Here is a 211781-nt window from a genome sequence, read left to right on the forward strand (position 1 = left end):
CCCCCACCCCAGCTCTGCCGGTGCCCCTCACTCCCCAGCCCTGGGCTCCCCACCCCCCAGCTCTGCCGGTGCCCCTCACTCCCCAGCCCTGGGCTCCCCACCCCCCAGCTCTGCCGGTGCCCCTCACTCCCCAGCCCTGGGCTCCCCCCACCCCAGCTCTGCCGGTGCCCCTCACTCCCCAGCCCTGGGCTCCCCCACCCCCAGCTCTGCCGGTGCCCCTCACTCCCCAGCCCTGGGCTCCCCCACCCCCAGCTCTGCCGGTGCCCCTCACTCCCCAGCCCTGGGCTCCCCACCCCCCAGCTCTGCCGGTGCCCCTCCCTCCCCAGCCCTGGGCTCCCCACCCCCCAGCTCTGCCGGTGCCCCTCCCTCCCCAGCCCTGGGCTCCCCCCACCCCAGCTCTGCCGGTGCCCCTCACTCCCCAGCCCTGGGCTCCCCACCCCCCAGCTCTGCCGGTGCCCCTCACTCCCCAGCCCTGGGCTCCCCGCCCCCCAGCTCTGCCGGTGCCCCTCACTCCCGACCTGCAGCCCCTGCCAGCCCAGTTGGGGGCTTCTGCAGACAAATTGGAGGCCATGGACCCCTGTGCTGGAGCGGAGCCAGCCCCCGGGGTTAACCCCTCCCTGCCGGGCTCCCCGCCCCCCCTGCCAAGAGCCGGTTCTCCCCGGCCCGGCAGGAGGAGGGGTCGGGGCTTCCCCCACCCACCGGGCGCAGGCGGAGGCGGAGCCGGCACCGCCCCTTGGCGCTTCCCGGCTGCAGGAAAGTTTTGCCCAGGAGCCGAGCGGCCCGGCCCGGGCCATGGCCAAGTCCTACGATCACCTCTTCAAACTGCTGCTGATCGGGGACAGCGGGGTGGGCAAGACCTGCCTGATCATCCGCTTCGCCGAGGACAACTTCACCAGCACCTACATCTCCACCATCGGTGAGTGCCCCCCCGAACCTCCCCCGGCCCCTCTGCCTGGGGAACCCCCCCGGGAACCCCCAACTTCACCAGCACCTACATCTCCACCATCGGTGAGTGCCCCCCCGGGCCCCCTCCGGCCCCTCTGCCTGGGGAACCCCCCGGGAACCCCCAACTTCACCAGCACCTACATCTCCACCATCGGTGAGTGCCCCCCCGGCCCCTCTGCCTGGGGAACCCCCCCGGGAACCCCCAACTTCACCAGCACCTACATCTCCACCATCGGTGAGTGCTCCCCTGAAACCCCCCCGGCCCCTCTGCCTGGGGAACCCCCCGGGAACCCCCAACTTCACCAGCACCTACATCTCCACCATCGGTGAGTGCCCCCCCGGGCCCCCCGAAACCTCCCCAGCCCCTCTGCCTGGGGAACCCCCCCGGGAACCCCCAACTTCACCAGCACCTACATCTCCACCATCGGTGAGTGCCCCCCCGGGCCCCCCCGAAACCCCCCCAGCCCCTCTGCCTGGGGAACCCTCAACTTCACCAGCACCTACATCTCCACCATCTGTGAGTACCCCCCCGGGCCCCCCCGAAACCTCCCCGGCCCCTCTGCCTGGGGAATCCCCAACTTCACCAGCACCTACATCTCCACCTTCAGTGAGTGCCCCCCTGGAGCCCCCCGAAACCTCCCCGGCCCCTCTGCCTGGGGAACCCTCAACTTCACCAGCACCTACATCTCCACCATCCGTGAGTGACCCCCCCGGGCCCTCCCAGAACCCTCCCAGCCCCCTCTGCCTGGGCAACCCCTGCACCCCCCAACTTCAGCAGCATCTACATCTCCACCATCGGATCCTCCCCTGGACCCACCTCTGGGGAACCCCTGCAACCTCCCCCACGCCAACGTTACCAGCACCTACATCTCCCCCATTGGTGAATACCCCCTGATACCCTTCAGTCCAGCCCGCTGGGAAACCCCCCATACCATTGGTGTGTGCCGCTTGGAACCTCCCCCCTGGGAACTCCCCATCCATCCCTGGTGAACCCCATGCCAACCTCACCAGCACCTACCTCCCCCCGAGCCTTCAGGCCACCCCTAAACTAGGAGCTCCCTACGTCAACCTGGCCCCACAGCGTCACTTCCCCATCACTTGTATTAGGATGGTCTCGGGACTGGGGAGTGGGAGCCCCATTGCGCCAGGTCCTGCACAAATACGTTCTGCCCTGAGGAGCTGGTAGTGGAAGTGTGTTACACCTCCTGAGCCTGTCTCCCTGGCAACCAGACCCAAACTGGGAGAGACACAGCCCGGGTACAGACAGACACACGGACACAGGTCAGCCCCGCTCGGCCCGGGTACAGACAGACACGCGGACGCGGGCCAGCCCCGCACGGCCCGGGTACAGACAGACACGTGGACGCGGGCCAGCCCCGCTCGGCCCGGGTACAGACAGACACGCAGACGCGGGCCAGCCCCGCACGGCCCGGGTACAGACAGACACGCGGACACAGGTCAGCCCCGCTCGGCCCGGGTACAGACAGACACGCAGACGCGGGCCAGCCCCGCACGGCCCAGGTACAGACAGACACGCGGACGCGGGCCAGCCCCGCACGGCCCGGGTACAGACAGACACGCGGACGCGGGCCAGCCCCGCTCGGCCCGGGTACAGACAGACACGCGGACACAGGTCAGCCCCGCTCGGCCCGGGTACAGACAGACACGCAGACGCGGGCCAGCCCCGCACGGCCCAGGTACAGACAGACACGCGGACGCGGGCCAGCCCCGCACGGCCCGGGTACAGACAGACACGCGGACGCGGGCCAGCCCCGCACGGCCCGGGTACAGACAGACACGCGGACGCGGGCCAGCCCCGCTCGGCCCGGGTACAGACAGACACGCGGACACAGGTCAGCCCCGCTCGGCCCGGGTACAGACAGACACGCAGACGCGGGCCAGCCCCGCACGGCCCAGGTACAGACAGACACGCGGACGCGGGCCAGCCCCGCACGGCCCGGGTACAGACAGACACGCGGACGCGGGCCAGCCCCGCACGGCCCGGGTACAGACAGACACGCGGACGCGGGCCAGCCCCGCTCGGCCCGGGTACAGACAGACACGCGGACGCGGGCCAGCCCCGCACGGCCCGGGTACAGACAGACACGTGGACGCGGGCCAGCCCCGCACAGCCCGGGTACAGACAGATACACGGACACAGGTCAGCCCCGCTCGGCCCGGGTACAGACAGACACGTGGACGCGGGCCAGCCCCGCACGGCCCGGGTACAGACAGACACACGGACACAGGTCAGCCCCGCTCGGCCCGGGTACAGACAGACACGTGGACGCGGGCCAGCCCCGCACGGCCCGGGTACAGACAGACACACGGACACAGGTCAGCCCCGCTCGGCCCGGGTACAGACAGACACGCGGACGCGGGCCAGTCCCGCACGCCCCGGGTACAGACAGACACGCGGACGCGGGCCAGCCCCGCACGGCCCAGGTACAGACAGACACACAGACACAGGTCAGCCCCGTTCGGCCCGGGTACAGACAGACACGCGGACACAGGTCAGCCCCGCTCGGCCCGGGTACAGACAGACACGCGGACGCGGGCCAGTCCCGCACGCCCCGGGTACAGACAGACACGCGGACGCGGGCCAGCCCCACACGGCCCAGGTACAGACAGACACACAGACACAGGTCAGTCCCACACGGCCCAGGTACAGACAGACACACGGACACAGGTCAGCCCCGCACGGCCCAAGTACAGACAGACACGCGGACACGGGTCAGTCCCGCACGGCCCGAGTACAGACAGACACATGGACACAGGTCAGTCCCGCACGGCCCGAGTACAGACAGACACGCGGACGCGGGCCAGTCCCACACGGCCCAGGTACAGACAGACACACAGACACAGGTCAGTCCCGCACGGCCCGAGTACAGACAGACACGCGGACGCGGGCCAGTCCCACACGGCCCAGGTACAGACAGACACACGGACACAGGTCAGTCCCGCACGGCCCGAGTACAGACAGACACGCGGACACGGGCCAGTCCCACACGGCCCGGGTACAGACAGACACACGGACACAGGTCAGCCCTGCTCGGCCCGGGTACAGACAGACACATGCACACAGGTCAGCCCCGCACGGCCCGGGTACAGACAGACACACAGACACGGGCCAGTCCCGCACGGCCCAGGTACAGACAGACACGTGGACGCGGGCCAGCCCCGCATGGCCCGGGTACAGACAGACACACGGACACAGGTCAGCCCCGTTCGGCCCGGGTACAGACAGACACACGGACACGGGCCAGTCCCACACGGCCCAGGTACAGACAGACACGCGGACGCGGGCCAGTCCCGCACGGCCCAGGTACAGACAGACACACGGACACAGGTCAGTCCCACACGGCCCAGGTACAGACAGACACACGGACACGGGCCAGCCCCGCACGGCCCAAGTACAGACAGACACGCGGACACGGGTCAGTCCCGCACGGCCCGAGTACAGACAGACACACTGACACGGGCCAGTGATGCACGCCTAAGTTACAGACAGACACGCGGACGCGGGCCAGTCCCGCACGGCCCAGGTACAGACAGACACACAGACACAGGCCAGCCCCGCACGGCCCAGGTACAGACAGACACGCGGACACGGGCCAGTCCCACACGGCCCAGGTACAGACAGACACGCGGACGCGGGCCAGTCCCGCACGGCCCGGGTACAGACAGACACGCGGACGCGGGTCAGTCCCGCACGGCCCAGGTACAGACAGACAAGTTTCTGGCTTGTTTGTGTAGCAGCAAACTCCATTTCTTCTTGCTTTAAATTCATGTTTTCCCCTGGAGTTAAAGAATTGCCCCCTACAAATCCCCAGTGCCCGCGGGCCAGGTCAGGGGTCGCGCGGTGCTGCCCCTCTGCCAGACGTCCCGGGAAACGCTGGTTGTGGTGCTTGGGGTATTTTGTCTGTGGGGCCAGGTGCTGCAGAGACAGAGTGCGAGCTGGGCCCTGCTGGGGCCAGCCACAGTCTGCACCGAGCAGCTGGGTCCCCCATGGCAGCGGTTTGGGGTGTATTATGGGCAGGCGCCACCCACGGCCAACAGGACGATGTCTTGTTCCATACGGCCCTGTTCTCCTGCGCTGGCAGAGTCCTGCCCCGCAAAGCCACTGATGATCGTGAGGCGCCTGGTTCCTGTGGACGCCCGGAGAGCGGTTGGTCCTCGGATCGAATGCCAACCTGGAACCCCTGATCCTGCTGGAGAACCCCCCGTCTGTCCATCGGTCTGGTCTGTGCCCAGCCCCAGGCAGCTCTGCGTACAGAGCAGCAAGGGGTGGGCAGGCGAGGCCGGGGGGGGGGGGGGGGTGTCTCCTCCTGGGTATTCACTTGACAGGGTGCTCGGTCGGCGCTCAGAGCCCCTGGGATGGCCCAGGCCTGGTTCAGTGGTTAATGGGGACTGAGGCACACTCACTCGTGGGCTTTGCCTCCCCCCCGCACTGCTCGCAGGCATCCTGTTCACTAGTGCCCTGCCCCCTGCACCTCTGAGCACTTGGCACAGGCGTGTGTGTGTGTACATGCGTGTGCCCTGCCCCCGTGGAGAGCAGGGCCCCGGACCCTGCGCCCCAAGGCACAGGCGTGTGTGTGTGTGTGTGTGTACATGCGTGTGCCCTGCCCCCGTGGAGAGCAGTGCCCCGGACCCTGCGCCCCAAGGCACAGGCGTGTGTGTGTGTGTGTACGTGCGTGTGCCCTGCCCCCGTGGAGAGCAGTGCCCCGGACCCTGTGCCCCAAGGCACAGGCTTGTGTGTGTGCATGTACATGCGTGTGCCCTGCCCCTGTGGAGGGCACTGCCCCAGACCCTGCGCCCCATGATGCAGGCGACTCCACTCAGGGAGTCAGTCTGGTTGCTTTGTCACCAGGCATGGAAGGCTCGTTCCTCCCCCATGGGTCAGATGGGGAGGGGGCGGGAGGGCTGGCTGGGGATGCGGGTGGGGGCAGGTCACCCAGTGGTGTCCAGGACGCCTGGGTTCTTGCTGTGCCCCTGTCACGTGACCCGCTGGGCTGCCTTGGGCGAGTCCCTGTGAGTGCTCCCCTGCCCCCCAGGGCTGGGTGAGTGTGTGCAGAGCCCAGGGCCTGGGGGGGCACCGTACCCGGCATCTCCATCAGACCCGGTCCAGCTCTGGCCCCTGAGGGCAAGAGTGTTAGTGATCCTCGGGCAGAGGCTTTGGCCCCAGCCAAGGGGCCGTGTGGGCTGGGGGCAGCATCGCTGGGGCTGCAGGTTGTCACGGAGTATCGGGGGACTCAGGGCCCTGCACCCCCGTCTTCCTGCGATTCACTGCGACTCTCAGCCAGCCAGTAAAGCAGAAGGTTTATTTGGATGACAGGAATGCAGTCCAAGACAGGTCTTGCAGGCACAGACAACAGGACCCCCTCAGTTAGGTCCATCTTGGGGTCCCAGGGCATCCCAGCCCCAGCCCCCCTTGGGAGGTCAGAGCCATCTCTGCCTCCCAGCCATCTCTCCAGCCTCCTTCCCCCACTCTGGCTTCAGCGACCCCTCCCACAGCCTTTGTTCAGTTTCCCGGGCCAAGGTATCACCTGGCCTTCAACCTCTTCCTGGGTTCTCATGTTACACACTCAGGTATGCGCCCTCGGGCAGTCTACCATCCCGCAATGCAGACTATTCCATCCACACTCCCCTGTCAGCATTCACAGACCACAGTGAGAACAGGCCCAGTTCGTCACATCTCTCCCCCCTTCGAGACCGAACTGAGCAGGGTCACTTTAGCCAGTGACCCGGGGAAGTTCGAACCTACCCCCGTTCCCATGGATGCCCCCGCATCCCTCCCATTCCTTGGTGAGAATTACACCAGGCCCCTTCAGTTTCACGCCCCCCCTTAGGTCGGGGGTGCTTGATGGCACTCGCAGTTCGCATGTGGGAAGGTTTATGCGGCCTGTGCCCTTTCCCCACCCCCATACCTCTGGGGCTCCAACTGGGCTGTGGTCTTCTCCCAGCGCTCCAGTCTGGAGGTCTGTGCTTTGGGCTCTCTTGGTTTAGAGCCGCCTTTTTTACCTTGGCCACCCTCCGAAAAGGCTCCTCTATGCTGGGCAAGGGTCCTAAAGCTGTTTTCCCCTTGTCCCAGGCCTTCCTCCCCCTCTGACAGGGGTCACAGGATCCGCAGTACTGTCGGACAGTAGCAAAGACCCCAGGCCAGTAAAAGCTCCATAGCAGCCTCTGCTGGGTACGCCAGGTTCCCTGGTGCCCTGAGAGGGGAATGTCATGGGCCCGGCACAGCAGCTGGTGGCGATACTTCTGGGGTACCACCAGCTGCCTCCTGATCCCCCCTGACTCCATTTCCCCTGGGGGAGCCCATTCTCGGTACAGGAACCCCTTCTCCCACAGGAACCTTTTCCGGCCACCTCGTCCCATGGTCTGTACCGCATTGAGGTCGGCTAGGTCCCTTATCTTCCGCAAGGAGGGGTCTCTCTGTAACTCGGCCTGGAACTCAGCAGCTGGGACGGGGATGGCCACCTGCTCTTCCTCGCCCGCTGGGCCTGAAGCTGCAGCCTCCCTGAGCCGTGTCCCTGGGCGTTCCCTCCCCACCAGGTTAGGGTCCTGCGCCTCAGGCAAGGCACCCCCCCCAAAGCCAGGGCGCAGTGCCCCTCGCCGGCTCTGACTGCGGGTCACAACCAGTGCCTTTTGGGGGTTGCTTGGCCAGTTCTCCAGGTCCCCCCCCATCAATACCTCAGTGGGCAAATACGGGTGTACCCCCACATCCTTGGGGCCCTCCTTGGCCCCCCACTTCAGGTGTACCCTTGCCACGGGTACTTTGACTGGTGTTCCGCCCACCCCCGTCAGGGTCAGGTAGGTGTTGGGCACCACCTGATCTGGGGCCACCACCTCGGGCCGGGCCAGCGTCACCTCTGCGCCCGTATCCCAGTATCCATTGACCTTCCTCCCATCCACCTCCAGGGGAACAAGGTACTCTCTCCGGAGGGACAGCCCCGCGCCTACCGTATAAACCAAAAACCCTGAATCTGGAGCATCCAGCCCCCTAGGGGAGCTGGCCTGGAGCTCTCCTCCCTCCTTAGCAGGTGGTACTCTGCCAGCCCCCCTTCCCTGGGAATGCTGCCTTTCGCCGGGCTGGGTCTCTACCCAGTCAACCCTCTGTGGGTTCGGTCTGCTCAGTCTGTCCCTGAGCCTAGGGCACTGGGCCCGTATGTGGCCCTTTTGGCCACAGTGGTAGCAGCCCATGTCCCATGGGTCCCCCCGGGTGGGTCGGATGGTCCTGACGCCGGATGTTCCCCTCTGATGGGGTTTTTCTGTATTTTCCCACGGGGAGGTCCCATGGTGACTCTCTCTCTGCGTTGTGGTGGGACTGTTCCTTTGGGACTCCTCCCTTCTATCTCCTGACCGGCTCTTTACAAACTCATCGGCCAGCTGCCCTGCGTGTCGCGGGTTCTCTGGCTTTCTGTCCACCAACCACAGCCTCAGGTCGGATGGGCACCGCTCATACAGTTGCTCCAGTACCAGCAGTTTAATCAGGTCCTCCTTCGTCTGGGCCCCACAAGCCCACTTGCTGGCGTATCTTTCCATGCGGGCGGCTAGTTGCAGATATGAGATCTCAGGGGTTTTATCTTGACTCCGGAACCTTTCCCGGTACATTTCAGGAGTCAGCCCAAACTCACGTAGCAGGGCCTTTTTGAATAGTTCGTAGTCCCCTTTCTCTGCCTCTCCCAGTTGGCGGTACAATGCCACGGCTTTGGGGTCCAGTAAGGGGGTAAGGACCCGGAGTCTGTCCGCGGGATCAACCCGGTGCAGCTCGCAGGCCGTCTCAAAGGCCTCCAGGAAGTCATCCATGTCCTCCCCCTCCTTGTATGGGGCCATGATGCACTTATCAAAGCTCCGTGCAGTCCTGGGTCCCCCCTCACTCACCGCAGCCGGGGGTTCGCTGCCCTTCAATCTCGCCAGTTCCAGTTCATGCTGACGCTGTCTCTCATTCTCCTGTCTCTGTCTCTCTTCATGCTGTCTCTGTCTCTCATTCTCCTCCCGTTCATGCTGTCTCTGTCGTTCACGATCCTCCAGCTCTCTCAGTTTTAGCTCTTTCTCCCATTCCAGCCAATTCCGCTCCACAGATGCCGAGCGTCGCCGGGAGGATCCTCTGCTGGCCGGCGAGCTTCGCCGGGAGGGTCCCCTGCTGGCCGGGGGGGTCACGGCGCCTTCGGTATTTGCTGGGCTCCTCCCCACCCTTCCCCTAGGCATAGGAAGGAGGGGTCTCAGGAAGCCCTCAGCAGCCGGCTGACCACTCCCATCTGGGACAGACACTGGTGCCTGCGCTGCATTTGCCAGGCTGCTTCCCTGAGACACAGGGATCAGTTCATTCGCGCGATCTTCCGCCTCCAGCCGGGCAATGAGCTGTTCTTTGGTGAGCCTCCCAATGCGCAGCCGCCTCTGCTTGCACAGCTCCACCAGGTCGCTCTTAATCCGCTTGGCATACATCTTCCTGCTGGCCACTCACCGGCCTGTGTGCTCACAGCTCCCCACAGTTCCCAGGGGGACCCCTAGTGTGCCAGCCCTTCTCGAGGTCACCGCCTCTCTGCCAGGGTCGAGCTGCAGACTCCTCCGCCCCTGGGACCACTCGCTGCGACCCACCCCGGGGGACCCTGTTACTGCAAAAGTCCTTCTCGCTGGTCACACACTCCAGGGGTAATAACTGTCTCTCTCCCACTCTTCAGCAGGCCTGGTCCCCGTCAATCCCCCTTCGTTTTACTGCTCCCCAGTCACTTACTGCAGGAAGCGCCGTCCACGGGGTGCAGTAGATCCCGCCGCTGCCACCAGTTGTCACGGAGTATCGGGGGACTCAGGGCCCTGCACCCCCGGCTTCCTGCGATTCACTGCGACTCTCAGCCAGCCAGTAAAGCAGAAGGTTTATTTGGATGACAGGAATGCAGTCCAAGACAGGTCTTGCAGGCACAGACAACAGGACCCCCTCAGTTAGGTCCATCTTGGGGTCCCAGGGCATCCCAGCCCCAGCCCCCCTTGGGAGGTCAGAGCCATCTCTGCCTCCCAGCCATCTCTCCAGCCTCCTTCCCCCACTCTGGCTTCAGCGACCCCTCCCACAGCCTTTGTTCAGTTTCCCGGGCCAAGGTATCACCTGGCCTTCAACCTCTTCCTGGGTTCTCATGTTACACACTCAGGTATGCGCCCTCGGGCAGTCTACCATCCCGCAATGCAGACTATTCCATCCACACTCCCCTGTCAGCATTCACAGACCACAGTGAGAACAGGCCAGTTCGTCACACAGGTCCCAAGCCGGGGAGTTGCCCCTGAGATGGTGAAACAATTTCCTGGGCCTCAGGCAAGTGAGGGCGCCAGCCCCGCGGTGCTTATAGAGCCGTAAACAGCCTGACGCATCCGTGTGCCTCACACACAGGCTCCTGCGCTCAGGGCGCCCGGCGGGGAATTCCACTGCTCCAGCTCGCCCCAGTCCCAGTGGGTCGGTGGGGTGTGCCCCAGCTGCTGGCAGGAAGTCCCCTCCCACCCCCGAGGCCTCTGTTCCCAGCTCCGCTTCACAGCCACTTGTCCTGCCTGTGCAGGCCGGGCCGGCGGGTGGGGACCCCGAACTATAGCCAGGCCTCACATTCTGCCTCCTGGCCGTGAGCGGCGAGGTCTGCAAACCCCCGCATGGCAAGAGCTTCCGGGGGCAGGCGGGAGGGTGCAGCCGGCCTGGGCTGCCGGGGCTTCCCATGGGAGTTGCAGGGACAGAGCCAAACCCTTGGCCCCATCTCCTGAGGGAGCCCCCGGTTGGTCTGTTTCTGGCTGCCAGGGCAGCCCTGGCTCCACAGACCCGTCCCCGGGCCCCCCGTCACTAGGGTCTGAGGGCCAGGTCGTGTAGATCAGCCTCACTCCATGCAGGACTACCCGGATCTCTGCCCGCTGTGGTTCTGGGGCGTCTCCATCTGCGGTGGGGCCCTCTTGCTGCCAGCCCCACAGAGCTGCACTGGCAGGGCTGCCCCCGACTGGCTCCAGCCCAGCTCCGTGCCCCGGGAGACAGCTCCAAATGCACCTCGTGTGCTGGGGGTCCGGGGGTGATGCCTGGGAGCAGGGCTGGAGAGGGGCGGGGCAGTGGGGCTGGAAGTCATTGGGGGGGGGGGGCTGCAATCTTTAATCTCCATTGGAAACTCCGAACCCCACTGACCACAAATCTCCTCCCCTGGGGGGCTGCTTGGAGCTGCCCCCGTCCTGAGCCTGCGAGGGGGCTGCAGCCTGCTCCATGGTGCTGGGGCGGGGGGGGGGGCGCACCAGGGATGCTGCATGTGGGGGTCCCTGGTGCCAGGCTGAGAGTGGGGCCGGGTCTGCGTCTTTCCTCTGCCCGCCCTGGGAAACGGGGCAGGAACCTGCCCCCCCCCCCCCGAGGGCGGCCCCCCTGCCCAACATGCAGCGTCCCTGGCAGGGAGGGTCTGGGCAGGGACAGGCTGGGGGGGCTCCGTCTGTCTGGCTCCCCCCACCCTGCCGCCATGTGCAGCCAGCCAGACAATAGCGGGACAGTGGGGGGTGTGGGCGTGATGCCAGGCTCAGGAATCCTCAGCCCGTCTGCCTGAGCGGCTGCTGCGGGAGGCCAAGGGCTCTGCGCTCCCACCCGCTTGCAGCCTGTTTATTCACTGCGGGGGGGCACCCGCCTTGGACTTTGCTCCCTGGGGCGTCAGGTTGTTGCTGGGAGACCGGAGATGTGCGGGGGGGGGGGGGGGGGGCTGGGGGCTGGATTGGGTTTAGGGGAAGGGTGAATATTGCAGGACAGGAGAGTGGGAATACAGCCCCAGGCTGGCCCATCCCCGCCGCCCCCCCCACCCCAACGCAGCCTGTGCTGGGGGCAGGTGTGAGTCCAGTCACCGCAGGCCAGCGCTGCTGCCTCCAGCAGCCCTGTAGTTGGCCTGGCCCCGGGGTGGGGGTCGTGCCAGGGCCCCTGGACCCTCCCCTTGCGGCTCTGATGGCGTCAACCGTCTTGTGTTCCAGGGATCGACTTCAAAATCCGGACAGTGGAAATTGAGGGGAAAAAGATCAAACTCCAGGTCTGGTAAGTGGGACCCCGTCCCCAGCAAAGTTACCCCCAGCCCCCGTCTCCAGCCGCACCACAGCTAGAGCCCTGCCTAGCACCTGCAGGGTCAGGGTCAGGGCTGGGGGGCGGGCTGGGGGGTACTGCCATGGCCCCGGGGCTGGGAAGGGGGGGATCCGGAGCCTGCCCGCACTGGGCTGCCGGTTCAGGGCCTGGCAGCCCCATGGATGGCGGCTGTGCCCTGCTGCGGGTCGCCAGTCCGCCCCCACCCCACGGAGCAGCAACCAGCGCCTGTCGTCCTCCTGGGCAGGGGGGCCGAGGCTGGGTCAGCCGCGGAGGCAGAACCAGGGTCCCCCAGGGCAGGGTGGTTGCCCCAGGAATCCCCCCACTCTCCCCGTGGATCCCAGGGCAGCCCTTGGGGTTGGAGACGCTGCTGACCCCAGTGACCCCCCTTTCCCCTCCTCTCTCGCAGGGACACGGCAGGACAGGAGAGGTTTAAAACCATCACGACGGCGTATTACCGAGGAGCCATGGTACGGCGCTGGGCCCAGCCTTGCCAGGGCACCCCCGTGGCTGAGCTGGGAATAGGGCCCAGAAGCCCCAGGAAGGGGAGTCCGGCGCAGTGCTCCTGGCAGCAGGCGCCTGCCAAGCAGGGAGGGGAATGTGGGGGCTCAGAGAAGCCCATGCCCCCCCCGACAGTGCAGCTGGGAGTAGGGCAGTGCCTCTATCTCAGTGGGCCCCACTGGAGGGAGTGGGGCTAGCCTGGGACTCTGGTGGGCCATCCGGAGGATCTGGGGCCCGGGCCCCTGCCAGGCGACGGGGGTGGGAGGTGCTCGGTCCAAGCTGCTCCATTAACCATTGGGGGGCTTCTGGGCACTGCTGAGGGGCCAGGCTAGCAGGGGCCTAGAGCCCGGGTCCAGCCCCACTGAGCGAGCGTCTCTTCCAGGGAATCATCCTCGTCTACGACATCACGGATGAGAAATCCTTCGAGAACATCCAGAACTGGATGAAGAGCATCAAGGAGGTGCGGGAGGCGGGGGGGGAGCTGTGCCAGGGCCATGGTCTGGTCACCACCCACATGAGGTGTTATGTGGGGTTACAAGTTGCTCAAGGCTGGGCTAGCAGGGGGCTGCGGGTCGGGAGTGAGGGGCGGAGGTGGATGGGGGCAGGGGGCTGCGGGTCGGGAGTGAGGGGCGGAGGTGGATGGGGGCAGGGGGCTGCGGGTCGGGAGTGAGGGGCGGAGGTGGATGGGGGCAGGGGGCTGCGGGTCGGGAGTGAGGGGCGGAGGTGGATGGGGGCAGGGGGCTGCGGGTCGGGAGTGAGGGGCGGAGGTGGATGGGGGCAGGGGGCTGCGGGTCGGGAGTGAGGGGCACCGGCGGAGGCGGATGGGGGCAGGGGGCTGCGGGTCAGGAGCGAGGGGCGCCGGCAGAGCTGTGATCGTGGGGAATGCAGGACTGGGGGCCGGTTGGGGATGTGAGGGAGGGGGTGGGGTACCTGGAGGATGGCTGAAGGGGGACTCAGAGGGGGGATGGATGGCGGGCTCGGGGCCCAGGGGTTGATCTCCCCAGATCTGCTCTCTCCTCCAGAACGCTTCTGCGGGGGTGGAGCGCCTCCTCCTGGGGAACAAGTGTGACATGGAGACCAAGCGCAAGGTGCAGCGGGAGAGTGCAGAGAAGGTACGGGGGGGCAGGAGGGGACCTCAGGTCGGTGGCACGAGTGCCATTGTCATTCATGGCTGGATCGGGGGATGGGGGGCAGCTGGGCAAAGGGTGGCAGCCCCCAGCGGTGCTGAATGCAGCAGAGTCCCAAGGGCCAGGCTTTGCTCCTCCCATCTCACCCCCCTGTCCTGGGGTGTCTCTGAGGCCGTGATTGTGTCTCCCCGGGATGGAGGAGCAGCTGTGCTGGGTCTCGGCCATTAGCGAGAGGGAAGGAGGTTGGGGGGGCTGTGGGTGCCTGGCTCAAAGGTCCCTTTCTCTCCTGGCAGCTCGCAAAGGAACATGGGATCCGGTTCTTTGAGACCAGTGCCAAGTCCAGTGTGAATGTGGAGGAGGTAAGCGGAGTGGGACCTGGCTCCCTCCTAGGGGACGACTCCCCGAGGTCCCTGGGCCCTGCCCCATCGTGCATCCAGCCCCCTGCACTGGGCGCTCACTGCCTAGGGGCAGCCTGGGAGAAGCAGCCCCCCAGGCCGGCCCAGGAGGGCTGCTGCCAGGGGCTGGGTGGTGCAGTGCCCATGGGGAGGGAAGAGAGGTCTCTCTCGGTATCTGGGCTGTAGGAGGACCCCAGGCAGATCTCTTGCCCATCCCTGGAATGGATTGGGTGGGGGGCTCCAGTGAAGCTGTGAGACCCACCCTCGGGACCTCTGGCCCACAGGCAGGTCCTCCCCATGTGCTCCCATGGAAGCGGGGAGAGGGGGACGCAAAGATTCACCCAGAGGCTTTTGTTTCCCACTGCTAAGCGTCCCCCTCCCCCAGCCAGCTCACAGCCCCCACCCCAGTGTCCATGGCTGGCCTTCCCTAACCTGCTCCTCTCTCCACTCAGGCCTTCAACACCCTGGCCCAGGACATCCTGCTGAAATCCACCAAGAAACTGGTGAGCATGCGGGGTCCAGGCGGGCTAGGGAGCCCCCGAGTTAGAGGTGACCTGCGCAGCTCGGCCTCCTTCCAGCAGGAGGCGTTGAGATGGGGACAGAAAAGCAGCATGAATCTGCCTTTCCCTGTGAATGATCTTGCTTTTCTCCAGCACTTCCCTCCCCTGGGGCTGAGATGCAGCCACCTCTGGGGTGGGGCGTGGGGACTGGTTCTACAGGGATCCCTCCCCTGGGGCTGAGATGCAGCCACCTCTGGGGTGGGGCGTGGGGACTGGTTCTACAGGGATCCCTCGTCTGGTGCTGAGATGCAGCCACCTCTGGGGTGGGGCGTGGGGACTGGTTCTACAGGGATCCCTCGTCTGGTGCTGAGATGCAGCCACCTCTGGGGTGGGGCGTGGGGACTGGTTCTACAGGGATCCCTCGTCTGGTGCTGAGATGCAGCTGCCTCTGGGGTGGGGCGCAAAAGCTGTTTAACCATCACACTGCCGTGCTATACAGCAGGCCAGGCCAGGACGCTGGTGAGGCTACGGTATCTAAGGCTGATGGGAAAACCCCGCATTGGAACATGGCCAGGGCAGTAATTTGGGATCTTTAATGATCGCTGGTGGCGAAGCCAGACCCCAGACCGCACTCCCAGCAGCACAGCGCCCCCTAGTGCCCTGTCGGGGCATTGGCACAGTCACACTACTCATAGGGAGCCCATCCTGGGGCATGGGGCCTGCCCTGGCTCGGAGGAGAGTGCCCCCACTGAGTGACCCCGGGCTGCAAGGGTGCCCGACAGTGACTGGCTCACTCTCTCTTTCAGGGTAAAATCCCCAAAGGGAACCTGGACTTGAAAAGTTCTCCAAAGAAAAGCAGCAGTAAATGCGCCGTGGTCTAGCAGCAGCCACGCCGCAGGAGCACCCCAGGGTGCCACCCCTCCCGGGCGCCACGCCAGAGCACGTAGTGCCACTGTGTCACTCCTCTCCTTTCTGCCACTCTCCTGTTCCTCTGTGACAGCGTGGGCCGGGCAGCTCCCTGCGGTTGGGCAGAGCTGAGCTCCGGAGCTGGGGTCTCTGAGGGGGCCAGTCAATCTTCCGGCTGCTCGTGTGCTCCGAGAGAGGAGGAACGGGAGGCGACCTGCAGGCTGATTTGGGGAGGGGAGCAGAGGGGGGAGGGAGGAGCTGGAGAAGAGGGGGGCTGCAGAGAGGAAGGGCAGGGGAGAGGGCAGTGATGCGGGGGAGACTGGCCATGCTGCAGCCTCTTGTTGCTCCCAGGGGCGCGTTGAGTCGAAGCCCTGGGAAGCCGGGATCCCTTCTCCCAAACCAGCTGGCGGGTCCCCCGGGGTCCAGGCAAACACGGTATATAGAACTGGCTGCTCCATCACACATAGGAATGACTGTCTGAAAACCCAGGGCCCCCAAGCCCAACGTGGGGCCCAGTGTCTCCGCTGCCAGGGGCCGGCAGAGCCCCCTGCGTGCCTCGGGCGCCCGGCGCGATGTAATTAACAATATAAAGCCCCAGCTTGTGCCTTCGCTCTCGGCTCCAGGGTGTTTCTTTGCCAGCACCGACTATGGGCAGCGCCGAGGCAGGGGTGGGGCTGCCCTGTTGCATGTGCCCGAGACCATCGAGGCAAAGAGCCTTAAAGGGCAAATTTCACCCCCCTGCTCCACACGGGCTCTGCTTTTCTCCTGGGCCTCGCACAGCTGAGCCCATGAAAACGAGCACCTGTGTCCCTTTGGTTTCCTGTCCTGGGTCTTGTGCTCCTGGCCGGCCTGTCCAACCCCCACCAAGGCAGCTGCAGTCCCCAGAGCCAGGCTGGGCGAGCTCAGACCGTTTATTGAACCAGGTTCTGCTGGGGGAAGAGAAAAGCCTTCGAGCTGCACAGCGTCCTGTTTGCCATGCGACCCCCGCCGTGAGGCCGGCTGCCTGCAGTGCCCTCTGCGGGGCAGCCCCTGGCCTCTGGCTCCCAGCCCCCTAAGACAGGAGCCCCCCTGGCCAGGCCCACAGGAGCGGCTCGCGCCCCCACCCCAGCGCAGGCTTGCTTGGGCCAAGGAGACTCCGCTGGCTGATGGGGTGGGACGGGCCCTGGCCCAGAGCTGCCTGCAGGGACCAGGGCAGGACAAGAACCTGGGTCCTGAGGCGAGTGCTCTGCGGGGGGGCTCCTGCCCATCTTGCCCCCAGGCCCTCGGAGCAGCGTCTCCCCTGGGGCATGGGGCCCGCGGGGGCAGCTCGTCCCTGCCTTGCCCCGGCCAGCGGGGTCCAGTGCGGGGAAGGAACGGGGACCCCGTGGGCAGCGCCAGGCCTGGGGGTCCCGTGTCCGTGGCTGGCTCAGGTCTGGGGCTGAGCCGGGGGTCAGGGGGCTGCGCCCCCCCCAACCGCTCGCCCGTCCTGGGGGCTGGGCCGGCCCCGATCCTGCCTTGGGGGGGCGGGTGCTGCACCCAGCCCTGAGGGGCTGAGACCCCCAGCTATGGGGGGAGCGGATTCCCCAGCTCCAGGGGGCTGCCCCATAGACCACGCCCCCAGCCAGGCCCCGCCCCCGCGAGCCCCTGGAATCCTCCCGCAGCCTGCGCCCTTCCCGTCATGCCCCGCGCCGCCATCGCCACTCTGGCCCCGCCTCTCGCTGGCAGCTCCCAGAAGGCCCCGCGCAGGCCAAGATGGCGGCGCCGCGAGCAGGGCGAGGCGGGTGAGAGCGAGGTCGGGACCCCCCCCCCCCCCCGTCGCCATGGAGCCGCGCGCGCTGGGGCGCTGCGTCCTGCTCGCGCTCGGCGCCCTGGCCTGGAGCCTCAGGTGAGCGGGGCCCGGGGAGACCCGCCCGCTGCCGCCCCGTCCCGACCCCCCCCCCCCGGGGCCCCCCCGCCCGCTGCCGCCCCGTCCCGCCCCCCCCCGGGGGCCCCCCCCCCGCCCGCTGCCGCCCCGTCCCGACCCCCCCCCCCGGGGCCCCCCCCCGCCCGCTGCCGCCCCGTCCCGCCCCCCCCCCCCGGGGCCCCCCCCCGCCCGCTGCCGCCCCGTCCCGCCCCCCCCCCCCGGGGCCCCCCCCCGCCCGCTGCCGCCCCGTCCCGACCCCCCCCCGGGGCCCCCCCCGCCCGCTGCCGCCCCGTCCCGACCCCCCCCGGGGGCCCCCCCCGCCCGCTGCCGCCCCGTCCCGACCCCCCCCGGGGCCCCCCCCCGCCCGCTGCCGCCCCGTCCCGACCCCCCCCCCGGGGCCCCCCCCCGCCCGCTGCCGCCCCGTCCCGCCCCCCCCCCCGGGGCCCCCCCCCCGCCCGCTGCCGCCCCGTCCCGCCCCCCCCCGGGGCCCCCCCCCGCCCGCTGCCGCCCCGTCCCGGGGCCCCCCCCGCCCGCTGCCGCCCCGTCCCGGGGCCCCCCCCGCCCGCTGCCGCCCCGTCCCGACCCCCCCCGGGGCCCCCCCCGCCCGCTGCCGCCCTGCCCCGAGCCCCACTGGGAGCCCCGCCTGCCCCGACCCCCCCCCCCCCGCTGGGAGCCCCCCTGACCCTCCCCCCGCTGCCGCCCTGCCCCGACCCCCTCCCGCTGGGAGCTCCGCCTGCCCTCCCTCCCCCCCGCCTGGACCCCCCTGGCTTGTGCCACCCAGCTGGCCCCCCCTTGCTCGGTCCCGAGAGCCCCCCTGGTTTACTACACTGGCCCCTTTCTGATTTCCTTGCAGGCTGGCAGGGGCGACGGCGTCGAGTGAGGCCAAGCGCTCAGGTGGGTGCCAGGGCAGTGGAGCTGGTGCTGCTAATGTGCCCATGGTTGCGGGGCTGGTTTCTGGAGAGCTGGCACCCGTCTGGCCTGCCGAGCTCCTACTGGCTGCGGGGTCAGGGCAGGAGCACGGCTCTTCCTGGAGATAAAACCCCCGCACTTGAGCCCCCCGGGGCCAGCTGCGGTGCCATAATGCAAGTCCTCAGCCACACACACACATACACACACACACACGCCCACCCCTCCCCGGTGGGGTTTATCCCTGGGGCCTCTGTGTGGGACTGAGAGTCCCAGCAGAGAGTCCCATTGCAATGAGGATGCACATGCTCCAGATGTGCTAATTCTCCTGTGAGGGGCAGTCCTAGGGGCAGGGCCTGGGGGTGGGTGACTCACGGGGGGCAGAGCCTGGAGCTCCTGGCTCCCCACACTGAGTTTGGGTTTGACCCAGACTCCCTTGGTGACATCGTAGGGTTGGGGGGAGGCTGTTGGCCAGAGAGTATCAAAGACCCTTTTCTTGGGGGCCCCCGCCCTGGCATGTGCTCTGCTGGGGCTCAGTCAGTGTCACTCACAAGCTTGTTAGACTCAGTGGAAACCTGACGAGTGCTGACAGTAAAATCTTTCTTCTGCCTGGGTGTCGTCTGCCCATCTATCCAAAGTGGCACCTCCTCTCCACAGCCTGGCCACTCCGATTGCAGGCCCAGACTCTGAACCCCTCTCCCCTCTCTTCTCAGTGAGCCCGCTGGTGGCCACGCCATGCTGGCAAGCAGAAGACTTTGTCGTTGTTCTGGATTGTGCCCCATGCACGAACTTCCAAGCAGTAAGTGGAGATGAACTGCCCTGCAGCTGGGTAGCAGGGCTGGGGGTGGGGGGCTCGCTGTCTAGTGCTGGTGGTTACACCCTGCCCTGGCCCCTTGCTTGGGGAGTGCTGCATGGGATGCTCCCTGCCTGGGTCAGCCTGAAGATCCCTCAGGGTGGGTGGGGGGACACCAGCTGTTGTGCCCCGCAGAGCAGAGACCCTTGGGGCTGGCAGGAGGAATGACACAGCCTGCCCCACAGAGTGTGTGAAAGTGGGTTTGGTTTGATTGCAGAAGACGATGCCCGAGTGCAGCACGACTGGCTTCATCGAGCAAATTAACTGCGCCGTGTCCAAGAAGGAGGAGTACAGGAGGTAAGCTAAGGCTGGGACCCTGCAGTTCGGTTTGGCTCAGGCGCAGTGTGGGGCGGCCCGGGCTCACTGGGACAGAGCCCGGGGAGGCACATTGGGCTCCTGGGCGTGGCTGCTTCATGCTGTATCCGGAGCACCTCAGCTTGGCGCGGGGGTGTGGGGGGAGACTGCACCTAGCATGGCTATAATGGGGCCCACTGCAGCCAGGCTCCCCTGTAATCCGCTGGCCAAGCCGTGCGGCGCTCCGATCCCAGCCCTGTCGAGACTCTCCTCTCTCTGCAGCTGCCGCTCCGTGGTGACGGAAGCACACAGCTTCTGGAAGTTCGAGGGGGCCATGATCTGTGTGGCTGTGGTCTTTGCCCTGTTGGTCATGTGCCGTCAGAGGGTGCTGGACAGGAAAGCCCTGGAGAAAGTTCGCAAGCAGATCGAGTCCATTTAATATCTGTCGACCTCGCAGCAGCCCCGGTGCTGCCCACCTTCTCTCCTGTGCGGGGAACTGGGGCACGGATGCTAATCCCCTTTCCCGCTCCAGGGAGCTGCAGGAGGAGGAGACTGGCGTCAGAGACAGATCTGCTGTGTCCTGGCAGAGAGCAGCTCTCTGACCGCTTGGGAGCGTGGTTCAGCCAACTCAGAGCCACGCCGAACGCCACTCGGCTTGCTCCTTGGAGACTCAGCAGCCGGCTGGGGGTTCCCCTCGGTCCATCTCACCTGCCATGAGGAGGGCTGGGGTCCCATCTCTTCTTAGCCCCTTCTCTCCTGCCGTCAGTGCGCACGAGGAGTCCCTTTGTGACTGGCAGCTCCTGGTGGGATATGGGGCGTGTGCCCAGTGGGGGCTGCCACCTTGCATCCCTCAGAATTAACGCAGCCCCCCTCCTTCCGCAGGTTCTGAGACAGTAAACCCTGAGCCTGGATGCAGGAGCTGCCTCTGGGCAGCCAGTGCCCAGCCCGGTGCAGTGAGGGAGGCTGTCGGTTAATACAGGCCGCAGGCTGGGGGGGACTTGCTGTCTAGTTCCTGCCGGAGCGGAGCGTGACCCTGCCTGGCTGAGCGGCTCCTCCGTTCCCTCAGGGTGCCGTGTAGTCCCGGTCAGCTGGCTTGTCTGCTCAGGGAGTCCGGCCAGCCCTCTCCCTGCCCTGGGTGCACCCGTCCCATGACCCCAGAGCAGCAGGCCAGGTCCTGGCACACGCTTCCCTGCTGCTCCGTGCTGGTGCCGGGGCTGGTCTCGGGGGCAGGAGGGGCTCGAAGCTTGTCCAGCCTGTTTGCATTGAGCTTAGACCAGCCCCATGGCTCTGCTTTAACGAGTGCCAGGATCAGGGGAGATGTGGGCACGGTGACCAGCACTGCCTGCCCGTGATGCAGCCGCCTGCAGGGGATGGGGGAGCTGCTCCCCCCGGCTGCCTGTGGGGTTGCCGGGATCCCTGTGGTAGGAAACTGCTGGGCTGGCCACGCCACTGTCCTGGAGTGGTGCTGCCCCTGCCCGGGAGCCGTGTTGGGCTGATGCTATTACCCCTGCCAGCACAGCGCCTCCTGCAGGTGTGGAGGGAGCTCAGCCAGGCCTCTGGGCACCAATGTGCCCTTCCTCCTAGGAACGCCCAGCTTAGCCGCTTCTCTCATGTCCCCGTCACCCCGGTTCTAGGGCAGCAAGTCCCGGCCAAGCCAGCATCTCTCCCAGCTGGGGGCCTGGAGCAACAGGCAGGGCAAAGATTTGCCCTGGGGGCCTGGCGGTGTCCCCTGGGCTTAGGGCTTTGATCAGTGTCCAGCTCCTGGGGTAAGTCCCAGTGCTGACTCCCGCTCCGCCGGCCCACTCTCCTGGGAACCACGTGTCTTGTCACACTGCGCCCTGCTGTGCAGGGGCCGGCTGGGTGCATGGGAAGGGATGGAGGAGAGGTCTCTGGTGCTGGTAATGGGCATCAGTCTGAGCTCAGTGGTCCGTGTTCCTGTCCCATCCTGCGGGCAATGATCTGAGCATGCCAGGGAGCCCATGTCACAGCTGTCACTAATTACCCCCTTCAAAGACCAGGGAGCCATGCCCCCTGCAGGTGGGTTCCCTCCAGCGCTGGCTGGGACCAGCACCTCCTAAACTCCCTAGGGTAACGTTGATTAAAGCGCTGAGTGTCGCCGGTCCCGGCTGCACCTCGGGAACGGCGAGGGGGGTGAAAGCTCCCAGCCGTGTTCTCTGGGCTGCCCGGGCTCACAGCAGGGTCGGGGCAGCCCTGCAGGGGGACAGAAGAGACTGACATGGATGTTTAGGAACTTCCCAGCAGCCTGCTTGTTCCTGTCCCAGCCAGAGCGAGCTGGGCTGGGGTCTGGAGCGCCATTTAAACATCCCTCCCCCCATGAGCTGGCCTGTCTCCGGGTGTTACCGGCCGGTGCATGGAAGGGGCAGCGGGCCAAGCCCTCCCTCGGGCGCCCCAAACATCGGCAGGGAGGGGAGCGTGGGCGCCGCTGGAGTTGAGATTCAGGCTTGTCTCCTGGGGCTGCCCTTGTGCTGAGGGAGGTTCTGTGTCATTGCTCCAGGGGGGCATGTCCTCCCACGCGCCCAGCTGCTCCCTCCCCTCGCTGGAGAGCAGCCCCGTGCACTGCTGTACAGCACCCTCCAACCTCCCCCTAGCAGAGCGCCCCACAACCGTCCCCCGGTGCAGCTAGCGTCGCTCCCTGTGGGACTGGCCCAGGAAGGCGCCCAACCGGCCCCACAGAGCTCCTGCTGCTCCCCATAAGGGGAGAGTCACAGCTCCCTCCCCCGCTCTGGTACCTGCAGCCCTCCTGTTCCGGTCCCCTTAGTGCTTCCGGGGCCGAGCCCTGGGCTCAGTTGCTCCATGGGGCTGAGGCGACTGACCCTTGGTGCCAGGCTGCACAGGTGGTGACCTGGGACCCAGTGCTGCCAGGGGGTCTCTGGGGCAGACCCTCACCCAGGCCTGGCGGTTCCCAAGAACAGGCTGGCTCGAATCCTCCCCTCTGCTCTCCCTCCAGTCTAGTCCCGCTGAGGTCTCGGGTCGCTGGGGGGTGTCACCTGCCCGCTAGACAGAAGCTGCAGGTGGCCACGCTTGGCTCAGCTCGAACGGTTGGGGTTTATTTTTTTTAAAAGGCTTTTACAAAACCAAATGGAACCAGGAATGTCATTAAAAATCCTTTCAAAGCAGTGGTTTGGTTTGGCTGTGAGGTCAAAGCGTCTGGCTAAGGGGGCAAGCGGCAGGGGGGCTGGGCAGGGCTGGGCGGCGAGGTGTGCTGGGGGAGCTAGGGGGCTGCAGACAGCAACTGAAAGCAAGACAAACCTGCAGCCCTGGTTTCGTCTCGGCTGAGCAGGGCCTCTGGGAACAGGGTGGTTAGAGGAGCGGGAGGCTGGGCTCAGGCACCCGGATCCCTCGTGGAGCTTGAGGCCTGCAAAGTGCTGTAGGGACCAGGGCAAGTCGTGACCCCTGGAGCAGCAGGACAGGGGTAAATGTGGCCCTAGGTCTTGGCAGGGCTGGGGCCCTGGGCATAGAGCCAGCGGGGGGAGGGCAGCTCAGGCTGCGCGCAGCTGGATTTAGGAGCCTGTTGGCAGGGCCCCATGTTCCGAAGTGTCCCTCTCTCAAGTGCTAGGGGGACTTAAAGGCCGGGAGTGGTGGGGGCCCAGCAGGGCTGACTGGTGCCAGGGGAGGCTGTAGCCCCCTCGCCGTTGTCTAAAGGGCCGTGCTGCTGCCGGGGATGGGGTGTGCCCAGCACCTGGGGCTGCCCTGGAGACAGCAGGAGACCCCAGCCCTGCGGCAGACTCCTGGAGCAGACGCTGGCCCTGCCACCGTCTATCACCACCCCCTTCCTCTGGGCTCTGCTGAGCAGCGTGGCCACTGCCAGCCACCCTGGCACCCTGCCCGGGGGAAGTGGAGGCACGTGCAGCACAACACAAAGCGGCATGAGAAGATGATCTGCGGCTGGGGGTCCCTCGCAGGCAGCGGCTACAGGCATTTGAGGAGGAAGGCGTTGCAGGTGGCTCCGCGGGGGCAGTCGCACAGCCTGCCGATGCGGGCGCCCTTCTTCACGGCACAGGCCTGGCCGATGGAGCACTGCGGGGACAAGGGAGGCAGAGCTGTAGGGCTCCCCCCGAAAGGGGCCTTTTGGCTTACCGCCGGGCCCCCGAAACCCCTCGGCAGCAGGGTCTCGGGGGTCAGTACGATCCCCTTGCGGAGCAGGGGCTGTATTCTGGCCTGCAGCTCACTGGCTGCCCAAGTGGGGGCTGGGCCCAATCCCAGCATTGGCACCTCTGGTTAATTGCCCTTTCCCCATCACTCTAATGCAGTGGTCCCCAATGCGGTGCCTGTGGGTGCCATGGCACCTACTGGGGCATCTATGTGTGCCCGCGTACTGTCTGGCGGACGAGCATCCGCCGAAATGCCGCCAAGAAGCAGCGTCCTCCAGAGGCGTCACCACCAAACTGCTGCTGATTTTCGAAGCCTATTGACATTGCCGCTTCTCGGCGGCGTTTTAGTGGATGCTTGTCCACCGGCCATGGTCCGCGGTGGCCTGTCGTCCGTCGCCCGCCAGAAGAAAAAGGTTGAGGACCCCTGCTCTAATGGCTCCAAAATGCTCCTGTCTGGCTCTGCTGGGCCCGGGTCAGGCCCCCCACCCTGCACCTAGACTGCTAAAGCAAACCCTCGGCCTGGAGCGTGGCTGGTCATCGACCGATCCCCAGGGAGCACGGCAGGGTCCCACCAGCCAGGGAGCTGCCCCGGGCCTGCCCCTGGAAGAGGGACTCTCACAAACTCGGCTGGGCAAGCAGGCAGAGAAATGGAAGCTCAGAATTGCTGGGGCCTGTTACCCACAGGGATCCTCTAGCCACGGAACCAGAAGGGGCCAGGTCGGCCCCGGACGGTACCTTGGGGACTTGGTTATGTTTCTTCTCCCAGGTGGAAATCCTCTTGCTCTGCAGTTTCTCCAGCACATCCTGCAGCTCCTCCAGCTGGGTGGGGTGAGACAAGGAGAAGGAGGAGGGTGAGTGCAAAGTGCTGCCCCGGGCAGGCTGGAGGCGCTGGTCGGCGGGAAATTGCCGCTCTGTTAAAGGAGCGGGTGTGATAGGGAGTTACCCTGACCCCCCCCCCTCCCCGCCTGATCCAGGGCTCCCGGCTTCACCCTCTCGTGAAACTGACACAGCCAGCTGGGGGGCTGAAAACTGCCTGCCCAGCCCCTCTCCCCCCATGCTCCCCTTTGCAGCAGACAGTCCCACCCAGCTTTTCACCTGGGAGCACAGGGACTGGGCTGTGACGCTGGCCAGCACCAGCCGCTTCAGAGGAAAGAGCAAGAACCCCGCAGTGATGGGGCAACGCTGCCCCCATTGGGTCTCCACCTGGCCTCTAAGAGTCTTTTCCTCCGGGGTTTGCAGCGGGGCTGCCCTGCCCTTCTCCAGACTACCTCAGCCTTCGGGGCCTCGAGGGACCCTGGGGGTCACCAGGAGGCGCGTGTGCATGCACAGTCACAGGCAGCCAGGCTGGGGTGAATGCCCTGGCCCGTGGGAGGCGCTGGGGGGTGGCACGGCAGGGCGCGCCCGCGCCAGGCTGGAGATAGGAACTCACCAGTTGTTTCTCATGCGGCTGGTACGAGTGTTTCAGGGGAAAGTCCTGGGGTAGCCGGGCATCCACATCTGCCTCCTGGTGGGCCAGGAGAGCCAGGCAAAGCAGGACCATGGTGGATCGCTGCATGGCGGGGAGCTGTCTGCGGTGCTGGGGCAGGACTGGTGCCTGCTGCCAATGTGCCTCTCCGAGCGCAGGGAGAGACTGGCCTGGCAAGCCGCGCGCCCAGCCCACGCACCGGGTGGGGGCTGAGGTTTGATAGGCTGGGGGCAGCACGCCAGGGGCTGGCACAGAGACCTCCTCCCCCATTGAGGGGGCGGGGGGCTGCTGCCAGAGCAGGCTGCGGGGAGTAGGATGAATGGAGGAGTCATGGGGGGGCTGGAGCCAGGCGCCCGAGGGGGCGTTAATATTTATGAGAGGGTTAAAATGTGTTTGGCGAAGAAGAGGGGAATTAAATGTAACAAATCCCTCGTCCGCCAGCTCCCAAGGGCTCCCCCCAGCAACGGGCAGCGAAATCTCTCTGTCAGCGTGTATCTGTCCCCCCCCCACGCCCGTCCATCCAGCTAATCTCGGTGTCTGGGTATCTATCCCCTCAGTGCTCATCTGTCTCTCGGCAGAGCGCTCTGGCTGGGCCCATGTGCATCCATCTAGCTAATCACCGCATCTGTCTGTCCGTCCCCGAGGCGCCGGCTCCCGCGCTCGCCCGTGTCCACCTCTCCATCCTGCTGACAACTTGAGCTTGGGCCAAATCCCAAGGAGCTCGGCGATTGTTCGGCACGTGAGCCGAGAGGAGGTGTCTGGCTGCCGGGGCTCTCCCGGGAGCAGCGCTTTCCCCTGTTTGCTGTGGGGTTGGAGCCAGTGTAGGGACAATGGACCCGTCCCTGCTCGGTTCGGCCCCAGGACAGATCAAATCCCGCCCCAGCTCTGCTTGACTTTGCCAGGTGGGTGCTGGGCAGCTTTCCCCTGGCCCGTGTCAGAACTGGGCTGTGGGCACAGGGCCCGGGCCCCATTTGCAGCTGTCCAATGGAACCAGGTTACAAGTTCCTGCTGCAGATGGGGGGGGTCCCCGAATGCACCCCGTCGCCAAGGTTACGCGCTAGCCCTCATGCCTCTGGCAGCTGCTGCCCTCCCGGGCCGTGAGCAGGGCTGCTGGCATCTGGGCGCCTTGGCGTTCCCAGCCGCCAGCCCGTGCCAGGCCCCCGGCAGAGACGCTGATTGCGCCGGGCTCCTGCCGAGCTTCAGGCTTTCCCCTCTAAGCCACTGGAGGAGGCTCTGCGCCGAGCCAGGAGCTCCGCGGGTTCCCGCCGGCTGGGGGTCAGGGCACCCGGGCTCTACCCGCTGCCCTGCTGGGTGACAGCCCAGTCCCTGCCCCTCTGCCTGCCCTGGCTGTGAGCGCTTCGGGGCAGGGCCTGGCCCACGCCTGGCACAAGGGCCTCGAGCTCAGTCGTGCCCCTTGGGGGCTGCTGGATGGGGCTATCCTCGACTCCATGGGGCAGTGTGCCCGGCTGGACCAGGAGCAGATGGGCCCTTGTATGGATGGGGAGTTCTGGTTGCAGCTGCTGTCGCAGACCTGCTTAGCCCCTCGGTGCCAGCCCCCCGGGGACACCGCCCCCCGTGGGACAGCGCCTGGCTCTCGCTTGGCACTCACCCATCCCCGTGAGCTCACCCTGGATTTGTGCCCAGTGCAGGGTCTGGGGACGCTGGGCAGAGCCAGTGCTGTGGGGAGGCAGGGGCCTGCGAGCTCCCCCCACACGCAGCAGGTGGATCTGAGGTGTCATGGGGGGTTGGGAGGTCTCTGGGCAGTGCCTGGCACAACGGGTGGATCTGGGGGGAGGGAGAAACCCGGCCCCAGCCCTGCCCCACCAGCCCGGCATCGCTGCGCGGGCGCTAACAGGCGCCTTCCTGCCCACGAGCTGCTAGAACGAGTCACTCCCCCGAGTATGAGGCGCCGGCCCGAGGGACCCCCCACCCCACACTGGCCCAGCGCCAGCCCCCTCCATGAATCCAAATCAGCAGAGCCCTGAGCCGCCCCCCCCCGCCCCGCGCGCCATGTGGCAGGTTATGTAAGGGATGGACAAGCCCTGCTAATCCGCCTCCCCCCCCCCCCCCCGTAATCCCGCCAGTCTGCACTGGGATTAACCACATCCTGGGGGGCAGTTTCCTGCGGCGTGTCGGGTGCCTGGGCAGGGGGTGACCGGCAGCACCCCGGGGTGGCTGATGGGGGAGCGGCACCAGTGGAGGTTGGAAGGGGGGTTGCGGATGAGCAGTTGGGTTTGAGGAGAAAAGGGGCTTGGTGGCTCCCGGGGGGGCAGGGAGAGCCGGGGGGCACGAGCGGAGATGGGGACAGGCTCCATCCCATCAGCCTCTTGGTCTCTCCTGGGCCCTGATGTCAGGGGTCAGTGAGGCTGGCCCAGGAGTCTGGCTGCAGCCACAGCAGAGGTCATGGCCCATCCCTGGGTCCATCCAGTCACTAACGGAGCGTCGCACGTGGCCGGAAATCTCCTTCCCTGAGTGACGCAAACGCCCGGGGGCTCAGGGCAGGCGAGCAGGGGGGGGACGACGGGGGGGGGCCCGGGCTGCAGCTTCTAACAGCTCAGCTGTGTGGGAATGAGCCTGGCTCTGCGGCCTGGCCCCTCCCCGTGTGTCGGCCCCAACGGGGGGTAGGGGGGTGCCAACCGCCCCAGATCCCAACGCCCCACTGGGGGGCACGAGCATCTGCAGCAGGGCCCAGGGCAGGGACAATGAGCCCCCGGCAGCCTGAGGTCTCTAGCCAGGGGCTGAGTGGCACCGGACAGGAGCCGGCCTGATGGGCGCCCAGAGCCCCTGACCCCGGCTGCTCCATGCCCAGGAGCCCCCCTGAACACCCAGTGCGGGCAGGCCCGGGGCTGATGCGGGGCCGGGGCGCTCGGGAGGCAGCCGGCTCCCTGGGCACCGGAGGAGGAGGGCGGCAGGAGGCAGTGCTAACGCTGGCACTACTGGCTCTTTGCCATCTCTGTGTAGAGCCAAAATCCCAGGGCTGGGCCCTCGCCCTGCTCAGCCCAGCAGCAGAGCCCTGCGAGGGCCGGAGCCCCCCGTGTCGGTCCCAGGTGGGGCCGGCGTCGGCTCAGGCAGCTCCCGTGCCCTGTTCCCTCCAGCGGCAGCAGGACACAGAGCCCGGCCCAGCAGCACTGGGGCTGAGGGGCTCCCCTGGCAGCTGTGCTGACCCCCATGCCCTGGGGTCCTGTGCTGCAGGGTGCGAGGGGGGGCTGCGATTAGATATGACATTCACCCCTGGCAGGTTGTGGTGTCTTAGCCCTGGCTCCAGCTCAGGCTTCCCCTTGTTGTTCCGGTTGGATCTGATCCTTTTCTTCACTTCCGGGCCCAATCTGTTGTGTACGTTGCTGTCGCACAGCTGCTGAGGCCCCCCACCAGAGGTAGCTGCATTTCAGTGCTAGGTGAAGCAAACCCCATGTTTCTGCGGAGCCGGTTAGGTGCTTTGAGATCCTCACAGCAATGTGTTCTCATTCTCTGCGCCCAGAGCCGCCCGTCCCAGACCAGCCCAGAGCCAGGTGAAAACTAAACAGGATAGTTTATTAACTAGAGACACCACCCACCACTGGCACGGGGTAGGTGGGGGCTCATAACAGAAAACAGCTGTGCCACTAGCACGCCCTGCGATAAGACCCAGCTCCCTGCAACGTGCCGGGGGCAGGCTCCGCCCAGACCAGCCTTTTCCTGCACCTGGTGCAGCCGGCAGCATTAAAGCTTTAGTCTAAAACGGAACATTTCTAGCCCTTTTGGTTCCCACGAAACTCTTCCCCCCGCCCCCCACGGGTCAGCAGAGAGCACAGAGAGAGGCGCCAGCAGCCTGGGGTACAGTGCTGACTCTGGAACCTAATGGTGGACAATTGCCTGGCTGAGCATTTTAGTACAAACAGCTGGGCAATGTGGAATTGTGGGAGGAGTTTGGGGGTTGTGGGCGGAGCTTGACTGCGGCTATTTATTTCCTTCCAGTCAAAAGCCTCCTTGAGAGAATTGAATGCGCCCCAACCTGCTTTCTTTCTTCGCGAGAGCTCACCTTCCTGATGCTAATTTCTTGGCCCAAATGGACGTATTGCTCAACTTCTTCGATTGGTTCTCCAGGGATTGTTATTCGGGCTTTTGGCCAGGTGCATTTCGTTTTGGAGCGGTGAATTTTCAGTCCAACTTGGCTGCTTTTTGTCTTGAGTTCTCGTAGCATTTTCTCTAGTCTGGTAGTATTTTCAGCGATCAACACGATATCGTCCACGAATCTGAGATGGTTTCACTGCTCTCCGTTGATGTTGATTCCACCCTCCCAATTCATCCGCCGCATTAACATTTCGAGGCAGGCTGTGAAGAGTTTCGGGGAAACCGTCTCTCCTTGTTTCACACCTTTCTTACCTGGGATGCGAAGGGGGGTATCAAACAAAGTTATAGCGGTAGTGCCGTCAGCATTTGCTTCCTGTGTAGTTTGATATAGTTTGTGTCGATGCCCTGCTCTGCGAGAGCTTTCAGCCCTGCACTGGTCTCTACGCCGTCGAACGCGTTTTCATCGTCGACGAAGGCACTACAGGAAGGGAATGTGTAGACATGCGAGAGCAGGCCTATTGGACGATAGTTCTTTAGATCTTCACGATTATCCGCCAAGGAAAATCAACAAGGCAACACGCGCCAGCCTCTTCCACTCAACGGTACTGCCAGCAAGGTTGTACGGCAGCGAAACGTGAGCGCTGACGAAGACAGAGGAGCAGCAACTGTCTGTCACGGAGCGGGCGAGGGAAAGAACAATTCTGGGAACTTCAACCCGCGCGCGAGTCCCCAGGGAAGCAGTGGAGTGCGGGACGTGTCGTTGAGAGCAGGTACAGTGAGGCGATGTCACGGAGTATTGGGGGACTCAGGGCCCTGCACCCCCGGCTTCCTGCGATTCACCATGACTCTCAGCCAGCCAGTAAAGCAGAAGGTTTATTTGGATGACAGGAATACAGTCCAAGACAGGTCTTGCAGGCACAGACAACAGGGCCCCCCTCAGTTAGGTCCATCTTGGGGTCCCCGGGCATCCCAGCCCAGCCCCCCTTGGGAGGTCAGAGCCATCTCTGCCCCCCAGCCCTCTCTCCCTGCCTGCTTCCAGCCCTCTGCTTTCAGCGACCCCTCCCACAGCCTTTGTTCAGTTTCCCGGGCTAAGGAGTCGCCTCGCCTTCAACCCCTTCCTGGGTTCTCATGTTACACACTCAGGTATGCGCCCTCGGGCAGATCCCATCCTGCAATGCAGACCATCCTAGTCACACTCCCCTGTCAGCATTCACAGACCACAGTGAGAACAGGCCCAGTTCGTCACATCTCTCCCCCCTTCGAGACCGAACTGAGCAGGGTCACTTTAGCCAGTGACCCGGGGAAGTTCGAACCTACCCCCGTTCCCATGGATGCCCCCGCATCCCTCCCATTCCTTGGTGAGAATTACACCAGGCCCCTTCAGTTTCACGCCCCCCCTTAGGTCGGGGGTGCTTGATGGCACTCGCAGTTCGCATGTGGGAAGGTTTATGCGGCCTGCGCCCTTTTCCCACCCCCATACCTCTGGGGCTCCAACTGGGCTGTGGTCTTCTCCCAGCGCTCCAGTCTGGAGGTCTGTGCTTTGGGCTCTCTTGGTTCAGAGCCGCCCTTTTTACCTTGGCCACCCTCTGGAAAGGATCCTTTATGCTGGGCAAGGGTCCTAAAGCTGTTTTCCCCTTGTCCCAGGCCTTCCTCCCCCTCTGACAGGGGTCACAGGATCCGCAGTACTGTCGGACAGTAACAAAGACCCCAGGCCAGTAAAAGCTCCGTAGCAGCCTCTGCTGGGTACGCCAGGTTCCCTGGTGCCCTGAGAGGGGAATGTCATGGGCCCGGCACAGCAGCTGGCGGCGATACTTCTGGGGTACCACCAGCTGCCTCCTGATCCCCCCTGACTCCATTTTCCCTGGGGGAGCCCATTCTCGGTACAGGAACCCCTTCTCCCACAGGAACCTTTTCCGGCCACCTCGTCCCATGGTTTGTACCGCATTGAGGTCGGCCAGGTCCCTTATCTTCCGCAAGGAGGGATCTCTCTGCAACTCGGCCTGGAACTCAGCAGCTGGGACGGGGATGGCCACCTGCTCTTTCTCGCCCGCTGGGTCCGAAGCTGCAGCCTCCCTGAGCCGCGTCCCTGGGCGTTCCCTCCCCACCAGGTTAGGGTCCCGCGCCTCAGGCAAGGCACCCCCCCCAAGGCCAGGGCGCAGTGCCCCTCGCCGGCTCTGACCGCGGGTCACAACTAAGGCGGTCTGGGGGCTGCTGGGCCAGTCCTCTAGGTCCCCCCCCATCAACACCTCAGTGGGCAAATGGTGGTGCACTCCCACGTCCTTGGGGCCCTCCTTGGCCCCCCATTTCAGGTGTACCCTCGCTACGGGAACCTTGAATGGGGTCCCGCCCACCCCGGTCAGGGTCAGGAAGGTGTTGGGCACCACCCGATCTGGGGCCACCACCTCGGGCCGGGCCAGTGTCACCTCTGCGCCCGTGTCCCAGTAACCATAAACTTCCTTCCCATCCACCTCCAGGGGAACAAGGCACTCGCTCCGCAGGGACAGCCCCGCGCCAACCCTGTAAACGGAGAACTTTGAATCCGGAGCATCTGGCCCCCCAGAGAAGTTAGCCTGGGGCTCTCCTCCCTCCTTAGCAGGTGGTACCCTGCCAGCCCCCCTTCCCTGGGAATGCTGCCTCTCGCCGGGCTGGGTCTCTACCCAGTCAACCCTCTGTGGGTTCGGCCTGCTCAGTCTGTCCCTGAGCCTGGGGCACTGGGCCCGTATGTGGCCCTTTTGGCCACAGTGGTAGCAGCCCATGTCCCATGGGTCCCCTTGAGTGGGTCGGATGGTCCTGATGCCGGATGTTCCCCTCTGATGGGGTTTTTCTGTATTTTCCCACGGGGAGGTCCCATGGTGACTCTCTCTCTGCGTTGTGGTGGGATTGCTCCTTTGGGACTCCTCCCTTTTATCTCCTGACCGGCTCTTTACGAACTCATCGGCCAGCCGGCCTGCCTGTCGCGGGTTCTCTGGCTTTCTGTCCACCAACCACAGCCTCAGGTCAGATGGGCACCGCTCATACAGTTGCTCCAGTACCAGCAGTTTGACCAGGTCCTCCTTCATCTGGGCCCCACCAGCCCACTTGCTGGCGTATCTTTCCATGCGGACGGCTAGTTGCAGATATGAGATCTCAGGGGTTTTATCCTGACTCCGGAACCTTTCCCGGTACATCTCAGGAGTCAGCCCAAACTCTCGTAGCAGGGCCTTTTTGAATAGTTCGTAGTCCCCTTTCTCTGCCTCTTCCAGTTGGCGGTACAATGCCACGGCTTTGGGGTCCAGTAAGGGGGTAAGGACCCGGAGTCTGTCCGCGGGATCAACCCGGTGCAGCTCGCAGGCCGTCTCAAAGGCCTCCAGGAAGTCATCCATGTCCTCCCCCTCCTTGTATGGGGCCATGATGCACTTATCAAAGCTCCGTGCAGTCCTGGGTCCCCCCTCACTCACCGCAGCCGGGGGTTCGCTGCCCTTCAATCTCGCCAGTTCCAGTTCATGCTGACGCTGTCTCTCATTCTCCTCCCGTTCATGCTGTCTCTGTCTCTCTTCACGCTGATGCTGTCTCTCTTTCTCCTCCCGTTCACGCTGATGCTGTCTCTCTTCATGCTGTCTCTGTTGTTCACGATCCTCCAGCTCCCTCAGTTTTAGCTCTTTCTCCCATTCCAGCCAATTCCGCTCCCCGGATGCCGAACGTCGCCGGGAGGATCCTCTGCTGGCCGGCGGGCTTCGCCGGGGGGACCCCCTGCTGGCCGGGGGGGTCACGGCGCCTTCAGTATTTGCTGGGCTCCTCCCCACCCTTCCCCTAGGCATAGGAAGGAGGGGTCTCGGGAAGCCCTCAGCAGCCGGCTGACCACTCCCAGCTGGGACAGACACTGGTGCCTGCGCTGCATTTGCCAGGCTGCTTCCCTGAGACACAGGGATCAGTTCATTCGCGCGATCTTCCGCCTCCAGCTGGGCAATGAGCTGTTCTTTGGTGAGCCTCCCAATGCGCAGCCGCCTCTGCTTGCACAGCTCCACCAGGTCGCTCTTAATCCGCTTGGCATACATCTTCCTGCTGGCCACTCACCGGCCTGTGTGCTCACAGCTCCCCACAGTTCCCAGGGGGACCCCTAGTGTGCCAGCCCTTCTCGAGGTCACCGCCTCTCTGCCAGGGTCGAGCTGCAGACTCCTCCGCCCCTGGGACCACTCGCTGCGATCCCCCCGGGGGACCCTGTTACTGCAAAAGTCCTTCTCGCTGGTCACACACTCCCAGGGGTAATAACCGTCTCTCTCCCACTCTTCAGCCGGCCTGGTCCCCGTCAATCCCCCTTCGTTTTACTGCTCCCCAGTCACTTACCGCAGGAAGCGCCGTCCACGGGGTGCAGTAGATTCCACCGCTGCCACCAGTTGTCACGGAGTATTGGGGGACTCAGGGCCCTGCACCCCCGGCTTCCTGCGATTCACCATGACTCTCAGCCAGCCAGTAAAGCAGAAGGTTTATTTGGATGACAGGAATACAGTCCAAGACAGGTCTTGCAGGCACAGACAACAGGGCCCCCCTCAGTTAGGTCCAGCTTGGGGTCCCAGGGCATGCCAGCCCACCCCCCTTTGGGGGGTCAGAGCCATCTCTGCCTCCCAGCCATCTCTCCAGCCTCCCTCCAGCCTGCTTCCAGCCCTCTGCTTTCCGCGACCCCTCCCACAGCCTTTGTTCAGTTTCCCGGGCTAAGGAGTCGCCTCCCCTTCAACCCCTTCCTGGGTTCTCATGTTACACACTCAGGTATGCGCCCTCGGGCAGATCCCATCCTACAATGCAGACTAGCCCAGCACACTCCCCTGTCAGCATTCACAGACCACAGTGAGAACAGGCCCAGTTCGTCACAGGCGATGAGCATCTAGTGAGTCTCACTGACAATCGATGGATTGCAGCTGTCGCCCAGCGGTCCCCGCGGGAACTGAAATGACCACGGCCGACCTCCAAAGAGCTGGGAAGATGTTAGCGTGAAAAGACCTGGCCGCACGTGGAGGAGGAAGGCCAGGGTACGAGACGAACGGAAGACGTGTTGTGCTCGGTACAATCTAGACAAGGGCTGAAGGTGTCAGAAGCCTCCTGTCTTCCCAGGCTTGCTACAAACCTCATGGCAGAGGGAGATGCCCCCAGTAAGGCAGCCGGGACTGATTCCAAAGGGTCCGTGCGGAGCAGGACCTCCAGGGCCGGGGACAACCCAGCAGCGCCGAGGGCAGGAGCGGCTGGGATCCCGCAGCCCAGCACTGGCTGGGGACTCTCTCAGGTAGCCCAGGAAAGGGCGTGGGTGGCTCGATCCGAGCCCTGTAGGTGATCCGATGAGCTGGCCCGCTTGCCCGGGGCTACCTGGCCTCAGAGCCCCCCGTGTTTTAAGGGCGGTGTGGGGCAGGCACAGGTGCAGCGTGGCTCCTGAGAGCACTTTGCCCGTCCCAGGGAAGCAGTGGGCTAGGCTGCTCTGCCCTGCGTGGGGAGCCTGGTGTGACCCAGGGGCTGGGGGTCGGGGAGGGAGCTCTGGGCCATTCAGAGCACAGCTGAGGAGCGGCATGCGGCCCCCCTTGTTCCTGGCCTGGCAGTGCCCCACAGGGGAGGGAAGGGATTTATTGCCATGCCAGGTGCCCCAGCAAGGCCCCGGAGTTGACTCGGCAGGAGGCACCAGAGGGGGATGTCCCAGCTGCACAGAGACCGGGGAGCGAGCCAGGCTGGCCAGGGCATGAGAGCTGGGGCTGGCTCCCTCGCCCGGCCCCTCATGCCAGCACTGACACCAGCGTGGGGAGAGGGGGTTCGGCAAGTGCCCCAGGGGGCCCCTGGAGATGCTGTGCCCCCCGTCCCCGAGCCAGCCCTGGGAAAGCAGCTCTCCGGCCAGTCTGGTCCCTGCTGCCCCTCACATCTCGTCGGCATGGACTGACTTAGCTGCGTCCCTGCTGGCTCCGGGTCCGTTCCCCTGGGGCAGCCCCATGGGAGCCACCGGCTGCTCCAGCTGGGTCTGAGCGGACGTGTTTGTGCCCTTCTTCTGGCTCCCGTCTGCCCCTTCCACTCCATCCTCCGCCGCGGCCTCAGGCCCCAGCTGCTCCCCCACGGGTGGTTCAGGCTCTGGGGTCAGTGGCTCCTGGGTGCCGGGGGCTTCGGCCAGTTCTGAGAACTCCCCCTGGTTCAGGATGTTCCTGGAGATCACTGGGGTGTGGGGGGAAGGGCAGCGTTAGGGGCTGGCTGCCAGGGCGTGCCCTGTGCCAGGGGGTGGGGGAATGGGGGGTGCCCTGTGCTGGGGGCTGGTGGGGCAGGGGGCCGTGTCAGCAGGGTGGGGGTGCCGGGGGCCCCCTTGTGCCAGGGCGTGCCCTGTGCCAGGGGGTGGGGGAATGGGGGGTGCCCTGTGCTGGGGGCTGGTGGGGCAGGGGGCCCTGTGTCAGCAGGATGGGGGTGCAGGGGGCCCCCTTGTGCCAGGGGGCCCTGTGTCAGCAGGGTGGGGGTTCGGGGGGGAGACAGATGCTGTCTGTGGCCGGGTCTCTGGACAGATCCCTTTGGGCAGCGCCAGGCCAGGCAGCGCCAGGAATCCGCCCTGGAGGGGAACAGCTCCAGGGAGCTCATTGGAGAGGGTCAGCCCTGGGGCAGGGTGTTCGGTCCATGGGGAAGCTCCGCCCGCCCCCCAGCTCAGCCCCACCCCCCCAGCGTCCCGGCTGTTACCTCCGGTGGGCTGGTAGCCGTCCTGGCTGCCCCGCGCCCCCCTGCGCAGGGGGCTGTAGCTGGGGAAGATGATGAGTCCCAGGGAGAAGATCAGGATCTGCAGGAGGAGGGAGACAGTCAAAGCCCAGCCCCTGTGCAGGAGTGAGCGGGTGGGGGTTGCTCGCGGGGGGGGGGGGTCAGTGGGTGCGCAGCGGGGCCCAGGCTGTGTGGGTGTGCACAGGAGCGGGACTGTCTGGCTGTGCAAGGCTGTGCGTAGACGTGGATTGTGCGCAGTGCTGTGTGGGTGTCGCCGTGCGCTTTGTGCCGTGCGCTTTGTGCCGTGCGAGGCGCCCTGGGCTCTGTGCCATGCGTGGGGCCGTGCGCTCTGTACCATGCGCTCTGTGCCGTGCGTGGGGCCGTACGCAGGGCCGTGTGCTCTGTGCCGTGCGTGGGGCCGTGCGCTCTGTGCCGTGCGTGGGGCCGTACGCAGGGCCATGTGCTCTGTGCCGTGCGTGGGGCCGTGCGCTCTGTGCCGTGCGTGGGGCTGTACGCAGGGCCGTGTGCTCTGTGCCGTGCATGGGGCCGTGCGCTCTGTGCCCGCCCCAGAGCAGGCCGTCATGGGGCCACGGGAGCTCGGCCCATACCAGGACGCAGGTGCTGGTCTGTGCTGCCTTGCTGGACGTGGGTTTGATCAGCGCTTGCAGCTTTCGCAGCTGGCCCAGCAGGGACCTGTGGGGAGGAGATAGCGTCCGAGGGGGGCTCCTGAGGAGGGGGGGGCACAGAACCCAGCGGCGAAGCCAGGCGGGTGCTCACCCACTGGCCTTTGTGCCACCATCGTGTCAGGGACCCCCTGCATCACCAGCCACCCTCCAACACCCCCGCACCTTCCAATGGCTTCCCCACAGCTCTGCTAATGCACCCTGATCCTCAGGGGCTGGGAAAGGGGGGGGCTGGGAGCCAGGACTCCTGGGTTCTGTCCTGGCTCTGGGAGGGAAGTGGGGTCTAGCGGTTAGAGCAGGGGGGGCTGGGAGCCAGGACTCCTGGGTTCTCGCCTCTCTTTGGGACGGGAGTGGGGTCTAGCAGTTAGAGTGGGGGGGGCCTGGGAGCCAGGACTCCTGGGTTCTCTCCTGGCTCTGGGAGGGGAGTGGGGTCTAGCGGTTAGAGCAGGGGGGGCTGGGAGCCAGGACTCCTGGGTTCTCGCCTCTCTTTGGGAGGGGAGTGGGGTCTAGCAGTTAGAGTGGGGGGGGGCTGGGAGCCAGGACTCCTGGGTTCTCTCCTGGCTCTGGGAGGGGAGTGGGGTCTAGCAGTTAGAGCGAGGGGGGGCTGGGAGCCAGGACTCCTGGGTTCTCTCCCAGCCCTGGGCGGGGCGTGGGGTCTAGCGGTTAGAGCAGGGGGGGCTGGGAGCCAGGACTCCTGGGTTCTCTCCTGGCTCTGGGAGGGGAGTGGGGTCTAGCAGTTAGAGCGAGGGGGGGCTGGGAGCCAGGACTCCTGGGTTCTCTCCCAGCCCTGGGCGGGGCGTGGGGTCTAGCGGTTAGAGCAGGGGGGGCTGGGAGCCAGGACTCCTGGGTTCTCTCCCAGCCCTGGGCGGGGCGTGGGGGCTGGTGGATGCATTGCACTCACAAATTGTGTTTCTCCAGCTCCTGCACCTTCTTCTGCAGCTGCTGGTTCTGGGCTGAACATGCTGCCACCCTGCCAGGAGAAGAGAGCAAGGGGGGTTTGGGTCCCTGCCGGCTGCTCTCCCAGAGCCCTCCCTGCCCCCGCACGCCCAGACACCTGGCGCCCAGGGCACAGGCTCTGCCAGAGAAGGGTCAGCTCGGCAGTGGGGGACGCTCCGGTGTCTGGCTCTGAGCAGGGCCGGCAGTGCCCTCGCGGGGGGGGGTGTCTGCGCGCGGTGGGGGCCGACTCTCACCGGTTCTCCAGCCCGTCGACGTATTCCTTCTTCCGCCGCCGGCTGTCCTGGGCCGACTGCTTGTTCCGGATCTTCCTCCGCACCTTCTTCAGGAGCCGCTCCTCGGCCTGGGGGGCAGACGCCGCCTGAAATCTCACCGGGGCCGTCTCCCCCTGCCTCCCAGCAGCGCAGCTCACGTCCCCCCAGGCTTCAGGGGACCCAGCTGCAGGGAGCTGGTTTGGGGGGGCAAGTCCCTGTTCTTGTCTCTGGTCTGAGCCTCCCCAGGGCTCCCCCTGCCCTGGGGGTTAACAGCCAGGTCTCTGTGGCTGCAGCCCTGCCTGCCCTGGGCATGAGGAGGGCTCCCAGCCCTCAGGCCCTGCAGGGGCGGGTAGGGACAGGTGGGCGGCGCTGGACTGGCCACTCCCTGCCCTGGGGCCGGCTGCACCGGTTTGGTGGAGCTGGTGAGTCATAAAACCTGCTGGCCCCATGCCTGAGGCAGGACGGGCTCCCCTGTGGACAGGCTCTGCCCTGCAAACGTGCACCAGCAGTCACCCTCTCCTCTTGGGCCTGCGCACATGGGTACGCTCACGTGCCCTCGTGCAGGCTTGCACGCTCCTTGCACGCTCGGAGGCACGCTCCGGACGGTACTGGCTCCCACCCGCACACTCACGCCCGCAGGCTCCTGTACCTTGGTGAGGGGCAGGTTACGGGGCAGGGACACCCCCTCTTGCGAGAGCAGCCGCTTCTCCTCGTCCGTCAGGAACAGATCCGGGAACTGCAGCTGCTGGAGAGAATCACGTTCTGCAGAGCCCGGGGCGGGGTCCTCCCTCCCCTTCCCCCAGCCCCCCCCATCCCTCTGGGCCGGGGAGGGGCACGACTCTCTCTGATTCTAGAGAGGGCTTGGGGAACGGGCGGCACCTCGGGCACTGTGGGCAGCTGCTCAGCTACAGGTGGGGGGCGGGGGGGGCGGGGAGCAGGGGGCTGGGACCAGGGGAAAACCAAGTGTTTTCCTTGCTGCTGGAGGCAGGGGGAGCCGAGCCCCCGCTGGACAGTCCAGCATGAGGAGGGGGATCCTGACCCGACTCACCAGGGCCACAGCTGCCTGCATGTCCCCAGCGCTCACCACCATGGGCACGGTGCCAGGCCTGGCCAGGGCGGACGGGGGTGCAGACGGCAGCTCATTCACGATGCAGGCGTCGGGGATCAGCAGAGGGGACGACCAGTCACCTGGGGCCAGAGACACAGCACGGGGGTCAGGGATGAGGCAGGGATGGCTGCTTCCCTGGGGCAGAGCCCCGTCCCGTGTGCCCAGCCTGGGAAAGGCGGGGCAGGAGCGCTAAGGCCGGGACTGAGCGGGGATTCTGCTCCTCTGGCCCATCCCCACAGCCCACCTCCACCTGGGCGAGCGTCCCCGGGCGTGGGGGCCTGAGACGCTGCCCTCACCACCCCCCCCCGGTTCCCAGCTGGGAGGGGGAGGAGCTGCTGGGGCTCGGGGCCGGCGGGGGCTCAAATGCTGATTCTTGTTTCTGGGGTGAGGGGCAAAGGCCCCGGGTGACGTCGGGGCTCCGGGGTACAAAGTGCAGCAGACAGACGGAGAGATGGGGGGGGGCAGTGGAATGGATGGACAGGGGGGCATGGATGGGAGCTCCCAGCATGCAACGTGGCTGTCTCAAGCTGCCCCCTTGCACGCTGGGAGCGCTCATCTCCGCCAGCCCGCCCCATCGGCAGGACAAGGGGCAGCGTGGAGCATTCGGGGGGACGACTGACTCCCCTCGCCCTAAGGCTGCACTCCCCCCCCCCCACTAAACACCAGCCTGGGAGGGGCAGGGAGCCCAGCGCCGGCCTCTCCGCTGCTGTGATCTGTGCCCCAGAGCCAGCCGCCTTGGACAGCGGAGGGCCGGCTGCCCCGCGCCGCGCTCACCCAGCTGGATGGAGACCACGTCGCTGTGGAGGGGGGCGCTCTGGTCACAGAAGGCGGCGGGGGCCCCCTCGCTGGGCTGGGGGCTGGCCGAGCTGGGCTCGTCCGAGATGCCACTGTTGCTGCCCGGGCTGTACACCTCGTTGGGGTCGATGAGCACGTTGAGGAAGTCCTCGGGCTCACTGTCGTTCAGCCCCTGCAACGGGCACCGGGGACGTTGGCTGGGGCCGGCAGCCCTGGCCTGCCCGGCACGGGAGGCAGCCCAGGCTGGGCTGGTACGTGGCTGGGAGACACCCAGGAGCCGGAGGGGGCACCTCAGGGTGGTGGGCAGTGCTAGGCCTCGGAATGGGGCTGGGGCGCCCAGGCCCTGCCTGCTGGCGCTTGCGGCAATGCCAGGGCCCGTCTGCCGCGAGTGGGGCCTGACCTCCCTTGCCCGGGCCAAAGCCCAATGGGACCCTTCTCTGGCCCCTGGCTGCATGTGGTGGGACCGCTGCTGGCTCCCTCCCCAGAGGTGGCTGCCTTAGAAGGCTGGCAGAGAGGGATCCCCCAGGTAGGGAGGGGCAAGGCCAGCCTTACCCCCCCAGGGAGGCAGGCAGGGCCCCATGGGGCTAAGGGCCCTGGGGCAGGGCCCTGGGAAGCGCGGACCCCACGACCTGGGCTATGTTGCTCCTGCCCCCGTGCTGCAGAGCAGGCAACCTGGGGAGCCCACCTGGGCTAGTGTCTGAGCCCCCGGCTTGCCCTTCCCCTCCCCCCCCCCGCATTCGGCCTCCGACTTACGCTGCCCCCGCTGACGGCCCACTCCTCAAAGCCCTTCTCCAGGGCGGGAGCCTGCTCTGAGAGGGCGAAGGGGGGATCTGGGCTCGGTATGGTGCTGGTGGGGAACGGCTCGAAGAGAACAGCCTGGAGTGCGGGGCTGCCGGGCTCCTCCATCTGGGACAGACAGACAGACAGAGAGCAGGTCAGGCGGTGTCACTGCCCCCCTCCCCCCGCCCCGAGAGCACCAGGCACCCCGCGCACCGCAGGGCTGGCTGGGCATCCCCGCACAGGAGGCTGCGCCCTGGGGACCCAGCGATTCAGCCCAGCTGTGCAGGGGCAGGGTAGAGCCGCCCAGGCCCATCCCTAAGGCCTTGAATTTCACCTGCACGAGTCTCACCTGTGGTCTGTGAGCGGGGCCCGTCATGTGCAGTGCAGGGCCCGGCGCTGCTCCCCCCAAACACCCCTCTGAGCACCTGTGGGTCACACGCTCGTCACACAGCCAGACACGCAGCGTACATGCAAACTCCCATGGCACATGTGCACACGCACACAGTGAACATGCGTGCAGAGCCACACGCGTGTACACACACACACACGGGAAACACTTTCTGCTGGTTCCCAAAGCCCTGGCTGCGAAGCTGCGTGTCTCCCAGGAGGTGCCTGGGGAAGTCAGTCCCTGTTCCCGCTGACAGCTGCGTTTCTATAATCCCCTGGTTTCTGAGCGCCAGGCGCCGGCTAGGAGTGGCCGGGGGTCTCCATGCCCGGTGCGGGGCTCCCAGGGCTGGGCCTGGGGCGATTATGCGGCACAACCTACCTTCGCCTTGTTGCAGGGAGCAGGTTGTTACCCAGCCAGACGGGTGGCACCTAACACTAAAGCCTTTTGCTTCAGACCAGGATCTCCGGCATCCTGGACAGCCCCAGCCAACGCCCACCCCGGGGCCTTAAAAGGGCAAAGGGCTCCTTGGCACCCAGTGCACCCGGCCGAGGCAGGGGCTTTAGCTGCCAGCGTGTGTGGCGGGTGGAGGCTTCGGGCCTGGCTGTTGGCAGCCAATGGACTGGATTTCCCTGCAAGGGCCCCGGGCCCAGAGACACAGGGCTGCAGCCCCAGGACTATGCCTGGGGAGTGGGGAGCCCTGCAAAGAGGGGGGCAGGGGCTGTGGGGAGAGGACCTTGGGTGTTGCTCTCCAACGCCCCCCTGGCAAAGGGAGGTGCGTCGGTGTGGGGTGCCCCTTCGTTACGCATTGTCCCCCGGTGCTGCTCAGCCCCTGTATTTCTCCCCGGCCCCTCGGGCTGGGGCGGCAGATCGGGGAGGGAACAAGCAAACAGGCCAGGTTGTGGTGTCCTGTGTGTGTGACAGCTACAGCGCTCGGGCAGCTCAAGCCTGGCCCAGTGACCTGCGGGAGCCTCATGCTGTCCCTCCTCCCACACTTAACCCGGGCCCCGCATCCTTCCCGGCATGGCCAGCCCATCGGGCGGCAGCACCACCCACCCTGCCGGCATGCACTAGTCCATGGCAGGCACCCGCCCAATCACACACTGGGTCACGTGATCACTCACACACACAGGGTCACACGTGGAGTCACGTGATCTTCTCACACACACACAGGGTCACACGTGGAGTGTCATGATCTCACACACACAGGGTCACACATGGAGTCACATGATCTCACACACACAGGGTCTCTCTCTCACACACTCAGGGTCACACGTGGAGTCACATGATCTCACACACACAGGGTCTCTCACACACACAGGGTCACACGTGGAGTCACATGATCTCACACACACAGGGTCTCTCTCTCTCTCTCTCACACACACTCAGGGTCACACGTGGAGTCACATGATCTCACACACACAGGGTCACACGTGGAGTGTCATGATCTCACACACACAGGGTCTCTCTCTCACACATACAGGGTCACACGTGGAGTCACATGATCTCACACACACACAGGGTCTCTCTCTCACACACTCAGGGTCACACGTGGAGTCACATGATCTCGCACACACAGGGTCTCTCTCTCTTACACACACACACAGGGTCTCGTGCGCAGGCACACACCCACCTCTGGTGTCACACGCACAGACCCACCCTGCTGAAATTGCTGGTCCCATCAGTGTAACTTTACTGCAGCAAACCCTGGGTCCTTTGTAGCTTGTGCAAACTGCTCATTCGGGCTGACCTCGCCCCGGTACATTCCGGCTGTCAGTGGAGTCTATGAAGTAGCACCAGCGGGTGGGGGGGGGCAGCCCCGGGGGAGTTTTGTCTCATTAGCGAAGGAAGGGGACGCGCTGAAGGGCTCAGGAGATCTCACCAAGATCTGATTCGCACTCCTGCTAAAATCTGGCCCCAGCCCCGTCTGGCTTCCCCAGGGGTGCTGGGGCTTTGAGTCTCCATTTACAAAGTGCATTGGCTCTAGTGGGGGTGAAGAGAGCTGGGGGGATGATCGTTACACAATAGCAGTGAGTGTGTGTGTGGGGGGAGTGTAGCTAGATAGCTGGGGGGTGTATGGGGCTAGCTAGCTAGATTGGATGGATAGCTAGATAGCTGGGGGGTGTATGGGGATGGGTAGTTAGATGGGGGGCGTGGGGGGCTAGATAGGTTAGTTTAGACAGATGCTGGGTGTGTAGGGCTGGAGGGATAGCCAGAGGGGAGTTTGGGGGGATGGATAGCTAGCTAGCTGGGTGATGGGTGTGTAGGGCTGGAGGGATAGCCAGAGGGGAGTTGGGGGGATGGATAGCTAGCTAGCTAGGTGATGGGTGTGTAGGGCTGGAGGGATAGCCAGAGGGGAGTTTGGGGGGATGGATAGCTAGCTAGCTAGGTGATGGGTGTGTAGGGGATGGAGGGATAGCCAGAGGGGAGTTTGGGGGGATGGATAGCTAGCTAGCTAGGGGATGGAGGGATAGACAGGCGTGTGGGGGGGGAAATGAGATCACAGTAGACGAGGATGAGGGGAGGGCACCAACACCAGTGCTGGGAAGTTGCTGGGGGGTCGCTATCTGGCAGAGCCCAGGCACACGGCTGGGCCCATTAGCCAGCGCTGAGCTGCCAGCCCCAGGCTGTGCCAAGGAAAGGCTGGCATTGCCCTTTTAAGCAGCTCGCCGGCAGGTGGAGGAGGTTGGACCTTGACCCGCCTGAGGTGGGGCTGCAGGCAGCTCTGTGCAGCCAGTGCGAAGAAAAGTGCTTTGTCCCAGGATGCAGGCGGGCTCGGCATGATCCTGCCCAGGGCCGGATCCCCGTCTCACTCCCCCGGGCTGGTGTAATTCAGGAGCCAGTGGGGGGCAGGTGGAGGGGCTGGATCAGACCTGGGCAGTGGTACTGGGGCAGCCACCTAAACCCAGGGCTTAATGTGTATCCAGGCTTCCAGGGCTGAGCTCCGGCACCTCTGGGGCTGGCAATTCATAGCCCCAGCGCCTCTTTCATTCCAAATGACGCTCTGCCTATGACCCCTCACGGCTGGACAAGCCCCGGATCCCAGGGGTTACTGATGGGGAACAAGGCACAGCAAAGAACAGGCTTCCCCTATCCCCACTCTCACATTTTCCCACATCACTGCTTCTTTTCCTTTGGCTGGGAGCTGTCCTTCAGGGGTCAGTGCGCTGCCCTCGAGCAGGGGGAGGGGGGGCAGGGCAGAGCTGAGGGGCAGGGTGTTGCTGGAAGGTGTTATGGGGCCATCAGCGGCTGGGTTTGCTAACTAGCTGTCTGAGGCTCTCAGAGCCGCACAGAGGTTTTTAGGGCCCAGGGGCAAAATCTGCAACTGAAGCCCCCCACTACCGTGCCAAGAAAGTGACCCCTGAGGGGAAAGGCCCCAGCGTTGGGGTGTGGTTAGGGGAGCCCCACACACCCCCTGCAGCAGCAGCTCCTGCTCCAGGCATCGTGACCTGGTGCGCAGGGTCGCAGCACGGCTCAGGATTGGCCCAGTCACAGGACCCCCCGTGCCAGATCGCAATGCCGCTCGGTTTCGGGGCCTGGGGAAAACTGTCCTGTTCCCCCCTGGGTGGCCCTGGCCCTGCATCCTCCATTTCCCCACTGATTTTCTCCAGAATCACCCGGGTTTGTCCAATGAAGACTAGAATCTTCCCTAAAAAACCCAAAACCAGTAGGAGAACACCTCAACCTCTCTGACCACTCAGTAACAGACCTAAAGGTGGCAATTTTGCAACAGAAAAGCTTCAAAAACAGACTCCAACGAGAAACAGATGAACTTTAATTAATATGCAAATTAGACACTATCAATTTAGGCTTGAATAGAGACTGGGAATGGCTGAGTCATTACACACATTGAATCTATCTCCCCATGTTATGTATCCTCACACCTCTTGTCAAACTGTCTGTAATGGGCTATCTTGATTATCACTACAATTTTTTTTTCTCTTAATTCATTAGCCTCTTAGAATTGGTAGGACAACTCCCACCTTTTCATGCTCTCTGTATGTATATATGTCTCCTCCCTATATGTTCCATTCTATGCATCCCATGAAGTGGGCTGTAGCCCACGACAGCTTATGCTCAAAGAAATGTGTTAGTCTCTAAGGTGCCACAAGTCCTCCTGTTCCTTTAGAGCCTTCCCTGACATTTTGGAACAGGCCGGCTGCAGCTTTGAGAAGTTATCCCGGGACCGGGTGACCAGGGGGTGGGGGTGGGCCACGCTTGCACGGACTTGGCGTTGTCAGCTGTCGCTCGTAACATGGGTTAGCTGGCAGGGGCTGGGCGCTCCAACAGCCGTGTCCGCACTGGGATGTAAACGTGTTAGCAGTGCACCTTCTGCCTAGGCCTCGTCCACACTGGCGGTGGCGTGGAGGGGTCAGGCTCCGGTGCAAAGCCCGCTGCCCGCCCTGCAGTGGGTCTCTGCACCCGGAGGTGAAAGGCTCTGGCAGGGCGAAGGAGCGGGACCCTGTGCCTGGCTCGGGCGCACCAAGAGCCGCGTGGGGCACAGACCCACCTCCCTCACCCCCACGCTGCTCTTTGTTGGGGCGTGCAGGGAGCGGACCCCACATGTGCCATGAGGAGTGTGCAGGGTCACTACCCCTAGTGTAAAAACAACAAGGAGTCTGGTGGCACCTTAAAGACTAACAGATTTATTTGGGGATAAGCTTTCGTGAGTAAAAACCTCACTTCTTCGGATGCACTACCCCTAGTGTAGACATGGCCCTGGAGCCTGGCCTGGCACGGGGACGCTGCCCCTGGGCTAGGGGGCAGTGAGGGGGGGCGGGCTCTGGATCGCCTTGCTTTTCATTGGCCCCTGTGCGATGCCACTCGCAGGTCCTCCGCCTCCCCATTGGCGGAAAGCGCTTCCCCGGCCACGCCCCTTCCGAACGCTCAGCCACAGCCCGCACCGGGCCCGGAGACAAAGTAGCGAAGGTGAGTCCGGGCGGGGGGAGCCCCCGGGCCGGGCCTGAGTCCCGCCCCCGGCGAGGAGCCCCGTTCCCGGGCCTGGGGCGGCAGGGCCGGGCCCCCCCTTCCAGCCACCCCCCAGCCGGACCCCCCCCTTCCAGCCAGGCCCTCCGCCCAGCCGGACCCCCCCCTTCCAGCCGGGCCCCCAGCCGGACCCCCCCCTTCCAGCCGCCCCCTTCCTGCAGCCGGGCCCCCAGCCGGACCCCCCTTCCAGCCGGGCCCTCCCTCCAGCCGCCCCCCCCTTCCAGCCGCCCCCAGCCGGACCCCCCCCTTCCAGCCGCTCCCTCCCCCCAGCCGGACCCCCCCTTCCAGCCGCCCCCTCCCCCAGCCGGACCCCCCCTTCCAGCCACCCCCCCAGCCGGACACCCCGTTTTGGCCGGGCCCCCCCTTCCAGCCTCTCTACAGCTGCCCCCCCCTTCCAGCCGCTCCCCAGCCGGGCCCCCAGCTGGACCCCCCTTCCAGCTGCCCCGTCCCCGCAGCCGGGCCCCCCCTTCCAGCCTCTCCACAGCCGGGCCCCCCTTTCCAGCTGGGCCCCCCCTTCCAGCCTCTCCACAGTCAGCCGCCCCCCCCCTCGCCAACCCCCCCCTTCCAGCCTGCCCCTGCATCCAGCCGCCCCCCCCCCCTTCCAGCCTCCCCCTGCGCCCAGCTGCCCCCTGCGCCCTGGCTGCACCCCAGGGCCAGACCCTGTAGGACCCCCCAGGCCCGCATGCCCCCACCCCCGCTTGCTCTCCATCTGGGTCTGGGTTGGTTTTCTACAGGTGGGGGGAGGGTACGCCCCCCACCCCCCCCGCCCAGTCTGTGTTTGTGCTGCCGGCCCAGGGCTGCTAAAAACCTGCCCCTCCTGGCCTTGCGGGGGCCCCCTGACAGCCCGGGGCTCTTGGTAGCAGCTGACCCAGCCTGTCCAGCATGGCTGCTCTCCGGGTTCGCCCACGGGACCAGCCGGTCGCTCGCTCTCCGGGGACGGGTATTTTTAGAAGCGCAGCATGTGATCTCTGGAAGAGGCGAAGTTCCGGGCAGTGGAGCCAGGTCGGACTCGAGCCGTGTCCAGGCCAGGAGTTCTCCCCTGGGCTGTGCGCCCCAGGGGGGCATGAACAGCTTTCAGGGGCGCCGAGCGGGACGGGGGACTCCTGGACTTCTCTGTTGGCACCTAGGGTCACCCTCGGGAAAGCCCCCCAGCTGTAGGCGGTGATGGCTCCCCCGTCACGTCACATCACATCACATCACATCACATCAGTCATGAGAACTAGATGTTGTTGGTACTGAGGAGGGCTGGGAGAAGGTGGTGCTGCTGTGGGGTCAGGGGTGGAGTGAACACTGGGAGCCGGGAAGGCCTGATGCCCTGTGTGTTTGGGCCGCTGCCTTTCTGTGCCTCAGTTTCTCCATGAAATGGGCTAACACCGCTTAAGTGCGGTGCCCTCCCAAGGCACGTGTGATTTAGTAGTTAAGGCCAACCAAGGAGTGGGTCCCGCTCCTGTGGGGATGGGCACGGCGGAGCTCTTGCCAGGAGGTGATGTGGGCGAAGCTACGGAGAGCCACGAAGTGCTGTACGTGGCCTGTCCCGGGTGGCAGCTCTTGCCGGAGCATGCGGTGAGGAAGAGTGAAGGTTTCACTGAGTGGAGACAGGTCCGTGCCTTTCCCATCCTGTCCGGATGTTTTGGAATTGCTGCCCCTCTCTCGGGGTAGTACCAGCCTGTGCCCTGCAGACCCGCTTATAAATACTCCCAAGGGAACTTTGATCTTAAGACTATTGGTTGTCTGGGGGTGGGAGAGGGTTCAAAATTCCCAGCGTTGTTGGCTGGATGACTTGGCAGAGCTCAGAGCTGGCGCTGGCTTTGCACCCCGGAGAACTTGCCCGAACTTGCTCAGGACACTTCGGGCAAATCCGGGCGGGCATGTGGGCTTCCTTTCCTGGGTCCCTGGAGTCCCAAAATTCCCAGCTAGCTTGAGGGCAGGCTGGGATCCCAGCCCTCCTGCTAAATGCCTGCTGGCTTGGGTCAGGGCGCGCGTCCTGAAATCTCCTTGTTCTGGGTTTTTCCCAGACAAGGGGCCAAGTTCCCCCTGGTGCGCCCCACAGGAGTTAGCAGGGTCTGTTTGCCCCAGCTGGTGCCAGCCCTACCTTGGGGGCAGGGGGTTAAGGCCCATTGGTCTCCTGTAGGGCAGCCTCACCCACGAGGAATGTGCTGGGAACGGGATGAGTCACATGCTGTAACCAGAGGTCGGAAGTGCCTGGGAGCTGAGATTTGCTAGGAGATTGGGGGGTGGGGGAAGTGTATTAAGCTCATCCATTCCTGGCCTGGCGGGGGGGGGAACTCGGGCTGAGTGGTTAATTGTTCCTGCTCTGGGGGGGATCCTTCCTAGATGGCCTCTTCTGGGGCAGCACCTGACAAAAGGGGCTGGTGCCCTGTCTTGTGTTGGGGAACCCCCCCAGCTAGGAACCCCGTCCCAGCCGCCCTGCGCTGCTCCCCCAAGCCCCGTGGCACAGGCAGGGCCATCCTGGAGCAGCTGTTCTGGGGCTAGGGTTAAACCCGTAACTGAACTGGAGGTTCGGGGTCCGGATGGCTCAGCCCGGCCCACGGTGCCAGCGAGAGTGAGAGCCCCTGGAGCAAGGGGTGCTTTGGTCCCCCTGTGGCATCGGTGTGGGGGCCAGCCACGGTTGGGTCTGCTGATGTCTGTTTTGCGTTCGCAGGGCAGACGCTGCTCGCGGAGGACACTCCCCTCGCTTTCGGAGGCAGGCCGAGACTCCTGCCGGGCCGTGCGCCCCCCCCGAGGGGAACACAGGGAGCAGGAGAGGCCTTTCCAGCCGCTCCGGGGCCATGGCTGAGTGGCCGGGGCCCAGGGCCGACCCCGAGCAGATGATCTGGAGCCCTGGCTCCAGCATGGCTGCACTCCGGTCCCCCACGGGCTTGGAGGTGAAGCTGGGCTCCCTGGTGACGCTGCTGCTGCTGACCATCTTGTGCGGCCTAGCTCCACTCTGCGTCTTCCGGCCACACGGGAGCGGGGCCGGTTCGTTGGGTAAGGCCCGGCCTGCGGGGAGCGCCAGGCTCCGGGGCAGCTGCCGCTCAGCACGGCGAAGAGGCGGCCCTGGCCCCGGGCTCCAAGTGTCTGGTGACTAAGCAGCCAGACCCAGGGTCTGGGGCAGCACGATCACCCCCAGGGCACGCGGTGGGGTGGAGTGGGGGGGACGGCTGAGACCAGAGCGATTCACCCAGGGTCAGTGGTGGAGGCAGGATCAAAGCCAGGCTCCTGCTGGCTGTTCTGCCGCCGGGGGCTCTGCTAGCCCCTTCCTCGGCTCCGCTGCCCGGGGAGAGGTTTGCGGGGGACGCCACTGGCAGCCGGAACCATTGAGAACCCTGCATCATTTCACTGCCGCTGAGCCGGAGCCTGGGCCTCCTCCTGGCTAGTGGCTCCTGGGGCCGGAGGGCAGAGAGATGGGGCTGGGGAAATGCACTGGCGTTCCAGGACAGGGGCTCGGTTTGATGGGCTCCAGGCGCCCGGCTGCGTCTGTGTGTCGTGTTCCCCCCCCCGCCCCCCCCCCCAAAACGTCACTGGCCGGGCAGTGCTTGGGGCAGACTGTGCATTCGTAACTCGCCGAGCGGCACGTGGCTTCGCTCGTCGCCCGCAGGCTCGATCGGACCCTGAAGGGGTCCCATCTTGGAGCCCAGCTCACTGCCCAGTTAGCTGGCAAGACATGTTGGCACCCTGGCAGAGCAGCAGAGCCGTGCGTCTCCCTGCCTGGGCTCGTCATTCGTGTGTCCCTCCCTCCCTGCCAGACACGCGCAGAAAGGTCCTGAGCTTGGTGAGTTGCTTTGCGGGTGGTGTGTTCCTAGCGACCTGCCTCCTCGATCTGGTCCCCGACTACCTGGCGAGCATCAACGAAGCGCTGGCGTCCCTGAGAGTCACGGTAAGTGTGTGCGATGCCGGAGGCCAGAAGAGACGGGCACAATGCTCCTTCTGGTCTGTGTAACGGGAGCACCCAGAGCCGGGGTCCCCGTCGGGCCGGGTGCTGCCCTGATCCCTGGTGGGCTCTGTGGGAGACGCCCTGCTGCTGCACGCTCAGGTCTGGTCGGGGGCTGAGGGGAAGCCGTGGGGCTCTGGACACAGGCCTGGGGCGGGTGGTTTGTGGGGAGCCCTGGCGGGAAGCACCGAGGCTCTGACTGAAGTGGGATTTTCAGGGCTATGGAATGGGGGATGGCTGGGGGGCAGTGGGGATGCTCTGTGTGCTGAGAGGCAGAGCTCCTGGCTGCAGTGGGGTGGGGAGGAGAGGGGGCTCTGGGGCTGGGCAGGGCTGCCCGTGGCCAGGACCTGTTGCTGTTTGCAAACCCGGTGTCCCTGCAATGACTGGGGGGGTGGTGGTGCTGGGCCGGGCAGAGTCTGGCCTATCGGACGGCAGGGGCTTGTGGTGACTCACTGGAGCCGTTTGCCTCATTGAAGATCCTTCCCCCCCTCGCCCCCGCCTGGCCTTCCCACGCGGCTTCCTGGCAGCCACAGCCACGGCTTCTCGGCAGTGATGCCTTCTGCTCCAGCATCACTGGGGGAGGGGGGCATTCTGGGGCGCCTGGCTCGGGGGTGTGTGGGGGAAGCCAGGGACTAGGCTGGGCCGAGGTCTGATTAAAATCCTAGCAATGCCCCGGGAACCTGCAAAGGGAAAAGCTGACTCCCCGCTCGCTGCTGGGGGCAGGCCCCCATGCTCCAGCCGGGCCCCTCGCTGTGGCGGGGGGAGCTGCAGCATGCAGGTGGGGACAGTGCATTGTGCCCCCTGCGACCGGTGGCGCTGAACCCTCTGGAACTGGAAATGGGGGGCCCCCCTGCTCTGCCCCCCCACCTCCCGAGGGGCGTCGCATGCATAGCGGCAAGATGGCTGTTGCGGGGGTGGCTCTCGCCCCAGGCGGGCAGGAGGTGAGGCCCTGGGGCGAGGGGACGGGGCACCTGGGGACCTTTGGCACCAGGCCTGTGGGCCCGGGCAGGAGCGGGAGGTGCCGAGCTCCTCATTGACCTGCCTTTTCCCTCTGCAGCTCCAGTTCCCCCTGCAGGAGTTCATCCTGGCCATGGGCTTCTTCCTGGTGCTGGTGATGGAACAGATTGTGCTGGCCTACAAGGACCAGTCTGGCTCCCTAGAGGAGACGCGGGCTCTACTGGGGGCCTCGGCCCAGGACAGCACCGTGCAGTCCCAGCACTGGCAGGAGGGGCCCCTGCGCCCCGCCTGGGGCTCTGCCCAGGAGCGCCCCCACGTGCACGTTGACTTCAATGCGCACTCGGCCATCCGTTCCTTCATCCTGGTCTTCTCGCTCTCGCTGCACTCCGTCTTCGAGGGGCTGGCCGTGGGGCTGCAGCAGGCCAGCGCCAAGGTGCTGGAGATCTGCCTGGCCCTGCTCATCCACAAGTGCGTCATCGCCTTCAGCCTCTCGCTCAAGCTGCTGCAGGGCCGGCTGCGCCCCCGGGCCGTGGTCGGCTGCCTGCTGCTCTTCGCCCTCATGTCCCCGCTGGGGATCGGCCTGGGGGTGGCCCTGACGGAGACCTCGGGCGCCCTGCACCAGCTCTCCCGCAGTGTGCTGGAGGGGCTGGCCACCGGCACCTTCATCTACATCACCTTCATGGAGATCCTGCCGCACGAGCTTGGCTCCTCCGAGCAGCGGATCCTCAAGGTCATCCTGCTCCTCGCCGGCTTCGCCCTGGTCACCAGCATCCTCTTCATCAAGATCTGAGCTGCCCACGGCCCCCACTGCCAGGGACAGACCAGGACTGTGGGGGCAGATGCAGCCCTGCGGCGGTTCCTGGCGGATCCAGCTGCCTTCTGACCCGGGTCTGGTGCTTGGGAACCCTCCCGCCGCAGCCCCGCGGAGAAGCGATTCCCCAGCCTCGGCCAAGGAGCAGCACGTCCGCCCTGTCGGCAGGAGTTCTGGCACTTGTGCCCCTGCTGCCAGCAGCGTGGGATGGATCTCAGGACTGGCGGGGTCTGGCCCTGCACTGGAGGAAATGCTGGGGGTCCTGCTCTGGTAGAGTGCTGGTCGGTCCCTCTGCACCCTGCCTGCTGCCAGGACCCATGGATTGAGCCCAGCGCCCCCTGAATCTAAACCTGCCTGGGGCTCAGGGCAGCTTCCTCCACCCTGGCATGGCTCCTCTAGGGCCCCAGCCTGGCCATGCTGGGGGAGAGTCGGAGGATTCTTCAATATGAGCACTGCCCCGTAACCCTGCCGCAAAGCCCTCGGGCGCATGCTTGGCTGAGCTGGGGCCTGCGGGGGCACCGGGGGCTGTGGTAGCTTCGCTGCCCCCAGCTCCGCGGCAGGGGGCGGTTGCCCAGCTGGCAGCATTTCCCTCCCCATCCCCGGGAAGGCCGGGACGGCGTGTTCCTAGACGAGCCCTCAGGCCAGGAGAGTGCAGGGTGGCATGGGGCTGGCTGCCCGGCAGTCTTCCATGCTGCTGGGCTGGGTAGCGGGTTGGGCCTGGGCCAACGCCCTATGCCCTGCAGTGCCAATGCCTCCTTCCGCTCCCCTCCCACTGCAGTTTTCAGCCAATCGGAGGGCAGTGTGGCCTAGTGGCTAGAGCACTGGACTGGGACTCAGGAGCCCTGGGGTCTATTCCTGGCGGTGCCCTGGGCGATCTTGGGCAAATCACTTCACCCTCTGTGCCTCAGTTTCCCCATCTGTAACTGGGGGACCGTGATCTCAACCTTGGTGCAGTGTGACGGCTGAGAAGAGGAGCTGGGAATGATGAATTATTTTTTTTAAGGACTACAGAGTAAAGACTGAATCTGTGGCCTAGTTATACGCACCGGGCCGGCGGCCTAGCTCAGCCAGTGAGATCAGTGACGTGGCGCCGGTTCACACCCGCTGGAGGGTACCAGTTCCTGTACCTGTGGTTGGGGGGATGTCCCTACCGGAGCAGTGCCGGGGCAGTCCCCTGCTCGTACCGGTATAAAAGTGCCTTAGAGCCATCCAGCGTGGTCCCCTTCCCGCATGGAGTCTTCCAATGGAGCCACTGGTGTCGCCCTGGGCCGGGCCAAGACCCCAAGGTGCCAGGAGCTGCGCGGATACCGAACAAAAAGATGGGCCTGCCTCAAAGAGCTTCCAGCATCTACAGTGCAGACCTGGCTTCCTGGGCTACACCATCGAACGGCCTTAACCCCACAACACTATTTTGATAAACAGCCTCTTTCCAGCTGCCTGGGAGGTGGTAGGAAAGCCACGCCCAGCTGCTTTACGTACAGAGAGTCTATTTTACTAACTGCCTGTTTCTCCTTCCCGCCTTGCTGGTGGAAACGCAGCTGTTTGGTTAAAATACTGACAGAGAAACTTTGAGAATTTGAAAAATAAAATGACTTTAATCTCTGTAGCTTCTTGGGTGCTGTGTTTTTAACCTCCCCCCTCCTCCCCCCCCCAGGTCAGATCTCCAGGGCAGTGACGGCTCCTGTCTTTTAAAGAGCCATTTCTCTATGGGTGACGTGTCTCCCCCTCCCCCGAATCAGCACCAGGCCTGGGCCTGTGTCCGTCCGGGGTGCACAGACGGGCTTAGCTATGTGGCTCTAGCCAGCTGCCCACGCCATGTCCGTGTGGGTCCTGAAAAGGCCCTGGTGCGCTTGGCCCAAAGCTGGAGCTCAGAGCGCATTACAGGACCCTCGGGGTGCAAGGGCAGCGGGCTTGAGCGAGGTCGATCTCCATCCCAGCTTGGTGCGCGCTGTTTGCTCTGACACAGCCAAGGGGGCCTCCAGGACGGCAGGCCCCTTTCTGTCAGCCCTACTGAGCGAGGTGGTGGTGGGGCACGGCAGAGCCCTCATCCGCGCAGGAGCATCCACGTCACCTCTAGAGGGAGCCGCCGCTCTGCATGGTCCCTGCATGTTCGCAGCGCTGTTATCCTCCTGCACAAATCTCGGCAATCCCCCGGTAATCCCTTAATGCACTCGGCAGTACCTTGGCATAAGCGTGTTCATCTTTAACTCCTGCCTGGGCAGTGCCGAAGCGGGTCCGTGAGAGCAGAGCTCTCTGGGCCAGCCGTGAGCCCCTCTGCTGCTAACGGGGTTTGAATCCTGCCGCTTCTGTCCCCCCTGTTCACACCTACGTCTACAGATAGCCACTCAGCCCAGTGCCGGGACTTAAAAGCACCATCCTTGCCTTGTCGCCTCACATCGGTTTACCCAGTTCCCCCGGCGTACCCGGCCCATAGGGACCTTGGGCCAGCGCTTGGTCAGTTTCACGAAGCAGGACAAAGCCAGACTCCGGAGTAACAGAGGGGCCCAAATGTCGCTCGTGTTAGTGCCGATGTCACCTACGATCTCTGTGCCTTTGGCTCTGGCCCCTCACAGCTGCAGTTAAAAAACATTTGCATCAGAAATGACCCAGGAAACTCTCTGACGCTGAGGGAAGGGATCCCCCAGCTTTTTACATTGTCTGCAGGAATGCTTTGTGCCTGTCCCCTGATTTCGGGCCTTTGCCTCTCCCTGCTGCCAGCTTCGGGCCGCACCTGGCTGAGGGGAGTGCGGAGGAGAACCCTGGGGCCATGCTCCCAGACATGCTGAGCTAGGCACTGTTCGCACAGACGCTCCCAGCTCAGCTGACCTGCTGTGCAGCTGTGAGAGGGGCCAAATTCCAAACCTATGGGGCATCTCGCTTTACCCAGCTATCTGGGCGAGAACAGCAATCTCTGCCCCTTGGCTGTGCAGAAGAAATTCACAGAAGTGCCAAGCAGGCCCGTGACGCATGCTAGCAGAGGGCAGGGACTTACCAACAACCTCCACTAGCCCCCTGTGCCACAGCCTGCCTATCTGCAGTAGGATGGAGGCTTTTGGCTGGTACTGAACGAGCCCTGCTCGCAGCCCTCCGGGCTAGAACAAATCTCCGGGGCTTACTACCCTCTCAAGTCATGCTTAGCACTTGTACAGGCCTTTCAGCTGCAAACCCGGCTTGCCTGCCAGCTTGTATCTAGGTTGCCAGGGAGGCAGCATGCTAGCCCCGCTGCTTCTGGAGTTTGTTTTCCATTGGGAAAGCTCTGGTCTCTTGCGGGAAAGCAGAGCTTGGTTTGATGGGGAGGTTCATTGTGGGGACGTTTTTAGGTTGAAGTGTATCACAGAATGGGTTGGAAAGGAGCCCAGTTGCTAATTTCACTCTGTTTCCCGCAAGGTTGGATTGTAAAACGCTATCTACTGTAACGTGCCCAGCGGCTCCAGGACTCCTGGTCCTGACACAGATCCCTTAAGAGACCTGGGGCAAGTCCCTTCGCTGCTCTGGGCCTGTTGCCCCAGCCAGAACAGAGAGGAGGGGATGCCGTTCTTCACCATCTCAGCCAGGTTTGACGAGGTTTTCTCAGTGCATGTTTGTAGAGTGCTTTGAAATGGGTTTAGGGCCAAGGCCCTGCTTGGTGCCGGATAACGCACGCCTAGCCCTATGGAGCAAAGCAGAGCTACAGCGGAGCGGGGGAATCTCTGCGTGTGCGTGCCTTGCCTTTGCCGTTCAGTCTGACTGAGGCTGTTCTGTTGTAGCCCGCGCCTCTGCCTGAGGGCTGTGGAAGTCACTTGACTGGACTCTTTCATGTAGTGCCTTTTCTCTTCCTTTTCCTCTCAGGCTGAGAATTGCGCAGGGAACTGATTCCTGAAAATTCTTTTGGCAATTTTTAAAAATGCTGGCTGAGGTGTCAGCCGTGCGACGTATTTTCACGAGTGGAAGCAGATCAAAGAACTGCACTTTGTGCTTGGAACGGCAGCGGGGGGGAATCAGTAGCAGTGCGGGGATCCTGGGAGCGTTTGTTCCACCTGGCCTCAGCAATGGTGCCAGGGGTAGTCAGTTGCCAGGTTCACGAGTGCTGTGTGCCGTGTTCCCTTTCCTTGCACTAGGCAGTGGTGCAAAGGGCAGTCAGGCCAGGTTCACTAGTGCCCCGTGCAATTCCAGCTGCAAGCTTCCACCAGCTGTAGGGGGGCCCTGGCCCTGATGCTGTTGTATCAGTGTAAAGCCACCGTCAGCTCAAGCCGGTTATTAGCAACAAGAGCAGGAGCCCCCGGCCCCCACCTCCCTCCCACCCCCACTCCTGCCAGGCCGGAGCGGACCCGTGCGGTGCAGGCCGCCTGGGATGGATTCTTGGGGCGTGAGTTATAGGGCGCGCGGTGCAGGGCGGGACCTGTAGTCCCCGAGCCCCTCGTCAGCCGCTGAAGAGTGCGCGCTTCCTCCCTGCGCAGGACTACAACTCCCAGCAGCCCTAGGCGGCGTCCCCGTCTGCGGCGCGCTAGGCGCTCTGGGAGCTGTAGTCCGTTTCCGCCAGCGGCCCCCTAGGGGGAGAACGGCGGGCGAGGTGGTAAATAAACTACGCCTCCCGTGATGCCCCGCGCCTCCGTGTTGTGCGGCGGAGGCCTGCGGCCTGCGAGGCGGCGGCAGGAGCTGCCTGAGCAGGGAAGATGGCGGCGTCTGGCTCCGGGGCCGGGCCCGGGCCGGGCTCCTCGGCCGGCGCCGGCGCCTCCAACCCCCGCAAGTTCAGCGAGAAGATCGCGCTGCAGAAGCAGCGGCAGGCGGAGGAGACGGCGGCCTTCGAGGAGGTGATGATGGAGATCGGCTCCACGCGGGTGAGCAGGCCGGACCGGAGCGGACCGGGCAGGGGACCGGAGCGAACCGGAGCGGACCGGGCAGGGGACCGGAGCGGACCGGAGCGGACCGGGCGGCGGGTCGGAGGGGGGCGGGAGCGGGGCCGGCGGGCAGAGCCCCGGGGTCGCTCCGCAGGTCGGGGGGCGGCGAGTGGGGCCCGGCGCGGGCTGTCCCTGCGCGTGGGGCCGGGAACGTGGCGAGCCGCTCGGCCCACGCCGGAGGCAGCAGCGCCCCCCGGGAGCGCCACGAGCCGGGCCGGGGTCTCCAGCCGGCGGCCCGTGGGGCTCAGGGGACACGCCGGACTGAGCCATCCCGCCGCCGCTTCGTGCCTGGGGGGCTTTCCCCGCCGCCGGCCGGGCAGCCCTGCCCTGGTCCCCCAGCCGGGGCATCCCTGGGCTGGGTAAAGCGCGAGGGGCCGGCCGGGGGGTGATCCGGGGAGCTGCCCCCACCCCAGAGCAGCGCTCCCCGTAGGCTCGGGACCGACCCTCCCACTCAGTGCTTTGTCGAGCTGTCCGACGAGGGTCGGAAGTGGGGAAGAGAAAACCCGAGCCCGGGGCTGGGCGATGCTTGGGGCAGCGCTGGGTCTCCGCTGACCTGGCTCCGGGGCCAGGAGAAGCCCCCCAGCAGCGAGGGGGACAGGTCCCGTTTTTCTTTGCACGCGATGGGGACGGGTGAACATCGCCAAACCCGGGATTTGCCCAGCAGCCAGTTGCCTGAGCCGCCGATTCTACTGTCCCAGGCTGTGTCCTAGGGGAATACCATCCACTCCATGCTCCAGCCAGACTCCTTCCCAGAAGAGCTGGGGGGGGGGGGGGGCAGGCACATGGGGACAGCTGTTTGCAGCTGCAATTTGACATACAGGAGCTGAGAGATCCGGGGGGGGGGCCCTTCCAGGTGGCGGGAGCTGCAGAGGGTCTCATTCGTGGCAGTGAAGGGACAGGGAGAGGCTGGCATTAGGCAGTGGGGAAGCCAGCTCCAGGAGGTGGGTGGGATCTGAAAAGGAGGGGGGGGGTTGAACTGGTGTGAATGGGGAGCGCGTGGGCTTGAGCGAGGCTGCAGGGAGGGGATCACACCTGGGAGCGGCGTTGGGAGTGCACTCCGGGGATTCGGGAGGTCTGGCGCAGGGGGTTGCAGCCCTCTGGGGGCTGGAGGCAGCCGTAGTGCAGGCCAGGAGATGCCTCGGGAGGCGTCCGTCACCGGGGTCGCTGCTCCGAGCCCGGGGCGTAAGGCAGTTCCCGAGCCAGCTCCTTGGGTCCAGGTAGCGATTTGTCCCTCTGCGTGCTGAGCCCAGCGGTCCCCGACGGGCCAAGTGAGCCCTGCCCCAGACACACAAGTGGGACGTGAGCCTGGCTGGGGTTCCCAGCCCCGTGGTCTCGAAGAGCCGGGCCAGCTGAGCGTGGTCCTGGCTGAGAGGCTGCGGGGCCCTGTTTGCACAGTAAACAGCTGGTTAATGTACAGCAGAGCTGGGGGACCTGGCAGAACCGCCCTCCCTGCGACCCATGCTCTGCAGTGCTGCCCGGTGAGCCCCCGGACTGGCTGCTCAGGAAACGTGTGAGAGATCCAGGGCGAGCTAGCGGCTCAGGCGTGCGTCCGACGTTCCTACGGGCTGCCCTGCGCCCACTGAGGCCAAGGGGCCGTGTGGGCAGCACAAGGAGAGAGCCGCTAGCGGAGGACTGGCAAGGAGCGTGGCAGGAGCCGGGGCTCTTGGCTGGGCACGTAGCGTGAGATGCTATCCTGGAGCACGTGCTGTAGGGACCAGTCCTGCCTGTCTCTGCACGGTAGGAGCCTGATCCCTGGGAGCCCCGTCCCGAGCCCTGCAGGGTCCCAGGTCAGGTGTGCTCTGTGGAGTGGCAGTTTCCCGCACCCCAGCTTTGCCCTGAGCCCCCACCCGCGGGGCAGAGGGGAGTTCCGTCTCCAGGGCCTTGACCAAGCTGCTGGAAGCTGGCTCCTCTCTGGGGCCGTGTTCAGGGGCTGTGCTGTTGGTGCTGTCAGCTAGTGCCCTGTGCGGGGCCTTTGTCTTTGCTGCTGGTTTATTCCAAACTAGCTGGTGCTGTCCTCCCCCGAGCGCCTGGTCGGGGTCTGCCGCTGGAGTTCGGAGGCTCCCCCGGGGGCGTGTCTGCGTCAATGGCACTGAGTCTGCCAGAGCACTTTACCAAAGCAAATGTCCCTTACCCAGGACTAGCGCTGTGGCCCGGTGCTAAGACGGGGGAGTCGGAGCTCCGGTGTCGGGGGGGAGTGGACCAGCTGGAGGGATCAGGAAGGAATTCTTCACTCCTGCTCTGAGCCAGACAGCAGAATCCCCCGGCCCCCGGGCTGACTCGGTTTTCTCCCGCCAGGGGCCCTGGCATTGGGACGTGGAGCTGAAATCCCGAGCCCTGAACCCAGGCAGGCTCGGAGCCCTAATCCCGGAGCGCTGCGGAGACAGCTGGTGACTAAATCTCCCTTTTTTCTGGGGTCAGGATTTTGCTGGTTTTAAGCTGAGGAATTTACGATCGGGGGCTTCTGAGCTGCTCTGCACGGCAGCTCGTCAGCCAGGGCTCGAGGGGGATCGGATGAGTGAACTGGTGTCGGTGTCTCTGCTGCTCCTGTGGGCGGCCTTGTTCCCGGCAGATCTGATGGCCAAGGCGCTCGCTATTGGAGTCGTGGGTGAGAATTGGCCTTTGCGGGGTGACGCGAGACAGGCAAGGGGCTGGGCGGCTGACGGTCGGTTCTGCAGTGGAACCAAACTGCCCGGACGGTGGCGCTTGTTGGTGGCGCTGGGCACTTAGTGGTGCCAGGGTTGAATCTCTGCCTCCTGATTCTGTGGGGCTGAGATGGAATTTCATAGACACCCCCTTCGCTTTGGCAGTCTCAGCCTTTCTGCCCTGACTACGGGACTGTCTGGCCAGGAGAGGCTGTGTCCTTGTGGTGCCTGCTCTGTGGGCACCAGGCTGCCAGCGCTAACTCGCCTGCCTGTCCTTTACTGCCCCCTCTCTCCTTCGGGAGCAGGGCCAGTCGCTGGGGAGCGGGATTGCCAATGGGAGCATCGCTTTGTCCTGTCTTGAGCAGAGACCTGCTCTGCAGCTTGAAGCTGCACGGCTTGAAGCCTCCCCCCTCTCCCCCCCGGTGGGTCACAGCTTTAAGACCCCCTCCATGGCTGCAGCCTGTGGCCAGAGCCCCGTTGCCCCTGGGTGCCGGCGAGCCAGATTCACTGGCCAGAGCTCGACAGGTGCCCTGGGCGCCCGCCTGGCTGGGCTTCTGGGACCCTGCTCGGGGCAGATGAGTCCCTAGCGATCCTTTGTCTCCCCTTGTCCCCGGAGCCTGCGCTCTGCTTCCTTCCCCGGGGCACCCCGAGCTTCCCCCCACCCCGCGGAGCTCTCCCAGGAGAGCCTCCCCGTGGAACTCCCCCCCCCCCCCCCCGCAGAGCTCTCCCAGCCCCCCACCCCCACCCCGTGGAGTTCTCCCAGGGCAGCCTCCCCCCCACAGAGCTCCCCCCCCTGCAGAGCTCTCCCAGGGCAGCCCCCCCCCCGCGGAGCTCCCCCCACCCCGCAGAGCTCTCCCAGGGCAGCGCCCCCCCTGTGGAGCACCCCCCCCCGCGCAGCTCTCCCAACCCCCCCCCCCCCCGAGCTCTCCCAGCAGCTGCATGCTGTGCCGACCTTTAACCGTGGGGCCTGCGGGGCGGGGAGTCGGCCTGTGGCTTGGCAGCAGGATTCTGACTCACTGGAGCTGGTTGTGGAAGTGGCAGCCGGGCCGTTGCCCAGCGTACGGGTGGCAGTGCTGAGCTTCCTGCCCCCGGGGTGTCACGGGGAGGAGGCGGAAGTCTGGCTCTCTCCTGCCAGGTGTGCCCTGGCCCCCAGCAGGAAGGGCCGAGAGGGCAGCGGGGTGGGCACAGTGCCAGGCCTGGGCCGGAAGAGACGCTTCCAGGTCCCATGTAGGGGGCTCCTGCCCCTCCCTGCCCTGTCCTGGTCCGGCCGAGCCCCGCCCTGGTCCCCTCCCCCGGAGGGAGGGCAGTGCCCTGAGCCCCGTGTCTGACCCCCTAGGCAGGGAAGGGGGCTGTTCGGTGCTGGGCCTGTGACTAGCCCGTCGTGGGAACCCAGCCTGGCAGTGCCATGGCGGTGGCTGAGCCGTGGCGCTTGGGGGCCAGGTGTCTTTAGAGATGATGTTAAAATGTGCCCGTGTGCTCCCAAGGAGCTGCTTGTCTCCCCGTCCCCACGACAGCCCCGCCCCGGCGGGAGGCAAGACGTGGGCCAGCCCGGCTGCTTCGTGTGCTGCTGGAGCCAAAGGTTACCTCTCCAGGCTACGCTGACTCCTCTGCCCGCGCCTCTGCCCGCCCGTCCCACCAGTGCCTGCCTCACGCTAACGCCTCTGCCTGCCTGTCTCACCAGCGCCTGGCTCACGCTAACGCCTCTGCCCGCCCCGCTGCCCGCCCGTCCCACCAGCGCCTGGCTCTCGCCGACGCCTCTGCCCGCCCGTCCCACCAGCGCCTGGCTCTCGCCGACGCCTCTGCCCGCCCGTCCCACCAGCGCCTGGCTCTCGCCGACGCCTCTGCCCGCCCGTCCCACCAGCGCCTGGCTCTCGCCGACGCCTCTGCCCGCCCGTCCCACCAGCGCCTGGCTCTCGCCGACGCCTCTGCCAGCACCTCTGCCCGCCCCTCTGCCCGCCCGTCCCACCAGCGCCTGGTTCACGCCAACGCCTCTGCCCGCCCATCCCACCAGCGCCTGCCTCACGCCAACGCCTCTGCCAGCGCCTCTGCCCGCCCCTCTGCCCGCCCGTCCCACCAGCGCCTGGCTCTCGCTAACGCCTCTGCCCACCGCTCTGCCCGCCCGTCCCACCAGCGCCTGGTTCACGCCGACGCCTCTCCCCGCCCGTAACACCAGCGCCTGGCTCACGCTGACGCCTCTGCCAGCGCCTCTGCCCGCCCCTCTGCCCGCCCGTCCCACCAGCGCCTGGTTCACGCCGACGCCTCTGCCCGCCCGTCCCACCAGTGCCTGCCTCACCCCGACGCCTCTGCCAGCGCCTCTGCCCGCCCGTCCCACCAGCGCCTGGTTCACGCCGACGCCTCTGCCCGCCCGTCCCACCAGTGCCTGCCTCACCCCGACGCCTCTGCCAGCGCCTCTGCCCGCCCCTCTGCCCGCCCGTCCCACCAGCGCCTGGTTCACGCCGACGCCTCTTCCCGCCCGTCCCACCAGCGCCTGGTTCACGCCGACGCCTCTTCCCGCCCGTCCCACCAGCGCCTGCCTCACGCCGATGCCTCTGCCAGCGCCTCTGCCCGCCCGTCCCACCAGCGCCTGGTTCACGCCGACGCCTCTGCCCGCCCGTCCCACCAGTGCCTGCCTCACCCCGACGCCTCTGCCCGCCCGTCCCACCAGCGCCTGCCTCACGCCAACGCCTCTGCCAGCGCCTCTGCCCGCCCGTCCCACCAGCGCCTGGCTCTCGCTAACGCCTCTGCCCACCCCTCTGCCCGCCCGTCCCACCAGCGCCTGGCTCACGCCGATGCCTCTGCCCGCCCGTCCCACCAGCGCCTGCCTCACGCCAACGCCTCTGCCAGCGCCTCTGCCCGCCCGTCCCACCAGCGCCTGGCTCTCGCTAACGCCTCTGCCCACCCCTCTGCCCGCCCGTCCCACCAGCGCCTGGCTCACGCCGATGCCTCTGCCCGCCCGTCCCACCAGCGCCTGCCTCACGCCAACGCCTCTGCCAGCGCCTCTGCCCGCCCGTCCCACCAGCGCCTGGCTCTCGCTAACGCCTCTGCCCACCCCTCTGCCCGCCCGTCCCACCAGCGCCTGGCTCACGCCGACGCCTCTGCCCGCCCGTCCCACCAGCGCCTGGCTCACGCTAACGCCTCTGCCAGTGCCTCTGCCCGCCCGTCCCACCAGCGCCTGGCTCACGCTGACGCCTCTGCCCGCCCGTCCCACCATCGCCTGGCTCGCACTAATGCCTCTGCCCAACCCTCAGCGCCTGGCTCACGCCAACTCGTCTGCCCGCCCGTCCCACCAGCGCCTGGCTCATGCCGACTCCTCTGCCAGTGCCTCTGCCCGCCCTTCTCACCAGGGCCTGCCTCGTAAAGCCCGGGGGCTTTGCTGTGCAGGCACCTCCCCAGAGCTGCCCGTGCTAGCCAAGGAGCTGGGCCCTTGTGCCCCCCGCGGTCACTGTGGGGCTGTCCCCAGGGCGCGGCATCTTGTGCTTTGCTCTGATCCCGCTACCTCGTTGGGATGGCTCCAGAGCCCAGCTCTAGATCGTTATTTCTGAGCTGGTTCAGGGGCCAGGCAACGGTGATTGAATGTGACGTTAGCCCAGGATTCGTCCCCCGTGTGACTGCGTTGTGTTCCCTGGCAGAGAGGAGACTCAGCGCTCTCCAGCCTCGTGCCCTTGGATCCCCCGCACTCAGCCCCCTCCTAGTCTGGGCCTGTCCCCGCCCCCCTCTGCGGCGCGGCTGGTGCTGGAGCACCTGCTCAATGCGCAGCGGCGTCAAAACCGCGACCAGAATGTTGGGAATCCTTAGGAAAGAGAGAGAATAGGACAGAAAATATCCTGTTGCCGCTCTATAAATCCATGGGACGCCCATGTCCTGAATACTGCGGGTGGATGTGGTCGTCTCATCTCAAAAAAGATCTGTTGGAATTGGAAAAGGTTCAGAAAAGGGCAACAGAAATGATGAAGGGTCTGGAATGGCTGCTGTAGGAGGAGAGATTAATAAGACTGGGAATTTTCACTTGGCAAAGAGACGACTAAGGGCGGATATGCTAGAGGTCTATAAAATCTTGACGGGTGTGGAGAAAGTAAATAAGGAAGCGTTGTTTACTCCTTCTCAACACAACTAGGGGTTGCCCAATGAAATGAATAGGCGGCAGGTTTAAAGCAAACAAAAGGAAGTATTTCTTCACACAACGCACAGTCAACCTGTGGAACTCCTTGCCAGAGGATGTTGTGAAGGCCAAGACTATCACAGGGTTCAAAAAAGAACTAGATCAGTTCATGGAGGACAGGTGCATCAATGGCTATTAGCCAGGATGGGCAGGGATGGTGTCCCTAGCCTCTGTTTGCCAGCAGCTGGGAATGGGCGACGGGATGGATCACTTGATGATTCCCTGTTCTGTTCATTCCCTCTGGGGCACCTGGCACTGGCCACTGTCGGAAGACAGGATACTGGGCTAGATGGACCCTTGGTCTGACCCAGTCTGACCACTCCTATGTCCCAGGGCGCCTCTCCCCTGGAGAGGATGGCCCAGTGCAGTCGATGCTGAGTTTATTATTGGGGAGCGCATGTCTCCTTCCCCAGCAGGTCACTGCAGCTCCTGGTTCATCCAGAGGGGGCGCTGTGGAGCTGGGCAAGCTGTGGAGTGGGGGGGTGAGTTCAGCCCCGGGATTCTCCGTGCCCCTCCACCCCAGCTTTGTGCCTGGCCCGTCCCAGGGCCCTCCTCATTCGTTCCTGATGCTGGACAGAAGCAGTTTGAGCTGCTCCCTGTGGCCACGTATCTGAGTCCAGCCTGGCGGGCTTGTTCCCACTGGGAGTTGGCTCGCTGGGGAGAGTGCTGTGGCCCTGCCTTCCCCAAGATGGGCACGGGAAACATGCTGTAGCGAGCTGAGCTGGGTCCACTGGTGGTCGTGGCCCTAGCCCCATGCCCCTGGCTGCTGGCAGACGCTTCCCGTCCTTGCCATGCCAGCAGCGAGAGGGCGGGGGAGGGCGGCCCCCAGTGTGTGGCTTGCAGATCTGAACAGCTGCCCCAGCTGGGGGCTGTCAGGGTGGCGTCGAGCTGCCACCTGGGGCTTCCCTTCTCGTTGCCTGAGCTGTCCAGTGGGTGCCTCTCTGCCAGGGCATCCGTTGCCGAGCGTGCTGCGGCTCCTGACCCTCCATGCCAGCTTGTGCCACGAACAGCAGCGCGGGCACAGGAATTTCCTCTGTGCTTCCCCCTCCCGTGGTTTTGCAGTGACAGCCTCTCCTGCCAGACTTCCCCTCCTTCCCCTGCCCTTGAGTTTGGGCTTCCCCAGAGCGCTGCAGAGCTGGGAGCCTGCCTAGGCCTGGAAGCCTCAGGCCAGCGAGGGAATGTGGACGCTGGCTCTGGGCCAGTACTTGGTGTGAAGTGTCCAGTCAGCCAGGGACTCCTGGGCAGCCGGCTCGCGTCGCAGGGGTGCGCTGAGTAGCTGGAACGTATTCGCCCGGGCCTGGGATGGGTCCCAAATGTGGGGATCTGACCCAGCTCCGGGCGTGCAGCTGGGAACGGGGTGTTCGGCGCCCGGGCACGCAGGTGACTTAGTGCCTGTCGTTTGTTCCCTGGCTTTTAATCGATTACTGAGGGAGGAGAGGACCTTCGCTTTCATCCCACGATTGTGTTTACTTTGCTGAAGAGCCTTTGGTGAGGAACCTTGTGAAAGACTTTGTGAAAGTTCAAGTTCACTATAACCACTGATCCCCATTGTCCACATGCTTGTGATCCCGTCCAAGTCTTCTAATCGTGCTGAGGCATGAGTCCCTTTGCAGGCGCCGGGTTCTCTGGTAACTGGTCTTCACATCCGTTTCAACCAATTTCCCTGGTGCGGAATGAGGCTGCTGGCCTGTCGTTGGCAGGATCGTGTTCTGTTCGCTACCCTCCAGTTGCTGGCGCAGAGGGGCCGGTCCCCGCCTCTGGCGCACACAGCTGTGCCCACCAGGCCTGCAAAGGAGTGGGGGTTAAGGAGCCGTGAGAGCGTTCCCAGCTGTGGCGCCAAGTTGGCTGGCGGGCATGAGGTGCTGCGGATGGGCTGGAAAAGCCAGCTGGGGGCTGCGTGTGGAGGGCCGGGCCGCTCGGGAACCTCAGCGCCCCCCCGATAACAGCATAGTCCAGTGGCAAGAACAGGGTCCAGGGATTAGATGCGTGTTCCTAGCTCTGCCGCTGACGGAGTGTTCCTGACTCCTGCTCCCGGGGGCTGCCCATCCGGTTCTGACGCTGCCTCATCTCTCTCTGGTCCAGTTGCAGGCCCAGAAGCTGCGGCTGGCTCACAGCCGGGGACCCTACTACAGCGGCTCGCTGCCCAACGTCAACCAGATCGGGAGCGGCGTCTCCGAATTCCAGGTAACAGGCCCAGAAGCCGGACGGCAGCTCCCCCTGCGGGCACTGGCAGGCTCCACTCCCGTCCCCAATCCGTAAGGTCCTGTCCTATTGCCTGGGGGCGACCCCGCACAGCCCTGGGGCTCATGGGAAAAGCAGGGGAGCGTAGACACGGGGCAGCATGCGTGGTGCTCTGCTTGGGATACCAGACGCTGAGTCGGAGAGGAAGGCTGGGTAATGCTGGTTCTCCGTCACGCACAGGCTTCAACCAAGCCCTGGCCAGTGGGCTGGGAAGAAATCCCCCCTCCCTTGGGGCCCCCCATCTGCAATACTGCAGGGCCCTGCATGCTCCACGGTGCATGGGAGTCGGGGGGAGTGCGCTGGGGCCAGCCGCCAGCAGTAGTGGGGGGAGGTGGGACGGCGAAGCCCCGTGGCAGGTCAGAGCAACGCCCCTTTGTGTCTCCGCAGGGCCCCTTGCATTCGCCGCTGGACTCGGCACGCAGCACCCGGCACCACGGCCTGGTGGAGCGAGTGCAGCGAGACCCCCGGCGCATGGTGTCTCCTCTGCGCCGCTACGTGCGCCACATATCCTTTAGCAGTGCTGCGGCCTGCTCCAGGACAGCGCCCGCGGCTGCCTCCCAGTGGGCTCCTGCGTGGGCCCGGGGTGCGCGGCTCCTTGGGGCTAGGGGGCACTAACCCCTCGGTGGGGCTGCTCTGATCACACGTGCCCTGCCAGAGCCCCTCCGGGCGGCTCCAACTCTGCTTCTTCATAGGCACTCTCGGCTTGATCCTTAACTCTCTGCTCACGTGGACAACTCTCCCTACAGCCCGGCCTACCTGTCGCCTCCCCCCGAGCCCAGCTGGAGAAGGTAATCGCCCCCCGGACGCCCAGTGACGTAGGAGCAGCCCTGTTGGGCCACGGGGCCGCCAGGGCCCTTCTCAGGGTCACTGGCTCTGGGATACAAGCTGCAGCTGAAGGGTCGCTGATGAAATCCCCTTTGCAGGACCCGGCCCGTGCCCGAAGTCCCGGGGAGCTGGCTGCAGGTTTCCTGCTCCCTGCTGGTGTCTGCAGCCAGGCAGAAGGGGCTAGTGGGAGGGAGCGACTGAGACTGACCCAACACCCAGTTCAGTAATCTCAGGAGTTACCTGCCACGACGCTGGGCACAACGTCCCATCCCCGCGGTGTCCCCGTAAGCTCCCACCGGAGCCAGCTGCCTGGACGCCCTCTGTGCTGGACAGGGCTGGGGGGTCCCCTCGCTCCTGGCCGCCTGTGGGTGTGGAATTTCCAGAGGGCTGCGCAGGCCAGAGCTCCCTGCTGCAGCATGGGGAGGAACGGCTGGGTTGGGCCCCATAGGCCCTTTCTGTGGAAGGGACCAGGCCTCCTCGTTTGCCGTACGGTGACAGTCCCAGCATGTGTCCTCTGGAATCCCGGAGGGGCTGCCAGGAGAGCCCTGCCAGGCGTGGCGCTGTGGGGAGGGGCCCGGGCCCTCGCTGGGCTCAGCAAGGCTAGTTAGGGAGCAGCTCCCGCTGAGGGCGAGAGGCGTACAACTGGCCGAGCAGTTTGAGGGGCTGCGACTCAGCAGGGACCTTCCAGGGCTCTCCCAGGGACTTGTGACACGCCAAGGGCTGGCCAGAGCCAGGGTCAGAGCAGAACCAGCTCTCTGGCTGGGTGTGAATTGCTTCGGAACAGAGCCAGTGTTTCGGTCTTGGGGAGCTGGTGGGCCCAACCCAGGCTGCACCGGTGACTTGCCGGGAGCCCGTGATCTGTAGGTGATGGAGCCGTTGGCATCCCCAAGTCCCAGCGGGCAGTGCCCCCGCGTGGCCCGGGCTGCGGGATGGTGCGTTACCTGCTGGGACTTGTCTCCCTGCTGGAGGGGAGCAGTTAACTCTGCTCCTCGCACGTTGGCTGCCTCGACTGTTAATCAGTCTAGAGGGCAGGTGCTGTGGCAGCTTCCCCGGGAAGCCCTGGTGCCCCAGTGCCAGTGGGTGGCTGCCGTCCCGGGCGATGGCCAGGCAGAGTCCCCCCCTTCTCCTGGGCCAGAATGGACCCTGTGTCCTCAGAGAGGAAGGGAGCTTCAAAATGTACTCGGTCCGTTCCATCAGTGGCGCACATCAAGGGCCTTGGTGCTGCTTGTTTGCCCTGCAGGCGCAGGTGTGTAGGGGAGACAGTTTGTCTTGGTGCCCTTTACCCCCCCCCCCGCGATTCCCCCAGTGAAGACGGTGCATCGCTTGGGGGCTGGCTGGGAGCTCTGCTGCTGAGCCGTTCCCCAGGCCCCCCCAGCCTATGTCTCGGGGAGCAGCCTGCGTGGGACCACGGTCAGCCCTAGAGTCGCTCTGTTCACTTCACACTCAGGCTGCGTGTGGCCCCCAGTCCCCCAGGAGGCTGGTGGGGGTGGCACAAGGTCCCAGGGGCTGGATGGCTTGTGGGGCTGGTACGGGATAAATCTGTCTGTCCCTGGACATGCGTGATGTGCAAATGTGGCTTCATTTCATTCTGGGGGGCTCACCTTGCTTGTCCTGGTGGAGGACAGATCTGTGTGTGGTGCTTCCCTCCCAGTGCCTGGCTCAGCCCCCAGCCTCATAGCCAGGGGCCAGTCCCCCCCTCCCTGGGTTGCCAGAACCTTTCCAAGGTGGAGGGAGCAGCATTTCCAACTGCAGCTGTGGTTTGGCCTAAACCCCTCTAGCAGGCTGGTTGCAGATCGCCCTGGGGGGCAGCTGCCAGGACGCTTCCCGCTGGAGCGTCTCCTGGTTAAACGCTGGCTGTGCCAGGGGACACAAGGGAGGCCTCAAAGCCTGGGGGTGTTCCCTCCCTCCACGGGGCCAGGCTGGGCAGGAAAGGCAGTGGATCGGGGGCAGACAGCTCGACCTTGTGGGGAACAGCCCAGGGGCTTGCAGGAGTCTGTCTTGTCACCTGTCGGCAGCTCCATGCTGGGGCTTCGGCTACCTCCGTCTGGAGGCCTCGGGAGTCCTGGGGCCCAAAGTAGCTGGCCGGGGTTCTCCCCAGGGACCGGCCAGACTGTCTGTTTCTCTGGTGGAGGCCGTGCAGCCCCCCATCCCCCCGAGAGCAGCACGAGGCTGCCGGTGCTCGTCCCAGCCAGCGCTGAGAGCCAGGCCCCATGAGGGTGAAACCCCCTGAGCCCAGAGGGGGAGGGAGGGGCTCGGATCACCGTCCAACAGCCAGATATCTGGGGGTCCTGCCCTGCTGGGGGGGGCTTGGGTGTGGGGTGCCCCGGCCAAGGTTTGCCGTGCGTGGAGCAGATCCAGCCCCAGTTCCGCAGGTGCCAGGGCCCTGGATGCCACTTGCACCAGAAGAGCTGACAGGTGGGAATCTCTGGCCTAGGGGAGTTAGGTGCTGAGCTCCCAGCCCCGCACTGGTCCAGCTCCCTTTGGCACATTGAATTGTGCAGCCCAGGGACTGCTGGGGCAGACGGTCAGCGCCTTGCGGGCGCCCGGAGGGGGTGTGGCGCACACAGAGCAGCTTGGACTCCTCCCCCACCTTCCTAACACCCCGGCTCGGGGTCGCCCCTCGCTGCGCATCCCGCTGCTAACTCCCCCCGGCGTGAGCCTTCCCTCTCCGCTCTGTTGCATTCAGTCCTTTCTCTGCCGGTCCCCTGGCACCCCTCTAGTGCGCCTCACTCAGCGCCAGCCCCCCCTTCCCAGGCAGCCTCTGGCTCCCCCCGGGATTGGCAGGACACGGGAGCCCCTGGCTCCCAGGCCAGGTTCAGTGTAGCTGGCCGTGGTGTGGCACCGCCCCTTCCCCCGGCCAAGGTCCCTTCTGCTGCTACGCTGAGGGACCCGGAGGTGGTGGATTCTGGGCAGCCCAGGGGAGATCCCTTAGCACCCCCATGTGGGACCCGGGGATGCTCCGGGGGCAGGGCACTGTCCATGCTTTGCAGAGAGCTCGGCGCTGCCCGGGGGAGAGTGGGCCACCTGCCCAAGGAAGGCATCCGGCCGCCGCTTGGGGCCCTTTGGCAGCTTTGCATGGAGCTGTTTCAGGCTCCCTCTCTTCTGAACGGGAGCTGCTGTGGTCCTTGGAATAGGCCCAAGGCTGCAGCAGCTTTCCTGGGCGGGGTGCCCTGGGCCTGGGAGGGCAGGCGCTGCCTTGTTTGGGTGTGTCTGAGAGGAGGCTGCCGTGGGGCACCCTTAGGTCAGCTGTGCTCCCTGGCCATGTCCTCCCATCCGGGCCCCGGAGCTCCAGGCTGCCTGCTGCCTGCCTGCATTACTAACCCCTCCCCGCTGCCCGGGTGGGGTCCAGGGCCCATTCCCTGCCCCTCAAAGTAACCTGCTGTTTTTCGTTACAAAGGACCATGCCCTGGGGTAACTTTCCCATGGAGAAAGGACACTTGTTTAGGCTGCCGTCGGCTCTCAACAGGTGAATGGTTTTTGATTCCGTTCTCTCTCTCTCCCTCTCTGTGCCTGAGCCGGCTGACGCCGCAACCCCCAGTGGGCCCTGGCCCGATGGCCAGTGTCCGGTTGGGTTGGGGGGCTCTTGAGGTCCTGACCCCCGATGGGTGACTGGGGCGGCTCCGTGGGGCTGCGCTGGTTTACACCAGCTGAGGATTTGGCCCAGGGCCCCGTTGCCCTTCAGAGCTTGGTTCTCGGGTTCACGTGGCCGCCCCACCTGGCTGTCAGGGATCACGGTGGGGTCGGTAGCCCGCTAGGGGCCAGTGGCGGGGCGTTTTGCCAGGTGTCTGGCCAAGGGAGCGGGAGGCTCGCGAATGGCTCTCTGGGCTCAGGGCAGCGCCCTCCGTGAGATGCTGCCGGCTTTGTGCCCCAGCTGTGCCGCTCTAAAGACACTGAGCTAGCTAGTAACAGGGCTCACGTTCTCCCCTCGGAGCAGGGCACGAACCTGTTGGGCATGGGAGGGCGGGCACACTGCGCCTGGAGCAGCACAAAGCCCGGCAGCTCTGCCCCAGGAGTGATGGGTCGGCACATGCAGTGCCCTAGCCGGGTCCTGCTGGCCATGCCGCTGAGAGGGGACGGGCGGGGGAGGGGGAGCCTTTGCTAGAAACGAATCGGGGGGGCAAGGCAGGGCCCAGCCTCCCCAGACCTCTCAAACAGCCCCCAGTGCCCCCTGGTGGCAGTGTCAGCAGGGAGGGAGTGGGCCCTGGAGCCCCAGGTCTGTCCCTTGGGCACAAGGGGGCTGTGGCCATGTCCTGGGGTGCAGTCCACTGAACTGCCCAGGAAAACCCAGCCCCTCGGCAAGAGAAGAGGGTTCTTGCTGGCCATGGGCGGAAGGGGGCGATTAGCAGCCAGCCAGCGGCCCCCAGCTGGTCCTGTTACAGCAGGTTCAGGGCCGTTCAACTCCCCTGCCGGGCATCCCGTGTCCTGAGCAGGTGGCAATGCTGGCTCGGGCCCGGCCTGCCAAGGGTTGCAGTTATGAAACCCTCGGCAGGCTGCACTGCCCAGCCCCCACGGAGTGACTGGCTGCAGCACTGCCCGGCCCCAGCCCCGGCTGCAGCCCGCCCGCGAGCGAGCTGCACTCTGCACCCTCACACCTGGCAGAGCTCCGCTCCCCTGAGGGCAGGTGACTGGGCCTGGGGGGAACTGGGGGCCGAGGCCCCGCTCCTCCTGCCAGTGCCTGGCTGGCTGGGCGCGAGCTCTGCCGGGGGAGCCGGGAGGAGGCTGCAGCTCCAGGTGGCCTTGCGCAGCGGCTGGAATCCTGCAAGTGTCGGGCGGGCTGGCCTTGGGCAGCTGCCTCCCCCACCTTCCCACCGGGCCCTGGGTGGGGGAACGGGCCAGTCAGTGGCCTTGGGCGCCCCAGGGGCCGGGGAGAAGGAAACCGCCACCGGCCAGAGGGGGAGTTTGGCACAGGCAGCAAGAGCTGAAGGCAGCCCGCCCTGGCCTGCCCCCAGCTGATCGGCCCCTGCCCTGCCCCCCAACTCTGGTCTGGTCTGGCCTCCTCCCCCCTCCCCCCTCCCCCCCCCGCTCCAGGTTGATCTGTGCCCTTGCACCCACCTGGTCTGCCCTTCATGCCCCCTCCATCTACTCCAGGCTGATCTGTGCCCCCTCCCCCCAACCTGGTCTGCCCTTCGTGCCCCCCCATCCTGCTCCAGTCTGATCCGTGCCCCCCCCATCTGTTCCAGGTGATCTGCCCCTGGCTGATAGGCCTTGCCCCTCCCCAGCTTGGTGCAGCTGCCCTGATGTCACAGCAGGGAGGGCTCGGCCACTGCTTTCCTAGCCATTGTTGGGGGGCTGCAGGAGGCGCTGTTTGCTGGCTGCTGCCTGGGAGACGGGTGGGGTGGGGGTAAGGATTAGCTGCTGTTCTACAGGGGCCTTCCCCCAAATGGGTCCCAGGGTGCTGTACAGCCCCCCACCCCTGGGCTCTGCTGGTGCCAGGGGGCCATTTAGGACAGGAAGTGAAGGGGGGACTGAAGGAGCGGCGGGTGTAAGAGCAGGCAGGCCCAGCTGCCCTGTCCTGTGGCCCCGCTTTGCGGGACTGGCTCAGTGCCCAGGCACAGCGGCTGGCTCCCCTCCCGGCACGCACCGTGCTCAGCCTCGGCCCCTCGGCGCGCACCGTGTGCCGGGAGCAAGGACAACGTCCCCATTCATGCTCCTGGGGCGTCGCCGTGGGGCTCAGCACTGACGTCTCGCCCACCGTGGGGTTTCGTTAGTGCGGAGGCTGGGCCCGTGGGGGGCTGTGGGGGGCGGGAGAGAGAATTTCCTGCCTGGGAGCAGGCTAGGCCCCTCAGCTGAACAATCTCCCCCTTGTGTGTCGTTAGCTGGAGTAGCCTGCCCTGCCCCCTCCCCGTGCCCCAGCCCGACTCATTAGGAAGACAATGCACGTGTCTCCCTGGGGCCTCAGGGAGCCCCTTCGCTGCAGCACATGCTTTGTGCCAGCCCAGGAAAAGTGGCTCCAGGGCCTAGGCCCTGCCGTGCCCGGGCTGGGGTGGCCTCAGGCTGAGTCTGTGTGTGCACAGCGCCTCCCCCAACAGATCCTTCGCCTTGCAGCCACCTCTGGGCTGGAGCAAACCCAGTACGGCAGACACAGGAATGTCCCGAGGAAGGGGCTGGGTCCTTCGGTGGGGACTTGACAGCTGCCTCTAGAAACCAGCCGTCACCTCCTGCTCCAGCTCACAGCTCCCCCCGCCTGGCCTTTCCCCCAAGGGACAGCGAGCAGAACATTGGGGTATCCTAGAGCTTCCTTAAAGCTTAGCTGGGCCGGGGCAGCTGCTGGCTTGGGAAGGGGTTCCCCCAGGGCTGTTCCCCAGGGTTTCTGTTGTGATTCACTGAAAACAGCCTCCTGCCCTGTGCTGTCCCGTCCCCGGTCGCTGTCCCAGTGGGGGTCTCCTCCCTCGGGGATCCCTGCGCAGTCTGAGCTCCGAGGGTCCCCGTCATCCCACCAGCCTGCTCTCCTGAGAACGGCCCGGCGAGCCTCGAGAAGCAGGAGGCGGCTTTTGGCACCACGAGAGCCAGGCAGCTTCCTGTTGAGGGGAGCATGGATCCCCCAGCTGAGGGGCGGGAGGGGCATGCTGGCAGCTCGCGCTCCTCCCAGGATGCACCAGCCTTGTTGGGTCCTGTCTCCGCCCAGGGGGGGGTCTGACTGGGGCCTTATCTTTTGCCATTAGAACAAATTCGGATTCGGCGCTTCACACGAGTGTGATGAACCCCAGCCAGCAGGACATGTACTTGGGCCCCTCGCAGGGCGTCCCCCCTCCCAGTCGCAGGAGCGGTGAGTAACGCCCCAGCCCTGCTCCCCTACTGCAGCAGGTGCATGTCGCAGCTCCCTGCCTCTCCCTGTTCCCACCTGCCCTCCTTGCCCAGCCTCCAGCCACTGCTTTGTACCCTGGGCCGTGTGCAGACCGGCTGAGTCCTGTGGTAGCCCAGGAGGCAGCTCTGATGGCCGGGCCGCCCGGTACGGTCGATGCCCTGGGGCGCCAACCTGGCGGCAGGTGGATACTCTTTGTCGCTAGCTCCCACATGCCAGGAAAGCCGCAGGCTTCCCGGCGGGGTTGTATCTGCCAGATCCATCTCCTAGCCTCGTCCGAGAACGGCTGTACCACGTCCCCCCATAGGCATGTCTAGCTCAGCACCCCCTTTCCTGTTGCACCGCGTCACCCCAGACGGTCGGCCTCACCTTCCCATCCACGCTGGCTCGCCCGTTGGGCAGCTTGTCCAAGCGCTGCTCCTTGGTGCCCTGCCTCTCGCAGTGCCCAGCTGGTCGGGTCTCCTGCCTTCTCTCCCCAGGGGTGTGTCTGGACGTTGGCTCACGTGGTGGGTCCCCTGCTCATAGCTAACCGTGGCCCCATCCCTCTTTCAGGTTTTCTGGACGGGGACATGGACAGTAAAGGTAAATGCCTCATCCCTGCCCACCTTGCCTGGCAGTCACAGTGGGGCATGGAGCGGGGTCTGATCCCAACCCATGGAAGGGGGACAGCTCTGGCCCCTGCAGGGCTGGGAGCTTCGGAGAGGGTGGCACATTCTGCTTCATTGCCGGGGCAGGGAAGGGGAGTTGCCTGGGAGCACAAAAGCCTAAGGGGCCAGCAGGCCTGGGCCTGGCAGAACTACAGTTCCCAGTGTGCACTGCTTCATCGGGAGGCTGCTTGGCTCCACATGGAGCATTGCATGCTGGGACCCGTAGTCTCTCGGGCCCATTGCCCTGTTAATGCCAGGCATGGCTACCGTTTAACAACACTTCCAGTCGCTAGCGCCCTGGGGTTTGGTGGGGGCCGGGGGCTGGGCTGGCCCCCTCTGCACAAGGCTCACCCCTGCCCTTCTCCCCTTGCCAGTGTTTCTTTTCCAAGTGCCTCCCATCGAGGAGAACTTCCTGGATGACAACAAGCATTTACTGAAGCCCTGGGACACCAAGAAGGTGGGTGTGGGGGTTCTGGGGTGAGGCTGCGCTGCTCTCAGTGGCGGGATGGGGGATGCCCTGGTGGGTTTGAGAGCCCCAGTACTGGTATGGGGTATGTGGTGGTGGGAGGGCTCCCCACGTGGTGAAGGGTGGGCCTGCATGACGGGAGGTCCTGAGTGGGACCGTGCTGCTCCCAGTGCCCGTATGTTTCAGCTCGGCTGGTGCTGTGGGCGCTGGCTTCCTGCCTCTGGCGCCTGGAGTGTTGCAACTTGTGTTTACCTCTCTCCTGCCCAGAAACTGCGGCCGCCCGCACTGCTCGGGGGGTGGGGTGAGGTAAATGCCCTGCCCAGGCTCACCCCCCTCCCCTCTCTGATTTCCCAGCTCTCGTCGTCCTCGGCCAGGCCCAGATCCTGCGAAGTCCCCGGGATCCAGTAAGTGCTGTGCCCGGGCGCGTCACGCTGCCATAACAACTGTTAGAACCTTGTGGGCATCGCTCAGCCCCTCGGGGGAATGTCTAGGTCGTCTCCCTTTCAAGGGGGTAGGGGGTGGGGGGAGGGACTGAGGCATGGGGACTTGCCCAAAGCCACAGAAGTCAGTCCATGGCGGAGCAGGGAACAGAACCAGGAGTGCTGCCTCCCAGTCCTCTGTTCACTCACTAGGCCACACTTCCTCCCGCAGCTGGGCCCAGAACCCAGGAGTCCTGGTGCCCAGCCCCCATCTCTGACTCTGGGCACTCGGGAGTGTCGCCTTTGCTGAGCAGCGTCTCTCTGTTTCTTTCAGTATCTTTCCATCCCCCGATCAGCCTGCCAACGTCCCGCTCATCCCCACCGCCCTGAACACGGGCGGTTCCCTCCCTGACCTCACCAGCCTGCACTTCCCCTCCCCACTGCCCACCCCCCTGGACCCCGACGAGTCGAACTACCCCAGCCTGAGCGGCGGGAGCAGCACCGGTAACCTGGCCAACACCATGACGCACCTGGGCATCAGCAGCAGCATGGGCCTGGGGACGGGCTACGGTTCCGCAGGTGAGGGCTCCGGGCTGCTGCCCAGAAGAGGAGTCGACCTGTGACCGTGCGGGCAAGGGTTGCGTAGGACTCGTACTGGGCTCCTTCCTCCTCAGAGCCCAGTGCTGAGGATGGGACGTCAGCCAGGCCGCCCAGGGCCTTGCTCAGTGGTTTGAGCATTGGCCTGCTAAACCCAGGGTTGTGAGTTCAATCCTTGAGGGGGCCACTTAGGGATCTGGGGCAAAATCAGTACTTGGTCCTGCTAGTGAAGGCAGGGGGCTGGACTTGATGACCTTTCAGGGTCCCTTCCAGCTCTATGAGATAGGTATCTCTCTCTCTTTCTCTCTATAGCTCCGCCCCGGCCCATGGGACTTAGCCGGGGCTGAGTTTGGCCCAGGGTGGTGGGTGTCTCGGATCCCCGCGGAGCAGAGCTGCAGGACAAGCAGGCCCCAGGGGGCCCTGAGCATGTGCTCAGAGGGGGCTGCTAGCGCTGGGAGGTCAGGGGGGGACTGGGTGTTACTGAGCAGCTGCAGCGGGGTCTGGTGATTCTGCACCTCCAGCAAGCTCCTGCCTTGCCCCCGTCCCAGGTGGGGACAGAGAATGGCCTGGCCTGGGCCGAGCTGGGCACCTCCCCCTGCAGCGTCTGGGCACACGAGAGCCTCTCAGGTCATTTCAGCGTCAGGGTTAGCAGGACACGAGCTGGGGCGTCGTATCAGGGAAGAGCCGAGCCCCCCTCCCGGGGGCCCCGGTGCTCGCCCTGCAGAAGGGAGCCGTCCCTCGCGCCAGGCGCCTGCTGGAGGGGGTCTCGGGCCATGATCCGATTCCATCGCTGGGTTTGTTTGTTTCTGTTGCCGTCTCCATCCTTTTGGTCTCCCCCTCCCCCTCCATCCCGCCCAGGGGGCGGAGCCTCGCTCGGGCTGATTGCCATGGGTAACAGTGGTGTCTCTTCTTTTTTTGTCCCCACAGGACTTACCTCACCTATGCAGAGCTCCCTGAGTAACCCCGCCCTGCAGTCCTCGCTTAGCAATCCCAACCTGCAGGCCTCCCTGCGCCCCCAGTCGCTGAATTCCTCCCTTAGCAACCCCTCCCTGCAGTCCTCCCAGAGCAGCTCCTCGCTCCCCTCCTCCCTCAGCACCCCTTCGCTCCCCTCCTCCCTCAGCACCCCCTCGCTCCCCTCCTCCCTCAGCAGCCAGTCCATGCAGTCCTCGCCCAGCAACCCAAGCCTGCAGGCCAGCTTTAGCAGCTCCTCCTACTCCCCCCTGGTGCAGGTGTCCATAAACACGTCGCCCCGCCGAAGGGCCCCGCTCAGCCCCCTCACCCTCCCAATGGGCGGCGACTCGAGAAGGCAGCACCCCAAACAGTTCTCACCAACAATGTCACCCACATTGTCCTCCATCACCCAGGTATGCATGATCCATCGTCACCCCGGTCCTCTTTCAGTTCCTCCTGTCGTCCTGTTTTTGCCATCCTCATCTCAGTGGGAGGCCGGGAGCTGTAGGGCGGGGAGCTGGCGCCCGGCGCTGCCCTGGCCCCTCGCGGGTCCCTGCTCCACGGGGCGCTCGGAGAAGTCGGAGATGATTGTGTGTATTCGGGCTGGGCCGGGTGCTGCACAGACGGTCCGCGGTCGACAGACAAGCCGGAGGGTCGGGGAAGGGAAGCCTTGTTCTCCCCGGTCACACTCTGGGAACCAAGGCCCAGAGAGACGCAGTGACCGGCCCAGGGAGCTGGGAGCAGGACCGTCCTGTCCCGACTCCCAGCTCCTCCACTGGCCCTGGGGGCCGGAGGGAGTCTCCAGCTGACTTGAAGGCAGCCAGTCAAGCTGGGAGCCAGTCTGGAGGGTCTTGGTCCCAGGGCCCAGCAACCCCCCCCACCGTCGGGCCAGGCTGTGCAGGGAGGCAGCCCCGGGGGCCTGAGCGTGCTCTGGGCCAGGGCTGGGTGTCGGGGAAGCCGCAGCTGCTTGGGATGTGGAAGATTCAACGTGGCGCTGGGCGTGAAGGCTTCTCTGGCTGCTGCTCCCAAGGCAGACGGGGGCCAGCTCGCTCTCCCCAGGGTGTCTGCTGGACTGCACCCCATTAACCAGGCTTCTGCTGGCCGTGGGTGGGGTGCACAAAGCTCGGCTCCAGCTGAGCTGTGGGGCTGCTCGGCAGCACCGGGCTCCCCCTGCTGCCCGCCGGGGAGTAGCACTGGCTCCCGTACCCTGGGGAAGGGGCAGAAACACCCTGCAGTGGGTTGGAGGAAGGGGGGGGTCTCCTCCACACATGGATCTCTGCAGGGGCTGGTGGGATCCAGGGACCTCGGTCCTTGTGAACCTGGAGATTGGTCTTGGCCGAGGCTTTCTGAATTCTTCCTCTCCTGAGCGCCCTCCCCCCAGCCTCGCCGGGATGGGCTGATGCCCCAGGCGAATGCGCTTCTAGGCGGGGGAGGGAAACGGGTGCATTTCCCTCCCCTGACCCCCGGCACGCAGACGGCTGGCCAGAGAAAAGCCTGGAGTACCTGTCGGGTGCAGGGGGGCATATTTGCACAAGTAGCCGGTGGAACTCTCTGCCACAGGATCTCATTGAGTCCCAAGATATAAGTGGGTAGATGTAGCCAAGGACCTTGAGAACATCGCCAGTCTCGTTGGAGGGTAGAGAACAAGGGGACGGGTCAGCCCCCGCCTGGTTGGGCCTCGAACAGACAGGCTCCTTCCCCTCAGAATGGTCCCTGAAGCAGCTGGCGCTGATGGCTCAACGACAGGAGAGTGGGCCGGGGGCTGGCCCCAGAGGTGGGGGCCGGGTGGTGTCTCACCAATAGCCTAGCTGTTCAGGAGGAGCGGGACCCCTGGGCCAGATCCCTGCCAGGCTTGGTGCGTGGCTGTAACCCTTGCTGTGCTGGGTGTTCGCAGGGCGTGCCACTGGACACCAGCAAGCTGCCAGCCGACCAGAGGCTCCCGCCATACCCCTACAACCAGCCCGGCCTGCTCATGCAATCCCAGCCGCCTCTGCAGCAAACTCAGAAGCCCCAGCACCAGCCTATGCAGCCCCAGCACCAGCCGCAGCCGGCCCGGCAGCAGCCGTCCCAGCAGCACAGCGCGCCCACGCAGCGGCCGTACCTCTCGCAGTACCAGCATAATTCCTCACTACAGCAGCAGCTCGGCCAGCCGCTGGGCGACTTCGGCCTGGGCAGCGTGAGTGCCGGCGCAGGTTGAGTCTCTGCTGGGGGGGCCCTGGCGCTTGCCCCTGGGGCGATAGGAGTGGAGACCCTTGGGGGGGCTGGGGATTTCCTTCCAAGTCACCTGTAACGTAGCCGTTCAGCTGCCCTGGCCTGGCCCACCTGACCCCAGCTGTGTTCAGGCCACGCTCCTGGGGCCGTCCCAGCCCCCGGTTCCGGCCCTCCAAGCCGCTTCTGGAGTTTGCTCTTTGCCATCTCTGGGCTGCTTCCCCCCAGTCTCTGGCCTCGCCCCCCATCAGCGCTGGGATCTCTGGGAGCCGTGACTAGCCTGCGGGGCTCCTTGGGGGTGGTTTGGTGGCACCATCTCCAGCTCAGGGCAAGGGAGGTGGAGTGGGCATGAGGCAGGACTGGCTTGCACCAGCAGGGGCGCAGGATGGCGATGTCTGTCACACCGGCTGCTGGCCCCACCCCGGGCGATTCCTCGCCTGCCCCCTGTGGCCGTAGACGCTGAGGAGTAGAGGAGGCTGCCGGGTTGACTGGTCCCTGCAGCGGGTTCCTCTAAGTCAGTCTCCAACCTTTTTACGCCCAAGATCACTTTTTGAATTTAAGGGCAACCCAGGATCTACCCCCCCCTTCCCCAAAGCCCCATCCCACTCACTCCCCCCCCATCACTCGCTCTCCCCCCATCCTCACTCACTGTCACTGGGTTGGAGTAGGGGTTTGGGAGGGGGGTGCGGGCTCTGAGCTGGAGCTGAGGGGTTTGCAGTGTGAGAGGGGGCTCTGGGCTGAGCCTGGGGCAGGGGGTTGGGGTGCAGGAGGGGTGAGGGGTGCAAGCTCTGGGAGGGAGTTTGGGTGCAGGAGGGGGCTCTGGGCTGGGGCAGAGTGTTGGGGTGCAGGGTGGTACAGGGTGCTGGTTCTGGGAGGGGGTTGGGGTGCAGGAGGGGGCTCTGGGCTGGGGCAGAGTGTTGGGGTGCAGGGTGGTACAGGGTGCTGGTTCTGGGAGGGGGCTGGGGGTTGGGGTGCAGGAGGGGGCTCTGGGCTGGGGCAGAGTGTTGGGGTGCAGGGTGGGGCAGAGTGTTGGAGTGTTGGTTCTGGGAGGGGGCTGGGGGTTGGGGTGCAGCCTCCTGCCGGGTAGCACTTATCTCCAGCGGCTCCCGGTCGGCGGCGCGGCACAATGTGGCTGCCACTAAGGCAGGCCCCTGCCTACCCCACACTGCTCCTGGCAGGGGCCAACGTGGGGGGCATGTGGCTCAGGACGTTGCCCCTCTCTGCAAGTACTGCCCCTGCAGCTCCCATTGGCCACAGCTCCCCGTTCCCGGCCAATGGGAGCTGCGGGGGTGGTGCTTGCAGGCAGGAGCAGCGTGCGTAGGGAGACTGGCACTGGCCGCTTGTGGGAGCAGCATGGGGCCGGGGCAGCAGGGAGCCTGCCTGTGGTGCCGGAGATGGCGTCGGTCACACGGCTCTGAGACGTTCTCCTTTTGGCCCGGGAATCCCGGCTCCCGGCGCCGGCTCTGCCCACGGAGCGGCCGCTGGGCCCTTCTCCAGGGCGAGTCACTGAGCCCCCCGCCCCATGTCTCCCTGCAGCTAGAGCAGTTCAGCATGGGCGAGAGCCCCCCAGGCAGCTTCCCGCTCAACCACAACACCTTCCCCGACGACCTGGGTGCCTTAAACTACCACTCGGCAGAGAGCCTGGGCTTCTCGGCCAGCGGCAGCAGCTTCCACGACCCCCATCTCCTCAGCCGGCAAACCCTGAGCAACTGCAGCCGCCATGGGCCCATCCCCAACATCGTCCTCACAGGTACGGGGGCTGGGCCGGGGTGCACCCGGCTTGGGGGCTGGGCTGGGCCGGGGTGCACCCGGCTTGGGGGCTGGGCTGGGGTGCACCCGGCTTGGGGGCTGGGCTGGGCTGGAGTGCACTCGGCTCGGGGGCTGGGCTTGGCCGGGGTGCACCCGGATTGGGGGTTGGGCCGGGGTGCACCCGGCTCGGGGGCTGGGCACCCACCCCCTCCAGCGGCCTCCCGCACCATGCGCATTGTGCGGTGGAGCGAGTTTGCTGGGTCTCAGCCCAGTTTGCAGTGGGACTGGTCGGCAGTCAATAGGAGAGCCACACACGGCGTGGGCCACGGAGGCCAGGCCCCTCTTCCGGGGGTTCCTCCAGGATGGGTGTTTGCCCTGCTAGTGGAATGCAGCTGGGAGCCACTGAGAGGGTGGCTGGGCTTTGCCAAAGGAAAACTGCCCCGTGCCCCCCACTTCCCAGGGCCCCCCAGATGCTCAGTCCCCCCCGCTGGCGGGATGGGCTTTTCCGGCTGCCCCCCCCCCCCACCACCACCACACACCGTCCTGCCCTGGGTCTGACCCTTCCTCTCCAACCCCAGGGGACTCCCCGCCCGGCATCTCCAAGGAGATCGCATCGGCGCTGGCCGGGGTCCCCGGCTTCGAGGTGGACACGTCCCTGGGCCTGGAGGAGGATCTCAAGATCGAGCCCCTCACCCTGGACGGCCTGAGCATGCTGAGTGACCCCTACGCCCTCCTGACGGACCCCGCGGTGGAGGACTCCTTCCGGACGGACCGGCTGCAGTGAGGGGGACCCGCCCTGGGCAGGTGGCGGAGGAGTGCTGGAGAGGAGAGAACAGACTTCGAGCATCGCAAACAAGCCTGACTTCCAGGGACAAACCGCCCGCCCTGGGCCTGGCGCTGCGTCCACCCTCGCTGCCCCGCTCTGCGTGAAACCTCCCAGGGCCATGAGCACTGAGCAGCCGGGCCCAGGTGCCAGGACTCCGCCAAGAATCACTCGAAGCCGGGCCAGTGCCAGCCTCTGCTCCCAGCAGCAACCCCTCGCTCTGCGCTGGGAGGTGGCCAGGGCTCTCCGCCCGCTAAGCAGGGGAGAACGTGAGGTCCTCTAGCTCTGTGCCAGAGGTCCGGGGGACCTCGACTTCTGTGAAGGATGGAGTCTGCGTCCAGGGACCTCGACCCTCCAACTAGATGAGGGGTGGTGGTGAATCCAGCGTCCCCGTGCCGGAGGGAGTGGGCCCGTGGTGGTCCAGGGTCCCCTAACCCCACGGCCAGGGTGGAGGCAAGCATGGGGCTCTGTGTCCCCAGCTTCCGGGCGACAGTCTGTCCACATGCTGGTGTGGCTGCGTGTGCAGCCCCGGGCCGGCCATGTATATAGCTGTTCTGTTAGCTAGCGACCTGAGCCCCAGCGCTCCAGGCCTGGGCCTTGGGGTTTGTTTTTGTTTTTGCTAATCATAACGTTTAAAGACAAAATTTATCCCCCGTCTTTCCCCGCTGAGCTGTGTGTACTCCGTCCCCTGCCAAGCCGTGTGTACGGGGGGCCCTGCCCGGGGGCGGGGGAGGACAGGGCTATGTATAAAGCACTTGTAACTTTGAATCCTTGTCTGTTGTGAGGTCACGTCCTGCGTCTGTGTTGGGGGGCCCTTAGGGGGGAGCAGGTGCCGTGGGGCTGAGGGAGGTGGGGGCCCCAGACCTCTGTGCTCCGCGACGGACCCCTTGCTATGGAGGAGAAAGCCAGAGTGATTTATTATTATTATTATTATTTTTTAAATATATTCTATGTTAATTAACAGCGTTGCATTGATGTGTGGGTGATGGGGGGGGGTTGGGGGGGCAGTGGGTCTGGTGGAGTGGGGTCCCCTCACTCACATCAGCCCTTTTCCAAACTGAGCAGTCCCTGTCTCTCTAGCCTCTCCTCACCTGGAACAGGTTCCAGCCCCCTAAGCATTTTTGTTGCAAAAAGTACAGAGAAGGGCAGTTCTTGTATGATTTTTGGAGAGAAGGCGACCAGACCAGCAGGCAATATTCAAGGTGTGGGTGTCCCCTGGATTTATATAGTTGCATTGTGCTCTGTGTTACTAGCTAGCCCTTTTCACATTGGGAGCTTTTCTGCCTGCACTGCACACGGAGCGGATGTTTTCAGAGAACTATCCACCATGACTCCAGGATCTCTTTCTTGAGCTGTAACAGCTAACTTAGACCCCATCAGTTTGTAGGTGTAGCTGGGATTGTGTTTTCCAATCTCCATCACTTTGCATTTATCAACGTTGAATTTCCTCTGCCCTTCGGTTGCCCCTCGCCCAGTTCTGGAAGTTCTTCCCAGTCAGCTTTGGACGAAACTCGCTCGAGTCATTTACTTTTGTCTGCAAACGTCGCCACCTCCCTGTTTACCCCTTTTTCCAGATCACTTTGAACAGGGCTGGTCCCAGTACAGATCCGTGGGGGCCCTGCTATTTCTGTCTCCAGGAGAATGGGACAGATCCTGGGCCTGCAGCCGGGTGCTGCACTCCCTCGCCCCCCACGCTGGGCCACCTCGCTAGGTTCTGCCCTTCATCATCTGCATTTCTACAGCAGCAGCTTCACCCGTTTCCCTGGCCCTGGAACCCGGAGTGATCCCTGTCCCGGCTGGGCTGCCTCAGCCCTCCTCCCCACTGCTGGGCCAGGCACCAGGAGGCTCCTGGTCCCTGCTCCCCCCCACACACATGGGCAGAGGCTCCCTGGCCCAGGCAATCCCCGTGGTGGCTGCTCCTGGTCACTGGACATTTTCTTGCCATTCATTTCAGCCTGTTGCTCCTCGTTTTACCCCCCCCTCCCGCCTCTGCTCCCTGCAAACCCTTCTGGCTCGGAGCATGACCCTGCTTGGGTCTTGCTGTGCAAAGCTACCTGCTGGGGAGGCCCCAAAGAAAGGAGGCCTGGACTCCCCCCTGGGATCCACAGAACCGGTGCTATAGCCCCAGCTTTGGACCCGTGTCCAGGAGCTTCCCTTCAGTGAGCCATCCCCAGCCCGCCGGGATCCCCCTCTCCCTCCAGCGCAGCCCCTTGGCCTTACTGCCTCCACCCCCCACCCTGCAGCTGCTGTGACGCTCCTGCCTAGAGGCTACAGTATAACCCCAGGGGCTGGTGAGCCTGGTCGCCGGTGGTCCCCGGGAGACAGAGGGGGGGATTTTGTGTAAATATTTTATATGAAGACTGTGCGTGCCTCAGTTTCCCCCACATGCTGCATTGTCAGCTAGAGGGGGTGGGAAAGGCTCTGGGGAGGCCTAGCGATGCAGGTGGGGCTGGCACTCGTTGCCTGGGGCCTGGACCCCCCGTCACGGGAGAGTCCATGAAGCCGATCACTGAGATGTTGGCTACCTGCCAACCCAGGCCCAGGGCTGGCCCGCGTCGGCTGGAAGCCCCCGGGTTTGATCGGGGGAATGCAGGAGGGAGGAGGGGCCAGGTGGGCCTGGGCCCTTGAACAAAGCGGCCGCCTCCGTGGGGGTTGGGGGGTCATGGTGTGGCTGGGCCAGGCTGCGACTTTCCTCCCTGGTGCTGCCAACGTGCCAACGTACCGCGGCGGGAACGCACGGGTCATGGTGAACGCACGAGGCATGGTGAGCTAATGGTGCCGTCGTGCGAGGAACCCTGATCTCCTCCCTCCGCGCCCAGGCTGGGCTGTTCCCAGCCGACTCCTCGCCCTGGGGGGGGGGGGGGGCCGCTGCCCCCCAACCCTGGCCGGCGGCCCTGGGGGGCTGCCCCCGAGCAGTGGGACGGGGGGGAGGGGCTGGGCCCGGGAGGGTGAGCGAGGGAAGGGGGGCTGCCGGCAGAGGGACATCTGGGCGCCCCGGAACCCAGGCGTCCGGGGCCCGCTCGCTCCCAGGGCGGGAGTGAACCCAGGCGTCCGGCGGCCGGGCCCGCCAGGTGCAGCGCGTCCTCCGGGCCGGCAGGGGCCGGTGCCGGGCGGGTCTGGGCGGGGCCGGCGGCGATGGCGGGAGCCGGGTAGCGGGGCCTGGGGGCCGAGCGCAGGTAGGGGGCGGGGCGTCCCCTGGCCCTGCCCCTCGGGACCCCTCGGGACCCCCCCGCGCCCCGTCCCCCCCCGCGGGACCCGCCCGCAGCCCCCGCCCGCTCCCTCGGCGGGGCAGGTAGGGGCCGAGCGCCGGTCAGCCGGCCGGGGGGCGCGGGGGGCAGGTGGGGGGGCAGGGGCCGGTTACACGGGGGGCGCGGGGGCCTGTTGCACGGGGGGGCAGGTGGGGGGCAGGGGCCGGTTGCACGGGGGGTAGGTGGGGGGCAGGCCGGGTGTGGACAGGTGGGGGGCAGGGGCCGGTTGCACGGGGGGCAGGTGGGGTCAGGCCGGGTGTGGACAGGTGGGGGGCAGGGGCCAGTTGCACGGGGGGTAGGTGGGGGGCAGGCCGGGTGTGGACAGGTGGGGGGCAGGGGCCAGTTGCACGGGGGTGGAGGGTGACTGGGTTGTTCCAGGAACCAGTTATATGTTTGGGTTTCTTTAAAGACCAGCCCCCCGTGCCGTGCTGCGCTGCCCCAAGGGGGGGGCACAAAGCTCACTGCCCCCCACCCCCGGTGCAGGTCCCAGGCGGGGCGGTGGGTGGGTCCGGGTCCCTGTGATCTGTGCCCCCTGGCCCGGCAGCAGGGGCTGCCCCCTTGCTCGGGTGGGGGACAGTGCCTGGGGGCCCCCTGTGCAGCCGTGGGGCTGTTTGCCCCGAGCGGGGAGCTCTGCCCCTGTGGCCGGCTGCGCCCCTGCACTGTGGGGGGGCCTCCCCCAATCTCAGCGACTGGGCCAGATCCAGACCAGTATGGGGCAGGTCCTGGAAACGGGCGAGGGGTCTGGCTGGCAGCCGGGACGGCCCCACCCGCGCTGGTGCCAGGGCCTGGTCCCTGCAGCCCGTCCCCCGGGTGGGTGCCCCCCGCACAGGCGGGCTCTGGAGGGCTGGGGTGGGGCCAGGCGGCTGCAGCTGGACCTGTCTAAGCAGCCCCAGAGCGGTGCCGTTAGATGTACACGCGCCTGTCCCCCAGGAGGGCAGCGCGGAAACGGGCCCTGAGCCGCCCAGGCTGGCTTTGGGGGGGCCGCCCCGCCCCGCCCCTCTGCAGGGAGCTCTCGGCTTCCTCATTCTGAGTTCTGCTGCCTCCTGCCCTGGTTGCGATTGCGGCCAGGAATGGAAAGTCCCACTCTCCCTGCCTGGCCTGCGGGGAGGCGGGCGGCCCCGGCCCGCGGCCCTTGCCCACAGCAGACGGGGTCCGGCAGGTCCCTCCGGAGCAGCGAGGAGGGGGTGGTGTAACACGCTGCTAGAGCAACGGTGTTTGTGCGTCTGCAGAGCAGGTACAGCCCCGGCCTGGGGGGGGGCAGCTCCCTGCTAGCCCCGAGGGGCCTCCCGCTGGGGGGGAGAGGAGGGCGTGCTGTCCGTGGCCCAGGGGCTAGTTAGCCACGGCTGTGGTGTCCTGGCTCCCGCCCCCGTGCTCTGACTGGTAGACCACATGCCCCTCCCAGAGCTGGGATAGAACCCAGGAGTCCTGGCTCCCAGCCCCCCATGCTCTAACCCACCAGCCCCCACTCCCCACTCAGAATTGGGATACAACCCAGGAGTCCTGGCTCCCAGCCCCCCTGCTCTAACCCACCAGCCCCCACTCTCCTCCCAGAGCTGGGATACAACCCAGGAGTCCTGGCTCCCAGCCCCCCATGTCTAACCCACCAGCCCCCACTCTCCTCCCAGAGCTGGGATACAACCCAGGAGTCCTGGCTCCCAGCCCCCCATGTCTAACCCACCAGCCCCCACTCTCCTCCCAGAGCTGGGATAGAACCCAGGAGTCCTGGCTCCCAGCCCCCCATGCTCTAACCCACCAGCCCCCACTCCCCTCCCAGAGCTGGGATAGAACCCAGGAGTCCTGGCTCCCAGCCCCCCATGCTCTAACCCACCAGCCCCCACTCCCCTCCCAGAGCTGGGATAGAACCCAGGAGTCCTGGCTCCCAGCCCCCCATGCTGTAACCCACTGGACCCTACTCCCCACTCAGAGCTGGGATACAACCCAGGAGTCCTGGCTCCCAGCCCCCCATGTCTAACCCACCAGCCCCCACTCCCCTCCCAGAGCTGGGATAGAACCCAGGAGTCCTGGCTCCCAGCCCCCCCCCCCCCCCCGACTCTACACCTGCTCTTCTCCCAGAGCAAGGAACCGAACCCAAGGGACAGTGGGGTTAAAGGCACCTGCTGTCCTTGGCCCCTGGGCTCTCCTAGCTGTGGGGCAGGGTGTCTCCGAAGCGGCAGGTGCCAGGCAGGCCGGGGAGCTGGGCAGTCTGGAGCACTCTGCATTATTTAGACCGTGCTGGCAGCAGATCAGAGGTAAATAGGTCTGTGCAGCTCCCAGCACCGCGGGAGGCCTTGGCTCTGGCTGACCCGGCTCTGGGCTGTCCCCACGCCGCCCTCGGCCTGTCTGGTGCGTCTGCCCCGGGGCTGGGAGCGCTGGGTTACAGGCGGCGTGGGTTAGCCGGCAGTAGGGTGACCAGACAGCAAATGTGAAAAATCAGGACAGGGGGTGGGGGGTAATGGGAGCCTATATAAGAAAAAGACCCCAAATCGGGACTGTCCCTATAAAATCGGGACATCTGGTCACCCTAGCCAGCACCTCTCATCCCGGGCAGGCCTGGCCTTTGCTGTCCCCTGGGGTGGGCGCAGGGTCCTGCTAGGGAGGCCTGGGGCCGAGCGAGGCAGGTCAGCAGGACCCCTCCTGTGGGGCTCGGTGGGAAGCCCTAGCTTTGTGCTTGGACCATACAACCCAGAGTGTAGCGTGTGGGGGGGCTCCCCGCTGAGCCCCCACGGGGGGTCGAGATGACCTGCCAGGCTGGCTGGGGGTGGGATGGAGGTTGAGCCCCGAGCTGTGGGGGTAGATTTGGGGGTGCAGCAGGGGCAGTTTCTCCCCGGCCCGCGTTAGGTTACAGGAAGCTAAATTGAGAGCCGCCTGTGTCTCTTCCTGCCGCAGCACGAGGGATCACGTGGGCCGGGGCTAAATATAGCGCGGGTGGTACCTTGGCAGTGCCTGTCACTGGGGGGCCAGGGCAGGCCGGTCCATGTCATGCAGCACTAGGGGCATGGGGGGTCTCGGGGGACAGTGTAACACCCCCTGCCCAACCGCATGGGCGAGCTGGGAATACGCTCTTCTTGGGGGGCAGCTGTTTCCCCCTCATTCGCCACGTGCCCTGGGGAGCTGCCCAGGGTGGAGGGGCGGGATCTAGACCAGCAGCAGGGTAACCCTGGAGTGGGCTGGGGGCAGCTGTGCCCCAGAGAGGGAGATTGGGGGCAGGAGCCGCTGGGGAAGTTGGAACAGGTGATGTGCTCCCCACGCTGGAGCAGCGTCTCTTCCTTTGTGTTGTGCTGGGCCCCAGGGGCGTTCATGGCCATTTGCCTGTGAGCCCCAACATACCCCCAGCTCCTCTCCGGGTCACCCCTGGGGTGGGGGGTCCCCTTTGGGCCCCATGCCTCCCTCGCCATGGTAACCCTGCTGCAGGAGCTGGGTTAGTTTAGCTTTTCGGCTGTGCCATGTCAGGGGGGCTGCCCAGTCTGCCAGCTGTGGGCCTGCCCCCCGACAGGAGGTGGTGGCCGCAGTGCCAGGGTGCCCCTGTTACGGGGAGAGAATGAAGTATTGTGTGCAGGGAGCTGGCTCCCACTGGCCTGGCGTGACCCTGCTGGGGGCCTGCGGAGCAGCTGGGTAGACCCGGCTGGTTGGGGGCTGTGCTGGGGTTGGCTTGATTCGCCCAAAGGACCCTGCGTCCAGGATCCCAGGAATTGCCAGAGCGAATCAGGCCAGGAGCCCAGCCGGCCAGGTTTCTCCCCCCTCCCCGGGGCTGGTACCAGCTGCCACGGTTTGGGATACCCTGCCCAGGAAGGGTGTTTCCCCCTGAGCAGGCCTCGAGCCCTCGAAAACTGCTCTCCGCTGAGTGCCCTCCCCCTCCCTCTAGGAGCCATTCCTGACCCCTGCCCAGCTCTGGGCCTCGCTGGGACCTTGTGGTGGGGAGTTCCTCTGGCTGCTGGTATGTGCTGTGAAATGGGGCTTCCCTCTCTGGGTTGTAAGCGTGTGTTCGGCTGCTGGTCCGTGAGTGGGGGCAATGGGAGCGTCTCCTCGGCAGAGGCTCCCCTCTCCGGACGCCGCTACCCATTCCCAGACGGGGACCAGTGGCCAGGAGTGGGTGCCCCATCGTGACCCAGGCTTCTCGGTTCTCCTCCATCTCGCCCTCCGCCCTGTCCTGCACCTGCATCCGCCGTGACTAACCCTGCTCGCCCTGTGCCGTCAGCCTCTTCCTTCCCCTTTTGGGTCCTTCCCTGGGAACATCCTGCCTCAGAGGGTCTGTGACTTTCTCCCGGCCGGCCGGGGGTGCTGCCTGGCTTGGGGGCCGAGCAGCTGGCCGGGGCGGGAAGCAGGGGCGGGAGAGGGGGAAAGGGAGGCTGGGGTTGCCACAGGCCCTGGGCAGAGCCAGCCTGAAGTCCTGGAAGTATCCGAGAAACCAGGAGTGCTGTGGGGATCCGGGGGAGGGGGAGGGATCCCCCCAAACCTCAGGGGTCCCCCTGATTTTCCGGTGACTGACTTGATGTCAGAGCCGGCCTGAGCAGGAAACAGGAAGCTGCCTCCCTCCCTCCCGGCACTTTCACTCTGTCAGCTCAGCCCGGCGGGCTCAGTGGGTCGCGCCCCCCAGGTACCCTGGGTTCTCGCTGACTCTGCGCTGAAATCAGTCCAGCTTGGCCCCGGGGGCAGCTCCTAGCCAGCCCCATATTCCCCCCAAACAGCCCCCTCCTCTGCCTTCCCTGCCCGGAACAGTCCACCCCGCCCCCTTCCTGCCCCATATCCCCCCAAACAGCCCTGTTTCCTTCCTTCCCTACAGCCCCCCCAACAGCCCTGTCTCCTTCCTCCCCTGCCCCAAACAGCCCACCCCACCCCCTTCCTGCCCCACATCCCCCCCAAACAGCCCCATCTCCTTCCTTCCCTACAGCCCCCCCAAACAGCCCTGCCCCCATGCTCCCTGTGACACCCCCCCAGCACTCCCACTCCTTCCCCCGGGGAGGGGAGCAGGAACAGCAGCTCTCATTGGCCGCTGGCAGCCTTGTTTCCATGATGTCACCGTATAGCGTGTTCTGTCCTGGAACCCTCAGCTCCCATTGGCCATGCTGGGCCCAGCCTCTGTGACGTCACCTTGTGGGTCTGTTGTGTGGGCTGGTCCCTGGGATCCCCCAACCTCTTCCCCCCCCCCCCGGCTCAGCCCCCCCCCTGGTGCCGTCCCTCCCCATGGCGCCGTCCCACCCGACCTCTTCCCCCCACCATGGCGCCTTCCTCCTTGGCCTTGCCCCCACCCCTGTGGCACTCTCCCTCACCCCACAGCCTGCCCTCCTGTCCCTGCCCTCCTCCCCAGTGACGCCCCCCTGCTCCCTCCCCAGATGCCGTGAGCCCCGCCGCCATGGCGGAGGAGAAGCCGCCGCAGCTCGTCGACTATTTCGTGGTGGCCGGCTTGACCGACTCCTCCAAGGCCTTGGAAGAGGAGAGCCAGCAGCCCCGGCCGGCCCGGCCCAGCGAGCCCATCACCGACGTGGCTGTGGTCATCCGCTCGCAGGGCGAGGAGGTGCCCCAGGGCTTCACCTGCATCGAGAGCAGCACATCCGGCCACCCCGTGGACCTGAATGCCAGCCTTCTCAACAGCCCCCAGATGTACCTCTGCTACAAGCGGGGCCGCGGCAAGCCACCCCTCATCGAGCTGGGGTGGGTAAGGGGGCCGCGCTCAGCCCCTCTCTGGGAGTCCCGCCCCCTCCTGCTGGGCTGGGCCCCTCCCCAGGGCTGGGCAGAGCTCCTCCCCCTCGACTGTACCCCACCCCTCCTGCTGGGCTGGGCCCCTCTGTTCCCCTCCCCAGGGCTGGCTGGGCAAGCCGCTCTGGGTGTGGGGTGTCTCTCCCCACTCAGCGGGGTCTGCTTAGCCCCTTCCGTCCCCCCGCAGGGTGCACTGTGAGGGGAAGGACCGCCTGAAGCCGGGCTACGAGATCATCCGCACGACGCCCTACAGCCGCTCTGCCAACCTCAGCTCGGGCGCTGCCGGCCACCAGCGCACCTTCCTCACCTACCGCCGGGCCGCCGAGTCCCAGGGCCACAACACGCTGGGCATCACCGACATCTGTCTGGTCGTGCCCAGCAAGGGGGAGAACACACCGCACACCTTCTGCCGGGTGGACAAGAACCTCAACGCTGGCATGGTGGGTGCTGGCGGCCCCCTGGCCCTGGGCCGGTGCCGGGCAGGCTGTGCTGGGTTCCTCAGGCTGGGACCGGCTGTCCCTCCCAGGAGGAGGAGGGGCAGGTCCCTCTGCCCCGTGCCACAGCCCCACTGACCTTGCTCTGCTCTCTCCTCGCAGTGGGGCCCGGCCGTGTTCCTGTGCTACAAGATGGCGATGTCCAAAGCCTACACACTGGTCTATGAAGCAGGTAAAGCCCCCGCTGCCCTCTGAGCCGGGGGGGAGGGGAGACCAGGCCCCCGCTGTCCCCTGAGATGGGGGGAGGGGAGACCTGGCCCCCGCTGCCCCCTGAGATGGAGGGAGAGGAGACGTTGCCCCCGCTGCCCCCTGAGATGGGGGGAGGGGAGACCTGGCTCCTGCCAGCGACATGCAGTGAGGAGCTGATGGCACTAGGTATGGGGTGGGCAGGGGCTGTGCCAGCCCCACTCCCCAGCACTGCTGCTGCCTGGCATTCCTGCCCCCTGCCGTCCCAGCCCTGGGCTCCCCCCCAGCTCTGCCGGTGCCCCTCACTCCCGACCCGCAGCCCCTGCCAGCCCAGCCCCCACCCCAGACGCTCCGCCTGATGTGCGTCTATCTCCAGGTCTCCTGAGCCGCTACCCTGAGCACGACAGTGAGTCGTTCCCACTGCCCGACTCGGTGCCCGTCTTCTGCCTGCCCATGGGGGCCACCATCGAGAGCTGGCCCATCAACACCAAGTACCAGCTGCCCATCTTCTCCACCTTCGTGCTGACGGGGGCTTCAGGGGACAAGGTAGGTGGGGCTGGAGGGGGGGCCTGGGCCATCCCGGTGGGGTGGGGGTCTCTGGGGACCTGGAACAGGGTGAACAGCCCAGAATCAGGGGGTCCTGCCTGACAGGTGAGCGAAGGTGCTGCTTATCCTGCCCCTGATCTCCCCTTCTCCCCCCATGGCCCGGGCCCCCCTGCCCCGTCTCCTCCCCTCACAACTGGGACCCCCTGCCCCGTCATCCCTTCCCCCAGTGACTGGGTCCCCTGCCCCGTCTCCTCCCCCATGACCGGGCCCCCCTGCCCCGTCTCCTCCCCTCACAACTGGGACCCCCTGCCCCGTCATCCCTTCCCCCAGTGACTGGGCCCCCTGCCCCGTCTCCTCCCCCATGACCGGGCCCCCTGCTCCGTTGTCTCCCACCCCTCCAGTGGCGCTGGAGCATTTTTTACAATGGGGGTGCTGAAAGCCAGTGGTCCCCACCCCAAACTTTTTACCTCACCCCCCTTACTCCTGTCCGTGTCCCCCACCCCACCCCCCAGAGCTGGGGCCAGGAATGGGGCCATGGCTCTGGCGGGGGGGCCGGGGAACACGGACAGAGGTAAGGGTCCAAGGCTGGGACCCCACATGTGGGGCTGGAAGCGGAGCCCTGGGCATGGGTCCTGCAGCCGGGAGTCGGCACCCCAGGGTGGCGGGTGGGACCCCGCACAAAACCTGGGAGGGCAGTTCCCACGCCTGTGCCCTGCAGTGACCGGGCCCCCCTGCCCCAGGTGTACGGCGCTGCCATCCAGTTCCACGAGGCCTACCCGCGGGAGCGGCTGTCGGAGAGGCAGAGCCTGCGTCTCGGCCTGCTCAGCGTGGTCGACCGGCGCCCCATCGCCAGCAAGTCGGTGCAGACTCGCCGCAGCATCTGCGTCCTGTCGCACTGGCCCCTCTTCGACGTCTTCCGCAAGTTCCTCATGTTCATCTATCGCTATTCCATCTCGGGGCCCCACGTGCTGCCCCTGGAGACGTGAGCGCTGGGCGGAGGAGGGTGGATCTGTAGGGAAGGGATGGGGGTAGAAGGACCCCCCCCCCGGGAAAGGGACTGGGGAGCCCCCACCCCCCTCTGACGCGCTCGTCTCCCCCCAGGCACATCTCGCACTTCATGCACAACGTCCCCTTCCCGTCTCCGCAGCGACCGCGCATCCTGGTGCAGGTGAGTGGCCCCGCCCCGGGCAGCTCTTCTGTGCGGCTGCCTGGGCCCCCGACCCTGCTCTTCCCGCGCTGGCAACTCTGCTCACATTTGGCCTTCAGCTGATGTTTTGGGTCAGTGATTCCCAGCCCATGTCTATGAAAGCCCGAGGCTCCTGTGAGCCCCCCCTCCCCTGGCCCCGGGGCTGCCCCCCACTTCCCCCATCCCTGCCCCGGGGCTGCCCCCCACATTCTCCTTCCCTGACCCCTGGGCTTCCCCCCTGGGCTGCCCCCCACTTCCCCCATCCCTGCCCCGGGGCTGCCCCCCACATTCTCCTTCCCTGGCCCCTGGGCTTCCCCCCTGGGCTGTCCCCCGCTTCCCCCCTTCCCTGGCCCCTGGGCTTCCCCCCTGGGCTGTCCCCTGCTTCCCCCCTTCCCTGGCCCCTGGGCTTCCCCCCTGGGCTGTCCCCTGCTTCCCCCCTTCCCTGGCCCCTGGGCTTCACCCTGGGGCTGCCCCCCACATTCTCCTTCCCTGGCCCCTGGGCTTCCCCCCTGGGCTGCCCCCAACTCCTCCCATCCCTGCCCCGGGGCTGCCCCCTGCTCCACCACTGCCCTGGGGCGGCCCCTGCCTGCCTGGGTGGGGAAGCCGACTACGCCATCAATCTCGTCTCTCCCCCAGATGTCTCCCTACGATAACCTGCTGCTGTGCCAGCCTGTGTCCTCCCCGCTGCCTCTCAGGTACAGCCCCGGGGGGGTGGTCGGGGCAGCCTGGGGGGACGATCAGGGGCTCAGGGTCCCGTTGGTGATGTGAGGGGGATGGGCCGTGGCTACGTTGTGGGTGGGGGAGGAGGGGGTTCTGTGCTGTCTGGATTCTACATCCTTGGCCCCCCTCTGCCCCCCAGCGGAGCCAGCTTCCTGACCCTGCTGCAGAACCTGGGCCCCGAGAACGCCGTGACGCTGCTGCTGGCTGTGCTGACCGAGCAGAAGTTGCTCATTCACTCGCTGCGCCCCGATGTGCTGACCAGCGTGAGCGAGGCGCTCGTCTCCGTGAGTCCGGCCCCCGGGGGGGGGAGGGGGCAGTGGGGCCCGCCCCCTCGGCTTGCTGACTCCTCTCTCCCTGCCCCGCCGCCAGATGATCTTCCCGCTGCGCTGGCAGTGCCCCTACATCCCGCTGTGCCCGCTGACCCTGGCGGACGTGCTGTGCGCCCCGGTGCCCTTCATCGTCGGCATCCACTCCAGCTACTTCGACCTGCACGACCCGCCCCGCGACGTCATTTGTGTCGACCTTGACACCAACACCATCTTCCTGTGAGTTCCCCTGGGCCCGGCCCCCTCCCCAGCCGCCGTGTCCGTATTCCTGAGCGTGTCCCCGGGCGGAACCCCGGTGTCCTGGCCAAGTTCCCGCCGGGCCCTTGGCCGGCCTTCCCCTAACGCGGCCCTCGCAGCTCCGTGCGACGAGGCGTCCGCCCTTGCTCCAGCCCAGAAGCGGCTGCGTCTCGGCGCTGGGCCGGGGAGGGCGAGCGGGGGGCCGGGGCAGCCCAGCAGGAGGCGCTAACAGTGAGGGCAGCCCGGCTTTGTGCTCGTCTCTGTCACCCCTGCCAGGAGCGAGGAGAGGAAGCTGCTGTCGCCCCGCGCGCTGCCCCGCCGGCCCTGCAAGGTGCTGCAGGCTGCGCTGCTCGCCCACTTCCAGCAGCTGGATGAGAGTGAGTGGGGAGCTGAGGGGGAGCTCTGGGGGGCGGGGAGCCTGGGGGGGCCGTGCTAACCCCGCCGCTCCCCCCAGTGTACAACAAGCCGGTGGAGGAGGCGTCGCTGGAGTTCCTGCTCACCGACTACGACCTGGTGTACGGGCGGCGCAAGCAGCTGGAGTTGGAGATCCAGGCCTCCTTCCTGCGGTTCATGGCCTGCCTGCTGAAGGGTTACCGCTCCTTCCTGCTGCCCATCACCCGGGCGCCCTGCGACACCACCCACGACTCCAGCAGCCTCTTCTCCCTGCAGGGTGAGGGGGCGCCACCCCGGGGGGGGGGGGGGGGGCGGGGCGAGGGGGCTGAGCTCCCGTGTGACCCCCTCCCCTTGTCCCCCCCAGGTTTCCTCAAGTCCCGGGACCGCGCCTACCACAAGTTCTATGGGCAGCTGCTACGCACGCAGCTCTTCACGCAGTTCATCCACGAGTGCTCCTTCGTCAGCGACCGGCACGCCTGCCTGGAGTTCTTCGACACCTGTGTGGACAAGGTGACGCCCCGCCCCTAGCGACGCCCCACCCAGTGCCTCGCCCCTAGCGACACCCTACCCCTGGCGCCCCTAGCGACGCCCCACCCAATGCCTCGCCCCTAGCGACACCCTACCCCTGGCACCCCTAGCGACGCAACACCCCTAGCGACGCCCCACCCCTAGCAACACCCCTAGCAACGCCCCACCCAATGCCTCGCCCCTAGTGACACCCTACCCCTGGCGCCCCTAGCGACGCCCCACCCCTAGCGACGCCCCACCCAATGCCTCGCCCCTAGCAACACTCTACCCCTGGCACCCCTAGCGACGCCCCACCCCTAGCAACACTCCTAGCGACGCCCCACTCAATGCCTCGCCCCTAGCGACACCCTACCCCTGGCACCCCTAGCGACGCCCCACCCAATGCCTCGCCCCTAGCAACACTCTGCCCCTGGCACCCCTAGCGATGCCCCACCCCTAGCAACACCCCTAGTGATGCCCCACCCAGTGCCTCGCCCCTAGCGACACCCTGCCCCTGGCGCCCCTAGTGACGCCCCACCCCTAGTAACGCCCCTAGCGACGCCCCACCTAATGCCTCGCCCCTAACAACACTCTGCCCCTGGCACCCCTAGCGATGCCCCACCTCTAGCAACACCCCTAGCGACGCCCCACCCAGTGCCTCGCCCCTAGCAACACCCTACCCCTGGCACCCCTAGCGACGCCCCACCCCTAGCAACACTCCTAGCGACGCCCCACTCAATGCCTCGCCCCTAGCGACACCCTGCTCCTGGTGCCCCTAGCGACGCCCCACCCCTAGCAACACCCCAGTGACGCCACACCAAATGCCTCACCCCTAGCAACACTCTGCCCCTGGCACCCCTAGCGATGCCCCACCCCTAGCAACACCCCTAGCGACGCCCCACCCAGTGCCTCACCCCTAGCGACACCCTGCCCCAGTGCCCCTAGCGATGCCCCGCCTCTAGCAACACCCCTAGTGATACCCCACCCAATGTCTCACTCCTAGCGACACTCTGCCCCTGACACCCCTAATGCCCTGTCCCAATACCCCGCCCTTAGCAACACCCTGCCCCTGGCACCCATAGCAACGCCCCATCCCAGCAATGCCCTGCCTCTGCCCCCGACACCTGCCCTAAGCAACATACTGCCCCTGACACCCCTAGCAACGCCCCACCCCGTCCCTGCCCCCTGATGACACCCCACCCCTCTCCCAAGGGCACCCCCTGCAGTGCCCCACCCCTCCACCCAAGGGCTGTCCCTACAACTTGCTCAGCCACAGATCCTGCTCACCCCGCAGACCCCATCCCAAGGGGTTGGGGGGCCTGGACCCAGCCACTCCTGTGACGGGACCAGGCGGGGGCTCAGGCGACTCCTGGACCGGGGCCAGTGTCGGGGGGGCAGACCCAGGGGGCCCTGTCGGGGGCAGGGAGCTCCCAGCCGGAGGGTGTTCCGGGGGACGTGCCGGCCCCCCCTGAGCTGCCCTCCCCTCCCCAGGTGCAGGTGGATCTGGAGAAGGCGGAGGACGCGCCCCTGATGGAGCTGGACGACTCGCACAGCAGTGAGCACACGGTCTTCATCATGCCCCCCGAGGAGCCCCTGGGCCCCGATGGCACCGAGCTGCCTGCACTCTACTGGTGAGACACCCCCCCAGCTCCCCGCCCCCCCCATATACCAGCTGCCCCCTGATGGCCCCTCTGCTCCCCCACAGCTACGACAGCTTCCCCGTGCTGCGGGCCGAGCTCTTTGAGCGCCCCCAGGACCAGCTGGCGGCTCCACTGTGCCAGCCCAAGAGCAGCGCCCCCAGCAGCCCCGCGCCGCGCAGGACCAAGCAGGTGACGGCCCAGGCTCACTCATGCAGCGAGTGGGCTGGGCTCAGCCCTTCCTGCAGGGAGCACCGGGAACCAGCCCCTGGGGGAGGGTGGCCTGTCCTCAGGGGAGCTTGGGGGGTGCCAGGCCCTGGGCGGGTGGGGAAAGCCTATTCTGGGCGAAGCTGGGGGGTGCCAGGGCGTGGGGTGGCCTGTCCTCGGTGGAGCTGGGGGGTACCAGTCCCTGGGTGAGGTGATGAAGGCCTATCGTGGGCGGAGCTGGGGGGTGCCAGGCCCTGGGTGAGGTGGGGGGGCCTGGCCTGGGCGGAGCTGGCCCCCCTGACCCGGCTGCCCCCCCAGGAGATGAAGGTGGCGCAGCGGGTGGCACAGAAGTACTCGTCCGTGCCCGACATGTGGGCGCGGTGCCTGCTCGGACACTGCTACGGGCTGTGGTTCATCTACCTGCCCACCTACGTGCGGGCTGCCCCCTCCAAGGTGCGGGCGCTGCAGACGGCCTACGAGGTGCTGAAGCAGATGGAGAGCAGGAAGGTGGTGCTGCCGGATGAGGTGCGGACTCCCCCTCTCCCCCCCGTGTTCCCACGGCCCCTTCCCTGGCGCCACCCCCCCGGGCCCTGTCTGTGTGTCCCAGCATCCCCTGGGTTCCCCACCCCCTCACGGGGCCCTGTGCTTTCTGCCCCCCAGGTCTGCTACCGCAGCCTCATGCAGCTGTGTGGACAGTATGGCGAGCCGGTGCTCTCCGTCCGCGTCCTGCTGGAGATGAAACGGGCCGGCATCGTGCCCAACACCGTCACCTACGGCTACTACAACAAGGTACCGGCCTGGTCCGGGGGGAGGAGCTCCCTCTGGCGGGGTGAGCCAGGCGGTGTCTGCTGCCGGGGGGGGCATGGGGGGAACCCTGTCTCCCCAGTAACCGTGGCCCCGTTCTCTTGCAGGCCGTGCTGGAGAGCAAGTGGCCCTCGGGCACCCAGGGCGGGCGGCTGCGCTGGGCCAAGCTGCGCAACGTAGTGCTGGGCACTGCCCAGTTCCGGCAGCCCCTGCGGCAGCGGCAGCTGGAGAGCGAGGCCCGCAGCGGCGTCTTGCCAGGTGCGTGTGGGGCGGGGGTAGGAGGGCCGGGCCCTGGGGCGGGGGTAGGGGGCGGGGCCAGCAGCCCATGTTCTCTCTCCCCGCCAGGCTGTGCAGAGACTCAGGACGCCCGTCCCCGTCCCAGCCTCCAGCGCCAGACCACGTGGGCCGGGCACAGCCTGCGCGAGCCCTCGCCCGGCCGCCAGCTGGCGAAGAGCAGCAGCGGCACCTTCCCCCGCAGCGAAACCTCCGCGGTGGAGGCTGGCGTGGCCCAGAGTGAGTTGCATCGCAGCCGGCGGGGGGGGAGGAGACGAAACCTGGGCGCAGGGGTCACCAGGCTTGGGGGATGTGCTGGGGTTAGGAACTGGGAGGGACCCGGCTCTGGCCCCCCTGTAACTCTTTCCCCCACCCCCCAGTGATCAAGGCCCTGGGGGTGCTGGAGCCTGGCAGCGACTCGTTAGTCGCCCTCCCCCCAGGCCTGCGCCAGCTCCTGGATGGGCCCGGCACCTCGGAGGACGGGAGCCTGTCGGATGTCAGCTTCCAGACGGACGAGAGCGACCGGCCGGCCCTGGACAACGCCGAGGTGCAGCCGAGCCTGAGGCCGGGCGCTCGGGGCACAAAGCCGGGCCGGCGCGACGAGAACCACAACAGCCTGGGGGGGACGCCGCGCCGGGGGCTGGCCGCCAAGCTGCAGCAGCTGCTGTCCCCAGCCAAGCGCCCCTCCCTGCGCCACACCGCCAGCGTGGAGCAATCCAGCGCCCGGCAGGACGCCGGCTCCCTGCGCCGGGCCTCGGAGCAGACAGAGCCCCTGCGGCGCAAGAGTCCTGTGGAGAGCCTGCTGCACCCCCAGGAGCGCCCCGACTCCACTGCCTCGGAGGTAGGGGCTGGGAACCGCCCCCCACTGCTCGGGGGGGGCATTGCTGCTGGGCTGGGAACCGCCCCCCACTGCTCGGGGGGGGCATTGCTGCTGGGCTGGGAACCGCCCCCTACTGCTCGGGGGGGGCATTGCTGCTGGGCTGGGAACGGCCCCCCACTGCTCGGGGGGGGGCATTGCTGCTGGGCTGGGAACCGCCCCCCACTGCTTGGGGGGGGCATTGCTGCTGGGCTGGGAACCGCCCCCCACTGCTCTGGCGGGGGGACATTGCTGCTGGGCTGGGAACCGCCCCCCACTGCTCCGGGGGGGTGTTGGACTGGGGGGGACCCCCGTTGCTGCTGGGCTAGGCCTGTGGGCAGGACCCCGCTCTGGGGCTGGGGTCTCAGCTGGAGCTGGGGGTGTTGCACTCCTGGAACGGGCAGGGACCTGGTGCTTCCGGGGCCGGGCAGGAGCAGGTCCCGCTGAGCTGGGAGGGTCCTGTGGGGCTCACGTCTCCTCTCCCCCCAGAGCTCCGTCTCCCTGGGCAGCGACTTTGACCTGTCAGACACGTCATTCGGCAGCTTTAGTCTGCGCAAGTCGTCAGACCCGCTGCCTGAGGCCTTGGCCGGGCCGGAGCTGCCCCCCGTGGAGGTGAGTCCCCCCCGGAGACCTGCCTGAGGCCGTCTGCGCTGGGTGGGGGTCCCAGCCGGGGGGTAGCGAGGGGCTCTGACAGCGACCCCGCCACGGCCCAGTGAGGGGCCCTGTGATCCGGGAGAGGGGAGGCAGCGACCACGGGGGCTGGCCCGAGTCCCCTGGGGAGGGCGGGGGGGCAGGGGGGACAGGAGTGTGGGGTGGAGCTGAGCCGAGTGTCCCCCCCCAGATCTGGCTCTCCAGCTGCTCGCGGTGCCACACGTGCGGCTCCCTGGTGCACGACGAGGAGGTGATGGCCGGCTGGACGCCCGACGACTCCAACCTCAACACCACCTGCCCCTTCTGCACCCGCCCCTTCGTGCCCTTGCTCAGCATCGAGATCCAGGACTTCCAGCAGCCCCCCAGGTGAGACCCCCGCCCTCGGGGGGACCCCCTGCTGCCCCCCCCGCCCTCATTGGGAAACCGCCCTGCAGCTCTCCTGTCCTTGGGGGGACCCCCTGCCACACCATGCTCTGCCCTCTGAAGTCTGGGGGGCAGGGTGTCTTGGGGGGGCGATGGGCGGGGGGCCTTGGGGGCAGGGGGGTGACCCGGGAGGCAGGCTTACATCATTCAGGGGTATGGGATCTCGCTGTGCCCCTCACGCCGTTGTCATGGGAACCGTTGGGCGGGGGCTGGCTGATGGGGGCGGGCGTGTCCCCCCGGGCGTGGGGCCTGGTGCCGAGCAGCCCAGCAGTAACCTGCTCCCTCCCCGCTCCCTCCGCAGCTCCTCGGAGTCTCCCCAGAGCCGAGCTGAGCGGGGCCCGGTGCTCAGCGACCGCTCCCAGTGCCTGGCTCTGGATGAGGCCGAGCCGGAGCCGGGGATCCCCCCGTCGCTCTGCAATGGCTGCACGGACTCCTCGGTACGGCGCCTCCCCCACCCCCAGCAGCTGAGCGAGGCTCCCTCCGGAGCCGCCAGAAGGGGGCGCTGCGGGCACGGTCTGCAGAGCCCCACGGTCCTGACTCCACCAGGCACCTGGCTGCAGTGCCCAAGGATTACCCGCCCCTGCCCGAGCGCCGGGTGGGGGGCTGCGGGTCCGGAGTGAGGGGTGCAGGCAGCACCGAGCGGGGGGCTGCGGGTCAGGAGTGAGGGGCGCAGGCAGCACCGGGCGGGGGGCTGCGGGTCGGGAGTCAGGGGCGCGAGGCTGCGGGTCTGGAGTCAGGGGCGCGGGGCAGGATTACCCGCCCCTGCCTGAGCACCGGGTGGGGGGCTGCGGGTCCGGAGTGAGGGGCGCAGGCAGCACCGAGCGGGGGGCTGCGGGTCAGGAGTGAGGGGCGCAGGCAGCACCGGGCGGGGGGCTGCGGGTCGGGAGTGAGGGGCAGCGCCGGGTGGGGGCTGCGGGTCGGGAGTCAGGGGCGCGAGGCTGCGGGTCTGGAGTCAGGGGCGCGGGGCAGCGCCGGGCGGGGGCTGCGGGTCGGGAGTCAGGGGCGCGGGGCAGCGCCGGGCGTGGGCTGCGGGTCGGGAGTGAGGGGCAGCGCCGGGTGGGGGCTGCGGGTCGGGAGTCAGGGGCGCGAGGCTGCGGGTCTGGAGTCAGGGGCGTGGGGCAGCGCCGGGCGGGGGCTGCGGGTCGGGAGTCAGGGGCGCGGGGCAGCGCCGGGCGGGGGCTGCGGGTCAGGAGTCAGGGGTGCGGGCAGCGGGTCGGGAGTCAAGGGTGCGGGGCAGCGCCGGGCGGGGGCTGCGGGTCGGGAGTGAGGGGCAGCGTCGGGCGGGGCCTGCGGGTCAGGAGTCAGGGGTGCGGGCAGCGGGTCGGGAGTCAGGGGCGCGGGACAGCTCCGGGCGGGGGCTGCGGGTCGGGAGTCAGGGACGCGGGGCAGCGCAGGGCGGGGGCTGCGGGTCGGGAGTCAGGGGCGTGGGGCAGCGCCGGGCGGGGGCTGCGGGTCGGGAGTCAGGGGTGCGGGGCAGCGCCCGGTGGGGGCTGCGGGTCAGGAGTCAGGGGTGCGGGCAGCGGGTCGGGAGTCAGGGGCGCGGGGCAGCGCCGGGCGGGGGCTGCGGGTCAGGAGTGAGGGGCAGCGTCGGGCGGGGCCTGCGGGTCAGGAGTCAGGGTCAGGGGCCGAGCGGCAGAGCAGGGGCCAGGTCTTGCCCGGTCCGTGGGCCCTGAGCGCAGCTGTCTCCCCACAGGCACCCCGGGGCCCTGCCCCGCGCTCGGAGCTGGTGACCTTTGCCTACCTGAGCCCCCTGGTGCTGCGCAAGGAGCTGGAGAGCCTGCTGGAGAACGAGGGCAGCGACTTCCTGGCCCAGCCGGAGCTGGTGGACAGCCATCCCATAATATACTGGAACCTGGTCTGGTATTTCCGGCGCCTCGGCCTGCCCAGCAACCTGCTGCAGCTGGTGCCGGCCTCCCAGCACCTCCGGCCCGCGCCCCAGGTACGGGACCAGCTGGAGGGGGAGGGGCACCGGCAAGGGACTCCCAGGGGCTGGGGGGGTCCCCACCGGTTCTGATCCGCGCTCCCCCCAATGTCTCTCTTGCAGGCCCAGGCCCCCGAGGGCCCCCCGGTGTGCGTGCGCCTCCTCTGGGATGTCCTGACTCCAGACCCCGACAGCTGCCCCCCCCTCTATGTGCTCTGGAGGGTCCACAGTGAGTAGTGGGGGCGGTGCCCGTGGGCCAGCGCGGGGGGGTTGGGGTGAGGGAGGGGTGCCCGTGGGTCAGCGTGGAGCGGTTGGAGTGGGGGAGGGATGCCAGCGCGGGGGGATTGGGGTGGGGGAGGGGATCCCGTGGGTCAGCGTGGGGACCTGGGGGGGGGGGATCGGCCACTGCGCTGACCCCCACTCTCTCCCCACAGGGAACAGCGCTGCCCGGCCTCAGTCGTGGCGGTGCCCCAGCAGCCCCTTCTCACTGGCGTTCCTGGAGGCCGTGCTGAGCCACGTGGGGCTGGGCGAGATGCATAAGGCCATCGCCCTCTTCCTGCAGACCCTGGCCGCGGAGCCCAGCCCCCTGCCCCTGCAGAGGTACCACCCCTGGCTCCGCCCCCTGTCCCCAGCTCCGCCCCTGCAGAGGTACCACCCCCTGCCTCTGACTCCGCCCCCTGCCAAGGTACCACCCCCTGCCTCTGACTCCGCCCTCTGCAGAAGTATGCCCCCTGCCCCTGACTCCGCCCCCTGCAGAGGTAATCCCCCTGCCCTGGACTCAGCTCTGCCCCCTGGATCTGCCTCCTGCCCCCCAGCTCTGCTCCTTGTCCACCACTCTGCTCCCCCCACACTCTACCCTGCCACTCTGCCCCCCCCCGTGCTCTCCCTCTCTCCGCTCTGTCTCCCCCCTACTCATTCTCTCTCCCCTTCCTCTCGTAGGAGCGTTTACCGGGAGATCCTCTTCCTCATGCTGGCCGCGCTGGGCAGGGACCACGTCGACATTGGTACGGGGCTGGGGGGGCATTGGAAAGAACAGGGACAGAGAGGAGCCTGCGGCCAGGCCCATTGGTTGGCGGGGCTGGGGGGGGGATACCGGGCCAGCTGGGCCCATTGGTGGTGGTGGGGGATATGGGTCCAGCCAGGCCCATTGGTTTGAGCCAGTTGCGGGGGGGGGCACCACACTCGCTCGGCCTGCGGGGGAGCTGGGGCCCCGGGGCGCGGGGGGTCGGCTGCCGCGGCGCCTGATCCGCGTCTCCTCCGCAGCCGCCTTCGATAAGAAGTACAAAGCCGCCTACGCCAAGGTGGCCGGCAGCCTGGGCAAGGAGGAACTGAGCAGGCGACGGGCACAGCCGCCCAGCTCCAAGGCCATCGACTGCCGCCGGAGCTTCGGTGCCACGCTGGAGTGCTAGAGCCGGGGGCCGGGCCGGGCCAGGACCCCTCCCCCCAGGACGGAATTCGGGGACTGGACCGGGTCTTGTGGGGGGAGTGAGCAGCACCACGGCAGGCGGGGGGGGCAGGGCATAGCTGCTACCAAACCATGCACCCCCCCCACTTGCCCCCCGGGGGTTCTCCTGGAAGTCGGGGGGCAGCACTTGGTGCCCTCTGAGCCGAGGCAGAGTCAGGTGGGACCTGGAGAGCCCCCGGCTGCCCCCTGGCACTTCAGCCAGCCCTGCCCCTGGGGGCGTCTTTACGTTGGGCCCCACCCCGCGGGCTGGGCAGAGAAGCAGGGGCAGCTGCTGCCCAGGCATGGGGCAAAGAAGTGGGGAGCTGGTCGGGCAGGGTTGAGATCCTGCTCTGGGCATAGACCCCCCCCCCAGTTCCCCCAGTGATGAGTGGACTGGGGCCCTTGATGGCCCTGCTGTCGGCCGCTCTCAGTGGCTGCCCCGGGCTGGGGCTGGGGGGGTCAGCGCTGCTCAGCCCGGCCAGGTGACTCCCCCCAGGCCCCGGGGCTGTTTGGAACCTGGCCAGACACTGGTAATGAACCGGACACGCGGACAGGTGAGCGTCCGTCCAGCCCACGGCTCCTGCCTCCCCAGAGCGCTCTCTTTTTTCGGACACTGTCTTGGGGGGTCCCCCAGGGGGCGGCCCCTCCCCCAGGGGCAGTTGTTGGTGGTTTTTTTTTTAACGTCAGTGTTAATATATTTTGTAATTTATTTATTCTCCCTGCGGCCACCGTTAGCTTGTGCTGTAACCGCTGTGCTGGTGAGCTGGTGCCATGCGAACCGGGCCCCACGGCCCCCCCAGTGTCCCCTGCTGGAGCAGGTGGGGGACACCCTGGGCTGCCGTGGGGCTGGTCGCTGCGCCCTCCCCCACTCCCCATCTCACTCTGTCCTGCACTGGAAGCTGTTTCTCTCCCCACCTGAGGTTGGGAAGGGGTCAGTATGTGGCACTGAGGGGGACATGGTGGGGGCTCCCCATGCTCTGGTGCCTGCGCCCCCCTAGCTCTGGGGCTCACACTGTGCAATATGGCGTCACCCCTCCCCTACCCCTTTGTTTCGTTTGGGTTTTTGTTGGGTCTGTAAATAAAACCGCTTCAGTATTTTCGCTGCCTGGTGGTGTGTGTGTGTGTGTGCATGTGTGTGTGTGTGTGTGTGTGCAGGGGTGGGGGGGTGTTGCATGGCTGCAGCCTCTGCCCCCGTCCCCCAACCATCTGTCTCTGCCCTGACCCCTCCCCCCGGCTCTGGGTGGCCGAGAGGAGCCCCCATGGCCGAAGTGGGGTGTGGTGGCGAGGAGCAGCGTGGGTCTGGGCTGGCCCCCCCTGCTGCCAGGGGAGCAGAGCTGGGAGGCAGCCCCCTGCCCCCCAGCATCTGATTGGCTGCCTTCCCAACTATCCTGCCTCCCTGGGCAGAGCAGCCAATCAGAGCGGCTGCAGTGTGAGGCTGAGCCCCCTCTTCTCAGGAAGAGCTGGGAGGAGTTTTGGGGGGACAGAAGGAGCCAGGCAGAGAAGGGGGAGCAGAGCCAGTGTTCGCCGGGGGGGGGGGGATCACTGGAGCTGCCGGGGGTGGCACACGGGGGGCAGGGAGCTGGGTGCTCCGTGCCACCGGCAGCATCTCGCACAAAGCTGCGTCTCTGGATCCCACCAGCGCCTGCCTGGGGCAGCAGCAGGGCTGCGATCGTCACCCCCGCTGTGGGGCAGGGGCTCAAAGACACCCCAAAAAACCAGGCATGGGCCCTTACCAGCATCTCATGGGTTCTGGAGCCTGACTCGGGGCTCGGTGAGACGCCCCGCCCGCCCAGCTGGGGGCATCCAGCACCATGGGGAGCCCCAGGCCCCCCCTCAGGACTCGTCCCATGTCCTCTCCCAGGCTCCAATGACTCCCATCACCCCCAGTCTCGCCCTGGCATCCGCTCTCCCCCTTGGCGCAGTCTGGCTCCATCGGCTGCTTGGCAGAGGCCCGTGGCCTGAGCTGTGCCGGGGCCCGTCCCAGCTCCACCACGGGGGGCTCTGCAGTGAGGTTCACAGCACCAACAGGGCCCCGCGCGTTGTGTCTCCGAGCCCGGCTGGCTCCAGGACTGGCCAAACCTCTCTGCTAATGCCAGGCGAGAGCCCCGCCCTCCCCAGGCAGCTGCTGCAGCCTCCCTTTGCAGTACCACAGGCTGGTCCCGGGTGGGGGCTGGGGCGGCTGCTCCTCGTCCTTGCCCCGCTCGCGGGTGGCTTCAGCCAAGGCAGCGCTCCTGCGGCCTGTGTGTACAATTCACCCCTTGTGTGCAGCCCCCCCAGTTCCCCTCGCCGCACCCTGCGGGCTGCACCCTCTGCATCTCCGGCCTCACAGCAGCCGCTCACAGAGGTCGTCTGTCCAGGAGGCAGGCAGGAGCTCCTCGCTGCCACCCTGGCCTTGGGCACCCCGGGCACCTCCGCCGGCAGCGGCCATGGCATGGGGCCGGCTCTGTCCATCCTGCTGTCTTGTCGTCCTTGTAGAGCAGCTGCCCACGGACATCCCGCCTGCAGTAATGGGCAGGGCCATGTCACGGGTGGGTGGGGCTCCGCCTGCCCCCAGGGCACGCGTGGATTGTTAGCCTGAGCTTTGCCCCTAACATGCCCCTCTGAGCATGGTGTGTCCCTGCCCCCTTCGCCACCCCCACCTCCAATCAAGACTTTAAAAACAATCTCTGAGTAAAAAGCAACAGAGGGTCCTGTGGCACCTTTGAGACTAACATAAGTAGTGGGAGCATAAGCTTTCATGGGTAAGAACCTCACTTCTCTCTGAGTAGAATGTAGCCCTTGTTTTTGTGTAGGTCCTACTAGTGTTTTGGGGCTGGCCTGCTGCCCGCCAAGGAGGGACGCACCAGGCCCGAGGCCATGGGGCCTCTGTGGTGCGGTGAAGGGGGAGCGGAGTGGGGACCCCCAGGCTTGGGGCCTGTCCCTAGGCCAATAAAACCTCCCCTTTGAGCAAGCCTCATGCCAGGGGTGGGAGACGCCGGCCTGGCCCTGCGGGCCGGGGCCCTCCTACCTCATGCAGCCCGGCCGCCGGCCTGAAGCCAAGGGCACAGTGAGCCGTGCGCTCTCGGGCTGTCTGGATGCAGGGCGTCTGCGCTTCCACCCCCCACGGTCCCTGCAAAGCGCCAGCCGAAGCCACAACGGCCCCTCTGGTGCGAGCTTTCAACCCCCTTGTTTGAGTGAGAGAGGCTGGGGCGCCTCGGAGCAAAGCCTCCTGCTGTTGTGTGACCCCCACCCCCCCTCGGCGTCTCCTCCCCATTCTGTGCGCCGAGCGCAGCCTGGCAGGAGATCCAACACCGGAGGCCAAGGCGAAAGCAATTCCCGCGGCTGGGATGTGCTGCCACGGAGCCCAGCGCCCGGAAAACGGCCGGCAAAGAGAACTCCATCCTCCCTCGGGACGGCCCGGGCAGACACTTCACAGCCGCTTGCTCCAGCGCCCCACAACTAGCCAGGGGAGGAAATCAGTAGGTCCCGGCTTTGGGTTTTGTCCCTACCTGCTTATTGGCTGGGCTACGTCCAAGCTACGGGCCTGAGAGAGTCCCAGCCAATCGGAGAGCTCTGTGTCTGCAACGGGGGCTTGTCAATCACCTGCGGGTAGCCAATGAGGTGAGAGAGGCGCTAATAAACCATAGATCATGGACAAGAAAGGCTAGAGTGTTGGCTTGACTCCAGTTCTCTCACTGGGCAGCCATCTTGAATTCTGGCAGACAGGCTCCCAGGCCCGGGCCACATGTTTTTACATTCAGAAGTTCTGTGGTTTCCTGTGACGCGATTTCCCGAGGCGGCTGCGTGAAGGAGGCAACGTTTGAGTCATGCCCGGGACCCACAAGAGCTGTGCCACCCACCGACCGCGGCAGGGCACAGGCGCGCACAGCATCTGGCCCGTCGGCTTGCCGCGGGAAATCCCCTCTCCCCAAAAGAAGGAGAAAAGAGCTGCCCCTAGTCAATGGCCCCCATGTCAAAGGAGAAAGGGGCGAATCGCTGCATGCGTGGGGCAGGCAAACCTGGGATTGGTGCTGCTAGCGGGAGAGCGATAAACCTGGAGCTGGTGTGACATATTCCAGGCAGGAAAAACCAATGGCCGACTCCCACTGCTTCCAGCAGGGACTAGGCGTATCGTTCTCCGGGTCCCACGGAGCTGGACGGGGGAAATTCCATGGAGCCGTTTACGCTGTGGTCCGAGCTGGTGTCGCAGACCTGTGCTGCTGTGATGTGACTGCTGTACCAGCAACGAGCCTCTGGCGCTAGGCGCTACACGTACCGAACCAAGAGAAACCGATGAGCTTAGGGGGTGTCTTCACAGCACAGTCGGCTCAAACTGCGACGCGACTGGGACCTCGAGCTCGAGTTAGGTGGATTTTTAAGCTGTCCCGGCAGGGTGGGTGGGCTGCCGCTCGACCGCTGCCATGGCTGGAGTGAGGAACGCAGGGGGGGACTTGCTTTAAGTCTGAGACAAGTGGAGACAGACAGAGCGAGGGGGGCCTGCAAGGAAACAGTGAGGCCATATTGGTTGATGATGCAGCCCAGCACGGTCATGCTGCGAGCAGGGCTGTGCAGCGTCCACAGAACAGTCACATCAGAGCGCCCTCCGGCAGCCATAGGACATTGGTGCATCGAAAAACAGCAACGCAACATTGCACCGAAATCTAACCATGCCCCGTGCGATGCCCTGGGGCAGCAGGAGCCCTGGATTCTTTGGCAGTGACACACTGCTGGGGTGGAATATCATTCCTGTGGGGTGCAGCACAATGCACGGGGAAGACCAGGGCTGGCGGGTACTGTGACGAACTGGGACTGTTCTTGCTGGGGTGTGTGAATGCTGACAGGCGAGTGTGGCTGGGATAGTCTGCATTGCAGAATGGGAGTCTGCCCGAGGGCGCATACCTGAGTGTGTAACATGAGAAACCAGGAAGGGGTTGAAGGCCAGGTGACTCCTTAGCCCAGGAAACTGAACAAAGGCTGTGGGAGGGGTCGCTGAAGGCAGAGTGCGGGAAGCGAGCTGGAGAGATGGCTGGGAGGGAGAGATGGCTCTGACCCCCCAAAGGGGGGTGGGCTGGAATGCCCTGGGACCCCAAGCTGGACTTAACTGAGGGGGTCCTGTTGTCTGTGCCTGCAAGACCTGTCTTGGACTGTATTCCTGTCATCCAAATAAACCTTCTGCTTTACTGGCTGGCTGAGAGTCATGGTGAATCGCAGGGAGCCGGGGGTGCAGGGCCCTGACTCCCCCACACTCCGCAACAGGTACCATAGGCTGGGGGAGGCTGTGCCTCCCCAAACAGCCAGGGGTGGCCCTGCCCACGCTCTGCCCCCAGGCCTCCTGCTTCCGCTCTGTGGCCCAGCTCCAGGGGCTGGGGGTGCTAGTGGGGGGCAGGGACCAGCTGCTGCGGTGGGGGGGTGGAAAGGGCAGAGCCTTGGGCGGAAGGGCAGGGCTTCCCAAGCCAGCAGTTGACGCGCCACCTGGGGGAGGACCTCGTTTTAGGCCACGGCTGTGCTGTGAGCAGCGAGTGTTCTGCTGTTCATAATTCTCATTGTTACCTGGTGCTTGACTGACCATTTGTGAGAATATAAGAACGACCATAGTGGGGCAGAGCGATGTGCCAGCTACCAGCATCCTGTCTTCTGAGCGTGGCAGTGCCAGGTGCTTCACAGGGAAGGAACAGAACAGGGCAATTATTGAGTGATTCATCCCCTGTCGTCCACTTCCAGCTTCTGCAATTGGAGGTTTAGAGACACCTGGAGCATGGGGGTGCGTCCCTGACCACCTTGGCTAAGCGCCACTGATGGACCTATTCTCCAGGACTTCTCATTCCTTTTGTAACCCTGTTATCGTTTTGTCCTTCACCACATCCCCTGGGAACAAGTTCCACAGGTTGACTGTGTGTTGTAGCCACCTGTTGTGTCAGCTCTTGTACTCTGTCATAAGTGCTGCAGGGCAAGGACTGTGGGTCTGTTCTGTGTGTGCACAGCATCTGGCACCAAGGGCCCTGGTCCCCGGTTAGGGCCCCAGATGCTACCACCGTGCAAACACTAAATGTTAAAGGTGATAATTCACAATCTCACCTTCAGGCCTGGGGGAAATCTGAAACATTATCCTCTGGGCAGCATCAAAACATGCTGCCTCCCTGTGCCTCTCTACGCCAGCTCCATGCCCCTGCACAAACCCCATTCCAAACAGCTCCATGTGGCCCTCTCCACATGTGGGTGCATCCCCTCCACGTGCTATGCACCCCTATCTCCCTCTACACCCCTCCACTTCTCCCCTTGGCTCCCAGAGCTGTGTGAGGGGCAGCCCCAAGAATCATCAGGTGTGGTGCCCCCCCATCTCTTGGGCCACTGGACCTCGGCAGCACTCCCCCCCCATCCTCTGCACCAACCTGACCCTGGCACCTTGTCACCCGTGCCATCCTGACCCCACGACCCTCCCCCATCACCCGCACCAGCCTGACCTACATCCCTCCCCCATCACCCTTGGCAGCCTGACCCCGTGCTCCGCCCTCGTCACTGGTGCCATCCTGACCCCACGCCCCTCCCCCATCATCCGCACCAGCCTGACCTACATCCCTCCCCCATCACCCTCGGCAGCCTGACCCCGTGCCCCTCCCGTGCCAGCCTGACCCCACGCCCCTCCCCCATCATCCGCACCAGCCTGACCTACATCCCTCCCCCGTCACCTTCGTCAGCCTGACCCCGTGCCCCGCCCTCGTCACCCCCAGCAGCCTGACCCCACACCCCTCCCGTCACCCGCACTAGCCTGACCCCGCACCCCACCCCCGTCACCTGTGCCAGCCTGATCCCGTGCCCCTCTCTTGTCCCCCATGCCAGCCTGCCCCACATAGGGGTGCCCACCCCCAGGGGCCCTGGCGTCGCCAGGAATTGACAATAGTGGCCTGTGATGAAACCTCCAGGAATACGTCCAACCAGACTTAGCATCCGCCCCTAGCGCCCCCCGGCCTGGCCTGTGCTGGCATGGGTGCCCAGCACCCACTCTGGTGATGGGGCCTTAGCTGGGTGTCACCCCTGTGCCCCCCCCGGGTACAGTGGGGGAGAAGGATTAAGGGGAGGAGGAGAATTGGGGGTAACAGAAGTACGGTGGCCGCCGTGGCCCAAAACTTCCGAGTAGGGCCAAGTTTGCTTTTTGCCCGCCGACATATAATAGGGCCACAGGGTACCCGGATGTCCAGGCTAAGGGACCCCATTAAAGGCGCCCCACGGGGCGCTTTGGCCGCCGCCCAGTGGTCGCGGCCTACGCCAATCAACGATGCCCTCAGCCAGTGGGAGCGACAGGGCGGGCGTCGAGGTGTCACCTCCGCTTCGATTGGTCTAGGCTTCCGTCGGTCTGTCGACCCGACCAATGGGCGTCGTTGCTCAGGTCGGGAGGCGGAGCCGGTGCGGCGGGGCATCGGCCCAATCAGCATCATTGTTTGTGGTGGTGCCGGCTGCCGCTAGTGTCTGCGGCGCAGCGTCTGCTCCGCCCGCCCGGCCCGGCCTGAGGGGAGCGAGCGGGGCCGCCGCTGCCGGCCGAGGTGAGCGGGGCGGGGGGCGGAGCGGGAGCGGGAGCGGGGCCGGCTCGGGGGGGGGCGGCCCAGCCTCTCCCCCCCCCCGGGGAGCGCGCGGCGCGGCGGGCCGGGCCGGGGGCGGTTAGGCCGGGCCGCCCTGGGGGGAGGGGCAGGCGCTGGATTCTGAAGGAGAAGGCGGGGGGCGGGGCTCCCTGGCGGGGCGGGGGGGGCTCGGGAGGGGGCGGGGCGGGGGGCTGTCTGGCTCATGGGGGGGAGGGGCGGGCTGCTCCCTGGGCGGGGCATGGAGCGGGATCCCCCCCCCCGCACCCCTGGGCGGGATCCCCTCCCCCGCAGCGGGGTCGGGGCGGTGGCCCCTTCCCGTGCTGTTGCCATGGCGCCTCCCCAGTGGGGTGCGGGTGTGTGAGCCCCTCCCCCGGGAGAGCGAGGGGGGGGGGTCATTCCCCTGCTGTCCCGCGCTGTGGGTCTTGGGGAACAATCGTCATTTTTCTCTCCCTCCCTCCCTCCCGTTGCGTTTCCTTTTGGCCTTCCTGTGCTCTCCTGTGTGTGGTGTGTCTCTGGAAATCCGCCCCCTCCTTGGAAATCTAGGTTCTTCTGCCTGACACTTCCACCATCCCCCCCCTCCTCGTGCTGTTTCCCCACATTGGAAGTGGGAAGGGAGAACATCGTTTGCCAAGAACACCTCCAGACACATGCTTTCATGTGGTGCGTTGAACAGAGAGCCCAGTAACTGCCTTTTCTCCTCCCCTGCCCGGGCATTACTGCCTCCCCTGTGGGTGGTATGAGCACCAATGGCCATGCTCATGTTTCCTGTTTGGGGCAGGGGCAGCTTCACAACAGGGAGGGCGCACTGAGCTCTTGGCTTCAGAGGCCGCCTCAGCCTAGATTTTTAGAAAGCCCTGGAAGACTGCCCCTTCCCAGGAAATTCCCATCCTGGGCTTTGGAAATGTGTGTGGTAATGGTACAGCTCCTCACCTGATTCCCTAGGAGAGGACATTTTATTTGCAAGCAATTTAAATCACACTGTTGCCCTTCCTGTGCAACCAGTCTAAAACTTCAAGTCTTGGTTTTGAGGGTTTGAGCAATAGGGGTGGTGTTATGGGGAGGGGGAATTTAGAAGAAAACGGGAGGAAGAGGCATCATATAAATGCTGGCTTAGTGATCTGCAGTTTTGCATTCTACTTGCTTTGCATACCCCCAAAAGGGAATTTGTAGCGCATCGCTTGGATACTGACAGGCTGAGGGTGGAGTGGGGAGTTCAGGGGGGTGGGGGACTGTGCCCTTGTTGAAGATTATGTGGGAGGTTGACTCTTGTTTTGCAGCAGTTCTGGAGGGTGGCTGCAACAAACAAGCATTTAGAGCGGACACAGATTTTTAAGGATCATACATGGCTGATTGCAGGCCAATGAGTCTATTCTATCCTCTAAGTGTGCCTGGAGTAAAGGACTGACCAAGCTCTTTATCAGTCTGGGTGCGTTGGGAAGGCACCTCTCCCCTGGAAACCCTATTTATCCAAGACAGTTCTGCCTTCTATGTTCTGCACATGTGAATAGCATGTTTTGTTTTAAATGGACAGTGTCCTCTGTCATCAAGCATCTTCCTGGAAGTGTTGATGTTGATTGATAGACTACTCGAGCTTCTTTTAGCCAGGTGGTAAAGGGTGCTGCACGTACCATAGGAACAAAGGTGCTTGGGCCCTATCCACCCTCAAGTCAAAACTATAGCGACAACGTATGTAAATGTGGTTCACCTAGCACAGTTGAGATCCTGTCCTGAACTGCTGTGTAAAGGAAACCTTTGTGTGTATGAGCTTTGATTTAAGTACATGTTTGGGGTTGATTGCATTCCTTGGTCTCCTGGCTGACTGAGAGGCCCTAGGTGCTCAGAAGATCTCTTTGGACTGATGACCTGGTTTCTGACTAGCCAAGGCCTTCAGAACCAGGTGGAGCCTCTGCCTCTCTGCTTTCCTGATCACATGGTTGTGTGAAACTGAATGTGACATGTAGCTGACAGGGAGCATCCATCTTTGTGGTACTGTGGTTTGCCTTTACCTAGTATGGTCTGACTTCCTGTTTAGCTGTCTAAATGGTATCTGTGAATTCTGATATTTGACTTGGAACAACTGTTTTTTTGTTAGGCTCTAGGCTACTCAAACAAAAGAGCTGAGACTCTTCATGTCTCCACTTAAACACTGTTAGGAGTGGCAGGAGGATACATGATTAACAGAATGAATTACATTTAGGTGCTCTTGGAAGTGTCTTGTCTGCCTTTTTGTATCTAAGCCAATGTTTTCTGCTGGAGAGGAGACATGGTGCTTGAGATGAGCTATTTAGAAAATGCGCAGGGTTAAGGAAGTGTATTTTCTGGATGCATTCTCTTGATTTCTTTAATCTGCTTTGCAGTTTAAAAAAACTTCAGTTTTTTAAAATAAACCCTACCCTTATTGTTCCCTTTGTTTTTCCTCTCATTTGTTTATTGGGTGAGGTGGACGTTTACAGTGTAGCAGGCTAGGTTAAGATTTTGAACGTGTTTCTTTTTAGAAGCCCAGTTTGGGAAAAATGCAAACCTTTGTCTAGAAAGTAGCCCCTCTGCTCCCAGGCTGGTGGGGAAAAACTCTGTTGTGTTGTATCCTGACTGAAGTATGAACCTTGGGCCAGCCTAAGTCATGGGGCTCCCTGCCACTGGATGAAGAGAAATGTTTAAATTGTAACCACTGTCAAAATGTCTTTTTTGTTTTTAAAAGTTCATGCTTCCAACAGCCCAGCAGAGGATGGACTTTTTCATACATTAATAAAAAAGACATCTGTTCCTAAAGTACTGTTCTACTTTAGGAGTTGCAAGGTGCCATTTAAAGCTGCTCTTATATAATAAATATTGAACTTGAAGCTCTGCATCATGTTCATATTGAGGCACAACAGCAAAATGTTTCTGTTGAAGGAAAAAAACCACCACCCCTGGCTATAAATCTAATCCCAGTGTAAAGCCATCCACCTCTTGCTCACAAAAATTCAACCTATCAGACAGTGCCACATGGAGTTGCAGTTTTATAGCATTGGATAAACCCCTCTAAAATGCATAAGAAACTTCTACTTTTGCACGTACCTACAGTACATTTTCTTGTGTCAAAACCTTGCTGGTACTTGTGTATGTGCACATGAAGAGCATGTGTTCCATTGGCTCCTTTTAATATTATAACTCTCAGAACACTTCCAGCAATCTCCCTGTAGAATGTACAGATTCCTGGTTACATCAAAAACAATATAAGAAACAATCATATCTTGTATGTTTGCTCCGTTGTCTCAGGTTAGTTCCGAGAAGCCCAATGTAAGAGTGTTGGCATTTCATTCTGAATAATTTCTCTTGCATGTATAATGTATCTGCACGGGGTAGCCTTTTGAAACGTGCAGGATGATGTATTTCCATTCTACAAATGTTCTTAGTTTATATCTGCTCGGTGTGATATACCAAACAATGGCTCTCAGAAAATAAAATCTATTGTTTCCCATATTTCTTGCATTCACTATTATCTGTGTAACTGTAAGTTGTTACTTCTAATCAGTTTTAAACATCAGCATAATAGTTGGGGATAATTTGGCAATTAAAAAAAAAATCTTGATGAATTTGCTCCTTGCCAGCACACACCAAACCTTTTATTGTTTGACAAGTGTGAGATGAGGCAGTCAGAGAGCTGGAGAGTCAATTTCTGTAACCCTGGAAGAATGGGGTAGTTCTGTATGGCTATTTCTATACTGACTCTATTCTGAGAATGTCTCACTATTGTTAGTGCCAAAGCAGTTAGGAGATGGTTCCAGGTGATCACTAGCATTTTAACCACTGTGTTGTCTGAACCTATTGAAAGGAGTTCTGCAAGGAACATGAGTGAAAATGCTTGGAGCTGTGCTGGTGTCAGCAACAGTTGCATGTTTTCCAGGAGGCAAAAAAGGCCTAAATATAGTGAAAGAGCAGCCAGTCTTGGCATAATATGTGCCTGCTTGAAGAAGTGGAGTTGCCATGCTTATCTGAGTAGTGTTTAAAAAAAAAATGTATTTTTTTTCCCTTAAGGAACATCATTATTTTGAAAATGGCATCTTAAAGCCCTTGTACAATGTGTAGAGTCTGAAATACTTCAGTTCCTAATCAGTATAATGTAAGAATCTGAGTCTTGCATTTGGAGCTTGCCAAGGTATTGCTGTGGAATTGGACAGCATGCAGTAGTAGCGTTCTCAATTCATCCAAACTTGTGCAGCGTGCTCTAGTGCTATTGGGGTGGACTGCCATATTTTTACAGTGACAACACTATTTCCGGAGCAGTGATGCCTCTACAGGAAAGCTGTTTTTACTGCTGCTGGCCTGGGCTTCTCTCTTCTTTCTCTCCCTGAGTGTCTGGTGTAATTGAACTCCTGCCCCCACCTTCTTACTTTTGACACAGTGGAAGCAGGAGAGTAAGGTTTCAACTCTCAGTGAGTCTGGGCCAGGAGCAACAAAAACTTCATTTCCGGAGAGATGCTGGTGGCCCACTGAGACAGCAAATCTTCCAGCCTCCATTCCATCTCTTGCATAGAAGGTAGAAAATCTTTAGGGACGTGGAATTGAAATGTTTCTTTTTCTTATGCTGTGGAGATTAATGAACATAATGTTTAGCTAACCTAAAACAGAGCTGTGTACCTCGTGGTAGTTCTGGTGCTTTCTAGTTATTTAAAAATAACCCAGGGCAATACTAACTTCTCCCCCCCTCCCCCCACATTCCAAACTTAATAGAATATACCCAAAGGTGTTACTTGTGTGGTGGATGCATGAGCTGGGAAATGCGTTTTAACACTCTCTTCTTGGAAATGTGGACTTCAGACACTGCTGTGTTATAAGTACAGTGGATTTGACTTTGACAAATACAGTACTTTTCTCTTTTAATGAGGCCGGGGATACAGGTTGTATCGGCGTTGTCATGTTGTGTATGTCTAGACCCCAGTCCTGTGTACCTCTTTACTCATAGAAGGTCTATTAACTTCAATGAGACTACTTACGTTAGTAAAGTTGTGTGTGTGTAAGTATTTGTAAGGTTGGGATCTTTAGTGTGATGTGGATACTAGGAGGTTATTGAGGGGAGGAGGGAGGCCTGCTTACAGGTGTAGTTGTGATGCTGGAAGGTTCAGTAAGAACCTTTGCTGCAGTCTTAGTGTCTTCCTCATGTAGTAAATAACCCTTTGAAGGCACTCTTGGTCCTGTGCCCCTACTACTTCTCATCCCAAAGCATCTTTCCAGACATGGGGAGCAGTACAGCAGTGCCATTCTGTCCTGTCCATGGTTTGTCCTCCGCTACGCCCAGCCTGGTCGTGCCCCCGGGTAGTTTCCTGACATCTAGTTGGTGGTCGGTCTCTAGGTCTGACTGACCTTGTTTGAGTCTGCATTATTTTCTTGTCATCTGTTTGTCGTCTACATTTGACGGCAGCCAATCCTGTATCCTGACTTCAAAGCCTGCTTTCATTTCCACTTAATTCTCCTTTACGCCTGCTATCTTCAGAAGGGCTCTCATTTCTACTGCTTCCAGCCTTCCAATGACTGTTTCATCTAATGCCACTGCTTCCAGACCTTAGGGTCTGAAGAGCTCTGTGAAGCATGAAAGCTTGTCTTCTCCACCAACAGAAGTTGGTTCAATAAAAAATGCTACCTCACTTACCTTGTCTCTCTCATATCCTGGGACCAATCTGGCTACAACAGTGCAAACCTTAAAATCTAGTCAGCTTAAAACAAGAGAGCATTAAACTGGCTATTCACAAAGCAGTATCCAGAATATGGCTGAAATCTTCCTGGATAAGAGTTAAGATCAGCATTTGGAAATTCAATCCCATATAAATATGAGGGTGCTAAAAGAATACTTTACAAAGCTTCGGTCTAAAATTAGAGTGAAGAATTGTTTAGAACTGCAGAGGAATCTAAAGAACCTGACGGGCCTTTTTCCACGCCAGCTTAGCAACTTGAGTCAATATGACCATTGTCTATCAATCATAAGGCTGGGTCTAGAATCTCTGGGCAGCCACATCCATTTTGCTTTATTTTTCATTGAAATATTTAAAGTTTACAGTGTTAACTGGTATGGTCAGTTAGGTGGTGGCTAAACCATTTAGCAGTTTGTGTATAAGTTAGGATCCTCTCTACTTACCTCATTTGTGGGAGTTGGCCCAGTTTTGGGGGTAAACCTTATTAAATGACTTGAGACAGCAATCCCAGTCCAGTTCTAACAGTAGTCCTCATTCACAGTGTCCATGGGACCTGTCTCGTTCCTCAAAGTTGAAGTATCTTGCAGGATGACTGAAAGAGTCACAAGGGGAAAAAATACATTAAAAGAACATCAAGGCTGCAACAGAAAATGAAAGCCAAAGGAATTCTCAGTTAGGGATTAAATGAACTGTATCTCCACCAGTACTCAGCACCACGGGGAGCGCTAAGGAAGGAGTGGAAGATGCCCCATTGTGTGCAGAGGTATTGGAGGAGATGTGGTAGATTTCACCCTTAACTATACATTTCCTTGCTTTTGTTGGTTTTCATCACAGCAGTTGGTGTCATCCTGGCAGTTCCTTTCCTATGTAAAATTGTCATGCCTTTTTTTTTAAAAAGGCAAACGTCATTCTGTTCAATATGCAAATATATTGTACTGTACGTAGGTGGCATAAGATGCTGCTGGTGTGTGATTTCTCTGAGCAGCATGCTTATTGTCAGAGCTACATGTCAATAACTGGGCCAGTAGCTATGTTAAAACGGCTGAGAGTCATTGTGGACATGTCCTGTTCTGAACATCTTTAGGAACAAATGTTCAGGGTTTCAAGCGAACTACCTCTGTAATGCATGCATGCTGAAATAATGTAATGGATAGTTCAGCGGTGATAGAAAGGAGACCGTGTAGAAATAATATGAAGGGTACTGGGGGGAATTTTTAAAGTATTAAATGGTGATAAACCAATACTCTGTTTTGTGTGGTATGCATGCCTGCACTCCCCTTTCTGCTACTGAGGAGAGAGGCAGTTTGTTCCATTCTCTGTCCCCAAACTTATTTCTTCTGGGTTTAGACTTTTGAACTCTGTGCAGTTAAAGGGCCCCATCATTATGGTACCAAGGGAACAGACTTGCGGTAACTAATATAGGCTAGAATTTGTATCACTAAATGAATTGTGTGAACACAGTTAACTCTCAAATGGGCACGTTGAGATTCTATAACAAACCTCAGTGGAATGATATAATTCCAAAATATAGAGCAAAATACAGACAAGCACAGAATGGCAAAGCCCACCCTGAATGCCTTTAAACCTGGTGAGGATGCTTCGGCAGAGACCTAGACACTGGAGATGGCGCCGTCTGAGTGCTTGATCAGGTCTCATCTGTGGCACCCTATCTGTTGTAGGCGAATGGGCACCAGACCTCAGTCTCCCAAGGCCTTATCGAGAGAATGGAAAGGCCTCATTCCTTCTGGCAGAACGTGCCCAGCCAGAGTCTTGTCTGCCATTCAGGAAAATGAGAACTACCCATTATTCCTCATTTGCCTTCTCATCTCTATCATGCCATATTAAATATTTAATAATGAGACTAAAGCTCCTACATTTTTCAGTATGTACAGATAAAGCATGAAATAGTGCACTTGGTCCAAGTTAATCTGTGGTGTTTTCATTCAGCTATTGAGGTATCTCAAAGCCAGAAATAAAAGCCAATATTATGAAATAACTGACTGAGGTTTTTAAGAGACAGAGCCAGTCTAAAAATTCTACATCTGTCTGAAAAGTCTCTCTACACTTGCTAAAAGCAGGAGCCAAAAATTACTGCATCTAAAAGAGATTGGAGAGGCCTGGAATTCTTTTTTTCAGTTTGCATATGGTTGGCTTCAGTGTTTCCCCTGGTGCAGGCAGTTGGTCAGTTTCCTGCTGCTTGTCTGGGTCTTAAGCACAGCCACAACAGAGGAGAGGGACACTTGTTTATATTAACTGTGAAAAGCTCACAGTTGGCCTGAAGACTTTGGGGTATCTGAAACTATTTTAAACTTTAAAATGGATAATGTCCTCTCCTTTAATTCAAAGAATGCATGTTTTAGGCACTCATACCACATTCTGATCCATGTAGGCCTGTGCTCATTTGGAATTCAGTTGAACTCACTGGGTCTCCATGTGCATGCAGGGATCTGAGGCCTCAGGTTTCATGAGACAATCTCACTGTTGCAGTGTCATAAGTGGTCCCATAGCAACATCTAGATAAATGTCACTGAAATTTATTGCAATATCTTTATTTCCAAAGAGGAGGGACTGCAAGTTGATAGTAGGAAGGGAATAGAAAAAAGCCCTCTCTCCATGCTGTCTATCTCAGGTGATGGCTTACTCTGTCCAACTATTAGCCTTTTGGAGCGCTGAAGTGGATGAAGAGGGGAAGGATATATGTGACCTTCCAAAGAGAGAGAACAGGATTAATCAACAAGCAGACCTTCTAATTTCAGCTTTAGTCTCACAACTCCTTTGGACTGGTAGGTGGAAGAATGTTTGAGCTGTGAAGTCTGTTCTCAGATGGATATGCTAGCCCAGGGGTAGGCAACCTATGGCATGCGTGCCAAAGGCGGCACGCGAGCTGATTTTCAGTGGCACTCACACTGCCCGGGTCCTGGCCACCAGTCCAGGGGACTCTGCATTTTAATTTAATTTTAAATGAAGCTTCATAAACATTTTTAAAATCTTATTTACTTTACATACAGCAATAGTTTAGTTATATATTATAGACCTAGAAAGAGACCTTCTAAAAACATTAACATGTATTACTGGCATGCGAAACCTTAAATTAAAGTGAATAAATAAAGACTCGGCACACCACTTCTGAAAGGTTGCCGACCCCTGTGCTAGCCTGTGGAGACAAACCCAAATGTGTCTGAATCCCAGTTGGCCCAAGTCTGGGGTGACACGGGAGCTTTGAAATTCCTTGTAATTCTTTATTTTAGGGTGGGAGCAGATAGGAGCACCTGCCCTTTTCCCAACAGACAAATCCTAAGAAATGGATGATTAAACTAAGACTCCAAAGAAAAGGAGTAAAAACATAAGCACTCCTTGAATCTGTGTTGGTAAAATAATCTGCTTGATTTGTGCTGCCTTGTGACCCCCTTCTCTCCTTTGTCCGCTCCAGAATACCTTTTGTCAATCTTTTCCCACAAGGAAATAACTTGAATAGAGAACTCGACTCCAGTAACCTTGGCACTGCTGTGAGGCAAGGGGGCATGTTCTTGCCATGGTTAAAAACCGTTCTTGCCTAAAATCTAAACTTTCCCCCCAAAAAAGTATTTAACATAAGTTTTTCTCATTAACATCTTTGCATGGGCATTTTCTGTGTGAGGAGTCATCGTGAGATTGTACAATGCAGTAGGCTGGTGGTATTGAATGCTACATTCAAGGAGTGTGGGGGCCATTAAGTGAGATGGATAACTTCAAATTCTTCAGGAGACAAGATTTTTACTGCTGACTAGTGCTTGGTTTAACAGTTTTCTTCTTTTTCCTTCCCCTCACTGCCTAATACTGTTTGAGGAAAAATAATTAACTTTAATAAATTATAAAACTTGTTTCACTGCAGTGGGTCTTCATTTTTTTCTTTCTGCAGCAGATTTACTGTTTGACTAGAATAAAATTCACTTAGATTTAACTCACCCTTTCAGAGACTGAAACTATTTGCCAGTGAATTTGTAGGAGGGCATGTGTGAGTACGGTAAGACACGCGTGTTATGGTGATCATAATGTTTTGGAGGGTTCAGGTTTTCTTTCACTTTGCCATTTAAAACTGACATTATTTGTGTTTTTATTATTTGGAAATTTTGTCTTTTTGCTTTCCCTTTTAAAGTCAATGGATGTTGTGTACATGTATCCAAAGGCAAAGCAGGTCCATAAAATTTAAGACACTGTTTAATCGAATGTATGTGAAATCTCTGGAATATTACACTTCCCATTCCCATTGTAAATTCTGGCAGTTTTCTGTCCTGTTACCTAATGGATTAAAAGGATTTGTGAAAAAGTTACACCTCTTAACCGTAATACTATAAGTAATTTGGTCTTTAAGCCATTGGGAAATCTTAAGTGACATTCTGTAAGGAGTAACAATACGGTATGTTTGAACCAAATTCCCTTTGTTTTTGTTATATGGCTAAATAAAAGTGCTCTGCATGGCTTTCGGGTGGTGGGGTTGTATCCTCCATAGGCTTGTGTTTAGATCAGAATAGCTGACTTACTCTCAACTTTAAGTTGTCTTCTCTTTTTAAACAGAGTCTGGTAATATTCACTGAGGCACCCTGGGACTGTAATGTATTGGGGGTAGCTTGTTATATGTGCAGGTGAAGATGATTACGCCTGCATTTGAAAATATATTGTCTGTTTGCTAAACAAATTTGTTACAGTTCTGATTTAATGTGAGGTGTGGCTATGCATGTGAGTTTCTTGAATACATATGTAACAAGCCAGAGATAGTTATCTTCAGATTTTGTTTGTAAAAGGAAATCTTGAGTGAAAGGAAATCAGACAGATGCAGACTTTCAGGGAGTTTCAAAATGGTTGCTTAGTAATAGTCCCTTGTTGTTGAATAAGTCCAAATCTAATGCATTCTCCTCTCTCCCCTCCTCCCCCCGCCACCCAATGAATCATTTGTTAACTTACTTGCTTGTTAAAGTCCCTAATTCTAATTTAATCTTGGAGACTTGACAGTTTTAAATACCTACTAGTGCAATGTGATTCTGAATTGGTATTTCAATAGCTTATTGTGTCAATCTTCACAACAATTTTCAACAAACTAGCAGCAGTATGGAAGAATGTGGCACTGAAATATGCACAGATACAGTCACTGGAGTATCTCTGCTTTGAATTCAGGGGCATCTTTTCTAGAATTCTGCTTAGTTTAATGTAACACTGTATATTTAGTAGCCCTCTAAGACATACAGCAAGAGCACATGAGAGGGTGTGTATCCATTACAATACCTTGATCTTGAAATAGGAGATTCTGGGATAGTCTTTTAGAACTGCTTTAACAAAATGTCAGTTTCTGATTTTCTATCCATCTAACTTAGTCTTAACGTACTTCAGTGGTTTTGTTAAGGTTGAATGTTTCCCGGAGGTTTGGACTCTGTCTGCTCAAGTGGGAAACTGGGTTAAAGCAACAATGGGAGGTCCAGGCCCTCATTAGAGATCACTGAGGGACTGGTCCCGCAAAGTGTTGAGCATCAGATGGTGGTTCCTGACCATCCTGTGGGGGTGTTGGAGCCCCCACCTTGTGATGGGTTGATGGATGGGCTCCCCTCACACAGTGTCCTGGCAGGCAATGCTGTGACTCCTTGCTTTCTGTCTAGTTTCTCTCTAACTTCCCTTTGTGTGGTTTTTTTCTTCTCATATGATTTCATGTTTTTTACTGACCTCTGCTCCCCATCCTCCCCTGAACTGGCCTAAAGAGCCACAGGTTGAGAAGGGCAGTTGGCACCTCACAGGAGCTGGTGCTAATGACTCATTCTACACTTCAGCCTTGGACTCCACTGGTTCCTGTGATTCAGCTGTTTTCTGTAACCACTGGACACCAGCAGCTCCTCTCTCTGTGGTGAGGCGTCCCGTGGGGATCAGTTGCAGGTGATACACACATTGGGGGAGTGGTAAATAATGCAGAGGACAGATCACTGATAGTGATCTGGAGCCTTGGTAACCTGGGCACAAGCAAACGATATGGGTTTTAACATGGCTCAGTGTGAATGCATACCTTTAGGAATAAGAATGTTGGCCAAAGTTACAGGATGGGGAAACTTTTGGAAAACAGTGACTGAAAAAGATTTGAGGGTCATGGAGCTCATATTCAGTAGATTATCCACCTAGAGTGACACTGTGGACAAAAGGGCTAATGTAGTCCTTAGATGCATAAACGGGAATCTTGAGTAGGAGCAGAGAGGTTATTTTACCTCTGTATTTGGCGCTCGTGTGACTGCTGCTGGAATTCTGTGTCCAGTTCTGGTGGGGCCAAAAGAAATGCTTCAAAGACACCCTCAACATAAACTTCAAGATGTGGCATCGACACCACACACTGGGAGACAGCAGCCCAGGATAAGATAACCGGCGAAGACTTGTCAGAGAGGGAACGTCCACTTCTGAGGAAAATCGCCTTGCCCTGGTCACGGAAAAACACCAGAAAAGAAAGGAAAGACAACCGCCACACAGCAATCAGGGGCCAACCCTGTTTTCCAACACCATCTGCCAACGAGCCTGTGGCTCAAGGATCAGACTCCTCTGTCACCAAAGGACCCATGAAAAATAAAACCTGTGAAAGATCATCCTCAACCTCAAGGGATCGACGACTGCTGCTGGACTTCTGTGTCCAGTTCTGGTGTCGGCAATCCAGGAAAGATGCTGATAAATTGGAGAGGGTTCAGAGAAGAGCCACAAGAATGATTAAAGGATTAGAAAACAAGCCTTATAGTGAGATGCACAAAGAGCTCAATCTACTTAGTTTAATAAAGGGAGGTTAAGTGTTGACTTGATTAGTTTAAGTATCTACATGGGAAACAAATATTTAATAATGGGTTCTTCAGTCTAGTAAAGAGAGGCTTAAAACGGTCCAATGACTGGAAGTTGAAGCTATACAAATTCAGACTGGAAATAAGAGGTATGTTTTAAAGAGGGTAATTAACCATTGGAACAACGTACCAAGGAGGTTGTGGTTGATTCACTATCACTGACAGTTTTTAATTCAAGATTGAATGTTTTTCTAAAAGATCTGCTCTAGGCATTATTTGGGGGCAGTTTTCTGGTCTGTACTCTAGTATGAGGTCATACTAGATGATTACAGTGATCCCTTCTGGCCTTGGAATCTATGAAATAGCATAGCTGTAAACTAACTTTTAAATTGGGTAACAGTCATAAAAATATTCCTGTGCAGGTAAGGTACATAACACAGACTAGTAACCAGAGTCCATTATTTTTTAATTTGAGCTCTAAATTGTCTTGGATATTAAGAACAACTGGTGGGGTGGGGGAGCTCCCTTTAGCATTAGTGTAATTGCTGAGGAGATGAACAAGTCTAAGGGCATGTTTAAGTAATTAAATCCTTAATTGCATTTTATTTACTGGGAAACGTCATAACTTCAGGGTGGCTAACGCCAGACACAAATTGACCTCAAGTCTGTGTGAGGTGGTTGTATTCCAGTTGTAATTTCCTCCTTAGTTTTTCCCATTCCTCTGAAATGGAAATGTCCTTGACCTACACTGAGCCACTTTTTGCTCCCTGTTCCTGTTTATCCCCATTCTTCTGCTCCATTCTAGTTTGGGGGTAACACCCAGTTATTGCATAATCAGTTTCCTTGTGCTGTGATTGGCTCAGAGCATGTTTTGAAGTTATGTTGAATGTGAGCTTGGGCTTCCTGTTTAAAAAAATGTTTCTCTCACCTTTCCTAGCAAAACTGTGACCCACCTCTGTTGAAAGCCTCTGCAAATGTCTTAGCATTGATCCTAAACTGTGCCATCATCTGACTGCAACCGGGGACTGTTAATGTAAAAAAACACTGCCACAAAACCACACTTAAAATAAGAGGAGAAAAGGTGCTTCAGGATCTCTGGTCTGGAAGAGAAGAGCATTGCACTGCTGAAGTGAAAGATTCATAACCTAGGAAAACCTAAGGTGAAGAATAAGCAACAGGGGAGCAGATGAGCCCTCATGAAATGGACGCTGTTCTCATCCACGTTGCTTTATAAATAAATAAATAAAAAACACTTTCCAATTGCTTAAAGTGTGATGGTCCCACTGGCTAACCTGCAGGATTCTAACCAACTGCATCAGCCTTGTTGGATTAATTCTCTGAATTATGGAATCACTGTGACCTCTTGAAACCTTAAATGCACCGTTTCTTGCTAGGCATTTCTCAAATATGCCTTTACTAAGAGCTACAACCCTCAGACTATATGCAGTGCATAGTCTCTCAAGGTCTGAGAAGCCTCTTGCCTCACTCATATTTAGCGTCCAGGTACATGCATATAGGAAAGCGGATCTCTCACCCTTCTACTTCAGAAAGCAGTTGGTAGTTGCTGCCAATTGTGAGAATGGAAAAACCTGCACTGAAAGACACACGCAGTCCTTGTAATGCTTGGTCAAATTATTCACTCAAATATTGCACTGGAAAGCAAAGAATCCTAAGAGAACAAAGATCAGCAGAAATGGCCCATTCCACCCATGGTGGCAAACTTGATCATCTTGTGCCAGCCCTGCAGTTTTTTTATATTGTCTAACAAAACGCTAGATTGAGTTTAAGATGTCTTCTTTCAGAGTGGGGGAGCCTGCTGTCATTGAGACCTCCTCCAGGGCCCTGGTCATGCCCAGTGTCTTTGCTGACACTACAGCACTTTATCAAAAAAAAAAAAAAAATGTAAATGAGAGGTAGCCTCTCCCACCTAACAAGACAGGAACATCTCCTACCTGTATTCATCAGCTCAGCCTCCCCAATTTACACTTGGTAGCTTCAAGAGGACTTGGAAGTACTTATTTATGAATGGGATTATGACGGGGTTGCCAGTGATAGCAAAGGACTGGACTCGATGACCAGAAGATCGCTTCCAGTCCTCTGAGCCAAACCGTGGACTGAGCGCCTAGAATGAAGTAGCACGAAAACTTAATGGTGCCCACGTTGCTGTGTATTGGTGATATGAGGTTTTGTTTTGGGGATGTTGCTTTTAAATTGCTTTGTTTGTTGTTTTTCTTACAACAGTAACAAACTTGTGCTTGGATATTCTGTTGCCAGGTAGCTGGTTTTGCTTGTAGAACGCCACCAAACAAGAAGTTCTTAAAAATTTCTCTGTGTGTGTGTGTGTGTGTGTGTGTGTGTGTGTGTGCGTGCAGATGAGCCCTTTTTAAAATTAAAATATTGACTGTTTAAAAATCAACTGGGCCTTCATTTTCATTCCCTTATTTTCCCCTCTCATTTGAATGCCTCAAATGGCATCAAATAGCCTGTTTGTGGGGAGAGTCAGTTCTGTGCTTTCTGTCAACAATAATTTCTGATAACATGCTTCTTGGTTAAAATAACCTTCTGCCATGTCTCGCCTACTGTAGAGGATAGAAGACTTCAACCAAGGACAAGGTTCAACACAACAGTGTATGCCTTCACCCCCGGCTGCCATTTTCCCTGTGCCTGTTTTAACCCTTGTCCTGCCCGGCTACATTTAATAGACTTGTCTGGTACTTGTCCCAAATATTATGAAGGCCCTAGCCACCTTTATCATTTATTTTAGGACTGTGCTATCAGCCCAGCTTTCTGGTTTGGTGTGCAGTGTCCAAGTTGGGCCATACATCTTGGTTTGTCATTGCTTACATATGCTATGATTTATTCCACTTTTGAAAAAGTGACTGCAACAAATCTTAATTTGTGTGAAATTTGGATAGATTTCCAATAAATCTAAATCAGTAACTCAAAGCAATTGCATACATACCATCCTTTCCTACCTTTCTGGTCAGCTGCCTGTTTCACTCTCCGATAACTCATAAGAAAGGTAACATGAAGGCTCTCACACTATAGACTCCTGACGCTGGCCCTTTGAGTTATATAAAGATCCTTTAAAAAGCACAAGTGAAGAGAAAGCAAGGACTTCTGGGCTTTAACCTCCCAGCAGAGCAAGCATGATTCAGGAGAGATTTCTCAGCCATGGATCACCTGAAGATCATCAGGTTCTGGAAAGAGTGCTGCATACAACCAGCTATTGTTACCACTCTTGTAGACTATGAAAAGGCCTTTGAATAAGTGGAAATAGAAGCATCCAGAGGAAAGGATCCTAAAATACATTTAAGTGAATAGTCCAGTGACCTCTTACCAGTACCTTTTGCCTTCTGGTTATAGAAAATCATCAGAGATCTTGGATGGGAGGCAGAGGAGGGGATTGGAGCAGATGCAGAGCATATGCGCCAACCCCAGTTGATAAAAAAGGCTTTCACTTCTGCTGTATCACCGAGAGACTTCAAAGCAGTGATTTAAAGAGCTGGACACCGATGAGGAATACAGAGAGAGAAAAAAGCATCTTCAAAAATATTGGTGTATAAAGATAGCGAATACTGTTAAACTGTCTGTTTTGGGCCAATTGCTACCAGCTACTGCAGACCAGGAAATGAGGTGACGAGAAGACTGGATTGCGGAGGGGTATGGGTTAGACACTAGTGTATCAGAAGGGTAAACACCTTTTATTCACTACTGTCTACCACATGGAGGAGAAACTACTGGCTTGGAGCTCCAGGATTGGGAAGATGATGCTCATTGCCCTGTAGAGAAATAAACCAGTGGTTTGGAGCAAGCCAAGGTGAGACGATGATGGGGAAACTGATGTATGAGTGGTCTGACCTTATTTAACGCAAGATGCTTTGAATTTTACAAAATATGCCTGATGACCTCAAAACAAACTGTAAAATCACATGAATTAAAATTGAACTTGACACAGTGCCAACTCCAAGAATCCCTCCCAACTGACCCAGTCCACAGAAGCCTGTGGCTTGCAAAACTAGCTGTCTACATTTGTTTTTAAATCCCTGTTCAGGCACCGGAGTAAAAGCAGCACAGCTTTCAGAGGAGCTGAATACCTTTTATCTCCCACTGACTTTGGGGGTTCTTATCACTCCTGAAAACCAGGCCACTTGTACTTAGTCACCTGGCTTTAAAAGTGTTGGCTATTGTGAGAAGGTGAACCTTGAAGGTCAAACATGGCTCTGTTGGGAGTGAATTTCAAATCTGAAGGCCCTCAACTGACAATACCCAGTTCCCAAATGGACACATCTAGTGACAATCAGCAAGAGCATCTCAGCTGTTGAAATTAAGCCTGAGGAGAGGAGGGGCAATCTGTGACCTAATCATGACCCCAAAGTGTGTTAGATCAAGGCAGGCATTACCTGGAAATGAATTGGAAATGTGTGCAGTCTGTGGGGCACGTGTGTGATGTACTTCACGCAAGAAACACTGCGAGTTAAGCAGGTAGCATCTGACATTACCTGAACTTTTTTAGTGGCCTTCAAGGGTAACCTCAAAGTGCTCTGTAGGAATTGGTGTAGGAGCAACCAAGGAATGGATGATGGTTACTTAGCATGCATCCAAAAGGAAAAGTTACGAACACTTTGGCAAGTAAATATGATTGGATATAGTGGTTGAGACAGGGCTTTGGAGCGGAGCCCGGAGCCGCTCCGGAGCAGTGGAGCTGCAGGTTTTTGCCTGGAGCTTGCTCCATAGCCAGAGCACAGCTCCAAAGCCCTGTATGAGAGGAAGCTCGCTTGGACTTCTTTGCTAACTAGGTGGCTCCTGAATTTCTAGAATCCAAACAGGGACTCTTAGATTGTGAACCTAGTGAAAGGCAAGTAAAAAAACAAACAAACAAAAAAACCTTCACTTGAGTGAAGAGAAATTGCTGCCACTAACCCGTGGTCATGATGTCTAAAGAAACATGCTGGCTCTGAGTAGATCAGAGACCGTTCTTGGCCAAGCCATCTACACTGAGCTGATGCTTTCTTTCAGAAAGCTCCACTCTTCATAGGAGAGAGATTTCCTTAATACGTTTTGAAGAAGCCTTGCTTCCACAGGCAGTACAACAAAGGATGTTCAGGATCTTCCGTAAAACTATGAAGCACTCTACACAGTGCAGACTGCTTGACAGCTGTGTTGGAATTCCTTTTTTAGCCTTGATTTCTCTTACTCCTTAGCGCCATAGGATTTATTTATCCCTCCTTCACTTGCGGATAGTCTCTGCTTGGCCACCTCCTTTCCTTGCTTCTAAAGCTGAGCGTCCTTTCATCACTTGCTGTTTGTAACATTTTCAGTGCGCACACCCTGAAAAGAATTAGCGGGGACATCTTGTTGGGCCCAAACAACCACCTCATTAGGTCATCATTCTATGGTAACTACTATGTAATTACAGACTAATTAGATATTTCTCCCTTTTTGTAAACCAAATTGTTCCATGTTATTTAATAACAGATAGTACCAATGCTTGGAATGGCATGGAAACTCTAGTATAATTACCAGATTCTCTGCACCTCATGGATTAAGTGCATGATAGTAACTATGTATTATAGATTACTTGGTTATTTGTGCACTGTGTAATAGTTTATTTTTAGAAGAATGGATACTTAGTTCATGCAGGTTTTATTGGTTTGCATGCAAAATATTGTAAAAGATGTAATTTGTAAGTCGGTCATATTTATGCTTGTTCCACAAATAAATTAAATGTAGTACTAATTACATGCACTAAGTATCTCCAAATTTACTATAGTGCTCTTGTTAACCTTTGATTATTGTAATTTTGTAACTTGCCACCAAAAATGAAACATCCCATTTAGCAAGATATTTCTGCTGTGTATTAACACAATAAACAGTTTACATCCTGTTTGACTGACACATTGGATTCTTAATTTGTGTTTGCCAAACAGAATGTAGTACTAAGTTTTGAAGTAATCTGTTTTATCAGCTTTGGAAAATACTAAAACATTCATTAATGTACTAGATTTTACTAGAATTTAACAGTCCATTTCTAATAGATGGTACAGAGAAGTGAGTTAACCTGTAGTTTTTAGCTGTCTAATATTGTGTAGGAGCTTTAATCCTGTTCATAACAGAATAAGTTGAAAATTATATATAATTAAAAGGATATTGTCTATTTAAACATTAGAAAAACCAGGTGAATGAGATACTGGTATTGGACCGAAGAAATAGATAAGTATTAGGTAAAAGATTACTTTACCCATCTTGTCTCTAATATCCTGGGATCAACACAGCTACAACAATCCTGCATACGAATTTAAACATTAGATGTTTTTAACTCTTTGGCCTGTGTTAATGCATTAATGATTGAAATGGAAAACTTTAAAAATACAACTCTTTACATGGTGCTTGTGTGATGAAAATTAAGTTTCATGGTCTTGATGGATTTCACTTTCAGGTTTTTAATTCTGTAGTGTCTGGATTGTAAATGCAGGGGAGATTTTTTTGTAAAAACTGCCTGTATTAGAAATATTTCCAGGATTATTTTAAAAATTCAGTCCAGTTTTCATAAATATTTGGTGGTTTTTAACAAAATCTAAATCTCTGGGTCAAATCTGAGTTGCTGTTGTCCTTGTCGCTTTCTAGAAGAATTGTATTGTACAAAGCTTAGAATAGAATCTGATTCCTTAACAAGGTCTCAAGGTGTCATGGCCACACTTCAAAAGCTCACAAGGGTATCTTAGTTTGGTATTAGAGTGGGTCAGGTTGGGGCAGCAAATGCACCAACACACAATATAATGGCTGAAAACTTCTCTAGAGATCACTACAAACAGAGTTGGATGATGTGTATATCCTTAGTGTAGTCTTGCTCGTGAGGTCTAAGGTCATATGGAGATACTGTATATGAAAGTTGTACAGAACATTTTATCTACTGTATAAGTTTACTTGAAACAAAAAAAGACAAGACATGAAATAGGGACACAAGCTCAGTACTGTGTGTTGGCAACATGGAGAACTGCTCCCAAAATTTGCTTTGCTTTAAATAAGGGGTGTGTGTGTGTGTTAGGCACTCAGTGCTGAAGCATTCAGTATATTTGGATGAAAGCTGTATATGAATTTCCAAAGTGCAGCAAGTCTCTTGCTTATTAGCTGAATTTCTTTGAGAATTGATCAGAAGCCTCTCTGCGGGTGTGGGGATTTGGTTTTCAAAGGCACATGAGCTGGAGTGTGAGCAGCAGTCTCTCTAGAGGATAGAGCAGGGGGTTGGATCTCTTCGGTTTTCTTCTTTGCGCTTCTTCTGACTCACTGACCTTGGAGAAAGCCACTTAACGTGTCTGTTCCTCATTTTCTCTCTTGCAGGTGTGAGGTAGTCCAGGTATAGCCTTGAAAATGTAAAGTACTATACAAGTATTAATTCTCTATAGAACTAGTGTATATTTTATCAATATTACAACAAGTAACTAAAGAGTTAAATATAATGGGCCAAATTCTGCTATTATGTAGGTATGCGATGCTCAGCCTCTTTAACATCAATGGAATTGGGTACCTATGTCTGAAGATACATTAACTGAGGCAAATTCTATCATTTAGACCAAATGACTTGCGCCTTCCAACAATGTGTGGCATGAGTGTCTGAATTCAGAAGTCTTCATGGTAACATTTAAGAAAGGTCTGCTATTTACTATCTGTTTGTAATCACCCTCATCATATTTGAACTTTTTGGGTATTCTGATAGTGACAGATTTCCATAGGCCTCTGTTGTAAATGCAACATAAATTAATGCCCTGTTATTATCTTGTGTTGCTAAATTCACACCCAGTTCTAGGACAATAAGCTTTGAAGGGCTGAAGCTGCCAGCAGATGTTTGCTAGGAACATCTGTCAAAAGCTAGTTTGTATTGGGTTGCCTCATGGTAGCTGAGCATTCTTAGTAGTTCAGTATATTTTTGCAGCAAATAGGGGTGTAGAATGTTGTCATCTTAGTAGGACTTAATTCTAGTTCATGGCAGTGTTTGAAAATGATCTCAGTACAGAGACCCAGAGCTGATGGGCATTCATTGGGCTGGAGGAAGCCAGCAGTATGGTTACTGAGCAGTTTTTGTGTGTTTGCAGTTTTTTTTGTTCTACTGAACAAAATTCTCATGCGTCATCAGTACCACCAATTTCACACCATTCCCTAATAATGGATCTGCCTTATCTCTGTTGCACCAACCAAACCTTCTTTTCCTCTGTCAAATCTCTCTTCACAAGTTGCATCTGACTTTTCTCCTCACAAGCCTCCAGTGCCATCTGCTTCCACTCTTGCACCTGATCCTTAGTTGTTAGATTGCACCTATATAATCTAGACTTAAATTCTCCTGGGGGCAAGGGCCTTGCCTTCCCGTGTACCTATAAAGTGCCATGTACACACGCTGTACTATATAGAGCTGCAGGGATTTGCAGTTTGAAATTGCTTTATGTTGGCACAGTTGTAATGCATCAACGTAGGACTTGACAAACCTACTCTCCCCAAACATAATTGGGCTGGGTGATTGGGGCTGCTTTAGGAGTGCAGGTGTGGCAGTTCCTCCTTATACCATTTGAGTGGTGCTCTTCAGCCCTGTTGTCTCCCCCATCACCTGTCGCCCGGCAGTATGCGAAAGTCTGAGTGAGAGGGCTGAGGAATAGCTCAGAGCCTGGAGTTAGATGTAGTATGTAGCAGAAGTCCAAGAGAAGCAAGACTGGGCATACCAGAATGGTACACCACATCTCCAAAGGACCAACATTGCTGTGGGGAGCAGAGATTAGTGGTATTGAGTCCAGTCCATTGGGCAAGACCTAGTCCTCATAGGGATATAGTCAGGAAGGAAACAGCTGGTGGAAGATGAGCTTTCAGGCCCAAATTTTAGGGAAGGACCCAACATCTTGCTGCTAGGACGTCAAGTCATGGGGAGGCCTGATGAGCAGGAGACACTGGGCAGATGGGGCCCCAACTACTATGGGTCTGGGGTGTCCAGGGTTCTAGTGGATGGCTGACCAGTGGAGGATGAGGTAGAGGAAAACTGAGAGCAAGAGGCCAGAGTCTTTGAGCTCAGCCAGTCAGGGAAGATCTGAGACCGGACCTACTCCGGGGATGGACAGCCTGAACATGTCCGACCATCTGCAGATGGGCACCTTAGCTAGACTAGACAAATGGAAGGGGTTCAGGGGAAAAAGCATGTAGATTAGACTTAAAACCACTTGATTTGATTTCCCTTGCTCTTGGGAGATACTGCCGAGTACTGTAAGCACATGCACTGTTTTATCTCTCTCTAGGTAATAGTGACTGACTTGCAGTGGGGTCAGGGGAGGGTTTTGGGTATTTTGGCCTGAACAATAAATTGAGTGTTTACTTGGACTAGTAAGCATTGGATACATTTTTTTCAAGCCCTGCTGATCTGCACAGGTATTGGAATAAGGGCTATTATATTACATGAACACCAGATGGAATATAAAGTAACTTTTTTTTTTTTTTTTTTGCACACCTCCTTTCCTACAAAAACATGATGCCTTGGTCGGAACCTTTGGGTACTTTCTTAGTGTGTTATCAAACGCCAACAAAATATCAGTCATAAGCCTAGTATGTAGAGAAATGCATTGTGAGCATGTCAGGGATAGAGCTGTTAAGACAATGAGGATCCTGTGAAGTGGTGGTTTCATTTCCGTTGATGGTGTGGCATGCATGGAAGGTAGAGTAATCTTGGTATGGTGATCTACCTGGGTTTGGCTGGAACGTGTACAAGAGCTGTAGCTGATCACCTCTGAAACACCTGTAACAAATTGATTGTAGGAAGAGAGTATGCCAGTTACAATCAAGTTATTGGTATTGGAGGGGAAAAATTGAGGGGCTGATGCCTCGATGTCTGACGCCATGATTTCAGGAATGCTACAAAAATCCCCATCTTTCCTGCATTAGCTATTCTCTGACTCCTAACACCAGGGAGGTAAGCATGTGTGTTGGCGAGATGCAGACAAATGAGATTATCGGCATTCTCTTTCTTATGGATACATCTTTATTAATTGCTTCTCCACATTGATGGAATGTCCTTAAAATTTGTTTTGGGAACTAAACAGTTAAAATAGCGTTGGAGGAAATGAGCTCTCATGAATGAAGACAAAGTTTGGCAAGATGCCAGAATCTGCTGGGGGGGGGGGGGGAAGAGAGGCAGCTAACTGACTTTTATACCACAAACGACTTAAAAAAATTAAGAGATAATTCCATGTCCTGAGGTTACAAACCGGCTGCAACTGGTTTTTTTTTTCCCCTGCCCCCGCTAGGCATCATGGGTAAAAGTAAGCATCCCCCTTTTCTTTTGTTTAATATAACAGTACAGCGCATGATTGGCAGGGAAGTGCCCGTTTTGAGACAGGGTTTCTGCAGGTCCCTAGAGGGGGATGGCACGCGGGGCCGCCCATGTTCTACGGAGAGGGCTTCTCATAAAAAAAAAATCTGTCTTTCTTTCCCTCCCTCCCCCTTCTCACTCTGTCTTCTCTTCTTTCTGTCTCTCTTCCCCCTTCTTTTCTCTCTGTCTCTAATTTCTTGACAACTAAAGGAGGCAGCAGGATATTGTACCTGTAAGTATTCTTTAGACTGTCCTTTTTAACAGACAAAAGGCTCTTTATGGATTATCATGGCTGTTTTTTCTCTCCTTTAACATGAGTTGGAAGGTTAAATGTAATGTTTTTACATTATATTTAAAGAGAAAACTGCACCGTTGCTTGTGTTTGCTGTTGGACTGATTCCCTCCCCTACCTCCCAAAAAAACCTCACCTCTGTTCAGGTTCCTTGTTCATAGTGCGGTGTTCTTGTGGAATTACTAAATACGACTCTCCCTGATCTAAAGCTGCAAGGGAAGGCTTATTTTGGGTATATAAAAAAATTTCTTTTGTCTGTAGTGCTGATGGCTTGATGTAATAGCTCCCCCCCCCCCCTTCTTTTCATGTCAGCTCCAACCCCTCTCTGTGAATGGAGTCAACCAGCTGACGAGGGTTAGTGCTGGCACGGTGCCAGGGGCTGTGAATCTGTGTGTGCGTGTGTGTAAGTGTATACAGAGCACAAAGGGAAGGCCTGCAGTCTAGGAAATCACAGGCTATTATATAAGGCAGCCTGCGTCATCTCTGCTTGCTCAGGCTGACGGATGGGGAGTAAAGCTGGAGGAGGATTGTTAAGAGGAAAACTCCCCCTTTGCCCCCTCTTTATTTTTAAATGACCAGTTCATTGAGAGTGGATAATGTTTGCAGCCTTGCAGGACCAGTTTCCCCAAACATTCAATTACAGCCACATTCCTTGTGAGGAAAAGAGATTCCTCTTCTCCCCGCCCACCCCCATTGGCTTTCGGAAAGAGGGGGGAAGCAGCTTATATTTTTGTCTCCTCATATTTTAAATGATTTTGAGGTGGGGAAACATACAGACTGCCTTGCTGTATCCAACAGCTGTGGTTAGTTAAGGTCCCTGTTTTAATACCAAACTGGTTTTAATAACTTAGCTTTTCAGAAAAAAAAAACACCTGAGAAATGAAGTTTTAGATACTAGAGCAAATACTAATATTTTGCTCATTCTGCTCCTCTTTCTTGGTAGAGTCTGACAAATTGTAGTAGAAATACTTTTTTTTTTTATGCCATCTGCTACACACAGTTGGGTTTGTACCGTACAAAAGTCAAACACATGGCAGCAAAATTATAGAACATTCTGAGCTTCCACACATCTGGACAGTTGCAGTTTTGGGTTCTGGTTGGGGTGGTGGTGTGCTAACTGCTGTACAGTTCCTATACTCCGTTGCAGTTATGGGCATTTTGTTCTGTGAGACAGTGAATTGATTTAGAAGTTGTAATTTTATCTTACTGACCACAACAATTTTTTTGCATTCATTTTTTTTAATTTGCTTTCTAGATACATTGTACTGCAAAGACCCCGAATTTGTGTTGGAGATGAGAATTAAGTATGCACATTAATGAATAGAGCTGTCGTAATGTTACCGTTTCTTCTATGTGAGTACTTACATTTGCTCTGATCATTCAGATCTAAAGAACTGGTTTGTAAGGGAAAACAGTGGAACTGTTTAGTGAGTTTGCGCTGAAATGACTATAAGAATTTATGGTCTGCTGCAATCTAGAGACAGCTCCCTGATTCTGTTGAGAACTAGCATTACGGTTTGTCTTTTTAAATGTTATCTTTATTTTTTTACTCTTGCACAATCTGAATTAAATTATGAATAAAAACCTAATTTAAATCTCTTATTTTTATGAATGACTCTTCTCACTTTCAGCATTTGGAATATTTAAGAATATTTCTTGGCTTTCAATTTTTCCTTTGTCAAGGAGGATTTAGGATTTTGTGTTCCCTTTAAAGAAAGATGCATTTTCTGTTCATGATAAAACCTACATGATAGGCCTACTTTCTCTCCTTAGCTGCGTAAATTTTCCACATCTACAAATACCCAATCACACCATAGTATTTCTTTGCAAGTTACACACTAATGTGAATTGAGTGTAATATTCCTTGACAACTTACAAGCTGAAGTATCAGGATTCGAAGAGCAGCGTGTTTTTATTTGTTAGCGTTTGGTACCGGTGTTCTTGAAGATCTCTCTTCTGACTGCCTACTCGTTAAGTCATAATTACCTTTTTAGGTTGTTATCCTTTTTATAGTATTGTATGGAAATGCTCATCTTGGGAGCCAGCCATTTTGTATGTGCTGTGTTGAAATGCATTTTACGACATAGATGTTGGTTTGTATTCAGCATAGATGGAAGTTAAGACATTGTAGCATTGCATATGTCAGGCTCTTTTGAGTCATTAGACAAATGATTTCATCGTACGCTGCTGGTTAGCTGCCCCAGCAGGTTCAGAATGAGAAGCCAAAATCTGTTTAAAATCTTCAGTTTATATAAAGGCTTGCATTTTGTTTGAGGGTGAAACTGGAATCTTTAGCATGTCTGAATTTAAAGTGGCTCTTGGGTAGCATGAGTGGAGAGTCTTAAGGTAAGCAGGACCTTTGCTTTGTTAGAGCATGTAAAGAATTTTCAATACCAGTAAACAATAGAAGACTGATTTAATATTTTCTTTTGTCCAAAAGAAGTATTTATTTTTAAATACATTAATTAGGATCTAGCAGGGTTTCTGTTTTTTGAAATTCTAGATACCAAGATGGTGGAAATTGGCTTTTTGGATTGACTCCTCTGTTTAAAATCAGTTGGATTTGCAGAAGTAAGAAGACTTCCCCCTAGAACCCCTGTTCTATATCATGGAAGGTGCACTTTTAATTTGCCTGTAGCTTTAATGTGCATTGAGGTGGTTAGGCTGAAAGCTTAGTTCTAGTTTTCTTTCTGTGCAAATGTGATGGATAATGTGGGGATGTCATGTGTTTCTTTTAACTGGACCAATACATAACTTCGCATGCTTCCAGACCAAGAAGCTGTTAGTTACGTGTTCAATATTGTATACATCTGAGTAGGCTCACATTTTTTTATCCCCAAACCTTGTGGATTATAAACTTGTTTTAGTAAATCATCTTTGAATTAATGCAACTTCAACTATTCTTGATTTCTGTTTGAAGAATCTGTTTTCCTGTGGCTTTTGTTTTTGTGTATGTATGTGTGTATATGTATATATGTATAAAATATGTTGCTTCTACTGTCTTCCTCTGGTCTCTGAGGTTTAATCCATTTGTCTGTGGAGTTCCTGCTGGTGAGTTGGGGTAAGGTCCTGTATGCTTTAGTAAGAGATTTAGTTTAAGGTGCACCACAGCATAAAAGATGGGAATCAATGGAAAGACATTGTTACAGGATTGCAAGTTCTTCTCCCTGTGGGTGGTGAAGAAGAAGGTTACATAGACCTGTGTGAGAATAATGCTCTACCAGTTTTTTAGTGCAACAGAGGGTCCTGTGGCACCTTTAAGACTAACAGAAGTATTGGAGCATAAGCTTTCGTGGGTGAATGCCCACTTCATCAGATTTGCGTCTGATGAAGTGAGCATTCACCCACGGAAGCTTATGCTCCAATACTTCTGTTAGTCTTAAAGGTGCCACGGGACCCTCTGTTGCTTTTTACAGATTGAGACTAACACGGCTACCCCTCTGATACTTGACAGTTTTTTTAGACTGATTTTCATTAGTTTGATCCTGTGTTTTAGGGAGCGTGCGTCTGGTGCAGAAGTGCGGGTGGAGAAACAGTTTGGGTTGGGTTGCCTAGAAGAGTTGAGATTTGAGGTGGGTGGGAGAATGAAATTTAGAGTAAAAACCAATCAGTCTGAGTGTGGCTTGCATGAAGGCTGGTTTTAGCTAACTGGAATCCTTGTGACTGGGCCACTCTGTTTGCGGTGCCCTGTGGATTGGATGGCTTCTCTTCTTCCCTGGTCCTATTTTTCACATGGTGGTGGGAGTTGTCCCATTGTTTCCTGAGGCTTCCTGTGCAGGGACATGGTCAGTTTGTCATGTAGGTGTATTTGTTTGCCTTCCACTTGGGAAGAAGAGAACACAAGCTAATCTTCTTGCCTCTCAGCTAGCATTAAGGAGGCTTCTAAATGTCCTTCAGTTATTGTAGATGGCAGTCTAGTTCTATTCTTGCTTCTCTTTATTGGTGGCAATGGTAGCTGTCTTTTTACCACAACTTCCTACTCTGAAAAGTTGTCAGATACCTTTTTCAAAGGACTATACAGACTTATTCCCATTTTGAGTATTCCTTTGCTGCTTTTAGCACAGTCCTTTCCCTTATTGTAGTTCAGGGGTCGGCAACGTTCGGAACACGGCTTGCCAGGGTAAGCACCCTGGTGGGCCGGGCCAGTTTTATTTACCTGCTGACACAACAGATTCGGCCGATCGTGGCCCCCATTGGCCGCGGTTCGCCGTCCTGGACCAATGGGGGCGGCAAGAAGCCGCGGCCAGCACATCGCTCGCCCGCGCCGCTTCTCGCCACCCCCATTGGCCCGGGATGGTGAACAATCGACCGAACCTGCCGCGTCAGCAGGTAAATAAAACTGGCCTGGCCTGCCAGGGTGCTTACCCTGGTGAGCCGCATGCCGAACGTTGCCGACCCCTGTTGTAGTTCATTTAGAATCTTTTCTAACATCTTTGTGTCCTGAGGGATCTCACTTTACAAATATGGCTACACAGAAAAATCTCAATGGCTGCCATAGGGGCTGCCATATGTCTGTGTTTAAAGCAGGGTGGCTCTGGTATGGAGCAACAGACAGGATCTGAGATTACTGGCCTTCAAGGCAAGTGACCTGGGTCCCCATATGCCAAGAATCAGTTCACTTGCAGTGAGATGCAAGTGACCTGGGTCCCCATATGCCAAGAATCAGTTCACTTGCAGTGAGATGCAACCACCTCGCTAGGTAGGTGGACTGTAGAGTCACCTGTGTCACAGGATGGTGTCAAATTTTGGTCAAGAACACAGGGCAGCCTCTCCCACTCCCAGCAAAGTAGTTAACTTAATTACTTTCTCTAGGCAAAAGGGGGAGAGGTGTTAGGTGAGTTGCAAATGATCAGATACATTTTACAAATGTTCTAGATCAGTGGTTCTCAAACTTACTGTACTGGTGACCCCTTTCACATAGCAAGCCTCTGAGAGCGACCCCCCCCTATAAATTAAAAACACTTTTTAATGTATTGAACACCATTATAAATGCTGATGGCAAAGCGGAGTTCGGGGTGGAGGCTGACAGCTCACAGCCCCCCATGTAATAACCTCGCAATCCCCCTCAGGGGTCCCAACCCCCAGTTTGAGAACCCCTGTTCTAGATCATGGAAGGTGCAAAGAAAGCTCTGGGGTCTCCACGGTGCGTGCGGAGTGGAGATGCCTGGAGGAAGAGTTTAGACAAGCAGGGAGGTGGGAGTGGAGTGAGGCAAGATCTTTGGTACTGCGGGGAGCAGGTCCCTGGAGAGTCCGTGTAAAGGGGGAGGGCTCTTGGGATCTGCATCTTGAAATGAATAGGGAGCCAGTGGAGCTGTTTGAGATGGAGGCTGATGTGCTGTCGCTTCCCTGTATGTTTAAGCTGGTGCCTGGTACCTTGTCCTCAGGTCCCAGACTTCCCTAATATACAAGTTTAGTGAGAGGGGAAAGGAAGGTGCAGGTGAAGCAGAGTTGAGGTCTGTAGAGAGATGAAATGTGTTTGGTACCAAGGTTGCAGATCGTTGAAACAAACATGCTCTCTGTATGTGTGTATATATATCTCCTCAATATATGTTCCATTCTATATGCATCCGAAGAAGTGGGCTGTAGTCCACGAAAGCTTATGCTCTAATAAATGTGTTAGTCTCTAAGGTGCCACAAGTACTCCTGTTCTTTTTGCAGATACAGACTAACCCGGCTGCTACTCTGAAATCTGCTTCTAAGGTTTCCTCTGCTAAATCCCTTCAGGGCAAGTTGGTTATTCTTCCTTGAAACCATTGGAGGGCAGAGACGGTCTTGCTTAGGCTCGGACCTGTTTCAAACAGGAGGCCTAGACTCTCTGAGCCTTTCACCAGCAGTTGGGTGGGAGACTTAAGTGCCTGATCTTGGCTTGTCCCCTACAGTGGGTTTCAGTGGACACAAAGAAATGCTTTAATTATTGGTTTAAATTGTGTAATATTTTGATGAATTTCTTGAACTGGAGAAGGGCTGTGAGATTTAGTCCTCTGGTATGAGCTGGCAGGGCCGACATGCCCTTTCTATGGATAGCGCTTGGCATGGACAAAGCAAGGGTTAAAAGGAAGAAAAGGCTAAATGCTCTTGAGCCAGTCAGCAAGGTTCAATTTGGGAAAGCCCCTTGGGAGCCCAACACAAAGAGCAGCCATCCGGCCTGTGTGCAGCATCCTCCACAGATGCCCAATGGGCTTCCCTGGGTGCCCCGGGTATGGGCAGTCCTGGCACAGGGAACCGTGCCACACCTGAATCTGTTAAGCTGGCTTTAAAGGTGGTATGGGAGCTCAAAGCCTGGTAGCCATTTGTCCAGCCTGGTGATGTGGGAGTTGGTGGTAATGGCAGGAGCTCTCTCCCATTCTGTCTGCCCCAGTGAGCTGTTGATACCAGCTGGATGGTGAGCATGCGGCACTGTCCATGTAGGATTTCTCTTGCACAGGTGGTGGTGGGGTGCATCTCCGATATCCCTGATCAATGGCAAGTGTGGCATTTAAGAACATAAGAATGGCCATACTGGGTCAGATCAAGGGTCCATCCAGCCCAGCATCTTGTCTGCCGATAGTGGCCAATGCCAGGTGCCCCAGAGGGAGTGAACCTAACAGGCAATGATCAAGTGATCTCTCTCCTTGCTTTACCTTGGCATTCAGTTTGCTGGCTGCATTCTGACGATAGATAAGTGGAGGAATATTGGCTAGGCCTGGTAACCATACAAGTTTTGTTGGTTTCAGTTTGCCTGTGATAATTGTCATGGTATGATCAAGCTTAGTGTCTACTAGTGTAACGTGAGCAGAGTTTAATCAAACTTAGGGCACAATATTCTCCAAATGAGTAGCAGAGAATGAGCCCCAAACTACGTAGTGTTTGAGTATTGGCTCCCCAGGTGAACCCTACCAACTTGTTCAGGAGACAGTTTCTGCTCTTGGACTATTCAAGCTAGTTTAGTGTGATAGTATTTGCATGTAAGCTTGCAATCTAGGGTGACCCATAAATAACTGGCTTTTAACATCTTTTTGAATCCAGACTGATGGACTGTAGTTCTTGTTGTGTGAGTGGTGGACAGCAGCCCCAATTAAACTATGTCCCATGTATTGCTTCCAGGGACTGGATGTCCCACGTTGTCATAGTCACAGCAGCATGTCTGCTGCTTGGGGAACTGAGATTTTTAAATGGAAGGATGGGGGAAGGAAAAAACCAAAAGAAAAAAGTTTTGCATGTGAAACTCTTCTCTCCCCCGCCCCATGCTCAATAACAGGACAGATGTGCAGCAGTGCACAGACACTGGACCAACTCCTGAGGCAATGGCAGAGGGGCATGCTGGGTGAGTTGTACCTCTTTGACTTTATGAAAGATGAGCAGCTCCATGCGCAACAGGAGCTGGGGCCCGTTTTGATGTGTTCCTTTCTTCTTCACTGGTATTGTCATGCTTTCTTCTCGGGGGCAAGAGCCCAGGGAGCTGCACCTGCTACTCAGGTGTTGTCAGCTGTGCCTCACTGGCTGCTCACTTCATAATAGCTTCTGGTGCAGCTGGAGCAAAGATGACTAAGGAAAGTGGGCACTGCTTGTTCTCAGGTGAGAGAGGGGGCGGTAGCGAGAGGCCTTGTGTTGCTGAAGGCTAACTTGGCCAGGGAAATTTTCCTTTAAGAAATGCCAGACTGGATCAGTTGAGCAGTCCATCTAGCTTAATATGTATACTATAATACTTACATTTAGTACAAATGCCCTATCCTGTTTTAATCCTGCCAATGATTTCTTGGGGCAAGGAGTTCCAGTGTCTGAGAAAATATTCCCTCTTAACAGCTTTGAATTTGCCACCTTTCAGTTTAATTGAATGTCCACTTGTTCTTCCATCTCATCTCAGGGTGAATAGGAGGTCCTGATTTATCTTGAGACCATTATTTTTGTGCCCTTACCACATCTCCTCAGTAAAACAAACATCCCCGCCTCTGCAATCTCCATTGGAGATGTTTTTCATGCCTCTGTTCGTTCTCACTGCGATAGAGATGTGGAATCTTTTGAGCCAAAGAAGATAGAGGCATCTGTTTAGTTAGAAATGTAATTCTCACTCCTTTAGACCCGAAGACTCATGCTAGAGGCTTTATGCATGTGGAGGAAGGGACCAACAAAGCTATGCTCCCCCATTCATCAGTTTATTAGAGCATTTCCAAGTTATTTGTCTGGGCATTATCGCAAGTCATGGACCTGGGCCTCATTGTGCTAGGTGGTGATATACAAACATGGAACAAAAAGGTGGTTCTTGCCCCTGGGAGCTTACAGACTTAGTATGGTTGGAGATGAAGGTAACAGTGAGACAGTACTGGTCAGCAAGTTGGGCAGTGGCCATGGTACACTAGCTAACCATTCATTCAGTCTTGCATCTGAAGAAGTGAGGTTCTTACCCATGAAAGCTTATGCTCCCAATACTTCTGTTATTCTTAAAGGTGCCACAGGACCCTCTGTTGCTAGCTAACCATTACCAATTCTGTTGTAGGCATTGTGGCAAAGGAGAGTTTAAGGAGGGCAGTGAGGTAACGTTGACGGTTTGAGTGAGGGGCAGCATGGGAGAAAGCACAAAGGTGCTTGTTTAAAGTTTAAGAACTGGGCAGTAAGGTCTGGCATTGTTGACAGAGTGGAGGCAGGAGTCCGCATCTCAGTATCATATAAGGTGATAGGTACTATGGCGATTGGCCGTGAAGGACCTTGAAAGTTAAGAGAAGTTGTTTGGTTCAGTGGAGTAGGGAGAGCCAGTGGAGTGACAGAGTGTGGTGACACTGGCCAAAGTGAGGAGAGAAGAAAGTATTTGTAGTAATGTTTTGAATGGGGGCAAGAATGGATTTGTCAAGGCGAGAGAAGAGGGTGCTGCAGGAGTCAAGACATGACTGAGATCTGGGATGAGAGTTCTCACAGGATGGAGAGGAAAGGCTGGATCTTTAGATGTTGTGCAGGAAGAATCATGTACGTATGTTAAAGAATGACTTACTAATACATGCCCTCTTACCCTTTTACACTTGGAAATTGTCACAGGACTGATGACTTTCCCCAAGGCACACAATGTGTTGCTGGCAGACGTGTGACTGGAGCCCAGGTTCCCAGTCCCTTGCTTTACTCATAGACTCATAGACTCATAGACTTTAAGGTCAGAAGGGACCATTATGATCATCTAGTCTGACCCCCTGCATGCTGCAGGCCATAAAACCGTCCCTACCCCTTCCCTGGACTCTTAAATCTCTGGCCTCAATTACACAGCTGGATTATCGAGGACTAGACAAAGTTCAGGTCCCCTAACCACTCTATGCCTCAGCTTTCCCATCTGTAGAAGAGGAGTAAGACTTGCCTACTTCTGTAAAATGCTTTGCGATTGCTAGATCAAAAGTGCAAACAAAGCATTACATATTTTTGCAGTGGCACCAGATCAGGTATTGAAGGATAATGCAGCTGAAGTATCTCTGACAGGAGTTCTACTCCTTCACCGGGGAGATGCTGGTCTTCTGGACCTTTTTTCAAAAACATCATTTTAGAAGCTTTCCCTGTGGCATAGTCAGCATGCGAAGATACCAGCAAAATTGTTCCTTTTGCCTTGATTCAGATAGGGGATGGGGCAACCGAATTTGTCTAGTCCTTGATAATCCATCCGTGTAATTGAGGCCAGAGATCTGGCTGGTAAAAGGAAGACTTAAACTTTCGGGATGTGTTAGCCAGCATTACTGCTGCCTGCTTGTGTCATTGCTACTGTAGTTGCTGCTTGTGTGTAGACTGGAGGCCTTGGTAGCAATAGAAATGTGTAAAGTTTAGGTCTGGAAACATCTGTTTTTTGCTTCTGTGGCACTTGGATGTTGTAGCCTTAGCACCAGGTTCCAAACTACCTTCCCTATTAGTTCTGCAAGGGAGACAGTGCTACTCACGTTCCAGCCGTCTGGGTCAGCTCTGAGGGTACGGAACATAGAATTCCTATAGCTACAACTGTGCTTCTGCACTGGATACCCCAGCCTGGAGCATTCTTCCCTGTTGTTGTGATGATAAAACTTTAACCATCTTCTTACTAGGAGAATCAAAGGCCTTGCTTTTTTTTCCCCCATAGGCCTCCTCTTTGTATTTGTGGGTTATGTGGCGTTAGGCATGTAGGATGGCACATAGGACGAAGGGGCAACAATGTTAACAAACTTGCTTTGGCATTGCTGAGTGTCAGTCCAAGAGTTGTAACCCATCAGCCTGGACTAATGGAAGTTCTGCGCTTTGGATGAAGGATGTGGCTGCTCCAGCACGGAAAGATGTGTTGCGACATTTAAAGATGGGGGCCGTGGAGCGAAAGAGCCATTGGAGGAAAACAGTCTCAATACACAGCTGTGTAGCTTGGCCCCTCTGTTTTAGCTTTACTGAATAGTTTCAGTTGTAACTGAGTTTTTGTTGATCTACTGACTCTGTTTCTGAGGCTTATCAGTTCAACCTCGGAACAGCACTTGTCCCACTCCCACGTGTGTAACGGGTGGTGGGTGTGCACACGTCTCATCGAATCAGTCCAGCATTAGCAGCTCTGGTCCACTATCCATCCCGTGATTGTCTACATTAGCAACTCATCTGTAGCTTTTCAAATCATCTCTCTTGTTTCTTTGGTTAATCTATGCAGCACAAGGATGCCGTGGAAATGAGACGTGGGGTCACACTGTTTCTTCAGTGTCTGGGAATGGAAACCTGCATTTCTCGTACCGGAGAAGTGAAACAGCCCAAAGCTAGAGAGACCTGTGAAGGAGCAAGTGAGGGCGAAAGTTCCGCCTTGCCAGTGACTGCCTTGAACTTCAGCTAAATGATGTGAGCCTGGTAACGGGTTGGCTCCCTGGCTGTCGCTGCACTAGGCTACAACAGACACACTTTACTCTACAAACCAAAACAAACAAACACACAAGAACACCCAGGAACACCCAGGACAGATGCAAATACAGGTACCTTCTCCTCCAATGAGAACTCCCTCTCAAACTCCCCTGTTAGCCGCCCTGTTAACTAGAATGCCAGATAATCTGCAGTATCTACGGACCCATAGCAAACTCTTGTTAGCAAACTTGCTTTGCCACCCCATGTCCCTCAGCTTTCCAAGCTGTTAGGCCTTCCAGTACCTGATTCAGCATCAAGGGAATGTCACCCACGTATACTTAACAGAGGCATCCTGTGTCAGTATGGCATTGCTGTTCTCTGTGATAACCCTCATCTGTCATATCGAGAAGGTCCTGCAGGGTAGGAACAGCCTTTGATTTATCTATGACACAGGTTGTTAATTTAATCTATGGTTGGTATACAGCCAGGTTTGTTGTTGAATGTGGGGTAATGATAGCGTCCTTCAAAAGGTGATTCCCAGGATGTCGTGTAGAATGAAACCCTGTGGAAGGTGATAGCTTTCCACATGCAAGAACCAGATAAACTTTCTGGCTCAGTTGGGATTGAAGGTCAGTCCTGAAGTCAACTGACTTGCTTTCTTTTGTGTGGAGGAGAGTGGTGTTCAAAGGCACCACAGAGGAAAGACTCTTCTGGGTCTAATGACAAGTGTGGGAGAGTGTAGTTTTAATGGTAATATGAAGAAGATGGGATATAAGTGTATAAAACGATAAACTAGGCAGAAGGTAGTGAGAAATTTTTTCTTGTCTCATAAATTATCAAAACACATGAACAAGGGGACAGTCAATGGATTATAAAAGATGGCAAATTAAAAATGGATAAAAGGAACTACAAAATGCATAATTAGACTATGGAACTCATTGCCACAGGAAGATGTTAAGGCCCAGAACTTGACCAGACTCAAAAAGGAATTGGACATTTATATGGATATCAAGAATACCCAGAATGCCTTTAATAAAATAAATAAATAAATAAAAAAGGCAAGAGAGATTAACCTTTTGGCTTAAATCCTGAGGGGTTTTTCTAACTAATAGGGGAGTAAAAGATTGTCCCACGTCTGCCTACTGCAGAGCTCTTCTGCCTTCCTCTGAAGCCTCCGGTGCTAGCCAGTGTTGGAGACGGGATACTGGACTACGTGAGTCTCAAATCTGATCCACTCTGCAATTTCTTTGTTCTTAATAGCAGGGGACTGGCAGTGGGGACTCCTTGGTTCTCTTCTGTTACTGATTTGTGACCCAAGAAGTGAAACAGCCCAAAGCTAGAGAGACCTGTGAAGGAGCAAGTGAGGGCGAAAGTTCCGCCTTGCCAGTGACTGCCTTGAACTTCAGCTAAATGATGTGAGCCTGGTAACGGGTTGGCTCCCTGGCTGTCGCTGCACTAGGCTACAACAGACACACTTTACTCTAAGCTTTGCACTTGGAGTAGCAAGCACAGCTCACCCTAGCACAGCTTATCCTTCCCTTTCTTCAGCTGTACATCTTGTGGCTGTGGCTGCATGTTTTTCTTGAACTGAAATACAGAACAATGCAACACTCTAGGTAGCATTTCTTATCTCCACTGTACCCCAGTGCACATTAGAGTGAACTCATTTAGAGATGAATAGTAGCCGAGGCAAGGGGAGAAATTAAGCATCTGCCTACACTGGGATAACCCTGTGGCTGGGCCGGGTCAATGGATTCAGGCTCACGGGGTTTGGGCTTCATGACTGAAAAATTGCTATGTAGATGTTCAGGCTCGGGCTGGAGCCTGATCTCTGGGACGCTGCAATGGGGGAGGGTCCCAGAGATCGGGCTCCAGTCTGAGTCTGAATGTCTACACAGCAATTCTTAGCCCCCAACCTGAGTCCCGTGAGTCTGTCAGCTGACCTGGGCCAGCCACAGCCATGCTGCAGGGCTTTTATCCCAAGATGCCCACTCAAGGGGGAGAGAATGGGTGCAGCTGGGGAGTCAACAAGGCAGAGCTGCTGCAAAACCATTCAGGATGGCAAGAGATGCACAGGAGAAGGCTCTTGCACTCATTGCTGAGAAACTAGGGAGGGGAGCAGTGGGCAGGCTGATTCTAGGTGAGGGTAAAGGGTGCGGGATGGCGGGGGAGTAGAAAAGGAGGGGTTGGAATAAGTCCATGAAGGTCCTAGCAGCAGCAGTGTTTGGCACATGAGGCACTCTGGGGAGCTAGAGCATGAGGCTGTATTGGAGAAGGGAGCTGCAGTAACTGGGGGCAGTGGGAATCTCTGGTCTCTGCACCTTGGTTGTGTCTATGAATTTGTTCCTTTGTCAGGAAGTTACTGATGGTAGGTGGAGAACAAGGGTGGTGAGGGTCTTTCTGTATGTCCCCAGCTTCGCCTTACAGGAATCTGATCAAAAAGCAAGTTTGTAATGTAGCCTTTGGAGAAAAACAAACCTGGTGTGGAGGCAGCATGCCCAGCCCCAGGTCACATACTGTCCAGCTGAGAAGCTGCTTTGCCTCTCCAGAGTGGGGTTCAGCACCCCCCAAAAGAGATGACTAATGAGGAGTAGAAGAGAGAGGAATAGGCTCCAACTGATGAGGGAAGTTTTCCCCTATATATCAAAGTATTTACTATGTCTCTAGACTTTCTCTTGTAGGACTGCATGGGGTGGGGGTGTAATGGGGGTGTCCTCTCTGCTTCTCTTCTGGACTCCTTCTCCCTGGGAGTCTGTTAACTCCTAAGTGTTGGTTCTAAACTCTGACACCAGCATTTTTGTGATCCAGTCAGTAAAGCTTGCTCACCTACAGAGATACAGTTGGAGATAATTACAGTCTCTATCAAGTCTGAAACAAAACATGTTTTATAGCTCTTTTGTTTTCCCTTAGGGGACTTCGCCACCATTTGAGGATTTTGTTTCGTTTTTTTTTTTTTTTTTCCGGTGAGTTTCTTTAGGGAAGTGAAATGGAGAATCCGCTTCCTTGGAGGTGCAGAATTGATGGGAGTGATTTACAGGGAATTGCTGTGTTAGGTAGTAGGAGAAAATTCTGAATCATCTGGTTTGTATTATCTTTTGATTAAGATGTGTTGTAAAGCCCATCATATCTTGGCTTTCAGGTGTGACCCTGAAATGAAGTATATTGTTTAATGCACTTGAATGATAAGATTCAGAGTGTTTGTTTATGTATCTATCCATCTTAAAGTAATCCTATTCCCAGCCAACTTTTTAACTGCTAAACGCTCAAATGCCTTCCTCTGATAGATAAGTCTATATCAATGTAAAGTTAGGAGTAAAAAAAATTATGCTTTTGTTTGGCGTTTACTTCCAGATTACTAGTATAAAGGTAAACCTTAATCAGTGCATGCTCTGCTTCACTCTCAAAGCTGAGTCAAATTAGAAGTGTTTCTAGTTTAACTACTTTTTACTTGGGTTACTCTGACACAAAACTGGGAAGCGTTTTGCAAGTTCATGACTGTCAGACCTTCAGATTTACTTGAATATTAATAGTTTCTTCTTCCTTCTAAGTTAAATGAAAAAATACTTAGCTACTCCCACGGTGCCTTCTTTCCTGCAGTTAAGGAAGAGGGGAGGGTATTTTGGAAATTCATATAAATCCTAATAAAGCTGCAGTTTCTCCCCTCATCAACCCTCTATTCTCTTCCTTCCCCCATGCTTGCTTTTGCAACTGAATTATTAACACTGAAGGGCTCCAGTAAGTAAAATGTCTGAAGCCTGATTTAATTTTTATTGAATCTTGCTCAAAGTGCATGTTGATTTACCAAGCCAGTAACGTCTCCTGTCAAGAGGATTAAAATGTTACGATATCTGCTTATGGCGATTGTGGGTTTGGTTTCTTAGAATCGGCAGCATTTTAGGACTCTTTGCCCTCGGCTGGGTTGTGGCAGGGAGAGTCAGGATGTTAGCTGTAGTAGGCTAACTTCAGCTTTTCTCCTTCAGCAAGTGGACTACTTTATGCAAACGATATTATAGTCAACATCCAGCTGATTATTAGCCAGAGTGGTTTTGGAATTGGAGCATTTTTTAGTTTTCATGGCCCAGAGCAAAATGTCCCACTTATGAAGGAAGGGTATTTCATTTTCAGGGTGCCAGGGCAGCTGAATTTCTGCCTCCAACTTATCAAAATCAAACCCCTTATTTCTTCATCAAGGGCCTCTGTGCATTCCCACCAATGGGATTCAGCACCTTTAGTGCTGAGTTGTGGGACTATATAGAAAAGCCGTGTCCACTAGGGGGTGCGGTAGCGATCTCCTGGGCTCCATGTGTATAAGTGATAAGACAGGCGACACTCTGGAAGAAATCAAGACCAAGAGTCACAGCCTGGTCTCCAGACTCTCCAAGTCTGCCTCTGCTGCTTAGGAGAGAGGCGTACATCTTTTCAGTTTCAGAAACAGCCCCCCATAGTTCAGCACTACCAGAGCACCCAGCCTCAGATGCGATACCAGCCTGTTCTAAAATGGCTCCTATAAAAAGATGTCTAGGGATCCTGGTCCTGTATTGCATTCAAGGGGTCCTGGGGACACGAGGTGAATGAGGTAGTATCTTTTCTGGGACCGGCTCCATTGCTGAGAGGCAAGCTTTGAGCTATGTGGAGCTCTTCTTCAGCTCTTGGAAGGGTACTCAGTATCACAGCTAAATGCAATGTGGAACAGATTCTTTAACATAAGTAAACACATTCTAAGAAACCATTCAAGGTAAAGTGGTCCATTAACACCTAAACTAGTCTGTGAAATCCTCATTTTCTTCAGATCAGGACAAGCACTAATTGACCTGTTTGAGTCCGGACTGGAACTTCATCAGGGCACAGGGGGACAGAAAATCTTGGTCAGGCACATTCCTGCAGGACTGGAGCAGTCCTCTCCTTTACACCTTCCCTCCCATTCCCTTGATCCACAGAGTCCGAAGGAAAATCAGCCAAGCAGAGCCAGTCTGGCCCCGATAGCTCTCGTACACAGACTTCCAGCTGTCCAGAGAGCTGCAGGTTTGTCTTCCACTCCTTCCAGCCTTCCTTTTGCAGCAACAAGGAAGTATTCACCCCAACGCAAACACATCATCTGACAGCAGAAAGAATAATCTGCTGATCACTGTGGAGGCTGATTTTACTTAGGGTTAGGGTCAAGTTGGTACTGTTACAATCCAGGAAAACTCTGCCCTCCAGATTGCAATGGACATGGTTTGTGTTGGAAGCGGCCTAAAGGGTTAACCCTGTTATGGGCAAGTGTCCCTGGGGTTTTAGAATATCTACTGTACTTGAAATCAGAAAGTTAGCAGTGACTTCCTTCAGGGTTCATGTAGCAGTTCTCTGCTCATCACAGAGTGGTCAGAGAAACCTATATTCTCACTCCTCAGTTTCATTTTTCCTTAAGAGAATGTTGAATGCCTATTCCCTGTGAGAGAGGCTCCCCCTACCTGGGACTTGAATCTAGTCTTCACCGTGCTGCTGTGTCTACCCTACAAAGCATCTTCGAAAAAGCAGTGTTCTAATAGCTGTTAGCTCTTCTAGGAGGGTGTGAGCTTGCTGCCCAGTGGTAGGGAGATAAAATTGTCAAAAGGCCTCACCCTAATTTTATGCCTGAGGTTGTCTCCAATTTTTCACCTGTCCCAATGCATCTCCCTCCCTGTTTTCTTCCCCAGACCTCAAGCTCATCCTGGGGAGTTGCATTTGTAATCATTGGAGGTTAAAAAAGCCTTGTGTTAGGAAAGACTAAATCCTTTTGAAGATCAAACTGTTTGCAGTTTATGGGGGAGATGTAGGGGGAACCAATTAAAAGCGGACTTTCTTTCCACTGTAACAAGAGATGTGTTGAACACGCTCCTTCTTACCCAGAAAGCCAGTGCTCGGGGGAGGGGGCTAAGGCACATGCTGCTAAGGCAGAGGTGGGCAAACTATGGGCCAGCGGCCACATCTGACGCTCCAGACATTTTAATCCGGCCCTTGAGCTCCCACCGGGAAGTGGGGTTTGGGGCTTGCCCTGCTCTAGTGCTCCAGCTGGGGAGCGGGGTCAGGGTGTTACTCCACTCCACATGGCTCCCGGAAGCAGCGGCATGTCCCCCCACCAGCTCATATGCATAGGGGCAGCCAGGGTGCGCCACATGCTGCCCCCACCACAAGCGCTGCCCCCCACAGCTCCCATTGACCAGGAACCACAGCCAATGGGAGCTGCAGGGGTGGTGCCTGTGGACAGGAAAGCATGCAGAGCTGCCTGGCTGCACCTCCATGTAGGAGCTGGAGGGGGGACATGCCGCTGTTTCTGGGAGCTGCTTCAGGTAAGCGCCACCTGGAGCCTGCCACCCTGACTCCCTCCCATGCCCCCAAACCCTGCCCCAACCCTGATTCCCCCCCCTCCTGCTCTCCGAAGCCCTCTGTCCCAGCCCGGAGCACCCACCTGCACCCCCACCCCAGAGCCAACAGCCCCAGCTGGAACTCCCCTGCACCCCAATCCCCAATTTTGTGAGCATTCATGGCCTGCCATACAATTTCCCTACACAGATGTGGCCCTGGGGCCAAAAAGTTTGCCCACCCCTGTGCTGAGGCCACGGCAGCTGCTGAGGCCTGTTTAAGACAGATTCCCCCGGTAAAGATTTACAAAGCAACAACGTGGAGTCCAGTTCATGCTCTCATTAAGCACCCCTCATTGGACTTGCCATCCTGTTCTGATTCTGTTTTTGTTAGTGATGCTACAGTGTGATTTTTTTTTTTTTTTGCCTAGAACTCTTCCCCTGCTGTCCTCGGATGTGGGCACTGCTTGCTAATCTTCCATTACTGGGTATTCACACAGGCCTTTGAAGAGAGGCTAGTTACTAGCATGGGCGGTGGATGGAGCCCCCCCTTTGGGGAGGCTAGTCCCCGGCCCCATACCTTCCTCCTTTGTCCATCATCTTCCCCCACCCCCACCCCAACCAGAGACCCAAGCGCCTGCCCTAGGCCAGAGGAGCCCCAGGCTGTCTGGAGGCCTGTCAGCCGCAGCCCCAAGCTCCCTGCAGCCCCGTGACCCCCTGCTCCCCGCATGGCTGGAGCCCCAAGCTGCCCTCCCTTCCCCTGCCTGGAGGAGCCCCAGGCCAGTTGTGCCTCCCCTTCCCAGACTTCAAGCTGCCCAGGGTGGAAGTGTCTCACTGTTGCAAAGAAGCTGTTGATATGCCCCATGCAGGTTCAGGGGCTGCTATGGAGGCGTATTTGCTACTCAGCTTCCTGGGTTCCCCAGTGATCTCTCTGGAGTTCAGGAATCATTAAAAAGGGGATAGAGAATAAGACTGAGAATATCTTATTGCCCTTATATAAACCGATGGTACGCCCTCATCTCGAATACTGCGTACAGATGTGGTCTCCTCATCTCAAAAAAGATAAACTGGCACTAGAAAAGGTTCAGAAAAGGGCAACTCATATGATTAAGGGTTTGGAACAGGTCCCATAGGAGGAGAGATTAGAGGCTAGGACTCTTCAGCTTGGAAAAGAGGAGACTAAGGGGGGATATGATAGAGGTATATAAAATCATGAGTGATGTGGAGAAAGTGGATAAGGAAAAGTTATTTACTTATTCCCATAATACAAGAACTAGGGGTCACCAAATGAAATTAATAGGCAGCAGGTTTAAAACAAAAGGAAGTTCTTCTTCACGCAGCGCACAACATGTGGAACTCCTTACCTGAGGAGGTTGTGAAGGCTAGGACTATAACAGCGTTTAAAAGAGAACTGGATAAATTCATGGTGGTTAAGTCCATTAATGGCTATTAGCCAGGACAGGTAAGGAATGGTGTCCCTAGCCTCTGTCAGAGGGCGGAGATGGATGGCAGGCGAGAGATCACTTGATCATTGCCTGTTAGGTTCGCTCCCTCTGGGGCACCTGGCATTGGCCACTGTCGGTAGACAGGATACTGGGCTAGATGGACCTTTGGTCTGACCCGGTACAGCCTTTCTTATGTTCTTATGGAGCATAATAAAGCAAAAACTTCTCTCCCCCCTCCTCCCCCCCACCCCGAAACCCTGCAATCAGGGATTCGGCAGCTGTGGCCTCCCCAGCCTATTATACCCCATGGTTACTAGTGACTGTTGTATTTATGCCACCCACCATTCCCTCTGCCTCGGAGTTTTGTGTTTTGGCACTCTGCAGACGTGGGAGAAGGAACTGAAGTTGCTGTTTTTTATTGGTATTATCGCAGCACCTTGGAGCTCCATTCAGAGCCCAGGACCCCATTGAGTCAAGCATTGTACAAACAGAAGAACGAGTCCTTGCCCCAAAGAGCTTGCAGTCTAAGCGTGACAAGTTACAACAGATGGATGCTGACTGATGAGGGAGTATAAGGAAACACGTATGGTCAGCATGGTAGGCTGTAGTCTCAGCACACTAGCAGCTTAATTGTTGTCAATGCTTTTGTAGGCCTCACAGCAAAGGGGAGTTTTAAGGAGTGTTTTGAGGAGCATAATGAATTAACTTGGCAAAAGTTTACAGGGAGCTTGTCCCAGGCACAAGGGGCAGCATGGGAGAAAACACGCAGGTACTTGTTGGAAAATTTAACAAGTGGGCGACGGATGCTTTCATCCTGGGCCAACTGGAGTCTACCTTTTGTTACTTGGACGAGACAATTGGTAGGGATAAGTCATGAAGGGCCTTGAAAGTGAAAATAATTAGTTTTGTTTGATATGATAGAAGGTAGAGCCAGTGAAGAGAGGGTGACATAGTCCAAGTGACAGGCTTTGAAAATGATCTTTGCAACAGTGTTTTGCAAGGACGTCAGTGGGGCAAGATTGCATTTGTCAAGGCCAGAAAGAAGAAGGTTGCAGAAATGAGATGTGAGATGATGAGTTTTAGCTGTGTGGATGGATAGGGGAGGCTGTGTCTTAGAAATGTTATGCAGAAAGAATCTGCAAGACTTAAATGCAACCTGGATGTGAGGCCCTAGAGAGAAGTCCAAGTCAAAAGATGACACTCAGGTTACAGGCTGGTGGTGTGGTGTCCACTACCTCATTTTTCAATCACAGTGGGACGGGCTTTGGGAGGAGAGATTAAAGAGCTCTGGTTTAGCCATGTTGAGTTTGAGCTGATGGCCAGACACCCATGAGGAGATGTCAGAGACAGGCTGAGATTTCTGTTTGGACAAACAGGTCTGGAGTAGAGAGGTAGAACCATCAGCATAGAGATGGTAGTTGAGTTCGTATTTGTGGATAAGATTGACCAGATAAATGAAGGAGGGAGAAAAGAAGGGCACCTAGGAAGTGGGTGGGGGTGCACACCCTTATGTACATGGAGCCAACAAAATGCTCCTGATATGTGGTGATACCTAGCACAAGAGTGCTACCGCTCTCTCAGTGGACACAGCTTTTCTGAACAGTTTTGCAGGTCAGCACTAGAGATGCTGAATCCGGTCAGTGTGAATGCCCAGACGCAACTCTGGAAGAACAGTTACTAGTAGGAAGAGGTTACTTACTTTCTCCAATCCAGTGGTCTGAACTGATGGGGCCTCTGAGATGCCAAACAAACATAGCTGGTGAGTTTAAGTTAGTCTGGCAGCTTTAACAAATAACCTTTTATTTTTTGTTTACAAGGTTTTTACTCTTCAGAAAGTGCAATCCTAGAATAGGTGGATCTTGGTTGTTGGTAAATACAACAGCATTATTCTGTGTCGCGCTCATCGAATCACTGTGGAAAATGGAGATACTTCAGGTGCAGACAAAGATTATTGCATCCTTTCCCGAAAAAAGAAAAGGGGGAAAAAAAAAAGTGGCTACCATGGAAAAGTACTGGAACCGAGTGAAAATCTGTCAGTGTGAATGATGGGCTGGTGCCCTTCTGCAGTCCAGGACAAGACCATTGTGTCTTCAGGAGGCCTAAATCTCCTTTATGCACTCTGGTATTGTTTTATTTTCCTGCTTGCCAGCAAATCTTATAGCTGCATTTGTCTTAGTGCCAGGTCATGCGACATGAAAGATCTTTGTGCACGAAGCAGTGCAGGGCTTTTGAGTACCAAGATATAATTCAATGAAATTGCATTAGATTGCTTATCACTTAAGGTGCCATCAATTTTCCTAGGGTTGGTTGTTTTTTTTACACCGTGGCGCTGCTTGTTTATATATCAAACTGGAGCACATTTAATATGCAAGATAATGGCCTTCTGTTCAGAAAGAATATCTGCAACATGCCTTTCCTCCTGGGTGGGACGTACTGTACCCAGTGAGGTTTGGTATGGAACTTCAGACATCCTAAAGCAAATAGTGAGGACTGCCATTCAGTGATACTGAGTGTGAAGCAAGTTAGGAGGAAATTTTGTTCGTACCCCTTGTATCCTGTGCCAGCCTTTGCCAAGTATATAGCCCTCTTGTTCAGCCGTACCCTCCTCTTTTCAACTCCAAGAGCATTAAAACTAGGAAAGTTGTGCTGAAGTCCTCTCGTGCAGACTTAACTGCAGCTGTGCATTCTCCAAGCAGCTGGAGCTGTGCTGGTACTCTGGGTGCGAAGAGTTTGTGTGTCTGCATGTGGTGTCATGTGACTCACCTAGACTTAAAGAATTATTTCTTTCTCTGAAGTGACCCCAAGTTAAATCAGGGATCTGCATTTGACACCTCTGCCAAAGCACTTCCTTTGCTTGTCTGTGCTTGCCTTTCTGTATTTGGTTACCATATAGGTTAATGCTCCGGCAGCGAAGCCCAATTATAGACTAGGAAGACTTCTAGCTGGTGTTCACTTTAGTAAGAGAACCTCTTCGAGATCAGACCTGCCTTAGCAGGCTGGCTGGACTTTTTATATTGCAGTGCAGATTTCCACGTGTTTTCCTTGCTGTGTAGGGTGGTTGTACCGTTTTAACAGAACACTACTGCTATGGCATAGCTGATTCACAGCATTGTCTTGATGCTCTAGTCTAGTTCGGCTTGTATTGGGGTTCTACTTTAAAGACATGTAATTATGAGGGATGTATAAAGGAGTCAAAACAACTTATTCCTGGCAGAAATTTAGCTTTCAAGACTTCAGCCCATGAGTGACTTACTTTAAAACCAAACTTAGTCCTACCTCTTTTCCCCCTTTAAGGTGGAGTTCATGTATATGAGCTTGATGCATATTGGCCATGTTTCAGGGCTCATAGAGTACAAAAACTAGTCTGATTTTTAAAAAGGGAAAACGGGGAAGAGATTAGTCGTTTTTTCTATGGTTTAAAAACAGCTCTGTTAGATGCCCAAGTCTAGGGCCTGGTCCACACTAACCCCCCACTTCGAACTAAGGTACACAAATTCAGCTACGTTAATAACGTAGCTGAATTCGAAGTACCTTAGTTCGAACTTACCGCGGGTCCAGACGCGGCAGGCAGGCTCCCCCGTTGATGCCGCGTACTCCTCTCGCCGAGCTGGAGTACCGGCGTCGACGGTGAGCACTTCTGGGATTGATCCCAGAAGATCGATTGCTTACCGCCGGACCCGGAGGTAAGTGTAGACCTACCCTAGGTTGGCAATCCAACTAGTTGCATCAGGTGACACAAAGTGGGTGGCATATATCCGGATGCAATCATTTTAGGACACTACTTGACCAGATGTTCTATAGTTTGCAGTTGGTTTCTCCAATCACAAATAGTATTGTCGCAGTCCACATTTATGGAGGAGCTAGGTGCATCTGCCCTGTGGTACACAGATGCAGTTCAAAGTGGACCGTAGTTTCCATAGGACTGAGAAGCCACAGGATTCTTTAGTTGGGTCCTTAATGAGGTATTTGTTTGGGACATTGGCGACCTTTCATCTTGATTGGGGAAGAACCCTGAGTCTTCGAGCTCTTGTACTGCAAAGGAACAAGATTTTCTAGATTTCAGTCAGAATCTTGATATGTTATTGAGGGCTTCATGTACTGGAAGATCGTTGTTCCCTCAAATCCGATGGGACTCAAAGGATTCTCATGTTGCAGCAGATTTGGCGTGTGTGGATGTGTGAGTACAGAAAGCCACAGTTGTGGTGTTTTTACTGTGCCTGTAGTGATCCGCATGGTGGTGGGAAGTCCAGAAGTGACGTGTGGGAGCTGTGTGACCAGACAGGTGAGCAGTATTCTGTGGTAGAGTAGACAAGGCCAGTGAAGATTTCTATAGAGTTTTTGCATCCGCTTTCAGGGTTTTCTGTTGGTAGAGATTAGTTAACATTTAGTCTGGCATTCCTACCCAGCTGCCTTGGTGCTGCAGTATAGATTGCATTTAAATCATTGGGCTCATAACTGGCAAATGCCAAGGAACTTCACGTCGCAGGTTCTTTGGTCCCAAACATGTGCAGTTAGGTACAGAGAAGTATAAATTCAGGGACACCGCTTCCACTGACTCGTACTGTTGTGCTTGTGACATTTTGCTAAACCCCTTGATAGTTTGTACTTAGCTGGGCTTATTCTGCTGTGTTGTCCTACATGCTGCTACTCAATTGTTCATGTAGAAAGGCCATTGGAATAAACTGCCAGCATCTTGGTTGTGCCGTCATGACTTTTTGACTTAGACACAGGAGAGATTTTGAGGATACATGAAAATTTTAATATATTTTGTTTAAGAGGATTCTCCTCCATAATTTGTATTTCTTCCAAACCACTTTTTGAATGGTGACGATCCTGTTAGAAGAACTGACCTTTCTCTGAGTGACCATAGGAGACTGACCTCCTTTCAGATGGGAGTTTTGTTGTCTTGTGTAGTGAGCTTTTTGTCAGGCCTAAGGGATAACCCATTACAGCTAATTTCATGTTCCGTTCCCGTTTGCACCAGGGTATATGGCTGATTTTTAAATCATGATTAAAATCAGGGGTTTAAATCACTTTGATTTGAATCAAACAGGAAACTTTGATTTAAATTGTGTTGGTTTTTTTTTAATTGGTACATTTTAGTTCTTTTCCTGAAGAAAGGTTGGTTCTCATTAGCTGGTAACCATTAAAACATGTTGTTTGCAACTAAGTACAGCCTTTACATTAACTTTGGTACTACTTTTTGCTAACACAGGGATACAGTATATCTAAATACATTTACTTAAGCAGTTATATAGCTTAACTTACATTGTTCAGATTCTAACATAAAAATATAAATTAAGAAATTGGTGAATGATGCATTTCTTAAATGCACAAAACAGTTTTATTTACTAAAAAATAAAATACTATCTTAAGTGTTGCATACTTGAACTTTTTGATGAACTTTTTTCTTATCAAAACATGCTGCATTTAAAACTAACTGCTTCATTTAAAAAAAGGAAGTATTATCTGTAATTAATGATCGTTTCTGGTAACCATGTCCTTCAAGATTATGGAACTAGTCGATCTCCGCTTCTCACACCTAGTTTCTATTCATAAGTTGGAAGTTGAAATAGCTTGTTTTTCTCTTCCATTTGTTTTCTTAACTTTGAATGAGCTGGTCATTGGACTGAGCGAGGGGAATAAACAGACTGAGGCTATGGCTACACTACAGAGCTTACAGTGGTGCATCGACAGTGCAGCTGCACTGCTCTGAGTCTAAGCTGACGGGAGAGAGCTCTCCCATTGACTTAATTATTCCAGCCCCCACAAATAGCAGTAGCTATGTTGGTGGGAGAAGCTGTCCTGCCAACATAATGCTCTACACACCAGCGCTTAGGTCTGTGTAATTTGCATCAATCCGGGGAGTGGCTTATTCACCCCCCTGAATGACCTAACTTATACCGACATACGCTGTGGCGTGTACATAGCAGAAGAAAATCATTCTCTCTGCACCTGGAGAAGAAGCTACTGCTGCCAAACGCTGGTTTAGCACTTCAGAAAACCCTGGTTCCAGGTGCTTAGCCACTGACTTCCATCAGAGCAGTGGGTTGAATTTCTTTTGAAACTTTGCAGCTTTCATGTATTGCTTAATATCTTTGTGTTTAATTTAAATGATTGTAATAGATTATACCAAGTTTAGGCCTTAATACGGGTTGTCCTTTTTAAACTTTAAATAGGTTGTTTTGAAAAGTAAACCTGTAATTTAAAATTTTAATACATTGATTTAAATAATTATCCGCTCTGATTTGCACTGCGTGGGATTTTGCACCTCGAGTGCATGGCAGTGTCTGGAGCAGAAAAAAGTGAAGGGAATGGTCTTGTGTTGTATTAACCTTTTTTGGTTATATGCAGCGTTGTCACTGTAAGTGCATCACATTCTTTACAGACTAACAGGGTAACTTAACTGAAAGCAGCTGACTGCAGAAAAATGACACTTTACAGAAGACTTTATTCTTTAAAGAAAAAAAGCTCTGCTCCCCTGTCTCTGACCTGATGACTTGAAATACTTTTTTTGCTTGGTTTGAGAGTCTTTTTTCAAAGACTAAAGGCCCCACCCTCATCCAGCACAACCCCTTCCCATGGTGCTCCAGTGCAAACACTTGACATCCTGCTGTTCTCCACCCTACCCCTGGGCAACAAGAACAGCCTTCAGCGACCCCAGTACATTATGAGGGAGTGTGGTGGAACTCCATGACCTGCATGGAGGGGCCAAGAGGGACAACCTCCCTGCTGGCCCAGTCCCCTCTCCCAGTTGGCTTCTGAAGGGAAAGCACAAGAGAGAGACCCTTAGTTCAGCTACAGAATGAGAACGGGATGGAATATGAACCCTATTAAAACTCTTGTATGCACAAATGAAAATGGTCAAACTTCTGAAAGTAACTGTGCTTATAATCCAGCCTTGGGCCTCCATGCTCCAAGCTAGTCTTTCATGGGCTTGGCACAAGGCTGCTGTTCTGTCTCTCTGCCATGACCTATTGATTGTGGGAGCATAGCAGGATGCACCTCAACCCTCCCCCTCATGACCTGTGCGCAGACTCCCACATGGGTTGGAACCATTTGACACCTCTATGAACAGGTGTAAACAAACATAGCCCATAGATAGTATGCACCTGCTCCAGGGACCTGCTGGGCTTTGGGAGAGGTGCATCAGTATGGAGGTAGACCATGCAATACTGGCAGGGGGTGCACTGTGCACCCTGGACCAGGCACCCTGGGTGCATGCAATTCCAGCAAGTCAGGTTGCCACGGGGCAGTTCTCTAGTGTAGACAAGGGTTCTGGCTTCTTTGTTACCAAGCATACTATTTTTGCAAAGAAAACAGGAGGCTTCTTAGAAAAGCCAAGCCCAAATATGTCTTGGAGGAAGTGGTTGAACCTCCCCTGTAATCTGTCTGAATGGTTTTCATGTATTATCCTGCTGGTTCAGACCTCAGCCTTGTCCCCTTGCAGCTCCATTCCCTGTTCTTGGGCCCCATTGTGCTGGAGCTCCCCCCCACCCTCTGTATTCTGTTGGGTGCATTCTAGCCCATAGCACTTAGGGAAAATCCAAGCATGGAAGACACCAGGTTGCGTGAGGCTGGGAACAAAAGCACCCTGAGCTGCATCTGTGGGTTAATTTGCCCAGCTGAGCAGGAGGCCGGCCGTCTGTGTGCCATGTCAGTGGGACACCAGTGCCCAGTAGAGTGGCTGGGCCCAATGGTTGGCACTGGAGTTCAGGGGAGGAAGGACACAGTAAGGCAAGGGGAAGAATGCTAGTGATTGCACCAGAGCTTGGGTGTTCCCAAGTTATCAGCCTGGAAAGAGAGCCTCTGTGGTCCAGCTTAAGTCTCCTAACTCCACACACGAGACTCTTAATTGGCTGCATTTGCTGCTTTTTCTCCCTGTTGCCCTGATACTGACCCTGCTTTTATGCCAATCTCTCTCCATAGGATGGACAGAATGACTGAAGATGCACTGCGCCTGAACCTCTTAAAACGGAGCTTGGACCAAGCAGACGACCGGGAGGATGTCCTGGCAAAGAGGTTGAAAATGGAAGGGCACGAGGCCATGGAGCGCCTGAAGATGCTGGCACTGCTGAAGAGGAAGGATCTTTCTGGCCTCGAGGTGCCCCACGAGCTCCCAGTGAAGCAGGATGGTGTTAAAGTCTATGAAGAGAAGCTGAATGGGAGCCTGAGGCCCCATGCTGATGGCAGGACTGCAGGGCGGCCGGGCAAGGAGAACATTAATGATGAGCCGGTGGACATGAGCGCAAGGAGAAGGTAGGCCACCGAACAACCGGAGTTTGTGTCAGTTACATCTCAGCACAGACTCTCTCTGTTCTCCCAGATGTGAAGTCCACAGTCATGGGAATTAGAGCAGCATTTAGTGGGGCTGCCTGCAGATCTTCCATGGCATCTGAATGTCTGCTTGTGAAATCTCTCTGGCAGGCTCGGCTAGGATGAGCAGTTGCTGTGCTTCCCAGCAGAGGTTCTCTGGGAACATGAACAGTGTTCTCCCACTATCAAGAAGCCTACCCGTTATTTTTGCTGTCCAAACCACCCCCCTTCAACACGCAAGTGGATTTTGTTCCCTTACTGATAAATTTGTGTATCGTATATAAACTACAGCAGTAATGTGGTGGCTGGGCAGACACCTGTCTGTGCATTTAACAAAACAATCCCACTCCATTTAGTCTTTTATTAGCTCCTACAAAAGTGACAACTAAAATCCTCTATTTAGCTAAAGGTGAAGTATGGTATAAGTGCACAGATAATCAATCTTGACCCTAACCTTGGAGAAACTGGTGACTCCAGGAGTAAGAAGGTAATTGTTCTCTTAGCAGAGTCTAAGGCCTTGTCTACACTACAGCGCGGGGTCGATCTAAGATGCACAACTTCAGCTACGTGAATAGCGTAACTGAAGTCGACTGACTTCTATTTACCGCGATGTCTTCACTGCGGTAAGTTGACAGCTGATGCTCTTCCGTCGACTCCGCTTGCACTTCTCGTTCTGGTGGAGTACCGGAGTCGACGGGGTAAATTAACCCCCACTGGATTGATTGATTGCCCGCAGATCCGGCGGGTGGTGTAGACAAGCCCTTAGACCGCAGGTGAAAAGGCTATCAGTGGCTGGTGAGTTCCGTCCATTTCCAGGAGGAGGGTTTGGTACTTCTTGCAGCATGTACTCACTTCCTGTGCACATGGGCAGTGCCTGCCTACTTGGTTTGCTGCAGCTGGGCTCCAGTTGTCAAATTCTCTTCAGGCATCCCCTGAGGGTGGGCTGGTGGTGAATATTAAGGAAGTTTGAGATAGCATAGCCACATGTGCGTGAACTTGTGAACTAGGAGACGCAGTAGCACCATACAGCAAGAAACTGAATAGGAGATTGTTATTTTAAAGAGTACAGTGCTCTGACCTTTGGGAGGAGGGTGTGTTGGGGGTGGGGTTTGAAGTTTTAACACTCTCTTTAAGTGGGCTATCAGGTTCTTTGTTTTTCCTGACACTTAGCTGTGAACTCATTTTGGTCCTTGTGCAGATCGCTGCTTGCTGGCCTAACAAATCCACTGCTGGGTGCAGATGTCATGTAGTTTAAAAATAAAATAAATTGGTATGGTATACAGGAGGGGCTTGGTTTGCATCCAGAAACCGGTTGTTAGTGACTTGGAATGAAACTTCTTTGAAAGAGGCAGAGCTCCTAAAAGCCAAATTTCTTCCACTTCAAGAACTGCAACCTGTTATGCTAGCAGCTTGCTCCATGTCCTTATGGGCTAGCCAGATTTGAATCTCCTGTTGGCAGAATAGTTCTTTGCTCATGGACTAGCAGAGCGGCTTCTTTAATGGAACTGTTTTGCATATAACAGCAGGCAGGAAAAATTCCTCCTAATGGTTCTTTTAACAATAAAGACGTCTCATTTGGTGATGGGATGCTTTCTGGCCAGCGCTTTGTTCTTCCCATTCCGAGTTAAAAGCAACTGGATTGTGATTCAGCAAAACGCTAACTGTCTGTCTTAGTTACTGTTTTCCAAGTATTTTTGTGTTAGTGAGTTTTTTGGCAGAAGAGTAATCTCTGGATTTAAGGAGGACTCCTTGGTTCTTCAAAATAGCTGGTGTGCAGGGGTGGGAGGTTTTACATGTATTCCGGGTCCCCTCCTTGCTGATGTGGGTGATGCTAGTTTATTGTGTTCTACACAAATTAAGCTTTTAGACACTCACTTATGTGTCAGATTCTGACTTGCAATGAGTTATGGGTGGTGAGTAGGCCTGAGACACCAATAGCAGGAGGGAGAAAGTCTCTAATGTACACTTGCCTGGATTATTTCATTTTGGCTAGCAATAACCCATCATGTGTTTTCCATCTAGTAAGTTGCCTCTGCTGTTGATTTTGTTTCCTTTATCACAAAGAAAGGCAATTGAGCACAAGCTGAAACATTGTATCCATCAGTGTAGAGTCTTGGTAATCATTATTAGGGATGTAAATATCATTTTAATAGTTTATGGTTCTCTTTTTAAATTGTATTGTTTAACCGGTTAAAGGGAGAAGGGCCCCAGGTACCTAGTTTGTCCTGATTCGGCCTCCGCAGACACTCCATGCCACCCCAGCAGCAGCTTCCCTTCACTGACCAGCGGGCCGTCCACCTCCGCAGCCAAACCCCTTCCACTGGCACAAGGGGAGGCTGGGGATTACGTTTACTTCCTGACGGGGCCCGCAGTCCCTACCCGCCCCCATGGCCTAAACACGCTCCCCCTGCAAAGCCTCCAGAGCCAGCCAGGACTGGGATCCACTGGCCCAGGGCAGGAGACCCACGCACGGGGTTAACTGTTAGGGTGGCTTAACGGTAGGACTAATACTTACTGGTTAACGGTTTAATATTTTACATCCTTCGTTGTTACAGAAATACTTTCATGTACAAGAAACACTTCAATGGAGCCAGAGGTCTCCCTTTGTTTAAACTCTTACGTGGAGGTTCTGCTTCAGGAGTGTCGTCGCAATTCCACTAATTCTTTGGAGAATTGTCTGATCTAAGGCGTGAGCCTTGCAGACCCTGGGCTTGGCCTGATCTGTGGCACAAGCAAGTTCCACAGCCCCTCTGATCTGTGAAGTCGCCATTAGTCAGGTCACTCAAGGTTCATATTGTTTATCATTTGGGGGAGAGACCGCATGGACAGGGAGCCCAATGGACAGGGAGCCAGGAATGGGGAGTTCTCATCCTAGCTCTGTGACTGATTTGCCCTGCAGCCGTGGGCAACTCATTTCATTTGTGACACGTGGATAACATTTAGCCACCTTACCATGGTGATGAGATTAGTGTTAAAGCTCAACATAGATGCACAGTGTACCGGGAATAATAGCAGCTCTGTATGATGCATTATCATGTGCTATTAACTTGTGTATTCCTCATGCAAGGGCTAGTGGGTCAGTCTGTGATAAAGTGGAGGCCTGGCATGGTTAGGGAATTGTTCTCTCCTTCGGAGTCCCCGTTTTGATTTTTCAGTTGCCACGGTGGGGAGGGGAGAGGAAGTTGAATTTGAGATTAGTTGGCCAAGTGCTAGAATTGCACTAAACCAGACATAACCACACAATGTGTAGGGATGGCATTGTCTCTTTAAGAAGTTTCTACCAATGATGTGTGTTCCCAGAAGAGGTTGGAGTGGAAGATGATAACCATAAAGAGAGATACTGGCTTCAAAAGTAAACACTGATGAATCAAACAGAACCAGCCCTAAAGAAGAAGGGAGAAAATATTCCAAAAATTTCAAGCATAATTTAGGAAAAACAAACTCTAGTAATAGAAGTATGTCTGCTATTCCGTTTCTCTGCCCCGTTGGAAAGACCAAGGTCTGGCTTGCGAAGGCCTGCTTCATCCACCTCCACCTCTGCCTGTCTCTTGCGTGCCCAATGCTGCTTCTCTTCCAGTGGCTTTGTTATAATTCTGCTCTTGCCTTGACAAAAGTAAATAACAGTCCTGACATATTTACCGATTCTGGCTTTGACATTGATTTTTGTCAATGGAATGTAAATAAAATGCACCAGCCACATCTGAACGTTTGTCCAAAATAATTGCAAAAAATTATATCAGTCATCTGAATTTAGGAAAATCTCAAAGGAGCCAAAACATGGTGCTTTTTAATCAGTTGGCGTGTGCCTGTGTGGAAAGTGGAGGCCAAAGATGTGAGGAGTTTAAACCCTCCTGGAGCAAGCAAGGCAACTGTAGTTACCAAGAAAAGACTACAGGAATGATGAGGAAAGCAGCAATCTGTTGTGACAAACGGATGTTTTGAGCAGTCTTTTTAACAGAGGTTCATTCTGCACATGAACACAGACCATCTGAAATGTCTGAGGGCTAGTCTATGTATGAACTCTCACTGAAATAACAAAAGGTGCGAATTAAAATCGGTGTATAATGGTGCAAAGTCTGCATGGGGATATTTGTTACTGACTTAAGCCCCTTCATTCCAAATAAGAGCATTCTCACAGACTTGCATCGAAATACTTTACATTGGTTTTAGGTAACTGGTTTAGGTAAAGTGGTGTAACTCTGTGTGTAGATCAGCCCTGATGGTCCAGAGCCAGGAACAGGCCATATTGGAAAGTGAGAACTAGCTTAGGTATTAGCTATTGGTACTTAATAGAGAGAGTTGAGATGCCTCTTTATTTTTAGCCTCCGACATTCCATATATGCAAAAAAGCCTCCCAATCACAAGTAGATCAATTAAGGGCTTATTTACATTAAATGTACACCCTACCTTAATCCAAATGAACTTTGTGTGTGGACGTTCTCATTCCAGAATGAGTGTGCCTTGTTCTGCTTTAATTTAATCCGCTTTCACGGTGTGTGTTTATAAAAAAGCAGGAGAAACACCAAGAGAAGGCACCCTGAAAGGAAGCACCAGACAGCAACAGAAACACAGGGAGCCTGGTGCTGAGAGAGAGAGCTTTTGGGCCAGGTGCTGGCTGAAAGGCATGGAGATTGTTGCTTTGCTCACATCTCCCATTTCAAAGCAGATTATGCTTAAATGGAACAAGGCACTCTTGTACCAGAATAAAAGCATCCACACTTGGCACTAAGAATGGCCATACTGGGTCAGACCAAAGGTCCATCTAGCCCAGTATCCTGTCTTCCGACAGCGGCCAATGGCAGGTGTTTCAATAGCTCTGTGTGGAGGCAAGCCCTAATTCCCAGTTTCCCAGTAATGTGGTAATAGGTATGTTTGGAAGCTGGTGGCACTTTGCAGTAGAGTTCCACTACACAAACAGAGATGGGTTACCCATAACTCCTGCACCAGAGACTACTTCAGATGTGTCAAGGAGCAACTACCCCAGTTGGCTAAATGTGAAATCCTGGGTATAGAGTCATCTGCCTTGAACAGATCGCAGCCACCATATGCCTCTAGGATGTCCTGGGCCCGATTCGCTGATTGTGCTAATGAGGCAGACGGTAAGCCAAACTAATACGGCGAGTTGAAATTGTCAGTTGAGTCATCAAAAACAAGGAATCCTAGCTCCAAGGTGCACCCCAGAGATCCCACCAATAGAGGAGTCACAAATAGGCCAGCTGCAGTAGACCTGAGGGTACTGCTCAAAACATAAGGCATAGCAGATTGCTGAAACAAGCCAGACCAGATCTCCGTGTAGTGTGTGTGCACGGTATGCAAGATTTTGAACATCGAAAGACTCATTATTAACTAAGGGATGTGGTTGAGCGCATAGTAACATGGAGCCAAATCATCACCAATGCATCCTGCCTCTTGTTCTGTGACCAGTTTGTACTGTAATTACTCAAGCTGATAATACTTGGCCTTGATTTCGTGCTTACTGTCTTCCACCCCCCATGCAAGGGAGTAGTTTCCCCTCTGTTCCAGATGGGGAAACTGAGGCAGAGATCTCTTCGTAAGGCCATAAAGAGAGCGCTGGGATTCTGATCAAGAGCTCCAGGATTCTGGTCCTGTGATTGTCACATTGTCTCGTTATACTGGGATAGGGATTTTGTTCTTTTGAGCATCCTGTATGTTGTACGGTGTCGTATTCATATGAGGCTGTAAGCATGTAATGACCCACAAAGAGGGTATTGATTGCCATAGTGATTTTAGAGTCCTTAAGATCTTGCGTAGTAATGTCCGAGTGCTTGCAGTGTCAGCAAATTGCTTATATGGCTCTGTGTTTGATTTTTAGGGAGCAGGCTGTTGGAGCGTTTCTCTAGCTGTACTGCCATCCATGAGCTGTCAATCAAAACTTTAGTTTGTAATTTAACACACTAGATTGCTGATCAGTAGGACGGCAGTGAATGCAAGAGCCCATCTCCATAGTACTCGGCAATTGGCTTTTATCTTGGTCACAGCTAGTGACGAGCTTGTCTTTTGGGAACCGATCCCACTGACACACAGCCTGAACTGGCTAATACATGCCAAGGTGTAGCAAATGCTAGCCTCCTTCCTTAGGTTGGCAGGAATTGCAAAGTTGTGCAGAAGTGAGACCAGAATGCAACTCTTGCAGTATCTCTGCAATGGCTCAAAGGGAAAGCGAGACTGACCTGAAGTCAGACCATTTCAGTAATTTGGGGATAAAAGCTTTGAGGTTATGCCCCAATTCTTTTACACAGGTCAGGAGATGATAGCTGCGTTCCCCTCCTTCCACAGAACCCCTTCCATTTCCTGGATGCCGGGATTGTACCACTTGCCTCTGTCAACTATCTCTGGTGCATATTTTTCTCTTCCTCCCTGTTGTCTGACACACACCCCTCGTTCCCTCTTGGCCTTTGCCCTTTTGCCATTTTACTCTCCCAGGTTATACACCAGCAGAGATTCTCTCGTCTAAGACGAGTACCACATCTTACGATCCCCTGACTGGACATTGTGCTTGTCCTGTGGGGGGATAAAAATCCAGTAGCGTGGAAGATGCATAACAAATGGTGATAGACAACAAAGCTTTCCCAGTCTCGCTGGTGGCCAGAAGGTGATGGCAGCAGGGAGCTGCGTAGGCCAAAACCATCATCTGACAGCAGAGCCTGTGCAAAGAGCAGCAGCCAGTCGTGCAGTCAGAAGTTGAGAGTGCCCTGTTCTAATGCTGTCAAGGTGCCTCCGAGCTGCATGGAGTTGCCAGTGACACCTGGGAATCTGAGGCTGAATCAGTGTTCTGATCTGACTCTTCTAAAGCATTTGTGTCTTTTAATCTGTGTGTAGCGGCCCCTTTGAGCCTAATGTCCTGTCTGAAATCAAAGGCTACAGAGCAGTCAGACCTAGGAATTAATTTTGGTTGAACCTAATGCTGTTTTCTGGGTTTCCACTACCTAAGTTTCAGATAAACTAATCTGCATCCCCACCTCAGTCATAGCAGTGGATTCAAACTGAAGTCCTGAGAGTTGTCCTTCTGCCACTCAGGGCTAGAGGACCTTACCCCAGGCGTGCTTTCACTAGTTCGCCTCCCCAAGCTCCATTACATTAAATTGGTGACACTGAAGGGGTTTTATTGTAACCACCTTATTCCAAATGATGTCACAATGAATGTAACTCTGCTCGGTTACCACTGGATTATAGCATTGATTTCCTAGCGACAGGCTTCTGTAACTGCTCTTCCTTTCTGTTATTGGGTCTATTGACGGCGGAATATTTCTGTGTAGCTTTTCCCTTATGGCCTTTTTTAAACAGATGTGTATGAATATAGGTTTGGGGTATTTACATGTGTCTTAAATTTTGAGCACTTTCCCCTTTATCATCTCAAGCATCACGTGAGTAGCAGTGACTTTTTCAATATGTCTGCAGAACAGGCAAAGATGTCTGGAGTTATGCTTGCCTGTGCCCCCTTAATTTGTATCCAGGGCCTCAGCACCTAATCGCTTGTCATTTCCCTGTTTGGTTAATATTTAGCGCCTTATTAACAACATGTACAAGTCTGTCTCAGACAAGTCTCTGTCCCTAGAGAAACCTGCTAGTGAAGAAAGCATTTGGAGTGAATCCTTTTATCTTCAGTGTGAATGTTTGTGAGCAGAAAGCAGTCTTTTCCTTTTTGAAGCCAACAGTTTATGCTGCTTCACGTGTGCGGCTATAAGGAGAAGTGTAAAACTCGAATGGTTCTGTCTGGCGTGCGGGGGTTATACTGGTCTCTACGTTTGGACCAGCATTGCAGTTCAACTGTCTCATTTCCCTCTGTGCAGTGACCAGGACAGGGGTCGGTTGACCCCCTCACCAGATATCATTGTCCTTTCCGATAATGAGGCATCAAGTCCACGTTCCAGCTCTCGCATGGAAGAAAGACTTAAGGCAGCCAATCTTGAAATGTTTAAGGTAAGGTGTATCCAATCTGCTCCCTGAGAAACTGGAGTCTGGTGCAGTAAAGAGCCCTACCCCTGGGAACGGGGGCACAAGCTCTTGGAGAGGGTTGGGAGCTGCAGGCGAATAGTGGGCAGTACAATTACATTGTTGATAATGCTCCAGCTCACCCCAAGAATCCTCCTTAGTTCAGATTTAGTACAGCACAAACTGACTGTTTGAGGGCCAGGTGGGTTAACTCTCGCTACCAGAGTAACCATGTAAGCCCTGAGTGATTCTCTGTCTGTGCAGGGTAAAGGCATAGAGGAGCGCCAGCAGCTTATCAAACAACTCCGGGATGAGCTGCGACTGGAAGAGGCCAGGCTGGTGTTGCTGAAGAAACTGAGGCAAAGTCAACTGCAAAAGGAGAATGTTGTACAGAAGGTGAAGTTCTGGGAGATGGGGGGTGCATGGAATTGTGTGTTCAGTCAGGCTTGTGGGAGCCCATTTGGTGGTACAGCTTAAGGCCTTGGGACGATACTCGCGTTAGAATTAGCCCCTTATTTCACACTGGCTTCCCTGTAGGTGTCTGTTCCAGAGCCTGGGCAATATGTTTCTTGTGACGAAACCAGCTCGTTGTCCTTGAGACCAGCAAAAGATCAATCTAGGTAGCGCTCAAGTGTTAGCATCTGATTGATCATACCCCGGCTTGGTCCGGGATCAGTCCATTTGTGCATTTCCTCTCATAAGTGCTCCACCGTGATGCCAATGTTTCCTCTCTCAATCTAGACTCCAGTTGTGCAGAATGCTGCATCGATTGTTCAGCCATCTCCTGCCCATGTGGGACAGCAGGGACTGTCCAAGCTTCCCTCCAGGCCTGGAGCCCAGGGGGTTGAGCCTCAGAATTTAAGAACATTACAGGTAAGCATCCTGGAGACAACGCTCTGCTGTCAGTGACATCCGAGACTTTCTCTGTGCTGTATTAAAATCGGGTTCACCACAATGCTGCCTCAAAAAGCCAAAACATTCTTCTTTGCGAATAATTTCTAACCATACTGCAGATGAGATGGCTTTTCCAATAAATAAATGTTGGCACTTCTGAGCCCCGTGAATAGAACTATCTTTGTTCTTTGTGTGTGGTCACAAAATGCAGATGCAGTGACCACTGTCAGACCAGATAGACACTGCCATTTAGTCTATCTTGCGTTCTGTAGGGGACAGTTTCTTGAAAGAGGCTCTGGAAGATAATTTTTCTGTTCTGCATAATTAAGATTTCTAGCGTACCCTGTGTCCCTGGCAGGTTTTCCCCTCTGTAGTGTTGCAGTGCATGCTATGAATGGGTTATTCTGGCTGTTATCCTTCCGTTTCAAAGCTGGGTGCTTTCCAGTAAAGTGGTATGTGGTTTATTGTTTTGGGGTCCTGTGGGATGAAAGGGCTAGCACAGTGCAAGGTGTGGATGATGATGATGGTAGGCTGTGTTTGGTCACCGCTTGGTATCACATACTGAGCGGTAAGGGTCTTAGATATGAGTTGCAGGGTTGCTGGCATATAGAAATCCCCCAGCGTGTGGTTAGCAAGGATGGCTGCTCTCAGGGGAACTAGGTCCAGACAATGCAGTGTGCCTGGGGAAAGGGGGTGAAGGAAAACACAAACAAAATGTCAAGCTGGAATAGCTGTTTCCCAAAGAAGGTCAATATAGACAGAGCTGGGTGCTGTTGAACAAAGATACCTTCATGTATGCTTACTGGGAAAACGCTAATCCGAGATGTCACACAGTGTTTAATGTTATGGAGATAAACGAAAAGCCAACAGTATGAGCTCACTAGAACAAGGACTCTGAGTGTGCGTGTGCGGAGCAGGATGTTTACACTGACAAGCGATATGGATTTTTTTCTTGGCATTTCACCCGGCTCTGCTGTAGGGCCCAGTGCTCTCCTGCCATCTTGAAGAACTCCCACCAGAAATGTGTCTCTCTTCACTAGCAGATCACTTCCGCTGCTTTGGCTGCCATGTGCACTCTCCGGCACAGATTACACAGCCACTCCTTTTTTTGTGAAGCAGAGCAATACGTAGTGATGGACACAGCTTAAAAATCTAGACAGGCCCCTGGTCGCCAGATCAAAGCATCTGCTACAAAACATGCCTCAGATCAGCCTCCTGAATTACCCCTTGCCTCCCTCCCATGTCTGCTGTGGGCTGGTGTTCCCTTCCCTGGGGGAATCTGCACAACCTTCAGTTGAGTTGACTGTCCAGTCCTTCTGCAGTAGAATCTTGCTAGTTTGCCCTGACGGACACAGCCCACAAAGGATTCTCAGACTGAGTAAGTGACACTGTGCAGTGGAAAAGCAAGGCTAGTACATTACAATGTGCCTCATCTATTTATTGGACAAGCATGGTTTTCACTAACACTCAACTGCGTTTACAATATAGTCCATAGTATAGAGGGAAGTCTCAGGAATGCAGCCTCACAGCAACGCTCCCTCAAATCATGGCTGTGAGGTGGTGCGATAGTCCACGTTATGTGTCATGGGGTGCATGGATTAGAGGTTCAGCTGTTTTACTGCCTGTAGCTTTCTTGCCTGCTATCGCTGAGGTTTCAGTCTAAATCTCACTGATCAGTTTCTCCTCCTGTTAGCCATCCTCTTGTGTTTATGGCATTTGTTTCCCTGCTATGGTAACGATTCTGGGGTCAAGCCTATTGTGACTTCATAGCAGGATCAGGCTGGTAAAGGAAATGGGCTTTAAGGAAAGAGGAAGCACACTGTTTGCACATTTTGTGGAAGTTTTCTTATTTGTGAAATGAGAAACTTGTGGAACAGTAGCCTTGCTAGGGATGAGGCACTCAGATTTTTAAATATACCTCTGTTTGTTTGTTTGTTTGTTTTTTAAATGAGAAATCATCCCTTTAATACACATCCATCCTTCTGTCTGAACATTGCCATGGCTCCCAGAAATGTAGAGAACTCGCCTGGGACGCTAGTTGCTGATCTTCTGCCATGGTTCAACCCATACCGAGCACTTTGTTAGTGGTTTTGGTAGCATGGTTCGAGTGACTGATACTTTTTCTGAACTCTTCCTTCTCCATCCCCCCACCCCCCCAAAAAAAATTCTATTGGACATTATTTTATTGTAATGACGTCACAGACAAAAATCCTTCCGCACTAGTCAGCGAAATCCTGTTTGCTATAACTGTTTTATTTCAAATGCAGGCACTGTTTCAGCCATTGTGGAGTTGACTCTGAAACCTGACTATAGTAGCCTCCATGTAGCTGGCAAACTACCTACTTTTTTCCTTCAACTTGCAGCTTTGCACATGGGTTAGACCATCTCAGTCCATTAATAGCAGAGGCGGGTAGAGGAAGACAGACTGAACACTTGGTTTCATAGGACGCTTACATTTCTGGGATGTGAAACTTCTGAGACGGTCCACCAGAGCTAGATAATACAGATCCAGTTTCCAGAGAACATTGCTTGATTCTGGGGAAGTAGCAACTGAGATTAGATCATTAATCTCCTGTTCTTGTTGTGGTTGAAATCCCAGCCTCTCCACCTGAGAGGCTAGTGCTTTAATTGTATACCAGACCTTGCTCCAGCCAAAGTAAAACCAGGTTATGTAAAATACACCCACCGATTAAAGGGAAAGTTGGATTAATTGATTATTGAGAGAGAAGTTAATTTGAGTTCATGTTTACACCCATTTGTATTTTACATGTTCTGTTAAAAATCCCAGTTTGCCTGATGTCCTCTATTTTTTTTCCCCCCTGGACAGGGTCACAGTGTCATTAGGTCTGCCACAAACACGACCCTTCCCCATATGCTTATGTCACAGCGTGTGATTGCTCCGAATCCCGCCCAGTTACAAGGGCAGCGCGTTCCTCCTAAACCTGGCCTCATCCGCACTACAACTCCAAGCATGAATCCAGCCATCAACTACCAGCCGGTAAGTTACCTCTTACTTCTGCTTAAAATTGGATTCAGTATGGTGGAGATAAGAAGGGAAATGCCAGCTAGGTTTTTTTATGCACTTGAATGACTCAAAATGCTTGTTAGGAGAGCAGAGCTCAGGGTGAAGACACCAAATGAAGCCACTAGATGGAAATACATCTAAAGCATGGACAAAGGCATAAACCTTTAACCTGTGTGAGAAGTGAAAGGGTAAATAAAAAACAACCATACTGGTTCAGACCAATGGTCCTTCAGGCTAGATGCTTTAGAGGGAGAGAGCAGAATAGGGTAATTATCGAGTGATCCATCCCCTGTTGTCCAGTCCCAGCTTCTGCCAGACAGGGGTTGCAGGACGCCTGGGTATTGCTTCCCTGACTGGCTTTGCTAATAGCCATTGGTGGATGTATCCTCCATGAATTGGTCTAATTCTTTTTTGAACCCAGTTATACTTTTGGCCTTCACAACATCCCCTAGCAATGAGTTCCACAGGTTGACTGTGCATTGTGTGAAGAAATACTTTTTGTTGAATTTAAACATGCTGCTTATTAATTTCTTTGGGTGACCCCTGGTTCTTGTGTTATGTGAAGGGATAAATAACACTTCCCTAGTCACTTTCTCCACACCAGTCATGATTTTATAGACCTCTGTCATATCCCCCTTAGTATTCTCTCTTTCTAGATGAACAGTCCCAATCTTCTTAATCTCTGCTCATATGGAAGCTATTCCATACCCCTAAGCATTTTTGTTGGCTTTCTCAGCACCTTTTCCAAATCTAATACATCTTTTTTGAGATGGGGCGACCAGAACTGCAAGCAGTATTCAAGGTGTGGGTGTGCCATAGGTTTATATAGTGGCATTATGATATTTTCTCACTTACTATCTATCTATCCTTTTCCCAGTGGTTCCTAACATAACATTTAGCTTTGACTGTCGCTGCACATTTAGCGGATGTTTTCAGAGAACTATCCACAATAATTACAAGATCTTTTTTGAGAGGTAACAGCTAATGTAGACCCCTTCATTGTGTATGTATAGTTAGGTTTGTTTTCCAGCATGCATTACTTTGCATTTATCAACCTGGAATTTCATCTGCTTTTTGTTGCCCAGTCACCCAGTTTTAACTCTTTCCAGTCAGCTTTGGAATTAACTACGTTCTGTATTGTCTGAAAACTTTGCCACTTCACTGTTCACCCCTTTTTCCAGATCATTTATGAACAGCACTGGTCCCAGAACAGACCCTTGGGGAACACTACTATTTTCCTCTCTCCATTTTGAAAACTGACCACTTATTCCTGTTGTTTCCTATCTTTTAACCAGTTACTGATCCAGGAGAGGACCTTCCCTCATATCTCATGATTGCTTACTTTGCTTAAGAGCTTTTGGTGAGAAACCTTGTCAAAGGCTTTCTGAAAGTCCAAGTACACTATAAACACTGGATCCCCCGTTGTCCACATGTTTGATGCCCTCAAAGAATTCTAATAGATTGGTGAGGCGTGATTTCCCTTTACAAAACCTGTGTTGACTCTTCCCCAACAAATTGTGTTCATCTGTGTGTCTGATCATTCTGGTTTTTTTTACTATAGTTTCAACCTAATTGCCTGGTATTGAAGTTTGGTTCCTCAGCATGTAATTGCCAGGATCACCTCTGGAACTGTTTTTAAAAGTTGTTACGTTGGCTGTCCTCCAGTCATCTGGTACCGAGGTTGATTTAAGCGATAGGTTACATACCATTGTTAGTAGTTTTGCAATTTTATGTTTGAGTTCCTTCAGAGCTCCTGGGGGATACCATCTGGTCCTGGTGACTTACCGCTGTTTAATTGATCAGTTTGTTCCAAGTCTTTCTGTACTGACACCTCGCTCTGGGACAGTTCCTCAGATTTGTCACCTAAAAAGTATGGCTTGGGGTGGGGTTCTCCCCCACACCCTCAACTGGGAAACGTTCTGTAATGGGACTGCTGGCTACAGAAGGCTTTGATCCTACAGGTGAAGGTCCACTGCAGAGCAAGTCTAATTGTGATACACATGGAAGGAGGATGTTGTGGATCTCAGTCAGCGGGGGCAACTTTGTCTCTTGTGAATAAGTTCTAGCTGCTGACAGGAGCAAGAACCATCACCCGTGTAAGATTTAAAGAACGTAATAAATCAAATGATCAGAGGACTGATATAGGGCAGTCTAGGCATCTACACTTCCTTTCAAAGAGAAAGGAGGAGCCTGAAGATCACAGAATATTCCTTGCAGTTTGAAGGCAAGAAATTTACAGCCATCATTTGTCCTAGATCAGGATACACAGGGGCTGCATCTGGAAATCAGACCACTAGGGCTGAGAGTGGATAAAGAGGGTACAGCATGGTACTGTCATAGACCTATAGGGCTGGAGTGGACCTCAAGACCCCACTAGATACGCCCTTGCAGTTTGACAGTGAACCATTGGTAACTGTAAGTACCGGTTTCAAGTTCAGCCAGTAGTGTACCCACCTTCTGGTCACTTCATCTAGACTCCGCTTTGCTAGTTTGCTTATGAGAATGTCATGTGGGACTGTCAAAAGCCTGACTAGAATCAAGGCTTTAATGTCCTCTAAAGTTCTAGAAAAAGGGCTGCTGGTGCCAACTCCCATCACAGCAGTTGGAGAAACCAGATGGTCACATTGCTTGTTGGGCATGGTAGTCACTTCAGCACAATGGCCTTGCTTATTGTGACTCAGATGCTGGCCTGATGTGTACATTCCAAGTCACAGGCAATGTCTTCTGGACCTGTGAATGATTTGGCTGAAACTAATATGAGTGTGAAAAGGCCAAGACGGTGATGCTTTGCGAGCACAATGCTGTGAACCGCTGAAAAGTGAAGGCGTTAAGTCAGCTGCTGCCCTTGATAGGATGGCGAATGCCTCATGACATGGAGTGGAGCTGGACATGTTCAAGGCCAGAACACACCACTAGATCATCTGATCTGACCACCTGCATATCACAGGCTATTAAATTTCATCCTGTTACCCCTGTATTGAGTGCAATGGTTTGGTTAAAGCCTGTCTTTCAGAAAGGCATCCAGTCTCGATTTTGAAAACTCCAAGCAGTGGAGAATACACAGCTTCCCTTAATGGTTGGTTCCCGTGATTAATCACCCTGTTAAAAACTTGTGCCTAATTTCTAATTGTCTAGTTTCAGCTTCCAGTCAGTGGTTCTTGTTCTGCCTTTCTCTGCTAAATTAAAGAGCGCTTTATTACCCAGTGTTTTCTCCCCAGGAAGGTCTCTAGATACTGTTATCAAGTCACCTCTCAGTCATTTGATAAGTCTAACAATTTGAGCTCTTTAAGTTTCTCACTTTCTCTAGTTCTTGAATAATTTTTGTGTCTTTTTCTGCACCCTCTTCAATCTTCAACATTCTTTTGAAAATTGGATAGCAGAACTGGATGTCTACATTTTTCCTCCAGTCAGTTTAATTCATAATTTTCTGCAGCTTTGGGAAATTAATTCTTGAAGAACCAAATATATATATTATTACTGGTTGGGACAGTCTTCTGTTTGCCCATATTGCAATGTTCGGCCATATGAAGTGGGAAAGCCACTTGGAACGGGGAAGACTGGCAGCCAAGACCTCTAAGCGCGCTTTGGTTGCACGTGTGGATCTGGCCCCTTGCAGGAAGTGGTTCTGAATACTGTATCTGCAGTCAGCAGAGGATTGTGTGAGGTGCTTTGTTACGATCATGTGCCAAAGGAATCGAGGGCTGAGAACCCAAGCAAATGGAGGGTACAGGAGACAGCTGCTGGGGGTGGAAGCGGAGGTAGCTGGTGTATTCTGCACACCTGTGTGGGAGGAGAGGGACACCATCTGGCAGTGGTGGCGGTGCTTGGGCACATGCCAGATGAGTGAGGCAAAAGGTGGAGGAGCGCAATGGTGCCAGCTCGTGAGTCACAGCACATAGTGCTGCCTACACTCCAGCCGAGGGTGGTGCAGGCGCCCAAATGCAGGGCTTGAGTTTGTGTTCATGTAGCCAGATGGAAAGCTGGGGATCTCCTTAAGCTGGCTGTAGGGTTCATTAGACCATTGGATGTTGCAGAAGAGTATTTTGATGCAGATTTAATTCCTCCAGAGATGTCTCTTGGGGCATTTGTGATGTTGCTGATGAGTTAATGGCAGAGGCTAAGACATACCCTGTAGTTGGGACCCAGGTCACTCCTGGCCCTTGGCTTTCTGTTGTAATGACTTCTGTCTCTAACACTGAGCCATACCTGGCTTCAGCAGGCTACCCCGAGCCATAGTACAGTGTGCTCGCAAGTCCCATCAGTCAGATTGCACTGTCCTGTCTTTGCATGGCCATCAGGCGCCCGCCCTAACCTCTCTTTTCCCTCTCCAGCAGTCAAGTTCTTCTGTTCCTTGCCAGCGTACGACCTCTTCAGCCATCTACATGAACCTTGCCTCTCACATCCAGCCCGGGCCTGTGAATAGGGTGTCGTCCCCACTCCCCAGCCCCAGTGCTCTGAATGATGCTGCTAATTCCCAGGCAGCCGCCAAGCTTGCCCTGCGCAAGCAACTGGAAAAAACGCTGCTGGAGATTCCACCCCCGAAACCGCCGGCACCCTTGCTTCACTTCCTGCCCAGCGCAGCCAACAGCGAGTTCATCTACATGGTGGGGCTGGAGGAGGTGGTACAGAGTGTTATTGACAGTCAAGGTGAGTTACAAGGCAGCACAAGCCAAGTGAGCATCATGACTACTACAAAGACAACAGTGGCTAGACCTGAGGTCAGGATGCCTGGGTTCTATTCATAGATTGGTAGCTTTGGCCTAGTCACTTTCCCTCTGTTTGTTTTCCCCTTCTGTAAAATGGGGCCATACTTCCCTTTGCATAGTGCTGAGATCCTTGGCTTAAAGAATGGGAGTCTGGCTCTGTCACTTCACCTCTCCACCTCCAGCTTTCCATCTGAAAAACGGGCCGTGCATGGCTGCTGGTCTCACAGGGGTGTTGGGAGGATTAATGGCTGTAAAGTGCTTCGAAGGTCAGCGCTAAGTAGTAGTCTAGCATTGCAGTGCCCAGGGCAGTGAAATCCTAGTGCAGCGCTAATGGCAGCGAGCAGGCTGGAGAACTGCCTGCGTGTGTGTACACGTAAGGTGTGGTCATTGAAAGAGCAGACTGCTGATTGGCTAGCAAGCATTGAACGGGTCCCTGGTCAGCTTAGCCCCCTTCACGCTATCCTTGAGTGAGGGGGTAAAGGGGAGACTTCTTAAAGAATCCTCCCCCCACCCCTTTACCTGGGAAAACCCACAAAACAGACCTCTGGAGTTCAGATGCAGAATGGCACGAGTCCCTCTTCTCTGGCACTGAAATTGCCCAGGGCTCCTTTGTCTGGCCTGCTGTTCCCATTCCCATGGAAATGGACTTTGAATCTCCACCGACAGCCTGTCTTTTAAAGCACCTTCTTTTGAAATAATTGTTTTAAAAGCACCTCACCCTGATTTCAGTGCTCTAATGTCTGTTACCATGGGAACAGGAAGAGTAGCCGGGAGCAGAGTTGTAAGAACTCTGTTATGTAAATCCCTCTGCAGTGTTCTTAGGCAAGATGCAGTCTGTATCTGGAAAGGGGGAGCAAATACTGTTTGTAGGGTAACTGGCCTGGAACAGGATGCACTGTAGCAATGGTTACGCTGCAGACTGGAGTTGTTTGCATGAGGGAATTTCAGGTTCTAGATGAGGTCTCTTTAAAATAAATCATCCATCATTTGCTGGCTTTGTCCTGCTGAATGCCAGTGGAACTCAGCAGATGTCAGTGTCTGCCCTGTTTGGAACCTGACAGTTTAACTCTTGGTTTTAAAGCTGGCCACTGGCAACTTCCATCCTTGTGGGCAGTAACTGGGCAGCCCCCCACCTGATGTTGCAGTTCCCTAGAGCCTGGCAATGAGAGAAGACTGGAATCTCCTGCATAGCTGCACAGGGAGGACCCATGCTCGCGTTCGCCCTGAGCAGATCTTATGGCAAAGCCTAGTCTAGTCCCATCCAGAGTTACTCTTTGGGAATGCTTGGAGTGCTGCGTTAGCATGCAGAGTGCCCCTTACTTACATTGACCCAGGTTCTCCTAACAAAGCCAAGGGGGCAGGTTGGTTCCCTCCCCATGATTGTGGGGGAGGTTGGGGGAGTCCGCGCCACCCCAATAACCCCTGTTCTTGGTGGTTCTAGGCAAAGGCTGCGCTTCCCTCCTGCGCATGGAGCCCTTTGTCTGTGCTCAGTGCCGCACTGACTTCACTCCGCACTGGAAGCAGGAGAAGAACGGGAAGATCCTGTGTGAGCAGTGCATGACCTCCAATCAGAAGAAGGCACTGAAAGCAGAGCACACCAACCGGCTGAAGAATGCCTTCGTGAAAGCACTGCAGCAGGAGCAGGCAAGTTCCATCCCAACCTGCTGGAGCCCCAGGCATCCTCCAGCTCTAGTCCTGCTTCCAATCTCTGCCTCTGCACACATTGCAAACCCATGCACTGCCGGGGAAGGGAGAAGCAATCTGTTCCCTTTCCTCCGCGCAGCCTTGTTATGTGTCAGTTCCTTGAGGGTGCCCTGTCTCCATGCTAGGTATCTAAAAATACCCTCTCCTGCAGTGAATGGAGTATTTCCTGAGGTCCGTTACTCCTTTCCTTTCTGTACGGTCTCCCAATGGCTTGGTAACTCATTTGCCACACTAGCAGTGGGAGGCAGAGTGGGCTGGGAACTGGGAGTCAGGGCTACTGGCTTCTGTTCCCAGTTCTGCCACTGCCTTCCTGTAATACTGGAGAAGTCACTTAACCTCTCAGTGCCTGTTTGCTTAGCTGTCACATGGGGACATTTGCCTACCTCCACCCTTGGTGTTTGCAGGGCTTTGAGCCCCTGCCGGGCCACAGGAGTGATTCCGAATGAACGTCGTGGGGGCCTGGAGTAGGACGCGTCCCTCTGCTTGTGGCTGGGAGCATTCTAGATGCAGTGTACTTAGTTGCTGCCATCGTTGCTGGGAAGCTCTGCTCCCCCCAGTGCAGCTAAGTGGGGAGCAGTGCTGGGCGGCTCTGAACGACGTCCTGCCGACTCCCTTTTTAGATGGGTGGTGACCGTAGTGTGGGGGTTAGAGCTTAGGGGCAGGGGAGGGACCCTGACTAGGTTCTCCTCCTCCCCCTTATCACTTGGCTCAGGTGAACAGACTTCAGCTGACTGAGGTCCATGCAGGAAGCGGGCTGGGGAATGTTTAATTCAGGACGGACAAACGGTCTGCTACTGCAGCCGCAGCATTCAGTCGCTCTGTGCCTCCCCCTGAGGGCGGAGCTGCCCAGCCCCTGTGGAGGCCAGTGGGAATTGGGCACTCTTTGAAAAGCTCCCCTAAAGTCCAGTGGGTAGCACTGACCCCCACATCCTCAGGGCTGCCGAGATCCACTGGGATGGCTTATCTGTGACTCAGCCTGTGTGGGGTGGGAATACTGGGAACATCCCCTGACGCTGCTACTCTCCCCGCCTGGCCCTTGCAAGCCACCTCCTTTGCAAGGACCCAACTAGCCCGTTTGTCCTGGTCCAGGCTTGGGGGGTGTAGGTTAAGATCCCCCCTCTAGTGCCAGTCTGGTCAGCTCTCCCCCGTCTGGCAATCCACACTTCAGACTAAACTGGGACGCCCTTTGCTCTGGGTAGAGCTGATTAGATGTCCTTGTGTATCGCTGTTGGTGCACAAGGCATTTTCCAGACCTAGACGGACCGAGTTGACAATCTCCAGCAAACATCAGACCCTGGGCCACAGTTCAGGCAGAGGGGTGTTGGGAGCACTGGGAGGAAGGGGCGAGTCAGTGAGGGCTGCTCAGTAACCAAATCACATGCCGCTTGTGCTGCTCTTGCTTTGAGGGCAGAAGGATCCCACGGCTGACTTTCCCTGGCATTTTTTCCACCCCCGGCCCCCCAGCATAGGCAGCAGATTTAATTGGGACTCTCTCTGCTATACACTGACCGTGCTGCCCATAAAGGCCCAGAGGAGGGATTGTTCCTGCGTATCACTGAAAATAGCCAGTGGGGTAAATGCTCCTAAATTGGCCCCTTGTGTGTTGCTCTAAAACGCCTCTGCTTCCTGCAGGAAATTGAGCAGAGGCTACAGCAGCAGGCAGCCTTATCTCCCACTGCAGCTCCTGCCGTGTCCAGTGTCAGCAAACAGGAGACCATCATGAGGCACCACACACTCCGACAGGTGAGCCGCTCCGGCTCTGAGAGCAGCCAGCCAGCCTCTTGGTGGCCGGGCCCTTTCCCTTGGTGGAATGCATCGCCCTCATGGCCAGAGCCAGCGCCCATGCAGCTGGGGCGCTGAGTCTGCAGTGCTGTGAGACCCGAGGCAGCAGCCAGCCTACCTCGAGAGACCTATCCTGTCGCCTCCAAGCAGCTCTTCAGAACACTGGGGGGCCATTTCTCATCCATCCCCTTTCCCTCTCAATATTACCATCCCTTTGTAATTCTTCCCCCGTCCACACACTGTAGTAGTCGAAGGCACTGCAGTGATCTGAGTCTAGGTGGCACCTGGTCTACAAGCAGAGGTGATGGGGGCAGCTTTCTGAGCTGCTTGGTCTCCCTCTGCTGCCTGCCCTGCGGTGCTCCCCAGGCACCTCCTGCCAAGTGCCAGGAAGGCGTATGACCCCCTTTCTGTCGCCTGCCTGGTCAGTCCCAGATCAGCCAGCAGGGGGAGCAGGCAGCGGAGTGAGTGCCCAGCCCCGTAAGGCTGCCTAAGGCCTGGAATCAATCACTGGCAAACGTTGGGTTTTCAAGACGTGGCCAGAGGCAGAGAGCAGTCCGTCTCTGGCGGCTGCTCACTTGCTATTTCCACTTGCACCTGCTGCCAGACGGTCAACGTCCTGTCAAGGTTGGTCACCGTTTTGCTCTGACACTGGTCTGGGACCTTCCTGCCTTTGTTCCCACAGAGATGGGAGCGCTGAATATGTCCCCTGTCCCTGCCTAGTGAAACCAAAGCTGCTGGACTTCCCCATGCCGGAGCTGGGCTTTGGGTCAGGATCTCTGTGTTAGTGGGTGTGGATTATGGCCAGAGCCCTTCATGGCCCTTGCTCTTTCACTAGTACTGCTCCTGGAAAAGTTGGGGTGCTTGTGTACTGCTCACTTTCCACATGTTTGCTCTCTCCGCCCACAGGCTCCACAGCCCCAGAGCACTCTGCAGCGTGGCATCCCCACCTCTGCCCGCTCGATGCTGTCCAACTTCGCCCAGGCGCCCCAGCTGTCTGTTGCGGGTGGTCTCCTTGGTATGCCAGGTAATGTCAAACGTTGGCCTGCGGAATGGGAAGGGGAGGCCGGGCTGCAGACTAGACTAAGAACCTTAACCACGTTGTCGCTGGCTGGAAGTCCGCTCCTCAGAGCGTGGCCTGAGCGCAGGAACTCGCTGTGCTGACGGGGACCTGCTCTGGGGCCTGGGGCTTGCACTTCTCAGTTCCTCCATCTCTAAAAGAGATACTCCCACTGACCTGAGGGTCGCTGGGAGGACAGGTTAATGTCTGTCAAGTGCATGGAAGTTGGAGACCCTGCACAAGTGCTAATATTGCCTGGCTGGCTGCTCAGTCCTCTGACACACACGAGAAAGCTGATCACGGCTCGTGTGTCCTTCTGGGACAGTGGCTTTGTATTATAAGGCTAGGCCTGTGTTTTCATTGGTTCTGTAACCAAATGGCCTTTCAAACAAATAGGGGTCAGTTGTACTAATTACTGTTGAGCGTAATGATTATCCGTCAAGGACAATAGAGACCTTGTAGAACCTTCATTTATTCCTGGCACATTTGCTCCTGACTTGGCGCATGCTCCCAAAGAAAGGCATGGAAGCCTCGTGGCTTGGCAGGATGCTGGCTCGTGTAGGGGACAGACTGGGGATGTGGGGTGGAGCCTTCTCTTACAGGGAGTGGCGGTAAGATCTGATGCCGTGAGTTCTGTTGAGCTGGCCCTCTCTGTGCTCTGTGGGATGGGATGGGTTTGGGTGCGTCACGTGTGTTACAGGAGTAATTGTCCCCACTTGCTTTTCTCTCCCCTCTAGGTGTTAACATTGCATACCTGAATGCTGGGATCGGAGGCCACAAAGCATCGAGCTTGGCAGACCGGCAGCGGGAATACCTTTTAGATATGATCCCACCCCGGTCTATATCGCAGTCCATCAGCGGACAGAAATAACGCCTATTGACCCTTCCCCTCCCTCCCCACTTCTGTCGCATGCAGTGCCTGTACTGGTGCCTACCATACACGGGAAAAAGACAAAAAAACATTTCAAAACTTCAGCGACCTGTCCTTTCCCAAACCTTAACTCTTCTCTTTGGTTTTCTATAGCAGTGAGGTCAGTCCCCTTGCCCGAGGTCAGGACAATTGTCTGCTTGAAATCAGCACTATACATGTGTTAATGCTCGTTTTATGCTATTTTTTTGTAATGACAAAGCATAGAATTTTTAATTGTGTTGTTTTATTTTTTCCTCTGCTAAATGGATGGTTAAACTTTTTTCCTTTCCAGAGATTTTTTTTTTTTAAGAGCATCCACTCTACTCCAAGTGACCATTTGTAAAGGGTGGTCCGTGCTGACTCGAGGGGAGGAGGGGGGAGAGGTGGCAGTGTGCTGGCGTTTGGACAGCTGTTCTATGCACTTAGTAGGGCGAATTAGGACTTGCGTTCTTTGAGTTGCTCACCAAAAGAGGTAAGGGACAGAGGTTCTGTGGATGCGTCCAATTGAATCTCGCTGAGGGGTTGGTCCATAGTAGCTTGGCCCACATGCATCTGTTAATGGGGCATGTCGTCGTTCCCTGGGGAAGTCAGCCCAGGGGGTGAAGGAGCTGTGTTTCCGTGCAGTGCACCCGCCACTTGCAGCACGTGTGGCTGGCTGCAGATCTCTGTGCTTGACAGAGCAGTGCAAGGGATGGCGGGGCTGACGAGTTGTGCCAGGGAATCCCGTCAGTTGTGCTACCAGACCCCGTAATGCAATGCAGCGGCAATGGATGGGGCGTGTGCCCCAGGAGCGGGCCTGGGATGCCGCCTGGTGTGTGTTTCCGTCTCCCAGTAATTCTGATGCTCCCTGTTTAGAAGTTGAAGTTCTCGAAGGGACTGTGATGAACTACCAAAGGGCACAGGGGCCTCATGCCTTTTTAATCCCCCTGTCCCCATACTGTTGTGCTCTCAGGAGCAGCTCCCTGCCATTGACCCCATGAAGCTGTAAGCGTCCCAGCTGCCGAGCAGGAAGCATTGCAGGACGCGGTGGTGGGAGCTTGGATTGGATTGAGTTCGCAAACCCAAAGCAAGAGCAAGCTGAGAGTCGTCGTCTGCGCATCGCTCTATTTGCACTTACCCTCGCGCCGAGAGGGCCCGCACCTGAACCCGGAAGGAGCAGAACCATCTCCCGGCAGCAGAGGGCGCCACATCCTCGCCGGGACCCTGGAAAGAGGCCCAGCAGAACTGCAGTCTGGGGAGCGGGAGCCTGGTGCGGAGCCTTCCCACTTGCTGTTGATTGAATTATGTTAATGGGGGGAACCTCCTTGGCCAAACTGTTACAAAACCAAGCGAATATGCTTGATTTGCTGCTCCTGAGGGGGACCCTGCCCTCCTTGGAAGGCGTTTCCTGATGGAACATTACTTGTGCAATGAAGTGCTAAGTCGCCACTCGCATGGAGTTTCATTGTCGGGGTGCCCAGCAGTACCTGCTGTTTGGGAAGAGGCACCCGTCTTTCCAGCGTGCCCCCGTGCTGTGTCACCACCGTCTCTGCTTGCCAGCTGTGGCTGCAATACCTGAACTGCCAGAGTCTGCACGGAGAGCTGCCGAGTGACTGAGGAAGCAGGTCTGATGCCTTTCCTTTGAAAACCAGCCGGATTGCTCCCAGAGAGGCACAGCACGCCTGCCCCTGTCTTTGGAGAGGAGGGTCTGTATCAATGCAAGAACTAGACCCCCCCTACTTCTCCTCTCCCTCACCCCATCATCTCAAAGTGGGGGGGGGGGGGGGGAGAGCTGTGCTGGTACAACAGGCCCTTCCCCTGTCTCCACTCCCTCGATTCAGTGAGCACTTAATAATACCCGAGGGGCGTGGATGTGTGGCCGGGGCCCTCCAGAGGTGAAAGGATTTTTGGAAACTAGTGGAATGCGCAGTGGCTTTTTTCTTTTTCTTTTGTTTTGTGGTTCACTGTTGTGTAGCTGGCGCGGCACTGGGACGTTGATTCTCCGTATCAACCTGCTGTGCTTAGAGGGAAGCACTTTGATTAACTGTTTCTTCTCCTTTGATAAACCCAAGAAATGATCAGCCCGTCTTTGTGCCCCCTCTCGACATGGAGTTGGCTTTATCCCGCTGTCCCCTGGCCCCATCTCCCCCAGTGAGTGTTACCGAGAGGTACGAGGTGGCCCAAGCAGATTAGTTGAGATGAAAATTAAAAATGTGCAATACTTAATGAGTCCCTGCGGCTGGGGCCTGGTGCACTAGTTAATTGTCGGAGAGCAAGTTAACAATAATGGTGCTAAGTGAAATTTCTTGGGAAGGGGATCAGGGTCCCCCACCCACCCCAGGTTGATTATTGCAGTGGTTGGTGAAAGAAAACTTCCCTGTCGCTTGCTTATAGATTTATTTCCATCCTGCAGCCCGGGCCTCGCAGATCACCCTGTCTGACCCAGTGCAGTGAAGGCTGACCTGCGTCTGTGGCAGGCAGCATGGTCCGAGCTTGGGTCCGGGAGCCAGGAACTCCCCAGTTCTACTCCCAGTTCTGTGGCCTTGGGTAAGTCACTCCACCTTTCTCTTTCCCCAGCTGTAGATTGGAGGTAGTGCTTCCCTGCCTCACAGGGGTGTTGTGTGGGCTGCCGGGTGTCCGTCGAGTGCTGGAGGTGCCCAGCGGCTTTACTGGGCTAGGTGAGGCCTGCTCAGACCCTGCTGGCCCATCTGTTGCTGGCTGTAGCCTTGAATCGCTCCTTCCCTTTGGCTGATGTCATCAGAGAGCTGTTCTCAAGCCCCAGCCAGCGACGGGAGCCAGTCATATTACTTGGCCCGCAGCTGTTTTCCCCCCTCTCCATGGTCCCACACTCCTGCTGATTGGTTGCTGAATCGTAAAATCACTCATGAGTCCCCCCTCTCCCCCGACTCTTGTCCTGGAAGTGTGTGTCCGCACATCAATGGGTTCTGTGGTGCTAAGGGGCTCTCTCCCTGTGTGCAGCCCCAGCTGTTCACATGAAACAAAAATTCTCATCTCCAGCAGGCTTGGGGGGCTGAACCTCATCTCTGGTTTTGTTCCTTGGTTCTGTAAATGCTTCCTGCAACAAGCAGGTTCTTCCCACACTTGGTAGAGAGGCACCCCGAGTTAGAAAGCACAGAGCAAATGCTCCCTCAGGGCCCTGGGCTGGGTTCAGTGCACAGCAATCCAGCAGCAGTCAGCAGGTGTCACCTGGGAGCACCAAAAACGGCAACTGCTTCTTGTTTCAATGCTGTTTCCATCCCCCAGTCATCAGAGCCCATCCTTCACTCCTCCTGCTGCCCTGGGCACCTTACCCCTTCCACTGGGGAATCTCCCTGGCTTCCCCAGTGAGTTTCTGGTGCCTAGACCCTTGTACTGCTGCTGGGGATGGAGTGTCCAACTCTACAGACAGAAGTTTGGTTCATTGCAGTATTTGACACCCCACCCCTCCCACCTCACTCTGCCTACTGATCTCTGTGTCTAAGGGGAATTAAGATGCTTGCTTTGTCTGTGATCTGCACAGGTTTAAATTTTTTTTTGTCTTGACCACAGCGCGCGACCACCCCCCAATCCCTGGTAAAGTGCCCCTCCCCCTTTATGGATGTGATGTACGGTAGAAAATCGTCTCTTTTTTTAGATACAGAAATAGGGATTTTTTTCCCCGCTTCGGTTAGCTTTTCTTTTACAGCTAGATGTAGAGCTGCTTGTGAACGCTTAGTGGGGTTTTATTTTTTGTTCCTCCAAAGGCATAACCCATCCCTCCCCCTTTCTTCTCTAACCCTCCCCCATCTCCACTCACCCACCCCGACAAGATCTTAATTAGCTTATGATATTGCTGCCGAAATGTTATAACAAGGACTCATTCGTGTATATAAGCTATTTCTTGACACATTAAAAACAATTGTACATTGTGTAGAAAACAAAACAAAACAAAAAAAAAAACAGCCTCGCCATGGATATTGTGAAAGTTGTTACGTCCTTTTGTAGTGTGACCTTTTGTGTATGACCTGAAACGTGCAAAAGGGGTGGTTTCCGGCGGGTGGGTTAGGGAAGCGAAGTCAGACAGCTGCAGAGGGCAAAGATCCCAGAGGCTGGCACTCTTGTCCGGGCGGGAACTGCTAGCCTGCAGAAATGCACTGGTGGCAATCGCCACCTCCCAAATCTGTGCCTTTCACACACACAAAGAAGGACCCTACAAGTTACCAGCACCCCCTAGTGCAGTGGAGGCAGGAAGTTTCTTCCCCCAGCGTTAAGTTTACAGCTCGTGATGTCTCTCTAACCAGCAGTGGTGGTGCATTCCCGTGGGGAGCATCCGGATCTTGGGGAGTGGGACCAGGGTGGGGACAAGTATTATGAACTGTAATTGTATTTGCACTGTTTTTATTATTGCATTGGCATATATACAATATACATCTATAACAACCTGCAGTGTGCGGCTTCCTTCATGTTCTGCCAGCCAGAGCCCATGCAGATGCTGAGCAGAGTCCCAGGATGAAACGATACAGAGCTGCTCAGACCGGCTGCTGGGAATGGGGGGAAACATCTCTTCCCAACAGCTATGATAATCCAAAGAGCTCGAGACGCGTGGTCTCCAGTGCTCTGTGACTGGCTGCCCCAGGATTCCTGTGGTCGTTAGCCCCTCCCGTGGAGGGGCAGCGTCAGCAGTTGTTGGTCCGACATAAAGGTGCTGGCACTGGGTGCTGGTTTAACCCTTCCCAGGGTTCCGAATGTCTTACCAATGCCTGAGTGCACTCTCCCTGAGTGCGTCTGCCAGAGCAAACGGCATCTGTAAGATCCGGAGCCCTTTGGAGCCCCGGCTTCTCGTCACCTTCCCCCCCCTCCCCCCCCGTGGCACCCGAGTCTAAGCCAGCCAACACCTACACTCCCTGCAACTGACCCCACCTGACAACTCACGTTCACCCCAACTGGGTGCATTTCTCTTGCCGCAGCCTGGCGGGTCCTGGCTCAGAATTTGCTCGCCCACCCTTTGCCCTGCTGGAAAAACCCTCAAATCCCACTGGGTGAGCAGCATTGTGCTAGGGCTGCCCTAGCATGGCCCACAGGCAGCCCATTGTGTGGGGTCTCTGCTCCCCAGGGCTGGGTAATGGCTTGTTCTCTCCAGTCCCCCTCACCCCTGCCTGCCAGTTCCTGGCTCCTCTGAAGCCTTCAATGTCAGCACATGCACCCACCTGCTTCCCCATGAGCATCCCGCTGTTGGCAGCTGGAGCAGAGGGCCCAGGGATCACTGGCACCAGAACACCCAGGGACTGATCCCCTTCCAGGGTGGGCTCCTGGTACCAGCAGCGAAGGCTGCCCCAGCAGTTTGTGCATGACGGGAGGGGACCGAAATGCATTGGACTGGGTGGGGTGGGAAGCTACAGACCCCTCTCTTTTCTGGGGGCGGAGAAGGGGGTGTTAGTGTCTCACTTCCACGAACACCCTCAGCCCCTCCAGCTGTCAGTGTGGCCAAGAGGTTGCACTGACGGAGGTGACTGGCTGGCTAGAAACGGGCTAAGCAGCTCCAGGCAGACCCCATTCCCTCGGGGTGCTGTGGTAGGGACGGTCTGGGCATAGGGCTACACCAGGGTGCTTTAGAGAGGACAGAGGCAATTCCAGTGCATTTTGCAGACTTCTGTTTGCACTCTGTCACCACCATGTGCAGCTCTGCTCTGGAAAGACTCCAGATCAGCGACTCTTGCTAAACTCGTTCGGGAGCTGGGAGCCGGGTCGTCGCCCTTCTCCTCCAGCGTGTTCTCGCTGTGTCTGCGCCCAGTTTGCATGGCTGAAACCAAGCAGGAGGTTGAGTTCTCCAGCCAGGCTGTGGCTAGCTCTGACGGAGCGAACCGAGGGGAAGGCGGTGAAGTGGGAGCGAGAGGCTCCCCGTTAGCATAGCACTTCAGAGCAGAAACCGCTGCGCCTCTCAACAGATTTTCACAGGGTTGGCCCAGGTGGTGTCCTGTCCCTTCCCGCCACCTCAAGTGTAGCCCAAATCTTCACAGGTGATTTTAGAGGCCCAACTGGAGCCTTTCAAAGGGGCCAGCTTTTCCGGCAGCCCTTCCTGAAAGTCTAGACCCCTTTAAGGCAGCTCCGACTGGGCACGCAAAATCGCTACCCACTTCCGCAAACTTCGTTCTGTAGCTGCTTCCAGTCTAGCTGCTCAGGGCCTGGAGTCACCGCTTGAATGCCCGACGTCCCTGGACGGGTGCTGCTGGATCGAACTTCTCAGCAGAGGCCTCCTTCCCCCAAACAGTTTGTGCAAAGGCACTGGTGCCGTGCTCTGCCTGGTCCTGACTGCACATCCTCACTGAGTGATGCCCTCCGAGCTCGGAGGGGAGGGAGAAGTCTGGGTGGATAGCAAGGGGTACCGCATGGCAAAGCGAAGGGGTCCCAGCCTCACACCTGCAGCCTAGCTAACCGAGAGGTGGGGGGGAAACCAGGCCTTTTGCACAATTTTAAGTTTTTTTTGCATTGTGTTTTGAAATCTGGTTTAAAAAAAAAGCTGTTTAAATACTGCCAAGCAATTATGCAGTGACTGGTTAAAAATAAGCTAATTTTTGGAGAAAGGATTAAAAAAAAAAACTTTGTAATATTTATCACTTGCAAGCTATGTTTAATAAAGAAAGGAATGATTTATAACTTTTTATGAGGCTGGTGCGTTGCATTTGGGGTGGGGGGTGCCCCAGAGGGGGTGAGGGAGATCCGCTCTCACCCACCAGCAGAGCCCCCTGGAACATGTCACTGTCCCGCTAGTTGGCAGAAACATTTCCCCAGGAATCGTTTTTCCTTCAGAAAACACGGATTCAAAGCTATTGCCATGAAACATGTTGATCAGTTTTAGCGAGAAATTACAGAACTGTTTGTTTCTAGAAATAAAACTTTTTTGGGGGTGGGAGGGGGTGGTCTGCCAAAAATTCTGAGATTTTGACTTTTTGTCCTCATTTGGGATTAAACCATGTTTCAAAATCTTGCAATTTCCTGCCAGACACCAATCCCCTTTCTTTGGCCTGCTCCCCGGCCTGCCTTTCCCCAGGAAGTGTCGTCTTTGCACCTGCAGTTGGAGATTGGCTCATGTCCTGAAGCAGGAACATTACGATCCTTGTTTGCAGTTCGACTGTTCTAACTAGATATTCTTCTTGGTGGATGATTCCCTTCATGCCTTTTTTAACAGCTGATCTCAATGACATCATGTTGCAGTGAGTTCCAGAGGCTAATGGTGTGCCTCATGGAAACAGCAGGAGAGATGGAAAAGCCTTTTCCGGTTGCACCAAATTACCACCACCCCCAAGTCAAGAGCCTGGTTTCCAGTGTTGAGCCAGACCCCTGGGGGAGCCTCCTGGCCACATCTGAACATCTTTCCTCACCTTCCTGCCTGTGCGGGGCCTAGAGCCGACCACTGTGAAACACAAACCTTTCAGCCGGGGCTGCCCCCAGGAGCCTCGGGGAGAAGGGCACCCAAATGGAGGTGGCAGTGAAGAGTGCATGGCCCTGCCCTCACCTGACAACCATGGCCCTGGCTGTTGGCTATAACTCCTGTGCCAGCCCTGCCCCTGGCGTCGCTGTAAGGTTAAACCTACCACTAGGCTTCCGCTGGGGAGAAACGGGCATGAATAGCTGAGCCAGGTGCCCCGGATCCTGCACCCTCTGCTACTCCGCTTCCCATGCACTGACACCTGCATCTTTCTCCTTTTTACAGCTGAATTGTGATGCAGTGCTGGGGAGCGACCTGCAGCCGGCACCTGGCATGTTGCTGGGTTACTCAGGCTTGTGCCTGTGCTGAAGGAGCCCTGTCCAGTCAGCCCCGGCCAATCATCCAGCACTGCGCGGCTGCAAAAGTTGGGTTGGGCTGAACTGAAACATTTTGGCTTTAACCCTTTGTCTTTACTCCCCATAACTGTGAGGGCAACGGGAAGGGGTGTTCCCCTCTGGCGTGCTGCTGCTCAAACCCGCTGCAACAAAACAGCTGGACAATTTAAAATGCTCTTTCAGAAAGCTGCCCGGAAGAATTCATCAGCTCTGCCCCGCTGGCAAGTGGGTGTTTTCCCCCTTTCTGCGCTAGGGATCCGTTACCGACCACCTGACCAGGACGGTGCTAGTGACTGTGAAATGCTCAGGGAGATGAGAGGCTGTTAAAATAAAAAACTCAATAAAGGGGGATTTCAGTTATCCCCCTATTGAGTGGGTACATGTCACCTCAGGACGGGATGCAGAGAGAGTTTCTTGACACCTTAAATGGCTGCTGCGTGGAGCAGCTAGTCCTGGAACCCACAAGGGGAGAGGCAATTCTTGATTTAGTTCCAAGTGGAGCACAGGATCTGGTCCAAGAGCTGAATCTAGCTGGATTGCTTGGTAATAGTGACCATAATATAATTAAATTTAATATCCCTGGGGCAGGAACAACACCACCGTGGCCCAACACTGGAGCATTTTATTTCAGAAAGGGGAACTACCCAAAACTGAGGTTTGTTAAAGACAAATTAAAGGGCACAGCGCCAAAAGTGAAATCTCTGCAAGCTGCACGGAAACATTTTAAAGACCTCATAGTCAAGCCTCAACTTAACTGTATCCCCCACATTAAAAAACAGAACCAAAACCCAACAATGTTTAAGAAGCAGTGAGAGGCACAAAGGCATCCTTTTAAAAAGTGGAAGTTAAATTCCAGTGAGGAAAATAGAAAGGAACATAAACTCTGGCAAGTTAAGCGTAAAAATACAATTAGGAAGGCCAAAAAAGAATTTGAGGAACAGCTAGCCAAAGACTCAAAAAAGTAATAGCAAAAAAAATTTTGTTAAGTACATCAGAATCAGGAAGCCTGCTAAACAGCGGGTGGGGCCACTGGCCGCTCTAGGTGCTAAAGGACCTCTCAAGGGCAATAAGGCCACTGTGGAGAAACGAAATGACTTCTTTGCTTCGGTCTTCGGGGCTGAGGATGTGAGGGAGATTCCCAAACCTGAGCCATTCTTTTTAGGTGACAGATCTGAGGAACTGTCCCAGATTGAGGTATCATTAGAGGAGGTTTGGGAACAAATTGATAAATTAAACAGTAATAAGTCACCAGGCCCAGATGGGATTCACCCAAGAGTTCTGAAGGAACTCAAATGTGAAATTGCAGGACTACTAAGTGTCATCTGTAACCTATCATTTTAAATCCGCTTCTGTACCAGATGACTGGAGCATAGCTAATGTGACGCCAATTTTTAAAAAGGGCTCCAGAGGTGATCGTGGCAATTACAGGCCCGTAAGCCTGACTTCAGTACCGGGCAAACTGGTTGAAACTATAATCAAGAACAATATTGTCAGACTTATAGATGACCATAATTTGTTGAGGAAGTGTCAACATGGTTATAGTAAAGGGAAATCATGCCTCACCTATCTACTAGAATTCTTTGAGCGGGTCAACAAGCATGTGGACAAGGGGATCCAGTGGATATAGTGTATTTAGGTTTTCAGAAAGACTTTGAGAAAGTACAGACGGTCCCCGAGCTACATAAACCTGACGTACGCAAATCTGAGTTTATGGAAAAAGTTCCATAAGCTAGAACTAGGAGTTTTTGTTTGTTTTGTTTTTTGTGTAATACTCGGAGCTATGTTTCTGACTAATGCAAAATTTGAGGTACGCAAGGCATTCCGGAACAGAACACTTGTGTAAGTCAGGGAGCATCTGTAAGCTGACAGGGGATAAGCGGGAAGGTGCTCGCATGGATTGTAACTGGTTAAAAGCTAGGAAACACGGGGTAGGTATAAATAGTCAGTTTTCAGACTGGAGAGAGGTAAAGAGTGGTGTCCCCCAGGGGTCTGTTCTGGGACCAGTCCCATTCCATATATTCATAAATGATCTGGAAAAAGGGGTAAACAGTGAGGTGGCAAAATTTGCAGATGATACAAAATTACTAAAGATAGTTAAGACCCAGGCAGACTGCGGCTACACAAGAATCTCTCAAAACTGGGTGACTGGGCACCATAATGGCAGATTAATTGTAATGTTGATAAATGCAAAGAAATGCACCTTGGAAAACCTAATCCTAACAATACATATAAAATGTGGAGGTCTAATTTATTTATCATCACTCAAGAAAGAGATCTTGGAGTCTTTGTGGAGAGTTCTCTGAAAACATCCCCTCAATGTGCAGCAGCAGTCAAAAAAGTGAACAGAACGCTGGGAATCATTAAGAAAGGGATAGAGAATAGGACAAAAAAAATCATGTTGCCTCTATATAAATCTATGGTTTGCCCACATCTTGAATACTGGGTGCAGATGTGGTTGCCCCATCTCAAATATATATATATATATATATATAGGAATTGGAAAAGGTTCAGACAAGGGCAACAAACATGAAGGGGTATGGAACAGCTTCCCTCGGAGAGAGATTAATAAGACTGGGACTGATCATCTTGGAAAAGAGATGGCTAAGGGGAGATATGATTGAGGTCTATAAAATCATGACTGGTGTAAAGAAAATAGATAAGGAAGTGGTGGAAATTAATAGGCAGCAGGTTTAAAACAAATAAAAGGAAGTATTTCCATTAACCTGTGGAACTCCTTGCCAGATGATGTGAAGGCCCAGACTATAACAGGGTTCAAAAAAGAACTCGATAAGTTCATGGAGGACAGGTCCATCAATGGCTGTTAGCCAGGCTGGGCAGGGATGGTGTCCTAGCCTCTGTTTGCCAGCAGCTGGGAATGAGCGACAGGAGATGGGTCACTGCATGATTACCTGTTCTGTTCATTCCCTCTGGGGCACCTGGCACTGGCCACTGTCAGAAGACAGGATACTGGGCTAGATGGACCCTTGGTCTGACACAGTAGGGCCGTTCTTATGTGCCCAGCCTGGGCTGGGGGCTCGCCTTCTAGAACTGCACTGGGCTCTTGCCAACCCCGAGAATCCAAGCCCCCAGCTCATGGGAAATGGCAGGAGGGAGGGGAGGCCAGCTCCTTTCTGCCCCATGTGTACCCCCAGACTCTTGGGTGAGGTGGTGAGAGGGCAAGGGGCGGGCTAGCTCTGGATCGGGGCCAGCCCCCTCCCCCTCCCTCCCACTGCAATCGAAAGGTGAATTCCCAGCCGGCAGGGGTCCATGCCACGGGCATCAGCTGAGCAAATCGCAGCCCCTGCAGTGGGGCCAGGGTCTCACTCCTGCTGCAGCTGGGTCCCGAGGTGCCCGGGCTTCCTCTGCCAAGTCCCAGGTCTGGGCCCCAGCTCCCCTCATGCATATGGGGCTGAAGGTGAGAACCCAGTTCCTGGCCATGAGTGCAGGCAGCACACCCCTTCCAGAGGCTCTGTGGGGCAGGAGGGGGTGCCTGTCCTGCCCCGGGGAAGATTGGCTCTGCCCCTGCTCCCTTCGCTCTGGGGAATTGGGGTGGGGGAAGCGCCTGGATTTTGCTCTTGGCCTTCCAGCAGGTGCCCGACTTACCTTCAGGGAGGGGCCTGGGCTTCCCTCTGCTGCCCTGAGCAGGAAGCCAGGGGCCGCTTCTGCTAGCAGCGGGGTGGGGCTGTGCCCCCACTTGGCCCTAGGGGAGGGGTGGGCTGGGAGGCTACCCCTGGGCTCAGGCTATGGGCCTTGTTTGCACGTTGGCCTCTCCAGCGGGGCTGGGGGACCTGCGATGGGAGCACAGGTCCCGTTTGTCTCCCTTGGGCCCAGGGCAGGGAGCTGCTCTGTCCCGAGCCTGGCCCAGCCCCCTGCCCCCCCCCCACCCCGCCTCACCCCCAAGGACACCGCTTGCTGCCAGGTTGCTTTTTCCATTTTATTTGTAATTTTAACACAGTCAAGACAGACCCCAGGCCCTGTGCTCCGGCTCCCGCGGCTGCTGCCCCGGCCCTGCTGCCCCATCCCAGCCACAGACGGGGGACAGCGTGCACCTCCCTGGGGGGGAGCTGTGGGCTGTTAAATGCACCGGCGAGGGTGCTAGCGGGGAGGTGGGGGGCAGAGGATGGAGGCTGTGAAGGCAGGAAGGGGGTGGAGCTAGGATTATTCTCAGCCCAAGCTGGGGCTTTCCCCCCCAGGGGCTGCCCCCTCCCAGCCCTGCCCCAGGCAGGGCTCCTCCAGCCCCATTGCCTAGTGCCCCAGGGGCAGCAGCTGCACGTTTCAAGCCCTTGAGCCTTTGGATGCAGCGGGTGGGGAGAGGGACCAGGTCGTGCTCCTGTCTCCATCCTCGGGCAGAGGGAGCTCCCAGGGCCTGGCTCAGCTCTGGGGCGGTTCCTGTTCCCCGCGGGCCGGGCTCTGCTCCTGGGCTGGGCGTTCGCGGCTCCGGCCGGCTGCTCGGTGGGGCCTGGCCCGTTAAAGCTTCGGGCCGTCCGTCCCGGCCCGTTACACAGACAGACGGACAGAATCTGCTCATTGGTTCTAGCATTTGCGTCTCGACACCTAAGGTCAGCGGCTCCATGGGGCTGGGGAGTGGGGGGGGCGGGGGGGGCTTGAAATTGGGTCACCCCATTGCACAGTCTCTTTCCCCACCCCCCACCCAGGGGCCCAGTCCTGCGGCTGGGGTGGTCACGGCAGGGGGGACCCGGGGCAGGGGCTGGAAGAGGGATTTCAAGGCAGGAGGGCTCACGGTGCCATGGTAGAGCCCCTCATGCGGGGCTTCGCTGTGCTGACTGGGGCAAGGGCTTTGCACGGTTTGCACACCTGCAAAGACACCAGCGCACGCACGCCGGGGAGCTGCACTGACTGCAGCAAGAGGTTTGCCCACAGCTGGCGGGGAAGGCCTGGAGCTTTGAGCCAGGCCCATGGCAGGGCACCGGGGCCAGGGGAATCTTTGGCATTTAAGCCCTGGCAGATGGGGGCAAACACGCTCCCTTCCCCCGGGAGCGTGGCAGGGCCCTGAGCCTGGAGCAGCAGCAGGGGGGAGCACAGCGACAGGGCTCACCCCACCTGACTCAGGCCCAGCCTGAAGGGAGGGGGACCTACATGGGCAGGGTCTGCTCGAGCCGGTGCCCTGCACCATGGGGTGAGTTATGGCACTAGCAAAATGCACCGGGGGGGCAGCTGGTGCCACGTGGACCCTGGCGCTGGGAGGGGAGGAAGGGGCATGGGGCATCTTTGGGCAGTTGCTTTGGTAACGCTGGGCCTGGAGGGTCGGTCACTGGCTGGGGGGGGTGGACAAGGCCGGGTCTGTAGGTCAGTGGGATTCAGGTGCCCTTTGCAAACAGCAGCCCTGTCGCGCCAGGGCAGAGGCAGCGTCTTACCCAGCTCGGGGTGGGGGGGCCCAGGGGCCATGGAGCCGCCGTCTAACAAAGCAAAATCTACGTTCATCAGCTACCGCATTGGCCGCCTAGGGCCTTACCCCACCCACCCTCCCCTAATCTACCCAAAGGGGCTTTTGGTTCCAGCCCAGCGGGGGCGCTCGCCCACACGACATTTAGTAGCAGGGTTCTCGCACACAGGCGGGCACCGCTGTCAGAACCTGCTGTTCCTGCCTGGCCTCGTTGCAGGGCACAGGACAGCCGGACACACAGCACCGGGGGACAAGCGCTGGGGATGGGCCCAGACTTGGCCCAAAGGGTGTTTCCAAGTGGCCCTGGTCCCTGGCTACTGGGTGGGGGCGTCCCCCCGATTCATACCATGGCCCATGTTTAAGGGTCTGGAAGTGGGACTGGCACCAAGGGGCCTGTGCCATGCCCCCCCCCGCGCCCCAGCTGGAGCACTCGTGGGGGGGGAGGGGACAGACATTATTGTTTTGCTAAGGGACTGGGGCTCTTGCCTCTGCAGCTCCCTGAGGGGAGGGGTGGTTCTGTGCCCCCCAGCTGGGCGTGCCCTGGTCACTGGGGACACGCTTCCCCCCCCCCCCCCCAGCCTGCGTATTCCTCCCCCCAGGCACTGCCCCGTGCCTGGCCTTGGGGTGGCCCGTGCCCACGGGCAGCAGGACAGGGGCCTCCTGTGCTGGGAGGACAGACCCAAGGTGCCAGCGGGGCGCGGGGGGGGGGGATAAAAGAGATGTTGGGCCTGGTGCCAGCGCCTGTCGGGGGGGGGGGGGCAGCACCGGCTCCTTAAACCTTCACGTCTTTGGCAGAATTTTCGCTTTCGTTTTTTTAAAAAATATTTGGATAGAGACAGAAAATGGCAAAGCAGCAAAGGGAGTTTTGAATGGGGGGGGCTGGGGGCCTGGCCCCCTGCCTGGGGGGGGTGGGGGCTTTATGGGATGGTTCCCATTTGGTTTGGAGCTATTTGGCATCACGGCGCAGGCGCCACCTGGGGGAGGCTGGTGGGATAATTCCTGCCCCCCCCCCCCACATGGGGGGTGTAGGTTTGTGACAAACTGATTCTGCTGCGGCAGCGGGAGCTGAACCCCCAGTTTCAGAGGGGGGAGCTCAAGGGGATCTGGACTTTTCCTGTCCCCCCCATCAGGGGCCATGGGCGGGGGAGGGGCCCAGCCCTGTCTTGGCGAGGGGGGGACACTAACCCCCCCCCCCCCGTGCACTGGGCTGGGGGTAAAGCTGCAGCCCCCTGCCCGTCGCCACGGCTCCTTTCACCCCCCCCCCAATTCCTCTCGCTTTGCCCCAAGGGGCTTTTTGGTACCCGGGCCCCCGCGCTGGGGGTCTGGGCTGGCAGGGATCGGCCTGGGGGGGGGGGGGTCTGGGGGACACTGCAGGCAGGACATGGCTGAGGTAGCTTTGGTTTGTGTATCAAAAATAGATCTCCTGGGGCGGGGGGGGGGGTGAGGTAGATTCTTTGGAGGTTCTGGTTGGCATCCCTGCAGCTGGGGGGGCAGGGGGGACTGAGCTATGGCCAGCCCCTCCCCCCCCGGCTGGGCCCCCAGGCCGGCAGCTGGTGCTACCCGGGGGGCTGCGGGGGAGGGTAGTGCTCGATGGGGACTTCGACATGGGGCACATCTGGGCGTGGCCGAGTCTGTGGGAAGAAGGAGGGGCAGGGTCATGCTGTGCCCAGGGGCTGTCCAGCCCTCCCGCCCACCCCCTGCACTGGGCTCTGCCGGAGCAGCCCAAGGCCTGGGGCCCAGCCCAGCCCTTCTGGTCCTGATGTCACCACTGCCCCACTCCTCCCTGGGGCCTGCCCTGCCCCAGAGACGCGGCCCTGCACTGTGGGTCCCCCCACTGGTGCTCTGCCTGTGCCCCCCCAGGCTGGGCCCCACATCCTCACCTGGGGGACCAGGTCGATCATCTCCACTGGCTTGGCCTCCCCCGGCTGGGTGCATAGGCTGTGGGGGGCATCGCGGGCCCCGGGCTGGGCCAGCTCTGCGCCCCGGGGCACCGTCCAGCTGTCCTGAGCGCCCTTCCTGCAGAACAGGCTGCAATGCGGGGTGGGGGTTAGCATGGGGAGCGGCCCGGCTCATGGGGAAAGCCCTAGGGCTGGCAGTGAGGCCTGGGGAGCACTGACCCGATGCCCCCAGGAGCTTAGCCCCACAGGCCTAGGCCCTGGCTCTGCCCCCTCCCCCCCAATGGGGCAGGAGCCGCGGGGCGAGAGCGGCCGCCCAGGGGCCTCACCTCCTGTGGTAGCCGAGCATGAGGAAGAGGAGGCAGAAGATGATGCAGGCCATGCCGATGTGGACGCCCACCACGACGCCGGGCAGTGAGCTCTCCTCCCCCGGCCGACACGGGCACGAGGGGTCAGCGTCTGCAGGGGGGGAAGCACAGAGCGTCCACACAGCCCCTGGGCACGGACAACCCCCTCCGGAGGCGGCCCACGGGACAGGTCCCCCCTGCACCCCGCCATGACCACAGGGAGCCCACTGGTCGGGTCCCCCCTGCACCCCCACAGGCAAACCCACAGGCCGGTCCCCCCTGCACTCCCCACGACCACCTGCGGCCCACGGGCCGGGTCCCCCCCGCCCTCCCCACGGCCAGGCCCCCCAGTTGGCTGTGTGTCACTGGGGGGCAGGGGGTCTCCCCTGGGCACGCAGCAGGCAGTGCAGGGCAGAGGGGAACAGAGCCAGGAGTCCTGGCTCCCAGCTCGGAGCTGTCAGCCCCTCGCAGCCTGTCTGTGGCCCAGCCAGGCCCACCTGCTGCAGCCCCCCCGGCCCCTCACCCAGCGTCGGGCCGCTCCCCTCCAGCCGGACGACCCGCACGGTGCTGTTGCTGTCTCCGTTCCCGTTGAAGGCCTGGAGCCGGAGTTCATAGGCGGCTGAGGGCTCTGCGGGGAAGGAGCCACAGGGTGTGAGCGGGGGCACTGGGCTGACGCCCGGCAAGAGCCCAGACCGGCCAGGCAGAGGACATGGGGAGGGGTGAACCCTGCTCCAGGCAGGGGTGGGGCGGTGCCAGGCCCCCCTCCCCCAACACAGAGAGAAACCAAGGGGACCGTCACAAAGGGGCCAGGTGGAGGCCATGAGGTGCCCCAGGCTGCATGGAGGGGGACCATGAGGAGCTCAGGCCTGCGGGGGGAGGGGCCATTGGGGGTGCAGGGCGATGGGGGCCACAAGGCTGCATGGAGGGGATTGTTAGGGGGGAACAGGGCTGCAGGGGGGAGGCCGTGGGGACACAGGGCTGCATGGAGAGGGCCATGGTGGGGGGGCGCTGGCCGGCCGGGGGCGCACTCACCCAGGTTGCTATAGACGTAGGAGTTGGCCGTGTTGGCCAGGAGCTGCGGCCCCTCGAAGTGGGGGCTGGGCAGTTTGCGGTGGAAGAGTTTGAAGCCCTCGATCCAGCCCGGCTGGGGGGGCAGCACCCAGAAGACCTGCACCGCGCTGGCGTTGAGCACCTTGGTGAAGAAGCCGGGGGCTGCGGGGACTGAACAGACCATGGGGCTCAGCGCCTGATAGTGGGACAGCCCCCCCCACCCGCCCAGCCCTCGAGGAGGCAGGAAGAGGGAGCTCTTCACCCAGCCCAGATATGCAGCCACCTCTGGGGTGGAACACGGCAGCATGCTGGGACAGGAGAGGCCAGGCAATTGGGGGGGGGCACCCTGGCCTATGTGACCGGGGTCAGGAACTGGGGTGTACAGCACCTAGGAAAGGGGGCACCTTGTGGAGCACAGCACCCCCAGTGAGCCCCACCCCTGTTCCTCAGCGCCCCCTGCTCAGCCCCACCCCCTGCAGCCCAGTGCCCCCTGCTCAGCCCCACCTCCGCCCCCTGCTGCCCAGCGCCCCCCAGTGTCTGGCTGGGGAGCTCGGATGCCCCGGCGGAGGGGGTTCTTACTGCTGCCCAAGGTGGTGGCCAGGACGGGCTCCGAGTCCTGGCTGGCCCCCAGCGGCGAATAGGCGCGCAGGCGGATGCAGTAGGTGGTGGCGGGCGTCAGGCCGGTGAAGAGGTGCTGGAAGGTGGTTTTGCTCACGGCCTCCTGCAGCTCCCGGCTGTCGGACTCTGAAACAGGCAGGCCCGAGGGGCTGATGAGCGGCTGCCGAGGCCTGGGGGCTGGCGGGGGCTGGGGGCTCGGTGCGGGCCAGGCTCGGGGGGGGGGGGCATGGAATGGGAGGTGGCTGGGGGGGTGCAGTCTGGAGGCTCGGCGGGAGGGACGTGGGGGGGGTTGCTGGGGCTGGGGGAATGTAAGTGGGGGGACCCCGGGAGGAAAAGAGGGCTGGGGGGGGGTGTCAGGGCCGCTCACCTCCCGCCCTGCGGATGTGCAGCACATAGCCGATGAGCCCCTCGGTCACCTCTGGGGGGGGCTCCTGCCAGGACACCTGGATGGAGGTGGTGGAGAGCGCGGCGGCCCGGACGCCCTCGGGGGAGCTGGGCAGCTCCTGGGCCAGGGTGACGGCCAGGCGGGCGCTGGCCTGGTTGGTGCCCGCGCTGTTCTCAGCGATGCACTGGTAGATCGCTTCATCCTCCACCGTGAGCCCCTGGATCAGCAGGGTGCTGCGGGGGCCGGAGAGTGAGGGGCTGGGATCGGCCCTGCCCCCCCAGCCAGCCGGGTCCTCGCCCCGGGGCCAGCGCCCCATTCCCTGCCCCCCAGCCAGCCGGGTCCTCGCCCCGGGCCCAGCGCCCCATTCCCTGCCCCCCAGCCAGCCGGGTCCTCGCCCCGGGGCCAGCGCCCCATTCCCTGCCCGCCAGCCAGCCGGGTCCTCGCCCCGGGGCCAGCGCCCCATTCCCTGCCCGCCAGCCAGCCGGGTCCTCGCCCCGGGGCCAGTGCCCCCTAGCGGGCCAGGGCCCCAGGGCCCCAGCTCACCTGTTGTTGTGGGTGAGTTTGATGTTCTCGCCCGGCGCCAGGATCCTGCCGTTCTTCAGCCAGACGAGGTGGGGCTCGGGGACGCCCTGCGCCACGCAGGTGAAGATGGCGCTGCTGCCCAGAGGCTTGGACATCGACTGGGGCCACTGCACGAACTCTGGGGGGGCTGTGGGGGAGGGGGGTGTTGCGTGGGGAGCAGACTGGGGAACACTGCCCCGGCCTCCCCTCCCCACCTCCAGCCTCTCCCTGCCCCGCCCACCCGCCCTACTTGACCCCCGTGAAGGGAGCCCCGCAGGCCCACCCCAGCCGTACCACAGTGACCCCCCATAACCCCAGCAGAGGCCGAACAGGCACCAGCCACGCTGCCAAGGCCTGGGCAGAGCCCAGCGCGACCCCAGCTGGACCGGGCGGTGACCCGTAGCCAACACCCAGCCCCAGCAAGCCGCCGGCACCCCAGGGCGCGGGGCTGGGCCTGGGGAGGGCAGTGTGGCTTGGGAGAGCCCCTGCCAATCTCATGCACCGGCCCACGGGCCTGTCTTGCCTGGGTGACTTGCCCATCCAGGCATTGGCCTGGGGCCGGCAGAGCCCTCCCCCCCGCAGCCCCTGGTTCCCAGCTGCCGAGTGCCCCTCCCCCAGCTCGTCTGAGCCCCTCAGCCCCACAATAGCCGCCCCTCGGCTGCTGTGAGCCCAGCTGGTGCCGAAAGGCCCCCTAAGCCGCCGTGACGGGGCCGCAGCTCATTAGCACCAGCAGGTCACGGCCCATCGCTCTGCATGGGGGCGGGGGGGGGCTGCGTCCCTCCCCCAGGGTCCCTGCCCATGGGGAAGATGACTGGATTGACCCTCCGCTTGGAACCGGACCCCGGCCCTGTCCGAGTAGGGGGGTCTCCTGCCCCCACCGTGCTGTGGGCCCCTCCCCTGCCAGAGCCCTGGGCTCCCTGATCCCTGGCATGGAAACCCTTCTAGGAGCAGGCGTGGGGCCCCAAACACCCCCCTGGCCAGTCCCTCCCAGTCTGGCCCCGTCCAGTCTCTGTCCCTCCCAGGCCAGGCCAGCCGCTGAAGGTGATTTAGTCCCACGCCAGCCTCGCCGGGGGGAGGGGGGGTGGGCAGGCTCCCGGCCCCTCTGCAGCCTGGGGAGGGGGTGGTTAGGAAGAGATCGCTGGGACGGGGAGGGGAGGGTCACGCCCCCCACAACCTTTGCCCCGCTGCTCACACAAAGCCAAGTGCGAGTCGGTCCGTCCGTCCGTCTCCTGTCTGCTCTAGCCGGCCCAGGGGCTGACTGTCCAGGCAGTTGTAAGCCATTTGTCCTCCCTTGGCCTGTGTCTGTCCGTCCGTCCGCCCCCTGCCCCTCACCCCGCCCTGCAGCCCCGGCAGACTCACCCTGGACCATGAGGATGCCCTGGGCTGTGCGGCGCACGCGAGTGCCCGGCCGGTTGGCAGCGCACACGTAGACTCCGGCGTGTTTCACGGAGACGTCTGAGATCATGAGGTTGCCAGTTCCCAGCACCTGGATCCCCTCCACGCCGATGGAGCGGCCGTCTGGGGGTGGGGGGAGCTGGGGGTGAGGGGGGGGACAGGGCCATGTCCCTTTGGGGGTAAGGCCCCATTTCCCCTCCCTGCGGCCTGTCAGCCAGGGGGTCTGTGCACCCCCCAGTCACTCACCCCCCATCCCCACTGTCCCCCCCACTCTCCCCCCTCCCACTCTGCCCCCCACTCAGCTCCCCCAATATTCACCCCCCAGCCCCCCCGTGTCACCCTGTGATTGCCCAGGGGTCTTTCCAGCCCCCACCCCCGAAGCGTCCCCCACAAACGACCATGCGCCCAGGAGCAGCCCGGGGCCCGCTCACCGAGCCGGCTCCAGGAGACGATGGGCCGCGGGTTGCCAGTGGCGATGCACTCCAGGACAGCCGTCTGGTGCACCGTGATGGTCAGGTTCTGGGGGCCCGACAGGATCATGGGCTCCTTGTAGAGTTTGGGGGCTGAGACTAGGGAGAGAGGGTGATAATGGAGCCTAGGAGTCTTGGCTGCAAGACCCTCATCCCAGCTCCAACCCCCCAGACCCACCTCCCTTCCCAGAGCCGGGGAGAGAACCCAGGAGTCCGGGCTGCCAGCCCCCCCAGATCCCACTCCACTCCCAGAGCCAGGGAGGAGTCCCGTCCCCCGCTCTAACCCCTCGACTGGGCTCCTGCTGACGGCCCCACACCGGGCCGTGGCCCACGCTCACCACTGATGACCAGCTGGGCCTCCTGGCTGCAGCGGCTGTTGGCGATGTTGGTGGCCACGCAGCGGTAGGAGCCCACGTCGGCTCGACGCACCCCGGTGATGTGCAGGATGCCGGCCGGCAGCAGAGTGAACCTGCGGGGGAGCGCGAAGGTCAGGGAGCGGAGCCGGAGCCCAGGGCGGGGGCTGAGACCCAGTCCGTTGTGTGGGGAGCGCTGGGCCAGACTGGTCCCACTGTCACACACACACCCCGCCCTGCTGGGCCAGGCCGGTCCCACTCTCACCCCCCCCCCACGCTGGGCTGGGCCAGTCCCACCGTCACCCCCCCAGGTGTGGCTCTCAGCTCCCGCCCCCGCACTCACCGGTGGTCGCCGGGCGGCAGGGCCGTGCGGTTGCGCTCCCAGGTGATGGTGGCCTCGGGCACGCCCTGGATGAAGCACTGGAACCGGGCCACGCCGCCTTCCTCCACCGCCATGGACTCCGGGTGCATGTGGAACTTGGACAGGGCTGTGGGGGGAGGCACCGTCAGGGCAGAGACACCCTCCCCCGCTGGGCACCCCCTGGACACTGACCCCAATGGAGAGGTGCTCCCGCTCCCAGGTCCCGGCCCCCATCCCCCTCTGGAGTCACCCCCCGCTGCGCTCTCCCTCAGAGCAGTGCCCTCCCAGGACCCTCCTTGCACAATGAATAAATAAATTAATTAATGGAGATATCCCATCTCCTAGAACTGGAAGCGACCTTGAAAGGTCATCGAGTCCAGCCCCCTGCCTTCACTAGCAGGACCAAGTACTGATTTTGCCCCAGATCCCTAAGTGGCCCCCTCAAGGATTGGACTCTGGGGATGGGTGAGGGGATGGGGGCTGCCCCGTGTCTGAGCCTGGGGGGCACCCAGCAGGGAGCTGGTTTGCGGGGCCCCACGTGGCAGAAGGCAGAGCCAGGAAGGCGCAAAGGAGGGTTCAGCCCCCGCTCACCCCACCGCCCCATGTACCCACAGGCAGGGGGCTGAGGCACCCACAACGTGTTAAGCTGGGTGTGTGTGGGGGAGACCAGGGCTCCACCCTCAGTCAGATCAGCTGGGACCCCCCGCAAGTGGGGTTGGAGCTCAGACACACCCACCCCTCCCAGACCTGCACCCCAAACCTTTGGGGAGGGACGGAGGGGGCTGGGCCCACGTGCAACATCCACCAGTGGGGACTGGGGCAGCGAGGGCTGTTCTGTGGCACCAAGGGCCGGGCCCTGGGCTGGTGCACGGGGCCGGGCCCTGGGCTGGTGCATGGGGCCGGGCCCTGGGCAGGTGGCACCACGGGGCTGGGCCCTGGACTGAACCACGGGGCCGGGCCCTGGGCTGGTAGCACCATGGGGCAGGCTGTGGGCTGGTGCACGGGGCCAGGCTGTGGCAGGTGGCACCATAGGCTGGCCCGTGGGCTGGTGCGTGCCCATCCCCGACTCACTGGCGAGCTGCACACGGGCCTTGCGGCTGACCAGCAGCCCGTCGCGGTTCTGGGCAGCACAGCTGTAGTCGCCCACGCTGGTCTGGTTGGCAGCGCCCTCGCCCCGGGGCCGGCGGTGGAAGCTCTCGATGCGCAGCGAGCCGTTGGCCAGCACGGCCGTGTGGCTGCCGTTGCCCAGCGGGGCCCCGTCCTTGTGCCAGGTGATGCTGATGGGCGGCTCCCCCTCCACCTGGCAGTGCAGCACCAGGGGTCGGTCCCGCACCGCGATCACGTCCGCCGGCTCCAGCAGGAACGCCAGCTCTGAGGGGCGGCCCAGCTCTGTGGGGAGCAGCCGTTAGACCCCACGGCCAGCGCTTCTCGGGCAATACCCGCAATGGAGCAGGATCGGGCCCTAGCTCCCTGGGCCACTGGGAGCAGGATCAACCCGGGGGGGGGGGGGGTTGTCAGCCACCTCTGGGGCAGAACACGGCAGCTGCTTATACACTGCGTAGCCAAACAGCGGGACAGGCTAGGAAGTGAACGAGCCCAGCCCTGATTCCCGGCCCACCCTCAGCCCCTGCGTATCCCAAGCGGCCCCCGGACGGAGGCCCCCCCAGCTACTGATCCCTGGCTGAAGGGGGGGGGGGGCATGACACTGGGGCACAAGGGCAGTGGTTCAAGGGTTTCCAAGGGACTTTCCATGAGCCCCCTCCCCCCCCCCCCGCAGACCCACAGCTCAGCCCCAGAGAGGGACCCGACCAGCTCGCCTGGGGCACCAAGGGAAACGTGCCCAGCACACGCACTGACACACCGAGCACACGGATGCAGTGTCCGCCCGTGTGTGGAATGAACATGCACCCACCCCCCCCGTCGGCGTGCAATGCACACACATCCCTTCACAGCGTGTGCACCAATGGGCAGGGCAGACACAAAGGGGCAGTGAGCAAACCCCCCCCCCATGCACATGGCACGACACACCTACATCATTCACGCAAGTGCACAAAATACACATGCCTCCCCCTGCCCCCAGTGCATAGTGTGGACGAGCCTGGAGCGTGTAACAGCTCTGCTGGTGCAATGCACACTCAGGTGCTTCCGTAACGACCAGCTGCACCCCTAGCCCCTCCTGGCACCCAAGCAGGCTGGTCCATGTGCCCGGAGGAGCCCTCAGATACTGCTCTCCTCTGGGTGCCTGCCCTCCGCCACCATGTGGGAGCCATTTCTGCGCCCTGCCCAGTTCTCAGCCTTGCTGGGGCCCTGTGGCAGGGAGTCCCCCAGGCTGCCGTGTGGCTGGGAAAAGGCAGTTCCCTGGGTGTCACCAGAGACCCCTCTCCTCGGTGCTGGGGGAGGGGCTCGTGGGCCATTCACCGCCAGGCAGAGTCCCTGGGCCTTTCACCGTCCCCAGCGCCCAGCTCTGCCCGCCAGGCCCCCGTTCTGGCTCCGTGATCCCTGGACGCTCTCGACTCCTGCTGGGCAGCCCCTGGCCCCAGACGCCCGCTCCCGGGTGGGAGGGGCAGCACAAAGTTAACTCTCAGTGACAATGGAGCCGTGGGTGGGGGCGGGGGGGGGACACAGGGATTTGCCGGCCTGACATCTTGATTGATGTTGCCTTTCAGCCTGGCCTTAGCAACTGCGCTGGGGGCAGGGGGGCCCGGGCCCAGCCTCGGGGGGCGCTGGGAGGGGAACAATGGGGCAGGTCAGAGGGTGTGAAGGCAGCTTCCATTGTGCTCCTGGCAGGCACAATAGCCCCCGCCCCCACCTTGCCCGGCAGGGCCCCCGCGGCCCATCTGCCTGGCTGGCCTGGCCCACGTGACCAGCTCGGGGTGAGGTTCCCATGACTCGCCCCATCACTCAAAGGCGCTCGCCCTCCCTCCGATCCATCACCGCCCTGTACCCTCCCCGCCACCCGGCGCTGCCCCCAGGCTTGGGGGCCGTGACCCCGACACCCCCAGGCTCTGACAGACTCACTCTGGACTTGGGCCCGGCCCAGCCACTGAGCCGGCTGCGGCCCCACAGGGCTGCCAGTAGCCCGAGCGCTGGCGGAGGATTGGGGGGGACAGGGGAAGAGGGAGCACAGGTGGGGAGGTGGGGCTGCAGCATCCCCCCAATGCAAAGGGGGCTCGGCTAGCCCAGACCCCCCATCACCGGGCCTGAATGGGATATGGATTAACACTGCCATGTCGTATAGGCTGGGGGGGGGGGGAACTAGCCCCCCAGTACAAACACACTGAGAACTATAGGGTGACAGAACAAAGTGGGACCCCACTCCCACTTCGTCATCTCTTGTGCCTGCCACCTGAGGGGCTCAAAGCAACTTAACTAACACCAGCCTCACAAAAGTTCCCGGTCCCCCCCGCTCTAACCCATCAGACCCCCGTCCCAGAGCCGGGGAGAGAACCCAGGAGTCCTGGCTCCCAGCCCCCCCCTGCCCTAACCCCCAGCCCCCACTCCCCTCCCAGAGCCAGGGAGAGAACCCAGGAGTCCTGGCTCCCAGCACCCCCCTGCTCTAACCCATCAGATCCCACTCCCCTCCCAGAGCCAAGGAGAGAACCCAGGAGTCCTGGCTCCCAGCACCCCTGCTCCAACCACTAGGCCCCTCTCCCCTCCCAGAGCCAAGGAGAGAACCCAGGAGTCCTGGCTCACAGCACCCCCCTGCTCTAACCACTAGACCCCACTCCCCTCCCTGAGCCAGGGAGAGAACCCAGGAGTCCTGGCTCCCAGCCCCCCCTGCTCCAACCACTAGGCCCCTCTCCTCTCCCAGAGCCAGGGAGAGAACCCAGGAGTCCTGGCGCCCAGCCCCGCTCTAACCACTAGACCCCACTCCCCTCCCGGAGACGGGTCCATGGCGGAGAACTGCTCCCCCACTCCAGCTATCTGAGCAGCCCTCGAGGGCCTGGGGCGATCCCCAAACCCGCACCGCTGACAAACAGGCCGCGCCCCACGTCTCCGGGGGAGGGGGGGGGGCCTGCTGGCTTCGGGGCCTCGATTCCCGCCCCCTTCGCACTCTGCCCAGAGCCATGCGGGCTCCTGCCCCCCAGTGTCCCCAGCCCGTGGGGCAGGAGGATGGGGGTTGGGGACGGGACGGGGGCTGCCCCGCACGGGGTCAGACCCACAGCGCGTGGGGAGGGGGTTCTCACACGTGTTACACCCCTGGCTGCACAGGGGCTGGCACCTGTTCCAGCCCCCCCGGGGGCCGCGCGGGGTCACCCCGCACCCACCCCCACTGGCTGGCCCCTGGCGGCGCGGGGGTCCGGGTGCTGGTGGGGCGGGAGCCGGGGGGGGGGCCGCTGGGCTCCGTGGCCCCCAGGCTCCCCCATGGGGGACCCCCACCTCGCACCGGCGGCGGAGCAGCCAATTGGGACAGAACAAGGGAGGGGCCGAGCCGCGACCCCCCCGCCGGGTGTGCGGGGCCCGATCCTGCCCCCGGACCCCCGCTCGGGGCGGTCAATGGGGTGAATCCAGCCCCCCGCTTCCCCCGCACTCACCGCAGCCCTGGAGTAGCAGGAGCCCGGCCAGGCAGAGCCGCCAGCGGGCCATGGCCCGGCCGGAGCGGGGGTCCCCGCCGGCCCGGGGGGGTCAGAGCCCGGGGCCGCGGGGGGGCCGAGCCATGGGGAGCCCCGCGGGGGAAACTTTCTCCAACTCGCCGCTGCCGCTTTCCGCGCCGCCCCCGGGTCCGGTCCGGTCCGGTTCGGGTGCGGGTCCGGTCCGGTTCCCCGACCCCCCTGGCGCTGGCCGAGCTGCGGGCTGCGGAGCCGCCCGGTGCCCATTGACCCGCCCGCGGGCCGGCCGGGGGGACCGGCGCAAGGGGGGGCGGGGGAGGGAGCGTCCGTCCAATGGCAGCGCGGCGCCAGGTGACGGGCTGGGCTCGCCCCGCCCCCGCCCCCCCCAGTCCGGCTCTGCGGGGTTCGGGGCGGGGGGGCCCGGCTGCGCCTCTCACTCGGCCCCGGAGCCTGCAGCCCCCGGGGGCTGGCGGGGGACGGGGCCCGATCCTGTGCCCCCAGCGTGGAGCCGCCCCAGGCTCAGACTCCCCCCGGGAACTTGGGGAGCATTCGCCGGGCAGCCCCCCCCCCCCGGCGGCAGAGGGCCGCGGGGTGCAGAGATGGGCCGGGTTGGGAGCAGACCGAGGCGGGGGTGTTTTTTGGGGGGGCTGGGACACAAACCCGGGACGGACTGTCCAGGGTCGGGGTCCGGAGCCCCCAGATCTCTGCTGGTAGCAGGGGCCGGGCGACCGCCAGCAAAGAGTCCAAAGAGCGACTGTCTGTTACCCGGCGGAACTCCCCGCCGCGGGATGGCTCTGAAGCCAAGACTCGCCAGTCTGGACCATGGCTGGTGTTTGGGTTAATCCAACCCGGGGGCGAGGGGACCCCCCCCCGCCATCCGTGTTCCGGGCGTTAAGCTGATCTCTGAGCGGGGTGGGGGCAGCTCCGTCCGCCGGGGGTCCCGTTTCTGGTGGGGGCTGCGGGCGGGGATCCTGTCTGCGGGGCCCCCGCGGCCCTGGCGCGCAGGTGAGGGGCTCTGGCGAGGGAGCCCAGGCAGGGCCGCTGTCCCAGGTGCTGAAATCTGCCCTGGCCGGGAGAGGGGCTGCTGGTGTTGGGGTGTGGGGGTGTGTGTGGGGGGGCTCCCCCCCGGCCCATGGGCTGGGCCCCGGAGACCCCCTCCCCCAGTCCCCCAGCCCGGGGGATGGGGCTGGGGGTCGCTGGCAGCCAGGACCGTCCTCCCCAGCTCCAGGCAGCCAGTGACCCCCAGCCCCACCCCCAGGGCCATGGGCCGCCCAGGCGCTGCTTGGCCCGGGGGGGTGACAGGGGCCGGGCCGAGCCCCCCCGTCTGCCCGGCCACCCGCGGCTCCAGGCCGGTTTGCAGGACCTTGTGCCCCAGATGGGGGGTGGGGACACTCAGTCCCCGCTAGGATCTGGGGTGGGGGGGTTTCTCTCAATGAACCAGGGGCAGGGGGAGGGGTCTCCCCCCACTGGAGCTCGGACCCATTCAAAGTTGGGCCTGCTCCCCCCCCCGCCAGGAGCTTGGGCTCAGGGAGCCGCTGCCCCGCCCCCCCCCCCCCCGCATTAGCTGCACTCCGAGCCCCCGCGGTTACCCAGGGAGACGCCCCCCCCCCCAATCCTTGCCCCATTCACGGTGTCACTTTCACAAGCTGTCGGCTCCATTCTCCGCAGACAAAGGGGCGCAGGGGGCCGCTGGCCCCTTTATGGTGTGTGTGTGTGTGTGGGGGGGAGCGGGCTGCCCACCGCCCCCTCGCTCCAGCCCCGCCCCTTCCCTGTGCCCCTCACCCTGGCTTCTGGGAAGCGGGGCGGGGTGTGTGTGTGGGGTGGGGGGGCTGGATCATCCTGCCCCCGGCTCCCTGCTCTACTCCCCCCCGCCGGCTCTGTTTATAGGTAGGACCTACACTAAGTGCCGCCGCTGGAGCAGGCGCCGTTGGGGGGTTTGGAGGAGGGTTTGGGGGAGCCCCTAGAGCGGGATAAAGGACGGGGGGGGGTCCATGCTGCCCCCCCCGTGCCTGGGGCCCAGCTGGTGAATGTCAGTGCTCTGCCCCCCCCCCGTCAGGATGGGGGGGGGCTGCCGAAAGCTGGGTGAGGGGAGGGCACCGCTGGCCCCCAGGCCTCAGCGCCGCGCGCCCCCTCCACTGAGTGGGGGGCTGAGGTGTCCCCTGGGCCGGGGGCGGGACTCGCCCCCCCGCAGGGGCTTGGAGGGAACCCGCCCTTGTGGCTCTAGCAAGTCTGGAGTCGTTAAAGGGGCGTCGCTGCCTGGGAGGGGAAACGGGGGGGCCCAGCGGAGCCGCAGCTCAGTTGTTCCAACAGTAACAACCCCCCCGCCCCCCTCAGGGCCAGGGCGCCCCCAGCCCGCCCCACCTGACACGGGGGAGGGGGCGCGCGGGGGGTCTCAGGCCTGGAGCTGCGCCAGGCCCCTGAAAAACCGGCCGCAGCGCCAATAACTAGGACTCCCCCACACCCCGTTCGCCTCCTGGGGGGGTTCTCTGCAGAGACCCCGAACCCCCAAACCTGCTCGCTGCGCTGGAGCAGAAAGAGGGGAACGTCGCAGCCTCCCTCCCCCCGCAGCCCGACCCACGGTCCCCGGCTAGCCCAGTCCTGCCCCCCCCCAGCTCTGCCGGTGCCCCTCACTCCCGTCCCGCAGACCCTGCCAGCCCAGCCCTGCCCCCGCAGCTCTGCCCGTGCCCCTCACTCCCAAACAGCAGCCCCCCCGCTAGCCCTGCCCCCCCCAGCTCTGCCGGTGCCCCTCACTCCCGACCTGCATCCCTCTGTTAGCCCAGCCCTGCCCCCCCAGCTCTGCCGGTGCCCCTCACTCCCGACCCGCAGCCCCCTGCTAGCTCTGCCCTGCCCCCCCAGCTCTGCAGGTACCCCTCACTCCCGACCTGCATCCCTCTGTTAGCCCAGCCCTGCCCCTCCCAGCCCTGCTGGTGCCCCTCACTCCCGACCCGCAGCTCCTGCCAGCCCAGCCCTGCCCCCCCAGCTCTGCCGGTGCCCCTCACTCCCGACCCGCAGCCCCCTGCTAGCCCTGCCCTGCCCCCCCAGCTCTGCCAGTGCCCCTCACTCCCGACCTGCATCCCTCTGTTAGCCCAGCCCTGCCCCTCCCAGCTCTGCCGGTGCCCCTCACTCCCGACCCGCAGCCTCTGCTAGCCCTGCCCTGCCCCCCCAGCTCTGCAGGTACCCCTCACTCCCGACCTGCATCCCTCTGTTAGCCCAGCCCTGCCCCTCCCAGCTCTGCCGGTGCCCCTCACTCCCGACCCGCAGCCCCTGCTAGCCCTGCCCTGCCCCCCCAGCTCTGCAGGTACCCCTCACTCCCGACCTGCATCCCTCTGTTAGCCCAGCCCTGCCCCTCCCAGCCCTGCTGGTGCCCCTCACTCCCGACCCGCAGCTCCTGCTAGCCCAGCCCTGGTGGGTTTTGCAATGGGCACCAGGGGCTCGGTGGGACGGGGCGTGGGTGGGAGTTTCCCGGGTAGGTTTCAGCCCCTAAACCTAACCCCCCCCTCCGCCCCCCCAAAACCGAACTCAACCATGCTCCCGCGCCCTCTGGTGGGGAAACCGGGGAACTGCGGCCTCGTGGGGGGCCTGCCCCCCCCCCCCCCAGCCCTTTGCTGTCCCTGCAGGAGCCAGTCGGGAGGGGGAGACGCTTCCTCTCTGGCGGGACCCCTGGGAACCAGCCCGTTACCCCAGGAGCTGCCTGTCACCCCGGGCAAAGGTGCCCCTCACTCCCGCCCCCAGCCCCCCGCTAGCCCAGACCCAGCGAACCTCACCCCACTTTGCAGTTTGGGTTGAAATCAGGGGATTTACCCAGCCTGGGGATTGTGTGTGTGTGTGTGTGGGGGGGGGGGCATTGGAAGGAGCCGCTCTGGAGGCGAGCAGGGACCCCCCCACCCCAGGTCGCTGAGGTCAGGCCAAGGGCCAGAGTCCCCACAGCAGGGCTCATGCCAGCAGCTTTAACCTTGGGGCGGGGCGGGGTCATCTCTGCTTCCTCAGCTCCCCCCTTCTGCGGCTTCCCCCCCATTGGGTCTTCCGCAGGGGAGAGGCTCCGTCTGTCTGGGCAGGTATGGCCATAGACTATCGGGGTACCTGGCCTGGAGCCCCCCCTGCAGGAGTCCGAAGAGCTGAGGGGGTGTGTGGGTGTGGAAGGGGGGAGGGGGACATGCATGGGGCTAATCTGGTGATGGCCAAGGTCCGAGTGCCACGTGGCCTTTGCTCATTCACGTCTCCAGTGGCAGAGAGTTCCACAGGGTGGCCCCGGCCCGGCGGATGCAGGGGCTGTGGGATCTATGGAGCCCTAGTGGTGCCCTGACAGGGCCCAGCCCTTGTGTCTACCAGGCTGCCAGGGCTGTGTGTGTGGGGTGGATTGTGCCCCACGGACCAGGGGGCAACCGACTGCCAGCGGCCAGCCCAGGGCAGATTCAATACGCAGGTGAGTGCCTGGAACATGGGGGGTGGGGGTGGACTGCCTGTCGCGCTCCAGCCCCCCGCCACCCACGGGGCCAAGGCCGGCACCTGGAGGCCAATGGGGGAGGTGCAGGTGCCCGGGACAAGGCTCTGGGCTTGGCCTGGGCCCTTCCTGTGCATCCCCCTTCCCTGGGCAGCCAC

At 58.5% G+C, this 211781-nt stretch overlaps 8 protein-coding genes across 28 annotated transcripts; 6 read left to right on the top strand and 2 right to left on the bottom strand.

Annotated features, from left to right (window-relative positions):
* The first annotated feature begins 721 nt into the window (after positions 1–721).
* On the top strand, positions 722–16048 carry RAB13 (RAB13, member RAS oncogene family). The gene is made up of 8 exons (XM_054010591.1): positions 722–916; positions 11908–11968; positions 12420–12480; positions 12894–12971; positions 13534–13623; positions 13932–13997; positions 14486–14536; positions 15340–16048. Exons 1-8 carry the CDS (start codon positions 793–795, stop codon positions 15412–15414), a joined length of 606 nt encoding a protein of 201 aa, XP_053866566.1. The 5' UTR covers positions 722–792; the 3' UTR covers positions 15415–16048.
* Positions 16049–17144: 1096 nt separating this feature from the next.
* On the top strand, positions 17145–22511 carry JTB (jumping translocation breakpoint). Its single transcript, XM_054010589.1, has 5 exons — positions 17145–17303; positions 18175–18215; positions 18941–19026; positions 19298–19377; positions 19657–22511. Exons 1-5 carry the CDS (start codon positions 17239–17241, stop codon positions 19811–19813), a joined length of 429 nt encoding a protein of 142 aa, XP_053866564.1. The 5' UTR covers positions 17145–17238; the 3' UTR covers positions 19814–22511.
* A 780-nt stretch (positions 22512–23291) lies between these two features.
* On the bottom strand, positions 23292–41110 carry CREB3L4 (cAMP responsive element binding protein 3 like 4). Of its 5 annotated transcripts, none has more exons than XM_054010587.1 (12): positions 41023–41110; positions 40230–40382; positions 39456–39648; positions 38658–38761; positions 38223–38315; positions 37556–37662; positions 37267–37335; positions 36291–36375; positions 35668–35764; positions 34896–35160; positions 24222–24305; positions 23292–23412 (listed from the first exon to the last, which is right to left on the bottom strand). In XM_054010587.1, the coding sequence occupies exons 2-12, from the start codon at positions 40380–40382 to the stop codon at positions 23385–23387; spliced, it is 1278 nt and encodes a 425-aa protein (XP_053866562.1). In that variant the 5' UTR covers positions 41023–41110; the 3' UTR covers positions 23292–23384. The 5 variants fall into 5 exon arrangements, with proteins under 5 accessions (XP_053866562.1, XP_053866560.1, XP_053866559.1 ...); XM_054010585.1 differs by having other exon boundaries at positions 38223–38318; XM_054010584.1 differs by having other exon boundaries at positions 38622–38761.
* Positions 41111–45500: 4390 nt separating this feature from the next.
* On the top strand, positions 45501–52932 carry SLC39A1 (solute carrier family 39 member 1). 3 transcript variants are annotated; one of them, XM_054010712.1, is made up of 4 exons: positions 45501–45570; positions 48290–48615; positions 49374–49504; positions 50616–52932. In XM_054010712.1, exons 2-4 carry the CDS (start codon positions 48417–48419, stop codon positions 51303–51305), a joined length of 1020 nt encoding a protein of 339 aa, XP_053866687.1. In that variant the 5' UTR covers positions 45501–45570; positions 48290–48416; the 3' UTR covers positions 51306–52932. The 3 variants fall into 3 exon arrangements, with proteins under 3 accessions (XP_053866687.1, XP_053866686.1, XP_053866688.1); XM_054010711.1 differs by lacking the exon at positions 45501–45570 and adding an exon at positions 46260–46629; XM_054010713.1 differs by lacking the exon at positions 45501–45570 and adding an exon at positions 46639–47226.
* A 2991-nt stretch (positions 52933–55923) lies between these two features.
* Positions 55924–81695, top strand: CRTC2 (CREB regulated transcription coactivator 2). 3 transcript variants are annotated; one of them, XM_054010943.1, is made up of 14 exons: positions 55925–56143; positions 65087–65188; positions 65633–65746; positions 65969–66033; positions 69468–69536; positions 72733–72836; positions 73425–73454; positions 73894–73976; positions 74340–74389; positions 74739–74983; positions 75929–76365; positions 77847–78128; positions 79697–79910; positions 80488–81695. In XM_054010943.1, exons 1-14 carry the CDS (start codon positions 55979–55981, stop codon positions 80691–80693), a joined length of 2166 nt encoding a protein of 721 aa, XP_053866918.1. In that variant the 5' UTR covers positions 55925–55978; the 3' UTR covers positions 80694–81695. The 3 variants fall into 3 exon arrangements, with proteins under 3 accessions (XP_053866919.1, XP_053866918.1, XP_053866921.1); XM_054010946.1 differs by lacking the exon at positions 55925–56143 and adding an exon at positions 57746–57940; XM_054010944.1 differs by lacking the exon at positions 69468–69536 and having other exon boundaries at positions 55924–56143.
* Positions 81696–83849: 2154 nt separating this feature from the next.
* On the top strand, positions 83850–103582 carry DENND4B (DENN domain containing 4B). 6 transcript variants are annotated; one of them, XM_054010891.1, is made up of 28 exons: positions 83850–83908; positions 89311–89629; positions 89862–90114; positions 90271–90340; positions 90731–90900; positions 91641–91882; positions 92002–92068; positions 92723–92781; positions 92946–93090; positions 93176–93351; positions 93646–93746; positions 93824–94039; positions 94127–94272; positions 95761–95900; positions 95975–96098; positions 96432–96638; positions 96774–96902; positions 97025–97175; positions 97263–97430; positions 97571–98031; positions 98536–98658; positions 98888–99063; positions 99422–99557; positions 100814–101059; positions 101165–101270; positions 101476–101641; positions 101981–102045; positions 102305–103582. In XM_054010891.1, exons 2-28 carry the CDS (start codon positions 89331–89333, stop codon positions 102448–102450), a joined length of 4488 nt encoding a protein of 1495 aa, XP_053866866.1. In that variant the 5' UTR covers positions 83850–83908; positions 89311–89330; the 3' UTR covers positions 102451–103582. The 6 variants fall into 6 exon arrangements, with proteins under 6 accessions (XP_053866866.1, XP_053866865.1, XP_053866863.1 ...); XM_054010890.1 differs by lacking the exon at positions 83850–83908 and adding an exon at positions 83976–84024; XM_054010888.1 differs by lacking the exon at positions 83850–83908 and adding an exon at positions 84559–85214.
* Positions 103583–109911: 6329 nt separating this feature from the next.
* On the top strand, positions 109912–188631 carry GATAD2B (GATA zinc finger domain containing 2B). Of its 8 annotated transcripts, XR_008442913.1 has the most exons (13): positions 109912–110002; positions 134370–134418; positions 159597–159926; positions 167795–167924; positions 168201–168332; positions 168678–168809; positions 171658–171828; positions 176187–176502; positions 178003–178205; positions 179898–180008; positions 180954–181071; positions 181842–183699; positions 184407–188631. XR_008442913.1 is itself a non-coding variant. In XM_054010552.1 (12 exons), coding segments are annotated over exons 2-12 (1779 nt in total). In that variant the 5' UTR covers positions 109912–110002; positions 134370–134465; the 3' UTR covers positions 181976–188631. The 8 variants fall into 8 exon arrangements, 7 of the variants coding, with proteins under 7 accessions (XP_053866527.1, XP_053866524.1, XP_053866525.1 ...); XM_054010552.1 differs by having other exon boundaries at positions 134370–134467; positions 181842–188631; XM_054010549.1 differs by having other exon boundaries at positions 181842–188631.
* Positions 188632–196753: 8122 nt separating this feature from the next.
* LOC128826835 (immunoglobulin superfamily DCC subclass member 3-like) lies at positions 196754–207219 on the bottom strand. Its single transcript, XM_054010341.1, has 14 exons — positions 207168–207219; positions 203704–204021; positions 202615–202759; positions 202203–202387; positions 201880–202017; positions 201413–201571; positions 200036–200201; positions 199475–199725; positions 199069–199233; positions 198472–198660; positions 197963–198067; positions 197422–197551; positions 197078–197225; positions 196754–196828 (listed from the first exon to the last, which is right to left on the bottom strand). Exons 1-14 carry the CDS (start codon positions 207217–207219, stop codon positions 196754–196756), a joined length of 2226 nt encoding a protein of 741 aa, XP_053866316.1.
* Positions 207220–211781: the final 4562 nt, after the last annotated feature.

The sequence above is a fragment of the Malaclemys terrapin genome, chromosome 21 (assembly GCF_027887155.1).
Source record: "Malaclemys terrapin pileata isolate rMalTer1 chromosome 21, rMalTer1.hap1, whole genome shotgun sequence".
Lineage (NCBI taxonomy): Eukaryota > Metazoa > Chordata > Testudines > Emydidae > Malaclemys > Malaclemys terrapin.

What these genes read in the sequence shown, in the direction of transcription:
- RAB13 (XM_054010591.1), top strand. Translation starts at nt 793, where the DNA reads ATGGCCAAGTCCTACGATCACCTCTTCAAACTGCTGCTGATCGGGGAC. An exon ending in CGTATTACCGAGGAGCCATG is followed by an intron (nt 12,481 to 12,893) that starts GTACGGCGCTGG and finishes CGTCTCTTCCAG; the next exon opens with GGAATCATCCTCGTCTACGA. An exon ending in GGATGAAGAGCATCAAGGAG is followed by an intron (nt 12,972 to 13,533) that starts GTGCGGGAGGCG and finishes TCTCTCCTCCAG; the next exon opens with AACGCTTCTGCGGGGGTGGA.
- JTB (XM_054010589.1), top strand. Translation starts at nt 17,239, where the DNA reads ATGGAGCCGCGCGCGCTGGGGCGCTGCGTCCTGCTCGCGCTCGGCGCC. An exon ending in GAGTGAGGCCAAGCGCTCAG is followed by an intron (nt 18,216 to 18,940) that starts GTGGGTGCCAGG and finishes CTCTCTTCTCAG; the next exon opens with TGAGCCCGCTGGTGGCCACG. An exon ending in CATGCACGAACTTCCAAGCA is followed by an intron (nt 19,027 to 19,297) that starts GTAAGTGGAGAT and finishes GTTTGATTGCAG; the next exon opens with AAGACGATGCCCGAGTGCAG.
- CREB3L4 (XM_054010583.1), bottom strand. Translation starts at nt 40,382, where the DNA reads ATGGAGGAGCCCGGCAGCCCCGCACTCCAGGCTGTTCTCTTCGAGCCG. An exon ending in TGCAGGCAGCTGTGGCCCTG is followed by an intron (nt 38,319 to 38,621) that starts GTGAGTCGGGTC and finishes GATTCTCTCCAG; the next exon opens with CAGCTGCAGTTCCCGGATCT. An exon ending in GTAACCTGCCCCTCACCAAG is followed by an intron (nt 37,663 to 38,222) that starts GTACAGGAGCCT and finishes TCTGCCCCCCAG; the next exon opens with GCCGAGGAGCGGCTCCTGAA.
- SLC39A1 (XM_054010711.1), top strand. Translation starts at nt 46,310, where the DNA reads ATGCCCCCACCCCCGCTTGCTCTCCATCTGGGTCTGGGTTGGTTTTCT. An exon ending in GTTCCGGGCAGTGGAGCCAG is followed by an intron (nt 46,630 to 48,289) that starts GTCGGACTCGAG and finishes TTGCGTTCGCAG; the next exon opens with GGCAGACGCTGCTCGCGGAG. An exon ending in GAGCGGGGCCGGTTCGTTGG is followed by an intron (nt 48,616 to 49,373) that starts GTAAGGCCCGGC and finishes CCTCCCTGCCAG; the next exon opens with ACACGCGCAGAAAGGTCCTG.
- CRTC2 (XM_054010943.1), top strand. Translation starts at nt 55,979, where the DNA reads ATGGCGGCGTCTGGCTCCGGGGCCGGGCCCGGGCCGGGCTCCTCGGCC. An exon ending in TGGAGATCGGCTCCACGCGG is followed by an intron (nt 56,144 to 65,086) that starts GTGAGCAGGCCG and finishes TCTCTGGTCCAG; the next exon opens with TTGCAGGCCCAGAAGCTGCG. An exon ending in CTCTGCGCCGCTACGTGCGC is followed by an intron (nt 65,747 to 65,968) that starts CACATATCCTTT and finishes TAACTCTCTGCT; the next exon opens with CACGTGGACAACTCTCCCTA.
- DENND4B (XM_054010891.1), top strand. Translation starts at nt 89,331, where the DNA reads ATGGCGGAGGAGAAGCCGCCGCAGCTCGTCGACTATTTCGTGGTGGCC. An exon ending in CGGGGGCTTCAGGGGACAAG is followed by an intron (nt 90,901 to 91,640) that starts GTAGGTGGGGCT and finishes CCCCTGCCCCAG; the next exon opens with GTGTACGGCGCTGCCATCCA. An exon ending in CTTCCAGCAGCTGGATGAGA is followed by an intron (nt 93,747 to 93,823) that starts GTGAGTGGGGAG and finishes CGCTCCCCCCAG; the next exon opens with TGTACAACAAGCCGGTGGAG.
- GATAD2B (XM_054010549.1), top strand. An exon ending in GACATGAGCGCAAGGAGAAG is followed by an intron (nt 159,927 to 167,794) that starts GTAGGCCACCGA and finishes CCCTCTGTGCAG; the next exon opens with TGACCAGGACAGGGGTCGGT. An exon ending in AGAATTTAAGAACATTACAG is followed by an intron (nt 168,810 to 171,657) that starts GTAAGCATCCTG and finishes CCCCCTGGACAG; the next exon opens with GGTCACAGTGTCATTAGGTC.
- LOC128826835 (XM_054010341.1), bottom strand. Translation starts at nt 207,219, where the DNA reads ATGGCCCGCTGGCGGCTCTGCCTGGCCGGGCTCCTGCTACTCCAGGGC. An exon ending in GGCCACCACCTTGGGCAGCA is followed by an intron (nt 198,661 to 199,068) that starts GTAAGAACCCCC and finishes TGGTCTGTTCAG; the next exon opens with TCCCCGCAGCCCCCGGCTTC. An exon ending in CTACGTCTATAGCAACCTGG is followed by an intron (nt 198,068 to 198,471) that starts GTGAGTGCGCCC and finishes CCTTCCCCGCAG; the next exon opens with AGCCCTCAGCCGCCTATGAA.